Source organism: Myotis myotis, unplaced genomic scaffold, assembly GCF_014108235.1.
Source record: "Myotis myotis isolate mMyoMyo1 unplaced genomic scaffold, mMyoMyo1.p scaffold_m19_p_11, whole genome shotgun sequence".
NCBI lineage: Eukaryota > Metazoa > Chordata > Mammalia > Chiroptera > Vespertilionidae > Myotis > Myotis myotis.
Window position 1 is genome coordinate 15,998,895 of NW_023416315.1, and position 288,358 is coordinate 16,287,252.

At 40.2% G+C, this 288,358-nt stretch overlaps 4 protein-coding genes and 1 non-coding gene across 25 annotated transcripts in view; 3 read left to right on the forward strand and 2 right to left on the reverse strand.

The window, feature by feature from the left end:
• The first annotated feature begins 11,586 nt into the window (after positions 1 to 11,586).
• Positions 11,587 to 71,940, forward strand: RSBN1L (round spermatid basic protein 1 like). 6 transcript variants are annotated; one of them, XM_036327653.1, is made up of 10 exons: positions 11,587 to 13,625; positions 28,023 to 28,139; positions 36,820 to 36,993; positions 37,393 to 37,457; positions 39,017 to 39,124; positions 54,457 to 54,594; positions 56,933 to 57,075; positions 59,821 to 59,988; positions 68,883 to 68,991; positions 69,073 to 69,792. In XM_036327653.1, exons 1-10 carry the CDS (start codon positions 13,037 to 13,039, stop codon positions 69,712 to 69,714), a joined length of 2,253 nt encoding a protein of 750 aa, XP_036183546.1. In that variant the 5' UTR covers positions 11,587 to 13,036; the 3' UTR covers positions 69,715 to 69,792. The 6 variants fall into 6 exon arrangements, with proteins under 6 accessions (XP_036183546.1, XP_036183547.1, XP_036183543.1 ...); XM_036327652.1 differs by adding an exon at positions 70,917 to 71,940 and having other exon boundaries at positions 11,594 to 13,625; positions 36,820 to 37,457; positions 69,073 to 69,357; XM_036327654.1 differs by lacking the exon at positions 39,017 to 39,124 and having other exon boundaries at positions 11,588 to 13,625.
• Positions 17,748 to 17,854, forward strand: LOC118666738. The gene has a single exon (XR_004971065.1). It is a non-coding gene; the product is annotated as a U6 spliceosomal RNA (small nuclear RNA).
• Positions 71,941 to 81,667: 9,727 nt separating the features above from the next.
• On the reverse strand, positions 81,668 to 85,726 carry TMEM60 (transmembrane protein 60). 9 transcript variants are annotated; one of them, XM_036327673.1, is made up of 3 exons: positions 85,520 to 85,726; positions 84,396 to 84,464; positions 81,668 to 82,325 (listed from the first exon to the last, which is right to left on the reverse strand). In XM_036327673.1, the coding sequence occupies exon 3, from the start codon at positions 82,305 to 82,307 to the stop codon at positions 81,906 to 81,908; it is 402 nt and encodes a 133-aa protein (XP_036183566.1). In that variant the 5' UTR covers positions 82,308 to 82,325; positions 84,396 to 84,464; positions 85,520 to 85,726; the 3' UTR covers positions 81,668 to 81,905. The 9 variants fall into 9 exon arrangements, with proteins under 9 accessions (XP_036183566.1, XP_036183564.1, XP_036183563.1 ...); XM_036327671.1 differs by lacking the exon at positions 84,396 to 84,464 and adding an exon at positions 84,146 to 84,256 and having other exon boundaries at positions 81,668 to 82,357; positions 85,520 to 85,724; XM_036327670.1 differs by lacking the exon at positions 84,396 to 84,464 and adding an exon at positions 84,146 to 84,261 and having other exon boundaries at positions 81,668 to 82,357; positions 85,520 to 85,724.
• A 358-nt stretch (positions 85,727 to 86,084) lies between these two features.
• On the forward strand, positions 86,085 to 183,970 carry PHTF2 (putative homeodomain transcription factor 2). Of its 8 annotated transcripts, XM_036327657.1 has the most exons (18): positions 86,086 to 86,241; positions 106,940 to 107,019; positions 129,572 to 129,628; positions 137,634 to 137,703; positions 138,527 to 138,685; positions 144,608 to 144,773; positions 146,136 to 146,300; positions 153,955 to 154,141; positions 155,808 to 155,963; positions 160,181 to 160,399; positions 166,948 to 167,076; positions 168,859 to 169,131; positions 169,360 to 169,491; positions 171,707 to 171,793; positions 176,864 to 177,019; positions 177,345 to 177,440; positions 180,243 to 180,368; positions 181,432 to 183,970. In XM_036327657.1, exons 2-18 carry the CDS (start codon positions 106,975 to 106,977, stop codon positions 181,450 to 181,452), a joined length of 2,244 nt encoding a protein of 747 aa, XP_036183550.1. In that variant the 5' UTR covers positions 86,086 to 86,241; positions 106,940 to 106,974; the 3' UTR covers positions 181,453 to 183,970. The 8 variants fall into 8 exon arrangements, with proteins under 8 accessions (XP_036183551.1, XP_036183550.1, XP_036183552.1 ...); XM_036327658.1 differs by lacking the exon at positions 146,136 to 146,300 and having other exon boundaries at positions 86,085 to 86,241; XM_036327659.1 differs by lacking the exon at positions 160,181 to 160,399.
• A 39,565-nt stretch (positions 183,971 to 223,535) lies between these two features.
• The window catches only part of MAGI2 (membrane associated guanylate kinase, WW and PDZ domain containing 2), a 1,152,561-nt gene continuing 1,087,738 nt past the window's right edge, over positions 223,536 to 288,358 (reverse strand). Inside the window, exons 21-22 of the mRNA XM_036327675.1 lie at positions 278,417 to 278,555; positions 223,536 to 225,473 (exon numbers count right to left, since the gene is read on the reverse strand). Of these exons, the coding sequence (XP_036183568.1) occupies positions 224,815 to 225,473; positions 278,417 to 278,555 (798 nt within the window). The 3' untranslated portion in view covers positions 223,536 to 224,814. The remainder of the gene's footprint in view (positions 225,474 to 278,416; positions 278,556 to 288,358) is intronic.

Genomic DNA, 288,358 nt, shown 5'->3' on the forward strand with positions numbered 1-288,358 from the left:
AGCCTTAGAGAAACATCAATGATGAGAGAGAACCATCCATCGGCTGCTTCCTATATGCCCCACAGTGGGGATCGAGCCCGCAACCCTGCCATGTGCCCCAACCAGGAATCGAACCATGACCTTCTGGTTCATACGTCGACACTCAACCACTGAGCCACACCAGCTGGGCGAGACACAAATTTTTTGAGGATCACTGTTCTAACCTATGAATACTGTAATTCTAACCATTTCTGCCTCTGCTGGGGACTTTGACCCCTTAAAGCAGGTGTGGGAAAGACCAGCCAAGGGGCCATATGAGGTTCTCAGAATCATTTGGTCTGGCCTTGCCAAGACATTAGGGGTAAGTTAAGTAAATGGTTGACCAAATATACCAGGCTAATTATTTTTTAAGCAGGCGAATTTTTAAGTTGATAGTTTTGTATGGCCCACGGATGATGTTATAAATATCCAAACGGCCCTTGGCAGAAAAGACGTCCCCCACCCCTGCTTCAAATGGAAGAGATCATTGATGGGGAAGGTGAGACTGGGGAGGCTGGGCAGAATCAGACCAGAGATGAGTATCTCTGCTTGTGATGTAGCCACATGATTATCCTCTCCTGGTGGCTAGGCCTGGTGCTGCTCTGTCCTTTATTACAACACACCTCAAGGTCAACAGAGGATGAGGGAATTTATGAAGCTCCATGGCCTTCAATTTCCAACTGAATCACACCCACATGACTAGAGCAGCTCAGTTCTGCATCATGACTGAGAAAGACAAAACCTCCTGGGGACATCTTTACTTTCTTCCTTTTCCCTTCTCCACTGCCTTTAAGCTTATTAAAGTATACATGGGCAGTGCTACGTTCTGCTGATTTCACTCACATTTAAATTGAGTGTTGAGTACTAAGTAAAGAAATTGTTAAATTGTTCCTCTACAGCTGGGGAATCTGGTGGAAGGATATCTTCCCACCCTTGGAAGCTGCACATACATTTTCTCTTGAGATGGATGTGGGGGAACCTGGGATTAGCTTTGCAGCAAAGATTCTGAGCTTCTGTTATTTCACGCTCTCATTTTGAGAGACAATCTCAAACACTAATGCAACACAATTTCTGGCAGAGAGCCTATTTTTATTTTTGGAGGGGTTTCTTACACCTTGTTGATTTTAATCACCACCATTAAACCACCATTCCACATTAGTGTCTGAGTAAGTCCCTATATAGTTGGCCATTTCTCAGCAGCCAGGACTTAGATGCAGCAGATTGTCTGAGGTCTCTGAAGCTTGCTTTGCAGATACTGTTTGCAGGGATCTTATCTTCAAGTGGTGTCTTTTTATAGGGTACGCTGGGCTTGGCCTGGCTGCTTATGGCTCAGTCTACCGTAATGGCTGAAATTTGTTGGCCCTTCTCCCTCTCTTCCGCCTTCTTGAAGTAGTTTTAACTTTAGGAGGGTATTTTTTTCTTGAGGTCATGTGAAATGGTCTTTTTATCTTCTTGTATATCTTCAGAACCTGGTAAGGCAACAAGGTCAGCCTAGAGGGGTTTGGTTTGGGAAAAGAAAAGGGGGAAGGCAGGGAGGGGGGAACTAAGGAGGAGGTTTGTGCCAGGCAGAGGCAGGATTATCTGGGAAGGGTGGCAGGTAGAGGATATAAATGGGGGAAAAAGAGAGGAAATTGGGTAGGGTCATCTGACCTTGTTATTACGTCTTGATTTAGGTTGAGAGCGGGTCTTCTTCTTCTTCCACCGCTTGGTGCTTGTGGATTTTTGCTCCCATGATTTCTTGGTCACTTTTGCCATCTTTAAGCTCTCAATTGTTTACCCCAAGGGTCCAGTCGTCTGTATATATACCCCTCCCCAGAGCAATGAGGAGTCACACCCCTTCAGCTTTGTTTTGTCATCAGGGCACTTCCCATAGCCAATGGTGGCTATGGGGAGCTCAGACATCACAAAGGATCACTCCTGAGGGGGTAGGGGATGCTAGGGAGGCCCAGATGCTCTGATTGGAAAAAAGTACCCACTAAAGAGCCTTCCCATACTGACCTTCCACCCTTCTTCCTCTCCCCATGATCAATTCTAATTATGCACATGGCAGAGAGGGGTGTTTGCTCCAAGCCATTCCCCATAGTTCAATCTTATCTCCTACCATTCACTGTTACCTAATATTATGGCTATCTTATCTAACATCAGCAAGATACAGGTATGGCAGCCTGATCTGAAAATCCTAGGAATTAGAGAATTAGGGGAAAGTGTTTGAGGCATGGTGCCCTTATTGCAAGTTCAGACAAGAAGGCTTTGAAATATAACTCAGGACAAGGTGGGCATGTACTAGTATGTGTGTATGTGTACTAGGGTTACTCATTCACAAGAAATAGGATTAAAGATATGAAATAAGATAAAATTTAGGTATATATATATATGTTTATAGATATATCTCAATATCTTTTGGGGATCACATGGGAATTTTTGGAAGAAAATTTCAAAGTGACAAATTTTAACTTCAAATTTTGGAGACAGAAGACAAGCAGAGATCAGAAGTAGAAGCTCATTTCCAGATGAGAGCTCACTTTTCTCCCCAGCTGTACCTATCCCTCTACAAACAGTGATAAAGAGAAACCTATGGAAACAGAAAGTAGATTAATGATAGACCTGGGCTGGCAGAAGACAAGGGGAAATAGAGACTGCTAATGGATATGTGGTTTCTTTCTGGGGTGATGAAAATGTTCTTAAAATTAGATTGTGGTGATGTTGCACAACTTCGTAAATATACTAAAAACCACTGCATTATTAAAAAAAAAAAAAAAATTACTGGAGCCTGGCTGGTGTGGCTCAGTTGATTGAGCATTGTCCCATGAATCAGGAGGTCATGGTTTGATTCCTCATCAGAGCACATGCCAGATTGTGGCTCGATCCCCAGTAGGAGGTATGCAGGAGGCCGCAGATTGATGTTTCTCTTTCATCGATGCTTCTATCTCTCCTCTCTTTCCTTTCCTCTCTCTGAAACCAATAAAAACATATTTTTTAAAAAAATAACTGAAAACATTACTGGAGTATGATTCAGTTATATTTAAAATATGATTGTAGCTACAAAGAGAGCAGAAACCAGGCAAGGCTAAAATTGTAGACCTCGAATGGAAGCCTGAGGCTATAAAATTTGTAAGACACAAGAAGGGATCAAATGAACTAGCCCAGTGTGGCGAACCTGTGACACGCGAACTCATTTTTTTGGTTGATTTTTCTTTGTTAAATGGCATTTAAATATATAAAATAAATATCAAAAATATGTCTTTGTTTTACTATGGTTGCAAATATCAAAAAATTTCTATATGTGACACGGCACCAGAGTTAAGTTAGGGTTTTTCAAAATGCTGACACGCCGAGCTCAAAAGGTTCGCCATCACTGAAGCCTTTACTTTTTCTGAGGGGACAGTTGGCTTTGCCTCCTTTTGTCACTCCCATTGTACTACAAGTTAAAAAATAAAATAAAGGAGATAAGACTGAATAGACAGTGTAATTGCAATGTATTTAAAAAAACTATAACATTAGGATTCAATGAAAATATACCAAAATATTATTATTTCTACCTTGCTACAATTTCCTTACTACACTTTATTTATTGAATGAATATTAAATAAATGTGCAAATAAATAAATGGATTTGTGTTATTGTGGTACAATTATAGATTTTTACTTTTCTGTTTTCCAAATTTCTTTAATATGTTTGTACAACTGACTCTAGGTGTTATATCACTGTTTCCAGTCCAAGTTGGCTGACCAACAGTGCATATTTATCTCTTCTTCTCCAAGGAGCTCATTATGATGATAAAGGAATTTATTTTCAAAAAGGTATAAAACTCAAACATGAAGAGAATGGCAGAGAGCAGTCCATGGCTGAGAGATTATACTTCTGGATTACAGAACTGGTGCTGGAATAGGTACTGAACAAAGAGGACAGGGGACAGTGCAGTACAGAATATGCAGAGAAGGAGCATAAGGCCAAAGGAACAGCCACCCCTTTCTGTAGAACCTGGGAGTTTCTCAGGAATGGGAAACACCAGGTCATACCAAGAGCAAGGTATTGAGAGGATGGGTATCCTAGAATTCAAGGGAAAAATCTTGACAATATTTTACCAGTTATGTAAATGGTTTAGGAAGGAGGGTGGAGGAGGGAATAGGAGTGTCATCTGACTTTTAATTATTTGGTTATTATTATTATTAGTCCAGCACAGGCCTGCCCATATGGAAGCTGGGATTCCTTTAAAATCTAGGAGAATAATTGTGGCAGTTATGCGGGCGCAGACTGAGTTGCCTCATTAAAAAGGATGCAGTTACTGGCAAATCTTAAAACAAAACCTTGCCTTCACTTGGGGCACATTGCTGCTTCACTTTCTCTTGAAACAGATAAAAAGTAGCCCAGGCAGTCTGGCTGTCATGGCTCAGTGGTTGAGCATCGACCTAAGAACCAAGAGGTCACGGTTCAATTCCTGGTCAAAGCACATGCCAGGGTTCTGGGCTCCAATCCCAGTTGGGGGCATGCAGGAGGCAACTGATCAATGATTCTCTCTCATTATTGATGTTTCTATCTCTCTTTCCTCTTCCTTTCCAATCTGATATCAATTAAAAAATATATAAATATTTTTAAAAAGTAGCCAGGCTAGCCATTCCAAATTAAATTAAATCTTAAAATTCCAACAAAAAGATTGGTCTTATTTGCTGAGGTTCTAGTAAAATGGTTTACAATGATCGGGAATCAGAAGGGGAAAACGTTAGGTTAAGTGAAAGAAATAACTTCCGCCAAAACCGGTTTGGCTCAGTGGATAGAGCGTCAGCCTGCGGACTGAAAGGTCCCAGGTTCGATTCTGGTCAGGGGCATGTGCTTTGGTTGCGGGCATATCCCCAGTAGGAGATGTGCAGGAGGCAGCTGATCAATGTTTCTCTCTCATGGATGTTTCTAACTATCTCTCTCCCTTCCTCTCTGTAAAAAATCAATAAAATATATTTTTAAAAAAAAAAAAGAAAGAACTTCCTAACAACTAGGGCAGGGTTGGGCAACCCCTGGCACACGTGCCAAACATGGCATGCCAGTAACTTTTGCTGGCACACGAAACCCTCTCTTATAATCTTCCACTTACAATTTTTTTCTTAATATCGACTTTTTTATTTTTCAGATAAATTCAGTGTAGGTGCATCTTAGATAAATAAATAATTGTACATAACAAGTTATCTTAAAGACCATAGACATGGCCGACTTTGAAATGCAGTTGATTGAATTTCAGAGTAGCTCAATTTGGAAGCAGAAATTTATTGACCTTAGAGTTAACTTGGAAAACACTGAAAAAAGCAATTAGAGACAGGAGTACCAGAGAGAAGTGTCGAAAACGAACTATTGAGGACTTGGAATGCCATTCCAGAAATTTTTTTCTGTTTAAAAAACTTTGCAACAGCGTTACTCTCCATGTTTTCATCCACATACGCTTGTGAATCTTTGTTCTCAGTGATGACTTTTGTTAAGTCTCGTAATAGGAGTAGCCTGACGGATGAAAATAGTAGCTCGCGCATATCTCTGAAGGTCACGAAATATAAACCTGATGTAAAATCTCTGTCATCAGTGATGCAGCAGCAAAAGTCCCACTGATAATATCAAACGGAGTCATAAAGTTTTCTGTTGGACTATCAGTGTACATGCATACATTAAAAAATAAATGTATTTTTCATCATCATATACTGTGTTTTTGTCGCTCGAATGAATTTTATTATTTCTTCAAGGTTCTTCACATACGTACACCTTATGAGATATCAAGTAGGTGTAACATCTCAAAAAATTAGGGTTGGCACGCAGAATTTTGAGCCAGAGATTTTGCTGGTTTTTGCACGCACTCACAAAAAGGTTGCCCACCCCTGAACTAGGGCAATACAAAAGTGGAACAGGCTACTCTGTGAGGTAGCAAATCACCATTCATTGAGAACTGATATGCTAATCAATGTTATAAATCTGTCAGCCTTGCAGAGGCACACAAGTCTAGTTTTAGTCTATGTTGGAAAAAGTGTTGTCTTAATGTTCCATGAATTATCTACCGAGCAATCACTCTTCAGCTTCCCAAACACTTCTCTGCCAGTCCCTGATTTCATCAATTCTGCTGGTCACTGCCCATAACTACAGGCAGTCTCCATGAAAAGAAGCTATCCCCTCAGGATAGTGCCAGAGGTTTGAGAGGGGCAAGCCTTCTATAAGAATAAACATTAGTTTAATTTTTGTTTTGTTTTGTTAATCCTCACTCGAGGATACTTTTCCATTGATTTTTTTTCTTAGAGAGTGGAAGGGAGGAGAGACAGATTGGTTTATCAGACTACAGGTTTGTTTGACTTGCACAGTTTCTTAAGAAACTTCACATTAAAAAAATCTAGATATTTAGCAAGTAGAAGATGGAAGACTGGAGGCAGACAGACCCAGTTAGGAAGGAAATCATTGACATAATCCAAGTTGACCTGAGGCCTGAAGGCAAGCTGCAGTGGTAATGGAGAAGAGAAACTGACTAGAAATAGTGAGTGACTAAATGTGGAGGTGAAGGAAAAAGAGAAGTCACGAGAGTCCCAGATTTGTTGCTTGAATTGATAATGTGGATACGCAATGCAGGAAAGTGATACATGGGAGGATGGGAATGGGTGCTATAAAGTCTGAGGTGTCTGTAGCTATACAGGTGATGACGTCCACTTGGCAACTGGACGAGAGTCAGGAATCGGGCAGAAGGTCAAGGCAGGAGAGAAAGACGGGAACTGCCAGCATTTATATATCAGAAGACGCTGTGATGTATAATGTCACACAGAAGTATGCAGAGTACAAAAAAGAGCAGTGACATAGCCCTAAGAATCCCCAATAGTTAAATGGAGAGATGCTTATCAGCCTGGAGCAGGCAGAGGTAATGACCTGAGGGTGGGGTTTAGCAGCACAGAGATGAAGAGAATTAGAATGTGAGGAATTGAGGTGTGGCAAATGTTTAGTATAAATTATGTACCACAGGTTCCAGGTTGGATAGGGAAGAAAGTATAGAAGGATGAATCAGTGTAGGGTTGCCAGAATTATCAGGAAAAAAAGGAACATTCAGTTAAATTGGAATTTCAGATAAAGAATACCTTCCTTTTCAGTATAAATATGGCCCAAATGTTATATGGCTCATGTTCACACAAAATATTTTTTCATTGTTAATCTGAAATTCACACTTAACTGGGTGTCCTGTATCTTATCTGGCAACCATAATTAGGTGGGGGGAAAAAGACCTGGAGTCTGGGAGCTATCTTGAGGTCAAAGGGCAAGGACATGGTGTCCAGGAGTGAGAAAGCTGAAGATTCAAACACTGTATTTTAGGATTTCAGAGATGGAAGGGTAATGAAAAAGATCAAGAAGGATCCATTGGAGTTTGTGGATGAAACTGAATGGAAATGCAGGTCCAAGAACACTGAGGCCAAAATATTGGATGGCCATTACATTTAACTGATGTCAGTTAAAATGATGGCTGGAGGGTAGATGAGATAAACATAAGCCAACTATCAAAGAAAGGAATCTAGTCTTTTAATATTTTAAAAAATTTTTAATTGATTTTAGAGAGAGAGAAAGGGGGGGGGAGAAATATCAATGAGAGAAACATTGATCAGCTCCCTCCTGCATGCCCCCCACTAGGGATCAAGCCTGCAACCTGAGTATGTGCCCTGACTGGGAATCAAGCTAGCGACTTCTTAGTTCATGGGTTGATGTTCAATCAACTGAGTCATACCAGCCGGCCTGGAGGAATCTAGTCTTGATAGGGAAGAGACGGTAGGCTTCTCTAAGGAAGTGAGCCTTGGCTTGCATCGATATCCAAAGGATGTGAGGTCTCACAAGCACCTCATGTTCATCAGGACATGTCAAAGAGTATCCCAAACTTGTCATTCTTCCTGTGTTTCCTTGCTCAGTAAATGGTATAACTGTCCATCAAGTCATGCAAGTTAGAAATATAGGAGTTATTCATGATATCTGCTTCTGTTATGACCATTACATAATTGCTTGTTATCTAAACCATTATAAAAGCAGTAGGTAAAGAAAAAAGCATTCCAGGCAGAGGGAAAAATATATACAATAGTTCTATGTTAAAAGATAGCGTGGCCCTGACCCGTTTGGCTCAGTGGATAAAGCGTCGGCCTACAGACTGAGGAGTCCCGGGTTCGATTCTGGTCAAGGGCATGTACCTTGGTTGTGGGCACATCCCCAGTAGGGGGTGTGCAGGATGCAGCTGATCAATCTTTCTCTCTCATTGATGTTTCTAACTCTCTATCCCTCTCCCTTCCTCTCTGTAAAAAAAATCAATAAAAATGTATTTTAAAAAAAAGAAAAAAAAAAGATAGCATGGTGCAATCTGCTAATTAAAGACCTTTTCCCTCTTTCTTTCCTCTAATTTTTCTTTCTCTTTTTTCATTCTCTTATTATCATTTTGCTTTTTTATTTTTATTTTTTCATTTTAAAGACCCTTTCTTTTTTTTTCTTTTTTAAAAATATATATCTTTATTGATTTCAGAGAGGAAGGGAGAGGGAGAGAGAGATAGAAACATCAGTGATGAGAATCATTGATTGGCTGCCTCCTGCACGCCCCAAACTGGGGATCGAGCCAGCAACCCAGGCATGTGCCCTTGGCCAGAATCGAACCCGGGACCCTTCAGTCCGCAGGCCGACGCTCTTCTCACTGAGCCAAACCGGCTAGGGCTAAAGACCCTTTCTTTTGACATGGAAGAGGAAGGGGCTAGATCATGATGGGTCTTATAGTCATATTAAGAATTTTGTCCTTTAACCTAAGAGTAATGAAAACCATTGACAGGATTGAAGCAGGGAAAAGTGATATGAACAGATTTAGGTTTTGAAAAGGGCATTCTGGCCCTAGCTGGTTTGACTCAATGGATAGAGCTTCGGCTTATGGACTAAAGGGTCCCAGGTTCAATTCCAGTCAAGGGCACATGCCCGGGTTGCGGACTTGATCCCCAATAGGATCAGAAGGCAGCCGATCACTGATTCTCTCTCATCATGGATGTTTCTCTCTCTCTCTCTTTCTCTCTCTCTCTTTCTCTCTCGCTCTTCCTCTCTGAAATCAATAAAAATGTTAAAAAAAAAAAGAGCATTCTGGGTAGAATAGAGAACAGATTTGAGAAAATTAGAATACCTATAATGAGACCAGAAAAGGCTAGTATAGTCTTTCAGGTGAGAGGAGGTAGTACTTGGAATAGGGTGGCAACAGTAGACATGAAGAGAAGTGGGTGGTTTTAATGCTAGCAGAGATGAAGCCAGTAGGAATTGGTGATGGTGGGAATTATCTCCTAGTTCAGTGTTGTTAGTAATGATCTAGTTCAGTGATGGCGAACCTTTTGAGCTCGGCATGTCAGCATTTTGAAAAACCCTAACTTAACTCTGGTGCCGTGTCACATATAGAAATTTTTTGATATTTGCAACCATAGTAAAACAAAGACTTATATTTTTGATATTTATTTTATATATTTAAATGCCATTTAACAAAGAAAAATCAACCAAAAAAATGAGTGTCACGTAAGACACTGGTGACACGCGTGTCGTAGGTTCGCCATCACTGATCTAGTTGAAAGGGAATGGCTGAATACATGGGAGAGAAGAGATAACTGGGTATGTTTTATAATAGTGCTGCTGTTAGACCTGGGTAAGGACCCTCTTTCTACTGCAAAGGGCAAGGTGTCTATGAAATCAAGAAGTCATGCTTGCCAGAAGCCTGCACTCCTCTTTTTTATAATATATTTTCATTGATTTCAGAGAAGGAAGAGCGAGGGAGAGATAGAAACATAAATGATGAGAATCACTGATCAGCTGGTTGCCTCCTGCACACCCCCTACTGGGGATCAAGCCCACATCCCGGGCTTGTGGCATGTGCCCTTGACCGGAATTGAATCCAGGACCCTTCAGTCCACAGGCCGACACTGAACCAAACCAGCTGGGGCGCCTGCACTCCTCTTTAGACTGACTAGATCTGAGGGCAGACCTAGTTCTTGATTACACATCACTATTTGCAGGGGTTGAGGAGTGTGGACATAAGCTTGGACACGTTGATTGCATTAATTTATGGCCCCTTTTGGTGTGGCAGGTGAAGAAGCTAGGAATGGGAAGAGAATAGGTTCAGTCCATCTCTCCAAGTCTGAAAATTTGACCTTCAGGATTATTATTTAAGCAGATTTGTCAAGGTAGCAAAGTAGAATCCTATCTAATAATAGACAAACATTGCCAAAACCGGTTTGGCTCAGTGGATAGAGCGTCGGCCTGCGGACTGAAAGGTCCCGGGTTCGATTCCGGTCAAGGGCATGTACCTTGGTTGCGGGCACATCCCCAGTGGGGAGTGTGCAGGAGGCAGCTGATCGATGTTTCTCTCTCATCGATGTTTCTAGCTCTCTATCTCTCTCCCTTCCTCTCTGTAAAAAATCAATAAAATATATTTAAAAAATAAATAAAGTTATAATAATAGACAAACATGGTAATTGACCATACCTTCGCTATGCCTCCCATATGCAATATGCAAATTAACTGCCAACAAAGATGGCAGCTAATTTGCATACTGTAGGCAGGGTGGGGCAGTGCCATCACCCCCATCTGGGCCTGCTATCTGCGACCCAGGGCGGCGGGTGTCCGTGTGCGCCCCGACCTGGGGCAGCCGGGCAGTGCAGCAGCGATCGGCCAGCCCGCCCAGCCTCCATCGGGCATCCTGTGTGTGACCCGACCTGGGGCAGTGCTCCAACCCCCCGGATCGGCCCTGCCGTGTGTGCCACCCAGGGTGGCGGGGCAGGCACCGAGGGATTGGGCGTGCCATCTGCTACCCGGGGAGCCCTAAGCCAGCAGGTGGTTATCTCCCGAGGGGTCCCAGACTGTGAGAGGGCACAAGTGGGGCTGAGGGACACCCCCCTTCACCCGCCAGTGCACAAATTTTTGTGCACCGGGCCTCTAGTATATTTTATAAAAATAGCTTCTCAGCTTGATTTATAACTTAAATATTTGGACATATGGTATGTGAGCCGCCATAGCCATTCCTGCCCAGGCTCTGCAAATTTAAAACAGTATAGAGGCCGAAACCGGTTTGGCTCAGTGGATAGAGCGTTGGCTTGCGGACTGAAAGGTCCCAGGTTCGATTCCGGTCAAGGGCATGTACCTTGGTTGCGGGCACATCCCCAGTGGGGGGTGTGCAGGAGGCAGCTGGTCGATGTTTCTCTCTCATCGATGTTTCTAACTCTCTATCTCTCTCCCTTCCTCTCTGTAAAAAATCAATAAAATATATTTAAAAAAAAACAAAAAAAACAGTATAGAGCAAGGAGTAACACATTCACACAGATGAAGAGGTCACTTTAACTGAAACCTTATATAGTCAGATTTCCAGAGGTCTGTGAGGGAGATGAGGGAATAAATGGTACAAGTCTACAAGCACTATATTAATGGATATAAGGGACACTCTTCTACATCTGGAGGGTCAACATTAGGAAGCTATTTTAATTGCAATGGTTTCAAGTGTGATTTTAAAAAGTTTCTTGAATACGGAAGGCAGAAGCATCAAGTTCAAAGGGACCTTAGTGATCATGCAATCACATTTATTCACTTTTTATAAAACAGGGGTTCTGGCCGATGAAGCAGCCTGACTGCAGGCACAAAGCTAGTGAGTGGTAGGTGGTTTCCAGCTCTGCCCTCTGCCCACGCTTCCACCGGTGCTACTTTCCATGAAGACATCTGCTGCCAGGCAATCCCAGCTACAGCTTTCACTGTTATGTATTAATGCAAGTAAATCCTTTCATTTCAAAATTTGGAGGCACCTAAAAAAACAAATTCTATAAACCAGTATTAAATTTTGGCTCCAAAATATTCTAAAAAAAAAAGAAAAAAGAAAAAAAAAAAAAAAGGCGGGGGGCTCAAAAATCCAACTTCATTAAGTCACAAGGAAGTACTGGCAATCCTGGACAGTGACTTTTAACTGTTTTCCAGAAATCTGTAGGCAATGTAGGTCTCCCTTCTTAGGACTAAAAATAGCCTTCGCCTGGTCATTTTCTGATTTGACTATTTTGTTTTTTACAGTCTATTCCTTTGACTTCTGGTCTCATGTGTCGAGACCGTGGCGCTCAACGAAAATCGTGCTCCTGGTTTTGGTTGCAACCGTACTGCTGCAAACCCATCCCCCCAAACTCCTTACCTTCTAAGCCAGAAGCCAAAGCACACACTTGGGGACACCCAGGGTGCCGACTAAACGCTAAAATACAACGGAAAAAAACCTTGCTTCCCAAACATCTCTAAATACTGCCAACGGGTTTTTCTTGGCGAGTCTGTGTTAAAATAATGATGCTAAAATTAAAATCTTCAAGGGTGCAATCACAAGTGACAGGAACGTTTTTCCACGGAGCCTCTTACCTTCCAGCTCAGAAGCAATCCGCAAGTTCCAGGCTCGCAGGAAGCGACTTCCCTCAAACTCTGAAGAGCGGACGATTTTAACAACAGTAACACCTTTTCAAGACACCCAGTGGCTTTTAGCCCCTCCCATCAATCGACTACGGCCAACACGGAGGAGCGACTTCATCCCCGGAAAAAAATGCTCTCCTTTGAGCGGGGCATCTGCGAAATCCAGCTTTCTGGGCGCGAAGAGGCGGGGAGGGACCCCGAGGACCCGAGGGAAATAGGAAGAGAAAGTGCTGTGACCGAGTCGTCGAGGTGGAGACCGGCGCGACCAGGGCCGGGCTCTCTGTGGGCTCCGGAGCGGCGGCTCTTCCCGGACACTCGCGCCGGCCACAGGGCAGGAAGCCCCCGCGCAGCTCCCGGGCCTGGAGACGCGTCCCGCGGAGCGGTGACCTCCAGAGCGGGTCCCCTTGGCGATCCCGCCTCCTCGGGTCGAGATTCGCGCCTTTCACAGGCTGTCAGAGGGATCCCTCAGGGAGGCTCGCCCAATGGCGGGCCAGGCCGGTGGCCGGAGGCTCCGCCCCCCCGCCCCTCGCGGAGGGCCGCCCCGCCTCTGCCCCGCGCCCGGAGCCGAGGAGAGTAAATACAACAGGAGCGCAAAATGGCGGAACCGCCGAGCTCAGCGCACGGCGCTGCCGCCGCCGCCGCCGCCGCCCCCGTCTCGGGGAAAGAACCGTTTGGCAAGCTGCAGACCGCCTCCCGGGACCCACCGGGTCCTCTGTCCGCCAAGAAGGTCCGCACCGAGGAGAAGAAGGCGCCGCGGAGACTGAACGGAGAAGGGGGCAGCGGCGGGAACAGCAGGCAGCTGCCGCCGCCGGTGGCTCCTTCGCCTCCGAGCTACGGCAGCCCCGCGTCTTGGAGCTTCGCCGCGCTGTCTGCCGCCCCCTCCCCGTCCTCTGCTCGGAACAGTTTCTCTTTCTCCGCCGGCACGGCCGTCCCGTCCGCAGCCTGGGCTTCCTCGTCTCCGCCGCTGTCGCGCAAACTGCTGGTCCCTCCTACGTTGCTGCACGCTCAGCCCCAGCACCAGCCGCAGCCTCTCCCGCCGGCCGCCGCCCCCGCGGCCAACGCCAAGCCGCGCCGGACCAAGGAGAAGCGGGAGAAGGAGAGGAGGAGGCACGGCCTCGGCGGGGCGGGCGAGGCCCGCGGGTCCGCCCGGGAGGAGAACGGGGAGGTGAAGGTGCAGCCGCGAGGTGGGTGCCGGCGCCGGCCGCGGACCTGGGAGGGCTGCTCCCCGGCCCCCGCCACCCGTGGCGCTCGCCGCGTCCGGGCTGCAGGCGCGCGGGGGGCCGCGTGCGCCAGCCGGGAGGGGGCGGGAGGCGCGCGGCGGACGAGGTTGCAGCCCTCGTGGGGACAGGAAATGGAGCCTGTAATTTCGGTCCCAGCGAGGGGCCTGGCCGAAACTCGTGTTTTCTCTGTCGCGGGCTGCCTCTCCGCGAATGCGCTGAGGGTTTGTTTGCACCATCGGGTCTGGGAGACCCGCCTCGGAGCGTGGGGCTCCGGACGGAGAGGAGACGGAGCGGGATCCTCCAGGGTCTGTTCCTGCAAAAAAAAAGCGCTCGGTTGGTTCTTAGACCGTCTAGGCTGGATCCTGGAATTCATGTTTGTGACCAGAAAATCCTGTCCAAAAAAAGGGGGTGTGGAGAGCCGCGGCGTCAGCTGGGAGCCACCAGAGGCCTGAGCTTTTCCTCCCTATTAGGGGAATGAGGTAGCGTGCGGGCCCGGAGCGTGCTGCTGTTTCGTAAGGGACCCTCCTCCCTCCCCGCTTCTTTCCGCCCCACAGGCCTGAGCGCTGTGAGTGTTGCTGTTTGAAACACCATCCTGCAGAAAGCGTTTACAGCCATTTTTCTTCTCCTTTCTGCAGCAGAGGATACGCTCAGGCGTGTTAAGGTGTTGGGGGCCAGAGCAAGTGGCTGCAAAGTGTTTTCGCATCAGAAAAAGGCCGATTCTTGTAGACGTCCTTCTCGGACAGTCTTAAAATGTAGCTGGCCATGTACTTTTCAGAAAGCATTTCTTCAAAATAGATGGTTCTACCGACTCAGCTAGTGGTACACAAGGATCTGGCAGGGCTACAGCATAGAGACCGGTTGAAAACGAGATCTTGATGCGATCAGAAGCTTCAAGCACATCATGGCCTTTAATATAAATATACATCAATACAGAATACTGTCAAAGTATGTTTGTTTGTTTTGAAGGGAAAAAAATGAAATGTCAAAAAGAGTCTTAGCGCTGCTGATCTAATGGTAGCTTCACATCATGAAAAATTCTCCGTATGTTTGAATGGAATGGCTACTTTCACGGATTGTAAAAATGCTGTGAATGAGTATGTAGCAACAGTTACTTCTTTCTTGGTGTTTTTGCCTGTAATAAAGCTCTGACATCTAAGCATAGCCATCTGGTACTCCTGCACAAGGGAAAGATCTCTCAGCTTCGGAGAATGTTGCTTCTCAGAAAGTGTTTTTTATACTAGTTTTCGTCTGGAATTTTAGTTGGTTAGTATTTTAAAGTTATTTTGTTTTTTTTTATTGGTTACATTTAAAAGTTTTAAGTGCCTGGAAGTCTGTGCATTGCGATGTATAAACTGTTTGCTTTTCTAAAGTTCTTTGAATGAGGAAGTGAATCTGAGTATACCGTTGTCAGTGTATTGGAATGGCTGAAAATAAGCATTCTTCAACAATTCTGACTTTAAAATGGCCCTTAAAGTGAAATGACTGTTAAAAGAAAAAATTGTCTAGCCTTTTAAATTATACTTAAAATCCTCCATTTGAAGGCTACAGCTTATCTAATTAAGTCTGAATATAAGCAATGATAACTTTACATTAAGATGTGGGGAAGATGTTTTTCCATGACCTATTTAGGTTTTTTTGATTAGTGACTACATACATATTAACACTTGTAAGATTTTCTTTCTTTTTTTTAAAAAATATGTTTTATTGATTTTTTTCAGAGACGAAAGGAGAGAGATAGAGAGTTAGAAACATCGATGAGAGAGAGAAACATCAATCAGCTGCCTCCTGCACATCTCCTATTGGGGATATGCCCACAACCAAGGTACATGCCCTTGACCGGAATCGAACCTGGGACCTTTCAGTCCGCAGGCTGACGCTCTATCCACTGAGCCAAACTGGTTTCGGCAGGATTTTCATTTTTTAAGAAATATATTTTTATTGATTGTAGAGAGGAAGGGAGAAGGAGAGAGAGAGAGAAACATCAATGATCAGCTGCTTCTTGCACGCCCCACGCTGGGGATTGAACCCACAACCCAGGCATGTGTCTTGACCCGGAATTGAACTGTGATGCTCAACCAGGCAAATTTTCTGTCTTTCTGTCTTTTTCTTCCTTCCTTCCTTCCTTCCTTCCTTCCTTCCTTCCTTCCTTCCTTCCTTCCTTCCTTCCTTCCTTCCTTCCTTCCTTCCTTCCTTCCTTCCTTCTTGATGGTAAATTTAATGGTGAAAATATTTCCCTCTTAATTTGGGAAGTGCTTATATCCTTCTAAAACTCTGATACACTGAATTAAGGTTTTGTTTTAATCAATTAAGAAGATTCTTGCCGAAACCGGTTTGGCTCAGTGGATAGAGCGTCGGCCTGCGGACTGCGGGGTCCCAGGTTCGATTCCGGTCAAGGGCATGTACCTGGGTTGCGGGCACATCCCCAGTGGGAGATGTGCAGGAGGCAGCTGATCGATGTTTCTCTCCCATCGATGTTTCTAACTCTCTGTCTCTCTCCCTTCCTCTCTGTAAAAAATCAATAAAATATATTAAAAAAAAAAGAAAGAAAAAAAAGAGAAGATTCTTAAGCAACAGTATTATTGAAATGGCAAGATTATATACATGCATTCAATCCTATATAATAAAACCCTAATATTCAAACTGACCGAACAGTGAAACGACAGGTTGCTACGATGCACACTACCAGGGGGCAGACGCTCAACACAGGAGCTGCCCCCTGGTGGTCAGTGAGCTCCCACAGGGGAAGCGCCACTTAGCCAGAAGCTGGGTTCATGGCTGGTGAGCGCAGTGGCTGTGGTAGCAGCACTAACTACCCCTTGGGGGGTGTCTGCTTGCCTGCTTAGGCCTGCTCCTAGACTGCGAGAGGGTGCAGGCGGGGCTGAGCCCCCCCACCCTCCAGTTCACGAATGTCGTGCACTGGACCTCTAGTATAGTTATAATTGCAAATATAAAAGTTCTAATATGTAATACAGTTCTTTTTTCTCTGGGCTTTTTGTAAAAATCTTAGTGAATAGGTAACCAGGTGTTTTGTTTTAGGTATATATTTTTAGTGTTATTCCTATTTTTAGTGTTATTCTAACTTGGATAGTTCACCTGGATAGCACATAGGATAGTTTAGTGAGCCCTCTCAGTTATCCCATAGCTCATTGATTGAACAATCTGAATCGGAACCGTAAGTTAGGTATTAAGACACTGAAACAAGGACTAGATCTTTCAAAAACAAAAATCCAAAAGATTTAGCCTCTCAATTTCGTTAAGCAATTAAGCTCCTTTATTTGTATTAGAGTTGTTGTTTTTTGCAAGTCTTTAGTAGGAACTGCTAGTTTTTTTACATTGCCTATCATTCTAACAAGTTATTTGAGTCAGAAGCATGATAATTTGTTTTTGTTAACCTCATAACAAATTAAAAGGTGGGTGAATTCAGATACAGAAAGGATCATTGACAGTAGATTTGAGAGTTAAGGCTGATAAACAAGAGAATTATAAAAGCATACCAGTCTAGGCCCACTTAGCATATGGATTTATGCTTTACACACCCAAAGCCTCTGTCATAGTACTGCAGCTATCTTGCATGATAGCCTGAGTTATCAAGTAAAAGTTAAGTTTGTTATAAAAAATGTGCAGCCCTAGCCAGTTTGGCTCAGTGGATAGAGCATCGGCCTGGGGACTCAAGGGTCCTGGGTTCGATTCCGGTCAAGGGCATGTACCTTGGTTGCAGGCACATACCCAGTAGGGAGTGTGCAGGAGGCAGCTGATCGATGTTTCTCTCTCATTGATGTTTCTAACTCTCTGTCCCTCTCCCTTCCTCTCTGTAAAAAATCAATAAAATATATTTTAAAAAATGCAGAACATTTTAGATTTTTAAAACAAAATAACCAGGCTTTGGTGCTTACAGAGGTTACCTGCTGAAGAATTCACAGCCCATGTAAGACTAACTTAGTGCATCAGTAAATATGGAAGTAAAAGTGGGACATGTACTAAAGGTATCCAACATTCAGAGTTATAGTATAACAAACAACAGAACAAACATATTAGATAACAAATGCCTTATCTGATTCCAGTAACCAATAAAACTTGTATAGATCAGTGCTCGCTTCGGCAGCACATATACTAAAATTGAAACAACACAGAGAAGATTAGCATGGCCCCTGTACAAGGATGATAAGCAAATTCGTGAAACATTCTAATTGTTTTTTTGTGGGGGGGACTTACATAGATCATCTAATTTTTGTTAGCTTTTGCTTTGCATTTATTAGCTTTTTTTTTTTCTTAGAATGACCATGTGATATATCCCAAGACAGAACCAGAACATCTTAACTGAATTTTTTACTTGAAAGTGAAGTTATAGAATTTGACTGTAATGAAAATAGAGGCTTTTCTTAGAATGGAATGATTGGAGGTATGTAAATGCCAGTGATTTTAAAGTTTAGCATAGATGTTCAAAGGTTTTTAAAAACTAGATTATTCCCCATCTTTCTAATATTGTTATTCCACAATTTTAGGGTAAATTCATATTCAGAGTTTTTATCATTATGACCAAATAAATACCTGTTACTCCTGAGATAGTTTATTATAATTTTATTTTTTTGTGTAACCTTTTGTTTTTAATGCCTAATTTTTTTATTTGCTTAGTTTTGTCTAGAAAAGTCTTTCTGTACCCTCCAGCAGCTTCATAAAATGTTTCTCAGTGCAATTTTCCACATGGTCAGGTCTGTCAGATATACGTACCAGTTACATTTGTTCCTGTAGTTATCCATCCTTTTTGTAGCTGTCCTTCCAGCTTTGGTCTGGATTGTTTCTTTTTAGGCCTGCTGCAGAGTTGTCATCTTGGGACTTCTCTTAGCTGACATTCTGGGAATTTCTTTCACTTTAGTTGAGTCCTTTTTTTCTTGATCCCAGGCCTGCCTTTTGGTTTATTCCTTCATTTTATTTTATTTTTCAAATACATTTCTTTATTGATTTCAGAGATGGGGAGAGAGAAACATCAATGATGAGAGAGAATCATCGATCAGCTGCCTCCTGCACGCCCCCCATTGGGGATCGAGTCCACAACCCAGACATGTGCCCTTGGTTGGAATTGAACTCGTGACCTCCTGGTTCACGGGTTGATGCTCAGCCACTGAACCACATGGGCCAGGCTCTGCAGCTTCTTTTTCTAAATTTAATTTTTAAATTACATTTAGTGTACACTATTATATTGGTTTCAGGCGTACACCCCCTTGATTAGACATTTATATAACTTAAAGGGTAATTCTGATAAATGCAGTGCCCATCTGATACCATATATAGTTATTACAATATTATTGACTATATTCCCCATGCTGGACTTTATATCCCTGTGACTGTTCGATAACTACCAATTTGTATTTCTAGTTCCTTTACCTTTTTCACCCATCTCCCCAACCCCTCTCCCATCTGGCCACCATCAAAATGTTCTCTGTATGTGTGAGTTTGTTTCTGTTCTGCTTGTTTGTTTATTTTGTTTTTTAGATTCCACATATAAGTGAAATCATCTGGCATTTATCTTTCTCTGATTTATTTCACTTAGCATGATTCTCTCTAGGTCAGTGATTTTCAATCTTTTTCATCTTATGGCACACACAAATTAATTACTAAAATTCTGCGACACATCAAAAAATATATTTTTTGCCGATCTGACAAAAAATAGGTATAATATTGATTCATTCACACAGGACTGGTATTGTTGTATTGGCTGTTGTCATTTTTTAATTTGGCAGTCTAAGGGAAAAGAGACCTGTGCCCTGACTAAATAGTCAGGTTTTGCATGTTTTAAAAATTCTTTCTTTCCCTGCACACCAATGTCCCACTGCACACTGGTTGTAGATAACTCTAGGTCCATTCATTTGTTGCAGATTTTTTTCTTTTTTATGGCTGAATCATATTCTATTGTATATGTGCACCACGTCTTCTTTATCCATTTATCTGTTGATGGACACTTAGGGTTCCTTCCATACCTTGGCTATTGTAAACAACCTATACTAATAAAAGGGTAATATCCTAATTAGACTGGATGTCTTCCAGACGTCATTCTGGATGTCCTTCCTGACAAAGCCAGGGCCTGGGTGGCATCGCTCGGGTGCCTATGGCCGGCCCGGGCAGTGCCACCCACGGTCCCGGGAGCCTGCCCGGGCAGTGCCACCCACGGTCCCGGGAGCCTGCCCGGGCAAGGCCTTCTGGGGTCCCGGGTGCCTGCGGCTGGCCTGGGTGAAGCCAGCCCAGGTCCTGGGTGCTTGCGTCCAGCCAGAGGGAGGAAAGCCCGGGTCCTGGTTGCCTGTGGCCAGCTGGAGGAGGGAAGCCTGGGTCCTGGGTGCGGGAGCTGAGGCAGAAGCAGTTAGGGGTGATCAGCCAGACAGGCAGAGGCGATTAGGGGCGATCAGGCAGGCAGGCAAGTGATTAGGGGCGATCAAGCAGGCAGGCAGGCGAGCAGTTAGGAGCCAGCGGTCCCGGATTGTGAGAGGTGCAGGCCAGGCTGATGGACCCCCCCTCCCATGCACGAATTTCGTGCACAGGGCTTCTAGTGTTCCAGTAAACATCTTTCCGATTTAGTGTTTTGGGTTTCTTCGGATAAATACCCACAAGTGGAGTTGCTGGGTCCTTCTTTGCCTCTTCTTATACTCTTTGTTTTAAAGTCTATTTTTATCTAATATAAGTATTGCTACCCCAGCTTTATTTTGTTTTGTTCCCATTTACATGAAATATGTTTTCTATCCCTTTAGTTTCAGTTTATTTGTATCTTTTGCTCTGAGGTGAGTCTCTTGTAAATTGCATATATAAGGGTCTTATCAATTCAATTACCCGATGTCTTTTGTTCCTATTGTTGACACTATTACAGATATCTCCCGTTTTCCCTCACCTGATGTCTTATTTTTTAAAGAATAATTTATTGATTTTTAGATAGATATAGGAAGGGGGGGGAGAGAAACATTAATGTGAGAGTGAAACATTAATCTGCTGCCTCCTGTTTGCCCACCAAGTGGGGATTGAGCCCGCAATCTGGGCATGTGCCCTGACCGGGAATCTAACCGGCAGCCCTTTGGTGCATAGGAAGGCGCCCAACCAACTGAACCACCCTAGCCAGGGCACCCCCACCTTATGTCTTTTGATTGAAGCATTTAATCCATCTGCATTTAAAGTAATTGTTGACAGATATGTATTTAATGCCATTTTATTATTCATATTTTTTATCTTTTTCTTTTCTTTTTCTTAAAGAAGACCCTTTAATATTTTAATACTGGTTTGGTGATCATGAACTAACTCCTTTAGCAATTTTTTTTTTTTTTTTTTTTGGTCTGGGAAGCTCTTTGTCTTTTGATTCTAAATGATAGCTTTGCTGCATAAAGTAATTTTGGTTGTAGGTCCTTGCTTTCATCACTTTGAATATGTTGTGCCAATCCCATATAGGCGTTCTTTTTTAGGTAACTAACTGCTTTTCTCTTGCTGCTTTTAAGATTCTCTCTGTCTTTAACCTTTAGCATTTTAATTTTGATGTGACTCGGTGTGGGCCTCTTTGGGTTCATCTTGTTTGGGACTCTGCACGTCCTGGACTTGTATGTTTATTTCCTTCACCAGGGAACTTTTCTGTGATTGTTTTTTTCAAATAGTCTTTCAGTTTCTTGCTGTCTTCTCCTTCCAGCACCCCCATGAAGCAAACGTTGGTATGGTTGAAGTTTTCCTAAAGGCTCCTTACATTATCCTCTTTTTTTTTTCTTTTTTTTTACTGTTATGATTTTTTTTTTTCCTGCTTCCTTAGCTTTCAAATTGCTGACTTGATTCTCTGCTTTCTCTATTGTTAATTTTCTGTAATTTATTCATTTCAGTTAGTATATCCTTCATTTCTGACTGGATGTTTGTTATGATTTCCATGTCTTTTTCTGTGCTGTTGAAGTTCTCACTCACTTCCTTAAGCATCCTTATAATCATTGCTTTGAACTCTGTATCTGGTAGTTTGCTTGACTTGATTTCATGTAGTACTTTTTCTGGAGATTTCTTTTGTTCTTTCATTGGGAACCTGCTTCTTTGTCTCTTCATTTTGGCTGCTTCCCTGTGTTGGTTTCTATGTATTAGGTATAGCTGATGTCTCCTGTACTTGGTAGAGTGGCCTTGTTTATTAGTTGTACTGTAGGGCCCAATGGTGCAGCCTCCCTGGTTACCCGAGCTGGGTGCTCCAGCTGCATTCCGTGTGGGTGGTGTGTACTATAATATTGTAGTTGAGCCTTAATTGTTGGCATGTCACTGGGAGGAATTGGCAACCCATCAGCCACGAGGACCAGCTGTGATTACAGTGCAAGAGCTGCTAGGGTCTGAATCCATGGAGCAGGACTTGCTTCATTGAGGCTCTGGTACCCACTGAGTCCACCTCTTGAATGTCTCACTTGTAGATGTGGCTCGGTTGTAATCCAGTGTGGTCTGAAGCTGTCCACTGGGTGCACTGGCTCTGGAACCTCCTGGGAGGTGCAAGGTCAGTCACCCCCTCTGCTCTGCCTGGGGCCACCTGACATGAGCTGATCTCCAGATGACTGCTACTTGCACTGGACTTAGAGGTTCCCTGGAAGAGGCCAACCTGCAAACTGAGGTTGGCCTCCTCTAGTGCCTAGGCCTGGTGCCACTTAGTAAGAGATATGAGGGATACAAGGGCAGGATGCTGCTTATTTGAGAGATTTTAGCAAAGAAGTATGAGCCAAGAGAGGCTGTTTTTATGGAAAAGCCACTGGAAATGGCTTGTGAGGGCCAGCAAGCTGGGATGGGGCCTGGTCTCTGAGAATCACCAGTGTTAGCAAGGTTAATGAAGACTCAGATATGGCATCTCCTTGCTGGCTCTGTGAGGGGAGGGCTCAGAAAAGGAACAGTGGCTTCTGTCCTTGCCCTGAAGCCATACAATTTAGTTCCTTCGCATATGTCCCTGGCACATTTCCAGCTGCTGTCCCAGTGCTAGAGCTCAGAGCAAGTGAGTTCAAATAAGTCCATGCTCAGGCCCTTTAAGAGTAATGTCTGGGTCTCAAGGAGCTTTGGTCTCACACAGCCATAATCCCCACTGGTTTTCACAGTCAGAAGTTATGGCTACTTTTCTTCCAGCAGTATTCCTCCTGATGTTTAACTGCCACATGTGGGTATGGGACTAACCTGTTCCCAGTCTCATTGTGTCTTCTTTTATAACCTTAGTTATAGGACTTGTGTTCAGTTAGATTTCAGGCATTCTGAATGATGGTTGTTCTGTGATTTTGTAATTTTGATGTGGTTGTGGGAGGTTCTGAGTACCGCATTTACCTGGACTGCCATATTGACCAGAACCTCTATTGATGTTTTTTATATAATGACTACACACCATCAACTTATTTTTCATTGAACTGTTTAACTTTATTTGAGCTTGAAGGCATATTCCAAGACTCTTTTTCCTGTGTTATGAAACTAATATGATCCTATTGCAGCAACTTAGAAACTTTTGTCACGTAAAATAATGGCTTTTAATAATTTGAACTATTGTCTTTCACTCTGTTTTCTGAATGTGTATATTAGTTATAAATATTTTTTAAATGTGGGAGGTATAAAGGCAGGAGGTATATGTGGGAAATCTCTGTATCTTCTGTTCAATTTTTATATGAACCTAAAACTGCTCTGAGAAAAGTCTACAAGTAAGTATACTTATAAATAAGTTCTATAAAAACTGTAGGTTATGCCATATTATAGTTTTGTTTCCTGAGAAGATATCATTTTGTAAAATATTTGTGTTTTGCGATTGTAGTAGATTTATAGTATGTCATATTCTTTATACATGCCATTAAAATTTTATAGTTGTTTTAAATGTGTGTGGTTAGAAGTCAGGATTGTGGTTAACCTTCAGGGAGTTGCATTAAGACTAGAAGAGAGTCCTGGCAGGTATGGCTGAGGTGGTTGAGCACTGTCTCGTACACCAGGGAGTCACAAGTTCAATTTCTGGTTGGGCACATACCTGGGTTGCAGGTTCACTCCGTGCTTGGTGTGCATGTCGGAGGCAACCTATCAATATTTCTCACATGGATCATCCGATGTTTCTTGCTCTCCCTCTCCTTTCCTTTTTCTCTAGAATTAATGAAAAACATATCATTGGGTAAGGATTTAAAAATAGTAAAAGACTAGAAGGGAGTGCAGTGTGGTCCTGAGGTGCTTGTTCATTTTTTGTGAAAATGTAGCTGTATACTTAGGCTCTTTCTGTATGTATATTATACATTAGTAAACTTTAAAGTTTAATAGTTACTGATATAGAACTTTAGGGTAATAAGATTAATAGAGGTAACTGGAAAATGAAATGATGAAATTTCAGATGACTTACTCATTTGTGATTTTAAATATGTAAATAGTTTGTTTTAAAAAATGTATATTTAGAAAATAATAACTTATATATGTGTCTAAGCTCCAGCTCTTTGTAATAACATTATGTGGATGTATAACAGGATTTTAAGGACTTTAAATATCAAAAAGTAAGAGTAGCAAAGTAATGTGAAATGTGAAAACAGTGTATTCTATAATTTAAGTTATATGTGAACAGATGTTCACCTCTGTAACCTAATTCTTTTCTTATACTCAGCAGTGCATATTTGTTAAGTCAATGAATCCTTGTCCCCTCATCTGCTTTCAGTATTATCACTTTAAGAAAAGCACTTGTTGCCGAAACCGGTTTGGCTCAGTGGATAGAGCGTCGGCCTGCGGACTGAAAGGTCCCAGGTTCGATTCCGGTCAAGGGCATGTTACCTGGGTTGCGGGCACATCCCCAGTGGCAGACGTGCAGGAGGCAGCTAATCGATATTTCTCTCTCATCGATATTTCTAACTCTCTATCTCTCTCCCTTCCTTTCTGTAAAAAATCAATAAAAAATATTTAAAAGAAAAAGAAAAGCACGTTGTTAGTTTTATAAAATGAAAATATCTTAATTTGAATTTTTTGTTATTATTAATGACTGTATCTTTTAAGAAGCCTATTAAATACTTGGATTTAATTTTTTGAGAATTACCTATTTAAGTCTACACTTGAGTTATTGATTTTGGTAGCCACTTGTATGTGGCTATTGAACACTTAACATGGTGCTAGTTTGATTTAAAATGTGCTATAAGTATAAAATATAAACTGAATTTTGAAATCTTATGAAAAAAGAATGAAAACTAGCACAATATTAATTTTTTAGTATTGGTCTTATTTTGGAAAGTTTTAGATATGTTGGTTAAATAAAACATATTATTAAAATTAATTTCACCCTTGTAAATTTACATGTGTTGTAAACATTATATTTCTATTGGACAATATTGATTCAGTAATTTGATCATTAGGTGATTTGGGCCTGAATGAGTGTAGAAAGGAAAGTAAGGAGGGATTTAAGTAAGAAAGTATGCAGTATGCATAGCTATATCTATATCTATAATCTATATATACAAAAAGCTAATATGCTAAGTGTCAACCGTCTGGCTGGTCGTTATGACGCGCACTGACCACCAGGGGGTAGATGCTCAACACAGGAGCTGCCATGACGCACACAGAGAAATGGCATCGCGAACCTGGCGCCAACAAAGCAACACTTGGCTTCCCCCAAGTGGGACACAGGCCCACCACCACCCTGGAGCGACACGCCACCACATTGCAGCTGCGCTGCAGAGACCCCATGGTGCAAAATGTGGCCCATAGCCCAGAAACGGTGGCTGTGGGTGCTGGATAATGATGTCATGTAGCAACGCCCAGCTACTTCTCCCTAGGGACGACTAGCCTCCTTGCAGTTTCTTCAGCCCAGGAACATGACTTGCTTTATAGCCAGGTGCAAACATTTCATACTTTAACCAAATGCCTGTGAAGTGTTTTCTTGTGCCTCATCTCATTTGATCCTTGCATAAGTCCTGGAGTAGGTAGATAGGAGACTTGGTGGAATCCTATTTTCTTTTCATTAGCCGGAAAACAGAGATTTAGAAAGCTTAAAACTTGACCTGACTGAAAAGAAGTGGTGGACCTTGAAAATGACTTCAGGTTTTCTCACTGCACAGAATATAGTCAAACACTGCTGCAGTTAAATATTTTACCTTTTGTTCTCCCTGTGTGATCTACAATAATAATGTGCTTCATGTTGATATAATTACTGCTATGTTGCTGACAATTACCTGAAAGAGAAATTGGGGTGCTTCACTGGGCTGGAAAAAGTTTAGCTACATCAGAAAGCAGGTCTAATTAAGCAAGTTTATTCTATATCTATAAAAGGGTAAGTTGACTCGCGCATGCGCAATACATATAAAGCTCTCACTGGCGCCAGTCGCACACGTATGTTTCAGTCTGTCATTGTTAATCGTGAATTTGGTTGACATTTCTATTACAGAGAAAGTACAAATAGCGATATTAAAATATTTCTTCTAATTACTTTCCTTTGATGTGCACAAATTTGTGCACTGGGCCTCTAGTAACTATGTAATTTCTGCTACATTGAAGGATATCTTGTGGTTTTTTTGTGCTTACATTGTGGCTTTGTAATCAGTTGTATGCTTTTTGAGGACAAGGACTATGTCACTATTTCTACATTCTCCTCTACTCTTTTGCTGGGTACATAGGTGCTTGAATAAATATGAATTAATAGGACATCAAGTCTCTCTATATAAAAGCCTAAGTGACTGTTATGACCAGACGACCGGACAACCTGCTGGTAGCTATGACGCGCACTGACCACTGGGGGCAGGCGCTCAATGCAAGAGCTGTCCCCTGGTGGTCAGTGCCCTACCACAGTCAACCTCCCATGGTCGGCCAACCTCCCGTGGTCCGTCCCCCTGGCTGGCTGGCCCTAGTTGGCTCTGATGGGCCCCAGTCAGGACTGGGAGAGACAGCCCTGATTGGCCCCAATCTCCAGCCAGGCCTGGGGACCCCACCTGCGCACAAATTCATGCACCGGGCCTCTAGCAATTTTATAGACTCAAAGTATGAATTACTAGATTATAGACAATAATTCGTAGAGTTTTTATACCTGTTACTAGGGGCCCAGTGCACGAATTTGTGCACCTTGAAAGAACTGTGGGCCATGAGGCTGCACTGGGCACAGAGGCGGGTCTCAGCCCATCCTCCACGCCCATGCCTGGCACCTCCCCCTGGAGCCCCCAGTCCCCTGTCTGCCGGCAGCCCTGCTCCTGCTGCTGCTGACAGCACTGGCACCGCTTGCACCCGCTGATGCCGCAGAGCAATTGGGGCTGCCGCCAGCAGTGGGTGCTGGTGGGGCCGGTGCCGATAGCAGGTGTGAGTGGCGGCTGCTGGCCCCGATCACCCCTCAGGAGCTGGGGGAAGTAGAGAAGCCCTTAAGGGTGATCGGGACCAGTAGCCGCCACTCACACCCACTGACGGTGCTGAGCAATTGGGGTGGGGAGTGGCACCGGGTGCCAGCAGCAGGTGCAAGTAGGCCAGCACTGGCAGTGGGTGCGAGCAGCAGTTCCAGCGCCGGCAACGGGTGCAAGCGGGCCATCACCAGCAGCGGGCGCAAGAGGCGGCTACCAGCCCCAATCACCTTAGGAGCAGGGTGAGGTGGAGAAGCCCTGGGGGGCAGTTGGGGCCGGCTGCCGCCACTCACACCCGCTGACAGTGCAGAGCAATCGGGCGGAGGGCCGGCGCCAGGTGCCGGCAGCAGGTGCAAGCAGGTGTGAGCACCGGGTAGGAACCATGGCACGCAGGAGCAAAGAATTTTCAGTAAACACCAGAGGCTCGCCCCAATGACAGCGACCAACCGGCATCCCACCTTGGTCTGATGCCCCCCGCTCACCTGCTCCAACGCCCCCCGGTGGTTAGCGCACATCATAGTGACCAGTTGTTTGGTTGTTTTGCTGTTCGATCTATTTGCATATTAGGGTTTTATATATATAGATAGATTTTACTATAATATCACCAGCCAGCCAGATCAGTCATACCCTTTTTAAAAGGTGCAAGGTTAAGGGAACTAACATCTGGTAGTATATAATAGGCTCTAGGTAGCCATTTTATATCTTTTTTCAGTTAGTCGTTATAGTAACCTATGAGAAAGGTGTCAACTAACATTTTACAGATTAGGAAACAGGTTGAGTAATTTTTCCATTGTTATGTTACTAACCTATGTATGCCCAACTTCAAAGCTTGTTCTTTTTCCATTGTAGTTTACTGTATTGATTAAAGTTAGTTATTTTAAGTGATTTAAAGTTAGTCTAATATTGTGGTTGACATGAAGTAAGTGAAAAATAATCTTAAGAATAAAATGTATACTAAATTTTGTTAGTTTCTTATGTAGTCCATGTTAAGTATAGGAAAGGGAATTTTAGAAATTGCACCATAATTCATTGGAAAAATTCCAAAGTAGTTGAAAACATTTCCTTTTTTGTGTTTCAGATAAAATCAAAGAAAAAATTAAAGAGAGAGATAAGGAAAAAGAGAGAGAGAAAAAGAAGCATAAAATAATGAATGAGATCAAGAAAGAAAATGGAGAAGTAAAGATGTTGCTGAAAAGTAAGTTTATATTCAGTGATTTTAGTTGTACTGTATTGTATTGTTCAGTATACTTACTGGCTTAGTGAATTAAAATAAGAAATGTTATTTGTTGCTGAATTTTTCTAATAAACTGGTCAGGCCCTGGCTGGTTTGGCTCACTGGACAGAGCATCGGCCTGGGGACTGAAGAGTCCTGGGTTCGATTCCAGTCAAGGGCATGTACGTTGGTTGCGGGCACATCCCCAATAGGGGGTGTGCAGGAGGCAGCTGATTGATGGTTCTCTCTCATTGATGTTTCTGACTCTCTATTCCTCTCCCTTCCTCTCTGTAAAAAATCAATAAAATATACTTTAAAAAAAAAAAGAATAAACTGGTCAGAAAATGAAACTTTAATGTAATAGTAGGGAGTTTGAATCTGTATAGTAAATATGTATTTAGTATATTTATTTAGTGAATCATTAAAAAGTATTAAAGGGTTGAGGTTCATTAAACTGTTAGGTTCCTTAAATTATTTAAAAATAAAGCCGTAACCGGTTTGGCTCAGTGGGTAGAGCATCGGCCTGGGGACTGAAAGGTCCCGGGTTCGATCCCAGACAAGGGCATGTACCTTGGTTGCGAGCACATCCCCAGTAGGAGGTGTGCAGGAGGCAGCTAATCGATGTTTCTCATCAATGTTTCTAACTCTCTATCCCTCTCACTTCCTCTCTGTAAAAAATCAATAAAATATATTTAAAAAAAAATTATTTAAAAATAGGGCCGAAACCAGTTTGGCTCAGTGGATGGAGTGTCGGCCTGCAGACTGAAGGGTCCCAGGTTTGATTCCGGTCAAGGGCACATCCCCGGTGGGAGGTGTGCAGGAGACAGCTGATCGATGTTTCTAACTCTGTATCTCTCTCCCTTCCTCTCTGTAAAAAATCAATAAAATATATATATATATTTTAAAAATAGGTTATCTAATTTTGTGTTTGCATTACTAGTCTCATTCATATTTAGATTATGTAAAATAAAAGGCTAAAGCTATTTTTAGCTTGATAGGGATGGTGAAATAAGTGATCTTACAAATATTTGATGTAATCAGATCATAGGGATTTGGAGGGCACAATTTACTCTGAGCTAATTTAGAATAAATCTGAACTATTTCAAGAGAATTTGTGGTAGCATACAAGTAAGGACAGTGTTAAATCCACTCAGCAAGGTAAGATGAAGAATCATTGGCATTTGGTTGCTAGACAGCTAACAAATTCTTTAGCTTCCCTATCAAGTTGACAATATGCAGAGCAAAACATTTTCACTTTGATTAATTTTTTATGTTGAATTTATGTGTTGATAAGCCTTTATGTCTACATAAAGGAGAAAAGACCATAGCTCTGCATGTGCAATGAAATAAACTGGTTAATTTATATTATTTCGGATAAACAGCATTAGATTCTCTATTTTCATTTCATTCTTTGTCATGTTTCCAGATGTTCTTTGATGGCACTTTATTTGATCTCTGTTTTCTACTTGTAAGAACTTTATTTTCTGTAAAATTATGTTGCCCTTGAAGAAACATGTCAGAAGTTAACTTGATGGCTACTTCGTTAATGCTTATTGTCCTTTTATTCTATCTCTTTTGCCATGTATTTTATCTATGTTGTCTAATTAGATTGTAAGCCTTTGAGGCAGGAATCAAATCTACCACACCAATGCTGTCTGTACAGCAGCTAATGATTAATGGCTGGAAATGTTAACTTTACCCTATTGATTTATTTAAATAGCAGTTATTTTTTCTTTTCTTTTTTTTTAATATATTTTATTGATTTTTTTACAGAGAAGAAGGGAGAGAGATAGAGAGCTAGAAACATCGATGAGAGAGAAACATCGATCAGCTGCCTCCTGCACATCTCCTACTGGGGATGTGCCTGCAACCAAGGTACACGCCCTTGACCGGAATCGAACCTGGGACCCTTCAGTCCGCAGGCCGACGCTCTATCCACTGAGCCAAACCGGTTTCGGCTATTTTTTCTTATCAATTTAAATGTACAGTGATGTAAATTCCTGCCATACAGTAAAATGTTAGATCCCTGCCCTGACCAGTTTGGCTCAGTGGCTAGAGTGTCAGCCTGTGGACTAAAGAGTTCCGGGTTTGATTCCGGTCAAGGGCATGTGCCTTGGTTGCGGGCACATCCCCAGTGGGGGGTGTGCAGGAGGCAGCTGATCCGGCGTTTCTCTCATCGATGTTTCTAACTCTCTATCCCTCTCCCTTCCTCTCTGTAAAAAATCAATAAAATATATTAAAAAAAATAATAAAATGTTAGATCCCTGACATACAATTAATGTTAAATATGTGAATCTAGAGATTACATAAGGAAACAAAATTTAAAATAACCTTAAAAATGAAAGTTTTTTTCCCCCCCCAGTAATATGAGATAGTAACCTTTAGTTTAAAGTAGATGAAGAATTTAGGAGATATTTTTAACTGAGTTAAACTGAAACTTAGTGATGATAAGGGAAAAAAATGATGTATATTTGGAAATGAATTGGTGACCTTTGGGTTGAAGGGGAAAATGCATTTACTGTAAAGGGGAAGTAAGTAATACTGTAATTACTGCCTTACATGGTTATAAGTGCCAACGACAGTGTCTGGCCCACAGATATTTAATATTAATAAATGGATGAGAATTTTGTAAACATGTATGAAAGATTAACTCTTGTGATTAAAAAACAACAAAACTCTCTTCTCTTCATTTGCTAGTATGTAGACAGTTAAATGAATAAAAACTTGATTCATTTTGGGAAACAGTACCTGTCCCATGGTAAGCACCAAGTGTTAGCTATTGTTATTATATAGCAAAAACAGTTTGCCCTGTGTGTGTGGCCATTTCCCAAGAGAGCCTTCATCAGGGAAAGGTATCCTTTGTTACTGGTGTTCTGGAGCAGCATCGATTTGGTAGGGACAGTATATTCTTATGTATAACTGTGTGCCCTTTTTTTTTTTTTTTTTTTTTTTTGGCGGGGAGAGGTGGGACTTTAAATTTTATCTTCTCTTTATAATTTTCTCCTAATAATGTTAGTATTGTAAGCTGTGGCACACACAGGCATTGATTGTTTGTTGATGGCACTGGAACATCTAAAATAGAGGCTAACTCTGAGAATAATCTCATTTCCTCCAGATTTTCATTAAAAGCTGCAATAAGTTGAATATGACTAGAGATATATACATAGTTTTATATTTATGTAAATATATATATATATGCTAAAAAATTTTATTAATCCGGAAATCTTGTAAATGTTGAAAACATTATTAAAATAGTTCAAAGGAACAAATAGATTCGAATCATAAGCTTTAAATTTGCTCAGTCTTTTATATTAATGTCTACCAACTATTTTTTCTGAGCATACTTATGTGTTCCAGCCTTTTCTTTTGTTATTGATATTCTTTTGTTATTTTATATTGGTAAGAACATAGATGTTGTAATTATAATATATTTTATTATAGCATATCAAAGAAGCTTGCTGAAGAGTAGGTGGAATAGGGGTTAAAGAAGCCAATGTCCAAGGTTATTGGTAGTGTACTAAAGGTCACAGGTAGGTAAATTATGTCAGGAAGAGTGAAAATATTAACAGGTGAAAAAAGCAGTCATTTTCCAAGGACCAAAGTTTGAAAATAGGTAAGCTAATTACTACTACTTTCTTAAGTATGATCATAGTTATGTATAGATTCCTATATTAGATATGAAATCAGATTTAATCTTTTTTTTAATTAACACTAAAGTATACTAAGGTTAATGGCAGTAATTAATGCCAGTTAATTTGTGTTCTTAAAGGTTGTTTTTTTAAAATATATATATTAATAATTTATAAATATATATTATTGTAATGCATACAGTTTGTATCTCTGTGTATGGGTTTTTTTCTGTCTCTTTGTGCCTCTTTCTGGCTGTGTATGTGTCTGCATTTTTCTCTGTGTCTGGTTCTCTCTCTAGCTCTCTGTGTCTGTGCTGCTTTTTGTATGTGTCTCTGGGATCCATGTATGCATGTGTTTATGGACCTGTGGGAGGAGGGTCCCCCATCAACCTTTTACTGTTACACTTTGTTGTTGTTGTTTTTTCATTGATTTTTAGAGAGAGTGGGAGGAAGGGGGGGAGGAAGCACAGAGAGAAACATCAATGTGAGAGAGACACATCGATTGGTTGCCTTCCACACATGCCCCAACCAGGGCCAGGGATTAGCCTGGAACCCTTTAGTCCATGGGCTGATGCTCTATCCACTGAGCCAAACCCGTTAGGGCTACTGTTATACATTTTGAGGGTCCCAATTACATAGGCAGTAATTCTATCTATATAAAAGCCGAAGCGACCATCGCAACCGAACAGCATGACCAAACGTGCTGCGTGGGGTGACCAGGCTGGCAGGGGGGTTAGTGAGGGACGACCAAATGACCGAGCAGTAGGTTGCGTGGGGCGACCAGGCTGGCGGGGGGGCAGTTGGGGGCAACCAGGTCGGCAGGGGCGGGGGGCAGTTGGGGGTAGTCAGGCTGGCAGGCAGAGGCAGTTAGGGGTGATCAGGCTGGCAGGGGGGCAGTGAGGGGCAGTCAGGCTGGCAGAGGCAGTTTGGGGTGATCAGGCTGGCGGGGGGGAGGGGGCGGGGTCAGTTAGGGGCAAGCAGGCAGGTGAGCAGTTAGGAGCCACTGGTCCAGGATTGTGAGTGGGATGTCCGACTGCCAGTTTAGGCCCCATCCCTGGGACATCCCCTGAGGGATCCTGGATTGAAGAGGGTGCAGGCTGGGCTGAGGGGACCCCCCCCCCACACACGAATTTCATGCACCGGGCCTCTAGTTTTAAAATAAGAGAAGAACATTGATATTCAAAATGGTCTTGTTTTAAAGTGTTTAAATATTTCCTTCATGTACATCTATTGCATTTTGTATGTCATTCCAGGACAGTAAATAAACGAGAGACTATATAAAACTTTAAAAATTTAGGACACACAGGACTAGCATATAGTTGATTCATGGCTATGATTTAGTTTAGTGGAGGCTGCAAAGTAAAATCAGTAAAGAGAAAAGGCACATGAGGTGATGTCTGGAGGAAACCAGGTGCAAGTTTCCAAGAGTCCTCTGCTAGTGGAGTCACCCAGTATGCACTTTATTATTCTAGCAGTGAATTGTGACAACACATGTGAAGTTCATTAGATACTAAATGTCCAGGGTTTTTGTTGGGGGCTGGTCACATAGTTACCCTCTCTATAGCTTGTACTATCAGAATTCCAGACTCCCAGAGGGAAAGAGGTATTCAAAATAAACTGCATTGTTGCACAAACAGTTTAGGCACAGGGAGCCACTCTTATTAGGGAATGATGGGAAGACCCTTCCCAAAACAAGTTCTCAGATTCCAGCTAATGGCCAACCTTGCAAGCATGCCATATTAACTCTTTTCTGCACACTGTGCTCACTTTAGTATCTATTTGCAGAATAATTTGTCATGGGAATTTAATTCCTGGATGTTCAATATAAGAATCTCTTGACTGATTTCTTTTTGGTTTGCATTTTTAAAAAAATGTTTTATTGATTTTTTACAGAGAGGAAGGGAGAGGGATAGAGAGTTAGAAACATAGATGAGAGAGAAACATCAATCAACTGTTTCCTGCACACCTCCTACTGGGGTTGTGCCTGCAATCATGGTACATGCCCTTAACCGGAATCGAACCTGGGACCTTTCAGTCTGCAGGCCAATGCTCTATCCACTGAGCCAAACCAGTTAGGGCAGTTTGCATTTTTTAGTTTCTGACTTTGATACTATTTTTTCATCCATTCTCATGACTAGGAAATAGACTCTTGTGTCTATTTTATTTCAGAGTAACATGTATACTATTGATTGGATATTTTCTATTTTAACATATGTAATTATATGAAACATTTAAATTTCATTTAAATGAAATTCTGCTTATTTTGACAAGCCATTTAATTTGTTCAATTTTACATGTTTTTTCAGTTTAGTTATTAATTATACCTAAGGCCTTTAAACATTTTTTAAGTTCTGTTTTTTAATTGACCACTCTTTTTTCCTTGACTCACTTAGATTTGGCTTACATATATGAACCTCTTTCGTTTTGATTACATATATGAACCTATCTTTCATTTTGATTAACTCCCTGTTTTCCTTTTTCATTATTAATTTTTTTCTGAAGATATTAATCTGAATCTGATGTTTAGTTTATACCAAGAAAGCAAGTATGAATTTGTTAATATATTTCTTAAGTAGTAGCATATAGATTTATTAGAGAATTAAGACTTTGCATTTTATGACTTTACAAACCTATGTAATCAGTAATGTTGACACCTTTTTATTTTTGCTTTTCATGATGATACCAATTTGGTCTTCATTGCATACTTATGAAATTTTAGAAGTGATAGTTTATTATTAACATTAAACTTTCCCTTTTTAGAATTGCTATTAAATTGAGAGAGTTTTTGTTTTCAGGGTTAGGATTAAGTGGTATTCATATGGTGGAAAACTTTGAAAAGGATGCAAGGGAAAAAACTATAAACCTCAGGTAGTCTGTTGGTAAGAGAAATCTTTTCATTCATAGATTCATTAAATGTTTATTTGTAACAGTGTTCTAGATGCCATGAGGGACACATAATGGGGACAAAAGTATCATTTCACTCTGAATTTGTATAAAAGTTATTTGTTTCACTCATAGAATGTCCTTAAGGACATATTATATACAGGTATCCTGTAAATAGAAAAAATAATAGTTGTATATGACTGTATCACATATATTCATATGTGTGGGATATAGAATAACTTAATATAAATTTGGAGTGAAGTAATTTCAGTTCCAATTGGAGAGATGAAGGAAAGCAAAATGAAGGAAATGACAGAGTTTTTAAGGGTGAATAAGGAGTTCAGTAGTAAGTATTAGGCAGGACAAGCGTATTTTAGGGAGAGGAAATACCTTTGTCATTAGTAGAAAGAAAAGGTAGAACTAAGTATGTCTTATAAAAAATTGTAAGTAGTACAGATTGACCAGAGTAAGAGGTACTTGAGGGCATTGTCTTCTAGACTTGACAGGTTATGTTTTATTTGGTAGGCATTGAGAAGCCTTGAAAACAGGTAAGCCAAGGGATGAATATGATTAGGATGAGAAACAGTCATGAGGCAATTAGAACAAAAATTAAGGCAAAGTATCAAGGAAGTAAAAAATAATCAAGGATGAACTTGGTAATTCTTTCAAACCATGGAGAGATCAGAAAGAATACTTTGAGAGAATATCATTGATATTTGAATATTCTGGGAAAGAAAATTTGAATAGACTGGAAGCAAACCCATAATTTAAGGGATAAGAATGGTAGGTAAAAAAGAGAATGCGCTGGGCATAGACTGTTTTTTTTCTTCTTCTTTTTTAAATTTATTGATTTCAGAGAAGAAGGGAGAGGGAAAGAGAAATAGAAACATCAATGATGAGAGAGAATCATTGATTGGCTGCCTTCTGCGCACCCTCTGCTGGGGATCGAGCCCACACCCCAGGTATGTGCCCTTGACCAGAATTGACCTGGAAGGGAGAGGTATAGAGAGATAGAAACATCAATGAGAGAGAAACATCATCCATCGATTGCCTCTGTCATGCCCCCCCCCCCCCCACTGGCTCTTTATTTGATACATGGGTATCATTTGTGTTAAGACATGAGAAATTATTCTTGTTTTGTCATCTCCTCTATTGTATCTTCTGGGGTCTTCACTGGGAACTTTGTAAACTCTAGTGGACCTTAAACAGCCCGTTTTAGATGCAAGAGTAGTTTTGTTTTTTTTAAATATATATATTTTATTGATTTTTTACAGAGAGGAAGGGAGAGAGATACAGAGTTAGAAACATCGATGAGAGAGAATCATCGATCAGCTGCCTCCTGCACATCTCCTACTGGGGATATGCCCGCAACCCAGGTACATGCCCTTGACCGGAATCAAACCTGGGACCTCTCAGTCCACAGGCCGACGCTCTATCCACTGAGCCAAACCGGTTTCGGCAAGAGTAGTTTTTTAAGGAGGAAATATGCTAAAAAGCTAAGAAATTATGTTGCTTTTATACTAAGCAAGTATTTTTCTCCTTTTATGATTCATAAATCTTGATACCTATATGCAGTTTTAAGAACTTAGATAAAGTAAATATGATGACCTATATATCTGTATAATTCATCATACACACTTTGAATAATTATAAAGGCAGTGTTTATTAAAATATATTTCATTTTCAAAAATGAGCTATCAGCTGTTAAAGTGTGTATATATTTTTTGGAGCACCCTGTATATATCATCATATATTTTTATATATATCATTGGGAAATGTTTGGAGGGCATTGTTCATATTGACCTTCATTCAACTTTTCATTTCTGATTTTCTACATTTAAAATTTGAAGATTATGCTTTCTAAAACATTCATTTATTTCATTACTTAAATAAAAACACTGATTGAGTATCTGTTTCATGTCAGAAGGTGTAACTTTGTCTTAAGCCTTAGTGCATGCGTGTGTGTGTAGAGAGAGAGAGAGAGAGAGAGAAGCAAAGAGACTGATAAATTATGAGTATGAATACTGTGTAAAATGAGTCCCAAAGATAATTTTGAGTAAACTTTGCTTATTATTTTTAAAACAGTTCCGAAAGCATGGTTTTTTAAGAAACTAAAATACGGAGTTTCAAAAAAAAATTTTTCCCAACAGGTGGGAAGGAGAAACCAAAAACAAATGTAGAAGACTTACAAATTAAAAAGGTAAAGAAGAAAAAGAAAAAGAAACACAAAGAGAATGAAAAACGGAAGCATCCAAAAATGTATAGCAAATCTATTCAAACCATCTGCTCAGGATTGCTATCTGATGAAGATCAAGAAGCCAAAGGTATCCTAAATGATAACATAAAGGATTATGGTGGAAAGAATTTGGATACCAAGAATTATGGTTCCAAACTTCCAGAGAACAGTGAGTTTCCATTTGTCTCATTAAAGGAGCCACGGGTTCAGAATAATCTCAGAAGGTTGGACACTTTGGAGTTCAAACAGCTCATTCATATTGAGCACCAGCCCAATGGAGGTGCATCAGTTATCCATGCCTACAGTAATGAACTCACTCACCTGTCTCCTGTGGAGATGGCGAGGTTTGCAGAAGAGTTTGTGGATCTAGTATTCAGTGAAAATGAAAACTCTGCAGCTTTCTATGTAATGGGTATTGTTCATGGGGCAGCTGCTTATTTACCTGACTTTTTAGACTACTTTTCATTTAATTTTCCCAATTCGCCAGTGAAAATGGAGATTTTGGGAAAGAAGGATATAGAGACAACAACTATGTCCAATTTTCATGCTCAGGTAAGAGGTTTTTAGTTGTTTTTTTTTAAAAAAGAAACTTTTAATTATGTTTTAGGCAAGTTTCTGTTCTTTGTTTCTCATTTCGCTATAGGTTTGAAATAAAAAGGTAAGACTATATCTGAAATGGAACCTCTTGGGAATGTTAAGAATAAAATGTGTTCTCAAATGTGAACATCAGAATTTAAATGGGTTTCTACTTATTTGTTTTTTTCTTAAGGTAATTTACGAAATAATTAAGATTCTGTTGTTTTCTTTTGCAAGGATTTACCTTGGAAATGAAATGAATTCAGCCATGTATTTTCCATTCCTTACAACAAACAGTTTTCTTATCTGAAAATCACCTAAAATTATCTTCTTGATTTATGTGACAATGCCTTAAAAGTACTTAGTATTGGATCCATCACATAGTAGATACTGAATAAATTTTGACTATTAAATATATTGTGGAACAAGAGGATCATTAGTTAATTGTGTGATTATGTGAGAATATTTGTATATATTGAGCTAATTTTCATTTCCTACCCTTCTCTAAGGTGATTTTATACAGGCTGTTCCCCCCAAAATGTATACAGACTTTAGCTGGTAGCTGTTGAAATGAAATGAAATTTTCATAGACACTGAAAATGAAATGTATTTTAATAAACACTACCTTTATAATATTCGAAGTCTGTGTATACTTTTTGGGGGATACCCTATATATTATTTTATTTATTTTTTAAAAATATATGTATTTTATTGATTTTAGAGAGGAAGGGAGGGGGAGAGAGAGATAGAAACATCAATGATGAGAGAGAATCATTGATTGGATGCCTCCTGCATGCCCCCTCGCGATCAAACCCGCAACCCAGGCATGTGCCCTTGGCCGGAATCGAACCTGGGACTTCTCAATCCACAGGCTGACATTCTATCCATTGAGCCAACCAGCAAGGGCCTATATATTATTTTAGAAAGCAGAGGCAGAATGAAGTTTGCTGGCTTTTGAAAGAGAATGTGGGCCCATTTAAAAGGCCAGTGCTGCCCTGGCCATTGTGGCTCAGTTGGTTGAGCATTGTAACGTGAGCCGAGAGGTAGCCAGTTCGATCCCCAGTCAGAGCACGTGCACGTGTTCCAGGCTCCATCTCCCAATTTTGCTCGCTCTCATCAATGTTTCTCTCTCTCTCTTTCTTCCTCTCCCTTCCTCTCTCTCTTAAATCAATAAAATAATTTTAAAAAGAAGGCCGGTGCTGTAGTCTCTCACTCAGATCAGGAACTGCTTAGGTCAAGGAAATCAGCCAATTTTCACATTTATTGGTGCTAAAATGTCTGATTTTCTAAGTAATAATTGACATCATTCTAGTTTGGAAGGAGGAAAAATAAAAAAAAATTTCAAAAGGATCTCAGTGATCATCTATCCCAACCTTTCTCAACTTACATTAAGAAATAAACATAGATAGGCGTAACTTACTCTTTTAAGGTTGGCAGCAGTGCCGGGAATAGATCAAAATCTCCTTAGTCTTCATCCAAGACTCTTTTCCTTATTCTGAGTATAAATATATATTTGATATGTGTTCATGTTATAGTCTCCACCTGTGATAGCCTGGATAGTCTGTGATAGTCCAGATGTCCACTTCACACCTACCAAACCTCCTGCTCCCACAGTATATTTGGTGTATATTCTGGAAAATATGGTAATATTTAAAGTTTTAATGTATATGTATGGGAATTACTAATATAATATGTTTGAGAATGAGAGTTTATATATATTTTTAGAGCCCTATAATTTTATAGAATTCCAGAATAACTAGTAACTTGTCTGAGATTATATTAAAATTTATTGGTAAAACCAGACTGGCATCTAGTAATAGCATCTACTATTTCTGGAGTATTGACTGTGTCAAGAACTGCTGTAGTACTTCATGTATAATAATTTACTCAATCTTGATTACAATCTAATTTTAGCATTAGGAGACAGATACACTGAGAGAACAAATAACTTGTCCAAAGTCCTTCAATACTCTCTCATTTATTATATGTCTGCTAGGGTTTTGTCAGCTTTTATACGAGGCCTTTTGACTTCCAGTCCCATTTGTTTCCACCATATTACAAACTTTCTGTCATACTATGCAAGTTTATTTTAGTCATCTTTTAAATGTCATAATTATTATTTGTAAAAATATATTTTATTGATTTCAAAGAGGAAGGGAGAGAGAGAGAAACATCAGTGGTGAGAGAGAATCATTGATTGGCACACGCCACACTGAGAATTGAGCCCGCAACCCGGACATGTGCCCTGACCAGGAATTGAACCATAACCTCCTGGTTCATAGGTAAACACCCAACCACTGAGGCACACCGGCCAGGCTAAATGTCATAATTCTTAGATTTGCTTCCCAAATTCTCTTTCAAGGTTAGGAATTATTATATTTTCATTAAATGATAAGAATATTTATCTTAACTATGTAGTAAGTACAGTATGAAAACTGTGATTTTTCCCTTTTTTGTTTTGTTTTGTTAATTCTTACCTGAGATTATTTTTTCCATTGATTTTTAGAGAGAGTGGAAGGGAACGAGGGCGGGAGAGGGAGGAGGGAGAAAAAGAGAGAAAGAGATAGAGATAGAGATAGAGATAGACAGACATTGATGTCAGAGAGACACATTGGTTGGTTGCCTCTTGCACGTGCCTGAGGCCGTGGATTGAACCTGCAACCCAGGTATGTGCTCTTGACTGGGAATTGGATCCGAGACCCATTGGTGAGTGGGCTGACGTTCTAACCATTGAAAACACAGGCCAGGGCAAAAACTGTGCCTTTGCTGTTAAATGAAAGGACATAGTAAGACTCGTTAATCGTGCCAATACATGGCTAGGTTGTAGGTCTCGAGTCCTTTAAAGAGCTGCCTAACCTGGTGCCATCACCTCTTCAGGGTGTGTGGCTGATACATATTACACAGAGGAAACTCTAGGCAGATACATCTTCATTGCCAGCGGTGGCTCTGGCCCATATCTATGTGATCTGTCAGCTGCAGGGACTGCTTTTACCTCTTTAGCTTTAGACAGTGTTAGGAAGATACCTGTACAAGGTCCATGTGCCTTCATTATAAGACCCTCCAGATCCAGTCATTTCTATGGTATAAGGGAGAATATCTAGTGAAAAGCTACCCTGAACTGCTCATTTGATATTTCCTCCATACTGGATTCTTAGTTTGCTTGTTTGTTTGTTTGTTTGTTTGTTTGTTGTTTTTAAAATTAGGAGACCATGGAAGTGTTTTCTGTAGACTGGGAGGTAGCTTTGGGTTTGTTCATATGCACTGGCTTTATGAAACTGAATGGGATCCAGAAGAGAGCAGTAGAACAAAATGAGCCATACTTATTGTGGTACAGTTTTATTTATTTTATTTTTTTGCTATCTTTTAAATTCTTTATTTATTTTTGGTGTAGTTTTATTTAAAATTTCTTCGACTCTTTCACTAAAAGCTCTATCTCTTAACCTATTTTTGTGTTATCCCTCCAGGAAATGATTTTTGAAAACCATTTATACAATTTTCTATTTGGGAAATTGCTTTATGAATTACAGGACTAACGTACAGCCATATATTTAGAGCTAAACCAGTTTATAACTTGAGGACTTTCTTGTCCTGAATTTGAGAACCTGGCTTCCAAATGTAATTTATAGAATTATTTTATAGTCAGTGTAGTGAGTTGTGTCTGGATTAGTGTGGGTAGCTGAATGAACTCTGTTATGATGTGGATAGAAATGGAAGAAGTATAGTCCTGGTTACGCCGTTTATCACCCATGACTTTGAATAGCTACTTAAAGTCCTTACGTCTTAGTTTCCTCACCTACAAAATAATGCTAATGATGATATTACTCAATTGAAAGAGTTGTGGTTAGAAATGTTCTATAGAATAAAGCACGTTTTACAAAGAGTTGTTATATTGACTTAGTGCAACATTACAATAGCTTTCCATTTTGTTGAATAGGTGATGACTAGTTTCTGACCGAAGACTCTTTAAGAGTATGTTAATTGATGGTAGGGAATTCAACAGGTACTCATGATAAAAAATTACCATAAAATTCTTCATATGCAGATACAAAGTTGATTAAATTGTGGTATGTACACACAATGAAATATCTATCCATAAAAAGGATTATAATACTGCTACTGCTGCTGTGTGGATGAACCTTGAAACATGAAAGAAACCAGTCACAGAAAGTCACATGTTGTATGATTCTATTTATATGAAACATCCACAGTAGGTAAATTAGAACCAGAAAGTAAATTGGTGATTGGGAAGGGGGAAAAGGGGAGTAACTGCTTAATGGGTGTGAGTTTTGTGGGTTTTATTTTTAATTGAGATGGTTGATATAACATTATTTTAATTTTAAGTTGCAACATAATGATTTGATATATGTATATGTTGTAAAATGATTACCACAAAGTTTAGTTAATACATACCACCACACATAGTTACAAACTTTTTTTCTTGTGATGAGAAATTTTAATCTCTGATCTCTTAGCAACTTTCATAGATACAATACAGTGTTGTTAGTAGTCACCATGTTGAACAAGACATCCCTGTGACTTATTTATCTAATAAGAAGTTTGTACCCTTGACTGCCTTTACCCTTTTCACTCCCCCTTCTGACAAACATCAGTTCTCTGTATCTGTGAGTTCAGTTTTTTTTTTAAGATTCTACATATAAGTGAGGTCATGTAGTATTTCTCTTTCTCTGACTTTTTTTTTTTTTTCTTCTCTTGACTTTTTAAAGAAAATATATTTATTATTGTTTTCAGAGAGGAAGGGAGAGGGAGAGAGAGATAGAAACATGAGTGATGATAGAGAATCATTGATTGGCTGCCTCCTGCACACCCCCTATTGGGGATCAAGCCCACAACCCAGGCATGTGCCCTTGACTGGAATCGAACCTGGGACCTTTCAGTCCAAAGGCCTATGCTTTATCCATTGAGCCAAACTGGCTAGGGCTCTCTGACTTTTTTGACTTAGTGTAATGCCCTTGAGGTCCATCCATGTTCTTGCAAAAAGAACTTATTATTTATGGCTAAATAATATTCTCCCCCCCCCCTTTGTGTGTGTGTGTGTGTGTGTGTGTGTGTGTGTGTGTGTGTGTGTGTTTTCTCCATTCATTCATCAGCTGATGATTGGGTTGTTTCTGTTTCTATGTCTTGGCTATTGTAAATAATGCTTCAGTCAACATGGCAGTTGCATATATCTTTTCAAGGCAGTGACTTTGTTTTCTTTGGATAAATACCCAGAAGTGGATTTGCAGGATCATATGGTAGTTCTATTTTTCATTTAAAATAAAATAACATTTTAAAGATTTTAAAAACCGATTTTTAAAAATAACCTTTTTATTGAAGTATAATATGTACACAATGCACACAAATGTATAACTTGATGAATCTTTACAAAGTGAACACATTCATGATTTTTAAAAGTAGAGTATCATTAGTATCCAGAGCCCTCCCCAACCCCTCTTTATCACCATTCTGCCCCACCCCTGCCCCCTACCACCACATACATAAACACCCGGGTTATCACTCTTCTAACTTTGAACACCAAAAATAAATTGTGCCTTTTCTGAACTTTGATATAATAGAATCAAATAGTATGTACATTGTCATGTGTGGCTTCTTACCTTCAGCATTATATTTGTGAGATTCATTCATCTTGTGTGTAGCAACAGTTTGTTTTCCCATTGCTGTAAGGTATTCCATTGTATGAAGATGCCATGTTTTATTTATCCTTGTTTATTATGGATGGATATTTGAGTTCTTCCCAGTTGGGGCTGTTATAATTGTAGCAACTATGAATATTTTTGTACATGTGTTTTGGTGAACATATGTATTTGTTTCTGTTGGATATAAATGTAATATTGGAATTTCAGGGTCAAAAGGTATGCAGATGTTGAGCTTTACCAGATATTGCAGGTTTTCTAGTGTTACTGTAGTAATTAACATTCCTATCAGCAGTGTTCCACATTCTTGGTTACACTTAGTAGTACCTATCTTTTTCATGTTAGCTTTCTGGTGGCTGTGTAATAGTATCTTATTGTGGATTTAGTTTACATTTCCCTGAGGACTAAGGCAGTCAAGCACCTTTTTATAAAATGACTAGGGTCCTGGTGCACGAATTCATGCATCTTAAAAGGAACTGTGGGCCGTGAGGCTGCTGTGGGCACAGGGGCGGATCTCAGCCTATCCTCCCCGCTCCCGCCCAGCCCCTCCCGACCCCTCCCGCTACAGCCCCCAGTCCCTTGTCTGCTGGCAGCCCCACTCCTGCTGTTCCCACATGCTGACAGCGCCGGCTCCACTCACATCCACTTATGGCGCGGAGCGATTGGGGTCCGCCAGCACCAGCAGTGGGTGCGAGTGGGGCCAGTGCTGTCAGTGGGTAGGAGCAGCAGCTGCTGCCCCATCGCCCCTCGGGCACGGGGAGGTGGAGAAGCCCTCAAGAGCGATCTGGGCCGGCAGCCATTGCTTGCACCCATTGACGGCGTGGAGTGATTGGGACTGGTGCTGTTATACAGCACCTGTTATACGGCTCTGGCAGCAGGTGCGAGTGGGGCCGTCCTCAGCAGCGAGTACGAGTTGCGGCTGCCAGCCCCATTTGCCCCTCAGGAGCAGGGGGAGGTGGAGAATCCCTGAGGGGTGATTAGGGCCAGCAGCCAGCACTCACACCAGCTGACGGGGCCGGTGCCAGCAGCAGGTGCAAGCCCTGGGTGGGATTGCAGTGCACGGGAGCAAAGAATTTTCACCAGAGGCGCACCCTGATGACAGCGACCAGCGCCCCCCTGCCTTGGCCTGGTGCCCCCGCTCAGCTGCTCCACCATCCCGCCGTGGCTGATGCCCACCATGTTCCGCGCTCTGTCACCTGCTGCCAATGCCTGCCATGTTCCGCTCACACCCCCCCTGTGGTCAGTACACATCATAACAGCCAGTTGTTTGGTTGTCCCACCGTTCGGTCTGTTTGCATGTTAGGGTTTTATATATATAGATAGTTCAGTTGGCTATCTTCTTTTTATAAAAGTACTTGGTCTACTCTTTGGCCCATTTTCCGATTGGCTTTTTTTTTTCTTCTAATTGATTTGTTGGAGTTTTTATATATTGTTGTGGATTAGAATTGTGTCAGCTACATGTATTGCAAATACTTCCTTTCTCTTGGTAGCTTATTTTTTCACTCTTAAGAATGTCTTTCAATTATTAGAAGTTTTTTTAATGTAAACTAATTTATAAAGTTTTTCACCCCGCTTATGGTTAGTGCTTTTTGTATCCTATTAAAAAATCTTTGCTTAATATATTCTCCTTAGTTTTTTTCTGGAAGCTATTATTGTTTTACCTTTCATGTTTAAATCTATATAGTTCTTTTGGGATTAATTTTTGTATATGATATGAGATAAAGATCAAGATTCATCATATATTTCCATAAGGTATTCGGTGGCCTCAACCATTTTCCAAAAAGTCATTACTCTCCATTAAAGTGCATTGTTACCTTAGTTAAAAATTAATTGATCACATAGGTGTGGGTTTCTGGGCTCACTTTAATTTCATTATTTTGTTTGTCTGAATTGGTGTGACTTTATGTTACTTTCTTGATATCTAGTAGAATAAGTATCAATTTTGCTGTTCTTCGAGATTTTCTTAATTCTTTATATTTCCATAAACTTTAAAGTTAGCATATCAGATTCCACAGAGAAATCTGCTGGATATTGATTGTGATTACAGTGAAACGATAGATAAGTTTGGGTAGAATTGATGTCTTTATAATATTGGATCTTCCAGTCTGTGATGATGGTATTTCCCTTCATTTTTTTCCTCAATATATTTTGGTTTTCAGCCTACAAATCTTGCACATCTTTTGTTAGACCTACTCCTAGGTATTTATGGACTTCATTTTATTAATCACTCTTTCTGGAAGTTCTGAGCACCTTTTAGAGTGTGATGTTAACACTCATCTTCAGAAATTAAAAATGTATCGTGTATTTCATTTCTCTCCCAGTATCCCCTTCCTTATCTATGGCATTATCATGCCTGCTTTTTAGTAGAATCACATAGTGAAGCTATATATTTTGATGATGTCATGTGAATTAGCCTACATACTGACATGAAAACTTGTCTTCAAAAGAATTGGTTGAAATGATAATATTAATTGAGTTAATGTGTATTAGTATTTTAGGGGAAGGAAGTTATCAATATTAGCTATTGAGTTTCACATAATATCAATCATAACAAAGATAAGTTGTGGGTAATAAAGCCAAATCATGTTCCAGTGGTTGCTCAGAAATAAAGCTTGATGGTTTGGTCATTGATGACTTTTCATTAACTAAGTTCAATAGTTTAGGTTCAGTAGAACCTTTTCTCATTAATGTATGCGAAGAGAGAAAAGAGTGAGTTGACAGAGAAGATTGGGAATCTGACCTTTATTCTTTTCATTTAATCTTACTTTGGAAAATACATTTAGCAGTGTCAAAGAAAGAAATTTCATTATAATGGTAATGAGTATATATAATTAACATTATTTTTAATAGATCAAATAGATTGCATATAATGTTAAAGTATGTATTTTCTATTTTTTTGTATTTTAATATTGTAACCTGTGCAAATGGTGGAGCTTGGACTGTAAATAAAAACGCATTAATGCCCGGCTGGGGTGTCTCGGTGGTTGAGCATCGACCTATAAACTAGGAGGTCATGGTTCGATTCCTGGTCAGGGCATGTGCCTGGGTTGCGGCTCAGTCCTCAGTAGGGAGCATGGAGGTAGCCAATCAATGATTCTCTCTCATCATTGATGTGTCTATCTTTCCCTCTCCCTTCCTCTCTGAAGTCAATAAAAATATATTAAAAAAAAAATAAAAACCCATTAGTTTGAATTTTCAGACAGGTTTCCATCATTTCAGTTCTGGGTTTAGTAGATCAGACCAAAGGAATAAATACTACCAGCATGGCCACTGTACTGTATGATGGCATAAGTTGTCACTGCAGCCATTCACAGTAATGTGAATATCATTCCCCAGATGGTGTAATCTGATGGTCCTGACTACCAGTAGCTTGTTGAACCTAAACCAAAAATATTCATGCTGGGTTTGTATCCTGAAGAGACTAGTCCCCCTCTCTCCCTTTATTTTAAATAGTAAAATCAGAGCAATCAAAATAATTTGCCATAAATTCTGTGGAAACAAAAAGATGACAGTTTATGAGTAATTTCTATGATCTTTATAGTGATGGTATTTATCTCTGTACTATACTCTGTATGTAGTTTTCAGAAACATTCATTTGTATCTGTTCAGCCTTTATCCTTGAGACACCTAAAATTAATTTGAGGTTTTTGTGTATATTTATATATGTGTACACACACACACACACACACACACACGCACATGACACTGACTAAGGATCAAGTCATCCTGTTCTTTGGTTTTCCATCTTCACCTATATTCTTACAAGTTGCTTGAAAAGTTTGAAGAACATGTGGAATTATACATCCTATATAATAAAGAGCTAATATGCAAATGGTCATCAGGCCCTCATGCCAGGGCCGGGGAACCTGAGGCCGGGCTGCAGGACCTGAGGCCGTGCCCCCTGCCCTGCGGAGCTTGACAGGGGTGAGGCCAGCAGGGTCTGGGTCTCGCGCAATTTCGAGGCACATGCAGGTGGGCGGGGACTTGACTCTGGGTCCCGCGGCACACCCCAGACGCTGACAGGAGGGAGATTTTCATATACATTTTACTAATTTTTTTTCATCTCTGACACTTCTATTATAGAGAAAGGGCAAATAGCAATATTAAAATATTTTCTCTAATTAATTCCCTTTTAATGTGCACGAATTTCATGCACCAGGCCACTAGTTGTGTTAATAATTCATGTTATTTCTCTAATGTGGCTCTGAGGTGAGTGGTGTAATATCAATCAACTATAATAAAAATCTATTTGAGAATAGAAACACATACAGATTTTTTGCTGAAAGTTTGTAACCTATCTATATCACTTCTTTTGCTGCAGAAAACAAAAGCCCTCAAAGCTTAATGATTTAAAATTATTTTTCAAGTTCTTTGTCAGCTCTGCTGGGTCTTGATGGCTTAATTCAGATGTCTCGTGGTTGGCAGATCAATTTGTCTTAGGAGACCTCACTTTAAATATATATATACATATATATATACGTACATATATATATATATATATATATATATATATATATGTATATATATATATTTCAGAGAGGAAGGGAGAGAGAAATAGAAACATCAATGATGAGAGAGAATCATTGATTGGCTGCCTTCTGCATACCCCCCACTGGGGATCAAGACTGCAACCCTGGCATGTTCCCTGACTGGGAATTGAACCGGAAGTGAACCTTGACCTCCTGGTTCATAGGTCGATGCTCAACCACTGACCCATGTGGGCTGGGCAGAAGATCTCATTTTTACATGCCTGGTGGTTGGTGCAGTGTCAGCTGGGGTGATGATCAGGTTTTTCTCATCATCTAGCAGACTAGCCTGGGCTCATACGCATGGTAGTAGTTGCAGGGTTCCATAAAGCAGAAAAGAGGGTAATCCCTGGTGCTCAAGCTTTTGCTTGTGTTGTGTTTGCTAATGTCTCATTGGCCAGAGTCACATGGCCAAAACTAGAGTCATTTCTTAATGATCGAAGTGGCATAGTCATATTACTCAGAAGTGAGCATATATATATACTTGGAAAAAATTTTTGGCCAATAATTTTGCCACATCCATCCTAATATTTCAAACATCTTTATTTTGTTCAAATATTCATTTGGACACTTATTGTTCTGTTTCTTTGATGGTAGGAAAGCAAAAAGGCAAGTAAATCAGGAATTTTATCTGTTAAGGAATATATGACATTTCTATCTAAATATTGAAATTTCAGTATTTAATCAGCACACAGTCTGAACCCTGTGAAAACTGAAGCAATTTAATTCTAATTTCCCATTCCCCCTGCTGCAAACTCTTTAAAATCTTGTTTTATATTTTATCCTGGTTCTAAGTTGTTTGTACCAAATAACTTAAGTCGGGGTGTTAATTCATGATTAAATGGTCAATTTTCTAATAGTGAAGCAATTATTAGGCCTAATCTGATCTGTGAGAGAGAGGGAGTATTCGTTGAATTCATGCTGTGCTAGGCCAATAAAGATGATTTGCTATGCTGTCTTTGAACCATTGCCTGCTTTTGTACTAAATTTTATTTTGACCAATTGTGCCTGTCACATCTTTGAATATTATGGCAGGTACTGGATAATCTAATTGAGAAAGAGTGCCTTTTTCTTTTTCCTTTATTGTATGAATTTTAAAATGGGTAATAACATTTTCATTGTTATTTTAGTTGAAGTTATGTGGATATTTTAAAAATAAAGTGTTGATTCAATGTTATTACCTATTTTTTTTGAAAAGATATGCCAGGTGTTAAGGGGAATGTCTCCCCCTTGTGGCACATTCATTTATGTTAGATGTTTGGATTGCCTCCAAAGAGTGTTATGAGCTGACCTTGTTTTTTAGACTCCCCTCTCTCATCTTCCTCTCCCCACCTCACCCTCACCACCACTATGAAACCAACCAGAAGAAATTGAACCAACAGCCTCTTCTTCCCTCACACCCTTAAATTTTTGGCTCTAATAACTATCCTACTTTTGTATTTTTTTCACATTGGTGCTTATACTAGCTAGAAACATCTATAACTTCTAGGGGAAGAAAGGGAGTTATCAATATTGAATGACTTGTGGGTCACTATTAAATTATTCTTTGTAACTTTTAATATCTTGGGTACAGCTAAGTGTACTAAAGCAACTTTAAGAAAAACAGAGTTTAAAGTCAAAATAAATTGTGTAATGCTGGGCCAAATAAGTTATGTTTATTTACTGTGACTTCTCAGAAACTTTAATAGCCAATGTGGGTGGTGAGTTTTCCAAACTTATTTGACTATAGAATCCTCTTCAGAGACTGACACATTAGGGAACACATTTAGGGAAACAACACATTGTTTCAATGAGTCATTCTTCATGGCTTTTTAATTATGTATTACCATATTTGTTTATTCCCGTTTTGCAGCAATTTTTATAAGTTAAATAAGAGAAAGCAATATTAAAGATTAGAGATTTATATTTGGCAATATAGTTCCTTTTGGTAAGGCTCCTTTTTTCTTCTTGTAACAAGCCAACCTCAGAATCATAAATTGTTTTTTTAAGATTACTTTATATGAGAAATAATAAGATTTTAGTTTAAACATAATTTATTTTTATTTTTTTTTAAATATATTTTATTGATTTTTTACAGAAAGGAAGGGAGAGAGATAGAGAGCCAGAAACATCGATGAGAGAGAAACATCGATCAGCTGCCTCCTGCACATTTCCCACTGGGGAAGTGCCCGCAACCCAGGTACATGCCCTTGACCGGAATCGAACCCGGGACCTTTCAGTCCGCAGGCCGACGCTCTATCCACTGAGCCAAACCGGTTTCGGCTAAACATAATTTAATTAAATAGTTCATTTCCCGTTAACTAAAACTTCTGAGATTTTTTTCATGGACACACTGGCACTGGGCATAAGTCTCCCATTTTCTGCTTTTTTCTTTTCCCTTTATAACATTTGTAGAATAAATATGAAGGGGAATGCTAAAAAGCAGTTTTATAATGGTGGTAGGTTTTTTGGGGGGTACAGGGACTGTAGAGAGATTTAGATAAAACATCTGTTCAAAAACACTAATTAAATATAAACTTACTATTTAAGTGCTTACAAATACTATATAAATATCATTACTACCTTTTATTGTTATCTTTTGAGAATGCTATACCTAAATTGGGAGTATGTATGTATACTCTATAACTACATTTCTCTTTTAAGAAGCATATAGAATACGTTTTAAAGCAATGACATGCTTTCAAATTTTCAGGTTAATTTTTGAACTATCAGAAAGCTCATGGGTAGATTAATTTTTACCTAAGTGAATAGAAATATAGTGAGCTCATGTCCAGTGTCATCAGGGTGTGAGGTTTTCAGATGATTTTTTTAGACAATACAGCATATAATTTTAAGTACTAAGATTTCAATGAAGATAGCCTGTTTATTGAGCATATGCAGCTAAATTTAATTCTTTATTTTCTGTCTTGGTTTGTCATGATGTCTTACGGGAGCTGTAGCTGTGCTTGCCTCTTGCCCCCCCTCCCCTTTTTAAATTTGTGTTTTTTAATTTTTATTATTTTAAAGATTAGTTAGAAAAATGCTAAATGTAGAAACATATATATGTAATAAGAATACCCTTTTAAGAGTCATGGTCTTTGTTGGTATATATTTTGGCTCTTTAGAAAGTCTTTCAGACCTTACCTGTTTCCTCCTCCACCCCACTTCCCTTTAGTTTTAATTGTTGGATGGATGAGTTTTGGAGAATTGAGCTTTTTAAAAAATTTCTTATGATATTGTAGATTTACTTTTATTCCATGTAATAGGGGAAACTGTTATTTGCTATATATATATATATATATATATATAATAGTTTTGCCACTTAAATCAAGAAGTATTTACTTTTTGTGTGAAAACTGTATGGATTATATTTTTATATTTTGTTTTAGCAGCTTAAGTGCCATTTATATATTTTAAGAGGTATATACTTTTTGAATTTGAATACATTGTTATATGTAATTTTCCATGCTTAAAATATTAAATAATTGGTTCCAATTGATTTAGTATATGTTTGAAGTATTGGGTTATTAAGCTAGAAAGTTTTGAATGGTATATAATTAAAAGTTATATTACAATGTATTTTAATATTTAAATTAGTTTCACAAACTAACATTTTGATGACTTTAATTTAATTTGCAAAATTTAGTTTTAAATTTAAATATATAAATTCTATTAGGTTATCAAGTACTAACCAGGCCAGACCCTGCTTAGCTTACAAAATCAGATGAGATTGAGCCCATTCTGGGTGGTATGACTGTAGACATCCTATTAGGTTATTAGAGTAGTACATTGAATGTTTAGAGAATAAATGTTTTAGAAGATAATTGCTATTTTGTTTTAAACATGATAGCTAAGTATTAATAGTTTTTGAAAAGATCATACTTTCTAATGCAGTGGTCAGCAAACTCATTAGTCAACCGAGCCAACTATCAACAGTACAATTGAAATTTCTTTTGAGAGCCAAATTTTTTAAACTTAAACTATATAAGTAGGTACATTGTTATTAACTTAATTAGGGTACTCCTAAGGCTTAGGAAGAGCCACACTCAAGGGGCCAAAGAGCCGCATGTGGCTCGCGAGCTGCAGTTTGCCGACCAAGGTTCTACTGGAATTTACCTGTGGTTTCACTCGTAGACAAACAGAATGTACTTTATAATTTTAGCACAGTTTGGTGAAGAAAGGAGAGGGATCTGTACTTTCATTGAGCAAATTATGTATGTAAATGAATTTTAAATATAATATATATGTATTTTGCCATGAGGTGACAAGAATTAACTATAACCATTCAAATACAATATACAAGATTATAATCAAAGTAGAGTCTATGTTATTTTACTTTTTAAAATATCATTTGAAATATTTATGAATTTTAATAGGATCATACTTTTAAAAAATCTTCAAAAGGCATAGCCTCTTCTTGGGTAACCCCAAAATAGACATGGGTGGAGGGGAGATCAAGTTTGTCCTACTTTATTTTATGATAAAGTTTTTTATATACAGGTCTGTACTAGACATGTGTTTCATTTTATTTTTAAACAAAGAACATTTGTAAACTTGGAAATTAATGTAAAGGTGTAAATTGAATGACGTGACCTGGCTTCAGTCAACAAAATGATTACAAGATAACAACATCTGGTTAAATCAAAGATAGTGAAGTACTTAAGGTATAAGATAAAACGTGCAATTTGTCTTTAATATTGCTACTCAAGAAGCTTAACCCACTTGTAGGTTACTAAATGATACAGGTTTTTACTTAAGGTTTTAACACAGAACATTTACTCTAACAGAGCTGAATGTTAAATTTGGTAGTAATCAGTTCTTGTTTTTTGATTATTTATTGTATTTATCCCTTCTCTATCCTTTATAATAAAAGTCTAATATGCAAATTGGCCGAATGGCAGAACAACCAGTCGCTATGACACGCACTGACCACCAGGGGGCAGATGTTCAATGCAGGAGCTGCCCGCAGGCCCCAGGCCGACCAAGGCAGGTGCCAGTGAGGGCCCCCCGATTGCCCCACAGATCGGCCCTGATCTCCAGCCAGACCTAGGGACCCTACCCATGCACGAATTTTGTGCACTGGGCTTCTAGTAGTTTAATAATATTATAGTAAGGTTTTTGTTTTATTTTTTAAACTGGGATAGACCCAGGCAAAAGAAGACAATTTTATCTCCCTAAATATGTGGCCACAAAGGCTAATCCAGAGTAAAAGATACTTGGGCTTTAGCTTAACACATAGTTTGCGGGTAGTTTTTATCGCACGCTAACAGGTGGCGCGGGCCATTTTTGCTAATTTTTTGCGCAAATGGCAATGTTCAGTAAAATTACGATAACTTTAGTTTACGTATTTATACGTTACCCGCATTCTACCGCTAGTCTATAAAAAACGTATTAATACGTGTCCCGTGCTCTACTACACTGGTAGAACGTATCAATACGTAAAACGTATAAATACGTTTCCCACATACAATGTGTTAATGTTTGTTTATGTACGGATTTTGTTTTACTTAAAAAAGACTTGTGCCCAGCCGGGTGTAGCTCAGCGGTTGAGCGTCGACCCAGGAACCAAGAGGTCACTGGTTCGATTCCTGGTCAGGGCATATGCCCAGGTTGCGGGCTTGATTCCCAGTGGGGGGCATGCAGAGGCAGCTGATCAGTGATTCTCTCTCATCATTGATGTTTCTCCCTCTCCCTCTCCCTTGCTCTCTGAAATCAATAAAAATATATTTAAAAAAAAAAGACTTGTTACTAGTGTTAGCATATGAAAAGGCATAGGTCTCTTTTCAGGACTTAAATGTACTTGTGAAAATTTATTTACCAATGATTCTTGAGCTGTAGGCGGTTTTAGTTTGGTTGATATTTGAGTAATACCCATTTGCTAACACTCTGCAGGTACCTTTATATAATTATTAAGTCTTCTTAATAATTATATAAAGTAAACGGTTCCATTTAGTGAAACTAAAACTCAGGGAATTTAAGTGATTTCTGAAGGTCATATTGCTGGTAGATAGCAAAGGTAGATTTGGGACCTAGAACTCCAGGTTCTTAATCTCTAGTAGTTTTTCATCAGAGTTAGAATTATAAATTGGATCCTAATTAATATGATAAGATCTAGGAGGAAAGATCATTCCCTGTGGCCTTTTAGACAAATCAACCACTGGTGATGGTTAAATGTAGTGTTTTCACAGTATGTACTTTTGAAAATTCTGATAAAAACAATATGAGCCATTTAGAAAAATTTAGATATATAAATTTTTGAGTATAATTACAGTGGCATCATTGAGCAAATAATGAACTCATGTATTATAAGAAGTTATGCTCAGTTGTCTAAAAGTATGCTGTTTAGCCCTGACAGGTTTGGTTCAGTGGATAGAGCGTAGGCCTGCGGACTCAAGGGTCCCATGTTCAGTTCTGGTCAAGGGCATGTACCTTGGTTGCAGGCACATCCCTGGTGGGGAGTGTGCAGGAGGCAGCTGATCAATGTTTCTCTCTCATTGATGTTTCTATCCCTCCCCCTTCCTCTCTGTAAAAAATCAATAAAATATATTTTTTAAAAAATAAAATATGCTGTTTATCTCAGCTGTTTTTGTAAGCTATGCATAGGCATTAGTAAGGAAAGGTAAAATATAAAATAGCTTGATTTAGTGCAGATGTTTATTTTTTTAGTTATTTATTTTTTTACTGTTTGTAAAGGTTTTTTGTTTTGTTTTGCTTGCCTCACATTATGTTCAGATATTTTTGGACAATATAATTTAGTGTTACACAGTGAGAGCAAATATTATCTTATGTATAACTTTTAATTAATTCCATATCCTTCAGGTAAAAAGAACGTATTCTCACGGTACTTACAGAGCTGGCCCAATGCGACAAATCAGTTTGGTAGGAGCAGTTGATGAAGAAGTGGGAGATTATTTCCCTGAGTTCCTTGATATGTTGGAAGATTCACCGTTTTTAAAGGTAAGAGAAAAAAATATATCAAGCAATCTAAATTGTGGGTGTTACTTTTATGCTACAGGTGATGCAGATGGTTGTTTCAGAATTCTAACATTTTTTATTTTATTTGAATTGGAGGGAAGGAAAGGAAGAGATGAGAAATTAAATTCTAGTGTAGTGTATGTTTATGACTTCTCTGGTACTAATTATAATGGCAGAGCTAAGTGGGGGACCAGAAAATAACACTTACCTTTTACTGCCACTTAAGGAAATTAAGTTTCATCTGTTTATTAGCTATAGACAGAATATTAGGGGATTTAAGAAGTACAGGAAGGATGTATAAGTGCTTAGGAAAAGGGAATGGCCATTTGGCATTGTGGAAAACTGGCCTGGGAAATTGTACATCTGCATTTCATTTTTTTTAAAAAATAGGCTTTTATTGATTTGAGAGGGAGAGGAAAGGGGAGAGAGAGAGAGAAACATCAGTGATGAGAGAGAATCACTGATTGGCTGCCTCCTGCACGCCCCCTACTGGGGACCAAGACCACAACTGGGGCATGTGCCCTGACCAGGAATCGAACTGGTGACCTCTGGTTCATGGGTCAATGCTCAACCATTGAGCCACACCGGCCAGGCTGCATTTCATTTTTGGCTATACCTAGCTGGGTTGGGCAAGCCATTTTTGGACTTCATTTTCCTCATCCATAAAATAGGCATTTAAAATATGTAGCTTAGCCCTAAACAGTTTGGCTCAGTGGATAAAGCGTCAAGCCTGTGGACTGAAGGGTCCCAGGTTCGATTTCTGTCAAGGGCACATGTCACATGTCTGCATTGCAGGCTTGATCCCCAGTGGGGGACATGCAGGAGGCAGTTGATCAATGATTCTCTCTCATCATTGATGTTTCTATCTCTCTTTCCTCCTCCTTTCCTCTCTGAAATCAATAAAGATATAATAAATAAATAAATAAATAAATAAATAAATAAATAAATAAAAATATGTAGCTTAAGGTCCCTTTAAAGTCTTTAAATGATTTCTAGCTAGAGAATCTCTGAGCTAGATTATTTAATTAGTAACTCAAAGGTTAAAATGTGACAAGATTAGTTTATCACAGACAATAGGGTGGTGAAGGCCTGGGGCAGGGGTGCAGAGATGGGAGCAGGAATGGGCTAGAAGGGATCAAAGGGGGGAAAAGGGGACATATGTAATACTTTAAGCAATAAAGATTTTTTTTATATATATATTTCTTTATTGATTTAAGAGAGGAAGGAAGAGGGAGAGAGAGAGAGAAACATCAATGATGAGAGAGAATCATTGATTGGCTGCCTCCTGCATATCCCTGACTGGGGATCGAGCCTGCAACGTAGGCATGTGCCCTTGGCCGGAATTGAACCTGGGACCCTTCAGTCCGCAGGCCGACGCTCTATCCACTGAGCCAAACCGGCTAGGGCAGCAATAAAGATTTTTTTTAAAAAGTATCAGTTTATCACTACTGCTGCCTCTTAATCTGTTGAACATCGCTTCCTTTTTTACTTATGCTTGCTCAATTTTCTAGTCTATATGTATGTGTGTGTGTGTATATATATTTTTTCACCACATTTTATTTCCCTTTCAGTTCCTTTTTTATTCTTTTGAACTTTATATTTCTTTTCTATTTCTCCCAACTAGTGATATCATGGAATTGGGTTGCATTTGTATTGAATGGTATTTTAAAAATACTATTATTTAAATATTTTTTTTGAGATTTTAAAATTAAAAACAAATGCATTCTTTCTGGAGAAATTTAATTTGACAATTCTCCCCTTTTTGAAAAGGGGTATGGGATGATTTTTTTTTTTTTTTAATATCATTGTCACCATTCCATGGACTCAGTCATTTCTTTTTTTTTCTCAAAGATTTTAATCTCTGCTTTTTAATCCAATAATTTTTTCAAGCAACTACTAAACAGAAATAAATTTTGATTGTGTTTTGGTTTTCCTCTTTGTACTAGGCTTTGATTATAACTAATCCAAGAGGTATCTGTTTATTTTTATAGATTCTCATGGACAATACTTGCATATTTTGGCAATTTATTAACATATTTGGTAGAAGGAAGAATAACAAATGATGAGTATAGTGAATCATGTTCATGACAGGGTTGGGGGAGGAAATCACACCAAAATAATTATTCTCTTTGTGTGTTTGGAATAGAATTTTTGATGGAAAATTATGCATATGTAGGAATATATTTAATATAGGTATGTCTTTCAAAGGGCATAAGTATAAAAGTATATATGCAAGTTTTAAAGGGGGCAGTAGTCTTTAATGCATAGTTAAAGATATATTTTGAAAATAATTCATTTTTATGTAATTATTTGCCTCTAGTGTACACTGCCATGGGGGACACTATCTAGTCTAAAATTAGAGAGTCGAAAAGATAGTGATGATGGTCCTATCATGTGGGTACGCCCAGGAGAACAAATGATCCCTGTGGCTGATATGCCAAAGTCACCTTTCAAAAGGAAAAGGTATGTTGGATATACAAATTTGTATTGCTGAGGATGGGTGTTGACATGTTTGGGTGTGTGTATGTGTTGAAAATTGGAGGGAGAAGGAGGGGAAGGTTTAGGGCATAACTGGAATGTAAATTTAAGAATGGCTATATATGCTGATATAATTTTTAAAAATGTACCAAATATAAATAAAACATGAGAAATGAAGGCAGATGACAATAATTTGTAATTAGAAATGGGAAAAATATCATTCACAGTAGAGACATAAACTATTTGGAATAAATTTAAATATTTAGAACCCATATTAAAAAAAACTAAAACATCTTATAGAGGATATAAAATAAGATCTAAACAAATGGAAAACAGTACTGTATTTTGGATTGGATAAAAATAATATTTCTTTGAAACTTAGTATTTCAATTGGACTGATATTTCTAGCATTGGATAAATGATTTAAAACTTTATAAAGAAGAATAAATAAAGCCAGCAAATAGCCAAGACAATTGAGAAAGAGAAGATAAGTGAAGGGTCCTTGTGTTATTAGATAATAAAAATTACTATAAAGTTCAAAAAGATCATTAGAATAGGATAGAGCACACAAATAGATAAAAGTACAGTGGGGCCTTGATTTACGAGTTTAATTCGTTCCGAGACCAAGCTCGTTAAGGAGCTCGTTAACTCAAATTACTCTGTCAACTCATTGCAAAAAATCGGCGGAGAGACAGCTGGTATCTCAAAAAACTCGTTAGTTGAGACACTTGTAAGTCAAGGCCCCACTGTATATTGGGAAAAGAAATATTTATTCATGTGTAATGATGACATAATTGGCAGTCCACCTGAAAGGAAAAGCCATAGCTCCTACCTCATTAAGAAGTTTGATATTTAAACATAAGGTAAAAAATAAAAATAATAGAATAAAAGTTTGAAGCCTAGAAGAAACCTTTTTCAGCAAGATAAAAACTTATAATGGCAATGGTAGTGAGAAATTTTGGAGCAGATGACTTAAAATTTCCTTTCTCTGAATTATGTGATTACTCAATGCTTGTTGGCAGGTAAGCCTTAGTACATCAATACAAATGTTTGAGGGCAATTAATCCTTAACACATAAGCCTACCCCCAAACTTGTGTGCTTGAAAGCCTGTTAACTTCCCACAGTAAGCAATATTATTATGTAATTAGCTTTCTGATACCTATATAACATTAACCTCAAAGAGCAAAAAAGTATGTAATAGCATCATCGGTATTTGTGTGTAAGTTTGTAAAAAGACTGTAATGCAGGATTACACAAAGAGTAGTTAAGGAGTAGAGATTGATGGTAAATTAGAGAACTAATAAGGAAGAGACCCTAAGGCAGTGATGGCGAACCTATGACACGTGTGTCAGAGGTGACACGCGAACTCATTTTTTTGGTTGATTTTTCTTTGTTAAATGGCATTTAAATATATAAAATAAATATCAAAAATATAAGTCTTTGTTTTACTATGGTTGCAAATATCAAAAAATTGTCCTAGGGGCAATGATGGCAAACCTTTGAGCTCAGCGTGTCAGCATTTTCAAAAACCCTAACTTAACTCTGGTGCCGTGTCACATATAGAAATTTTTTGGGCTAGGATGAGAGGAGAAAATTATGGGACAATCTGGATTTGTTTTTGGAAGTAACAGAAAAACCATACAGAAAGATAAATAAGACAATGATTCCCAATCAAAGAATTTCTTTTCAGCCTTTTCCTCTTCTACAGCAAAATTGGAGAGGGTTTCTGCAGTGAGTGAGGCCAAGTAGTCAGCAGCTTCTTTGTGCATGTGGATTCTAGGTGTGAGCAGTAGAGAAGAGGGCCAATGTAAGGGGGAGCTAAGGTATTCCTTTCTATCCCCAATAAACCATGCGTATTTTGTGGAAGTACTTATATGCTTGTTGTTTTCTTGGTATTTATTTTTTTTTTTGGTCTTCCTTTCACCAGAATATAAACTTCCACCAGAGTAGGGAATTTATTTTATTCACTATTGTCTTGTTCACTAGCTTCAGTGCCTAAATAATACCTGACATATCGTAGATGTTCTATAAATATTAATGCATTTTTAAAGTTACTTGTTTGTTCCAGATATATACATTATGTTTGCCATGTGCCCTGATTGGGAACATGCTTCCTCAGGTTAGACCCAAACTTCAGGTAAAGATTCTGCATAGGGAAACCTGGGTAAACCACACCACCTGTAATTTGGTTTCTTATCTTAGTGTGTGTTGCCTTAAAACTTCCATAAAACTTCCACTTATGGCCCTGGCCGAAGGGTTCAGTTGGTTGGAGCATTGCCTGGTACACCAAAAGGTTGTGAGTTCGATTGCCAGTCAGGGCACATACCTAGGTTGCTGGTTTGATATCCAGTAGGAGCGTGTACAGGAGGCAACTGATTGATGTTTCTCACATCACTCTTTCCCTTCCTCTCCCTACCTCTCTCTCTCAAAATCAATAAAAACATATCCTTAGGTGAGGAATAAAAACAAAAAGAACTTCCAGTTATGAAGGATGTGTTAAGAAAAGGAGTGGATTATATATGTGTTCTTGTTTATATGTGTTCATTTGAAAAATAAAACTTAATTTTGGAGCAGATGAAATTTCCTTTCTCTGAATTATGTGATTACTCAATGCTTGTTGGCAGTTAAGCCTTTAGTTCATCAATACAAATATTTGAGGGCAATTAATCCTTAACACATAAGCCTACCCCCATCTATATAAAATATAAGTGTAATTTTTTTTTAAACAGAACTACCAATGAAATAAAAAACCTGCAGTACCTACCTCGAACTAGTGAGCCCCGTGAGATGCTCTTTGAAGACAGGACAAGAGCTCATGCAGATCATATAGGACAAGGTTTTGAACGACAGACTACAGCTGCAGTTGGAGTGTTGAAGGCTGTGCACTGTGGAGAGTGGTATATATTAACTACTGCTATTTTAATGAAATGTTTTCTTGGCTTCTAAATTTTTGGGGGGGAAGTTTCTCGATCATTCTCCTTTCTGTGGGGGGGGGGGGGGGATTTTATTTTCCCTAAAGTTGGATATTTTAACTGCACTGAAAAAGATTTTCAATGACTGGAACCTAGTTTTATTTAGTCTTTTGGGTTTGACTGAAGTAATTTTATTTTCCAAGTAACTATAGGTGAAAACAATGATCCTATCTAAGGTAAAAGGAAAAATTAAGATTCACTTAGTGCTTACTATATGCCTATTTACAAATGTTGATTTGATTTTTATTACCTACTTCTAGGCCCATATTTATCACACAAGGAAACTGAGGCTCAAGGCTGTGAAATAACATTATCATAGTTATAGAGTTAATAAATGGTAGAGCTGAGACTGATTTCAGATCTGACTCCAGCCAAACTCTTATGTTTTCTCTTTATACTATTCTACCTTGCTGCTCCCTGCTAAGATTTAGCATAATAATTTTTACAAATTTCACTTTGAATCTTTTTATAGATTAAGAAAATGGATAAGTCTCTTTAATATACTTAAGGTATCATCCCATAATTAAGAAAATTTCCATTTATTGATAAAAAACATATAGCAAAGCTCTTGATATTGTAAGATATGTTTGCTCTCTTAAGTTTTTGTTTTCAAACTGAGTACTGTTTAGGTATGAAACCTAAGTTGGAATAAGTTATTTTCTCAACAAAGTAGCTAGTACTGAATTAACCCTAAGAGATCCTTAAGAAAACAGTATTAATAGTTAATAATTCAATAATAATTAAATTGTGTTTAACTTAAATGTTAATTTTCAAATATTTGTAGTTATTTCCATATAGCTTCTATGCTCTTCCTGTAATCTGGAAATCCTTGCAAACTCCTATTTCAAATTAATGAAATTTCTCTTGAATGTTTGGTAAGAAGGATTTAAGAATGGCATCAAGAATTATTTAGAGTGAAATCTAGTGTTCAGTAAAGTTAGCTACATATTTACACTTTCTTTCAAAGATAAATATTCCTGTTTCATGGCCTTAGCACTTTGGTAAAACCTCTTTTAAGCTTCTTTAAGTTATTGTTGGTATATATGCTCTCCTTCACTATGTATTTGATTTGAGGTTAGAGATTGTGTTCTATCCTTCATGGGCCCATCATAGTTCCCAATAAATATCTATTGAATAAAAAACCACTTTTGTGGCTAGCAATTTCATAGTATAGAGACTATTGCCAAACTTGACTAATAAGTTAGGTGGCGAGATTTAAGAATATGCTTGAGACAGATTTTGGAATGAGATATTACTAGCTATGAGTTTTCCCACTATTGTAAAATACAATTTGCTTACTATATTAAAGATGGCAAGAAAATAATTTTGTTGGTGCTATAAGAGGGCTTCTTGGCTCTGATGCAAGCATGGCTTGCCCTAACCGGTTTGGCATAGTGGATAGAGCATCGGCCTGCGGACTGAAGGGTCCCAGGTTCGATTCCGGTTAGGGACATGTACCTTGGTTGCGGGCATATCCCCAGTAGGGTGTGTGCAGGAGGCAGCTGATTGATGTTTCTCAAGAAGACATGAGGTATTAGAGTCTTAGATTCTTGACTTTATCTTAGAGCCAGGCTTAATACCAATTTGAAATAAAAGACCAGTATTGATTTAGACTTTATAGAAATCATCAGCTAGATAGGCTTATGAAGTATTGATCAAATTATACCACTCTAGGTATTATGAAGGATTCATATACAGGGTGAAGCAAAAGTAGGTTTACAGTTTGTATGGAAAGTAATTCCATAATTAATAAAAAATGGTAATACAAGAATAAACTCTGTTTTGTGTACTTATAACTGTAAAATTACATTTGCTCTACCTTGTAGATTTATTTTTAAAAAATATATTTTTATTGATTTCAGAGAGGAAAGAGAGGGAGAGAGAAATAGAAACATCAATGATGAGAGAGAATCACTGATTGCCTGCCTCCTGCACACCCCACACTCAGGATTGAGCCCTCAACCTGGGTTTATGCCCTGACCTGGAATCCAACTGTGATGACCTGGTTCATAGGTCGATGCTCTGAGCCACACCACCTGGCCACCTGGTAGATTTATATATTTGAGGTTGCTTCTTTGAAATCCAATGTTTAAAAAAATCCAAACATCTGTCTATAATAATAAAAGGGTAATATGCTAATTAGACCGGACATCCTTCTGGACAAAGCCGGGGCTGGAGGGAAGCCCCCTGGGTCCCGGCTGCCTTGCCGACGGCTGGAGGGAAGCCAGTGCCAGCAGCTGGGGGAAGGAAGGTCTACTCTTGCACAAATTTTCGTGCATCGGGCCTCTACTTGAAGTATAATTTACATTGAATAACATTTACACACATTTATTATAAATACAGAGTTTGATGTACATTTGAGAAATGTATATAGGCATGTTACCACTACCACGACTAAGATAATAGAACATTTTGTTTCCTTCATATCCCTTGGCAGTTAATCTCCCCCGTCCTTACATCAGCTCCATACATTTTTTTTTTTTTTTTTTTTAAATATATTTTATTGATTTTATACAGAGAGAAAGGGAGAAGGATAGAGAGTCAGAAAAATTGATGAGGGAGAAACATCAGTTCAGCTACCTCCCACACACTCCCCAGTAAGGATGTGCCTGCAACCAAGGTACATGCCCTTGACCAGAATCGAACCCGGGACCCTTCAGTCCGCAGGCCGACGCTCTATCCACCGAGCCAAACCAGTTAGGGCCAGACATTCTTTAAACTCTTTGTTTGTTTGTTTGTTTTTGTCTTCAAAGGTTAGTATTGCCTCCATAAATACAATCATACATGATGCCTGATTTCTTTCACTTAGCATAATGTTTTTGAGGTTCAGCTAAGTTGTTACATGTATTAGTAGTTCATTCCTCAAGTCTACAAAAGAAGTCTAGAATTAATAAGCAAATGTATCAGTCTTGGGATAAGACAATATTGAAAGTCAATTGCATTTCTATATATCAGCAATAAACATTTGGAAAATGTAATAGAAAAATAATACCACACAATAATAGTATAAAAACCTGAAATAGAGATAAATTTTAAAAATATAAGACAGATGCTAAAAACTATAAGACACTAATGAGAAAAATTAAAAGACTTACATATATGTAGTGATATACCTTCTTTATAGATTGGAAGACTCTATATTGTGTCAGTTCCTTCCCAAATGATCTATAGATCAACTTAATCCTAATAAAATCTAACACTTTTTTTTAAAAGATATTTTTTTAGCCCTAGCTGGTTTGGCTCACTGGATAGAGCATCGGCCTGGGGACTGAAGGGTCCCAGGTTCGATTCCGGTCAAGGACATGTACCTTGGTTGCAGGCACATCCCCAATAGGGGGTGTGTAGGAGGCAGCTGATCGATGCTTCTCTCTCATCGATGTTTCTAACTCTCTATCCCTCTCCCTTCCTCTCTGTAAAAAATCAATAAAATTATTTAAAAATATATATATTTTTTACTGATTTCAGAGAGGAAGGGAGAGGGAGAGAGATAGAAACATCAGTGATTAGACAAAATCATTGATTGGCTGCCTCCTGCAGGCCCCCTACTGGGGATCAAGCTCGAAACCTGGTCATGTGCCCTTGACAGGAATCAAACCTGGGACTTTTCAGTCGGTAGGCCAAAGCTCTATCCACTGAGCCAAACCAGCTAGGGCTAATACGGTTTTCTTATTTAAATACAAAGAACCTTGGCAAAACAGTCTTGGAGAGATGGAGGGAGAATAATGTTGGAGGATTTACACTATACTGCCTGTCATTTTACCAGTAAAGCTTACTTTGAAGCAACAGTAAATAAGAGAGGGTGGTATTGGTATAAAGATAAACTTTAAGATTAATGGAACAGAATAGTGTCCAGTGTTCATTGATTTTTAGTGAAGAGGCCAAAATAATTCACTGGGGAAAAAGAGTCTTTTCAAGAAATGATGCTGGAACAACAGGGTATCCATACACAAAAACAAAAATTAAAAAATAATGAGCCTTGACTTTTATCTCACACAATACAAAAATATTAAAATGGATCATAGAAATAAATGTAACCATTAAAACTATAAAACTTGTAGAATAAAACATTGGGGAAAATTTTGCACTAGGCAAAAATTTCATGAAACATAAGAGAAAACAATATCATTAAGATAATGAAAAGTGGGCTACAGACTAGGGGAAAATATTTGAAGTGTGTGTGTGTGTGTGTGTATGCATATGTGTGAATGACATGTATCCAAATATATAAAGAATTCTTACAATTCAAAAATAAGAACACAATCCAATTAAAATTGGACAAATATTTGAACTGGCATTTTACAAAAGATACACAAATGCTCTTTATTTATTTATTCTTTTTTAAGGAAAGAACTTGTTCTTCTTTTTTAATATAAGTATTTAAAACTAAATTTCTAAACACTATGTTAGCTATATTCCACATATACTGATGTTGTGTTTTAATTATTATACTAGAGGCCCAGTGCATGAATTCATGCATGGGTGGGGTCCGGCTGGCCTGGCCCGTCAGTGGTTCAGGGCCGGGCCAGTCGGAAGGAGGAGACGGTGGGGGGCCGGCTGGGGGGAGGGGCCACGGGTGATTGGCCGGTGGGCCCCACTCCTGATTGGGGTGGGGGGGTGATTGGGTGCAGGGCCAGCCATAGGGAGGGGCAGTGGGCCAACCAGCCCTGCCCCTGAATGGTGCCAGGGGAGGTTGACCAGCCAGCCCCACCCCTGATTGGTCTGGGGAGCAGGCTGGGGGGAGGGTCCACAGGCTGATTGGGGTCGTGGGGGCTGATCGGGGAGTGGGGCTGGCTGTGGGGAGGGGCTGCAGGCTGATCAGGGTGGTGCGGGCCCATGGGGCAGGGCAGCTGGGGGGAAGGGCTGTGGGGGGGTTGGCTGGCCGCCCCACCCTCCATCAGGGTGGGAGAGGCAGATCAGGGGTGGGGCCGACTGAGGGGAGGGGCTGAGGGAGGTTGCAGCCGGCCCCACCCCCAGATAGGGCCTGTTCGATGGCTGCAGTGGGCATCATGGCATCCGGCGTTTCAGTCGCTGGCTTTTTATATATATAGACAGTTCAGAGTTTTTTAAGTTTTCTGTTTGATGTCTTTTTTTAAAAAAAATCATGAATTATTTAGAAGACTGTTGCTTCCTTTTCAATATTTGAGAATATTTTTCTAGATTTTTTGGGGGGTGTTTGAATTCTAACTTAAGTCCCTTGTGGTCAGAGAACATACTCTGTATAATTTGTCCCTAATTTACTGGTGTTTGTTTTATGGACTACCTTGATGAATGTTCTATGTGCACCTACAAGAATGTATATTCTGCTGTTATTGGGGGTATAATGCTTTATTAAGCACAACTAAGTTAACTTTGTTGATAGTGTGGTACAAGTTTTCTGTATTCCTACTCACTTTTGTGTTATTAATCTCCAACTGTAACATTTAACTTGATTATTTCTCCTTTTAGCTTTGATAGGGTTTTTTCCCTTGTAGGTATTTTTCTTTGACATCAGCTTTATTGACATACAGTTCACCCATTTAAAGTATATATAATTCAGTGGTTTTTAGTGTACCCATAGTTGTGCAGCTATTACTACAATTACAGAATATTTTTATTAACTCAAAAAGAGATATCACTTGTTTATGGATTGGACTTTTTAGCTATTACATCCTCTTCAGCTCTAGGCAACCATTAGTCTGCTTTCTTCTCTCTGTAGTTGTCTATTCTAGATATCCTCCTATATAATAAAAGGGTAATATGCAAATCAACCAAATGGAGGAAGGACTGGTCGCTATGATGCGCACTGACCACCAGGGGGCAGATGCTAAATGCAGGAGCTGCCCCTGGTGGTCAGTGCGCTCCTGCAGGGGGAGCGCTACTCAGCCAGAAGCCAGGCTCACGGATGGCGAGTGCAGTGACCCGCCTCCACGGCAGCACTAAGGATGTTCATCAGTTGGACATCCCCTGAGGGCTCCTGGACTGCAAAAGGGTGCAGGCCGGGCTGAGCGACCCCCCTTCCTAGTGCACAAATGTTGTGTACCGGGCCTCTAGTTTCATATAAATGCAGTGACATAATATGTGGTCTTTTGTGATTAGCTTCTTTAATTAAGCATGTTTTCAAGGTTTATAGTTTTTGAAGCTCTGGTAATAGGTGACTACACATTTAGAATTATTATTTCTTTTCAAATTGACCTCATTATCATTATAAACTGTCCTTTTTATCCTTGGTAATATTCCTTGTCTTGAAATCTCCTTTGATGTTAATACATCCAGTCCAGCTTTCTCATGATTAGTCTTTGTCCATTCTTTATTTTTTCATTTGTGTGCCTATATTGTTTCATGTAGATACCGTATATTTTGCTTCTTTTTTTTTTTTAATATATTTTATTGATTTTTTACAGAGAGGAAGGGAGAGAGATAGAGAGCCAGAAACATCGATGAGAGAGAAACATCGATCAGCCGCCTCCTGCACATCCCCCACTGGGGATGTGCCCGTAACCCAGGTACATGCCCTTGACCGGAATCGAACCTGGGACCTTTCAGTCCTCAGGCCGACGCTCTATCCACTGAGCCAAACTGGTCTCGGCTATTTTGATTTTTTAAAAATTCAGTGATAAACTGTCTTTTAGTTGGAGTATTTAGACCAGTGGTTCTCAACCTTCCTAATGCTGCGACCCTTTAATACAGTTCCTCATGTTGTGGTGACCCCCAATTTCATTGTTACAAATTGAACATAATTAAAGCATAGTGATTAATCACAAAAACAATATGTAATTATATATGTGTTTTCCGATGGTCTTAGGCAACCCCTGTGAAAGGGTTGATCGACCCCCAAAGAGGTCGCGACCCACAAGTTGAGAACCTCTGATTTAGACCATTTACATATAATGTATCATTAAATGTAGATTTAAATTTATCATCTTTTTCCCATTTGATTCTTGTTTATTCCCTTTCCCCCTTTTCGTGTATTTTTTAGCATTCCTTATACCTTCACTATTTGCTTATTAGTGGTTGCTCTAAATCAGTGATGGCGAACCTATGACACGCATGTCAGAGGTGACACGCGAACTCTTTTTTGGTTGATTTTTCTGTTAAATGGCATTTAAATATATAAAATAAATATCAAAAGTATAAGTCTTTGTTTTACTATGGTTGCAAATATCAAAAAATTTCTATTATGTGACACGGCACCAGAGTTAAGTTAGGGTTTTTGAAAATGCTGACGGGGGGGAGGGGGAGGTTAGGGGTTAATGGGGGGGATGAGGACACATTTGTAATAGCTTAACTAATAATAATAAAAAAAAGAAAATGCTGACACGCCGAGCTCAAAAGGTTCGCCATCACTGCTCTAAATTATGAGAATCTAGCTTCATATACCATACTGCCATTTATTAACTCCCCTCCCCCAATTTCTGGACTTTTTGCTAATTATTGTCACACATTTGTATTTTACATATGCTGTAAATGCCCAATATGCTACTTTAGCTATAAGGAAGTGTTCCCAAAGAGATTTTAAAAATGAGATTAAAATACCTTTTATATTTACTATTACTTGTGCTCTACATTCCTTTGAATAGATTTATATTTTCATCTAAGTATCATTTTCCTTCAGTCTGAAGAAATTCCTTTAACATTTTCTGTTGTGCTGGTCTTCTGGTGACAGATTCTTTCAGCTTTTGTTTGTCTGAAAATGTTTTTATTTCACATTTTGAAAGATATTTTTTTGTAGCTATAGAATTCTAGATTGACTTCTTCTTTCAATATTTAAAAGATAATCTGTTGTCTTCTGGTGTGCATTGTCTTTCATGAGAAGCCTGCAATCATCCTCATCCTTCTTTCCCAATATATTAATGTGATGTATGAGTTTTAGATTTTCTCCTTATCACTATTTTGAAAAAATTGTTTATAATTTGCTTGGTATAATTTTTTGTTTTTGTATTTAGTTGCTTGTAATTTCATTAAAAAAAAAATTTCCCCTCTGCATTTTTTGTGAAGATGTATTTGTATAATCCTAATTAATTAAAGAATTTGGGAATTTTTCTAGGGTTATATTTAAAGACAAGCAGATAGCCCTAACTGGTTTGGCTCAGTGGATAGAGTGTCACCCTCGGACTGAAGGGTCCCAGGTTCAGTTCTGATCAGGAGCACATACCTCAGTTGCAGGCTCAATCCCCAGTCCTGGTTGGGGTGTATGCAGAAGCAACCAAACGATATGCCTCTCTCACATTGATGTTTCTCTCTCTTTGTCTCTCCCTTCCACTCTCTCTAAAAATCAATGGAAAAATATCCTTAGGTGAGATGAACGATAGATAGATAGGTAAGTAGGTAGGTAGGTAGATAGATAGATATTAAAAGAAAATAGAGTGGTAACAGTTTATTAGTCCTTTCATTAAGAGTTATTTAGGGGTTTTAAGTATCATTATAGTTATATATGTCTTTATTGAAAGAAAATATTCCCTTCCCCCATATTTAACTCTAATTTTTATATATTATTTTCAACTCTCTCAATTTGTTGAAATATTGACCTTAACTTAATACAAAATACTTAGTTTTTTATTTACATAATTAACCAGTTCAGATAGTTTTAATTTTTCAAACTGTGGTTACACATAGCTATAATAAATTGAAGTTAGTTGTTTTTTTTAATCTATTTAGGTTGAAATCCATTTTATTACCCCTTTGTTTAAATATGTAAAGTGGTCTGTTAATTATAATTTAACTTTATTTCTAAAACAGTACTTTGGTTTTGACTGTAAACGATTTTTAATTTGAATTTAATAAGGTCTTAACAGAATGAAACATTAATGGCACATTCTTCCTTATCTCATATTCTTTCTTAGGCTTGATCAACCCCGAATAACCAAAGATGTCATTTGTTTTCATGCTGAAGATTTCTTAGAAGTAGTTCAACGAATGCAGTTAGATTTACATGAACCTCCACTGTCCCAGGTATATTTAAAACCATTATTGTCTTCAGTTGAATTTTTATTGTGAAAAAGACTTACTGCTATTCCTTGTTTCTTTTTTTAGTGTGTCCAATGGGTTGATGATGCAAAACTTAATCAACTGAGGAGAGAAGGCATTCGATATGCCAGGATTCAACTGTATGATAATGACATTTATTTTATTCCAAGGAATGTTGTTCATCAGTTCAAGACAGTTTCAGCTGTGTGTAGTTTAGCATGGCACGTTCGGCTCAAGTTATATCACTCAGAGGAGGACACTGCTCAGAATACAGATACTCATGAAATGGGGACATCACCAGATTCTATATCATCAGTTCTTGGACCTCACAGTGACGATAGGATTTGTGCTGTAAGCAAAACCTCTTTGGAGTCTATTTTTTCAGATACACTTCATTCTAAATATGAAGTACAGCAGATTAAACAGGAACCTGTTGCATCTGTAAGAATCAATGAAGAATCTGTGAATGTTTATGTTTCTGAAGAGACTAGAACACCGAATAATATGGATGGCAAGAATGTTAAAGCAAAATTGGATCATGTTCAATTTACAGAATTTAAGATTGAAGTGGACTCCACATTTGAAAATAGCAACAAAGACTTAAAGGAGGAATTGTGCCCTGAAAGTCTCTTAAGTCTAGTTCATACAAGGCAACATAGTTCAGTACATTCACATCAAAATAGAAAAGATGATGACATTTTGTGCTAAATATGTACATACCATTTAAAATCTTTTTAAAAACAACAACTTAATAATGTAATAAAGATTCATGAATTATGAAAGCAAGCCAAGGACTTGCTCTCAAGTCTGTTACGAAATATAGTTTATGTAGCTTTGTAACATTCCTCAGTGCCTGTCCATAACTGTGAAGTATCAAAGCACTTAGGGCCAGATGCACTGTAAACATTGCAGGTTTAAACAAATGGAGTCTTTAAAAAGTCATTTGTGTTGGAGTTGTAGATTTTAGAATAGAGCTGACATTATATATATATATATATATATATATATATATATATATATATATATATATATATATATATATAGAGTAATATGAGCCAGAATTCTTTTTCAACAATTTAAGGCTTTTCCATAGAGCTTATTTATACCATTTTTTTTTTTTTCATTTTAAATGTGTCAGCACTGTAGTGTAAATAGCTTTAAAATTTTTTTTAGTGTGATTTATATTGAAATGTGAGCCACTTAATAAAGGTTCATAATAAATATGTTTTCTGTCGGGTGTGCAAAAGACAAACTGATAATTCAGTTAAATCATTTATTTAATCTATCATGTGTCTGTTGGTGTATCCATTTAGAATGGTAAAGGAGAGCAAATGTACATATTCAAATCTAGTGAATATTTAAATTCCCCACATTGTGTAAGCATTTTTAAAACCAAGATTCAGTTATGAAAGCATATTTATGTGTGTGTATGTATGGGAATATATATATCATTTTACATAACTTCTTAAGTTGCTGAATAAGATGAATGTGTGAAACTTTGTAGCCCTACTCCCAGGAATTCATTTTAAAATATTTATATTCAACATTAAGAAAGCAGTTTAGGTAACAGAAATAATTTTGTAAAGTTGGGCAAAACAAGTCTGTTAGTGATATCTAACCCTTCTAATTAATGAAGTTTTGTGGCCAGATTACATAGCCCTAACATAAATTTTATTTGTAGTGTATGGAATGATAAGTTGAGATGACTTTCTTATTAATAGGCACTTTTGCTATACCTCACAGTAGTTGAGTAAAACATATTTACAGAAAGTTTAATTATGGCAGTTAAAATCCTTTTACATTTTTCTTGCAAAGCAGGTAGAAAATATGGCAAATATAAAATCTTAAAATAAGGACACGATTCATACAGAGATGTAGCTAACAAAAAGTATTCTCTCTTTTTTTCTAAGGATCCCTCTGCCTACCCTAGCAAGGTAAATAACAGAGTATAGCTGACTCTTGAATAACATAGGTTTGAATTGCACAGGTCAATTGAAAAAATTCTGTGTTTAAGTGGATCCACGCAGTTCAAACTCTTGTTCAAGGGTCAACTGAATTTGTTTTTCAAAAGAAGCTCTAGAAAGTAAAATTGGGGTAGGAAACAGGATTGCCAGTGCCTAGCTAAAGATTATTAAAATAATTGTCTTCAGTGATGGATTTCAGCAACTCTGCTTATTACAAATCTATTTTGTCTTTGTTATTTTTCTGGGCTTATACTTTGGTTGTTGACTTTCAACTGGGGTTCTTTGTGCTGCCATTTGGGCTAGAGTTGCTATTCTCATTTCAGTGTTTTCCGCCCCAGCCTCATTTGTGATACCCATAAAACTGCTTATTTTTCTGGTTAGGAAGAAGCCATTTAGAAAGAGGCATTTCATCAGAAAAATATAAACTATAGCAATTATATCATTTCTGGCCCCTAGTTGAAAAGAGTAGGCAAATATTGTTGAAAATCTCAATGGTTTGTGGGAAATCAATATATTTACAACATAGGAATCTTCATGGAATAAAGAAGATATAAATCATGATAATGTAAATAAGGACTTTCTTTTATATCTTACTGTCTTATCCTATCCCTCACTTAATCTCCTCTTAAAGCTAAATTTATGTATTTGCACCTACCATTTCAGGAGAGAAAAGTTCGTAACAAACCAGTATTAAGAAATAGGGGATATTTTTCTGGTTTTCTGGTTTTAATTGAAGGGTAATATATTTAACAGGATTTTAGTTCCAATTTTCCAGTAGCATACACATAGATAAGATCATACTGTAATAAAATATCTTGGGTATCCCTCCAAAATATACGAGCCTTAATTAAACATTTATTTTTTTAAAATATACTTTTATTGCTTTCAGATATGAAGGGTTAGGCAGATAGAAATATCAATGATGAGAGAGAATTACTGATTGGCTGACTCCTACATGCCTCCTATTGGGGATCTAGCCAACAACCTGGGCATGTACCCTGCCTGGGAATCGAACCAAGACCTCCTGGTTCATAGGTCAACACTCAACCACTGACCCACACTGGCCGGAATGAAATGAAACTTTTAATTTAAATTTAAAGATATATCTAACAAAACAGTGGTTTCCTTTTGTTTCCTATATAGCCTAAAGTCAAACTTCTCCATCTTGTGAAAATTTGTTTTGTAAAATACATACATCTCTGTGGACATGAAATATAAATCAATTTCAAATTCAGATTTCAAGATATAGCCTTGTTACATTGAATAATGCTTAAAGTTCCTTGTATGGATTATGATTTTAAAATCCTCTTCAGATGCAATCTGAGAATTTTTTGACTACTTTTGTGACACACAATTTCTATTTCAATATTGCAGCGTATCGATGGTTTCCTAGTCAGTACATTCCAGTTCTTTATCAGAACACAGGTTTTTTGCTGTTATTTCAAATGTCTTGGACCAGCACAATAACACATTTAAGATACAGCTTCTATATGATCTTATACTATATAGAATAGTTATGTAAATTATTAAATTGATACATAGATGGTTAGAAAAAAACTAAAGTACCTCAGTGGTATCTATGACAGTACTTTTTTTAAAAATTACTTTTGTTTATACCCTTTTAACTAAGTAATACATATTCAATACTCAGGTTAGCTGGTTAGCTAGCAAAAGAATTAAGCATTTATGATAATTAGTTGAAAACTTTACAAAAGCCATATTCATTATCTTTCTTGTCAGTAAGGCTGTTGACCTTCAATAAAGATTAGGTTAATGTAGCACATCTATGTGTGTGTGTGCATGTGTGTACGATTATTGGAAATACTTATGTTTGCTTCCACATATATTCATTTTCAGTACACTCTATAACTTTGGGTGGTGGGTCTTGGGAAGGTAGGAAAGATTTATTGGGTTAAGTCTTCAAAGTATTTCATTAGTGTTCCCGAGTGTAACAGTTTTTTTTCTCAAACACACATGGCAGGTGAGATCACTTTGTAAATAACAGGTTAGCACTATTTTGCTAAATTGCATTCAGTTTGGGGGTTTTTTTGGTTTTTTTTGACAAGTTCATTGTCATGTAAAGCAAGTATCTCAACATTCATTTTACACTTAGCAAAGGTGCAAGATTTGTTTTTGGAGTTTGAGAGGATTTTCCTTGTCTTCCACCTTTCAATAAATATTAAAATTGATAACCATAATCTTTTTACCTTTGTTTTTGTAATTATTTTTTTTACATTTGATTTTTATTTTCATCTCGTCGTCTAAAAGTTCTTGTTTCTCTGTCTTCAACAGAAGCCATAAGGTCTAGAAAGTGATTCCAATATGAAAGTTTTTTTCCCCCTCTTAACTGGTTACCATAAATTAATTTATGCCAAAAGAAAATATTGAAGATTAACTTAAACAAATTCTCTAAACTACTTAGGTATGGGTGCTGGGATGGCATGGTAAATTGCCTCCTTTCCCTTTAGACATGACCATTTCAGTCTCAGGAGGGGAGGACAAAAGTCGAATTGTTTTCTAAATACTTTTAAGCTGATAAGTGACATGAAGAATTTTATGTCTTCAAAGTGGTAGAACAGTTCTTAATCTTTCTTCCACCTGATATAACTGCTTTTATATATAAACAAAATTTTACTGGTTTTAGAATGTGTTGTCTGTTTCATGGAAGAGTTATATTTGATGTATTTTGCAGAGACAGTATAACTCTGATATCGATAGTTAAGAGGACAACTCAGGAGAGGTATACATTCCTTTATCTCTGTTCTGTTCAGTTCTTCCTCTAACCTACTGCATACTACAGATGGAAATGATCACTTTTTAGAACAGGGGTGGGGAACATCCAGCCCTTGGGCTGTATAAGGCCCTTGAAATCATTTGGTCTGGCCCTCGTAAGGCATTAGGAGTTAATTAAATGTTTGACCAAATATAGCAGCTAATTTTTTAAGTTGATTATTTTGTATGGCCCGAGAATGATATAAATACCCAAATGGCCCTTGGCAGAAAAAAGGTTCTCCACCCGTTTTAGAATGTCAAGCACAAGGAGCTGAAAAGCAGAGATATCTTTCCTTTCAAGTTTATAGACATTATATATCATATACAGTATGTTAGGAGGGCAGGGTAAGGAGAGGGAAACATTTTGCATTTCAGTTAATCTTCCTTTCCAGGACTTCAGAGCCAATCAGGGAATGTGAATGAGCTGAGAACAAAATGTGGGGAAACAGAATTTATGTTAACTAGAAATTAAAAATAAAATGTACTAGCCCCTGGCCAGTTGCTCAGTGGTTAGAGTGTTGGCCCACTGACTCAAGGGTTGAAGGTTTGATTATTGGGCAAGGACATATGCTTAGCTGTGGGTTCATTCCCTGGCCCTGGTTGGGGCTAGTGTGGGAGGCAACTAATTGATGTATCTCTCACATCTCAATATTTCTCTCTCTCTCTTTACTCCCACCCTTTCACTCTCTAAAAAATCAATGGAAAAAATATCCTCGGATGAGGATTAAAATAAATACATAAAATGTATTAGTTGTATATTTTATTGCTATTATCTGCTTTCCAAGAACTGCATTAAAATGAGACATTCAATACTTTTTTGAATTTAGAATTTATGCATCCATGTTTTTAAAATGTCTTTACACTTTTCTATCAAGTTCACTGTTGTTGTACTAATGAAGTCTACTAAGTATGCAGACTCCCAGTCAAATCAGTATAGTTGCAAATATTTTGAGTAATACAATATTTATTTTATTTGGGTAGTTTTATCTGCCCCTCAAGCTTGCTTTTATTTATTTATTTATTTATTTATTTATTGTATTTATTTTATTTTTTAATCCTCACCCAAGTATATTTTTCAGAAAGAGTGGGAGAGGGAAAGACAGAAATATCGATGTGAGAGAAACACATTGATTGGTTGCCTCCTGCATGCGCCCTGACCAGGGCCAAGGCCAGGGAAGAACCTGTAACTGAGGGAGGTATGGGCCCTTGACAGGAATTGAACCCAGGACCCTTCGGTCCATAGGTCAGTGCTCTATCCATTGAGCCAAATGGGCTAGGGCTGCCCCTCAAGTTTTTATTTGAAATTTTTATATGAAGAGTCTCAGGTCTGTCATCTTTGAAAAAACAACTTCTCACCCTGACAGGTGTGGCACAGTTGGTTGAGTGTAATCCCATGCACCAAGAGGTTGCTGGTTCAATTCTGGATCAGAGCACATGCCCTGATTGCAGGCTTGACCTCCAGTTGGGGGTGTCATGCTGATGGATGTTTCTTACATTGATGTTTCTCTCTCCCTCTCTAAAATCAATAAAAAACACCTCTTGTGTTTGGCTTCTATTTATGCTCCTGTTCCATCTCTATTCCTGATTGATAGTTTTTAAAAATATGTCTGCCTTTACTTCTTCCTCATATCACTACTATTGCATTCCTCAAATTTAATCACTCAGCTGAAATGGTTCTCTCAAAGGACATCATTTGCCAAATGCAGTAGCTGTATTTTTCTTTTTTAATCCTCACCTGAGGAGAGTGAAGATATTTTTTCCATTGATTTAGAGAGTGGAAGGGAGGGGGGGCAGTGAATGGGGATAAAAAGAGAGAAACATGGATGTGAGAAACATTGATTGGTTGCCTCCCACACGCAGCCTGATCCAGAGTGGGTATCAAACTTGCAACCCAGGTAGGTGCCCTTGACTGGGAATCGAACCTGAGACCATCCAGTGTGCAGGCCGATGCTCTAACCACCGAGCTTGTCAGCTAGGGTAGTGGCTGAATTTCTAAATTCTGTTTAACCCTGTGGCACTTATCAATCATTTACTCCTTAAAGCTCTGTACGACCCATCTGTTTTGTTCTGTTTCTTTGGATGGCTGCTTTAGCCTCTCCAGTATTTAACCTAGTCTCCATGATTATTTCTCAGGTCTCTACCCTGGGTCCTTGAACTGTCTTCATGACTTTACTTAGCATTGGTTCTCACTTAAGTTCTAATACACCTTGTAATCAAATCCAAACTCCTCTCTTGCCCCCAAGCATTAGCTATTCTTTTTTTCTCCTAATATGGAGAACACAGTCATCTCATAGTAATCTGATTTCTCTAGCATTTCTTCTGTACAATGCATTATGAGATTTTCTTGAGTTGACTCCAGGAATGTTTATAATTGGTCTATTCTTATTATAGATATTCAGAATGATTGTAGATGTTCATCTCATCTGGACTTTTAAGGTCGCCTAAAATGCTGCTTGCAGTCTTCAGCCCCTATTCCCATTCCAATCCATCCAACAAAATTATAGTTGATATATATTAATTTCGGGTGTAAAACATTGATTTAACATTTCTATACTTTACAAACTGGTCTAGTAACCATCTGTAACCTCAATCCATTCTTTTTTTAAAAATTTTTTTAATTGATTTTTTTACAGAGAGGAAGGGAGAAGGATAGAGAGTTAGAAACATCAATGCGAGAGAAACATCGATCAGCTGCCTCCTGCACACCCCTGACTGGAGATGTGCCCACAACCAAGGTACATGCCCTTGACCGGAATTGAGCCTGGACCCTTCAGTCTGCAGGCCAACGTGCTATCCACTGAACCAAACCGGTTACGGCCTCAATCCATTCTTTATGTTACCACTAGATTAAACTTCCTAAGATACGATTATTACACTTCTGCTTAGAAATATTCGGTAGGTCCTTTCCTGAAGAATAAAGGCCAGATGCTCAACATAGCACTGAAGAGCCTTCATGATATGGCCCTTCCTTTCCAGCCTCATCTACTACAATCTCTGACATTTAATGTGCCTAATTTTCAGCTTTAACAGATGGCAGTACTTCCCTTTGTGTACTTTTGAAATTATTTGTCTTTGCTGGGGGAAATCTCTGCCTGAAATACAACATAGGGAAATCTCTTTTTTAAAAAATTCCAGTTAGATATCTGTATGTTCTTTACTGACCTCATCTTCAACTGACCCTACCCCACAACTGGTATTGAACTAATTCTTTCCTCTGCTTCTTGTGCCTCTTTATTCACATCATTTAATATATGTATTAGTTATGTACATGTTGGGCTCTAGCTAAACCATGAGCTAGATTTACGAATTTTCTTTACATTCCTTTGTATTTCCAACACCTAATATATAGTACACTTGATGTTTAATAAATATTTCAAGGAACAGAAGTTAAACCCTAATTTTATTGGGGGTGGGAAAAACAAATTATGTAGGTTTCTATAATTTAAAAAGTCTACCTCTGACATTAATGCATAATGTAATTCTAGAATTGCAACAGAAGGAAAAGTGGAGAAAATTAGATCAGCAGATACTATAAAGAAACTAAATTTCTATTTTGTACTTACTGCATACTTATAGGAAAAGTTTAAGAAGATAGCTACTTGCTATCTAGTCCTGTTGGGCAGTGTGGAGATAGTAAATAATTGTATTGATAAACTAATAAAATTTACCCAACTCTTATTTCCTTCGACCAGAGATAACACTGAAAATTTTTACAAATTAAGGTTTAAATTTAATTATATCTAAAGTGTTTAAATGGAAAATATGTAAGAAGCACCTTAATATTTCATAACCTGAAGCAGAATTTAACTATTCCTGAGTTTTACTTGGCAAAAGAAAATCTGGTTATCTGGTTAACAGGTATTCTGAATAAGCTTTTGTGGTTCATCATACTGATATAAGTGAACAGAAGTTGAAAATATTGAAGCAAGATAACATGCAGTAGTTGTTTTAGTTTACAGTATCCTGTTGCAGGAGTGGGACAAGGACATAAAGGTGGCACATTTTCACAAGCAACCTTCTGTAAAACCGTTTTACTGGGATATTATGCTGAGGACATGTGTAGCAGTACAGCTGTGGGTCATTTAAGGGTAATGATAACTTGTATACTGTTGAGAAATTACTTCACTTAATCTGCATGTAAAGTGGGGGTAATACTTATTCTGTTAATAGGTGGTGAAAATTAAATGACAGAACATGCCTAATGCTTACTTAGCCCATTGCTTGGCATAACATAAACACTACAAATAATCCTGGAAATAACAAATTTGTTCTCTCAAATTTTGGGCATCTGGGAAGAGAAAGTTTCATCAAGGGTATGGTGGAGGTAGGTATACATCAAAAACAAACTTCTTCCTACTTCATTATTTGCCCTGAGCTGGAAATACAAAATCATGTCTTGTCACAGACTGCCTTTTCCTGGTATAAGTGAATTACAAATTTGTTTGTAGTGGATGATAGTGATAATTTGCTTTGTGGTATAAGATGACCAGTATGATTTAGCTGATTTGAATACAGAACAAGCAAAATGAGAGTAAAACAGGATTACTAGTAGGTAGGTACCTTTCATAAAAGCTTTTAATCAAGTGTTATCTTTAGCATTTGAAACCTATTTGTGGAAACAGCATTTGGAGTTAAATGTCTCCCTTTATCAAGGACCATGGGCTGATTTCATTTATCTTTAGTTTTTTCATAATTATAATGAGTTTTTTTTTTTCTTCTTGGTTCTAATATTCTGTAATTGCTGTGTACCTTTACACTCTATGTCATGAATTATAGAAATAACAATAATACTTTGAAGAAGAGTGTTTTCTTTTTTTGTTTTTGTTCTTTAGAGAGAGAAAGGGAGGGAGAGAGAAACATTGATCTGTTGCCTTCTGCACGCGCTCCGACTGCAACCTGGGTATGTTCCATGACCAGGAACTGAACCTGCTATCTTTTGGTGTATGGGACGACCAACCAACTAATGAGCCACACCAGACAAGGCAGGAAACTCCTTTGGTAATTTGTGTCTTGTTTTGTAATATGATGCTGACATGACTTTGATTTGTAAGATTAATAACTTAAAACGATAGGAAGCTTTAGATCTCTATTTACTAAATACCTGTTTATCTCTCCATTCGCTGTTTTCTAGTGTTCATACTTTCAAGACTTATAACAAGTTATTTGTTTACAAGTTGCTTTTACTTAGAATTTTGGACAAATTTTTTGCCCAAACAGATTAAATTATTTCTGGTCCATGCTGACCTGCTAAATAATGGCTTCACTAAGAACCTTTCAATTTTCAAGTTTCTTAAGGCAGAATGTTATTTTTTTAAAAATATATTTTATTGATTTTTTACAGAGAGGAAGGGAGAGGGAGAGGGATAGAGAGTTAGAAACATCGATGAGAGAGAAACATCGATCCAGCTGCCTCTTGCACGCCCCCTACTGGGGATGTGCCCACAACCCAGGTACATGCCCTTGACCGAAATCAAACCTGGGACCCTTCAGTCCGCAGGCCGACACTCAATCTGCTGAGCCAAACCAGCTAGGGCAGAATGTTATTTTTATAAACACTGTTAATAAACATCTGTTATATAGGAGGTATGCTATAACTAAAAACAAATGTATGAAGGAATTTTTCTGCAATAATTGTTTTTATGTATTATTTCATTGGTTTTGCTTTTTCCATCTGTGAGCATAATTAAAAAAAATATATATATATATATATTGTTATTGATTTCAGAGACGAAAGGAGAGGGAGAATGAGAAACGTCAGTGATGAGAGAATCCATTGATCGGCTGCCTCCTGCTCACCCCCCACTGGGACTGAGCCAGAAAACTGGACATGTGCCCTGACCAGGAATCCAACTGTGACCTCCTGGGTTGATACTCAACCACTGAGCAACACTGGTCGGGCAATTTCTGTCTTTTTTGTTTTTCAGTACTTAATTACTAAGGCTGTGAACTTGTGATCTCTAATAAGAAATATAGCTGGTCCAGCCAGTGTGGCTCAGTCAGTGGCTGAGTGTCGTCCATCCAGGAATCAAGACATCAAGGTTCGATTCCTGGTCAGGGCTGAATCCCCAGTAGGGGGCGTGCAAGATGCAGTCAATTGATGATGTTTCTCATCAATGCTTCTATCCCTCTCCTTTCCCCTCTCTCTAAAAAATCAATAAAAAACATTTAAAAAATATATCTGGTCTTCATTTCCATTCCTGGCACAGGAATTTAATGCACTTGTAATTTCCTGAGTGATAAGTGTGATAAAAATGTCTTTGGAGTAAATGAGGTGACTTGGATAACTCCTAGGTAACCTAAGGATGGGGGCTGGTTGCCAGGGGAACCAACCCTGTTATTAAAGGGTTGTAACTTTTCAGTACTCCCTTCACCTCCAGGGTAGAGGGGTTGGAGATTGGGTTCAGTAACCAATGGCCAATGATTTAACTAATGACTATGTTATCAAGCCTCCATAAAATCCCAAAAGGACCAGATTTAGAGAGCTTTCAAGTTGGTGAACAGATGAAGAGTGGTCACCTAGATAGCAGGCAAGCTCTGTGCCCCTTCCCTATACTTTGCCCCATGCATCTCTTCCATGTGGCTGTTCCTGAGCTATAACCTTTTATAATAAACTGGTAATCTAGTTCATAAAATGTTTCTCTTAGTTTTGTGAACTGCATAAGCAAATTAATTTAACTTGAGGAAGGGGTCATGGGCACCTCCAATTACTAGTATAGCCTGTCAGAAGCACAACCAGGATGTTGGATTGGCTTCTGGTTATTTTTGGTTTTGTTCTATTGATTCTAGTGTGTGTGTGTGGGGGGGGGGGGGGGGGCGGGGGGGAGAGCAGAGGGAGAGAAACATCAAGAGATAGAAACATTGTCTCCTGCATGCATCCTGACTAGGGATTGAACCCACAACCTGGGTATGTGCGCTGACTGGGAATCCACCCTTTTGGTGTATGACAGAATGCTCCAACCAACTGAGCCACATGGGCCAGGGCTGGCCTCTTAAGTTTGAGGAATTAGTCTACTGGGACTGAACCCTTAATCTGTAAATGTGATGCCATCTCCAGGTAGTGTCAGAATTAGTTCCTTGGTGGTGTGCGTGTGTGGGGGAAACACAGATTTGAATTGGTGTCAGAACTGGAAAGGCACACATTGCTTCAAGTTGTGTATTTAATGTGGCAGTGTACCAAATTAAAGAAAACACTTATGATGTTGCTTTTACACCAACTTCCTCAGAGATCTGTTACACCTTTCCTTTCAGCTATCTTATATAGATCTTCTACTCTTGTTTTATGACCTAGTTCAGAGGTCAGCAAATAATGCCCACGGGCCATCTTTTTCTTTTATATGGACTGTGAGTTTTAAATGGTTGAGACAAAAATCAAAAAAGAATAATTTGTCAAATGTGGAAATTAGATGAAATTTTTAGCCATGGTCTATGGTTGCTTTCTTGACATAAAACCTAAGTTGAGTAGTTGCAACGGAAAGCTTACAAGTATTTAATATATAACCCTTTACAGAAAAATTGGACTGTTTGCATGTGGGCTGTCCCTTCTTTTCCTTTGCCCTGTGAGAGATTACATTTAGATAATACATGCATGCATAGTTTTTACTGAACTACAAAATCCTCCTGTCTGGCAAGTTTCTGCTTCTGTCCTAAACAGAAGGTAGAAGTAACAAAGTACTTTGCCTAGACAAAAATCTGTCAAACTCTCAGATTCTTTCTAATGTAAACATGAAGTAGCACCCTCTAATTATATCAGTAACTAATTTTTTTCCCTTCATTATTTTTTAGAGGCACAAATGACCATTACATTTGTTGTAATGGGGCCATGATATATTAAACTTCTCTCCAAATATGTAGGTTAGAAGGCATGTATTTACTTACTTTGAATATTGATCCATCCCTACAACAGATTTAAACGTCAAGTAGAAATATAAGGTCCAAAACAAACTTTATTTAAATAGGGATAATAAAGATATTAATAACTCAAATATTGAATAATTAAGCTTTGGATTGACTGGAAGTTCATGATTCACCAAGACTATTTTATGGAAGCAGTATAAAACTACATTTGGTATTTTCTTCAGTTTTCTGGTATTCTTCAAGCTTGCAAAGATTCAGAACACTTTAATGACAGCTTGTTGAACAGCAGTAAGACAATGTCCTCAGAAGTCAGTCTCTCACAAAAAAGACGTTATAGCCAAGCTCTATTAAAGCCCCAGCCAGTAAGGTCCACAAAGGAATGAAGACATAGGACAGATTCATGGTAGTAAACTGTTCCAGTTTAGCACAGAGTGCAAGGCAGAAGGCTAATTTAAGTAACATTGCAATGAGGTACCAGGTTTTTTTTTTAATATTGTGTGATCCGTGTCGAGGGTCAAAGCCCGACTTACATCGTCCAGCCATTTTCACAATAAGCATAACCAGAAGAATAGTATCAAATATCCAGACTGGAATAAATATGAGGAACCAGTTCCAAGGTGCCTTCTCATCCAGTTTCAACACCAACATGATCAAGAAGAGTAATGTGAAAAGCCAGGTGAGCAGTACTCTCTGAGCCAAGGACATTCTCATTTAAACACTTTAAAGAGGCTGTTGCAGCGTCGAAAAATGGGAAATATACCCTAAGAGAAGGGAAGAAAGTCAAGATGGTTTTGATACCAGGAAAAAAAAAATCACTTCTAATTCTGGTGAACAAAGCTGGATCTTTCCCACTCACAGATTTCCTAATTTTGAAAACATTCTATCATTCTTCCTTTCAAAATCTATAAAATTTGTAGCTATCTTTGACAGCATTACATCCATTATTCCTTTTACCCCATGAGAAAATACAATAAAATATTTAGTATACCCCCTGGATATAAGCTATTCAATGTCTCAAGAACAGTCTGTTGCTTTTCATTGCTATCACTCAGGTCCAGGCACTCATGACACGATTCCTATACCTTAGGGATGTTCTTAACTTGTTCTTAACGTTTGCACACCTACAGATTTTCATTCAGTTTCAAGGAGTACTAAGAAAAAGCATCCAAAATCAAAGCAGTGAAAAAAAAGGAGATGATATTAAGCTAAGAGAGGAGTACGGAGGGAATGGTTAATAAAAATTACGACATTAAGTATAAGATTATAAATAGGTCATTGGGCTAAATAATATATATAAACTATTTTCACACAGTCTAATCTATAGGTCTTATATTTTTAAGTTAAACGTTCTCAAATTCTTATAAATACCTATTTTAGTCTACTTTCTTATAATTCTTTTTTTTTTTTTTGCTTTGGGATATAGATACTTTTTTCATTACTTTTCAATCATCACTTAAAATCTGACATTTTGTAATTATTAGATGCTAAATTATTCAACAGATGGGGCTGTTTCTTACATCCCTATTCTGTCTTAATGTTCTATATTTGTTTTGCACTAGTACTATGACTGTTAGTGGATATGTTCTAGGATACATTCTAATATCTGGAAGGCCTAGTACCTACTCACTGTTTTCTTTTCTGGAATATTTTCTACCATTTTTAGTCCTTTCATTTTTTCACTAATTCTTAAAAGCTTGGAATTTTGATTGGGAGGCCATTAATCTATAATACTTAGATCTAAGTATTTATTTAATATTCCCATGCAGTGGTTCTCAACCTTCCTAATGCCGCGACCCTTTAATACAGTTCCTCATGTTGTGGTGACCCCCAATTTCATTGTTACAAATTGAACATAATTAAAGCAGTGATTAATCACAAAAACAATATGTAATTACATATGTGTTTTCCGATGGTCTTAGGCGACCCCTGCGAAAGGGTCGTGACCCACAGGTTGAGAACCATTGGTTTACAGTATGCGCTATACTATTTGAGTTTTTTATATCAGTCTTGTGACCATTGGGAAAAAAGGTAAGTAGAATGAGAAGTCAGAAGACAGATTACATGCAGCGGATGAGGAGTCAACAGAAGATAATACTAGCTGACAACATTTTACTTCCCCTTGAAACATTTGGAGAAGATGAAAGGTAAGACATATAATGAGACTGAGATTCAAGAAGAAATTTTCAGTAAAGGAGAAACCTAAGTATGAGTATCAGCTCAGGGATATAACCCACAGGGGAGTGATAGATTGAAGATGAGAGAGGATAGATACCTGATGGAAAGAGGAAAAGATCAGATGGTGGTTGTGATGGTAACAATAGCATGGGTGGTAAGAGTAAAAATGCAGAAAAACAAACAAGGAAAAGGTGAAACTGGCTAGAAGATGAATCAAATGGCCTAGACTAGTGTGTTTAGTAAATTATATTTTAGAACTTGGATGTTTTCTGTTATATCTCTACTACTTTCAACAGTGCCTGTTTTACCTCAATAGTACCATATGAGTCACCTAATTCCCCTTCCCCCGCTATACCCATCTGCTTGCACTCAACTTGTGTATGTAGCTGGCAGGTGCTTCATTCTGCAGTATGAAAAGCAGATGCTTTTTCTCTTCTGTGCTGGTCTCCTTTCCTGGCCAAAGGATGTCACAGTGGGACGTGGGGCTGAACTTGGATGAAAAGGTGGAGGGCTATGTATTGATTGATAACTATGGATGGGGTCTAATAAGTTTGCTCAATCCCGATCTGGAGTCTATCTGGCCATTTTGTGAACCTTTCAAAAGTCCATAATACAGTTGCTTACGTGTAACTCTTCTTTCCGCCATTGGATGAGTCAAGCTTCATTTTTTCCCCATATAGGACTGAGAGGCAACTAGTCATAAGAAGGGAACCGGCACTCAATACAGGTACTTTAAGACGGAAGGTGGAAAGGATGCAAAGTCTTGTGGCTGCAAGTTTTACAATGTGGGGGGCAACAAAGTTCTGTATGTACTTGTACTAAAATGCCCTCGGCCGGGAAGCACTCTGCTGATACTTAAATGACCCCTGAAGGACTGTGTTTGCTGAGCTACAATGATTACATACGACCCCAATCTTATCATTAATTTATTAAAAAATCATTAATTTAGGCAGTCGTATTTGTTTCCTATTACTCTTCTTTCTCCTCAAAGGGGGGGGGGGGGTTTGCATATTCCAAAACAAAAATTTGCTCAACTTAAATATTTACTATTTGAGGCAGTTATTTCTGGTACGTTGAAGAGAGGTAAGTATTCGTTCATACGCTTCCTTATCTATGGTTAAAACTTTATGTTGCTCCCCCCGCCCCCCCATGGAAAAATAAAGGGCCCTGCCCACAGCTCCCGTGTCTCGGGGTCAGTTGTGTGCGGTCTCATGTGTTGTCCATGGCGCTTCCCACACCACCCCCATTTCCCTGCTCTCGCCACTGCCATGGCTCTTCCAAGTGACTGCGTCCTGCCAAAGGCAGTTGTGCTCAACGAGCCCACAACACAGAACTCTTCAAAGAACGAGTCGCTTTCGGAAGGCCTTGCTGCTGCAGCCTTGGCCAACTTAACCATCCCTCAAAGGAGCAGCGCTCTGCTGGCCAACTTATCTGCTTTTCGCGCCTCCTGTCCCTAGAACTGCAGGACGCTCCTAAATTACCCTGTCCTCCGTCTTCCAAGGGAGGGTCACAGCCCGTGGGGCCCCATCCAGACTCTCCCCCTCCCCCCACCATTTTGCGCGGTGGCCCAAGTACATTACCGAGTTGAATGCGGTTCTTGCAAGACAGGAGCCTGGTGCCAAGCAAGTTTCTGTGTTTGGGGTTGGGAGTGTGAGGGGGTGACGGTGGGGGCAGGGGACGGAGGCACAGCCCACCCAGGCATCTGGAGGCCCGTGCAGGACGCCAGCGCGTCGGAGCCCCAGACTCACCTGGCTGCGCCGCTAGCCGGAGACCGAAGAGGGACGGGAAGATCAGGGAATTCGCCAGTTTGGATCCTTGGCCTAGTCCACCCTTTTCCCCCCATTAAATCCAGAACCCGTCACATGATAATCAAGAAAAAGATCCCAGTTCCGCTCTCCAAACGGCCGCGGTAGAGGATTCCTCACTATTAACTCGGGGCCGCGCCCACATCCGGGGCCGGTTCTCACCGCCCCTGGGGCTCCCTATAGGTAGAGAGGACGCCAATCTGCGTGCAGAGGCCCCTTTGCCGGCGGTAATTGGACCATTTGGCCGCCAGTGCAAACCACCGACCTTTCCTTGTGTTCCGGTTTGCCAGAAGGGCGGCAATTAAAAAGCACACCCACTTGCCCCGCCTCTTTATTACTACTGGCTGGAAGATAAGTCAGTCAAAGTGCAGCTTGGAGTGTTCGTAGTCCCATTGGACAGGTAGATGCCAATCAAACTAACAAGCGCTCGGATACGCCCCCGCGGGGCGCTCCGCCCCTCCCGGCGCCTTCCCTGCCTGCGCGCGGAGACTGCAGGCTCCGGCGCAAAATCCTGCGGGAAAGGGGGTGGGGCGACGGCTGTGGAGGCAGCGCGCCCGCCGGCAGCCTCGCTGTGAGTCCCAGGTCTCTCGCGGCGGTGGCGGTGCTCGCCTCGGAGTCTCCCAGCACCCCAGCTGCCTCCTAGCGGCGTGGCGCCCGCTCCTAAGGTGAGATCCGGCATCACCTTCGCGTTTGGGCTGGCACCGTGTGTAGGTCGTTGGGTGCTGACAGAATCCCGAGGATGGAGCAGAAGCGGCGAGGCGAGCCGCGGGCGGGATGGAGGTGGGGGCTCCCGGGCCAACGCGTCGCCCTCTCCCGCCGGTGACTTCCCCAGCGGCCGCCGGCACCTGCGCGCCGGGGTCCGCTGCGGCCTCGTGCCATCTTTTGGCGAGTGGTGGAGGCGCAGCCGCCCTCCTCCCGAGCCATCGCCGTCTTTGATCCTCGATGGGGCCGAAGCCCCGCGCCGCCTTCCCTCCCTCCCTCCCTCCCTCCCGCGGCCTCTCTCCTGTGATTCCTTCTACTTGCGCGGCGCTGGGGCTGCGTCGGGTCCTGGAGGGCGTGCAGGGGCACCGGGTGGCGGAGCCGGGCGGGCCGGGAGCGGCGGGAGAGCGGGCTCGGGAGGAGGGGGCTCTGCGCGCGCGGGCAGCGGGCTTCGGGGAGGGTCGCTGCCCGGCACCCGCTGAGCAGGCAGCAGTTTGCTTTTCTGGCTCCAGCGCTCACGACCGAGCGGGTGCTGAAGTCCTTCGCCCTGAAGGCATGTTTCCTGCCTGGAAACGGTTCCGCGGTCCGTTCGTCTCCTCTTCTCATCTGCCTGATGCTGGCAGGCAGTGTTGTGCTATTGTCTGGTCAAGTCGTGGCTTTTCCCACCCAGAACCGCCTGTGTAATTTCGGGGTTCATTCTGCCACTGACCTATCACCCATTTTATTTTTAGCCTGGCAAGAAAAAAAAAAAAAGGAACTGCTTTATATCAACATATACTGAGTAGGGAAGTACAGAATGTGGAACAATTTATTAATCTAAGTGTCTACGTAGCAAGAAGTAATTTTTAAATTCATTGTGAATGTATTAAATAGTTTGTAATTTACACTTGATCCTTTTGTTAATGGTGGTATATCCTGCTTACTTTGGGGGGGGGGGTACTTGTGCTACTTTGATTTTATAGTTTTTGCTTAGCTTTAGCCCACTAGACATCTTAAGATTCCCCCCCCCCCCATACTTTAACTATAGCCTTAGTATTTGCTCTTGCTGTTAGGGATTATGTATTTTTAAAAAATTTGTTTTCTCTCAAACTGGACTTTCTCATAACATTTTTTAAGTTGGAAGGGGGAATTCTGAGAATTTGGAAACTATGTACTTTAGCCTAGAGAGCCTTAAAATAGCATAACCGTTTGAAACGCTAACTTTTTGGAGTAAGGGTTGCTAAGAGAAGGAAATGGGTATCCACTGTTAGTTGTAGTGGCTCAGTGTCTACTCTAGACTCTAGATTCTGAAGGAATGTGAGTTTTGGGGAGAATGAGCCATGCCTGAGGCCAGACACAAGCTGCTTACAGGGAAATTTCTTGCCGGGGAAATAGCCTGCCTCCCAAACAGGTTAGTTGTCAGCATGCCTCAGAGAGTATTAAGATAGGTGTTCGTAAGGTAGGAGGTCTCTGTGTTCTCATTTTCACCACTTTCTGCGAGGGCTTAAAAATGTGGTAAGCAAATGAACTATCGTGTACCATGGCAGCACTCCTGCCCAGTCAAGCCTCCAAGAGCAAGCTTGAGTCCAAACTGACACTGGACAGAGTCCTAAAAATCAAGTAGATGGCCTAAGCAGTTTTAAAACCATCAACCTTTTTGGCTAATCCATTTCATGCAAAAGTGCAAAGAAGTTGTGATAAAAACTTTACTAGACTGAGGCTAATAAAATTCAGGGTGGCATGCCAAAAAAATGAGGATCAAAAAATAGTTGGATTGCTTATATGTTATGTCATTTAATCCTTATAATCCTATGTTGTAAGTTCTGTATCACTCCCTTTTTACAAATGAATTGATCAAAACTTAGATTAACTTACTTGTTCAAGATTTCTCAGCTAACAAGTTGGTGGCGGTGAGTCACATCCCAGCAGTCTGCTTACCAAGCCTCCGTGGTGGTGATGCTTTCTCACCGCAGTAAAGTGGCTTCTTAGAGACTTGGTGGAAGGAGACCAGTGGTGGATAATGCTGCAGACCATACACTGAATAAGGATATTGTAGATACTCATTAATACTTTAAGATCGTTGTAGGATAGGCACTGTTGGGTGTTGCTGGGGCTATAATGATGGAGTCACCTTCCCTGTCTTCGAGGAACTTTGTGTAGTGGGAGAGATAGATATTTGAACAAATAATGACGATATACACTGTAAGAGAGTGCTGTCAAGCCTGGTTTCGTGGAAAGAGAATGCAGTTAAAGTTGAGACAGTTCAGCAGTTGAATTCCTATTTGGCTTTGTGACGCTAAACATGATACCAGACCTTTTTTAGCTTCAGTTTCCTTATCTGTTAAGTGAAGATGATAATATTTCAGAGGGGAGTATTAAGCATTAAACAAAATATGTAAGGTACTGGCACATTAGTAAGCCCTGAATAAAGAACAATGAACAAATAATTTTAAGAGACCGAGTAGAAGAGGTGTTGAGGTTTAGCAGGGGGCTGTCACTGGAGCCTTAAAGGGCGTGTGGTAGTTTCCACTGGTGGGGAAGGAGGGCATTTGACACAGATAGAACTGAACAGGAATATGGATTGTTGACGGAATGGCAAGTAATTGTGGCTTTGTATAAAAACTATCTGTGGCCCTGGCTGGGTGGCTCAGTTGGTTCAGTGCACCAAGAAGTTGTGGGTTTGATCCTAGGGGTCGGGGCATATATGGGAGGCAACCGATAGATGTTTCTCATGTCCATGTTATTGTTTTTTTCTCTCAAATTTTTATTTTTTAAACATTTTAAAGTGGATTTTTAGGGAGAGAGAACATCAATAGGAAAGTGAAACATCCATTGGCTGCCTCCTGCCACACCCCTTACCAGGGATCCAATCTGAAACCCGGGCATGTGCCCTGACTGAAAATCAAACCAGCAATCTTTCTGTGCAGGAATATCGCCCAACCGAGCCACGCTGGCCAGGGCTAATTTTTATTTTTTTCATTTGCACCCGAGGATATGCTTTTTCATTGAATTTCTTTAGAGAGAGGGGAAAGGAGAGAGAGGAACATCGATCAGTTGCCTCCCATACATGCCCTGACTGGAGATCAAACCTATAACCTAGGATGTGCCCTGAGCAGGAACTGAACCCACAACCTTTTGGTGCATTCCAACCAACTGAGCCACCTGGTCAGTTGGATATTCAGTTTTCCCAGCACCACTAGTTAATAAGACTGTCCCTTCCCAATTGAGTGGTTTTGGCATTCTCCCCTCTTTCTTAAATCAATAAAACCATATCTTCAGGTGAGGAATTAAACACAAAACTATTTGTGAAGGCCTAATTTAAATTGTAATTGTATATAAATGTGGCTGGGAAAAGTGATTACTACCCAATTTTGCTAATTGGAATTGCATACATAGGTACTAAAATTATAGGAAAACCTCAACAGATTGTGCAGTGTTATATTTTTATTTAATATTTACCTTTAATATTTCTTTTCCCCAGTGTCAATTAAATCATCCATTTCCTTTTTTTCTTAATTTATTGATTTGAGAGAAAGAGGGAGATCAATTTGTTCCACTTATTTATGCATTCATTGGTTGATTCTTGTATGTGTCCTAACTCGGGATCAAACCCACAGCCTTGGTGTATCAGGATGATGCTCTAACCACCTGAGCTATCCGGGCAAGGAAAACTTCATTTTCAAACCTGTCCATCTAAGCAACTATTTCATTATCTTATTGTGATATTTCATTCTAAGCTGTTAAAGAAGACTAATACCACTGGAGGCATTTGCACTTAATTTGTGGAATGTATTTTGGGATTATTTTAAATAGAAGAAGAATCTTAAAATGACTGTTGCCTTCCTTTAACAAACCCTTTACCTAGGCTGTAGCCACATAGAATCAGTGTTGCAAAGTACCCTTTGCATATATGTTGACTGTCTTTTCCAAATCCAAACTTGAGATGTGACAGTAGGACAGTGTTTTAAATTGGGACTGTCCTTGAAAATGCAAGAAAAGGTCTCATGCTTCAGGATAGCGCAGAACCATAAATACATTCACATTTATAAAGGTGATTCATTTGTTGACCAGAATCATGACTTAAATTGAAAATGTTAAATAACATTTAGGAAAGCTGCATTTTTAGTCCAACTTGTTAGTCTCATACAAATTGCTAAAATGACACAAAAGATATAGGTGAGTTTTCAGATGAGAAAAACCAACTGCTTCCTAGAACAGGTAGTTTTAAGAGCAGTAGGAAGGAAAATATACTGGACCTTATTTTGAATAGTGAACAGGAACTGGGACAGGAAATGGCTGTGGCTGAACCACTAACTGATAATAATCACAACATGATTAATTTTGACATTTAATGAGAGGAAGTAAAAGAGGGAAAAGTGCACTATATGCAGCTTTCCAGTTTCAGAAACAGTAGGGGAAAGGAGCTGTTAAAAGTATATCTACAGCCCTAGCTGGTTTGGCTCAGTGGATAGAGCGTTGTCCTGTGAGCTCAAGGGTCCCGGGTTCGATTCTGGTCAAGGGCACATTCCCAGGTTGCAGATTCGATCCCCAGTGGAGGGCATGCAGGAGGCAGCCGATCAATGATTCTCATCATTGATGTTTTTATCTCTCTCTCCCTCTCTCTCCCTTCCTCTCTGAAATCAATAATAAGTAAACAAACAAACAAATAAACAAATAAATAAATATGTGAAAAGTATATCTACAGAAATTTTGAAGATCCTGGTTCATGGGCCAATGCTCAACTTCTGAGCTACACTGGCTGGACACGTCTTTAATCCATTTTGAGTTATTTGTATATGGTATAAAAGAAAAGGATGCACCATTATTCTTTTGCATGTGGATATCCAATTTTCCCAGCACCACTAGTTGATGAGACTGTCCTTTCCCAATTGAGTGGTTTTGGCATTCTTGTCAAAGATCATTTGACCATATATATAAGGGTTTATTTCTGGTCTCTATTTTATTTTATCAATGTATTTGCCTTTATGCTAGTAGTACACTATTTTGATTACTATAGCTTTATAATATGTTTTGAAATCAGAAAATGTGAGTCCTCCAACTTTGTTCTTTTTCAAAATTATTTTGGCTGTTTGGGGTCCCTTAAGATTCCATATAAGTTTTAGAATAGGTTTTTTTATTTCTGCAAAAAAAAATGCCATTGGAACTTTAATGGGGATTGCATTGAATCTCTTTAGGTACTATGCACACTAAATAATATTAATGTAGTAATAATATAATATAAAAAATCGTGAACATAAGCTTTCTTTTCATTTATTTTGTCTCCTTAATTTCTTTCAGTAATGTTTTGTATGTAACAGATGTTTTTATGTCCTTGCTTACTAATCCTAACACCTTTGTCATTTCTGAATTCAGTTCACATAACTGATTTTTCTCCGTATGAATCATATTTTCCTGTTTGTTTGTGGTGGTGTTTTTTTGCATGCCTACTGATTTTTGTTTGGATATCAGACATTGTGAATTTTGTTGTTTGGAGCTGGCTTTTCTTTGTATTCTTTTAAATGTTTGAGCTTTGTTCTGGGACATAGTTGAGTTACTTAGAAACAATTTAACCCTCCCCAGTTTGCTTTTGAAGTTTTGTTAGGTGAGACCTAACAAATCAGTATAAGGCTAATTTGGTTTTACTACTGGGGCAGTACCACTCAGAGTATTTTAGCTACTGCCCATTATTATAGGATTTCTCAACTCTGGCTGTGAACTCTTACCATTTCTCTGTGAACTTTGGTTAATTGTCCTACCTGCTTTTTTCTGGTGGTTCTATTCCTGGCTGAGGGGGTTTTCCTACATACACATGCTGATCAATACTCAGAAGAAGACTTAGGGGTTCCTCTGCAGAGCTCCAGACTCTCTTTATGCTACTTTCTCTTCTCTGGTACTTTGCCCTAGGAACTTTGGCTGCCTTAGTTTCCCTGAACAATCAAATTTGTCTTCTCAGCTTGGGCTTCTCAAGCAGACTCTGATTTTCCCGTCCTAGCACTGCATCATGGAAACAGTACATGCAGTACTCTTGGGAAGTCACAGGGCACACTTTTTTTGTTTCCTCTTTCAGAGATTACTGCTTTGCATTGCCTGTTGCCAGATGTCTTAAAACATTTCACAGATTTTGTCCATTGTTTTTGTTTCTAAGGTGGGAGGATTAAAGGGGTCCCTGATACTTTATCATGGCTAGAAGTGGAAGATCTTGTATATTAAGTTTTAAAATGATAAATAGAAAACACATAAAGTAGTATTTTAATGTATTTTTAAATACCAAGCTTTAAAAAAAATCATCAATGATGAGAGAGAATCATTGATCAGCTGCCTCCTGGGGATTGAGTCTTCAATCTGGACATGTGCCCTGACTGGGAATTAAACCGTGACCTCCTGGTTCATAGGTAGATGTTCAACCACTGAGCCATGTCATCTGGGCACATATCAAGCTTTTAGAATGTATACCTTTGGCCCTAGCTGGCTCAGTGGATAGAGCATCGGCCTGTAAACTAAAGGGTCCTAGGTTTGATTCCAATCAAGGGCACATTCCCCGGTTGCAGGCTTGATCCCCAGTAGGGAGTATGCAGGAGGCAGCCAATCTATGATTCTCATTGATGTTTCTATCTCTCTCTCCCTCTCCCTTCCTCTCTGAAATCAATAAAAATATATTTTTTAAAAAGAATGTATACCATTGCATAGCCATAACCGAAATATTCTGTATAGTTTGATTGGATGAATGTGATTGTTTGTCTTCCTGGACATTCCTGTTTCCCTTGATACAAATGTAGGAATGTATGAGGTGTTAAAAGGTAAGCAACTAATTGCATTTTCTTCTTCTTTTTTTTTTTTTTTATTGATTTCAGAGAGAAAGGGAGAGGGAGAGAGAGATAGAAACATCAATGATGAGAGAGAATCATTGATTGGCTGCCTCCTGGATGCCCCCACTGGGGATTGAACCTTCAGCCCAGCCATGAGCCCTTGACCAGAATCAAACCTGGGACTAAAGTCCACAGGCCAATGCTCTATCCATTAAGCCAAACCGGCTAGGGCACATTTTCTTCTTTTATAAACAAACTAGAAGCCTGGTGCACAAAACTCATGCACTCGGGGGGGGAGGGAGTCCTCAGGGGATGTCCAACTGATGGCTTAGACCCACTTCCTGCAGGGAGCGGGCCTAAGCCGCAGTCTGCCCTCCCTCTGCGGGAGGTGACCCTGGCAGGCTGATCTGGGGATTTTGAGCGGCTAGCCCTGCCCCGAATAGCCCCGCCGTGGTCGCCGGTGGCCTCCCTCTCCAGGAGGCAACTGGGCAGGTGATCAGGGGATGGCACCAGCTCTCATCGCCCCGCCACTGGTTGCCACCACCCCCCTCCCCCCCCCCCCAATCCACCTTATCACCATCCCTTCCCTCTGCCTGCTGACATGCGCCTTGGCTGGCCTGGTGCCGCCACCTGCTTGCCAACCCCGCCCTCCCGCCTAATGGTCATTCTGCCGTTTGGTGGATTTGCATATTATGCTTTTATTATATAGGACTTTTCATCAACAGAAAGAGTGAGTTTGGAAAATATGACTAGATTATTACTTGAGGAAATTAATGAAAAGTGTTTATTTCTCGAGAGTGTTATAATTCGTTTTTTATTATCATGGGAAAATATTGCAACAGTGACTAAAAATACTGCTGTGATCTATTTAGGAACACTAAACAGCACTTCAGCACTATTCTTGGGCAATATTTTAAACAGAAAGTGAACAAAAACAAAAATAGCATCACTAAGCAGACCACAAAAAGAACACTTGTTTACAGTTTGAGAATTGTTTTAAAAAGACAGTGCATCACCTTGTTGATCCTTAGCTGGAAACATGCACATTAGGCAACTCAAATTTTTTGGTACTCTGTGCATGTCTGCAAATAATCAGGAAAGTACTGTGAGTATTTATTTCAAGCTTACAAGTAAAGATTTGCTAGTAGCAAATTTACAAATAACAGAGTCTGCAACTAATGAAAGTGGACTATTTTAGGTAAGAGGTCCAATATGTTAAATGAATATTTTGGAATATATTCAGATAATTGAATCATATTTATAAATATTAGGATTCCATTTTACTGAAGCTATAACTATTTGGAAATTGAAGGCTAAAACTTGTTTCACATTGTTATCTTTAGCAAAGTTCTACAGATACATGGTTATTTGGTTTTTTTTAAATATATTTTTATTGATTTCAGAGGAAGGGAGAGGGAGAGACAGAAACATCAATGATGAGAGAGAATCATTGATTGGCTGCCACCTGCACGCCCCCCACTGGGGATCGAGCTCGCAACCCTGCATGTGCCCTTGACTGGAATCGAACCCGAGACCCTTCAGCCCCCAGGCCAATTCTCCATCCACTGAGCCAAACCAGCTAGGGCTACAGATACATGTTTTAAGAGTACAATTCTGGTACCAATTCCAACCATTGGTACCAAAACCAAGAAAGTCTCCAACACTAGCTGGGTGTCCTATACAATTCAACTCTCTTCTGTCACATCACATCCCACAGGTTAAGGGCTTAGTCCCATAAGATTGCTCCTTACCCCCTTCAAATGCCAATTCTGTAGATTAGAGGTTCCCACAACCCCCCTCCTTGGGTTCCATTAAAATCTAGAGCAGCTCACAGAACTCAGAGAAACATTTTACTTAGTAGATTACCAGTTTATTACAAAAGGTTACAACTCAGGAACCGTCAGATGGGAAGAGATACATAGGGCAAGGTATGTGGGAAGGGTGAAGCTTCCGTGCTACTATCCTGGAATCATGCCCCAACGCAGAAATTCTCCAGACCTTGTCCTTTGGGGTTTTTATATATGCCTTTGCTGTAGTTTCAATTGCACTTTGTAAAGGAGTGAAGTTAGATGTCTGTGTCTTAGTCTAACTTTTTTTTTTTCCTGGTAGTTTGAAATATTTAAATCATAAATTAGTCTTTAAGTAATTAAATAATTTGAACACCATTGCTTGGATGTTCTCACAATTTAATTTCCTGTAATAATATGGGCTTAGACAAATCCAAAGTAACTTGTCAAATAGGTTAGGACAGGGAGAAAGTTATTTCCAGTAGATGAAATATCACCAGGACTAGAGAGCAAGCATGAGAGTATATGGTATATTTAGGATTATTGGATATGTAAGTGAATGGCAGATTGGAGAGGGTAGGTATGAGGTCATGTGTGGAAGGCAGAGATGATGGGCACTACTGATTGTAAAAGTAATCTATGATCAGTTTGTAAAAGAAGGGTTTTTGTATACTGTGTTGATTAAACCCTTTTCTTAGGCAGTGGGAAATAATTAAGAGATTTTTGAGGAGAGAAACACGACGAAGTCAGTATTTTAGGAAGGTAAATGGTGAAAGTAAAGAAATGATTAGAGACTAAGAGTACTCCTGGTAATGGATGATATGGTCTTGTACCAAATCTGTGGTAGTTGTTTTTGGTAGTATGACAAATAGACTATATTAATTTATTCCTTTGTATTTGCGAATGGTTCCTCTTTGCCAGGTGTAGAATTGGTGGTGGCGGGAAAGGGAAAGAGATAAGATGGATTCTAAGATTCATAACTTGAGTAGCAAATTGAGTAATTAGTAAAAGAGTAGTTTTGAGGAGGGAAAATGAATCTAATTTTATTTTTTCTTGAAGATAGTTATAACAGTTTCACAGAAAAGCTTTATCTGTGGCACTGTATATTCTGTTTAGTATCTTGAATTTTTGAAAAGAATTGAAACTGGTTGTCTCCCATCTGTTAGAAATAATAAGTAAAAGTGCAACTCTTGGTACTTAAAAGAATGCATTTGCTACTTATAAAATAAATGGCAAAAAACATAAATGTAGGGATTTATAAATGAAAATAAAGTAGGATCACAGAATTTTCCTTCACTAAAACCATCTGAAAGAAGGAAAAGTAGGTGGCAGAAGAGAAAGCAAAAATGGAATAGAAGTGGACAAAAAAGGTATATGTACAAACTGTATGCCAAATACTTCAAAAAGTGGAGGCCAAGGAAAGAATGAGTAGATACAGGGTATACATGACAAGGCTTGTCATTCTAACCCCACATCTCAGAAGCCAGATTAAGGAAAGATTAGACCTAAAAACATTAAGCTCTCCCTTCTCTCATTTCCTTCATTTCCAGGTTATAGAAAAAGATTAAAATCAGTATTCAGTTCTCATACTGATGCGTGTGTGTGTATGTGCGTGTGTGTGCACATTTATGTACAGAAATAAAAATGGTCCCAGCTAATGTGAGAAGGGTGTTGAGGGTGTCAGGAAGAACATTTGGATATCAGAGTAAGTAGGAGCTCAGTTTAGCACTTCTCATGCTAAACTTGATCAAACCTTAAAAAAAAAAAAAAAAAAAAAAGTCATGGCAACTTTTACAAATATGCTACAGGAAAAAAAATGACAAAGTGACCATGAAAAGACTATCCCCTGGAATAGAGACTCCAACAAATGGAACAGAAATAGTATTCAGAAATATAGTACAGACATAAGTTTCTGAAATAAAAAGGTACATTTGCTGGTTGAAAGTCACTAAATACCAGGGAGGGAAAACTGTGAAATGATTAAAATGGACTATATTCTAGTAGTTACTAATTTAAAAACTAAGGAGAGAATTATTTTGGCACCCTGGCCAAAAAAAGAACCTGACCTTTGGCGGGATAAAGAGAGGGGTGGTAATCTTGCCAGCTGCAAACTTCTTATTGTGGCCCATTCCAGAAGATAGTAGAACAATGCTTACAAAGTTTTGATGGGAAAAAAGTATTATGTGTGGAGGATGTTAGTGTAAGAATGTCCAGACCTATAAAAAATTTATAAACATTATTTGAGCTAAACTGAGGACATGCCAGGAAGCAAGATCTCAAAGGACTGGAAAATGCTCCAAAGAATGCAGTTTGTAGTTCTATTTATGCATTTGGAATCAGGAGAGATGAAGGAAGGTAACATGAAATCCCTTGGTGGTAGATTAAAGAGGCAGGAGAAGGCAAGGTAGGGAAGTCTCTATGACTGGATAAAAACTAAAATGAAGAGATACATCTTTTACATTGGGGGTTACAAGATATTTAACATTTACAGTAAATAGGGATGGTGGCAACAAGATCATGTGTTCCCACGAGAGTGGTTATGACTCACCTCTAAAGGGGTAGGGAAAAGAACTTACTCTTACATTTCAAAGGTGTGTTATATAACATCCATAAGAACAATGGACTTGCTTAAGGCAAAGATTGAGCTTTCACTAAGAAAATTATAGGCCTACTGCATGACTGCCCACCATGACCTGCCCAGTTAGGAATTTATGATCAGATCATTCTTGGAGCTTACTTTTGGGTTACTGAGCTTGTCAGGCCTGACATGTAGCCCCTGAACTTGTCAGATTTACTACATAGCTCTTTTCACAGGGAGGAAGGAACTTTCCTCTACCTTCAAGATTCTTTCAGGAGCTAATAAATAAACCTGAGACAGATTAACAAGAGAAAATGACCAAATTTAATTACATGCATGTGTATGGGGACCCGGAATACATGAGGGAGTCAGAGACCCCACATACATGAGAGATTCAAAGACAGAAAGGGAAAAATGTGGTATATATGACATTCTGAGCTAAGGATCACCTTGGGACTTCAGAGGAGAAGAAGGTCATTACAGGAAGGAGAGAACAGTTGCTCAGTAATTAAGGGTTTGCCCTGCCATATAAATAGGTCATATTCTTCTAGGTAGTTAAGAGGCAAAAGTGTTTCTCTTGAGCCCACAGGGTCATTGTTGCCTTTAGCTCAAAACAGTCTGCATACCATAGAGGCACATTTTGGAGGGATCACTCGTTCTGAACTCCTACATATACCCATGAGTCTCCGTTAGATTTGGTTTGGCTGTTAATAACAGTGACTAAAAGTAGAAAGATTTATAGTCGTTGATATGAGAAGTAATGAGGTAGGCAGACCAGAACTGGCATGGTGAATTCACCTGGCTTCTGGTCTCAATGTCACTGTCCATGGTGGCTACTGAGCTTCAACCATTAAAATAGCATTCCAGGGAGCAGAAAATGGGAAGGTTGGGAAGAACAAAAGGGATTTCTCCAACTGAATCAGATTTCCTAAAAGGGCCTAACTAGAAGTTCCATCTAATGCGTGTTTGTGTCTGGACCAGAATATAGTCACAGCCACTCTTAGATGCAAGAAAGGATAGGGAAAATCTTTCTTTTGGGCAAACATTTTTGCAAAAGGAAGAGGACGATAGAATAAGGGTAGTCAAATAACAATCTATGGTAATTTTTTTACACATGTCATCTTTATCAACCACTTCTCATTCCACTCTGACTTCCTTCTCTATTCCATTGAAATTATTCCTGCCAGAGTAATTTCTAAACCTTTATTTTGTTAAATCCAATAATCTTTTAGCAGCTTACTTAATCTTTTGTGAAAGATTCTTCTCTCTTGGATTCTGTGACATTACATCACCATTCTTTCTACTTATTTTCTGTTCTTGGCCTTTCTTACTCCACTTCCTCTGAATAGTAGTAGACTTGGGGCTGGACCCTTTTTTCTTTAATTATACTCTTCTTAAGTCAGCCACATTTTATTGAAATGATCTGTGAAAGTCACACATCTTAAATAAATATTCAGTTGTGACAAATGCATATACGTACATAACCATCTTTATCTTTATTTTCAGCTTCAGACTCATGTATATAAATACCTGTTGACTTCTTTATTTTTATGTTTAGTAGGTATGCTCAACGGGCATAAGACTTTCTTAACTAGCCTTACCACTTCCATTCTGAACTCTTTGGTCTAGTCTGTTCCCTGCACAGCTGTCAGAGTGGTTTTTGCAAATTAGATCATCACTGTTTTACTGGAATCACTTTAGTGAGTTCCTATCTTTAAGATAAGATTGTTTGCTATGTCTCATAAGGGACTTCTTTGACCATCCTTTCCAAAAGTCCCTATTCCACCCAATCACATCTCTCTGTTTATTTCCTTCATGGTACTGAAAATTATCTTACTTGATATTCATTTTCTATATTCTTTCTTACAATGTAAGTTTCATCAGGGCAGGGACTTTGTTTCTTGTTTATTGTTGTATCTTTGGTGCCTAGAATAATATAATATTAGTAAGTGTTCATAAATAAATTTTTTTTCATAAATATTTTTATTAAGTGATCAGCTACTGGGTGAATAAAGGCCACATATGACAAACCCACTACCAACGTCATACTCGATGGGCAAAAACTAAAAGCGTTATAGCACTTCCTGCTATCCTTAGAATCATATTTATATTCTACCCTTGAGACCTGTTTTTAGACCCTGTAAAGACTTCTCATCCTGTTCTGTGTTCCCATTACACTTAGATCGGGAACAAAATAGGGATGTCCACTTTCACCAATCTTATTCAACATAGTACTGGAAGTTTTAGTCACAGCACTCAGACAAGAAGAAGAAATAAAAGGCATCCAGTTTGGAAAGGAAGAAGTAGAACTGTCATTATTTGCAGATGACATGATGCTTTATATAGAGAACCCTAAAGATTCCAGCATAAAAGTACTAGAAGTGATAAATGAATTGACTAAAGTAGCAGGATATAAAATAAGTATCCAGAATTCAGTTGCAGTTTTATACATCAATAATGAACTATCAGAAAGGAAAACTAAGAAAACAATCCCATTCACAATTGCTTAAAAACACACACACAAACCGCCCCCCAAAACTTAGGCATAAATTTAACCAAAGATGTAAAGATCTGTACATAGAAAATTATAAGATACTGAGAAAGATAGTGAAGAAGATACAAATAGCTGGAAGCATATACTGTATACATAGATAGGAAGACTTAACATAATTAAAATGTCCATACTACCCAAAGCTATCTATAATTAATGCAATTGCTATCAAGATACCAATAGCGTATTTCAAAAAACTAGAACACATATTCCAAAAATTTATATGGAACCACAGAACAGCCCAAATAGCCACAGCAATATTGAGAAAAAACCAAATTGGAGGAATCACACTACCTGATATCAAACTATACTACAAGGCCATAGTAATCAAAACAGCGTAGTACTGGATTAAAAACAGACATAGATCAATGGAACAAAATAGAGAGCCTAGAAATAAACCCATGTCTTTATGGTCAATTAATATTTGATCAAGGGGATAAAAATATACAATAGGGTAAATGGTGTTGGGAAAATTGGACAGGTATGTGCAAAAAAAATGAAGCTAGACCACCTTATACATAAACAAGAATAAACTCAAAATGGATTAAAGACTTAAATGTTAAATTCAAAACCATAGACATCCTAGAAGAAAACATAGGCAGTAAAATTTAGGATATTTCTCGTAGCAATATACTTTCTGATGTATCTCCTCAGACCCTAGCCAAGATTTGGAAGCAGCCCAAAATTAAAAATAAATGGGACTACATCAAACTAAAAAGTTTCTGAACAGCAAAGGAAACTATCAACAAAATAAAAACCCATTGAATGGGAGAACATTTGCCAGTGATACATCTGATAAGGGGTTAATATCCAGAATTTATAAAAAATTTATAAAATTCAACACCAAAAGTCAAACACTCCAATTAAAAAATGGGCAATGGACCTGAATAGACACTTCTCCAAAGAGGACATACAGATGGCCAATAGACATATGAAAAGATGCTCAACGTCACTAATCATCAAAGAAATGCAAATTAAAACTACAATGAGATATCACCGCACACCTGTCAGAATGGCCATCATCTTTAAATCAACAAACAAGAAGTGTTGACAAGAATGTGGGAAAAAAAGGGTATTCTAGTGCCCGCTAGAATACCCTTTTGGTGTGAATGCAGATTGGTGCAGCCACTGTAGAAAGCAGTATGGCGTTACCTCAAATTAAAAATGGGACTGTCTTATGACCCAGTGATTCCACTTCTGGTAATATATCTTAAGAAACCCAAAACACTAATTCAAAAGAATGTATGCACCCTAGCCAAGATTTGGAAGCAGCCCAAGTGTTCATCAGTAAATGAGTGGATAAAAAAGTTGTGATACATTTATTTACATAACTAGAGGCCCTGTGCATGAATTCGTGCACCAGTGGGTTTCCTCGGCCTGGCCTGTGGGATTGGACCAAAACCAGCTCTCCAACATCCCCCGAGGGCTACTGGATTGCGAGAGGGCATAGGCCAGGCTGAGGGACCCCATTGGTACATGATTGGGGTTGGGGAGAGACGCGGGAGGTTGGCCAGCTGGGGAGGGACCGTGGGAGGGTTCTAGGGCGTGTCCGGCCTGTCTCATTCAGTCCCGATCGGGTCCTGATCGGCTGGACCCCAGCAGCAAGCTAACCTACTGGTTGGAGCGTCTGCCCCCTGGTGGTCAGTGCTCATCATCGCGAGCAGTTGAACGGCCGACCAGTCAACCAGACACTTAGCATATTAGGCTTTTATTATATAGGATGGGATACTACTCAGCTGTAAAAACTAAGGAAATCTTACCCTTTGTGACAGCATGGATGGATCTGGAGAGCACTATTCTAAGTGAAATAAGCCAATCAGAGAAAGACAAGTACCATATGATTTGACTCATTATGTGGAATCTAATGAACAAAATCAACTAACAAAATAGAAACAGACTCATAGAGAACAGACTGACAGCTGCCAGAGGGAGAGGGGTTGCATGGTTGCGGAAAAGGTAAAGGAATTAAGCAAAAAAATAAAATAAAAACCAAAAAAATTCAGACATAGACAACAGTGTGGTGATTATCAGAGGGAAAGGGAGGTATGGGAGGTAGAAGAGAGTATAATGGGATAAATGATGATGGAAGGAGACTTGACTTGGGGTGGTGAACACCCAATACAATATACAGATGATATATATTATAGAATTGTACAGCTGAAACCTATATAATTTTATTAACCAATGTCACCTGAATAAATTTAATAAAATAAAAGGAAAAAAACCCCAAATAATCATAATCACTTTCAAACAAAATCAGAGAGAGAAATAACTTAGAGTAACTGTCTAAAGTAAGATTGAAATGTTATATCTGCAGTTAACCCTGTGGTTTTATAATTGAGTTATTTTTATATCTTAATATCCAGCCGTCTCTCAGATTAGTTGATTGAAAAAGATTAAGATTCTCTTTTCAAGATACTCTAAACTTTCTATGCTGCTTTTTTTTTCTGTAAATTAACTTTAATGGCATAATTTAGCATTAAAAGTTATATAACATGAACTAACATAATAGAGACTATAAACTGGTATTCCTGGATTGTCAGGATCAAAGAAGTTGGAGAAACTTTAGAAATAATCTTTATTCATAAAATTATTTAATTTATTACTTTTTGTTTTTTATACTCATTGAAATTTGTGTCTTTGAGTATACTTTGCCTGATTCAGAAATCTATCCCAGTATGCTGTAAAACCTGTTTTAAAAATAGGTATGAGCCACTTGGTGTCACAGAAGTCTTGTTGACACAATGCAAAAATTATCAAATGAGTTTGCAGAGCAAACTTTACCATTACTAAAGAAAGGTGTTTTTCTTTTTAAAAAACAAAATTGACTGAATTTTTATTTCTGTAAATCCAAATAAACATAATTGAAACATTTCAAAATTTTATATATCCAGTATACTATTATAGTTGAATTAAAAAAATTATTCTAAGTGTAGCTTACTGTAAACTAAAGTATATAAATTATCTTTCGGGTCATTTATTAAATGAAGCAGGCAACGTTTTCCACACTCTCATTGAAGCTTTTAAGAAATTGTTAGTATTTATATGTGACCATTTAAGTATTCCCCGAATATATTAAAATATTTTGTACATTTAATAGATTGGGTTAATAAAATGTCCTTTCACATTTTGCATATGAGATGCATGTTATTTACACTTCTGAGGTATTAGGAGAGAGGATCTTTATTTTGGTATGTAATCTGGAATAATCCTAAAAATTGGGTAAAGTGAAAGGGGTGTAGAGTGATAAGTTGATATTCCCATGCTTTTTGTACGGCTTTTTGTAGTTTGCTTTTGGCGACCTGGTGGCCAGGAGTGGTAAGAGAGGGAGAGTTATAACCAGTTTGGGAAACATACATGATAGCCTTAACAAAGACAGGGGTGGGCAGAACTAGGTTTACAGTTGGGAGTACACGAAATACAGACTTTATTCTTGTATTATTGCTTATTAATTTGAATTTTCTATATGAACAACTGTAAACCTACTTTTGCCCACCTATATAATGGAGGTGTAATATGTGCTGAAGTAGTGGAGAGAACCTATAGGATGAAATATGGCTAAAGCTAAATGAAACACCCCCAGAAGCCTCCAGGACAGAAAAACGAGAATGGGAGATTAAAGTCAGTAAGAAAAAGCTTCCCCAAAAAGCCTTGGTGAGAGAAATGGAAGTAGCCATACCTGACTGAGAAACTTCAGTGGAGGTGACCTTTGAAATCTAAATAATCCATGTGTATGTAGTTGAGAATTGACATTATGATTTTATGATAATCAGGTAGCTATTTTTATTTTAAAGGTCAACAAAAAATGATTGCATGTATTCCTTCCCTAAACTGTTTGCCATGTTTAAAAAAGGAAATATAAATACTTGCCAGTTCCTGGATTGCATGATTTTAAAAATAAATCATTAATAATAAAAAAATTATAATCTACTCTATGTATTAGACTGTGGTAGGCATTTATTGTATGTTATCTTCTCAGTCACAAAACCCCTATAAGGATGTTTAACAAAGAGTTTTAACTTCCACGGCTGAAATTCTTTTTAAAAGAAAGTGTTTATTAGGCCATTGGTCGCAAAAAAAAAAAAAAAAAAAAAAAAGGAAGAACACCGGTTTGGGCACAGAGTCTAAACCACCATCAGAATGGCTAGGTAGGAAAGATAAGTCATGTTCAGCATCCTGGAGCTTTGCAAGAGTTTTTAGGCATCAAGTAGGGGGAAGAAAGATGTTAGCTGTTTGAAAGGATTTAGCTACAGACAAAAAGGATGAGAGAAGTGGGGCTAGTTCTTGGAGAGTTGCAGTAGAGTCTGCAAGCAAGTGTCCTGCCCGCTCCTGTGGATTAGCTGTGAACAGCAGATTGGAAAGTTTGTGCGTGTGTAAATAAAAACCAGAGGCTCCTGGGGTTCTGTGGTGTCTGGCTCTTCTCCCTTTTGAATAATGGAGGAAATAGCCACATGGAAATTAATCCTAAACCCCAACTGATAAACAGGAATGAGCAGTCTTTTGTAGAGCTGGTCCACAGCTATTAACAGGCTAACTTTTCTGTCACTCTCTCTCATTGTTCTGTGTTGGGGAGCACACGAGACTTGGTTGGAAAGTTTGTAAGGAGGACGTTCTGATAAAAGGAAAGTGTGTGGAAGGCCGCCTGCCCCGTTTATTGGAATTCCGACCTTAGGGGAGTGTTGAAGGCGGCACCCCGAATTATTCCTTGACCTTTCCAAACAAGTCTGTGCATATGCAGACCCTGGGGTGTTTACTGGAATCCTTATGCTTAATCCCTGGATGCCCTTGCCTAGAGGACAATGTAAACATGTGTCCTCCCAAGATTACTCACCCTACTGATTATATCTAAAGATAAAAACTGCAATAAAAGGCTAATGAGTCAGGCAATCTAGGTGTCCTGGCTCCTTTGGCCGGACTGTCCTTTAGCACTCTCCCCCACAGTGAAACTGTGTCGGAGTAAGCTGTTCATCTGTCCTTCAGGAGCTGCTGGTCAACCCTGGCAGTTCTGCAGTTATAAGTTTCTTTTAGAACATCTCAGATTTTTTTTTCTTGTCAAGGGATGTATAGGTTACAGTTATTCCTACTGTACTAGTGAAAGAAACTGACCTCCAAGAGATTGACTCCTTCAATCCTGTATAATAAAAGTCTACTATGCAAATTGACCAAACAGCAGAACGACTGGTTGCAATGATGCCCACTGACCACCAGAGGGCAGACGCTCAACGCAGGAGCTGCCCCCTGGTGGTCAGTGCACTCCCATGGGAGCGCCGCTCAGCTAGAAGCTGGGCTCATGGCTGGTGAGCGCAGTGGCAGTGGTAGGAGCCTCTCCCACCTCCGTGGCAGCGCTAGGGATGTCCGACTGCTGGCTTAGGCCTGTTCCCCATGGGCCTGTTGGTCAGACATCCCCCAAGGGCTCCCGGACTGTGAGAGGGCACAGGCTGGGCTGAGAGGACCTCCCCCCCCGCCCCCCAGTGCATGAATTTCATGCATCGGGCCTCTAGTATTACATATTAGGTAGAGAAAGACAATATCTGAATCCAGGTCTTTTGACTCTGCTCCTTCTATAACAAATGCCAGAGCATCTGTCAGGAATTTCAAAGCATAGTTTGCTTAAATTGGATCAATTAAAGTTGGAATCAGGTCTGGCTGGTGTGACTCAGTTTGCTGAGCGTCATCCCATGCACCAGGAAAGAGTTGCTAGTTCTATTCCAGCTGAAGGCACATGCCTGGGTTGCAGGCTTAATTCCCAGCAGGGGGTGTGCAGGAAGCAGCCAATGGATGAGATGTTTCTATCTCTTCCTCTTCCTTTCTCTGAAATCAGTAAAAACATTTTTTAAAAAAAGATGGAATCAGTATCTTAGGAAAGGTAATAAAATAATCTGCTCTATAGTACTGTAAAAAAATGTAGGCATTAAGTAAATTCTGCCTTAAATTTTAGAGGTTGATCATCTGAACATTTGAACTTTATGATAATAATTATTACATTTGAATCTTTTAATACACCTAGCAATGATAAATAAACTTCTGGTATTTTGTTGACTGGGCAAATTGTGTAGTGCTAGCAACTGGCTTCAGTTGCAGATCTGCATGTGCTAGGATCAGCTCAGCTGGGTGCTTTACGTCAGGATTTCCTTGCGATCTGGTGGCCTTGAATGATCCTGGTTTGTAATGAGTTCAGGGGCAAGTATCTGTGTTTGAACCTTTTAGGCTTATTCTTATCACCATACCAGAGGTGCCCTCCGTCCAGCCGGGTCTTAAAACTAGAGGAGTATTACTAGAATCAGCCTGGAATTAATTCTCTCTAGGAATTAGTACTCTGAAAATTGTTTAGACAAAAAAGATGCTTATGAAATGGTCTGTGGTAAATTTCTAAATATTAGCAAACTGTGATATCTTGGAAGGCCTTCATATTAATTATTCCTATGTAACTTATTCTAATACTGGCTTAGTATTTAATATAAATGTTAGGTTTATTTTAGTTCAATTTTATGTTTACTGGGTATTAGAGAAAATTAAATATGATTATAAATTTTGGTGTCTCTATCAAGCCATGCTTTAGCAACAGTAATTTACATTAGTTTCTAGATAGAAGCTATACCCAAAATCATCTGTTACTGAGTGAATTCCTATGATATGTGAATTTATAAATGAAAAATCTCCAGTATAACCTTAGAAATTCTGAAATTTATTTAAAAAATGATTTAAAAAACCCCACAATATAACTATTTTGTAAGAAAATTCAAATGTTATAATCACATAGAAAGATCCTTCTTTTATTATGGCAACTGATTTTGTTTACTTAAGAGAACCTGTTGCTAAAATAGTAATGAGGAAGAGTGTAATATAAGTGTAGTCATACACCCTTTGCTGTACAAGTAACCAGAGTACTAGATGTGCATGTTGCTCAGTTTCCTTTTGGAAGGTGGAAGTAAAGTCGTTTGTATGTTTTTCTCTCTTGAACAGCTTAAAATGACGAACGTGTGATTTCAGTGGAATAAATGGCGTCCAAAGTCACTGATGCTATAGTCTGGTATCAAAAAAAAGTAAGTTGGTAATGAAAGCTTTTAATCTTTTAAATGCTTTTATTTTAAAAATGCTTGTGTGTGTGTGTGTGTGTGTGTGTGTGTGTGTGTGTGTGACAGAGAGAGAGAGAGAGAGAGAGAGAGAGAGAGAGAGAGAGAGAGAGAGAACGCTATGGATTTATGTCAAATATTACCTAAAGTAATGACAAATAGATTTCAGGACCTTTTGAATGGAAAGGGGAATAATATTTTACTTCTGTGCCAGTTTTACTTCTAAATAAATGAGAAGGATGATGCCTAAAAATATTTTTTTCTCCATTTTTAATCCACAATTTCAAAATAGCTAGTTTAATTATTTTCAGTTATAATGTCCAGGATTATGAATATAATTAGCATTTTATAAAAGCATTAAACTTTTTCTTGTATTTCTTTTAAAAGAAAGCTAGGTTAGCAGAGCTGTTGTAAAATTTTATAACTTTTATATCAAGAGGAACTGCAGTTTTGATCCTTTTCTTATACGTTCACAATTCAATAGCTGAACCTTTTCAGTAAAATAAACCTTCAGTATTTTCTAAACTGAAACATTAAAATGTTTATTTTGGTATTTTAGGATTATTCTTGTAACTACTTAACTAGCTGTGTTATCCTACTACACATTTCAAAATACACTTTACTGATGTAATGTATTCTTTTATAAAGTTCAAGAGAATAAATGCCTTTTTTTGAAAATAGTATTGTTTATGCCAAAAGAGTGTTGTTTACACTTCCTAAAGTGCATATTGTTACATGCAGTATCTTATATTTTTAGTGTATGTAGTGAATTGTGTTTATTTTCACATTTTAAAACATTTTTGATTCTTATTCTTCAGGTCCCTATTAACAAAATATATATTTAAAGCTTTCCTATGTGTGGGAAGATCAGACAGTTTTAAAATTTAGTTGAATTAGAAATAAGTGGTAATTAGAACACTTTAGAGATTAGTCAACCCTAAGGATACTGTCTACTTTTTGGATGTGTTATTTCTTTTCTGGGTGGAACATACCACAGATATACACTATCACATTTTTTTATATAAGGTACTAAATTGAAAGTACTAAATGGAAGTGCTGATCATACTGTTAATTCAATATTTTATGGTTTTATTTTAGTGTCATTTTATTTTTAAACTTCCAATCAATTTAAGAGAAAACTGAATTCAAGAAAATTAAAATATTTTTAAATAATTTTTTAATTTTTGTTTTTTATTTTTTTTAAAAAATTAAATCTTTATTGTTCAGATTATTACAGTTACTCTTTTTCCCCCCATAGCTCCCCTCCACCCGGTTTTCACCCCACCCTCCGCCCTCACCCCCCCGCCACTGTCCTCATCCATAGGTGCACGGTTTTTGTTCAGTCTCTTCCCGCATCTCCCACATCCCTTTCTCCCCCAAGAATAGTCAGTCCATTCTCTTTCTATGCCCCTGATTCTGTCATAATCACCAGTTTATTCTGTTCATCAGATTATTTATTCACTTGATTTTTAGATTCACTTGTTGATAGATGGGTATTTGTTGTTCATAATTTGTATGTTTACCTTTTTCTTCTTCTTCCTCTTCTTAAAGGATACCTTTCAGCATTTCATATAATACTGGTTTGGTGGTGATGAACTCCTTTAGCTTTTTCTTATCTGTGAAGCTCTTTATCTGACTTTCAATTCCGAATGATAGCTTTGCTGGATAAAGTAATCTTGGTTGTAGGTTCTTGGTATTCATCACTTTGAATATTTCTTGCCACTCCCTTCTGGCCTGCAAAGTTTCTGTTGAGAAATCAGCTGACAGTCGTATGGGTATTCCCTTGTAGGTAACTGGCTGTCTTTCTCTTGCCACTTTTAAGATTCTCTCTTTGTCTTTTGCTCTTGGCATTTTAATTATGATGTGTCTTGGTGTGGTCCTCTTTGGATTCCTTTTGTTTGGGGTTCTCTGCGCTTCCTGGACCTGTAAGTCTATTTCTTTCACCAGGTGGGGGAAGTTTTCTGTCGTTATTTCTTCAAATAGGTTTTCAATATCTTGCCCTCTCTCTTCTTCAGGTACCCCTATAATTCTGATGTTGGTACGCTTGAAGTTGTCCCAGAGGCTCCTTACACTATCTTTGTATTTTTGGATTCTTTTTTTATTTTGCTTTTCTGGTTGGGTGTTTTTTGCTTCTTCGTATTTCAAATCTTTGACTTGATTCTTGCGCTCCTCTGGTCTGCTGTTGGGAGTCTGTATAATATTCTTTATTTCAGTTAGTCTATGTTAATTTCTAGTTGGTCCTTTATCACAACCTCGAGGGTCTCACTAGATTTCTTGAGGGTCTCATTAAGTTTATCAGCGGTTTCTAGAAAATTCTTGAAAAACCTTAAAAGTGTGGTTTTGAACTCTATATCCAGCATTTTGCTTTCCTCCATTTCTGTCCTTTGTGTCCTGTTTCTTTGTCTCCGCATTTTTTTAATGCTTCCCTGTGTCGATAGATTGGCTTTCTGTGCTAGGTGTCCTATAGGGCCCAGTGGCTCAGCCTCCCCAATTACCTGAGGTAGACACTCTTGGTGCACCCCCTTGTGGGCTTTGTGCACAGTCTTGTTGTAGTTAAGCCTTGATTGTTGTAGGTAACACTGGGAGGGATTGACCTCCAGGCCAATTGGCTGTGAGAATCAGTTGTGTCTCTCACACAGCAGTGGGAGAACTTCTGTGCTGGAGACACCCCTCCGGGGCAAGACTTGCTTCAATAGGGCTTTGGTGCTCACTGAGTCTGCCCCCTGAGTGTGTCCTTTATGGATCCGAGGAGCTGCAATCTGGATGGTACCACTCTGACCACTGGGCACACTGGCTCCTGGATCTCTAAGGATGTGCTTATCTAGCCTTTGCCTGAGGCTATCCAGCAGGAGCCAGCTGTGACGCAATGCAAGTTGCCCTGGGGCCTTGGGTCAGCTGCAGTTTGTTAGGTAATTATCAGATTGCAAATGGCCAGGCCTTTCATATGCAAAAGCCTCCTTGCACGGCTTGGGTGGGGGTGGGGCCCCAGGGGATCAACAGGGTGGAGCGAGCAGTTATGGCTGCTCTCAGTCCTGCCCTCAGAGGCCCTGCTTCTCAGTGTCCTGGCAATCGCTGCAAGCACCCCCGAGAGAAAGCTGCCCTCAAGTTCCAACCGATGCCAGACAGTCCAGTTTCTCCCGTATGAATCTGGGTCCCCAGAGACTCACCTGGAACTGGAGCTCAGAGCTTGAGACTCCCTCCCGATTGAAAAAGACAACCGTGTCCTCAGCCGCCAGCCCTCTCCCCTAGCGCCTCTGTATCTCTGTATTTTACTTCCACACTGCACCTCCTCTGAGTCTCTGTATGCTTTTCTCTTTCCTTCTAGTGCAGGGGTGGGCAAACTTTTTGACTCGAGGGCCACAATGGGTTCTTAAACTGGACCGGAGGGCCGGAACAAAAGCATGGATGGAGTGTTAGTGTGAACTAATATAAATTCAAAGTAAACATCATTACATAAAAGGGTACGGTCTTTTTTTTTTTTTTTTTTTTTTTTAGTTTTATTCATTTCAAACGGGCCGAATCCGGTCCGCGGGCCGTAGTTTGCCCACGGCTGTTCTAGTTGCAGAATTTCCACTCAGCCAGCCTTCCTGTGGTTCTGGATGATGTCCATTCAGTCTTTTAGTTGTATTTTTGAAGTGGTTGTGCGAGCCAGCAATCTCCGGTGTTTACCTATGCCGCCATCTTGGTTTCTCTCAAATTAAAATTTTTTTTATTTGCTATATTGATCTTTGAAAGCTTTTCTCCTCATTTCTATTTATGAGAGTTGGGAATGTTTATTAAACATTTTATCTATTTGGCGTTAAACATTTCAAACTTTAACGAAGATCATTTGTAGAATGTACTATCATGACTGACTTTTCTTGGGACCTGAGGGGTTTGAAATATTATATTCACATTCAGTTAGCACAGCGACACTCTTCTTATCTAAGGGTCATTTACTTATCAGCTTTGGATGTGTGCAATCAAAATATTCTATAGAGTAAATGTAACTGATGTCACAATTTATATCTAGCAAATATAATCACACATTTTATGTTAGAGAATCATCAGGATCATTAACGAGATTTAATGCCTCTATATTTTTCTTTTTGCTTTAAAATTTATTTTTCTTAAAATCATTTTAAATTTTTTATAGCTCAGTGGTTCTCAAACCAAAGTTCTACTTCCTATTACTAGTAGGGAGTTGGGGAGGATGGGTTGAAAATATGGGATGTGAAGCTTTGATTTTCATAATTACTTTTGGTGGAATACTAATATGCACATCAGTAAACAAGAATTGACAAACTTTTTCTGTAGAGGGCTAGATTGTAAATATTTTAGGCTTTGAGCGCCATAAGGTCTCTGTGGCAACTGCTCACTAATGTCATAATGCAAAAACAGTCATAGACAATACATAAATGAATGAAATGAATAGGCATGGTGGCATTCCAATAAAACAATTTACAACAACAGGCAGTGGGCTAGATTTGGCCCACGGGCCTCGGTTTGCTGACCTGTGCTCTAAGTCAGCCCCGTATAAGAAATAATTACCCTGTTCAAAATGCATTAGTGACCTGTTAAATAACACTGTTTGGGTATTTTAATGGTATTTTTATGTTTTAAACATGTTTACCTTGCCTTTAATTGATTACCTTATTGTAGATGTTTGTTGATTTCTGACTGTATCATAAAGATTTAGCTTTTTTATGAGATCCCCTCATTTCCTGCTCTTCCATCCTCCCAGTGGCTATAAATTTTGGTTAAGTCAGTATTCAGGGCTTCTCCTAACTAGTAAAAGGCTAATATGCAAATTATCCCCATGGGTGGAAGTTCGCCCCACTGGGAGTTAAACGTGCGCTGACCACCAGGAGGCAGCGCGGAGCTTGGCAGGTGTCGGTGATGTGGTGCTGGCAGCAGGCGGCAATTGAGGCGCTGCTGGCCCCGATGAGCCCGATGAGAACAGGACCATAGTGGGATGGTGCAGTAGGTGAGCAGGTGGCACCAGGCCAAGGTGGGTGCAATTGGGGTCCCTGATCGCCCCACCAGTTGCCCCACAGGATTTTATAGTGTGAATAACACACAGTGTTACTGATTGCCTAACAGGAATACTTCATTTCTCAATTTATTTGTCTTAAATTTTTTTTAAAAATATTTTATTGTTTTTTTTTACAGAGAGGAAGGGAGAGGGATAGAGAGTTAGAAACATCGATAAGAGAGAAACATTCATCAGCTGCCTCCTGCACACTCACCACTGGGGATGTGCCCACAACCAAGGTACATGTCCTTGACCGGAATCAAACCTGGGACCCTTCAGTCCGCAGGCCGATACTCTATCCACTGAGCCAAACCGGTTAGGGCCTTAATTTTTTTTTCCTTGAGTATCCATGGAACATACTTAGGAAAATGCTGGCCAAGTTATATAAACAAATGTGTTGCGAGGGAAAAGGGGATGGAGTTGGAAGACATAACTTGGGTTTCTGCCCCCAAATACTAGATGTAGAACCTCCTGACACCTCTTAAAGCCTCAGTTGTCTCATTAGTACAAGAAGTTAATACTGCTCTGTACAGCATAAGATTGCAGATTCTTTACGAAGCACTTGACAAAGATTAGTATTTTAGCACAGACTTATTATCCAGATAAATAGTTCATTCTACATTTAACAAATTCTTCCTCTGCATAGCTTTTCCTGATCCTATACTAAAGATTAAAGCTATAAGTTCAGTAGGCATTCTTAGTAGCAATTTTGTTGCCATTTGGATTCTTGCAATTATAGCAAACCTTTTCTTGACCAGTGATGACAATGGTCCAGGTCCCTTAGATTCTAATTCTGGGGAATCTGGACAAAACACCCAGGAGAAATTTATCTTAATTATTTTTCCATTTTAATTTTACTCTGTATAGATAAGTGGAAATCAAGCAACACATTTGATTTTGAATAATTGTGGTCTGTTTTATAGTCTTAGTTTTTATTTTAAATGATTGAATGAACAGCAGTAATCTGTTAGGTATTTCCTAAAATACAAAGACATTTAAATAACCAAGATATTTTAATACTTTTGGCATTTAAATTACTTTAAAAATATAATACAACTTTTTATGCTATTTATAGTAAATGGTTAGAAATATGTAAACAAGGAAGGTGCTGTATAGTCTTGAGTCATATTACGTACACATGGTTTAATCAGGACTGTGTTTTAGAATAACAAACCAGAGTATATCCTGTGATAAATACTAAAAGAATGCAAATAAAGCATATATATTCCTTCCTTATGCTGCAATACAAAGGAAAAGGAAGCATGAGGTAATTAATTGAAATGACCTTTATTGAGCTCTTATGTGTCTGTCACATCTTGTTAGCTCACTAGCACATTTAATCCTTGTAGTTACCCTATGATTACTGATATTATTAACTGGTTTACATATTTTTAGGGCTACGTTGAACTTCATGATGAGTTTTTGTATGTTCTTACTTGCTTTCTTAACAGGGCCTGATAGCTTCCCTCCCGGCAAGGTAGCCATAGAGAGTTAGTAGAGTAGAAGTATCTGGTAATGATTAGCAGTTAAGTGTTACCCTTTCTCTTAGAGACCATAGCCAAGGTTTTTGTGTAAGGGTGGTTTTTGTGTAAGGATGTGAGTGAAATTACTGTTTGGTAAAGGCTCAACTGTGGAGCCAGTGTATCTGGATTTAAATTCCTGTACTCTACTACTTACTCTTTAACTTTATACAACTTAAGTTTTTAGGGATAGTAGTAATATCTACATCATAGAGTTGTGAAGATTAAATGAGTTAATACTTGAAAAGTGTGTCTGACACTTGATCAATAGTAAATGCTATTTGCTGTTATTATTACATATATTTTTATTGATTTCAGAGAGTAAGGGAGAGGGAGAGAGATAGAAACATCAATGATGAGAGAGGATCATTGATCGTCTGCCTCCTCCATGCCCCCTGTTGGGGACCGAGCCTGCAACCTGGGCATGTGCCGTTGACTGGAATTGAACCAGAGGCTCTTCAGTCCGCAGGCTGACGCTCTATCCACTGAGCCAAACTGGCTATGGCTGCTGTTATTACTATTAGCAGCATTAACTGCCTCAATTGACAAGGGAGTAGAAACCAGAGACCAGGTGAGGCCTTCCATCTGTTAGGGTTGCCGAAGGAGGTATGAACGAAGCCGAAAGGGGTAAAGAATTATGAATTTATTAGAATCCTGGTGCACGAAAATCGTGCGAGGGCGGGGGGGGGGGGCGGTCCCTCAGCCTGGCTGCACTCTCTTTCAATCTGGGACCCCTTGGGGGATGTCTGACTGCCGGTTTAGGCCCAATGGGGCTCAACCGGCAGTCGGACATCCCTCTCACAATCCGGGACCGCTGGCTCCTAACCGCTTACCTGCCTACCTGCCTACCTGATCGTCCCTAACCACTCGCCTGCCTGCCTGATCGCCCCTAACCACTCGCCTGCCTGCCTAATCTACCCTAGCCACTTGCCTGCCTTATTGTCCCTAACCACTCACCTGCCTGCCTGATTGCCCCTAACCACTTGCCTGCCTACCTGATTGCCCCTAACTTCCCCTGCCTCGCCCCCCCGTCGCTATGGCTTCGTCCGGAATGATGTCTGGAAGGTCGTTTGGCTGTCTGTTCTAATTAGCATATTACCCTTTTATTATTATAGATTATTATAGACTAGAGGCCCGGTGCATGAAAATCCCTCAGCCCGGCCTGCCCCCTCTCACAGTCCGGGAGCCCTTGGGTGGAAGGTGACCTGGCGATCAGGGGAAGGCGATGCCCCCATCACACCTCTGGTGCTGCCACTACTGGGCAGCCGCCATCCACGGCTTGCCTGCGCCTCGGGCCAGCCCTGAGTGGCTGGGGGGCTAAGGGGACTTGGGGACTCTGGAGGCAGGGCCCGGCCTTGCTGTGCGCCTGCTACCCTGGTGGGGCTGAAGGGACTGGGCGCCTCCATCTTGTAGCTGTGGGCACTGCCATCTTTGAGGACATGACAGTCAATTAGCATAGTCCCTCCTTATTGGCTGTGGGTGCTGCCATCTTAGGGGGCGGGGCAGTCAATTAGCATATTTCCTCCTTATTGGCTGTTGGCGTCACCACCTTTGAGGGTATGTCAGTCAATTAGCATATTCCCTCCTTATTGGTTGTGGGCGCCTCCATCTTTGAGGGCAAGGCAGTCAATTAGCATATTCCCTCCTTATTGGCTGTGTTTTAAAGGATTTAAAATCCTTTTAGGCGGGGAATTCTCTGGGTGGGTCAGATCCTGGGCAAGCCTGGAAGGGCAAGTTCGGAATGTGGTCTAAGTGAAAGGGAAAGTCAGTTGGGAAATGATTTATAGGTCAGTTTCCCAGGGGAGAGGATATCAATTCGATTATTTCATCAGACCTAACACCATTCACGTTGGGATCCCAGTCAATCCATGTTACAGTGTTTAGGTGGTTATTTGAGACATATGTTTAGAGAAATACTCTGATATGCTTTGACTTGTTTTTGTTTTCGTTTTAAAATATATCTTTATTGATTTCAGAGAGGAAGGAAGAGGGAAAGAGAGATAGAAACTTCAGTGATGAGAGAGAATCATTGATTGGTTGCCTCCTGCACATCCCTTACTGGGGATCAAGCCTGCAGCCCAGGCATGTGCCCTTGACCGGAATCAAACCTGGGACCCTTCAGTCCACAGGCTAGGGCTGCTTTGACTTGTTGAACATATCAAAAATTGAAGGCTAAAAGAGCTAGGTTTTCCAGTAAATACTTCAATTTAAGAATTGCTTGTTGTAGGGGAGGGGTCTTGGAGGGCTGGGTGAAAGGGTGAAGGGATTAAGAAGTACAAATTAATAGTCACAGAGATGTGGAGTACAGCATGGGTAATAGTCAGTGATACTGTGGTGACTGTGTGTGGTGCCAGGTATGGGGAGTGGGAGCATCACTTTGTAGGTATGTGATGGTCTGGCCAGTGTGCTATAAAGCTGAAACTAATAAAAATAGTGTTGAATGTAAACTCTAAGTGGAAAAAAAAAAAATGAATTGCTTATTGTCTAAGTAATGTACTATGAGCTTAAATTTCTTCAAAGCTTAAACTGTTTTGAATATTTGTCATCTCTATTTACAAGTTCATGCCATAGTTCATTTTATCTAAAAATCAGAAGTTTACTTAGCTTTCCATCGTATTCAAAATATTGTATCATGGAATCAAGAAATCATACTTTTCTTTTAGTGTTGATTGAAAAATTCAAAAGAGATTATATTGATGAAGTGAAGTCATACAGATTTTCTCTAATTGTATATGATGACATTTTTGTGTAATGCTAGACATAAAAACTAAATGTAAATGGCTACTATATACTAAGCGCTATGCTAAATGGTTTACAACCACTGTCCAATTTTTAAAATGGCACTGAGGAAACAGTCTTAGAGGTTATTTCATTTGTCTTGTTTTGTTTAAAGTGTTCCAGTCACTAAGTGGCAGAACCTTGATCTGCCCAGATCTTCTGTCTATAAAGCCCTGCCTTTTATTAAAAAATCTCATCACCATTTACTGTCATAGCAATTATCTGGTTATGCAAAGCAAAAATTATCTATTTAATAATTTCAAAAGTTTATTTTCAAATAAATCCTAAAATTGCAGATAATGCAAATTTAGCAACTATTTATACTGCATGTATAATTTCTTTATATTAACATTCCTTTTCTCGGTTACAGTGAGTTGTAATTTGCACTAGTAATGTTTAACTATCTCAAAATTCTTTGGAAAGTAGAGTCTATAAATATGCAAGTTAATGTTAGGCCAATATTTACATTAATTAATGATTATCTAGCAAATACAACAAAAAATAAAAATAGAAGCAGGCTTCTGGATTCAGAACTTGGTGGAAATTTTTTTTTTTTTTTCATTCCAAAACTCCTAGGATCTAAGGAGTTTATTTAAATATATATATATATATTTAAATGTATATATATATATTTATTTAAATGTATATATATATATATTTCCTATAAATGCTTGTAATGATATTTTGTTTAAAGAAATCATATAAAAATATAGCTATTTTTTACAAAAGTTTTATTGATGTATAACTTACATGCCATAAAATTCACTTAAGTATACAATTTAATAATTCTTACTAAATCTCATTCAGAATATTTCCATCATCCCCAAAAGAAATTTCTTGCTCATTTGTAGTCACTCCTTATTCCCATCCCCACCACTAGGCAGCCACTAATCTACCTTTTGTTTCTGTAAGTTTTGCCTTTTCTATACACTTCATATAAATGGAATCATACAATATGTGTCCTTTTGTGTCTGGCTTCTTTGCTTTAACATGTTTCTGAGTTTCACTCATGTTATAGTATGTGTGAATGCTTCATTCCTTTTTATTGCTGAGTAGAATCTTATTTTATAGAGTTATCATATTTTATCTATTCACAATTAATGGACATTTGGATTGTTTCTACTTTTTGGCTATTATGAATAATGCAGGTATAAACATTCATGTACACACCTTTGTATGGACATATGTTTTCATTTCTTTTGGGTAGATAACTAGGAGTGGAATTACCAGGTCATAACTGCCAAACTGTTTTCCAAAGTGGCTGCTTCACTTTACATTCCCACGAGCAGTGTATGAGGATTTTAGTTTCTCCATGTCCTTGCCAACACTTGTTATTGTCTGTCTTTTTTTATTATAGCCATTCTAGGGTGTGTGAAGTGGTATCCTTTTGTGGTTTAATTGCATAACTGTTTCTTTTAGTTGTTTTTTACTTTGAGTATTACAATTTTAGTTTGAATTTACTGTAGTTTTGAAATCCTGTAAGGCTTAATCTGGCATGAATTTCTTTGCCATGCTAAGTATTGATTTCCCAGGAGATTCTAACTCTGTCCTCTGGGGTCTGAGAAAGTCTTTGAATTGTTGTGATTTAACATTTAGGTCTTTTCAGGTAAAATCAAAAGGGAAAGAAATTATTTACTTGTCACAAAAACAATAATCAATCCTAGTCATTTGACATGTTACTGATCATTTCCTGCTTTAGCTTACATTGTCGGGTTTGTTTGTTTTCTAATATATTTTATTGGTTTCAGAGAGAGGAAGGGAGAGGGAGAGAGAGAAACATCAATGATGAGAGAGAATCATCCAGTGGCTGCCTCCTGCACGCCCCCTACTGGGGATTGAGCCTGCAATGACTGGGAATCAAACTGTGACCTCCTGGTCCACGAGTCACTCAACCTCTGAGACACAATGGCCAGGCACAGTTGGGTTTTTTTTTTGTCTTGTTCTTAATCTATTATAATTAATTATTATTCCAGTCTCCTGAAAGTGTGATGATAATTGATGAAGTAACTGATCATGTAATTCCCCTTCCCCCTTCTGGTATAGCCAAGAAAATAATCTCCCTCTCTTTCTCTTTCTCTCTCTCTCTCCATATCCTATCTAATAAAAGAGAAACATGGTAATTAGTGTATGACTGCTACCCTTTCCATTGGCTAATCAGGGAGATATGCAAATTAACTGCCAGCCAAGATGGCGGCTGGCAGCCAGGCAGCTGGAAGCGAACATGAGGCTTGCTTGCTTCAGTGATGGAGGACTCCAACGTTCCCTGCCTGACTTGCCGGCCTCTGAGCTTGCAGTTTGAAACATTGTAACAAATATAGAAGCTAAAGAAAACCCCAGAAACCTGCTTTCAGCTGGCCTGGGATCTCAGAGCTGGAGTTATACATTGTTTCGATTATAAAACCCAAACAAACCAGATACCTGCTTTCAGCAGCAGAGGCCTCAGAGCTGGAGCCAGAGCTAAAGCTGGCCCAGAATAAAAAAGAAAAAAAGAAAAAAAGGAGCAGTTGGGAGCTTCAGTCACCTACCAACCTGAAAACAGCCCTCAGCCCCTCACCCAGACTGGCCAGGCACCCCAGTGGGGACCCCCACCCTGAAGGGTGTGTGACCTGCTGCAAACAGCCATCATCCCCTCACCCAGGCTGGCCAGGCACCCCAGTGGGGACCCCCACCCTGAAGGGTGTGTAACCAACTGCAAACAGCCATCATCCCCTCACCCAGGCTGGCCAGGCACCCCAGTGGGGACCCCCACCCTGATCCAGGACACCCTTCAGGGCAAACCAGCCAGCCCCACCCATGCACCAGTCCTCTATCCTATATAGTAAAAGGGTAATATGCCTCCCAGCACCAGGATCAGTGGAGCCGCGAGGTCTCCCAGCACTGGGATCAGCGGAGCCAAGAGGCCTCCCAGCACCGGGATCAGCGTGACAGGGGGCAACGCCCAAACCCCCTGATAGCCCTGCGGCTCTGTGTGTGACAGGGGCTGGGCCACAACCTCCCTATCCGCCCTGCTCTGTTCATGACAAGGGAAGGCGCCCCAACCTCCTGAGGCGACCCTGCTCTGTGGATGATAGAGGGCGGCGCCCCAACCCCCTGATCCGCCCTGCTCTGTGTGTGACAGGGGGCGGTGCCCCAACTCCCCTTTTGGCCCTACTCTGTGAGTGACAGGGGGGAGCTCCCCAACCCCATGATGGGCCCTGCTCTGTGCGTGACAGGGGGGAGCTCCCCAACCCCCTGATCGACCCTGCTCTGTGCGTGACAGGGGGTGGTGCCGCAACCTCCCTATCGACCCTGCCTTGAGTGTGACAGGGGGTGGTGCCCCAACCCCCCAATAGACCCTACCCTGAGCGTGACTGAGGGTGGCATCGCAACCTCCCGATCCGCCCTGCTCTGTGCATGACAGGGGGCGGCGCCCCAACTCCCCAATTAGCCCTGCTCTGAGCCCGACCAGGGGCTGCACCTAGGGATTGGGCCTGCCCTCTGCCACCCGGGAGCAGGCCTAAGCCAGCAGGTCGTTATCTTCTGAGGGGTCCCAGACTGCGAGAGGGCACAGGCCGGGCTGAGGGACCCCCCCTTCCCCCACAAGTGTACAAATTTTTGTGCACTGGGCCTCTAGTTTATATATATAAAAAGAGCCAGGGTCCATAACATCCTAAATGACTGAAGGGACGACTGAACTCCAGGCTGCGTGCGCAGCAGGCTCAGGTGGGCGGGGACTGGCGATCGGGTTGAACTGCTGACCTTTCGGAGAGAAAGAGAAGCGGGGCTGATCAGCCTCTGCCGTGGCTGCTGACGAGGCCCAGAGAGAGAAGCAGGGTCTGATCCGCAGCCTCTGTGGCAGCTGCTGATCAGCCTTTGCCTCTTTCTCTGGGCCTCGCCAGCAGCTGCACCTCATTGTCTCTCTCCAAGAGGTCAGCAGTTCAGCCCCCTTGCCAGCAGCCTGGGGTAGCTGCTGATCAGCCCCGCCTCTCTGATCAGGCCTGGAGACACTGACTGGCATAGAAACTGACCAATCAGAGCCAAATCTGGGTGAACTGTGAGGAGCCAATGGCTGCCTAGGAGGCGGAGCTTTTGATGCTGACTTGCATAGAAACAGACCAGTCAGAACCAAATCTGGGTGAACTGCAAGTAGCCAATGGCTGCCTAGGAAGAGGAGCTTTTGACGCTGACTGGCATAGAAACCAAGCAGTCAGAACCAAATCTGGGTGAACTGCGAAGGCAGAACCTAAGGTGGGGGCTGAGGAGGGGTTTTAAGGGCAACAGCTGTTTGGTGTAAGGTGTAAGAAAGCGGTTTAATTTTTTAATGACTGGTTTGGCAGTATAGTGCATATGGCTGGCTATCAGTCCAGATATAGGGATTCTGTATTTTTGTCTGCCAAGCGCATCCCCTCCTGCTGAAAAAGCCCCCCCCCCCCATTTAAGCAGTCCTATCCTATATAATCTATCTATACTAATAAAAGGGTAATATGCTAATTAGACCAGGTCAACAGGCCATATTCCGGATGTCTGTCTTCTTTCCAGACAAAGCCATGGTGGTGGGGGCTGAGGCAGAGGCAGTTAGGGGTGATCAGGCCAGCAGGGGAGGGCAATTGGGGGCAAGATCAGGCCTGCAGGGGAGGGCTGTTGGAGGCAACCAGGCTGGCAGGGGAGGGCAGTTGGGTGTGAGATTAGGCAGGCAGAAGAGGGCAGTTGGGGGCGGATCAGGCTGGCAGGGGAGGGCAGTTGGGGGCAAGATCAGGACGGCAGAGGAGGGCAGTTAGGGCAATCAGGCAGGCAGAGGCAGTAGGGGTGATCAGTCCATCATTTTCGATTGGGCCATAAAAGGCATAGTAAAGTAAATGTTTATATATTAAATATTTATTGTTGAAAGTATTACAGATGTCCCCTCTTTTTCCCCCCATTGGCCCCAGGCCTTCACCACCCTATTGTCTGTGTCCATAAGTAATGCATATATGCATTTAATCTCTTTCCGCCCTCCCTCCCTCCCTCTTTTGGAGATTTTTTTCTTAAGTTTGATATGTAAAATGTGACCAGCACTATTAGTGGTAAAATGAAGTTAAAGTAAAGTTTATATTTGGTCTTTTACTGTTTTGATTATTTTAAAAAATAATTTATTGATTTTAGAGAGGGGGGAACGGGAAGAGGGGAGAGAGAGGGAAAGAGAGAGAAACATTGATTTGTTGTTCCACTTATTTATGCATTCATCGGTTGCTTCTTGTATGTGCCCTGATCAGAGATCAAACCCACAACTTTGGCATATAGGGACGATGCTTTAAGCTACCTGTCCAGGCTTTGTATTTCGATTATTTAGAAGCTTAAATAATGAACTCTTCATTTTTTAAAAAACTAAATTATTTAAGTAATAAATAACTTTCTGAAAGCTATTTTAAATAGTTTAATACCTATTTTGACTGTTTAAAAAATGATTTCCACTCTAATTGTTGAAATAACAGTTATTGAAAACTCCAAATAATTATTGAGTAATGTTAAATGTTATGGGTTTGGCTGTAAGAGCGTTAACACCTGGGAATTAATGTTATAGGTTTGTTAAATAGAACTTTTGTATACTGTGGATAATTTTTTGACCATCTGATCGATTGAAATAGTAAGGCAAATTTGAATTATTTCACATGATTAATAAAAGAAACTAATGATTTTTTTTTCCTCATTAGCAAGGTCTTCACAATTTATGAAACAAGGTTAGGTTAAGTAGAAAAGATGACTTCTTGGGAAAGGCTCCTAATCGGCAGTACCTTTATTAATAAATGTCCTGAGAACATACAGCCATGTACCAGCAAGTTGGAAAATAAACAAACTTCGTAAATTATGCAGAGTAGTATTGGTTTGCCTTAACAGCAATGTTCTCATTAAAGTTTGGACTTAGGAAAAAACACCAGTGTATTCTGCTTCTCCTTTTCACTACACATAAATGGTGCCAACAGCACACAGCCAAGACCTGGTAAAGAAAGACAAACCGTGGCTGTATTGGGCCTCTCAGCAGCAGAATTTCTAGAAACTTCTCTATAGAGTCTGTTGTTAATTTTAATCCCCACTATTAGCCATCTGTTTCTCTCATTTATCTAACATTTAGAATGGTGAGAGAATCTGATTGACTCTCTTGAGTCAGCTATCTAGCTTTGGATCATTGTGAGAGGGAGGGACATGTTCACGATCAAATATAGTAGAGACATGGTCCTTGGTAGTCCCCTCAGAATAAAGCAGGGCCTTTATGCTTAGTAGTTTATTTTACTTAAGTGTAAATGAGAGATAGGTATTGAATCACCTAGATACTTGCTTTTCAATCTTAAAGATTAAAGATAGGGCTTTGGGCATTTTGGGGGGTTATTGTGGGATCCCTAAAATCACACTTTATCTAATGTTTTACTAGCTCTGAGAATCTTTTTAATCTCTCTTGTTTTAAAAAAAATTTAAATTAATTTTTAAGAGAGAGAGGAAGAGGAGAGAGAGAGAGAGAGAGAGAGAGAGAGAGAGAGAGAGAGAGAGAGAGAAAGAGAAAGAAATATCAGTTGCCTCCTGCACATGCCTAGATTGGGGATCAAACCCTGAACCTGAATATGGGCCCTGACCAGAAATCGAACCTGCCACCCTTCAGCATATGGCACAATGCTCCAACCAACTGAGTCACACTGGCCAGGTCTCTTTTTAACCTCTTCATTAAAGGGGAACAGAAGAGAAGAATCAAGTGAGACAGTGATGGCTGCTGCTTTCTCTTTTATGGTTGCTGGTGATGGCCCTCTCTCATTGGCTTCTTTCAGAACTTGAAGTTCTCTCAGTTCCACCACGAAGCTGTTTGCCAGGCTCTTTTCCTTTCATTCCCTCCCTTTCCTGTGTTAACCAACTGAATTCCTTCCATTGCCATCTGCTGCAAGAGTCCCATACAGAATGCTGTTCTTTTCTTGAGCACTTGGTATTTACCATTTTGGTTCTTTAACTCATTTTCCCCCTTAATATCCTAGGATGTAGGTAGCTATCTGCTCTTTTATAAGACTAGTTTCTCACACTTTTGTTATTTAGATATAACTTCTTAGCTGAAAATTTCTATTTTATAACTCATAGGAAAAACCTTATTTATTTTCATAATGGGACTTAATTAAATTGATTTTGAGCAGTGGCAGTTGGTTTCCTAACAACTTGCCCCCTCTATGAGAAAATGTATTCAAAAGCACTTAGCTCAGTGCCTAACACTTGATGCTACTCAGATAATATTAGCTTCCATTTTATCTTGATATTTGTAAATGATGTTTTTTTTTAATCATAATGTAAAAGTAATACATGTCTATCATAGGAAAAGTAAATGTAGGTAAGCATAGTCAAATCACATTGTTACCCTATTGGTAACATTGTGAATTTTTCCACCCCAAATTAGGATCATATTGTATTTAGTTTTTTTATTGCCCTATTTTTGTGTAACATACCAAAAGTACTTTCTCACATCACTAAACATCCCTTTAAAACATAAATTTTTAATGAGTATAATATTCTATTGTATAAGAATGCCATAATTTATTTATTAAACCCTCTGCTTACATATAGCATTCATGTATTAAGTGGCAGGGTGTGTGTGTATGTGTGTATTTAAGTCTTCCTGTCTTGTCCTGGGCTTTTGAGAGACATGGTGGTAAAAGGAAAAATATAAACATAACTCAGCTGACTGCTTCTAATACCAATTCAGATATGTCTGTTCTTCCTGGTGTCCCTAATCTAACAATCTAGTTAGCTCTGTATTCTGAGTCCCTGAGTCATTGTTCTTACCTTCCCTATTGTCCCCTATCCCCCAAACTCTCTAGCTTCCATATCTCAGCTAATGGCTTTGCCTACTATTTAAATAAGATCAAGAGTATTTGACACAATTGTGTTTAACTACCTGACCACCTCAAAATATTTCAATATTTTTAGCTTTCCTAACTTTACCTTCTTTCTTGAAATGCTTTCCTTGTTTAGCTATTACTATAGTATATTGTTCCAGTTTTTTTCCTACCTCTCTGACTAATTTTTCTAAGTCTTCTTACCCGACTTTAATACTTCTTTCCAGTTAAATATTTATTTCTCTTAATAGTTTGTTCTTGATTTCATTAAGCTATTCTATTTCCCTAGATTATCAGGTTGTCCACATAACATCCAAGTACCTAGTTTATGCCGCCAAGTTCCAAATTTTGTACCTTCTTAACTTTCTAGAATTCTAGCCATAATTTCTAGCTGTTGTGTAGTTCCAACAGCCCTTTCTAAACCTGTTTTTATTCTCTGCTGTAGTTAATGATATTAGTGCAGCCCCAGATACTTAAGCCAAAAATTGTCATTTTTATCTTTTTCCCATGCCCCCATATCTAGTAAGATACTGTTCTTTTTCAGACCACCTCTCACTAATGTATAGTATAACTAGAGGCCTGGTGCATGAATTCATGCACGGAAGGGTCCGGCCAGCCTACCCCGATGGGGGCCGATCAGGGCTGGGCTGGCCCCGCCCCAATCAGGGTGGGGGAGCTGATCGGGACCCCAGTTGGGCCGGTTGGCCACCACAGTGCATGTCATAGCGACCGGTCGTTCTGGCATATTGGTCGCTTGGCTCTTATATATATAGATAATGCTTATTTTATTCTGCTTTGAATTATAACTAACTCTCTTTGGATTTGAAACTTCTTAAAGGCAGATTCTATCATAACCATCTCTCCGTTGAATTAAAGAATATTCTTCAAGGCTTTTTTCTAAACTTGAGTCAGTGTTTTACTATATCATTAACTAGCTTTCCTTAAGCAATAGGAACTTGGTCATGATTCATGATTTGATTATATGTATGTGGCCTTGTAATACACTATTCTTAGGGTTAATGCAGGAAAGGGCGTGATTTTAGTTGATGCATAACCTGACAGAATATATGGGAAGATTTTAAATGGATTTAGCTATTATTATTTAGTATTTGCAGATGAGACCTATTTTTTTCTTTCAATTTCATTTTGTATTGGTTTCAAATATTCAGCATAGTGGTTATATAATCATATACTCTTACATAGTATTCCCTTTGATATTTCCAGTACCCCAACTGATACCATACATACTTATCACAATAGTATTGACTATATACCCTGTGCTTTATTTACGTCCCTGTGACTGTTTTATAACTACCAATTTGTGCTTTTTTAAAAAATATATATTTTTTTTTATTGATTTCAGAGAGGAAGGGAGAAGGAGAGAGACATAGAAACATCAATGATGAGAGAGAATCATTGATTGGCTGCCTCCTGCACGCCCCCTACTGGGGATCAAGCCCACAACCCGGGCATGTGCCCTTGATCAGAATCGAACCTGGGACCCTTCAGTCACCAGGCGGACACTTATCCACTGAGCCAGACTGGCTATGGCTGTGCTTTTAGAAAATATATGTATTTTTATTGATTTCAAAGAGGAAGGCAGAAGGAAAGGAATAAAAATATCAGTGATGAGAGAGACTCATCGATGGGCTGCCTCCTGCATGCCTATTCCTGGGGGATCAAGCCCCAAACCTGGGCATGTGCCCTGATAGGAATCAAACCTTAACTTCCTGATTCATAGGTTGACCCGCAACCACTGAGCCACACCGGCTGGGCTGTGACATTAATTAATAAAATTTAGACTTCAGATATGCAATTCTGTAATACATCATCTATATATTGTATTGTGTGTTCAGTTTCAATTTGAAGCACCAATTTGTGCTTCTTAATCCCTTTACCTCTTTTATTTAGTCACACAACTCCTCTCCCCTCTTGTTCTTTGTGTCTATGAGTCTATTTCAATTTTTTTTTTGCTCTTTAGATTCCACATGTAAGTGAAATCATATGACATTTGCCTTTTTCTGACTGACTTACTAGTATTTTACTATCCATCCTGTCTCAAATGGTATGATTTCATTCCTTTTTTATGGGTGAGTAATGAATGTTCCATTGTATGTATGTACCACAGCTTTTTTTTATCCACTTGTCTATTGATGGGCACTTGGATTGCTTCCAGATCTTAGCTGTCCTATATAATAAAGAGCTAATATGCAAATAGTTGTCATGCCCTCGCACCCTCACACTGGGGCTGGGGGACCTGAAGCCGTGCTCTATGCCCTGACGCTGGGCTGGGGGACCTGAGGCTGCACCCCTCCTCTCCTCGCCTGGCAGGGCTTGCACGAGGACCTGAGGCTGCGCCCCTGCCTGGTGCCAGGCCGGGGGACCTGAGGCTGTGCCCCCACCCGGCGCTGAGCCAGGGGACATGAGGCTGCGCTCCAGGGGGCTTCACGGGGTGGGGCCGGCTGGATCTGGGTCTTACGCGATTTCAAGGTGCACATGGGTTGGTGGGGACTTGACTCTGGGTCCCGCGGTGCACCCCAGACTCTGACAGGAGGGAGATTTTCATATACATTTTACTAATTTTCTTTTATCTCTGACACTTCTGTTATAGAGAAAGGGCAAATAGCAATATTAAAATATTTCCTCTAATTCCCTTTTAATGTGCACAAATTTCGTGCACCAGGCCATTAGTTGTAAATAATGCTGCAAGGAACATAGGGGTGCATATATTCTTTTGAATTAGTATTTTGGGTTTCTTTGGATAATCCCCAGAAGTGGGTTCACTGGGTCTTAAGGCAATTTCATTAAAAATTTTTTTTTAGGAAACTCCACTCTGTTTTTCAGTATGTACTTCCATAAACAGTATGCTAGGGTTCCCTTTTCTCCATATCCTCGCCAATACTTGTTATTTGTTGATTTATTGATGATAGCCTATTCTGACAGGTGTGAGATGGTATTTCATTGTGGTTTTGCATCTCTGATAATTAGTGATATCAAGCAACTTTTCATATGTCTATTGACCATTTGTATGTCTTCCTTGAAGAAGTGTCTATTCAGGTCTTCTGCCCACTTTTTTAATTGGATTATTTCTGGGGCTTTTTTTTAATGAGTTCTTAATGTATTTTTAATATTAGCCCTTACTGGATTATTATTTTCAAATATCTTCTTCCATTTAATGGGTTGCTTTTTCATTTTGATTATGGTTCTCCTTGCTGTGCAAAAGCTTTGCAATTTGCTATAACCCCATTTGTTTATTTTTGCTTTTGTTGCCTTTGCTTAAGATATTTCCAAAATATATATTGTTCTACGATTGATGTCAAAGAGTTTAGTGCCTATGTTTTCTTCTAGAAGTTTTATGGTTTCATAGCTTATATTTAAGTCTTTAATTCATTTTGAGTTTATTCTTGTCTGTAGTGTAAGAAGGTGGTCTAGTTTTTTTGTTTTGTTTTTTTCATGTATCTGTCTAGTTTTCACAACACCATTTATTGAGTAGACTGTCTTGACCCTATTGTATGTTCTTGTTCTTTGTAATAGTTTAATTGACCTTATAGGCCTAGGTTTATTTTGGGCTCTGTTTTGTCCCATTGACCTATATGTCTTTTCTTTATGTCAGTACCACGTTCTTTTGATTACTATGACCTTAAGTATAGTTTAATATTAGGTAGTGTGATACATTCCATTTTGTTCTTCTTTTTCAAGCTATCTGATGCTATTTGGGGTCTTTTGTGCTTCCATACACATTTTTGAATTATTTGTTTCAGATCTGTGAAATACGCCATTGATATTTTGATAGGAATTGTGTTGAATCTAGATTTATTTGGGTAGTATGCACATTTTAATGATGTTAATTCTATGAGCACAGTATATGTTCTGTTGACTATTATCTTATTTAATTCGTTCTCAAGTCTCATAATTTCCTGAGTATAGATATTTTACACCCTTGGTTAAGTTTATTCCTAGGTATTTTTTAAAAATGTAATTGTAAATGAGATTGTTTTCTTAGTTTCCCTTTCTAGTTCACTATTGGTGAATAAAAGTGCAATCAATTTTTGAATGTTAATTTTGTATCCTGCTACTGTACTGAATTCATTTGTCAGTTCTAGTAGTTATTTGCTGGAATCTTTAGTGTTCTCTATATATAGTATCATGTCATCTGCAAATAATGACAGTTTTACTTCTTCCTTTCCAATTCGGATGCCTTTTATTTCATATTGTCTGAGTGCTGTGACTAGGACTTCCAGTTGAATAAGAGTGGTGAAAGTGGGCATCCCTATCTTGTTCCTGATCTTAAGTGATATGCTTGTAGTTTTTGCCCATCAAGTATGATATTGGCAATGGGTTTGTCATGTATGGCCTTTATTATGTGGAGGTATGTTCCCACTTTGCTGACAGTTTTCATCATAGATGGGTGCTGGATTTTGTCAAACGCTTTTTCTGTATCTGTTGATAGGATCATATGATTGTTATCCTTTATTGTGTTAATGTGGTGTAACAAGTTAATTGATTTGCACAACTGGCATCCCAGGAATCGTGATGTATCATCTTTTTAATGTAATGCTGGATTTCGTTTGCTAGTATTTTGTTGAGGATTTTTGTGTCTCTGCCTATAATTTTCTTATTTTATAGTGAGTTTATCTGGTTTTTAAATTAGAATGATGCTGGCCTTGTACAATGAGCTTGGTAGTCTTCCCTCCTCTTGGATTGTTTAGCTAGTTTGAGAAGGATATGTTAGTTCATCTTTGAATATTTGATAAAATTCACCTGTGAAGCTATCCGACCCAGGACTTTTGTTTATTGTGAGTGTTTTTTGTTTGTTTGTTTTTTGTTTTTTGTTTTTTTTTAAAATATATTTTATTGATTTTTTACAGAGAGGAAGGGAGGGAGATAGAGAGTTAGAAACATCGATGAGAGAGAAACATCGATCAGCTGCCTCCTGCACATTTCCCACTGGGGAAGTGCCCGCAACCCAGGTACATGCCCTTGACCGGAATCGAACCTGGGACCCTTCAGTCCGCAGGCCGACGCTCTATCCACTGAGCCAAACCGGTTTCGGCGTGAGTGTTTTTATTACTGCTTTAATTTCATTAATTGTATTAATGTTTAGATTTTCTGATTCTTTTTGATTCAGTTTTGGAAGATTGTATGTTTCTAGGAAGAGAGTATGCATTTCTAACAAGTTCCCAGGTGATGCTGAAACTGCTGGTCCAGAAACCATACTTTGAGAACCACTGTAGTACAGTATTGATCACAGAAGTCTGAGACAGAACTGAAGCTAACCTGTGCCGAATGACTGCTGAGTTGCTTGTAATGCAAGCAGAGTTATATCCATAGGATGGGTACCCACAATGGTCATTTAATGTAGTGTTGTTTTTTATTTATTTTCATAGATTGGAGCATATGATCAACAAATATGGGAAAAATCTGTTGAACAAAGAGAAATCAAGGTAATGTGTTTATTTCATTTTGTATATTCTGAAACAAAGTTCTTTAGATTGATTATTAACCATATTTTATATAATATCTTTCCATATACTTTTAAGGTATAAATTAATATTATTCTATCCAAACTTTTAAATGAAGACCGTAAACTCTTTTATGATAGCTTAGTTCTGTCTTACCTCTGATTTTCTTTTCTTTTTAGCATATTTCTATTCTTTTAAATTTTAATTTTAATAATTATTTTTTTGTCAGCTCTTTTCCCCTTTCACTTGTCACCTTATACTTCTAGTTTGCTTTTCTTCCCTTTTGATGCTGTCATTGCTCTATACAGTTTATTAAACTGGTAAGTGTTTCAGGACTTTTCCCACCTGAGTGATCCTGCGCAAATGCTGCTCTTTTTAATAGAGAACTGCTTTTTTTGTGCTACTAACAGAATGACTTGGACGCAAACAGAGCTGCTGAAAATTTGGTCATTTTAAAAAAGAATTTAGGAAAATAAAGCATTAATTAAAATGTTTTTGTAGTAGGTAGTTCCTTCTTGAACATGTAATCACTTAGGCTGATGAGATTCTCAGGCTACCTTGCTAGCATGAAAACTTTTTTAACTAAATTTATTGTTTCTCAGCAGTCACTCCTTTTTTGTGATAAGATTTATATTTTTCATTTGCATAGGTAATACTAATCAGTGTGGTCCTGCACGAGCTAAATTTAATCTGGGCCCAGAGAATGTTACTTGAGTTGCTTGACATTTTCTATTTTGTACGTAAAGGCTTACATGAGATTGAAAACCAATGTCTCTCATTAACTTAAAAATCTATCCAAACAGTCTGTGTTTAGACAACTTGCACATCTGTAATAAAGTGCAAGATTCTTTACCTTTAGTTAATTTTAATTTGTAAGCTATTTTCATGAGGAATTAATAGTTAACAAAAATTCAGTAAGTACCTGCTATGTGTTAAACATAGGGTTAAATTATAGGAACAAAATAATGACATAGATTATAATTTTGTAGATGAAATGCATAATTACAGATGATACTAATCCAGTTAAGAGAAAGATGTGTAGGTCTCTTTTGGGGAGCTCAGGGGGAAGCAGCTCTGTGAAGGTTAGGAAAGATTTCACAAAGGTGGTGACTCATGAGCTAAGTTTGAGAGATCTTAGGGAGAATGAGGAAATCATTCCAGACAAGGTGAAGAGCATATGAAAATATACATAAAGGAATGAAGGAGCATGACTCTTGAAGGAGCTTGATTGGTAATAGGTTGGGTGGAAGAGGAAGATTAGGGTAGTTAGAAGTAAAACTAGAAATGAAAATGGAAGTCACATCACACTGCCTTACAAGAGTCTAGAAAAAATCTGGAAAACAATTATGGAAAACATTGAAGGATTTTAAGTAGAAAAGTTTCCTCGATTAAATTTATATTTTAACAACTTTGCTAAGTGTGATGGCAAATACTAGAAGAGAAGCAGATAAAGAATTCTGTTTTAGAAATATCCAGATGATACATTGGTGAAAGATTTGGGAGTCCTCACTATGTAAAGTAAGTGTGCGTGTGTGTGTGTGTGTGTGTGTGTGTGTGTGTGTGTGTGTGTGTAAATGATATATTCTACACATTGTATAAATACAGCTATAGGAGTGACTGGATTTACATTGAATGATGAAAGAAGAAAACTATGAATGGAATATTGGGAAAGAAATATTTAATGGATGGGTAAAGGAAGAAGAAATGTAAAGAAGGAGGAAGAGAAGTAAGATATCCATGATACAGTAGTCTGTAGTCTGGTAAATTGAAGTTGTCAAGAGTTGGAAGAGTCAAACAAATAAAGAGCAGTAGAGAGGTCTAGTAAGATTCCTTAAAATTTTTTATCCTTTTGACAGTCTTTAACTTGTTGGACTGGGAATATTAAGTATTTTGAGAAGTTGTGTTACCAGTTGGTACATTTGGATGATTTATGAAATTTGAAAATCTAAGAAAAAAATGTCTATAAAAATTTTTTTAGTTTTAAGCTGCTCATCACAAATTACGTGTTATGTAATTTCCTCATTTTTATTTATTTATTTATTTTGATAAATAGAACTTCCTATGTTTTATTAGATCAATAGGTACAGACTTATAGATTGCTTCAGTACATAATTTTATTGAGCTTGAGGCTTAATACTTTTTTTTATTTTATTAAATCTTTATTGTTCAGATTATTACAGTTGTTACTCTTTTTTCCCCCATAGCTTCCCTCCACCTGGTTCCCACCTCACCCTCTGCCCTTCCCCCCCCATACCCCCCCCACTGTCCTCATCCGTAGGTGTATGATTTTTGTCTAGTCTCTTCCCGCACCCCCCACACTCCCCCCCCCCCGAGAATAGTCAGTCCACTCCCTTTCTATGCCCCTGATTCTATTATATTCACCGATTTATTCTGTTCATCAGATTATTTATTCACTTGATTTTTAGATTCACTTGTTGATAGATGTGTATTTGTTGTTCATAATTTGTATGCTTACCTTTTTCTTCTTCTTCCTCTTCTTAAAGGATACCTTTCAGCATTTCATATAATACTGGTTTGGTGGGGATGAACTCCTTTAGTTTTTTCTTATCTGTGAAGCTTTTTATCTGACCTTCAATTCTGAATGATAGCTTTGCTGGGTAAAGTAATCTTGGCTATAGGTTCTTGCTATTCATCACTTTGAATATTTCTTGCCACTCCCTTCTGGCCTGCATAGTTTCTGTTGAGAAATCTGCTGACAGTCGTATGGGTACTCCCTTGTAGGTAACTGACTTTTTTTTCTCTTGCCACTTTTAAGATTCTCTCTTTATCTTTTGCTCTTGGCATTTTAATTATGATGTGTCTTGGTGTGGTCCTCTTTGGATTCCTTTTGTTTGGGGTTCTCTGCGCTTCCTGGACTTGTAAGTCTATTTCTTTCACCAGGTAGGGGGAGTTTTCTGTCATTATTTCTTCAAATAGGTTTTCAATATCTTGCTCTCTCTCTTCTTCTGGCACCCCTATAATTCAGATGTTGGTACATCTGACATTGTCCCAGAGGCTCCTTACACTATCTTCATGTTTTTGGATTCTTTTTTCTATTTGTTTTTCTGGTTGGGTGTTTTTTGCTTCTTCGTATTTCAAATCTTTGACTAGATTCTTGCAATCCTCTAGTCTGCTGTTGGATCTCTGTATAATATTCTTTATTTCAGTCAATGTATGGTTAATTTCTAGTTGGTCCTTTTTCATATCCTCAAGGGTCTCACTAGATTTCTTGAAGGTCTCACTTAATTTATCGGCGGTTTCTAGAAAATTATTGAAAAACTTTATAACCGTGGTTTTGAACTCTATATCTAGTAGTTTGCTTTCCTCCATTTCTGTCATTTGTGTCCTGTTTCTTTGTCTCCGCATTTTGGCTGCTTCCCTGTGTTGATAGAGTGACTTTGTGTGCTAGGTGTCCTATAGGGCCCAGTGGCTTAGCCTCCCCATTTACCTGAGGAAGACACTCTTGGTGCACCTCTTTGTGGGCTTTGTGCACAGTCTTGTTGTAGTTAAGCCTTGATTGTTGTAGGTATCACTGGGAGGAGTTGACACCCTTATGAGGCAAGACTTGCTTCAGTGGGGCTTTGGTGCTGACTGAGTCTGCCCCCTGAGTGTGTCCCTTATGGATCTGAGGAGTTGTAATCTGGATGGTCCCACTCTGACCACTGGGTACACTGGCTCTTGGATCTCTAAGGAGGTGCTAATTTAGCCTCTGCCTGAGCCTACTCAGCAGGAGCTACAAGGAGATCTGCAGATTCCTCTTCTTTGTTTGGGGTTTGAAGGTGCCCAGATGAAGCCCAGCTTTGAAGCAATGCAAGCTGCTGTGGGGCCTTGGGCCTTCTTTTGGATGTTTTTGGTCTCTCTGATCAGCTGCAGTTTGTTAGGTAATTTTAGATTGCAAAGGGTCAGGCCATTCATATGCAAAAGCCTCTGCGCACAGCTTGGGTGGGGCAGGGTCTCAGGGAATCAACAGCATGGAGCAAACAGCTATGGCTGATCCTCAGCCCTGCCCATTCCCCAGGACACTGGGGTCTCGTGTCCCGAGCTATTCGCTGCAAACACCTCTGAGAGAAAGCCGCTTTCGAGTTCTGCCTGATGCCAGACAGTCCAGCTTCTCCCAGTATGAGTCTGGGTCCCCAGAGACTCACCTGGAACTGGAGTTCAGAGCAGTTGGGAGCTTGTGCCTCCCTCCCAATTGAAAAAGACAACAGCATCCTCAGTTGCCAGCCCTTTCCGTGTGCGCCTCTGTACCTCTGCACTTCTGCACCTCCTCTGAGTCTCAGTGCGCTTTTCTCTTTCCTTCTAGTTGTAGAATTTCCACTCAGCCAGCCTTCCTGTGGTTCTGGATGATGTCCGTTTTGTCTTTTTTTTTTTTTTTTTTTTTAATATATTTTATTGATTTTTTTTACAGAGAGGAAGGGAGAGGGATAGAGAGTTAGAAACATCGATGAGAAAGAAACATCAATCAGCTGCCTCCTGCACACCCACTACTGGTGATGTGCCCACAACCAAGGTACATGCCCTTGATCGGAATCGAACCCGGGACCTTTCAGTCTGCAGGCTGATGCTCTATCCACTGAGCCAAACCGGTTAGGGCCCGTTTTTTCTTTTAGTTGTATTTTTGAAGTGGTTGTGCGAGGCATCAATTTCAGGTGTTTACCTATGCTGCCATCTTGGTTTCTCTAATTTACTCATTTTTAAGAAACTGTTTTAATGCCTATATATAGAGATTAAAATAAGGAAGGATTATATTAGTTGTTTCTTAGTGTGCTGACAGGATGAATTTAGGGAAGGCTAAGACCTGTGATTTGTTTCTCAAATATGTCTACCTTTAAAGATAATACTTTAAAATGGTAATTGAAGAATTAAAATAGTATTAAAATTTACTCTTGTTATTTTTAATTAAAAGGGTCACTGTGTTGACAAGCCTAAAACCACTTTTTTTTTTTTTAATTCTCACCAAAGGATATGCTTTTACTGATTTTTAGAGAGAGAAGGTGAGAGAGAAAGAAAGATCTATGTTAGAGTGAAACATCAATTAGTTGCCTCCTGCATGCACCCTGTGGATCTAACCCACGGCTTGGGTATGTTTCCTAACAGGGAATCCAACCTGAGACCTTTTGGTGTTCCAGATGATGCTCCAACCAACTGAGCCACACCGTCCAGGGTGTAAAACCATTCTTGCTGAACATTCTAGTGGAGGCATATTGTTTAGAGTGTTAGATATAGTGTTGCATTTATTCTAAGAAAGTTGGACAAGTGTATAACTAGTGTATTACTATTAATATTGATATTTGATTTAAAATAAAAACATTGTACCTGTGATGTAGAGAACACTGTTATTGATTTGCATATATATCAGAGCAGTGAGCAACAACTAAAGAAATCAAAGCCATGAAATTATATTTCTTGGAAATGTTTATTTTTTAAAATTAAAGGCCAAGAGTGGTAAGTCTTTTGTTAGTTGCAAATTATTTTTTCTTAAACATTTAGAACATGTAACTGAAAGCTTTTACTTCCTGATCACCTTGACCCAAATTTAAAATTAAATATGGCATTTCCCCTTGGTTTAGACTTAATAGAGTTTTAAAGCTTCAGCAGAAAGAACTAGGCTATTTTATTTTCACGTCATTATAGAGGAAAAATGGCATGGAAGGAACTAAGCAGGATATCCAGAAAGAGAAACTGATGGTTACATTCTTTAATGGAATGTTAAGTGTTATGATAGTTCCATGCATGGGAGTCTAAATCATTAAACAGGATTATTTTCTAAATTTAAACAGTCCTTTGTAGCTTTTTGGCCCAACATTATCTGTGTTAGTATAGAACAGGCTTTCGGCTTTAATGGCTATTCCCTCACCCGAATTAGTCCATTATATCGAGGTTTTACTGTATTTTTAAAAGAATGTATAAAAACAAGTAAATTTAAATGTTACTGTTTTCAAATTTGTTTGCAGTAATAAAGGTAAAGTCTCATAATAAACATCATACCAAATCTAAATATAAATGAAATTTTGTTAAGTGTATGTATTATTAGAATTCCTTTCCAGTTTGTAAAATATCAGGAATGTTTTATAGTTTCAGTCAGCCACTTTTTCATGACATTAAAATGGGAAATGAAGTACAGAGGAATAGATTCTCATTATTCACAGTAGTTATTTTCTGTAAAGTCACCATGAACACTGAATTAGCGAATACTGATCATTGCTCCTAGGGAAAATATAGAGTTAAGTTCCTACAAGCCTCTAGTCACAACCTTTCATAAATTAATACATAATCTTGTTTTATATATTTTTCTGTTGAAAAAATCCTTTTTTAATATGTATTGTTGATTTCATTAACATTGAACTCATGCCCAACAACACTATAGCTGTGCCTGAACAGAGCTTATCTTACACACATTTTCTCAGAGGCACATCACAGCCTTCTTGCACTTAGAAGCACTAGACAAGTACTTCAGTACTATGCTTGGGGGCCATTTTAAACAAAATTATCAATATAAAGCACGTGTGCGTGCGCACGTACACACACTGCAAATTTTGAAACTGAATATGAAGGTCAACTGTATGTAAAATTATCATGAATATATCTTTAATCCTGACCCTTTCTCTTTTGTTTTTGTATCTTTGTATCTCTGGGTTGTTTGTAATTTCAGATGAACAGACTATTTGCAGGAGTTCAAAGGTTAATTGCATCTTGAATTCAGGGTCCTTTGTTTAAACATCTCAGTTAATTTTGAGCTCAAATGCTGTCTTCTTCTTTGCTTTATCAGTGGTTCTCAACCTTCCTAATGCCGTGAGCCTTTAATACAGTTCCTCATATTGTAGTGACCCCCAATTTCATTGTTACAAATTGAACTTAATTAAAGCATAGTGATTAATCATAAAAACAATTTGTAATTATATATGTGTTTTCTGGTGGTCTTAGGCGACCCCTGTGAAATGGTCGTTCGACCCCCAAAGGGGTCGCGACCCACAGGTTGAGAATCGCTGCTTTAGATGCAAACAGTACTTAATCAAATTCTTACTTTAAGTGGTCATTGTTAATTACTTGGATTAGGAAGGGCCAAACAAAGCACTGAATAGTTATTACTTGGTTAATTGAATGAGTAATCAACAAATCGTCTAAACACTATGTCATCTATTAGCACTTGGCTCCTGAGGAATTTAACCTAAGCTCTTCCAATCTTAATATCCTAGACTTAAGTTATAAATTTATTTTTCCATAGTCCCCCCGCCCAGTAATTTTGATCTCCAACCTTCCATTTCTGTACACTGATGGCAAAAACTTAATCTTAGTGTTTAGTAATTTCAAGTTTTAAAACTAATTCAATTTGTGAGTCCTGCTTTCCCTTCTTCCACCAACTGGGCATGGCCTCTAAGTTTTGATTTGATTAGGTGGCATTGTGGTCTGGTTATGCATGTGAACATAGTGGCATCCCTGAGATATGCATTGTTCTCTCTGGGTCTTAGCTGATACCACTCCTACATGCTGGCATCTGCTGAGAAGTCTGCATCCCTGTCCTCAGCTCTGTGGTTCACTGCTTTCTGCAGTAACACCTGCAGCTTCACACCTTGAAGGTCCTTCAGAGCCACTGCTCCCCCAGCCAGCTTCAATACTCGCCTGTGCAAATCTGGGCCAACGCAGGCTATCTCAGGCTGTACATCCAAATTGATTGGTAGCAATCATCTTTGTTTTAGAATTTTACTTTATCTTTTTCACTTTTTCTAAATTTATCTTCATGGAAAGATGAATTTTTTCTGCTCTTCTGGATTTAAATACACATATAGAATTCTAATACTATTTTTATTAGAACATAATGACATAATGTTATTTTAGTTTTAGGTGTACAACATAGTGATTTGATGAAATGATCACCACAATAAGTCTAGTTAACATTTGTCCCCATACATAGTTACAAAACTTTTTTCTTGTGATGAGGACTTTTAGGATCTACAGTCTCACCAATACTACTTTTAATATATTATAGGGACTAAGGAATAAACCAAAGAAAACAGCGCATGTGAAACCAGACCTCATAGATGTTGATCTTGTAAGAGGTGAGCCTTGGATAAATAAATGCTTAATACAATTAGAAATTGACCTTGTAGAAACAATTCAGATGGGTTAGATATATATTTTTGTAGAAATAAAAGTAATGTGAGCTTAAATGAAGGCAGAAAATCCATAAAAAGCAGAAAATGGAAGCATTTGAATACCATTGACTAGTTTTTCCTCCTGCTAAATATCAATACAAGAAGTACATACAAAAGAAAAACATCTCATGTTTGCTTAGAAGGCTATAAGGCCTGGTTATAAAAATTAAAGTGGTAACATTTTTTAAAATTTTATTTAAACTAGAGGCCTGGTGCATGAATTTGTGCATGGGTGGGGTCTGGCCGGCCCGCCGCGATTGGAGTGGGTGGGGCTGGCCAGGGGAGGGGCCGCAGGCAATTGGCTGGCTGGCCCCGCCCCCTGGTTGAACTCCTGGTCCAGGGGACAATTTGCATGTTAGCCTTTTATTATATAGGATTATAGTTGACATACAAATATTATATTAGTTTAGGGGTTAAAGTGGAATTGACATTTGAATATTGTCTTATATTTATAAAATATGTAGGAGAAATTCTGTTATTTCAGTTAAAACTTGTTTTCAAAGTACCTGAGTTAATATGATAGCATGAAGAATGTTTTTTAAAGTTGTGTTACCCAAAATTGGACATTTCTTACTCATAGCATAGTATAAAATAAAATAAAATAAAATAAAATAAAATAAAATAAAATAATACATTTTATTTTGTTTTTCTTCAAATGTTGAAGTTTTTCTCTAAGGAAATTAAAGACTAATAAGTATACTCTGTTCTCTTATTTTACTTTTCTCAGGGTCTGCATTTGCTAAGGCAAAACCTGAAAGTCCTTGGACTTCTCTGACTAGAAAGGGGATTGTTCGAGTTGTATTTTTTCCCTTTTTCTTCCGTTGGTGGTTACAAGTAACATCAAAAGTCATCTTTTTCTGGCTTCTTGTCCTTTATCTTCTTCAAGGTACAATTAAATGATAGAAATGCATTTTGCTTTTAACTTTCAGGATATTACATTTTTAGGATTACCAAAAGCTTTTAAAAAAACATACAGTACTACTGAGTATAAAGATAAATATTTATTGTAATATTTCACTTAATAAGACACTGGTTTATATTTAAAATGCTTGAGAAAACAAAGCAATTATTTTCCAATATAATTTTGTGAAAATTTGAATCTGTGGTTGGCTAAAGAAAAAAAAAAGTTGAGAAGCTTTTTAAAAATTAGAAAGTCTCTTCAAAAATGCACCTCCCACATATACATACCACACAGTCGTGTTTTGTTTTTTATATATACAAGTTCATTTTTCCTGCCCCAGCCAGTAATCTGAAGCTGTCCTCATTCTGTACTGAAGTTGTGCATACCATGCATTATTGTAATAGCTTTTCACGGATTCTTATTTCTCACAGCCACCCAGTGAAGTATAGGTTCTATTACTATGCCTAAGTTATAGACATGGGAGCCTGAAGAGCCTGAGGACCCAAAGTCGCACAATCATCCAGGTGTGGTAGAGCCCAGGTTTCAAGTTTAAACTATCTGACTTAGAGCCACATGCTTAACAACTGTGTTGCACTGCCTCTCACCACAGCAGCATTCTAATGTGCACTCATAGACTGCATACCATACTGTACAATGCATACTATACAACACTCGAAAGCATTTGGAGTCTTAAAAAAGAAACCGCTCACATTCCAGCACTCTAACAAAGCAATGATTATAATTTGGTTGTACTCTTTCAATCTTTTTAATGTCTTTTTTAAAAACACGATTTTAATCCTAAAATGATTATTTAAACATGTTTTTACTCACAAACTCTAAGTAGAAGATAAATTTTTTTAAGTAAATGAAAATATAATAAAAACTACAGATTTTTACTTAGGTAAAGCTGTTTCCTTAAGCCAGGGTACACATCTTATATACACAGAGGAGAGTGAACTATGAAGATTTTGTGATTGTTAAGAGTGTGTGTGAGTGTGTGTGTTTCTGATTAAAGAAATTATACATATTCATTACAGAAAATTGGAAAATGTAGGAAAAACTGAAGAGAAAAGCCATCTATAATCTTGCCTTTAAGCTTACTTTGCAACGTTTTTTATATAGTTGAGATTATTCTGTGTAAATGGTTGTATTTTTATTTTCTCCTTTTGTCATAACAAGTATCAGAGGCTTTATAAATATAATTTTAAATTATTAGAAAATACCCTAGCAATACCCTACAATATTGGGCATTTAAGCTTTTTGCTGTCTTTTATTATTATAATTTATGCTGAAGTGAACATACAGTTTGTGAAGTTTTTTTTATACTTTGAATGATTTTCTGATGACAAATTCCTAGAATGCCTGCAATTAAGTATAGGCTTTTCATATAGCTTGTCACTGCTTTCAAGAAGTTGACCTTTGTTGTTGCTAAGTATAATACCATTACACTATATGCCAGTTCTTCTAAATGTATTTTTATCTTAATTTTTATAGAGTTACTTTCTTGTGTTTGCTTTGCTCACAAAAGGATTTAAGAGAGCATAATCTTCTAATGCTTTCTAGCTTACCTAAAGGAGAAAGCTTTATTCTAAAGCAGTCAGAAAGAAAGTGCAATTACTTATTAGAGTAATAATTAATCAGTACCATTAATTGTAATTACTGTGCATTATCCTTTTTTAATACCGTTGGTTTCTAGTTTTCAGTGTAACTAGTTTTTCACAAAATATTGTGTCTGAAATTTACTCACTGGCTTTTCTAAGCTAAATAGGAAACACAGGTCAGATTAGGCATGAAAAAGATATTTTTTAGTTCAGAGCTTAAGTTTAACATTATGTGTTCATAAATCATGATTACTGAACATTCTCTTAGTATAGCTTAAAGAAGTGACTTAACCTGAACCAAATCACACAGCCAGTGACAAAGTCTTGCTATGACCCTAATGACCCTCAGCAGTTTTCTGGTACCTTTAAAAAACCCTGTGCCTCCATTTCCATGCATATAAAAGTAGGATGCAGCCTGGGTGGTGTTGCTCAGTGGTTGGAGAGTCAACCTGGGCACTAAAGGGTCACTGGTTCGATTTCTGGTCAAAGGCACATACCTGGGTTGCAGGAGCAACCAATTGATGGGTCTCTCTCACATTGATGGTTCTTTTTCTCTCTTTCCCTCTCTCCCCATCTTCCCTCCTTCCCTTTCACTCTCTCTCCCCAAAAAAATATCATTGGAAACAATATCCTCAGGTAAGGATTAACAAAATAAATAAATAAAATTAGGGTGCAATACTCTGAGTTACATCTTCATTCTCTGTCTAACCCTTATCTTCCCAAAGGTAGAATCATGTGCAATTAGATTTGGTTTTATATAACTACATATAGTATTTTTACTTTAATTACATGCCTTTTCAGTATCTCAACTTTATATTGTCAGCTCCATTCCTAATTTTTGCTTATATAATTTCTTGCCCAGATTACTGCCATGAGCCCTTCTACCTTCTTCTGTCCATTTACCTTTTAAATTACAAATCCAAACTAGCCACTTAAGGTTTAAATTGTTGCCTAGTTATTATCGACTTCAAGATATAAGACAAGTTTTTCAATCAATCTCTTGTAGTATCTCTCCACAACTTTAACCAGACTAAATTAGCTTTTTGTTGTTTCTTAAATATTTTGTGCCCCCCTCCGCCCCCCGCCAATATACCTTGGACATGCAACTCTTCTTTGCTTGTGTAGCTCTTTTCATTTCATTTACCTACTCAACTCCTGTTTGTTTTCTCAAAGTTAGATTAGGACCTTCTTTCAGAATCCTTTCATAACCTCCCAATTTAGTTACATCTCTTTCCTATGCATATTGTAGAATTTATCATAGGTATTCTATTAGTTTGCTCAGGCTCCCATAACAAAAATACCACAGACTGGGTGGCAACAACAGATTTTTATTTCTCACAGTTCGGGAGGCTGGAATTCCAAGGTTAGGCACCATCAGGGTTGGGGTCTAGTGAGGTTTCTCTTCCTGACTTTTACATGGCTGCCTTCTCAGAGGGCCTTTCTTGTGTGTGTGAATGGAGAGAGATCTCTGGTACCTCTTCCTCTTATAAGGATATCAGTCCTACTGGATTAAGGCCCCAACCTTATGACTTCATTCAACCTTTTATTTTATGCTTATAGGTCCTGTCTGCAAATATAGTCACATTGAGAGGTTAGGGTTTCAACATATGAATTATGAGGGTGGGTACAAAATTCTGTTCATTATAGGTGTTTTAAGTCTTTCTACTCTCAATGTCTAACACTAGCCACTAAATCCTGGAGTGACAGACCTAAAAACTGAACCTTAGAATTTTACATTCCTGATGATTGTCCCTGGAGTTCTGCTTTGGCCAGTAGATGACGCCCTGCCTTGGAACTACTTGTGCCCGATAAAGAACATTTTGTCTCAGTCGATCTTTTGAAGAAATCTCTAGAAGTCTTCAACAGTACGGTCTGGTTCATAGTACTTTATTAAATGATCAGAAAGTACAACAGAGAAGTGAATGTTTTCTCCTTATATTTTCAAACCCTTAACTGAAGGAGGAACAAAAGGAAGGAGGTGATACCAGAGCCACTGCCTCAGGAACTGAGACCATGGGAGGGACATGACTACTTTGAGAAAGAGGAAGGGAGAGAGAGAGAGAAACATCAGTGTGAGAGGGAAACATCAATTGGCTGCCTCCTGCACGCCCGCTACCAGGGATCAAGCCTGCAACCCAGGCATGTGCCCTGACTGGTAATTGAATCAGCAACCTTTCAGTATCTGATACGATGCCCAACCGACTGAGCCATACCAGCCAGGGCCCCCTTCTCCTTTTCTAATGTTTTTTTATTGGCAGGATTTAACAGTATATAACAAGATCCTGTTGAGATAGAAAATACAGTTTTTAGGTTCCCAGCCCTGACATTACAGAAAATGGTCATAGGACTGAGACATAAATAACCAAGAAGTTATATCAAATCTGAAGTTCTTTAAGATGTTATTCTTTGTTCCTTAAATTCTGAAATTAAAATACTTTTAAGGAGTATTTACACCCCCCCCTCCATTTTAAAGATAGTTAATAATAGCTAATAAAAGTACTGCTTATCGATGGTAGTTACACTTTTCAAAGTGTTTTACATGTATTACTTCATTTGAAACCTATGTAGCTATATACTGTTTTTGTATAGAGGAATGAACAAGACTCAAAAATGTTAAAACTGGATAAAGGACGCATTAGAGTTCATATTAAAAACAACAAAAACTCTGTATTTTTCCAAATTCCAGACTCTATTATAAAACAACTAGAGAACTTCAGTTAAATTCCAGGGTAATTCATAAAGATGATTGACATTTTTAAAAATTTAAGTTTTTTTCCTTTTCAAAGAATTTTACTACTCAGGAGAATATAAAGCTGAAATTTTGTTGTATGACACTTCTTAAACATCTTAAATGATAAAGTGGTGTTTTAAGCTTAAATCTTGGTATGCTAGGCCAGGATTCTTTCAGTTGCAGATGACAGAAACCAAATGCAAACTAGCTTTTGTAAAAAGTGTTTTTTATCTTTACTGTTTATCATAAAAGTTTTCAGAAAAAAAACCAGGAAACTAGATAGAACTGTGCAAAACCCAGAGTGACCATATGTTCCAATTTGCTTGGGACTATCTAACTATCAAAGCTGACTTGTGTTGTCCTTACACTTTTATTAACAGCTCTCATCTCACTCTCAAAAGAGTCCTGATTTAGATGATAAGATACATAGTCACTTTAAACACCCATATGTCCATCTCTTTGATTAAATAATTAACATTTTGGCATATTTACTTGATCTATTTTATCAAAGTAAATTATGTACATCATGGAATTTTACCCCTGAATGCATTAGTATGAACCTTTTCTAAATATTACACAATTACATTATAATTATTACACCTAACAAAATGAAGAGAAATCTAATACTCAAATTCTCCAATTGTCCCTAAAAAGAGTTAGGTATTCCTAGGCTCTTGACTCAAGTATTACTGGATCTAGAGGCTTAGATGATGTCTTCACTTTTTATGCGGTCCCTGATACTTTTCTTAAACTGGTCTCATTCTTAGGAAGGCTTTTTTTGAGTGATGGCTGAGGTGCCCCTGGCAATTTCTTATTTTCATAGTCCTTAGGGTTTTATCTAGGAGAAAGGCTTTCAAGCACCTCTGTTACTCCCTGTAAAAGATTCTGATTGGCCCTGCTTAAATCACATGCCCATCTTTTTATTAATTACTGTGCCCAAAGTTAAGATTGTGACAAAGCCTAGATTACAGGTGTATCCCTGAGGTAGAAGAAATAAGACCATTCGATTGATAGATAAAGGAAGCAAATTCTCAAAAGGTAAAGAGTTTATGTCTAGAAGGCTTAAGGGATGCTGAACAAACAAAAACAAGATTTCTTCTTCATGTGGAAATGATTAGCAATAATGGGTGTTCAGTGGTTTCCCTGAAAAATATGTCCAAGTAAATATATGTTACTAATTTTGAGTAGATAGATCTCTATTGAAAAGAAGCTCTTTATGCCTTATCATAGACTTCTTTGTTTATTAAACAAAGAAATAAGTGCACTTGAGGTTAGTATGGCTCTATTGCCTCTCTGGGATTTTAACAGGAGTGGCATGAGATTCATATGCATCTAGTTTTCACTGTAGTTTTAAGGTGTGTATTTTAAAGACCATGTTGGGTGTTATCTTGTTCCAAGAGTTTATTACTGAACAGCAAGCTTGGTTAGTCAGTCTGAAAGAGCTTGTCTGGAGAAACATTTCAACTTATTTAAATTTAGAAAAATAATCTGGCAAGAAGCAATGTTAAAACGATTTTTAAAGATTTTAAAGAGTGACTATCAGATCTATAACGTGTTTTCTTTCTCTTTTTGTAGTTGCCGCAATAGTATTGTTCTGTTCCGCTTCCAGTCCACATAACATACCTCTGACAGAAGTGATTGGGCCGATATGGCTGATGCTGCTCCTGGGAACTGTGCACTGCCAGATTGTTTCCACAAGAACACCCAAACCGCCTCTGAGTACAGGGGGGAAAAGAAGAAGGTACTGCTTATTTAAAAATTATCTTTTTTGCCGGAACCGGTTTGGCTCAGTGGATAGAGCGTCGGCCTGCGGACTGAAGGGTCCCAGGTTCGATTCCGGTCAAGGGCATGTACCTGGGTTGCGGGCACATCCCCAGTAGGAGATGTGCAGGAGGCAGCTGATCGATGTTTCTCTCTCATCGATGTTTCTAACTCTCTATCTCTCTCCCTTCCTCTCTGTAAAAAATCAATAAAATATATTTAAAAAAAATAAATAAATAAAAATTATCTTTTTTGTAGATTTCTATAATTTGGATCTATAATTATTCTTGGCTTCAATAAAATGCTGCCTTGTAAAGTTACTCTTTCAAATAAAGCAGTGAGCTTCAGAATCAGCTACCAAATACAGTTTTGTTTTCTGTATTTGCTTCAAGGCCATTTTGAGACCACACACCTGCTTTGTTTTTATTTTCTTTCTTAACGCTAATTTCTAGGCACCTAATAACAATGTAGGGAATATGTTAGTTGGAGTTGCTAATAACTCCCCCTGTTTAAAAAAGTTTGTACTTATAAGAGGCTTTGCCAAAAACAAGAACCAAGAAAAAATTTCAGCTAAATTTTATTTATTAAATGCTATTTGAGCCCTGGCTGGGCAGCTCAGTTGGTTAGAGCTTCATCCTATGTAATAAAGTTTGCAATTCCTGGTCAGGGCATGTGCAGGAGGCAACCAATTGATGTCTCTCTCTTTCTCTAAAAAATAAAATAATAAATCAATAAACATGTCCTCGGTGAGGAGAATGAATGAATGAATAAATGAATGAATGAATACGTGCTATTTGAAACTATTTAATATTGCCCCTAGGTTAAGTAAACATAGTAAGTCTCACTGGCCACTTTGTGCAATGGAGTTCTGTTTGAAGGGTCTTTTGGAACAATTCCTCTTTTGAATATTGTTGCTAAGAGATTATGATATATACAGATTGGAGGTGTTAAAATTTAAGCTCTTTTCATTTTGAAAAGATACATCGATAATAGCACTGCTAGTCAGTTAGATTATAGTTCTTTTATTCAAATTTTCTTCCTCACCTGCAAATAAGTGGCATTCAAATGGGAAGAAATATTTTTGTAAATGCCTATCTAATGTGACCTTACAACCTAATATTCACTGATTGGCAGTATAAGCAAAGAACAGTACCTTACCATTTATAGAAATTGGTCTTAAACATGTACTTTATGTTTGGGTTAACTTTCATCAAGTAAATTTGAATTTTATTGTGCATTAAAATTCTTGTGTTTGTGTTTACAAACATTTTGAACATACTAGCGAGAAAATGGTTGTTAAAATTTTAAAGTTACTTTCCGTTCTTAATCTCTTCTAATGAAGGAAATTAAGAAAAGCAGCCCATTTGGAAGTACACAGAGAAGGAGATGGTTCTAGTACCACAGATAATTCACAGGAGGGAACAGTTCAGAGCCACTGTACAAGCACCTCATACAGCGTTGGCGCTGTCTTCAGAGATCTTTGGCATGCTGCTTTCTTTTTATCAGGGTTTGTATTTATTCAAGATTTTATATGGCATAGAGCACTGTCCCTTTTCTTGCACTTCAGTCTCAGGTAATGAATATTAATGACTTTACATATGACAGACCTATTGCAGATTTTGTTTTGAACAATTATAATGCTATAGATAATGAAAAATGGAGACCATAAAGTTTGTTTTGGGATATATGTAAATATTTCTAAATGATTGTACACCATAAAGTATATTTAGTTGGGTTTCTAAATTTTAATTTCTTTTGTGATTTCTCAGGTCCTACTTCTATTAAATTGGTTCTTTTTATTAGCACTATAGGTCAAATTAGCTTTACTAAGTATGTCATGAGAACTGCATGATATTTTAAATTTAATCCCTGCCTCGGTTATCTAAAATTGTCTGATATAAAACATGTAGGCATTTGTATTTGAAAGAATAAGTTATATACTATAGGATGAAATTCTATTTTTGTATATTGGGTTTTTGTATAGTTTGTACCACAATGAATGTTTACCAAATAAGGAAATGTGATTATAGCAAATTTCAAAAGTAAATTAAAACTAATTCAATGTTGTATAATTATTTTGAATAATTAATTCAAAACACTTAAGGGTTATAGTACTAGTGCACATATATACATAATAAATTTGAAAGCTATGATCAAAATAGTATAATTGATAAAAGTTGCTAAATTAGTAAATCAAGAAAAGAGATACTACAAATAACTAATTTGGTCACTTTTGTTAACTCCTCTACTAATACTGTTTTATCAATATGTGATTGTGCTCTTATGATAAAGTTTATCATGCATTACATAATAAAGGAATTATATCCTGGGCATATTTTCGTTGATTGTAATTTTGGGGGAAATTCTCCAAAATTTTAATAGTTTGCAATAACATTGCGTAAAGTTGCTTCTTCCAGAGAAGATACAGGTTCAGTTTGGTTTTTAACTTACATTGGATTCTATCTGTATCTCTCTTAGTCTGTTTTTATTTATTTATTTTTAAGTAAATAGCTCTCTTTTCTAACAGTAGGATGTAATGGTTTTATCACTGCAAAGCCAGTTTCTTAAACATTTCTCAATAACTTTTAATAAGCAATTATAAAAAAGCATATGGATATGTTTTCCTTTTGGGGAATCATTTAGTTGTTTTGGTTGTCCAGAGCTGATATTTTATAACTTAGTATTCAGAATCCCCCTAATGTAGTAGGTTGGTGCCTTTGGAATTCTGTGTTTCTCAAATTAGATTCAGACTTCAGTTTCCTTCCTTTGGGATTGTAGCATAACCTTGACTGCCTATTAGTACAATAATGACTAAATCCCTTTGGGTTTATTCTCTGTAATCATGGCAACTATAATCTACATGTTTTTAAAGATGCACTGTTTTTTAACTAACTCATTCTGGGACTCGTTTGCCAGCTTATGAATAAGACTGTTTTAAATATTAAGTACAAGAAGATCTTAAGAAAAATGTTAATTTCAGAAGTTCTAATCTTGAGTTTTCAAATCTTGATGTTTTGTTCTTTCAGTCTTTAATAAGAAAGGCTTTAAACTGAAATATCAGCTTGGGACTTAAAATTGTTGGTGATAAAAAATTGAAAAACTGGATACTTCCATTAAGGTGTCTGAATTAACATAATGGATGGGAAAATAAATGCATAACCACACAAGGATTTAAACTTTGTGTATAGTATCTTGTTGGTTTTCTAGATGTTAGGATGAAATCTGCAATTCTTACATCCTGTATTTATAAGATGGAAAGGCCCTACTTATCATCTCTGAGTACATTTCTTCTCAAGATAAAACAATTCTTTTTAAAGCAAAGCATACATAGTATTTCTCATAAAAAAATTAGGAATTATTATAAAAGAACTCTATGACCCTAAGAAAACAATGCTAAAGAAAGTATCAGTTTTAAAAGATGTAGAAATCAACCATATTTTCTAAGGGTTTAGTACTATAATTTCACCGTACTATAGTGTTAAATTAGCATAAGTATAATTTCTACTCAAAATACTGAACAGAAAGAATTACATCTAGGTTATAAATCTCTTCAGTATAATGCCTGTTTCAGAATTCAGATAGATCCTAAGTTTTCTTTCATGTCTAAGATTCACAATATTATTACAAGCAGACGGTGAAAAGAAATTATGCTTTAATGGGGGAAATTTTATTTTTTTCTTTATTGATTAAGGTATTACATATGTGTCCTTATCGCCCCATTGTCCCCTCACCCCCCACTCATGCCCTCACTCCCCTGGTGTCTCTGTCCATTGGCTAGGCTTATATGCATGCATACAAGTCCTTTGGTTGATCTCTCCCCCTTACCCCCACCTTCCCCTACCTCCCCTCTGAGGTTTGATGGTCTGATCAATTCTTCTCTGTCTCTGGATCTGTTTTTGTTCATCAGTTTATGTTGTTCATTGTGTTCTATAAATGAGTGAGATCATGTGATATTTATTTTTCTCTGACTGGCTTATTTCACTTACCATAATGTTCTCCAGTTCCATCCATGCTGTTGCAAATGGTAAGAATTCCTTCTTTTTTACCACAGCATAGTATTCCATTGTGTAGATGTACCACAGGTTTTTAATCCACTCATCTGATGGGCACTTAGGCTGTTTCCAAATCTTAGCTATGGTAAATTGTGCCGCTATGAACATAGGGGTGCATATATCCTTTCTGATTGGTGTTTCTAGTTTCTTGGGATATATTCCTAGCAGTGGGATCACTGGGTCAAATGGGAGTTCCATTTTTAGTTTTTTGAGTAAACTCCATACTGTTCTCCACAGTGACTGCACCAGTCTGCATTCCCACCAGCAGTGCAGGAGGGTTCCTTTTTCTCCGCATCCTCACCAGCACTTTTAATTTGTTGGTTTGTTGATGATAGCCATTTTGACAGGTGTGAGATGGTACCTCATTGTTGTTTTGATTTGCATCTCTTTGATGATTAGTGACATCGAGCATGTTTTCATATGTCTCTCGGCTTTCTGTATGTCCTTTTAAGTCTGTATGTCCTTTTAAGTCTGTATGTCTATTTAAGTCCTTTGCCATTTTTTGATAGGATTGTTTATCTTCCTTTTATTAAGTTGTATGAGTTCCCTGGAGATTAAACCCTTATCTGAAATAGCATTGGCAAATATGTTCTCCCATGCAGTGGGCTTTCTTGTTGTTTTGTTGATGGTTATTTTTGCTGTGTAGAAGCTTTTTATTTTGATGAAGTCCCATTTGTTTATTTTCTCCTTAGTTTCCATTGCCCTAGGAGCTTTATCAGTAAAGATATTGCTATGACATGTGTCTGATATTTTGCTGCCTATGGAGTCTTCTAAGATATTTATGGTTTCTCATCTTATATTTAAGTCCTTTAACCATTTTGAGTTTGTTTTTGTGTATGGTGTAAGTTGGTGATCTAGCTTCATTTTTTTGCATGTATCTGACCACATTTCCCAGCACGATGTATTGTAGAGACTCCAGTGTACGCTCTCTCCTCCTTTGTCAAATATTAATTGAGCATAATGGCTTGGGTCTATTTCTGGGTTCTCTGTTCTGTGCCACTGGTCTCTATGTCTGTTCTTGTGCCAGTACCACAAGAGCCAGTTTTGAGAACCGTGGCTTTGTAATATAGCTTGATATCTGGTATTGTGATCCCTCTAACTTTGTTCTTCTTTCTCAGGATTGCTGTGGCTATTAGGGGTCTTTTTTTTTTTTATTCCAGATGAATTTTTGGAGAGTTTGTTCTAGGTCTGTGAAATATGCTGTTGGTATTTTAATGGGTATTGTATTGAATCTATAAATTGCTTTGGGTAGTATGGACATTTTAATGATGTTGATTCTACCAATCCATGAACATGGTATGTTCTTCCATTTATTTATGTCTCCCTCTATCTATTTTTTTCTATATCCTGTAGGTTTGAGTAAAGGTCTTTTACCTGGTTAGTTAAGTTTATTCCTAGGTATCTTAATTTTTTTGGTGCAATGGTAAATAGGATTGTTTTTTTTAGTTTCTCTTTCTGTGAGTTCATTATTGGTGTATAAAAAAGCCATAGATTTCTGGGTGTTAATTTTGTATCTTGCTACATTGCTGAATTCATTTATTAAGTCTAGTAGTTTGTGATGGAGTCTTTGGGGTTTTCTATGTACAATATCATGTCATCTGTGAATAATGACAGTTTTACTTCTTCTTTTCCAATTTGGATGCTTTTTATTTCTTCTTCTTGTCTGATTACTATGGCTAGCACTTCCAGTACTATATCAAACAGGAGAGGTGACAGTAGGCATCCCTGTCTTGTTCCTGTTCTTAGGGGAAATGGTTTTAGTTTTTGCCCATTGAGTATGATGTTGGCTGCAGGTTTGTCATATAAGGCTTTTATTATGTTGAGGTATGATCCCTCTATTCCCATTTTGCTTAGAGTTTTTTATCAAGAAAGGGTGTTGGATTTTGTCAAATGCTTTTTCTGCATCGATTGATATGATTATGTGATTTTGTCTCAATTTGTTTATGTGATGTATCACATTTATTGATTTGCAGATATTGTACCATCCTTGCATCCCCAGAATAAATCCCACTTGGTCATGGTGTATGATCTTTCTAATACAGTACTGGATCCAATTTGCTAGAATTTTGTTGAGAATTTTAGCATCTATGTTCATCAAGGATATTGGCCAGTAGTTCTCTTTCTTTGTGGTATCTTTATCTGGTATTGGGATTAGGGTAATGCTGGCTTCATAGAAAGAGCTTGGAAGTGTGCCTTCCTCTTGAATTTTTTGGAATAGTCTGAGGAGGATAGGTTTTAGCTCTTCATTGAATGCTTGGTAGAACTCCCCTGTGAAGTCGTCCGGACCAGGGCTTTTGTTTGCTGGAAGATTTTTTATTACTACTTCAATTTCTTTGGTAGTTATTGGCCTATTCAGTTTTTTTAAAATTCTTCCTGATTGAGTTTTGGGAGCTTGTGTTTTTCTAAGAATATGTCCATTTCATCTAGGTTGTCCAGTTTGTTGGAATAGAGTTGTTCATAGGCTTTTTTTCCTAATCCTTTGTAGTATTTACATTTTTTATTTTCTTTGTCATTTCAGCTTGGTTTGGAACTTATCTGCATTTAGTTCATGAGAAACCTCAGGTAGCTACCATAGTTTAGTAACTTAGTGTTCATGTCTCTGATAGTGTTACTCAGACTTTGAGGAGATAGTGGGGTGAGAAACAACCCAGAGAAGATTAGGAGGATGCAGAGATAAGGAAAGGAGGAAGTGGGAGATTGCTGAGAGGTGTCAGTCATATGGCATGGATGCAATTGGTACTCTTTCCCTTGGCATAATACAGTTTTTACCCTGTCCTGGTAAGGCAGGAATAATATAGTCTTTACCCTGTCTGGTAAGGAAGGAATCATCCTTCAAAGTCTTTTCACTGGGCTCTTAACTTTTGCCCTCTCGAGTTCTGGTTCACTCTTCACATTTTCAACCATTTTTTCTACTTTGACTACTGGCCTCCAAACCTATGTTTTAAACTGCCTACTGATCTTAGGAGGGCACTGTAGGTCTACCATTTCCATCTTTCTTCCCAATTAAATTTCTCCTCTTGCATATCCTGTCTGATTAATGGTTCTACCAACTTTCCAGTTTTCCTTTACCACCTTTTCCCTCTCCCTTTCCAGCCCAGTGTCATTTCCATGAACTTTCATAAATACCGTTTCAGAAAACTCCTTCTCTATCTTTGAGTTCTCACATTTTCAAGATATCAAGTAACTTTACCTCCCTTGGTCTTTTTCCACATCTCCATGTTCAAAGGAGAGGTAAAGGGAGCAATTGATAACTGTTTCTATCACTTTCTTCCCCAGGCAGGGAAGGTCACAAGTTTACACTGCACCTTTTATTTTCTCTTTTTGCCCCTTTCCTCTCCACTAGAGTCCATTTTCCTCCCTCCCTCTGCCACTCTTAAATGGTCTTTGTCCTGTGGTTCATTCCCTTGGCCTTTTCATGTCTCTTAGGATCATGTAGAAAGAGAATGGTCAGAAGACTGAACTTATGAGTCTTGGCAACTCTGTAGAGATGTGTTCTGAATGACTAGAAAGCATCAGAGTGCCCTGACTGGTGTGCCTCAGATGGTCGGAACATCATCCAGTACACTGAAAGGTCGTGGATTCAGTTCATGGTCAGGGCACATACTCAGGTTGCAGATTCAGTTCCCGGTCGGGGATCTCACACATTGATGTTTCTGTCTCCCCCGTCCCTCTCCCTCTCCTTTCCTCTAAAAAGCAATTTTTAAAAAAGGAGGTTGGGGAGAAAGCCTTGGAGCTCTGTAGCACGTGAGAAGTATGGTCTGTCTGTCCCTTTTAGTAATCTGGCAGGAGAAGATCAGGAAGGAAAGGGACTTGTTTGTATAAGACAAACTTTCTAGGCTTTGATGAGTGTGTTAACAAGAAATCCTAACAGGAAGTTTCCCAAAGAGTGTAATTGGAGGTAATATGGAGAATTAAATTAGCCTCATAATTAGAAGGTCTATAATCTAGTGCTATGTTTGCCTCTTAAGTAAATCATTTAGACCTTTTTATACTTCTGATTCCTTATTTCCAAATTTACCATTTCAAACAGGGGAGTTCTAATAAAATTGAGTAACTGTAGTGTTAAAAATAACTTTTTTGGTACATTAAAAAAAACTTTTGTTGACCCACGTGAAGGCAATATACTAGTTTCTTTCTTGCAAAATTGATACTCTGGAGAAAATTCAAGGGGGTTTATTTAAATATAATTAAATATAATTACTTTTAATAATGTTCTATGATTAATCTGCACTGAGCACATTCTAATTTTATGTCGGACTTACATTATATTTCTACTACCCATTACCTTTGGACAGCCATTATTTCACCCGCTAGAGACTCTGAAGAGGACTCTTCAAGCATTTGCCTATTAATCAAAAATGTCTTGTTTATTATTTTCTATGTCGTATCTTATGTACTGAGAAAAATTTAATTCCTATAAATGAAGAACCTCAATTGTAGCTACACGATTACTGATATTTTTTCAGAGTATTTCAGTGGGTGAAAGAGGTTACTTCTTTATTTTCTTTGTGTTCTTTATTTCTACTTCTTCCATTATTTAGAACCTTATATAAAGTTTTTCCTTTTTTCATATATATTTATGTAACAAAGGTTCTATGTCTCCATTGTATATTAAAATAAATTTATCTGAGATATTTAAGTATATATACTAATGGTAAAGTATTTTGGTGAATAAGAATGTTAAAACTAATTTAAACCACTAACTGCAACTTAACCTGATAATTACTGATATATTTCTTAAAAATAAAACTTTAAGAACATATTATTAATCATAATAAAATGGGCAAAATTTTTATCCTAGATTTTGCTCAAAGACCAAGTAATTTTGACCAAGAATTGTTTGATAAGCTAAGACATGTCTCTTAGAATTGCTGTATTTGTAAGATCTCAGAACCTATAAAATAAGCTGAACTATGACATTGATTTACATTTTTATTTTATATGATGGATACTATATTTCTAAATTATTTGTTGTAAAAATGAGGTGGCCATTAAAATTCTGAGAAGTAACTACTGGATTTTATTATTAACAGATCATAATCTCTATCAGTAACTCATCCAAAATAAGGTAAGTCCATTTAACATGCTTCTGAATTTTTTTTTTTTTAGATCAAAGAAAACAAAGAATTCAATTGATAAATCAACTGAGACTGACAATGGCTATGTATCCCTTGATGGGAAAAAGACTGTTAAAAGCAGTGAAGGTGGAGTACAAAGCCATGAACCTCAATGTGAAACTATTCAATCAGAAGAGACAACCTGGAACAAAGGAACAATGAGGAACATTCCCAGTAAAGTAAGTGTGGGGTTTTTGGTTTTTTTGGGGGTTTTTTTTGTGTGTGTGTGTTTTTATTAGTTAAGGTATTACAAGTGTGTCCTCATCCCCCCCATGAACCCCTAACCTCCCCCCCTGCCGCACACTCATGCTCCCATCCCCCTGCTGTCCATGTCCATTGGTGTAAGTGTGGTTTTTAAAAAACAGTTTGTTTGTGTGGTTTTACATTAACTAATGGGAAGTAACTTAGACATAGTGGTTTTTCTTGAACTATATTTTTTATCCCGAATTTATTCTCTGAACCTTTACAAATCACACTGATGAAGCTGAAAATCTAATAAAGTAATATGAATAAACTTTACTGTCAATATAATTAGTGCCTTCTTGAATTGATTAATGACTCAAATTTTTTCAAAATGTTAAAGCACTTTAATAATTTCATAGTTGGTGCTTATTAAACCTTACCTTTTCTTGCCCCATTTCCATGTGTATAAGAATTTCTTTTAAATTGGACATTAAATTATTCTAGAAACAAAACTAGAAACCTGATTTTCCATTCATGTTTTCCATAAGAAAATAATTACCTTGTTTTTCCTACCTTTATTACCTTTGGTGTCAGCACATTTGTTTTGTTGTTAGCTATAAAAAAAATTCTTATTGAGCACATATTTGTTAACAGTTGTTTGTTTAGTTTTCCAAAATAATAAAGCTACCCTGGGCTATTGTAGCAAAGCGTAATGTAGATCTTCTGTCTCTTTATTTCACTGAATTTTTCTTAGTTAAATAATTTATTCTTTAAAAGCTGGTATAATAAAATAATATGGTCAAATTAAAAGATGTTAACTGTTAAATTTAGCAATATAAGCCTGAACATTTGTGTTGAGGAAAATAAATAGAAGAAAAGAAGATTCTCTAATTCTGAATGAAGTATGTGTTACTACTTGACAGTATGTGTATTTTTAGGACCAGTAGCTGTACAATAAATAGTTTGGGACTGCAATGAAATATAGTACATTACTTGATTTTAGATTGTTGACACATTTGGCTCTCCGATAATGTGAACCTCACATTACTATCAACACTGAACAAATAAGTTCTTAATCATTCAACTTTCAAACACACTTTCTAGTATGTATTACCTACTAAGGCTATATGAAAGAAACATGAAAGTGTCAATAAAACTCATGTTTTGAGTCTCTCAGTTTCAGAATTTCTGAAATCTGGATGTATCTTACAAATTTATATGTAGATAATGTCTGATATATGCACCCATTCAACTACTAGTCACCTCCTTCTGCCTCATAAGCCATTATTTAATCAGTGGTGGTCTTATAATCGATCACATTTTCAGTTTGTGAAAATAGTATAATTAGTTCATCTCAGGTATCTCAGCTTCTTTTATCCTATTTTATATTTTGTAAGCTATTTCAAATCTTTTTGTGGAACAGAAACATTATAGAACAATTTGACAGATGCCTGTGGAATTACTCTTAACATTAAAATACCAGTTATAGTCACTGATTTAAGGTATTTTTTCAGAAAATTAAGTAGCACTAATCACTTTGAGGGTTTTGAAGGCATTTAAAGCAATATGTGCATATGTGTGTATAATTGAAAGTTTTGCACTTTCAAAACTGCAATTTAAGTTAGAAATTACCATAATCCTCTTTGTGTACTCCCATTTTAGGATACCCAAAGGACGGTAACAAATGTCTCTGATGAAGTCTCCAGCGAGGAAGGTCCTGAAACAGGATACCCAATACGCCGTAATGTGGACAGGACTTCTGAGAGCATTCTTCGGAATAGAAAGTCACACCATTATAAGAAACATTACCCTAATGAGGTATATACTTTGGCTTTACATGTATATATACATATCTTTTTAAAAATATATATATTTTTTTTATTGATTTCAGAAGGGAAGGGAGAGGGAGAGAGAGAAACATCAGTGATGAGAGAGAATCATTGATCGGCTGCCTTCTGCATGCCCCCTACTGGGGATTGAGCCCGCAACCCAAGCATGTGCCCTTGACCAGAATTGAACCTGGGACCCTTCAGTCTGCAGGCTGACGCTCTATCCACTGAGCCAAACCAGCTAGGGCCATATCTTTTTTTATATGTTACTAATTTATAACTTATTTTAACAATTGAATTAACAATAATTATGAAAAGAACATATTTGCCCTCAGTATCAATATCTGATTGTTATATGATCTGGATTTATAGAGTAGCAGTTTTAGATTTATGTGTTGCATATATGATAAATAGTCATACATTTGTACTCATTTTGAGTATTTTCTCTGAAGATTCATACATTCAGTTTGTTGTTTACCTTTAAAGAAGCCCATCCTGGAGATGCAATCTGTGAACTCCTGTGTTAGTCTTTCCCACAATTTGAATGGCTTTATGACTAATTGATTATTGCAAAGTTATTATTCTAAGTGACTTTATGTTCTTGTCACCAGTTATTAAGTTGCCCATACTATTAAATTCAATCTTTTTTCTCCTTTGATTCTATTTTTCTTTATTAACGTTGGTTTTTTTCTAAACCCTTTTCTAACTTATCACATCTCTTGAAGTTATCACATCTCTTGAAGCTCATTAAATAGTAAAAGAGTTTCATTCCACTGTATTTTCAGTGTTTATTCTAAAGAACTAAGAACATTTTATTATCTCCCTTCAAGGCAAATGAATCACTTGCTTCTCACAGGAGGCCTCCACAGTGGAGATATTCCTCTCAATTGAAAAACACACCACAAGTGGATGTCTTCTACGCCTCCGCCCCTCCTACCAGTCAGTCTCAGTGTACTTTCTTTACATCTCTAATTGTAGGACTTCCATTCAGCCAGATTTCAGGTGGCTCTGAATGATGGTTGTTCTATATTTTAGTTGTAATTTTGATGTTATGGAAGGCAACAAGTACCCGTGTTTACCTATGTCACCATCTTGATTCTCCTCACGGGCATTTTGTTTTTCAAGAAAAGTTATCCAGTCTTTGGTCCATTGGAGGGCCGATACTATATTAGGCTGTCATGGTGTTTGGTACCAAAGGGGTTGGGAATGCGGTGGTGATGTGTCATTCAGTGTGTAGACTTTTACTTAAGCCCCCTTTCCATACTCCCTCACTTTTCACCCCCCACCCACTTTCTTACCTTTTTCTGTGATATACTATACCTGGTTGGCTTCTTTCATTCACCTGTTGGGAAGATGATGGATTACTTGATTATCTGGGACATAGAAGGTATCCTGGGGAATTAATTGATAGCTTTGTTTAAGCATTTGCCTTATTTTCTTCTCTGTCCTGCTTTGTTGACTCTACAACTATCTTTCAATTTTTCTTTCCTATTGTAGATAAGATTGTCATCTAATAAAGATAGTATTTGATGGAAAGCACGATGCAGAAACTATGGGCTTCGAATCAACTATTTAAATGACTGGAAAAATTATTTAACTTCTCTGAGTCTCAGTTTCTGCCTGTATAATGGGGGGGGGGGGGGAGGGAAGGAGAACAGCGTCATCAGATTGTTAGGATTAAATAAGATTATGCATAATTGCCTGACACAAAGCACTCATATTATAAATGCTTATTCCTTTTAAATAAGTAATCCTCTCCTTTTCATTTGACTGTATGCTGTTTTAGCTATCTAAAGATTTGAAATAAGCAGAGCAAATCAAATTAAATGAGCTATTAAGTTGAGCTGTTTTTCCTCAGTTCTAAAATTTCCTATTTTTAGTCTGTAATAAGCAATTTGTAATGAAATTCAAAGTGGCCATTAATCACTTAAATATTGCAGATAAAATAGTGTTTGAAATGTAAGCAATTCTAGGCAATAATTTTTACATTATGCATTTGTAAAATGTCCAATTTATTAATCAGTATTTGGCAAAATACTTATATCAGGAATTATAGATATTTCCTTATTCCTGAAATCATGCATTAGTTTCAGTTAAACATTGGCCCTTTAATCTGATACTTATTTCTGTATCTGATCAGCAAGTCTGCATCAGAATTAGTTATAGATAATAAGCTAGCTTTATGAAAAAATTTAAATTAGCAATTACTGATTACTTATTACTTCTGTCCTTATTATCTAATGAAAATTGTTATGATGAAAACTACTTATGTTTCAAGTATTCTGCTTGACAGTGAATCTGAAATATTTTTGGAGTGCTTTTTGTAAAAATAAAAAAAAAGGCAGACTGATTTTTACCCTTTTTCTGTAAATTTTTTTCTCTTTTATTTTTCTACTTATTTTTCTATTCAATTTAAAAAAAATTTTTTTTTTTTACTTTTCTCTCAAACAATCCTGCCACAAATGCTCTATCACACACTAAATATACATGGTGCCCCATTCTAATATACACAAGTTAATTGTCAATAATATAACTCATTCAAGATATTGTGTTACCTGTGGTAAAGATGATTTTTGTCTTTGGTAGACTTACAGTGTATTTGAGAGTTATGATTTATTTGAGTATACGAAATATATGAACATTTAATTAACACATATAATGTAGATGCTAGATAGCAAGACAAAATTTGACAAAATTGTCAAATGAATATAATAATAACTCACTCCAGGGACAAAGTATTCACTGTAAATAGAAGATTTTAAACTAACATTTGTTGGACCTCTGCTTTGTACAGGTTTGTATTAAAAACGATAGTGCTCATTTAATTTTTAATATCTCTTTAAGGTAGGTAGTTTTATTTCCCATTGTCATGGGCTAATTTTTCCCTTAAGTCTTTAAGGTAAGCCAGCTAGAAAGGGGTAGAGATGGTAATTTCCTGACACTTTGTTGAGTAGGCTTTAAAGGAGAGAAGGATTTATAATGAGAGGTAGGAATATAATGAGAGGCTGGAGTGGCAACGAACAAGGTGTGTTTAGGAGTTAAGGAATAGCCCATTGTCACTGGAAGAGAAGGCTGTGGTACTGAGAAGTGGAAAACAAGGTCCAAAAATAGCCATTTGAAGAGAAGCGTGGTAGGTGAAGGAATTTGAACTTTATCCAGGAGAGCAGCAGTGGGAAGCCACAGAAGGATTTTGGTCAGAGGAGTGAAAGAACAGTTGTACTTTGGGAAGATTAATCTGTAAAGAGGGAGGCCTTTTAGGTAGGGGTCAATTAAGAGGCTCTTATAGCAAACAAAGAATGAATGATATCTGGTGATAGCATAGAAAAGAGATAAATATAAAACATTTTAAAGGTAGAATTGACAAATCTTAGTGCCAGGATTGCTAAAATAAAATCTAAAAATTTCAGCATGCTTTGCTATAAGGATGGCTGTTATTCTTTATTCAGTAAAAGTTATTTTGAATTCATTTAAATTAAAATTTTACTCAAAACTGTTTATTTTGTATATTAAAAACTAGGAAAATAGTAAATTTATTAGAAATTATTTAACTTCTTTCTTTTAGCTTTTACTTTCATATCATAGATTATCTCAAACACATAAATTGACACTTTATAGCTATTCATGTGCTTGAGATAATCTATGATTCTTTGTTCAATTTTATTGAACTTGTTTGAGAAACAAAGACAATAGATACATGAAAACTATTGTTGCTAAAATAGACTAAGTAAGAAAAATCCATTAAACCATCAATTAAAGTGGGTGACTATGCAGTCCATGTGAATGTAGACTAGTCTTTGCCTGCCTGAATTCTGAACTTTGTATAAAGTTTAAGAGAAAGAAGTCATTGGCGGGGGGCAGATCGGGGAGAGGAGGGCCAAGCGGGGGGGGGGGGGGGGGGAAGGAAACATATGTAAAACTTTAGACAATGAATGAATAAAAACAAAGAGAAAGAAGTAAAAAAAAGTCATAATCTTTGCATGCAAAGTAACACTTGAGCTGAAATGTGAAATAAATTTTGATTTGAGGAAATTTTGTTACTCCTTAAAAATTAATATGTATTTTTAATGTTTTACTATCTATTTCACTGTTATTTGACAGTGTGTTTATTGTTTTAGCAAAAAGTAGCAATATTTGGTTCTAATAGAATCCTTTGAATTGGAAAGGGTACATAAATTGTATTAATGTCAAAGAATATCTTGATTTCAGGATGCCCCTAAATCGGGTACTAGTTGCAGCTCTCGCTGTTCAAGTTCCAGACAGGATTCTGAGAGCACAAGGCCAGAATCTGAAACAGAAGATGTATTATGGGAAGACTTGTTACATTGTGCAGAATGCCGATCATCTTGTACCAGTGAGACAGATGTGGAAAATCCTCATGTTAATCCATGTGTGAAAAAAGAATATAGAGATGATCCTTTTCACCAGGTCGGTTTACAGTTGTCATGGGCTAATTTGTCCCTTAAGTCTCTAGGATGATTTTAATTTCTAGTAGTAAATTTAAGCCACTGGTGGTTTCTACAGGTTTTTCTCCTTTGAATGTACAAATTTTGCAGAGGTGAAGAAAAAGCTTACACTCAATTAAAATATTCTGGTAAAAAAAATTTTTTAATGTGAGCTGTGGTCTGGCTTCATTGGAACATAGAATCTCATCATTTATGTTATGGTTATGTTTCTGACCTTGCAAACATGTTTCTGAGAAGTTGTTGATAAATGGAGTTTTATAAGTCAACTTGTGTTTTAGATGCAATAGTCTTTTTCTCATTCAACAGACTTCATGGTCAGATTTATTTATTTATACCTGTGGTCTTAACTCTACTGTAAGATTGTAATTCACATATATTTCATGAATATCAGATTTGTATCTCCAAGTGCCTATAGTAGTGCTGTCAAATAGAAATATAATGAGAGTCACATATGTAATTTAAAAATTTCTGGTAGCTGCATTAAAAATGTTTTAAAAGGTGAAATTAATTTTAGTATCTTTTATTTAACCCTATATTCAAAATATCACTTCAACATATAACTAATATGAAAAATAATGAAATATATATATTTTTAATATGAAATGTCTTCAAAATCTATCACAGCACATCTGATTTGGACTAGTCACATTTCAATAGCAGCCACATGTGAGTAGGGTGTACTATATCGGACAACACAGGTCTGTGGGACATCTTCATTTGGATGTTTCACCATTGCCTCAGCTTTAACCAAATACACCACCTTCCCTCATAAATTTATTTGTCTTATGGCATTTAAAATCTTGGTGAATGACATCTTCATTCATCTGCTCACTGTCCAGAAACCTGGTAGTCATTTAAAATCCTCACTGTTCTTACTTTCTTCTCTCTCTTATCCCAAGTCCTCATGAAATCCTAACAATGAAGCCAACAAGTAAACTTAGAAAACTAGAGGTAGAAGGGAACTTCCTTAATCTGATAAAAGTTAGCTATCAAAGAACCTTCTAAAAACCCATATATTTAATGTTGAAATTTTAGGAGCAATTTTATTAAAAGCAGGAAAAAGAGATGCCCATCATCACTGCTTTTTCTATTAAAATTCTACAGTATGTTTGTATGTCTCTGTTTTCAGTTGTACTTAGACAGATTTAAAGTTCACATTAAAGAACAAAATATCAATAGCAGAAGCAATTTTGAAGAACTACAGGGAACTTTCCATATTGGATATAAAAATGTATTTTTTAAAATATAGTAGTTAAGGTAGTATGGTATAGGTATATGCTATAGACTGAATGTGTCCCCATCAAAATACGATTGCATTTGGAGGTGGGCCTCTGGGAGGTAATTAGGCATGAGGGTGGAGCTTTGGTCCCCACCCCTCTCCCAGAGATGTGAAATGTTTAAGCACATATGTGCATAGGAGAAAACCAGTAGGGAAGAATTAAAGAGGTACAGGAGAAAGTTAAATGATGTGTCTTAGGATTCTAGTGGGAAAAGCCTACTTAGGAAGCTTAAATTCCTCCTTGACAGGAAGAGAATGCATCTTTTGTTGAAATAGGAGGAAGAAGAGTGCCTGAAGCAAGTAAGATGATGAGAGAGTTGCTGCCTGATAATCTCTATTCTGTGAGTGCGGGAGGTTAGGGAGTCTGTTAACAATAAGAAGTGAGATGACGGGATAGGGGACTTGTGGATGGTGGTGAAGGCTTGAAGTTATCATTTGCAGGAAATGGGGGTTGTGGAGAGAGAGTATATGTATGCATCTATTCAAACCAATTAAAAAAGTTGAACTGTCACATTGTTGAGGATCCAGCTAGAATCTGAAACCATGAATTTGTAGTTGCTCGTTCCAGACAGTTGTGTGATATTCTCTGGAATATAGTTGTAATAATCATAACAATAGCAAGCATTTAATAAGCATTTACTAAAAGTTAGGCACTGTGCAATGTAATCTAGATGTATTATCTCATGTAATCCTCTCAACCTATAACAGTAGGGTTTATTTTTATTTTATAGCTGAGAAAATTTAGTCCCAGAATTAAATAATGTACCCAAAGTCACACAGCATAGGTGTTCACTAAATAGTTGCTATTCAAGAGACAGGAGAGGGGATGGTATACTGATTGAAAGAGTGGATGTGGTAAGAGTCTAGCCATGTTGGATTGAGAAGGAAATGAAACCAAGAAGAGACTGATAGATTAGAAGATAGGTGTGTTCAAGGAAACAAGTGTTTTAGAATTGAAGGTTTGAGAGACCTGGCAAGATGAGAGGTGTGGTTCAAGACTCATATTAGAAGTAGAGCAATTCTGTGTGGTGACAAGATCTAGGATGTGGCCATGGGAAATAGCTATAGTTCCCCAAGATTAAGTGAAAAAAAGCAATGAACAGTTAATCCTTGAGAATGGGGTTGATCCATGTGTCATTTGCATATTCATCTAAGTCACCGAGATAACAACTAGAATTGACCTGTAAGAAAATGGCTGTGAACTATTTCCCCAGAGATACCAGCTGCATAGAAGCAGGGACCATGTGTTCTTTTGCTCATTGTTGTGTCACACAGTGCCTGGTACATAGTAGGTGTTTAATAAATATAAGTTGAGTGAATGAGTTAAATGAAATAAACATTTTTCAAAGCATGCTGATTAGGCCTTTCTTAAATGATTAAAAAATTATTTTTAATGAATGCTATACAGAATAAATTTGCCCTAAATCTTTCACATCATTCTGCTCTTTTTTTGATAAGATGAAGATTTTTTTAAATTTTCTACTCTGCATGTCTAATAGTATTCTAGGTTTCCATTGGTTTTGCTTTTGGGTGAAAAACTTGATTTTACATACATTTCTTATTCTCAGATTTCTGAAAAAATAAGCTCAAGTTTTCAGTTTTACTAATAGCCATGTAATTGAAATTTGCTCCCTTTAGTGAAAAGCTACCAGGTTTTTTTTTTGTACAGGTAGTCCTTGGGGTATGTCAGACTCCACGTACATCGTTTCGTGGTTATGTCGCCACTCCCATTATTTATTTTAAAAAAAGTTCCATCATTTCGACATATGTACATATGTGCTTTATGTTTTTTATAATTTATTTACCACAAGTAAAGGTCAGAAATTGTTATCTTTCTTTTAAATTTTTTACTGTTTCACTTCATTACTGCTGTGTCTGCTCCATGTGAGTGACGTAGATGCTTATGTAGGTGGATTCTGACTTACTGCGAATGCGTTACGTCGTGCCTTAGGAACGGATCTCCGACGTAACCCGAGGACCTACTGTATTTGGTTTGGAGGACCCTTTTCTGCCTACTTAAGACTCAAAAATCTCTTATGAAGAAACATTGAGCATTTGAATCAGTATGTTCTTGTCAGGATGACCAAATCTGTTTTTGTTTTATTTTCTCTGTAAATAGTAACAAACATTTCTATAGGAGAAAATTTTCTTCCTCTAGTCATGGCTGAATGTATAATAAAATATAAAGCCATATTCAAGTGAAATTCATCTTTCAGTAGGGAAAGCCAGATTTTAATGGATACAGTTCCCACAGGTGGAAACTCCAGTAAAGCAGTTGTCATGGTGAATTTATTTGAAACAAAACCTGCCACCATTAAGTTTTATGATTTTCAGGCATTTTTGAATGAACAAGCAGTTAAGAATTAGAATGAGGATAAAAAACAATCATTAAAAGAGTTCCAAATTTCAATTTGAAAAGCATACAAAGAAGAACCTATGTGACAACATTATAAAATGGAATTATTTACTTCCATGTTTTCCCTGAACCTTTTAATTTATTTTTATTTTTAAAAGAGATATTTTTACAGAGAGGAAGGGAGAGGGATAGAGAGTTAGAAACATCAATGAGAGAGAAACATTGATCAGCTGCCTCCTGCACAATCCCTACTGGGGATGTGCCCGCAACCAAGGTACATGCCCTTGACCGGAATCAAACCTGGGACCCTTCAGTCCGCAGGCCGACGCTCTATCCACTGAGCCAAACCGGTTAGTGCTGAACCTTTTTAAAAAAGTGTTTCATGTAATGCTGCTCTCCATACATTTAGGCAGTACATGTTTCAACAAGAATGTTTTTCAGAATACATACATTTGACAAACACATACACAGGTATAGGGCTTTTTAAGTAACTTTTTCTCTTCTGTTTTGCCTTTCTAGAAATAAGACAGTGATAAATCTACTTAGAGTAACTGGAAAGGTAGCTGGGCCAAATGAGTACTTTGGGAAGGAGAGTGAAGAACTGCTTGATTTCTGTTTCTGTCTGTAGATGGACCTGCAGCATATTGAAATGCCTTGCTTCATGTAATCGGAAAACCTTTAATTCACTGTTACAGACTGAGAGTTAAGAAATAAGTTAAAATGCCTGTGTGTCAGTGGTTGAAATCTGTTGCCTCTCGGGCTTAACACTTTCCATTCAGCTTCTTGCTGTTGTTCCTAGCTTTTTAGTTTCATTGTTTCATAATTATTAAACTTCCAAGAAAAGTTTGATACATATTTCAATGCAAATTATTTCTATCCCAGACTAGAATATTCTGTTTGAAGATAAATTATGGAACATCATCTGATGAAAATGGTTAATTATCAGTATCTCATAACTTAAGAGCTATGATGAAACATAGCTCTTATATGTTTCAGTAGTAAAATATATGCTATGAATTTTAATGTATATTAAAATACTATGTCTTTGGGAAAGATAAATATTTAGAGGCAACTTCTTGATAGTCAAATAACTACATGGAAAGAGCTTTGTCAATAGCATGACTACTGGCATTATGGTTTGCCTATAATTATTCACCAGTTTTTATGCTGTTTATAGTAAACATGGTATATATAGCTTGATATAAAGAAAATTAGTGTATGAGGTAGAATAATTTCCTTATCTCTTTTCTTACATATTGTTGACTTACTATTTTATACCTTTAATTGAAATTAATCAATGCAACTTTACTCCCCCTAGAGCAGTGGTTCTCAACCTTCTGGCCCTTTAAATACAGTTCCTCACGTTGTGACCCAACCATAAAATTATTTTTATTGCTACTTCATAACTGTAATGTTGCTACTGTTATGAATCGTAATGTCAATATCTGATATGCAGGATGGTCTTAGGCGACCCCTGTGAAAGGGTCGTTCAACCCCCAAAGGGGTCGCGACCCACAGGTTGAGAACCGCTGCCCTAGAGGAACATATATTCCTTACATTTACAGAAACATGTCTTTATCCTATTTGAATCATATTTTGTCCTCCAAAGAATAAATATAACTAGAGTAGATTATTCTGTTCATTGTTAGAAGTTATTTTAATGAAATATGTTATAAAGATAAGTTAAAAAGACTATGTCAGTGATGGCGAACCTTTTGAGATTGGCGTGTCAGCATTTTAAAAAACCCTAACGTAACTCTGGTGCCGTGTCACATACAGAAATTTTTTGATATTTGCAACCATAGTAAAACAAAGATTTATATTTTTGATATTTATTTTATATATTTAAATGCCATTTAACAAAGAAAAATCAACCAAAAAAATGAGTTCGCGTGTCACCTCTGACACGCGTGTCATAGGTTTGCCATCACTGGACTATGTCAACAAAGAAATTCATCCCATTCTGGGTCTAATCTTTTAGTGTTATTTCTCCTATCACTATCTGGTACTACAAAAATTATTGTTTCATCAATTTTGTTGCTATCTTTAACTCCCAACTATCCTATTTTGAAATTTTATTTCTTTAATTATAGATCTAAAGCAAACAAACATAAGCCTGTGATTCTTTTTATTAAAGCTTTCAATTTTTCTTTTTACCTTTTTTTATTTCTTGAAACATTGAGAAATACTTGGGAGAGTACTTCTAGTTATTTGTGCTTTGCAGTATTTGCTCTGAGGAACAGAAACTTAAATTGATCCTTTGGAGAAATGCTAGATTAAAGTATCAGAAAAGTAAGTCAAGTATTAACGGTAGGTGTGTGAGGAAGGGTCTCCTTCAGCATGAGATTGTATCACTATTTAATCTTTCAAAGAGGTTCAAATCTCAACTGTCATTGTTTTTTATTGAATGATCATAAGTTGGACAATTAGTAATATGAACAATGTGATATCTGTTTGTCTATGAACATTTGTATATTATTAGCTATATAGACAGGTTGACAACTAAGTGCTTTTGCTGACATATTTTAGAGTATTTTTGAACAGTATAATGCCTAATATCTGCTATAGAAAGTTTTTAATTTATGCATTTTTATAACTAATATCTTATGGCATCTGTTTAATGTATATGCTAATTTTAAAAATTTTAGTGTCGTTGAAATTCTGTGTGTATAAATACCAATATAACTATGCACATAAATGTACATTCTATTTATAAAAGATAAATGCATTCACCTATTTCTATTTTTTACTAGTAATGTAGTTAAAGTTTGTGTGTGTGTGTGTATACATATATATGCATATGTATGTATATATGTTTGTTTTATTTATGAAATGAGATCACTGTATTTACCAATTTCTTTTTATTTTTTTATAGAGTCATTTGCCCTGGCTCCACAGTTCCCACCCAGGATTAGAAAAAATAAGTGCTATAGTATGGGAAGGAAATGACTGTAAGAAAGCAGATATGTCTGTACTTGAAATCAGTGGAATGATTATGAACAGAGTAAGTTTTCAAATTTTATTCTTTTAGTTCAAGGATAAAACAGTGATTATTAATATCCTATATAATAAAAGCCTAATATGCTAAGTGTCCAACCATTCGACTGTTCAACCAGTCGCTGTGATGCATACTGACCACCAGGGGACAGACGCTCCAACTGGTAGGTTAGCTTGCTGCTGGGGTCCGGTTGATTGGGACTGAGCAAGATGGGCCAGACACGCCCTGGAGCCCTCCCTCGGTCCCTCTCTGACCCTGATTGTGCACCAGTGGGATCCCTTGGCCTGGCCTGAAGGGATCAGGCTGAAACCGGCTCTCCGACATACCCCGAGGGGTCCCACATTGCAAGAGGGCGCAGGCCAGGTCGAGGGACCCCACTGGTGCATGAATCTGTGCACCGGGCCTCTAGTATTAAATAATTACTGCAATGTTATGTTTATAACCTACTCACCTCATTTTTCAACCTGAAAAAAAGTTATTTGTATTTTTCTTTGTCATTGATTTAAACAGTGATATCACTCTCACCTTTTATTGTTTTCATTCTTGCAACCAAGAATAGATACAATCTAAAATTTTCTTTTATGTTATTTCTTCTGCTTTGTGTGGATCAAATTGAGGAGCTGCTAGATATATACAGTTTTGATATTTATTTTTCTTTATCACCCATCTTGGCTCATTTATTTATTAGTACCCAGAACATTAAACAATTCAAACAGAAGGTTTGTGTTGATACTTCCTTGCCTAATTAAATGTATAGAAGTAATGCAGCTAGGGGTAAACATCTTGAGTAGTTGGAAGTAGAGTTAGATGAGAATACTGTAGATTTCAATTTTAGTTTTTATTACTTTTTTAAAAAATCAGATCATTGCTACTTTTAAAGTTTTACCTGATTCCTCTGGACATCTAGTCATGATTTAACTTGCAGTTCTAAATTTCTTGTGCATTGTTATGCAAGAACCTTTGTACACACTTCATGTGGGACAGGAATTAAAATAACTGGGTATAGAAATTGATCTACTTCCTCTTTCATGTCTCAGTGTGAGCAATGAAAAGCTATCAACGAGGAGTATCTAGTTGGTGTTCTATATTTTAACTGTCTGTGAGCTAGCAGATTATGAAATGATAAAAAGTTACCTAAGTGATATTTAAGGTTTCTCCCAGTTCTACCATTCTTATATTTTCCCATTACTTAAATTTTAGTTTCCTTTTTTATAATTACCCTACCATCTTCTCCCTTTTCTTATTTAATTGTCCCCTCTCTAACATTTTCTCTTTTCTAAATGGTTTTAGAATTTAAAGAGAGAGATATCCATTTGTATATTGAGCTCTTTGAAGAAAATACAAATCACAAATTTATTGAATAATTAAATATAATTCTAGATTTTTTTCTTTAATGAACTAAATTTAAGTGGATGTGAGATCTCATTCTTTTTAATATTGCAGTATTTGTGAATATTTCTAACTTTTGAAATAATGAGATACATATAATTTTTTTTTAAGATCTGGGTAAGACCAAGATAGTTAATCCTTTTTGCATCTACTTAGTGAATTAGAGATCTGATAATGAACTGTTTTTGAAAACTGAAGAAATAATGATTTACTTTTTACACATTATAGGCTCTTCAACTTTGAGTAAATTTAATTTTTATTATTCATGTATAAAACTAATACATTTTAACAAACTGATTCTATATTGCTATAAATAAAATCATGCTTAATAGAAATTCATTGTACTGTAGGTAAAATTTGTGTAAGTTTTTTTTCTCTTTCTTTTTTCTCTCTATAAAGGTGAATAGCCATATACCAGGAATAGGATACCAGATTTTTGGAAATGCAATCTCTCTTATCCTGGGTTTAACTCCGTTTGTTTTCCGACTCTCCCAAGCTACAGACTTGGAACAGCTCACTACACATTCGGCTTCTGAACTTTACGCGATTGCATTCGGTTCTAATGAAGATGCCATAGTGCTTTCTATGGTTATTATAAGTTTTGTGGTTCGTGTGTCTCTTGTGTGGATTTTCTTTTTTTTGCTCTGTGTAGCAGAAAGAACTTATAAACAGGTGAGTATATATAGACTTCTGAAGAGAGAACATCTTATCCTTTTCCTAATGTTCAAAGTATTCTTGAAGTATTTTAGTATTTCATTAAATCAATCTGAGCTGCTAATTCTTTTCTCGTTTTGTTTTTATAGTACTTAACTAAATAAAATTCTAACAGTCCATATTTTGTTGATTTTTGTTTTTTCATGGTAATATACTTGAAATTAATGCTTGCCTTTTGTCTCTTAGCGCTTACTTTTTGCAAAACTCTTTGGACATTTAACATCGGCAAGGAGAGCTCGAAAATCTGAGGTTCCTCATTTCCGGTTGAAGAAAGTACAAAATATAAAAATGTGGCTATCACTTCGGTCCTATCTTAAGGTAGAGTGGTAGTGACAAAAGTACTCTTAAATGTGCTGGCTTCCTCTCAGAGTTTCCTTTTCTTTGTCAATATGTAGGTATGTCTAGATGTGTATTCACATAAGTACTCACACAGTGCTGTGTGTTCTTTATGCTCCATATGCAGAAATCCAAAATAAATGTTTAACTGGTTCTTTATAGTAAAGCACCTGAAGTCTAAAAGGTTTAAATGTATTTGAGGTAGATAATTCAAGATCAAGTTGTCCTTAATTTATCTTTGTTCATAAATCTCACCAACTTCTACTCATTCAAAAGCTAGATTAAAGATTTTGTTTCTACCTAAAATGGTTGTCAAAAGCCAGTAGAGGGAGCCAACTGCTTAGAAAAGAGTTTTTAAAAACTCTGTAATCAGAATCACCTCAGTGAAGTGGCCTATTGCTATTTAAAAATACTAGCTTATAATTCTAAGCCATTCTTTTCATGCTGTTCTTTTCTTTAATCTTGTTAAATAACCTTTCTAATTATAGAAGTAGATTTAAAAAACACATCTCAGGAGGGAAATGGGAAATATCTTAATAAATTTTAGGAAAACACTAAGGATTATTTATTTGTTGCATTAAGTAGCAATGAATTTCATTATATAGGAGTTACCTAAAGACCAAATATCGTCTAACATACCTAGATCTTTAATGCTTATTTTGTTCTTTTTAAAAAATCTTTATTGTTAAAAGTATTATATGTCCCCTTATTTCCCCCATAACACTTTTTATTTTGAAGCAACAATGAAAGAAGTGAAAAATTTTTTGCACTGTTTATCTAGCTTTCTATTTAAAATATTCATTATTCTGCTTATTTAACTTATTAAATTCAACTAACTTAATCTCCATTGGAAAATGTTACAAATTGGCGTAGATTATTTTTTGTCACTGTGACATTTCTGTTGTAAAGAGGGATGAATATGTCTTTGTTGCATGGCTTAGTGAGAAGCCACACCAAATTTCCCTTCTTTATCAACACTACGTAGATATTACATTCTTTTCTACGTTGATTACTTTATTCAGTAAACATTTATTTAATGTTAACCATGTGCCATCCACTACCCATGAGATGAAATTCTCTATCCTCATGAGCTTGCACTTCAGTGACATTTAACCCCAGACCTATGAATTATCTTTGAAATTTACTTTCTTCTCTTGCATTTCCAACATCCAATTTATCACCAATTTCCACCCATTCTGCTTCCAAAATATAACATGAGTTTATTTACTTACATTTGTTTCCTTTTCCATCACCTTAATTGAAAACAATTTGGGCTACTGGAGTTGCCTCTTAACTGGCCTTCCAGCATTCAGAATTCCTCCTTCCAATACTTTCTTCACTGTGTCAACAGAGATCTTTTTTTAAAATGTAGATTCGACCACATACTTCTTAAAATTTTTTGGAGATTCTCCATTGCCCTTAGGATAAAGAATAAAATCTGACAGGGCTTATAATACCCTTAATGACCCAGCTCTTGCCATTAATCTGTCTTTCTTTCTTCCTACATTCCAGCCACACTAAACTGCTTCAGTTCTTTGAATGCACTATGATCATTCCTGTTCTGTGCTCTTCCTTCCACCAAACCATTGTCATGTGCCATCTTAGTTTGGTATAAATATCACTTTCTTAGGGAAATCTTCCCAGGCTCACACAATCTTATATTTGTGGGTTAGAAGGGTGGGCCTGGAAAGATCTCTCTAAGGAAGTGATATTTACATAAAACTCCCAATTTTCTCAATGCATCCTATACTTTTCCTTCATAGCACTTATCACAACTTACACAAATATCTGTGATTTTGAAATTGATGCCTGACTCCCTAATAATGAAGGTAGGGACTGTGTCTGTTTTGTTCTCTGCTGTGTTTCTACCCCCTAGCACAGTACTTCATTCTGAGTAGGTGCTTAAGAAACATTTGTTGAATGAATAGTGTTTGTAAAGTGAAATATTTGGAAGTTATGCTAAGAATTGTAGGCTATATATATTCACCATTTCCACTGTGCTGCAAATCCTTAGGAAATAGTAACACTTTAATAAAAACTCATCTAACAAATTAGGTGTATTTTCAACATTATAAGTTAGCCTTTTATTATATAGGATGATCAACCTATAGTGACGGATAAGCACCTTAATTGAAAGCATGAAATTGACTGCTAATTATTAAATGTATTTAAAAGTGTTTTCCCTTTTTTCCTCCAGCGTCGAGGTCCTCAGCGATCAGTTGATGTAATAGTTTCCTCTGCTTTCTTGTTGACTATCTCAGTTGTATTTATCTGTTGTGCCCAGGTGAGTTACCTTGTTCTGTGTAGAAATTAGATAATCAGACCTACAAATATTCAGCTTCAAACATTTTCTAATACAAAATAATGAAAACAATAATATAAGTAAACCTAGTCACACAATTTTGAAATTGGCTTTTTGCAGTTTATTATTTTTTCAATAGAATAAATAAATGAAATATTTGGAAGTTATTCATTTATGTGTCACACTAGTGGCTAGCATATTCTCAGATGTGTATTGATTGGACATATGATAATTAGTTTTTGCCATTAATTCACCTGGTTATATTTATTTCCCAAAACAAACTTATGAGTGACTATAGTTATCAATTGTTTCATACTGTTTTTTTTGTTGTTGTTGTTGTTTTTTAAACATATAGTTTATTGATTTTTTTACAGAGAGGAAGGGAGAGGGATAGAGAGTTAGAAACATCAATGAGAGAGAAACATTGATCAGCTGCCTCCTGCACACCCCCTACTGAGGATGTGCCCGCACCAAGGTACATGCCCTTGGCCAGAATCGAACCTGGGACCCTTCAGTCCGCAGGCCAACGCTCTATCCACTGAGCCAAACCAATTAGGGCATGTTCCATACTGTTTTACATGAATCCCTGCTTTACTCACATTTAGCATTTATTATTTTATACCTTATTTGTTACTGTGGCTTGACTGCCTCATGCTCTGTAAAAGAATTCTTGTTGACCAAGATTAGTCAGGAAACAGAAGTATCTCAGGATATATTTTGTGCTATAAAGTTTAAACTTCTATTTCAAGTAATATTACCTACTGAAAATTCTTCTGCTTTAAAGCATCATACAATGCTGGCAAAATAAAATCCAGCATTTTATATATCTGAGTTTATAAAACAGTAAGGGACCAAAGTGAAGATAGCATTGAACAACAGAGCAGTTCAGTATACATGTTAATGCACATTGGCACTCTTAGTATCCTAGAAACTTGAGATTTTATGCCCACATGAGGACAGAAGATGAGGCCTCGACCTGCATGCACACATTCTTACACTTGCTTACACAAAAGCCAGAACCCTCAAAGGGCTGCAGTCTCCATGAAAAGATGGAATAAGAAAAGCAGTCTGCCCTGCAGCACAGGAAGACAATAAGGAATCTTGTCTCTAACTCTGCCTAGACTCTGGCAAGGAGTTGGGGAAAAGTCTCTCCTAAGAACTGTAGGTCTGCACTTAATCACAGGTTCGGGGTTCAAATGTACATTACAGGTCTTGTCCTGTAACCCCTGTGTCAAAAAGTTATATAAAAAGTGGTCGTAAGCTCTTAGATACCTAGTGGAAGCAAAACTGAGACTGTTCTGGGGTATGTGACTTCAACTTAGGACTCACAAGATTTTCACAGATAAAGCCTCTTCAGATTTCAAGACACGTGAAGAAACAATAGAATATGAGTGCATCAACAGATCGATAAACAGCAGGAATAGATCTCTAGCTACTTCAGATAATAGACTGATCAGATAGAAACTATAAGATTACGTTGCTTAAAATGATTAAAGACATAGGTTAACACTACAAAAAAAAGAGATAACAGTACTTCAGCGAAATAAAAAATATGGCATTGATATTAAAAACAGAAAAAAATAGCAGATTGAAAACAGGTAAAGATAGTGAATTGGTAGAAGGGAAAAAAATTACCCAGAATATAAGAGAGTGTCTAACAGATTGATATAAAAAAAGCAATTGAGACAGATAGGATATTCAACATACATCTATCTAACGAATTGCAGATGGAAGGAAGAGGGAGAGCAATATTTGAAGAGAAAATGCTAGGGGTTTTTCTGAATTGATGAAAGACGTTAATTTTTACCACACTTAGACACATTTTGGAGAAACTGCAGAACACCAAAAACAAAGAGAAAAATCCTAAGAGCAACTAAAAGAAAATGACTTGATTTCTAATTTCTACTCAAAATTTCTAATTACACCTCAGTCTTTTCTTCAGGGTTTAATTTCCATGTTCCTGAAGTACATCTTATAATTCTTTCTTTCAAAAACACATAAATCCTATTTATTGCTAGCAACAAAAGACACATGAGACATAATGTCATTGAAGGTTTTTGAATGTAGAAGAATAGAAAAAGATACTGTAGGCAAATAATAGCCAAGAGAAAGCTGGCAATTTTCATTAATATCAAAAGAAATAGACTATGACCCAAGAAGTCTGAGAAAAATTTAAAAATTAATTCATTAAGAAGACCAATTTGTATGCATGTGATCGTATAACTTTAAATATATCTATATATAACCAAAGTCAGTAGTAAAATACCACATTGGGAGGTTTCAACATATTTCTTTTAGTAATTGCTAGGTTAAGCAGACAAAAAAATGTAGTGAAAATATGTATCTAAACAAGATAGTCAGAATTTTATTCTAAAATTGGAGAATACATATTCTTTTCAGGCATAAGGACAGTTATAAAACTCCCATTTTCTAGGCCACAAAATAATTTTCAACTGATACTATCCAGGCCACTTGATCTAGCTGTAATGCAGTTAGAAAATAGTGATAGCAACAAAAGACTTCATACATTTGGAAAATTTAAAACATAAATAACAAATGTTTAAAAATAAAAGGCAAAGTATTAAACTGAAATACTGGCAGAGTTGAGGATTTTTTTAAAAAGAATACTAGTATAAGTTACTTTCTGCCAGTAAAGTTGAAAGCTTTACTGACAGAAAGTAAACTTAACTGACTCAAAACTAATTGAAAAACTGAGGAGGTCTATAACCATAAAGCAATATTGATTTAATAATTTAAAAATCTGCCACCAACAAAAACCTCCAGATGCATCTGTTTTTAGTGGTGAATTTTGCCAAATATTCAAATAGACAGGTAGTCCTAATCTTATACAAATACTAGAGGCCTGGTGCACTAATTAGTGCACAGGTGGGGGGGGAGGGGGGTCTGGCCCGCCTGCCCCGATCAGGGCCAATTGGGCCAGGCCGGCCAGGTGAGGGGACATGGGAGGTTGGCCGGCCTGCCTTGCCCCCGAAGCGGGGTGGGGGTGGGGGGTGATCAGGCCAGGCTGGTCAAGGAGGTTGGTGGGCTGGTCCCGCCCCCTAGTCGAACTTTGGTCGAACTCCTGGTCAATAGGACAATTTGCATATTACCCTTTTATTATATAGGATAGAAAAACAGCATATTCCCCAATTCATTTTTTGCAGCTAATATGACCTTGATACCAACACCAGAAAGACAGTATGAAAGTGGGAAACCATGAGTTTATTTCCCTTATTAATAACTGAGATGCAAAATACTAGGAAGATGAAACCAGAGTTTAATAAATATAAATATGCCATGACCAAGATAGCTGGAATGCAAGGATTTTCAACTTTAGAAAATCCACTAATCTAGTTTGAGCTCCTTTAGTTGATTAAATGAGCAAGAAACATCCGATCATCTCAATAGATGCAGAAAACAAATTGGTAAATTTTATTGGAGATTTATAATTCAATGACTGGAAAGTACTGTCCTTAATCTTAATCTGATAAAGTATATCTTTCAAAAGTTGGAACAAACATTGTACATAAATATTTATTACCTCATGTGCATTTTAAAAACAGAAATAAGACGCTTACCCTCTCTACTACTTCTAGTGAGCATTTTGATAGAGGGTATTAACCAGTGAAGACAGGAAAAAGAAATAAATGGTATAAAGATTGAAAAGGAAAAACCAAAATCACATGCTATATGACTATCTACATAGAACATCCAAGTGACCCCATAGACAATTTATTAAAAATATGATACATTTTTAGATTATCAAGAACATCAAAAATGGTTACATTAACATAAAAAAATTAATTTTTGTCCTAGAAGCCAGGGAGCAGCAAATTTCCTCTGCAAAGGGCCAGATAGTAAATATTTTAGAATTTTGCCTGACTCATGCAGTCTCATATATTCCCCGTCACCCCTCCCTTAAAGTTTTCAGTACTACTAAAGACACCATACTGAAAAAATGGAGCCTGAGGAAATATATTGGCAAAATATGTGACTTAAATGGCTTTGTTATTCAGAATATATAAATAACTTAAAATCAGTAAGAAAAATAGAAGTAGATATGGAATAGAAAAAGTTAACTTACAGAAGAGGAAATCCAATGATTAATAAGCATATGAGACATATTTATCTGCCCTAAGAATCAGGAAAAGTAAAACCAAAACAATAAGAAAACAATTTACACTCATCAGATTGGCAGGTGTTAAGAAGTTGGATAATACCAAGTGTGGGCAAAAATCGGCAAAGGAAACTGATAACACTGCTGAGAGTATAAATTGTTACAACTGTTCAGAAACAAATTCGTAATACCTAGTAAAGTTGATATGTGAATAATATCCAAGGACCCGGCAATTTTACTCCCGTATATTAACTCCTAAATAATGCTCCACATATGTGCACAAAGAGATGCATAAAAGAATGTAAGCATTGTGTGTAATAAGGAGAATTGACAACAAAATAAATGTTAACGGAGAGAAGAGACCGGTACACTGTGCTTGATTCTTTCACTGTAACACTTTATTGAAGTTGGAATGAATGAATTTGAGCTTCATGTATCAGCATGGATAAATCTTGAAAACAAAGCTCAGTGGAATAAAAAACAAACTAAAGAATGGTGTGGACAATGTGATAACGTTATAAATTCTAAAAAATATATAAAATAATATAGTTTAGAAATATTTATGTAGCTGAACTATGAACTGCATGGAAAAGATAAACACAAAACTTATTACCCTTACAGAAAGGATAGGGAAGAAGAAATAATGATTAAGGAAAAGTTTAAAGGGGCTTCAATTGAATCTTTTACCTTACTTTTCAATAATCTGAAAGAAATATTGCAAAATACTAAAATTTGACAAAAATGAGTAGTGGCCCCATTGGTTTTGATTACATTATATTTTTAGGTGCTTGAAATGTTAATAAATGTGAAATGTTTTTTAAATGTAATACTATATTCATGGTCAATCTGTATGAAGTAAAGTACGTTTTTTTTTTTCTTAAGAAATTGTGTGAATGACATCGCTTCTTCATGTTGTCTTTTTCAAACACTTTCAGTTGCTTCATGTGCATGAGATCTTCCTTGATTGTCACTACAATTGGGAACTGGTGATCTGGTGTATCTCATTAACACTTTTTCTGCTAAGATTTGTTACCCTTGGATCAGAAACAAGTAAAAAATATAGCAATACCTCAATATTACTTACTGAACAGGTGAGGATCCAATTGATTTACTTTAGTTGTTATATTCTTAGGTTGATTTGACTCTGGGATTAAAGTGTTTCATCTTTTAAATAAAGACATTTAGATTTCCTTACTTGTTGCAGCTTTTAATTATATTTAAAAATTATTTTCTTATAAGTTTATTGTAGGAAATTTGGAATATACAGTAAAGTATGAAGAATATTAATATCACCTGTAATCTCAATAACCAGAGAACTACCATTAATATTTTAGTGATGTCTGTCAATATCTTTTTAAAATGAGTATTTGTTATAATTTTAAGTATTTTTAATTGTTTACATTTTTTTTATAAAAGATAAACCTGTACTTGAAAATGGAGAAGAAACCTAACAAAAAAGAGGAACTGACAATAGTGAATAATGTTTTAAAACTGGCTACTAAACTGCTAAAGGTAAAAATAAAATTAAAAATGGGTATAATGTAGACTATGCTGCTTGACATATTTGAGTCCTTTGTAGATCCTACCTTGTATTTGGTTTTCATGACTATCCACCTTGTTTCCAAGTTATATTTAAGCATATTCACACTATTTATATTTTCTCATTGCAAAACCAAAGTAATCCAAATCATTTCATTTTGAAATTTTGATAACTTGAAATTTTAAGACTTTTAATAATGGTTAGAATATTTTAGGCATTGGCATCTTTGGAAATTTTTGCCTCCTATAACTTAAAATAGATTTCACAAAAGGAGCTTTGATGTCAATTTGGAAAATATTTTTTATTTTGTATTTCTCAGAGCAGTCTTCTGCTTGGCCTGCATGCGTTAGCTTAAAAAGTGGTAATACATAATCATTATAATACTAGAGGCCCAGTGCATGACATTCATGCACTGGGGAGGGGGGGTCCCTCAGCCTGGCCTGCACCCTCTCACTGTTTGGGACCCCTCGAGGGATGTCCACCTGCCACGGATGCGGGAGAGGCTCCCGCCACCACTGCTGCACTCGCCAGTCGTGAGCCCAGCTTCTGGCTGAGTGGCGCTCCCCCTGTGGAAGCGCACTGACCACCAGGAGGCAGCTCCTGCATTGAGCGTCTACCCCCTGGTGGTCAGTGCATGTCATAGCAACCAGTCGTTCCACCGTTCGGTTGATTTGCATATTAGGGTTTTATTATATAGGATATATTACCAATAAACGTATTTTTAAATCATTTTTGGTGATAAAAAAGAATATAATTTCAGTCTATCTGATCTCATAATACCTCTTTGGAAGTAATTTAATAAAATATTTTTATCACTGCATTGCAGTGTTAGTGATGCTTTTCTTAAAAGGAAAATATTTTTTAAATTCTCGATTTCTATAACAAATGAAATATTCTTAGAGTTGTTTATAAATGTTTAGAATACAGTATGAAATTAGTTGGGCCTCAGTGTTATGGTTAATTCTTCACTCAACTAAAAAGCAAAGCATTAATTTGCTATAGACTGTGCCTGACCGTATACTAGGCAATGAAAGGGTTCAGAGGAGGAGTGTGGGTTTGATACATACATATTAAATATCTTCAGAGTGTAGGCACTGTGCTGGACAGGAGGAAGCTATAAAGATGAGATTTAAGAGCAGCTGCCATCTCTCAGAGTAGAGAGAAATATAAAAATAACTAAAATACAATGCACAACAGCATGATTTTTTTTATCATACAGTCTTCTAGTCGGAAACCTGGGACTTAATATAAATTGCTCCTTCTCTCTCATTGCACAGCCAAGAAATTCTCTGGCACACTGATTCAACCTCTTATATATCTTCCAATTCATCCCCTCTTCCCTATCAATACTGCCCTAAGTGAGACCCTCATCATCTTTCACTTAAGCTTTAGATACACTGAACTCTTAAGGTATTCCTGCTTCTGGTCTCACTACTCTCTCATCCATCTTCCACCTTGCTGACTGGTGAGCTTTCCCACATGCACAGCTGATATGCTTCTCCCCTAATTAAATTTCTTTGGTGCCAGTCTGTCAGTACAATCAGCCTAAAGAAGGACCCTCACATACATAGCCAGCTTTATAAATTTGAAGTAATTCTTTCCTTGTTCTTGGGCTCTGACGATGCTGAGCAACATCCAGCAGTTCACAGGCGCCATGTTGTCAGTTGTCTTGATGGCATTCCTACTTTCCCTGCCCTCTAAGTTTCAGCCCCACTGTCTTTTATACATACTTCTTTTGTGGAACTGTAATAATTAAATTATTTATTTGTAGGGTCTATTAGACTGTAAGGTCCTTCAGCACAAGAACTGAATCTTAATTTCCCAGAGCCTAGCACAGGTCCTGGGACTTTAAATGTTTGAATCAGCCATCATTCATTCATTCATCCAAAAATTAATTTTCTCAAAGGAATTTTTATATATGTATTAGTATTGGCAAAATATTGGCTAAATTTCTAATTCTTCTGCAAAAAGATATTGTTTAAGTTTATATTCTTACACTAAGAAATGTTCTCAAACTTGGTAGCTATTAGGCCAACACTTTTCTAGTCATTCATTTGGGAGAGAACTTGGAGTTTCAAATTTAGATTATATAGTATTTTTTTCCCCAGTTACATTTGACATTAGTTTATATTAGTTTATATTAGTTTTAGGTGTGTGATTAGACATTTATATAACTTATGAGGTGATGCCTTGATAAATCTAGTACCTACTTGAGACCATACACAGTTATTACAATATTATTGACTATATACCCTATACCAGGGGTCCTCAAACTATGGCCCAGGGGCCACATGCAAATACAAATATTGTATTTGTTCCCGTTTTGTTTTTTTACTTCAAAATAAGATATGTGCAGTGTGCATAGGAATTTATTCATAGTTTTTTTTAAAACTATAGTCCGGCCCTCCAACAGTCTGAGAGACGGTGAAATGGCCCCCTGTTTAAAAAGTTTTGAGGACCCCTGCCCTATACTATACCTTACAACCTATGACTATTTGTAACTGCCAATTTCTACTTCTTAATCCCTTCATTTTTCACTCATCTCCCACTTCCTTCCCATCAATTAGTTATAGAGTTATTTGAAAGGAAGTCACCTTCTTTAAAGAACAAAACAATAAAAAAAACCCTTAATGTATAGTTACTTATTTCAAGTGTTTATTCTTTCTAAAACTATTCATAACTTGTAACTATTTTTTTTAATCCTCACTATATATTGCCCTGAATTAGTTTAACTGATAAGTCTTAATCTGGCTCATGATTTTGTTTTCTTCTAGGAATTGGACAGTCCCTTTAGGTTATATGGGCTTACAATGAATCCGTTGCTTTATAACATCACCCAGGTTGTCATCCTGTCAGCTGTTTCTGGTGTTATCAGTGACTTGCTTGGATTTAATTTAAAGGTAAGAATTTACAGGTATTTTTTTATTACTTAGTGCACTGTTACATTTTTGTGGCATTTATTTTACCCTAGCTCTCTTTTGAAATCTCACCTGCACAGTAATGGAATCATTTTGATAATATTGTATACAATTAATAAAAATAATTTCACAGAATGATAAACATTCTTGGTTTATAATATTGTTGGAACTCCTAGTTTGGAACAGTATTAGTTACAAATAGAACTTTTGTGTAGAATAAGTGGAGGTTTTTATTTTTACTCATATAATCTGAATCTAATTTAAGTGATAAAAAAGAAAAAGAAGAGCCCGATTTCTTTTTGGGGGCCAAAAGTTATATTACTTATCTATAACTAGAGGTCGGGTGCACGAATTCGTGCACCAGTGGGGTCCCCTCGGTCTGGCCTGCAGGTTCAGGCCAAAACCAGCTCTCCGACCCCCTGAGGGGTCCCGGGTTACAAGAGGGTGCAGGCCAAGCCAAGGGACCCCACCGGCGCACCATCAGGTCCGGGGAGGGATGCAGGAGGTTAGTCAGCTGGGGAGGGACCGCAGGAGGGCTCCAGGGCATGTCTTGCCTGTTGCTCAGTCCCGATTGGCTGGACCCCAGCAGCAAGCTAACCTACCAGTCGGAGCATCTGCCCCCTGGTGGTCAGTGCACGTCATAGCGAGTGGTTGAACAGCCTTAGCATATCATTAACATTTTATGCTTTGATTGGTTGAACGGATGACCGGACACTTAGCGTATTAGGCTTTTATTTTATAGGATAGCAATGCACACACCCTTCAACATATGTTCAGCTGTTAGTGAATAAGGTGTAAACTATTCGTATTAAACTAGTTGTATATGTGTATTGTGTACACTTCCCTGTAAAAGAAAGCAAGAGAAACCTGATTTTCACTTTACTTGTTTAGGGTGAATTCTTCTTGAAAATAAAGGCGCTTTAAAAAGTAAAATGAATACTTACGAATGAAATTTAGATAAAAATAGTGTTGTGTGATGTAACTTAATAAATTAGGATATTAAAACTGGCTCTAATGGTCACTGCTTCTATTATTTTTTCACCAGTTGTGGAAGATCAAATCATGACAATGCAGAGGAAAGAAGATGTAGCCTCTTTTCCAGAATAAGAGAACCAACTGAGCGGCCTGGAAGCAGCCCTGACTCTGCTGCAGGCGTCTCAGCTGGGAAACGGAAGTGTTTACATCCCACTGTCTTGTGCAATTCTTATATTTATTTTACGTGTTCACTGTTTTTTTACATTTACTTCAGTCTTTATATTTTATTTTTAGCATCGAGTGTACTTAATTGTTGATGAAAAGGGTGATAAAACTGATATCCAGATACTTGAGATCCTGGTAATTGCTCATAAATAATTGACAAAACAACAAATCGTGAGAATAGAAGCCATTGCTAAGCACTGTTTCTCCATCAATGCCATGAACTTGCCTTACTTGAGGAAAACTTCTTTAACTTTGAAATATTGCGGTGGACTCAGCTAAACCCATAAAGCATTTTCTTCAGTAAATCAAAATCCAGTCAGGGTTTCTCTTGAATTATTTTGGATCAATGCCAGGATCTAAACTGATTAAGCTGCAGTTAAGCACCCTTCAGTATTAATATATATAGTATTACGTAACAGGTCAACAAAGTGCTCTTTTTGATGATAAAACTCTTAATAGAGCAATAATTGTAAATGGTTACCATACTGTAAGATATTTTGATAAAAATTTAGTAGTAATAGTATTTATTTGAAACACTGGGCTGTTTGCACAGCTCTGTGCATGCTCAAAATGTGCACTTTTTAAAATTGTTACTTTTAATGCATATCTTTATATGGGATATGTTATAGTGTACTAGGGCATGATATGGTATCCTTTTGAGTGAGGTATATACTCATCTCACAGGTGAAGTGCCTATTGATATTACTAAAGTACATTATGTTTACTCAAGTAAAATAATTTTCTCCCCATGGTACACTGTAGTGTATGCTGTTCATACCACACTCAAATGAACAACTTAAGAACCAATAAAATACTCCTCTGATTGATAGTTATAAAAGTACTGTATACCCAAATTTTCAGAAAAGACAGCTTCAGCTTGCAAATTCTATCCTCTAAACTTAATCTGGTACATCTCCCCTTCCTCATCACCACCCAATTAATTATATAAGGGCTATTTTAGATGTTTTTAACCTGGAAAGTTAACCCACCACCCCACTGCCCACCCCACCCCCCAAATAATTTGCCAAGTGTCCAAATGAGAACTTATTGTATTGGCACCTTAGGTAAATAGGGCAAATATGATAGTATCTTGTTGGGCCTTGATTTTAAGTTGTTATATTTGTACAATCAAGAATATTTTAGGAAATAATTATAACATGAAATGTATTTGCAATTTTTTAAAACTGGGCATCTAGTTTTTAAAACAATTTATTTGAAACAATCTGTTTTCTTGGTGCAAGGTGTGTCATGTTGAATATCTTCACATTTTTAAACATTTTAGGGAATTTAAAATACTTGTAAGTGGTTTATTTGATTGGTGCAGTTTTAACCCCTGAATCATCACCTTAAGATCAGGAATGTGTAGAGAACAGAGCCATGTCGTGATGTCACTGTGCTCTTACCATTCCTTCTGATCAGCCTCAATTCAGCCTCTGTAGTGTATTTTCTTTCTGTAGAAAACAACAAAAGCAATTGTGTTTTATTTGCCTATGTTCTAATATGTTTAATAATGACCAAAGTGCATTCTGAGTTTTTTCAAGGAATGTATTACTGGAGCTTTAAGAACATACTTATTTTCTCATGTGGAAAATTAGGCTTTGTCTGATATGTTTCTTCTTCCTCTATTGTCTAATGTTGAAGTTGTTTTTAGGAATTATATTTTATAAACTTTTTCAAAATAAGGTACAAAGCTATTCAGAACTTAACATTTTGCACAGAATATGTCAAATATATTTTGAGAAAAAAAGTACAGCATGAGTTCTGTTCAGAATAAAAGAGGAAACTATTGTATCTCACAAGAAAACTTATTTCAGAATGGAAATATTTTTGAGAAAAGTAGCTGACTATACTGATTTAGGGAAGTACTTGTTTTGGATTGAAGTTCATTTTAACTTGGAGTTGGGAGTTGACTTAACTGTGTACCATATACCTCTCAACAACTTATTAATAATATGTTGAGTTATTTCATTAATGTGGGCTACAGTAAAATACTAAAGGGAAAAAGTTGTCATTTTAAGCAATTTCAGAACATTAATGAACTGTTTTCAAAAAAGAAAAATTGACTTCGCTGCCTTTTAGAATACCATGAATGTAAGAAAGTAAAATAAATTATAATATCACATAATACAAAAAAGGCAGTTCAAAGATAGAATTGTGGCAGATATTCTGTGTTAACTATTTCTTTGCCACGTGAGTTGTTTTTGAAAGTTTGAACAGCAGGTTTAATAAACCATTGTATGACTGACAGTTAAACTAGAGGTGTTGTTTTTTTATTTTATTTTCAAGTCATATACATTTCTATGGCAATTTTGTTTGACTATAGCATAATCTTTAGTTGTAGCTTTTTGTTTTGAAGGGAGTGGAAATAAATTTTTTAAAACTTACTAACATTTCAGATTTTGTTATTCTCAGAACATGAGAGCATAATACATACACAGGACTTTTATTAATGATGTTATGACATTATCATTTTTTCTGCCAAGCCTATATGAAGGATACCACCAATGTTTATCAACAGCACTGACTCCCCACAGTGCTTACTTCCTGGGGAGTAGACTGCAGGTCGAGGAGGTAGTACAGTTATACTTTCAAAAGAGTATTCCCACATGATTGAGGATTACTTTCTTAAGATCATGAATTTTATAGAATGTAAATTTTATTAGATTTTAATTGTATTCACTGCTGTATTCCCAGACAGTAATATCGTGCCTGCTACATAGAAAAATCCCACTGAATGAAAGAGTGGATGGATGGACGGATGGACGAACAGACGGATGGATGGATGGATGAAGTCACCTAGGACCTTAAACACCACCTAGTCCAAAGGCCTCATTTCTCTAGATAAAAAATCTGAGGCCACAAAAAAGTTAAAAAGCTTGCCTTAGGTTGCACAACTAGTTAGTTAATGATAGAGCCTACACTCTCCTTTATTCCCTTTGAAGGTATATTCTGTAATAGTACATGTGTAGTACCTCCTGACTGATCAAAATACTTAATCAGAGGCAAATTCTGGGGAGAACAAAAATATTGATAAATTATCTGCCCGTATTTGTAGTGGTTATATATAAACTAAGAAGCCTTGGCAATAGGAAAAGTCAGAATTCATGTGCTATCTCCCTATTAACTCTGCAGTGTGGCCCGAGGAAAGAACATATGCTTTGGAGTCAGGCTTGTTTTTTGTTTTTTTATTGATTTTTTACAGAGAGGAAGGGAGAGGGATAGAGAGTTAGAAGCATCGATGAGAGAGAAACATCAATCAGCTGCCTCCTGCACACCCCCTACTGGGGATGTGCCCGCAACCCAGGTACATTCCCTTGACCGGAATCGAACCCGGGACCTTTCAGTCCGCAGGCTGACGCTCTATCCACTGAGCCAAACCGGTTAGGGCCAGACTTGTTTTACAATCTTGGGTAAGTTGCTTAATCTCTGTGAGCTTTGGTTTTCTCTACTATAAATTACTGAGAGTAATACCTATCTTACAGGACTATTATGAGGATTAATGAGATAACATGTAAAGCACCTATCACAGTAACTGACATGTATTGATGTACAGGAATATTGGTTCTCTTGCCCCTTCAAATAAGTAATCACCCAAAAGTCACAAAAATTTCCAAGCAAAACCATTCATATTACATAAGATATCATCTGCATCCCTGCCAAATATGAGACATAATTAAGAATCATCCCTCATACAAACTATACATATATATAATAAATATTTTTATTGATTTCAGAGAGGAAGGGAGAGAGAGAAACATCAATGATGAGAGAGAATCATTGATCGGCTGCCTCCTACACGCCCCTCACTGGGGATTGAGCCTGCGACCTGTGCGTGTGCCCTTGACCAGAATTGAACCTGGGACCTTTCAGTCTGCAGGCTGACGCTCTATGTATTGAGCCAAACCAGCTAGGGCTAAAAATGTTTTTATTACTGATTTTAGAAAAAGGAGAGAGAAATATTGATGTGAGAGAGTAACATTGATTGACTGCTTACTGCACATCCCTTACTGGGGATCAAGCCTATAACCAGGATATGTGCCCTGACCTGGAATGGAGCCAATGACCTGAGTGCATGGACAACACTCAAATCAACTGGCCAGGGTAGGAGTGGACACTTAATTTTCTTTATAAACAAGCACACTAAAATGTAGAAGGGAAGTTTTCTTTTTTGTAAGCCTACATATAATATCCAATTATGAGTAATTTCCCTAAACTCTCAGGTGCACATTTCATTTATGTCTTTATTATTAGATCTCTGTCTCCATTTATATGTGGATTTCCTCACTAATAAATACCCCAGAGTCTTTTTATCTTCTGCCTGGTCAACCATCAGACTTAAGTTGTCTGCTGTGAGTTGGTGGAGAACATCTGAGTTGACTTTCTACAAATCATGCTTATCAAGATATCCCTGGACCCTAACTGGTTTAGCTCAGTGGATAGAGCGTCGGCCTGAGGACTCAAGGGTCCCAGGTTCGATTCTGGTCAAGGGCATGTACCTTAGTTGCGGGCACATGCCCAGTAGGGAGTGCAGGAGGCAGCTGATGGATGTTTCTCTCTCATCGATGTTTCTAACTCTCCCTCTCCCTTCCTCTCTGTAAAAAATCAATAAAACATTAAAAAAATATATCCCTGGAACTTCTGGTCCTATATTTGATGTTTTGTTTTTTTAATATATTTTATTGTTTTTAGAGAGGAAGGGAGAGAGAGATAGAAACATCAATGATGAGAGAGAATCATTGATCGGCTGCCTCCTGCACGCCCCCTACTGGGGATTGAGCCTGCAACCCAGGCATGTGCCCTTGGCCGGAATCGAACTGGGACCCTTCAGTCCACAGGCTGACGCTCTATCCATTGAGCCAAACCATCTAGGGCTATTTGATGTTTTTAAAACCAATCTCTTGTCCATTTATATGCTCCCTATAACAGTTCTAACCTTCTTTATCATCCTCAAGCTCCTAATTCCTCTTATTCTATAGCTGTCAGCATTTTTCTTCTCTCACTTGACTGAAAAGATAAAAATCATCACACATGAATTCTGTCTGCTCTCTTCTTCAGCTGAGGGAAGAGATAGATGATGCTCTCTGAGGCCAGCTCCCCATCAGTGCCTAGGATTCGGTCCCTGTCCTGCTATCTGACACCTCTTCAGTTTTCCCCCTGCCACCATTAATCCTTTCCTTTACTGGTTTTATGTTACCAGCCCTTAGATTTCAATGAGCGGTGCTTGGACTGAGAGTAGGAGAGCATTATTTAAGGTTTATAGGTTGGGTGGAAGCATTGTATACAGGATGGCACTGCAAAGGCTTCTGTACTCTGGCCTTGTCTGAGCATGTTCAAGTTTTGTGTCTGTGTTTTGTTGTTTTTTTAAAATTTATTTTAAAAAAATGTTTGTATTGGTTTCAGAGAGGAAGGGAGAGGGAGAGATAGGAACATCAATGATGAGAGAAATTTATTGGATGGCTGCCTTTTGAACGCCCCCCACTGGGGATTGAGCCCACAACCCAGGCATGTGCCCTGACCAGGAATCAAACTGTGACCTCCTGGTTCAAGGGTTGATGCTCAACCACTGAGCCACACCGGCTGGGCCCGTGTTCAAATTTTATTGGATTGTATCACCACCTGTCAGCCACAGCTGAATGGGTCAGTGGTTGGTGCCTGGCCCTACAGCAGTCAGCCATTGTATGGGCCTGTGATTAGTCTGTGAACCTGCTGGCAATAGCTTTGCCCAATAGAGGTATTCACTCTCCTTGACAGTGACTGGCGGACACAATCTGTTATTGCAAGTTTGAGTCAGGACACAGTGTTAAGCAGGGAAAGTTGCTAGAAAAAGCAGAGGCCCCCAAAGAAACCTTCACATTAAGCAAAGCAAGAAAGTCCTAGAGAAGAGGTAGTAATAGTGGAGAAGGGAGGTGAAACAAATAGAAATTGCCCAAAGCTGGCAGAGGCAGAGTGTTGATAGCTTGGCGGTGTGCTGTTGGTTCATTAGAGCTGGTCTCAGACTGTGGTAGCTTCATCTTGTGTCCTGAATTGAGAGGCCAGATGTCCTTGTGATAAACTGAAGTAACCAAAATGAAAGGAGTTTTAGGGATAAATAGACAGGTTTAAGGAGATTTAGGAACAAAGAGGGTCCACAGGGGAGGAAGGCATAGGTGAGGGCTTGGAGCTGCCAAAAGGCATACATTCACAGAGGGGGGGGGGGGGGGGGGAGGTGCCACAGGATAAAGGGAGAGGAAGAATTCATTCACAGAAAATAGGGAAAAGCCACAGGGTATGGGGAGAAAAAGGAAACAAACTTTCACAGAGGATAGAGAAATGCGGACAAATGGGAGAAAAAGGAAAACAGATTTCCGCAGGAGACAGAATTCTACCACTAAAGGGGGAGAGAAAGAGGGACCACATGGGGTGTAGACTTTGAAGCTGATGTTCTGCAAAAGAGTGACCCATGAGAAGGGACTATCAAGAAACACAGAACCTGTGGATTCCTCTAGTATTTTTATGGTTTCCCATCTTACGTTTAAGCCCTTTATCATTTTGAGTTTATTTTTGTGTATGGTGTAAGTTGGTGGTCTAGTTTCATTTTTTTGCATGTATCTGTCCAAATTTCCCAACACCATTTATTGAAGAAGCTGTCTTGACTCCACTGTACGTTCATGCCTCCTTTGTCAAATATTAATTGAGCATAGTGGTTTGGGTCAATTTCTGGGGTCTCTATTCTATTCCATTGATCTATATGTCTGTTCTTGTACCAGTACGAGGCTGTTTTGAGAACAGTGGCTTTGTAATACAGCTTGATATCTGGTATTGAGATCCCACCTACTTTGTTCTTCTTTCTCAGGATTGCTGCAGATATTCGGGATCTTTTTTTATTCCAGATGAATTTTTGGAAAGTTCGTTCTAGGTCTGTGAAATATGCCGCTGGTATTTTAATGGGGAGTGCATTGAATCTATAGATTGCTTTGGGTAGTATGGACATCTTGACGATGTTGATTCTACCAATCCATGAACACGGTATGTCCTTCCATCTGTTTATGTCTTCCTCTATCTCCTTTTTCAGTGTCCTGTAGTTTTCCACGTACAGGTCTTTTACCTCCTTAGTCAAGTTTATTCCTAGGTATCTTAATTTTTTTGGTGCGATGGTAAATGGGATTGCTTTTTTAGTCTCTCTTCCTGTAAGTTCATTATTGGTGTATAGAAACACCATAGATTTCTTGGTGTTAATTTTGTATCCTGCTACATTGCCGAAGCAATTTCTTCACTGATACTGCTCCTAGGGCAATGGAAACTAAAGAGAAAATAAATAAATGGGACTACATCAAAATAAAAAGCTTTTGCATAGCAAAGGAAACCATCAACAAAACAATAAGAAAGCCCACTGCATGGGAGAACATATTTGCAAATGTTATCACCAATAAGGGTTTAATCTCCAACATTTACAGGGAACTCATACAACTTAACAAAAGGAAGATAAACAACCCAATCAAAAAATGGGCAATAGACCTAAATAGATACTTTTTGAAAGAAGGCAGAAGAAAGGCCAAGAGACATATGAAAACATGCTCCAAGTCACTAATCATCCAAGAGATGCAAATCAAAATGACAATGCAGTATCATCTCACACCTGTCAGAATGGCTATCATCAACAAATCAACAAATGACAAGTGCTGGAGAGGATGTGGAGAAAAAAGAACCCTCGTGCATTGCTGGTGGGAATGCAGACTGGTACAGCCACTGTGAAAACCAGTATGGAGTTTCCTCAAAAAACTAAAAATGGAACTCCCATTTGACCCAGTGATCCCACTTCTAGGAATATATCCCAAGAAACCAGAAACACCAATTAGAAAGGATATATGCACCCCTATGTTCATAGCAGCACAATTCACCATAGCTAAGATTTGGAAACAGCCTAAGTGCCCATCAGTAGATGAGTGGATTAAAAACCTGTGGTACATCTACACAATGGAATACTATGCTGCGGTAAAAAAGGAGTTCTTACCATTTGCAACAGTATGGATGGAACTGGAGAGCATTATGCTAAGTGAAATAAGCCAGTCAGAGAAAAATAAATATAACATGATCTCACTCACTTGTGGAATATAATGAACAACATAAACTGATGAACAAAAACAAATCCAGAGACAGAGAAGCATCAATCAGACCATCAAACCTCAGAGGGAAGGTAGGGGAGGGAGGGATTAAGGGGGAGAGATCAACCAAAGGACTTAGGCAAGCATATAGGCCTAACCAATGGACACAGACAACAGGGGGGTGAGGGCATGAGTGGGGGAGGGGATGGGGGGGGTAATGTGGGGATAAGGACACATATGTAATAACTTAATCAATAAAGAAATTTTAAAAAAGAGAGAAACAAAGAACCACAGCCTTTATAAACCTTAGAAAAAAGGAGATTGGTGGGTTACCCCCTTGAAACCCTCTCCCTACATGGGAGTCTGTACTTGCTTCCAATAAATTTCCACACTTTCATTTACCACCTTTTGTCCGCATCTTCATTCTTCGAATCCATCTGGACAAGGACCCAGGAAAGACATCACCCTTGCATCCTGCTCAGGAAAACAACCTGCTCAAAAGGATGACTTTCAGCCTCAACAAGCCTCACACATGTGTCTGGCTGTTTCATTTATGCCTATTTTTTCTTCTCTAACTGGCTCTCCCTCTATATCTTTCTACTAGTATCTATTAAGTGTAGTACTTAGCTATCCATGCCATGTACCCTTTCAACATATTTAGGCTCCTATGTCTACAAAATAGTTATCAATCTCAGTGCTAAGAGTTTTGCTTGTCCTTTTTTATCATGTTATTCAATTCTTTGTACTCAATGATCTGAAATTTAAATTAGTAGCTTTTTTTTTGTCTTTCAAAGCTAAATTGAACTCCTACTGCTAAATTTAATCATTGCCTTTTCTGTAGTCATTTAATAATTTTAAGAGGTTTTTAGGCATTTGGGATTGTCTCAGTCAAATCTCTTACAGGTTTTCATCAATTATTCATATATGGGAATTTCTGGTTTTCCTAACCTTAGTATAAGAGATGTGCATTAAGGCAAAATAGTCTTGTTGCCCAAGGCTATAGCCAATTTGCATTCCTTTGCTTATATACCCAGTGTTTGCAAATGCATTTACTTGTTTTTGACTGGAAATGCAGACTGAGTGGGAAGTTGTTCCTGCTCTCTGTTTGTACCCTTTTTACTCTCTGTCCAAATTGTCAGATTAGCTGAAAGATTCTCATAACGTGGTTTTGGCTGTGCAGGGGAAGACAGTAGGTGAGAGGTTAGCCTAGAAAGTATGAGAAACACACCAAGTACTTTTAAGATTTCAATTTTACTCAGTGTTTCTATCATCCATTCCATGAATAGTTTTTTTAATATTATGTGCTAGGCACTGAGCTAGGTACTAGGGATATAGAAATTAAAATATAGCCCTCCTTTCATTCAACTTGAGGCTGGTGGGGGGGATGCAGCAATGCAAACAAATCACAGCTTGTGGAGGGTACGAGCTGTAATGGAGTTGCCAGTGTCAGTGTCAATGCCAGCAGTTAGGCTGGGCAAAGGGACGTGTACAGGCAAGGGATAGGAGATAATGCCGGGGAATGACTTGGTGAAGCCGAGGAGTTTCAGTTTTATCCTCACAGATTAGGACAGCCTAGTAACGGCATGTCAGAGCTGCTCGGTGAATATTAAACTGAGTGTCACGTTCTTCACTAGGGCACTGACGAACAGCTCTAGTCTGATCATTAATTTTTTTAACTTAAAATTTTAGTGCGTGTTAAGGACTCTAAGCTAGAATTTTTGTGTAATTAATAAAAAGCTGACGTAGCACAAATGTGTACCCAATATACATAAAATTGAGCTCAGTTTCTTTCTCCACATTCGGGTGGTGGACTTAAATTATAATTATTTGCAAAGTTAAGTCATTTTCTTAGAAAAAAAAAAATGACCGAATAACCCAAGTCATCTGCACTGTGCTAAGAATCAGGGGTTCTGGAATCAGGCAGTGCTGGGGTTCTTTGCTGCGTGAGTACGGCCGTGGGAAGTTACTTAGCCGCCTAATCCTCACCTGTAAGATGAAGCCAAGCACTGCGAATGCTGGAGCCTGTGCGCTTCTTGTATGAAATTAGAGAAGGTCTGTAACGGGCATGGACTCGTTAAAGGGGTGAAAAGCGAGGCTTTGGGAGAAAACACTGGATTACTCTATGGAAATGAAAAGGAAAACAGAAGGCTTGCGTTTTTGTCTTCGAGGGCGTGACAGCTTTCAGCCAGGGCCCGGATCGCGGTTCTCTATCAGCTCCAGGAAGTGAAGCAACAGACGAATAGCTCTGTGAACTTCTGGTTAGTCACACGCACAAAGTACCAAGCACTTTCTCCGCACAGAACGTTACAGAAGTTGTGTCTGTTCCCACACTAGAGATGCTTTAGGCAACTGTGGAGTTCACATTCTTGGAGACAAGGACTGGCTTATTTGATGCATTGGGTCCTCCTCAGCATTATGATTCTACAAGTGCTTTTGTCACTTAGTGGGTGATCTGATGTATTGTCTCATCTACAGTGGCACGGCTTCCATCTCGATGGAATGCACAGTGAGCTGTGGCCAGAAGGAAGGTCCTGCTCTGAGGATCAGGAACATAGGTCTGATCTTTGCTTTTAGACGAATTTCCTAGGTGACCTGTAGCTGCCCTTTACCCTCTGTCTGAACACAGATGGGATGGAATTAGACTTTACTTGATCTAGTCCCATTCAGCTTTACCATTCGGAGACTTTTTTCTTCACATCTCCTTTCTCTGCTGTTAATGAGCAGGAGAATTAAGATTTCTTTTATGCTCAGAGAGTAGACTGCAGTTGTAATTTTCTAATATAAATACTCAATTTACAAGCATCTGGTTTCTAAAAGGAAATTAAAAGGTTTTCTGTGGGGAACTTTAGCTATTCTATTATTCTAACAGAAGTCTGTTTTAATCAGTTGTTTTAACTTTAATCAATTGTTCTAATTTGAGGAAATCTATTTTTCCTGGGACAGAAAAGACACTTTTGTCTCTTACCATGGCCCTTCTCTTTAGTGAATTAGACTTTTTCACTACTCCCAAGTGAGCTTTCATTTGTTTTGGGTTGCTGGGATTAAACAATTACACTTTTCATTTTTTAAAATATGCTTTAATTGATTTTAGAGAGAGGAAGGGAGAGGGAGAGATAGAAACATTAATAGTGAAAGGAAACCATTGATCGGCTGCCTCCCACCCTGGGGATTGCCCCACACTGGGGACCAAGCCCGCAACCCGGACATGTGCCCTGACCAGGAATCAAACTGTGACCTCCTGGTTCAGGGGTTGATGCTCAACCACTGAGACACACCAGCCAGGCAGCAATCACACTATAAAACAGAGTCTTGGTGTTCAGGCAAGACACTCTTCAGTTTCATGTGTTCCTAATTCCTTGAAATCATGTCTTAATTCAGGCATTTTACCATCCGACCATGGAGTTAATCAGACCACATCTTATTAGTGTGCCCTTATTAAAAACTATGGGGACAGAAGTTTTTTCTCCCATTGATCTGCCACCGATATCTAAAACTTTGGTAGCAGCTTTTTTCTTTTTTTCTCCAGGCTTGCCTCATTCTAAACAGGTGAATCCCAGGATTGGGAGATGGAAGCGTTGACTGATTCCATTTCATTCCTCCCTCCGTGCTCCACTCCTCACCGGGTACCAGAGTCTGAATGCCACCTTGCCAGGTAGTGACAACCTCTGCACTGGCTCTCAGTGCATTGTTTAGTTAGACCTTCTGTTGACAGCTTGCTTTTTCTATCCTCTTCAAGCATCTTAGTTAGAAGGTTAAGTAGACACATAATGTAAACCAGGCGTTCAAACAATGTCTCATGGCTTCACTCCATTTTCTCTTCCCTCCTTTGATTTCTTCCCGTTTTCTCCCCCTTCCCCTTCCTGCCTACTTCCGTTTGCTTTGTTCTCCTCTCAGCCACAGAATAGGCCCCGAAGCTCTGAGCGCACAGGGATCTCTGAGCTCATGACCCAGAGGTAGAAACAAACATGTGCTCTTGCCGCACCCACAGGCCCAGCCCCTTGAGGACGTTTTCATCCGCTTCACTTGGGTCACACGCCCTTCCCCTAACCACTGACTTTACACGGGGCCCTGGGGAACCGACTGGCCGGCTGGGCGAGGTGCCCGCTCCTTCGGCAGGAAGTGGAAGACAAATTGGATTGGCAGACCCATCAGAACCACGCAGCAGGAGGCGGGCAGAGAGGTGTTGGGCAGGCTGCCCCCTGGAAGGGCCATGACGTGAAGCCAGCCATGCCTGGTGTGTGTTTGTGGTTTAAAAAGAAAGACAGCCCTGTGCCTGCTGCAGCATTGTCGGGAGTCTGGCCTGTCCTTCTTAGTCCCCGGTTCTCTTCTGAGGAACAGTTTCATCTTTCCCGAGCGCCGTTCAGGTATTTCATCTGCATGGTTTGATTTCATCTTTGTTCTGAGGCCTTTTACCAGCTTCTGTTATGTCAAGGAGAGAGTCCGCTGCCCTGAGCTCTCCCAGTCAGCGATAACAATTCCGCGGCACACGCGTGTTTCCTTTCAAGTCCGGTTCCTTTCTACGAAATCTTTTCTTTCACCTGATACTATCAGAGGTAGAGTCGGGGTTGATATCAAAAGACTACAGATCATTAAAAAAGCAAGAAGGATGATCTCTCGATGTGGCGTCCTCGTCGGATTTCATAATTAATAATTCAGGTGCGCGATCACCTGCGGCCTCTCTGGAGGTGCGAAGTGGAGTGAGCACGTGGGCGAAGGACTCGCTGCTCCGCAGATGCTTGGTGTGCAAGACAAGCGCGCTTTCCCTCCCAGCCTCCGGTAGAAATCTCGCTCCACCAGTTCGCTTTGGAGTCTCACTCCTGTGTTTTTCCCTTTTACCCAGTAGGACTGAGCGAAAACAGAGTCTGAATTTGTTTACTTGGAAAACTAGGATCTGTAGTGTCATTTTGGATATAGTTTCAGAATGTAGCTTACCATGTTACATTTAGATTGGTGCTATCAAAATGAAAAGCAACATGCCAGGTGGTTACATTCTAGCTACGAATTTGCATTTGATGCTAAATATAAGGACATTGAGCGTTTATAGATCCTGCTAAAGCTCCCGGTTCTGTAAGAGACAAGAATCTGATGTTCAGCTGTTGTGTGCCTGTAAATGGATGGGCTGCTGGAGAGAAATACTCCAAAAATTAGCAGAAGTTGTCCCTGGAGATGAAAATATGTGTGATGTTAGTTTTCTTTCTCTACTCGTCTCTGCTGTCCAAATTTTCTGCAATGAGCACATGCCACTTTTATAATAAAAATAGATTTTAAGCCTGGCCAATGTGACTCAGTGGTTGAGCATTGACTTATGAACCAGGAGGTCATGATTCGATTCCCGGTCAGGGCACAGGCACAGTTGTGGGCTCAATCCCCAGTGTGGGGCATGCAGGAGGCAGCCGATCAATGATTCTCTCTTATCATCAATGTTTCTATCTCCCTCTCCCTTCCTCTCTGAAATCAACAAAAATATATTTTTTAAAAAATAGCTTTTAAAAAAATCAAGCTGGGTTCTGTGAGAGTTACCTGTGGTGTAGCTAGAGGCCATCTATGCTGAATTGTAAAAGTTCTTGGTGTACACCAAATTACGTTTGAGTAAAATACACCTACTGAATGAAACTGACTGACATCCAAAAAGCTCCTTGGCTTGAATCCCATTCTGGGCATCTGATTTTGTCTTGACTCTGTAGGCAGGGCCCCAAGGGGGTCTGGCACATGTACCCACCTCGGGACCCTTGGCTGTGCCATTGGGCTATAGGAGACCTGTCTCCACAACACTGTCAGGCCTCTTAGGACAAATCAAGAGAGCACTCTGGAGCTTGAGTTCAGGTCTCCAGTTCCCAACGTTTCAGACTGTGTCAAAAAGAAGAAAATTTCCTTCAAACTCGAGTGAGAGGTGGGGTGGGGGATGGGAGCATGTCTCTGTGTAAGTGGAGAGGGAGAGCCACAGGCACCTGCCCGGAAAGCAGACCCTTCACTCCCACGCTCTCTCCTCAAGCATTTAGGTCAGCGGTTCTCAACCTGTGGGTCGCGACCCCTTTGGGGGTCGAACGACCCTTTCATAGGGTCACCTAAGGCCATCAGAAAACATATATATTGCATATTGTTTTTGTGATTAATCGCTATGCTTTAATTATGTTCAATTTGTAACAATGAAATTGGGGGTCACCACAACATGAGGAACTGTATTAAACGGTCACGGCATTAGGAAGGTTGAGAACCATTGATTTAGGCGGTCACCACTCACCACGTGCCAGCAGGACCACACCCCCTGCAGGACGCCCCCCTCCTCAACCTCTTCCCAGGGCGGTAGCTCAGGTATCAGGATGGGATAGGGTCTGCCCGGAACCCAGAGCCCTGTCAATGGAGAGGGCTCCTGAGGACGGTGCGGTGTGCCAGCCCTGAAATCTCCCCTGGCCCAGCCTGTGGACCTGCTCTTGGTACCTGCAGTCCACTTGTTCAAGAACAAAGTCACAAGTAGCAGCCTCCACCCACTGTAGCATGACGTTAAAAGGGCCAGTGGCCTTGGAGGTAGGCCTGGTGCGAGGCCGGCTTTCACTCTGCGGTGGTGAGATCTGGGGGAAGCACCCCCCTCTCTGAGACTTCATTTCCTCTTGTGTATAAGTGAATAGTTTATTTAGAAAGGTTACCAGAAATAAAATGGGGATGAAATGTTGGCACTCAGAACCTTATTCTAGCACAAAATCCTGTTCTTTAAATTTCCCATCGAACCTGTTAGTACGACTGTTTGTTGCTCATGTCTGAACCAGCTGTCACTTGTCTGTTTGATGCTTCAGCTACAACATATAAGCAGAAAAAGTTGATTTGGCACCCACCCATCTTTTGGACACTAGAGATGACTTTTATCACCGTGGGAGGTTAAGCATGTTTACACGTAGCAAGTGCCATTAACAGGGCAGATCATCATCACTATTATTGAAATTAAAATGTATCAAGGGGGTGTGTGCGGGAGGAAACCAAACAACCCATCAATTTGTCTCTCTCACATCAATGTGTGTCCCCCTCCCCCCCACACAACCCCCATCCCTGCCTTCCACTCTCTAAAAATCAATGGAAAAAATATCCTCAGGTGAGGATTAAAAATAAAAGTACCAGAGTGGTGGTGTGTTTTGTTTGTTTTTTTAAGAAAAGAAAAGAAAAAAAACCTTCTGAGTCTACTAGTACTAATATTGTAGTGGAAGTTAGGGCCTCCGTTTTTTGTGTATTCCACTATAACTAGGTTAACTTTTATCCTTCACTTTTCTCTGTGTGTTTTTTTAAACCATCTTTGACACTCGTGGTCACTGAATTTGTTTCTCTGATAGAATAAAAGATGTTAGAGAAGATGGAAGCCCTCGGGCATCTGGCCTTACCTGACACTGAATGTAAAGTGGGCCACCGTGGAACAGAGCAAAGGAAAGCAGCCTTAGAGTGTTCATCACATCATAGACATGTTATGGACAATTTTATTTTCCACATGCAAATGTTAGTTGAAGGAAGTGGCTACATTCTATTTCCCCCAACATTATACATACATATGAACAAGTAGCTTGTCAGAAAATGTTTTAGGGAATCTAAGGTGCCATCTACTATAAAATATATAATTATTCTGTATGTTCCTGAGAGAGAAAAAGCACTGTCATCGACTGGAAGATGTTCAATGGGAAAAAGCGAGTCTTGAAGTCAGTCTAAGGTGGTGCATCCTGCTGTGTTTGATGAGCTCATTTTCACATCCTTTGTGTCTCCTCCCTCCCATTAATATTTAAAGACATCAGCTGACTAGTTTGAGAGCATTAATCACAATTAAAATAGATGTTTCACTTTATACAACACAAACACAACCATTCACCGCTCAATGCCCGAGTCTTAAGAGCATTTTAAGCACGAATGAAATGAAGCTAGTTCATGTTTTTTGAATTGATTACATAAAACAAGGGCTCCGCATTAAGCAGATCATGGCAGACAACACCAAAGAGGACCGGCTGAGCCTTACGGCGTTCAAAGGATTTGTAAATGGAAATGTCATTTTGTATTATTCTTACCTTCTTGAGCATTTGCTCCAAACCACGCTTTGGGATAATACTAGATCCCCCCACCGCCGCCCCAAACCAGCGCAGAAGAGCTCTGGAGTTAGGCCAATATTAATGAATTCACACCCTGTAGCACATCCTTCAGGACTGTAACAGCCGGAATTGTTTCAGCAAGAGATGTGGCAGAAGGCTAAGGGAAAACCCAGCAAGGAGAAGGGTAGATAGAAAATGTCAGGAGAGAAATCGGGTTTCTATGTTGAGGGCAGTAAAACCATTCTAGTTGAATGCAATCGAGTTCATAGCCAATGACCTTGCACGTTAAAGCCTTAGGGTGCACCCTCCCACTGAGAGGCAAGGAGTTTGGGCTCTGCCTTCAGGAGTCAGAGAGTGGGAGGCAGGGGCTTGGTCTCTGGAAGCCTCTGGCTGTTAGACTGAGGGTCCCCCAGCCCCCTTCAGTCGGTAGTGCTGTGGTCTAGCGAGAGGCCATTGCTGAATGACCCAGGGCAGAGCCAGCCTTGGGTCAGCTCCCCTGGAAGGAGGTTAGGACTGAGCAACTGCCAGGGCGCCAAGGACTCCTGGCGTCCGCTTGGCACGGGGACCTCATCCGTTAGGTTCCGGGCCTTGCAAAGTGGTTCCCGTGACTGCTGTTTTGGCTGCAGGTCTCTAAACACCGTTCCTATGGACAAGTCCAAATTAGGTGGAGCACAGGCTAGCCAGAGAGTGGGCACATGCCAGGGCTCAGCCAAGCAGAGGCACAGACATGGAGACACGGGCGAGGCAGGGCTTTCTCAGGCGGCCTCAGCAGCCGAGGGAGCCTGGAGCGACATCTCATCGGCACCGCACGCAGCGTTCTGGCCAGACGGCCTGGAGGCGCTCACTGCATGGCCTGCCTTTGCTCCTGCCCCTCGGGGAGCCTCCTTCTCACCGTCCACAGGCTCCCATTAGCTGTCCTTGGGCCCTGGCCGGTTTGGGTCAGTGGACAGAGCGTCGGCCTGCGGACTGAAGGGTCCCGGGTTTGATTCCGGCCGGGGGTGTGGCCGGGGGCGTGTACCTTGGTTGCAGGCACATCCCCAGTAGGGGGTGTGCAGGAGGCAGCTGATTGATGTTTCTAACTCTCTATCCCTCTCCCTTCCTCTCTGTAAAAAATCAATAAAATATATTTAAAGAAAAAAAAGCTGTCCTTGGTCTCCATGACTTCCCAATCTCTGCCACTAAGTCTGACTCCCTGATCTCTGTCAAGGGCAGATCTGTACTGAACTCTGGAAAGCTGAGATAAGGCCCAAGCATAGAGGGGTCTGGGGGGCACTGCTGGGTGAAGCAGCTGGGAGGACACCTGGAGCGGCCTTGTCAGGTCTTCTGCCGGCTTAGAAGGCTCCTCTCGAAGAGTCTGCTAGATAGTCCACACCCCTAGTCTGACCATCTGCCTCTTTTCGCTGATCCCTTCTCCCTCTGTCCATAAACCCTTTCTGATGCCCTGGGCATGCAATTAAATACTATATTTAAAGTCAAGTTTTATGTAAGCTTCTTATGGGTTATCTCTGCTCCCACAGAGGTGCAGGAAGCTGACAGCACAATAATTTCACCCAACTTGGCAGGAGGCAGCCTGGGAAGCCGGATGCATGGGGCAGCTCTCTTCTTGGCCTGTCTCTCTTGGGGGTTTCATGCTTTTCTCTTAAGCCCCTGAAATTCTTATTGTAGTTTCCCCACAGTATAGAGAGTTCCCTATATCACAGTGCCTGGGTAAGATGGATTTCATTCTTCCTTCCTCCAAATATCATGTTTATCCAGGCACTGGGGTACCTAGTTCCTGGCATTTCAGAGAAATGCCTATTAAACTCAGAATAAGGCCATTTCCTCTGCAATTAGAGACTTTTGGCTCAAACCATATCTTTTCCGAGAAACCATAAGCCTATATTCTGATATTTCAACATTTCATCCCTCTTCTTTCCCTCACTCCTCATTAGGGTTTATATTGTCCTAGAAACTGAAGATCACCATGAAGCAATCACCCAAACTGATTCTTCCACTTCCCAGGCTTGAGAGAATGTAGTTAAAAACACACAGAGACACCCGGAAATCTATGCGAAGGGCATTTCCAGAAGGAATAACAACTAAAAGGCACCAATAAAGCACTGAAATAAAATCTCCCTTTGAATTATGTATAAGCAAAGTAAATTAGTAAAATCCAAGTGCACTTTAAGAATAGAGATTTTCCATTTTGGAACGGGGATTTATTTCATCATTAAAAAGGAAGGGAAATAGAAATAATAAAGTTACTTATACTTAGTGTCAGTGACAAAGTGCTTCACATGTTTGATGACCTTTTCCCTGGTCCATCAGCATGTTGTTTGAGCTGCAGATGGCTTAAAATTATCATGAAGAGGAGAGTTATTTCATTTTAAGGGGTTGACAATTTCTTGAGCTCCGAAGATGGGACATAAAGTTCAGAGATTCCTTTCTTTTATTTGTTCATTCATTTGTTCATTCATTCACTCATTTATTCATTTATGAAGCCCCTTTTCCTGTGCTTGTTACTGAGGGGGATAGTAACACAATAGCAGGGCTCCTACTCTTCAGAGCTTCACAGTCTCTGTCAATGTTTAAGAGAGGAGTACCTTGTCATATGTGGTCTCCATCAGATGATGATAGAAGATGTTTACCAGTGACTCCCTTTGAATTTCAAAGGAGAACTCCTGCTTCCTGTTGGGGTGATCAAGGATGAATTCATGGAGAGCAGTGATTTGAACTGGGTTTCCAAGGGTAAGGAGGGTTTTGATAGGTGGAAATGGGCAGGGCGGTGGCACTTGGGGAGAAGGGGGATGATAGATATCTGGGAGATTCCAGCAATATTCCTTTCGGATGAGGACCCCTTGGAGTAAGAGGAGAAGAGTGGTCTGGAGCCAACCAGCGAAGACCTTTGAATGGAGAACAGAGTTTGTTATGGGGAAAGCGTTTGGCAGGGAAGCCCTAGCATCTGATGCCAGGAGGGTTCCTAAGATTCTTCGCTTAGAAAGTACGACCCAAATCAGCAGTGGTCCCTAAAAGAGAACGGCAGCAGAAAGGATCTGGAGCCAGTTCTGAGACTTGGCCCTCCTTTGGTTTTAGTTTTGGAAGACTACGCGTTTGCTATCGAGCAAGGCAGTTTGGGGTGGGCTTTCTGATATTTGAAGCCTAAAACAACCTCACTGACATACCTCCTGCTACCTCTGTTTCCAGTTCTCCCTTCAGTCCCTAAAGTTCCCTCTCAGAAGAGACAAGATCAATATCTAGACTCAAAATACATTGTTTTGGCGCTCCTCTCACCCCTTCCGGTTAGCTCTATAGCCGAACCATTATCTTCACGTCCAGCAAATAATGTTCAGGTTCTCAAGTTGGAATGAGTGAGAATCACAGGGACAAGGTTTGGAGGGTGGCTCTTAAATAGGGAATGTGATCATGTGTGTCTTGGAGGGGGGCATAGGAGTCTGCATGTTGAATAGCTTCCCAGTAATTGTGGTGCAGGTTAGCTGAAGACCACATTTTGAAAGCATCCCTCCCTAATCTGACCATCTCTTCCCTGCCTGCTGTCTCCTGATCTTATTATATCAACTTCCTGCCCACTCTGGCCCTCATTCAGGGCTTCATTACTGCTGATTCTCTTTCTAATCTTTTTTCCCCCCAGGATGAAGACTTTTTTCCGACGGGGTTCTCTAAGTACTTAGAGGTGATAATATAAGTATCATTCATATCTTCAATAACACTGATTAACGGCTCTGCATCTGGCATTGTGGTGGATTCTGTCATTCATTCGTTCATTCATTCACCCACAAATATTTATTAAGTTCCCACCACAAAGCCACTGTAGTTCTAGAGACCAGGGGACCCTAAAGAGGACAAACAGTTTCCAGATACCAAGTTGAACAGACAAGGGGCTCCTCTCAAGGAGCCTATGTATGAGGTTGTCTAACAACTACAGTGAGAAGGACAGGTCATTAATCCTGACATAGGCAATGTAATCAAGAATGGGCTTTCTTTTCTCCTTAATGACCACAAAATACTTTATGCTCTGTTATTATCAGGAGGTTAATAGCAGAAAGCCCACAGTGCCCTTTAGTCTTGTCTCCAATTTCCCTTCATCCTGCTACTAGTCCTATTTTTTGCCATCTTCTGTGCTAGCCCTCTAATGCCAGGTTGTAATTCAGTTCTGACGCCCAAAACATAGCTGTGACTAGGTATACTGTCCAGGTTTCTAGTTGCAGGTAACAGAATCCATCAGCACTACTTTATGCACAAAGACATTTATTAAGGGATTTTATAGAATTAGGAGGCTTTGAAGAAATAGACTCTAGGTCAGGCTTCCAGGAACAACCCTCCTGACCACATTACAGAACAGGGCTGCCAAAGAGTTGCTCTCTTGACCACGACCAGGAAGCTGCTGCACCCCTCTGGCTCCAGGACCCCACCTCTGCCACGGTACGCACCAGCAGAATGGATGCCTCGAGCCCTACCCTCTTCCCAAGTAACTCAGAGCCTCAGTCTCTTCATTTATAAATTGAGTGGCAGCTACCTCTAGGCCATATTTAATACATTTCACAACTGCTGTGGTATAGGCCTAGATCAAGGAGAACTGATATAGATAGTAACTTGCTCTTTAAAACTTACTGGTGCTAACCAGCTGAATATAGACCCTCTTGGAAGCATTACAAGAATGAAATGGGCTTGGCATAGTGATGTGAAGTGGCCAGAAGTACCATGATGGTCCTGACCACTGAGTGGTTTCACTGAGATTACACAAGGTGCCAGTGGTCAGACTGAGGTGAGAATTTTGTGAACACCACTAAGACCTTAAAGGAGGGAGAATATTCTTGCAGATTTGGGGAATAAATCCAATACGGTGGGGGCAAGAAGTTGGCATCCTGGTCTTGGACTCTGACGTTGTGGCATCTGGACCATCCACCTGAACACAACGTTGGAGACAAGGAAGGGGCTGGTGGTGATGGGTGGAGGTGTGGATGGTCATTCAGGAGGAGGCTCCATTTCTCAACTGTTGTTCTCGTGAAGCAGGTGGATACATTTGGGCCTGAGAAGTATTAAGGAAAGAGAATAACTAGGAGTATCAGGCTTTGGGGTGCCCTCCGCACGAGAATGATGGGCCCTAAACCTGTCTGAGGGAAAGGTATGGACAGGAATGAACACATCAGAGACCAGAGTGCAGAACCTTGAAAGTTTAATTAGGACAGTTAGTGAAGCAATTTTCTGTGATAGATCGCATCCAGGAGAATCAAGGAGAATCCTGGTGGACAGCGACCATTTAATTTAGCTACTTAAAGGTCATTTTTGGAACTCTTAATAGTGCATTGTCAGTAGGACTTGGCTTCTAAATCCAGGCAGATAAAGGTCCATTAAGTCCCTGGAGAGGAGGACTTAAGGTTTGAGCCAACCAGCCCTGGTCAGTGTGGCTCAGTTGGTTGAGCATCGTCCTATGCTTTGAGAGGTCACCAGTTCAATTCTCAGGGCACATGCCTGGGTTGTGGCTCAATCCCCAGTAGGGGGCTTGCAGGAGGCAGCCAATTGATGTTTCTCTCTCATAGACATTCCTCTCTCCCTATCCCCTCCTCTCTCTGTCTCTCAAATTAATAAAAACATATTTTTTAAAAGAGATTTGAGCCAACTCAACAGTTCGGATGCACCTGAACACACGAGGAAAGGCACAAGGAGGCAGATCAAAGTAAAGCAGATTCGCTGAGGGTTTTTCACTTCTTTTGTTTTTATTTTTTTATTTTTTAAAGATCTCACTTGAGGTCCTGGAAGAGAGATATGAAGACAGGCAATAACTGAATTCAAGGCTATTAGAGAGAATACTGCTATCGTGTTTTGTATGAACATGTTCTACAAGCAGGTTATAAGGGCTACGCACAAAGCACAGAGTTTACTATTACCAGCAAATAAAGCTTACAATGGAATGTATCTGATGCACATTTAACGAAGAGCATAATCAAGGGTTATTAGAGACATAGAGGACCGGGCCAATTGTCTGGTTCAACCTCCTCGTTCGCACAGATGAGGAAAATCAATGCAGAGGTGATAGCTGTGTCCTGAGTTTGCATAAAGGCGTGGGCAGGGATTGGCCTTCGGGCCACGCAACTCTGTCTAGCCCATCCACTTCATCGTTCTTGCTCCCCAGGAGCCTGGGCTGTGGACAGACACTTCAGTCACTGTGCTGTGACTCCACAAAGACTTCGGGGAGGCAGCTGGGAGAGGGCGCATCGGACTGAGCCACAGCTGCTCAGGAGATCCTGGACGTCTATGGATTTGGAACTCACAGGGCAGAGCCTCCCTCTTCTCAGAGGAAGAGTGTCTAGAGAGCTTAGGCCTTCTGTCTGCCCCCCTTCGCTCCCACCTGCCCGCCCACCTGCCAGGTGGCTACGGAGCTTGGAGACAGCCTGCCTTAAGGGGGTAGAGGGATGGGTGTCCATGAGTCAAGGGAACAAATACTCCTCTTTCAGATACCCCAAGTCAGTCCCTGCCTCCTGGTGACTGTCCTCAGTTTCACCATTTAGCACACAGCTACTTTTCCTCATCTCCCTTCCTGTCTCTTGAGTGGATTTCCTTTCTTTGCTGGCTTGCTTACTTTATTTGTTTCATTTCTCCCTCTTTCCTGGTTGGGAGGTTATACCCTCTATTTCTATTTTTTTAGTGTTGGTCTTGATACTTTAACACGTATACATAACTTATCAAAGTATAGATTTAATCATATCTTTTTTTTAATTAAATCTTTATTGTTCAGATTATTACATTTGTTCCTCTTTTTCCCCCCAATAACTCCCCTCCTCCCAGTTCCCACCCCACCCTCCGCCCTCACTCCCCACCCACTGTCCTCATCCATAGGTGCACGATTTTTGTCCAGTCTCTTCCCGTATCTCCCACACCCCTTTCCCCGCCAAGAATAGTCAGTCCATTCCCTTTCTATGTCCCTGATTCTATTATAATCACCAGTTCATTCTGTTCATTAGATTATTTATTCACTTGATTCTTAGATTCACTTGTTGATAGATGCGTATTTGTTGTTCATAATTTGTATGTTTACCTTTTTCTTCTTCTTCCTCTTCTTAAAGGATACCTTTCAGCATTTCATATAATACTGGTTTGGTGGTGATGAACTCCTTTAGCTTTTCCTTATCTGTGAAGCTCTTTATCTGACCTTCGATTCTGAATGATAGCTTTGCTGGATAAAGTAATCTTGGTTGTAGGTTCTTGGCATTCATCACTTTGAATATTTCTTGCCACTCCCTTCTGGCCTGCAAAGTTTCTGTTGAGAAATCGGCTGACAGTTGTATGGGTATTCCCTTGTAGGTAACTGAGTTTCTTTCTCTTGCTGCTTTTAAGGTTCTCTCTTTGTCTTTTGCTCTTGGCATTTTGATTATGATGTGTCTTGGTGTGGTCCTCTTTGGATTCCTTTTGTTTGGGGTTCTCTGCGCTTCCTGGACCTGTAAGTCTATTTCTTTCACCAGGTGGGGGAAGTTTTCTGTCATTATTTCTTCAAATAGGTTTTCAATATCTTGCTCTCTCTCTTCTTCTGGCACCTCTATAATTTGGATGTTGGTACGCTTGAAGCTGTCCTAGAGGCTCCTTACACTATCTTCGTATTTTCGGATTCCTTTTTCATTTTGCTTTTCTGGTTGGGTGTTTTTTGCTTCTTTGTATTTCATATCGTTGACTTGATTCTTGCAACCCTCTGGTCTGCTGTTGGGAGTCTGTATAATATTCTTTATTTCAGTCAGTGTATGCTTAATTTCTAGTTGGTCCTTTATCACAACATCGAGGGTCTCATTAGATTTCTTTAAGATCTCACTATATTTATCGGCGGTCTCACCAGTCTTTTCGAGGGCCTTACTAAATTTATCAGTGGCTTCTAGACAGTTCTTGAGAGACCTTAAAAGTGTGGTTTTGAACTCTATATCCTCCATTTCTGTCATTTGTGTCCTGTTTCTTTGTCTCCGCATTTTTTATGCTTTCTTGGTGCACCCCCTAGTGGCCTTTGTGCGCAGTCTTGTTGTAGTTAAGCCTTGATTGTTGTAGGTAACACTGGGGGGGATTTGACCTCCAGTCCAATTGGCTTTGAGAATCAGCTGTGTCTGCAGTGGGAGAACTTCTGTCCTGATCTCTAGGGAGGTGCTAATCTAGCCTTCGCCTGAGGCTATCCAGCAAATGCCTCTGTGCAAGGCTTGGGCAAGGCGGGTCCCAGGGGATCTACAGGGTGGGCGGAGCGAGCAGTTATGGCTGCTCCCGTCTCCAGAGGCTCTGCCTCTCAGTGTCCCAGTAACCGCTGCAAGTACCTCAGAGAGAAAGCTGCCCTCGAGTTCCGACCGCTGCCAGACAGTCCCGCTTCTCCCGTTTGAGTCTGGGTCCCCAGAGTCTCACCCAGAACTGGAGCTCAGAGCCTGAGACTCCCTCCCGATTGAAATAGACAACCGTGCCCTCAGCCACCAGCCCGCTCCGCACTCACCTCCACACCTTTGTATTTTACTTCCGCACCGCGCCTCCTCTGAGTCTCAGTATGCTTTTCTCTTTCCTTATAGTTGTAGATTTCCCCTCAGACAGCCTTCCTGTGGTTCTGGGTGATGTCCATTCCATCTTTTAGTTGTATTTTTGAAGTGGTTGTGCGAGGCAGCAATCTCCGGTGTTTACCTATGCCGCCATCTTGGTTTCTCCCTAATCATATCTTAATTCCTTTTTTTATAAGACATTAAGGACATTTGATTCTTTTTTAAAAAATATATATTTTATTGATTTTTTACAGAGATGAAGGGAGAGGGATAGAGAGTTAGAAACATCGATGAGAGAGAAACATCGATCAGTTGCCTCCTGCACATCTCCCACTGGGGATGTGCCCGCAACCAAGGTACATGCCCTTGACTGGAATCAAACCTGGGACCCTTGAGTCTGCAGGCCGACGCTCTATCCACTGAGCCAAACTGGTTAGGGCAGGACATTTGATTTTTTAACTCAGAGCCTCTCCTTCTTTCCAAGCCATTGTGAAGTGTTTCAAAGCCTTTTTTAATCTTAAAAATTAGAAACTGTTGTTATTTTGTACAGTTAGTGTTTATATTTACTTCCATGTTTACCAGTGTCTGCTCACAGTCCTTCCTCGCTCTGTCTTGTCTTCTGAAGCGTAGCCTCCTTTGTGCAGGTCCTGTGGGTGCAAAGCTCCCTCGTCTTGGCTGTTTCCTCTGTCTTCTTGGAGGACAGTCCCCTTTCCCCTGCCCCTGGCAACCACAGTCTCATCTCTGTTTCCATGAGTTTGGTCATTGTTAGATTCCACATATAAATGGGATCATGCAGTATTTGTCTTTACCTGTCTGACTTAGTTCCCTTAGCATAATGCCTTCAAGTTCCACCGGGATTTCCTTCTTTTATGGAGCGGAGTAATATTCCCATGTGTGTGTGTGTGTGTGTGTGAGTGTGTGTGTGAGTGTGTGTGAGTGTGTGTGTGTGAGTGTGTGTGAGTGTGTGTGTGTGAGTGAGTGTGTGTGAGTGTGTGTGTGAGTGTGTGTGTGTGAGTGTGTGTGTGTGTGAGTGTGTGTGTGAGTGTGTGTGTGAGTGTGTGTGTGAGTGTGTGTGAGTGTGTGTGTGTGAGTGTGTGTGTGTGTGAGTGTGTGTGTGTGAGTGTGTGTGTGTGTGAGTGTGTGTGTGTGAGAGTGTGTGTGAGTGTGTGTGTGAGTGTGTGTGTGTATGAGTGTGTGTGTGAGTGTGTGTGTGTGAGTGTGTGTTTGTGTGTGAGTGTGTGTGTGTGAGTGTGTGTTTGTGTGTGAGTGTGTGTGTGAGTGTGTGTTTGTGTGTGAGTGTGTGTGTGTGTGTGAGTGTGTGTGTGAGTGAGTGTGTGTGAGTGTGTGTGTGTGTGTGTGAGTGTGTGTGTGTGAGTGTGTGTGTGAGTGTGTGTGTGTTTGTGTGTGTGTGACACTTTCTTTACCCATTCATCCATTGATGGACACTTGGGTTATTTACATGTCTTGGCTACTGTAAATGATTCAGCTGTACTTTAAAAAGTACATGTGTCATAAGTAATCCAGGATCTAGTATTCTCAGGGAGGGATTTTCATAACAGCAATCCATAATCCTAGCAGAAGAGGAATCCCCACAAGTGTGTTGATCTATTCAGTTTTCATACCCCAATGGATTCTGAAATTATTTTAGGGGGCTCCAGGGGTTTGCTGGAGTTATTTTGTACAGCTTTATAAGACATTTATTGTTTAACTTCCAGGAATCTTGCAAGTCATTGGTTAAATACAGCCATTATTAAAAATTAAATTATATTAACTTACAATTAAATAAAGTATATTAAAAACAAAGGTAATAAATACTCATATTCATCACTTCCTAATTATGTTTTACTATTATTATTATTTTTTGTTAATCCTCACTGGAGGATTTCCCCCCCTCTATTGATTTTACAGAGATTGGAACGGAGGGGGAAGGAGGAGAGAGGAAAGAGAGAGAAAAACATCAATGCGAGAGAAACACATCAATTGGTTGCCTCCCTCACGTGCCCCAACTGGAGCAGGGAACCTGCAACTCAGGTACCTGCGCCTGACCAAATCGAACTCGAGACCTTCTCAGGTTCTCAGGCTGACGCTCTAACCACTGAGCTTGCCAGACAGGGCTTCGCTATTATTTTTTCTGCTGAGGTCATTTATACCTGTTATATCTGTGTGGTGAAAATGCTACAGAATGGTTCTTACTGCACATTTTCTTAAACCCACTTTGAGCAGCCTCATGTTGGTATCTTGAAATTGGCCCTAGTGGGAATATTTACATCATGCATATATGCAAACACTACAAATCAAGGCTATATTTATTGCTTTATCGATTGTCTCTAGACTTTATGAAATGATGAATAGAATGTTAACAGTGCAGAATAAACTTAAAAATATGTCATGTATACAGCAGTTATGTTTTGAATAGCACAAAGAATGAGGAAATATACTTCCAGGACTTGAAAACAATTAACCAATTTGGCAAAGAACGTGCTCACATCACTGAGGAATGAGTGAAGCTCTAACATATGACATAGGTCTTTGTTGTTTCACTTTCACCTTCCTTGTTAAAGTAAAAATATCAGCCAACATTCATGTCTGAGCTATTCTTTTTTAAATTTTTATTGATTTAAGAGAGGAAAGGAGAGTTAGAAACATCAGTGATGAGAGAGAATCATTGATGACTGCCTCCTGCATGCCCCACGCTGGGGATCGAGCTCACAACCCAGGTATGTGCCCTGACTGGGAATTGAACCATGACCTCCTGGTTCATAGGTTGAAGTTCAACCACTGAGCCACACTGGCTGGGCTGAACTATTCTTGATTGTTGATTTCAACCATAGGTTAGCTATGGATAAAGAGTTGGGCAAAAATCAACAAAAACATTCTATGAGAATTAATTGGCTGCATAAAATTTATAATAGTGAGCATTGTGTATTTTATTGATATTTGCTTATTGTACATTAAACATTCACAATAGCAAAATTTGTGATAATTATATGTATGTATCTGTCTATCTATCTATATGCATTTTTTCAGAGAACCAGTTATGAATCATTCACCAGCACATCTCTGCTGACAGGGATACACAAATACAATAAGGTAACACGGATTTGAAGTAGATGAGAAAGAGAAAGGAACAAGGAGAGGGACAGATTAGGGTTGGAAATGACGTTAATACAAACCTTCATATTGTAGTGTGCAGACATGTGCCATGATTAGCCATGGGGTTTGTCTCTGAGCTCCTAGCACATCTTGTATGAAAAAAAAATAATTATGCACTGAATTTTCAGGATTTTGTTGAGATTGTGTTTTTCCTAAGCCAAGCCCAGAAGGAATTTATCCTGTGGGTTTGTATAGAGGAGCGACATGCTTTTTATAAATGTCAATAATGTCCTTAGAGCAAACCCTCCTTCAGTCACAGAGATACCCCAGTGGAGAGCCTCGCTGAAGGATGAAGTCTTCTTGCCAAAGTATGTTTCTGTAAGAGATACATACCGAAGTATTTATAGATGAAATAATGTGAACGCTGGGATTTGTTTCAAAATTCTTCACAAAACAAACAAACATACATCAGTGGAGTGGATAATTGAAGCCAAAGAACAAAATATTGATAAATGTTGAAGCTGGGTGATGGGTAACTGGAGATCCATTTTACTTTGAAAGTATCTGATGAACGTGTCCTTTGTCTCTTATTTTATAAGTTCCTCCTAATCCACTAAACTTACCTATTATCCTACCGGAGGGAGACCCAAGGCAGGAATGTTTTAATGGACACAAAAGGGAAGAGAGAGGAGGTCACCTGACCTTAGGAAAAATCACATAAAGAGGGCACAGCCCACAGGGAAGGTGAGGAGAATGGGGGCCAAAAAGGAGAGGAGAGAGAGAAAAAGAAAGCTCTTGAACCCTTCGTCACTCCTGGTCTCTCTCTGAGTTCTTTGTCTCCCAGCACCTTCCTTTCCTGACACCTTAAACCCCAGGCAGAGTGGTGGGGTGGAGGCAGCAAGGTTGCTGGGCATTTCCCCCCTTCAGGTTGCATTTCTGAGAGAAAACTTAAGAAGGGTTTATTGAGCCCTAGCTGATTTGGATCAGTGGATAGAGCATTGGCCTGTGGACTGAAGGGTCCCAGGTTCGATTCTGGTCAAGGGCACATGCCTGGGTTGTGGGATCGATCCCCAGGAGGCAGCCGATCAATGATTCTCTCTCATCGTTGATGTTTCTCTTTCTCTCTCTCCCTTCCTTTCTGAAATCAATAAAAATACATTTAAAAAATGTTGTTGTTTTTTTAAAAAGAAGGGTTTACTGGTGAAAAAAAAAAAGATTTCTCTTGAACCACATGATTTAAAAAAGGGCAAATACATTTAAAATAAAATCAATTTTGAAGGGGCAGCATCTTTATCCTCTACCACCCTTTGGATTCATTTCACGTTCAAATAAATAGAAAACTACTTGCAAAGTGGCAAATGAGACCCAGATTTTCCCGCAGGTGGCATTTCATGCCGAAACCTAATGGCACTTCATCAACATCGGCTTTTCTGGGCTTCACTGATTAGTTTGCACTCTATGAACAGTGCTTTGCCATCATTTTTCATTAGCTTCACGAATTATGCCATTTGGAACCATGTAAGGTGGCTAATGTTTTAGTGATTTTTTGGGAAACACTTTACAGTCAGAGATTCAAGCCCCAAATGCCAGCGTCTCAGAGACCATTTAGACATCTGAGCGATGACCGTAGTGAAAGATTAGCGGCAGCAGCTGTTGGGCTATTGTAGAGCAGTGATTCCCAAAGTGGGCGCTACCGCCCCCTGGTGGGCGCTGCAGCGATCCAGGGGGGCGGTGATGGCCACAGGTGCATTTGTTCTAACTTTTTTTGTATTACCTTTCTATTCTGAGTTCAATAAATAGTTTCATAATTTCAAACTTCAATGTTCCTAATTTACACCTTTCTTTACTATATCTTACGAAAAAGGTAGAAAATTAATACATATATCTTTCTGTTTAATTGCTATTAAAATTTTAAAAAAATTAATTTCCAGGGGGCGCTGAGTAATATTTTTTCTGGAAAGGGGGCGGTAGGCCAAATAAGTTTGGGAACCACTGTTGTAGAGTCTTTGAGACGTACGAACCCTCCTGCGGAAAACGGGGACATCAGCCCCACTGTGTGGCTGTGGCTCAGCTGCGAGCCGGGCGCTGGCTCTCGGTCAGGCACCCTCACCGCCAGCCACTCCGCTTTCACAAGAACACGCCAGCCGGGCCGCAGCTCTCCTAGCTGCTAAGGCGGACGGGTCTGTTTCCAGGCAGCACGGAAGATGCCCTCAGCAGCCTCACCTGGAAGAACAACGTCAAACGCACAGCAACCCAAGCCTGGAAGGTGCCCGGCCCTGGAGAGGACTGGTCTTCGAGGAGAACTGCCCGGGGTGGGGGGTAGGGGCAGGGGATCGCTATACTCATCCGTGGGTCTTATCCCCATCTTAGAAAATGGAATACTGCAGAACGGAAAACCATCAGAGCATGTTAAAGGATACGTGCTATTTTGTGAAACCTTTGTTTAAATTATGTATGTGGGTGCATGTGTGTGTGTACTGAGACATAATGCGGAATGCATTGAAGATATTTTTATTGGTTTCAGAGAGGTAGGGAGAGGAAGAGAGAGAGAAACATAACGAGGAGAGAAATCCATTGATCAGCTGATGAGAGAAAACCTTGGTTCACAGGTCGACGCTCAACCACCGAGCCATGCTGCCGGGCGGGGATGCATTTTTTAATGCGAGGCAAGGCCTTGAAAACTATGGCGGTGGGAAATCCTATGCTGTCAGGGAAGCAGAAGCGAAGTCATCTGCTGAGAGCGAAGATGAGTGGGGGCTAGTGAGGAGGTGTTAGTGATTGGAGGGGTAATGAGAAGGTATGAAATAATCACCCATGAGAGTGGGATGGGAATGGATTGATCCCCAGGAACCGACCAGAAAATGCCTGTCTGTTTGCTGGGCACACACAAGGCCCACCTGAGGTTAGGGGTCATGAATTTATTCTTTTCTGAGCAGAGTCAACATGTGTGGAGACAGGGAGGCATAGGCAGAGAGCTGGATGGAACCAGGGTTGTGGTTTAGGGAAGCGAATGCATAGAGCAGAGAGGGGCAAGGTGCAAAGGAGGGAATGTGGTCATGGATTTAAGCCAGGCCAGGTCCAGAAGGCAGGAAATCAGAAAGGACCGAGTTGAACTGAGTTGAACGGAGCAGCACGATCAGTCAGTGGAATCTGACAACGGGATCAGGCACACCCCCTCTTACTGTGCTTTCCTTTGTTGTGTTTTGCAGATATTGTGTTTTTCACAAATTGAAGATAAGACCCTCTATCAGCAAAAGATTATGACTTGCTGAAGGCTCAGATGATCGATAATATTTTTTTTAGCAATAAAGTATTTTTAATTAGACGGAATGCTATTATACACAACACATTATAGTATAAACATAACTTTTATATGCACTGGGAAACCAAGTAATTCATGTGACTTGCCTTATTGCAATATTCATTTTATGGCAGTGGCCTGGTACCAAACCTGCAACATCTCTGAGGCATGCATGCACAATATGCATGAAGGTACTTTATTTTATTTTTTTTGCATGTGATTATCCAATTGTTAAAAAGACTATTCTGTCTCCTTGGAATTGCCATTGAGCCTTTGTTGAAAATGAATTGACTGTATATGTGTGGATGTGTTGCTGTCTATTCTGTTCCATTGATCTATGTCTCTGTCATTTGCCAATACCTCACAGTCTTGATTATTGTAGCTCAGTGGTTTTCGGCTGGAGACAATGTTGTCTCCTCCTACCCTGCAGGGTATCTGCCAATGTCTGGAGATGGTTTTGATTATCATAATTGGTAGGTGGCATCCTACAATGCACAGGGGGACGGTCTCCCACAGCAAAGAATTATCCAGTCAAAAATGTTAATTGTGCCAAGGATGAGACATTCTGTGTAGCTTTACAATAAGTCTTGGAATGAGAGAGCACGACCTTAACCAAAGCAGTGTTTTGGAGGATAAAACTGGACAGCCTATGTGAAAGTGTTGGACACACAGCTCATGCTAATCAAATGCTAATTTCCTCACTACTTGTTACTGTTCCTGACCTGGACCAAACGCTCTCCTCTTACAATCCCTTCAGTGCGACTTCTGCACTTGTTCAGAGCCTGCATATTTGACTTTGGGAGTCTTACCATCAAAAGTTTTCTGTTAGCCCAGCCGGCGTGGCTCAGTGGTTGAGCGTCCACCTGTGAACCAGGAGGTCACTGTTCGATTCCCGGTCAGGGCACATGCCCGGGTTGCGGGCTCGATCCCCGGTGTGGCGCGTGCAGGAGGCAGCAGATCAATGATTCTCTCTCATCACTGATGTTTCTTTCTCTCTCCCTCTCCCTTCCTCTCTGAAATCAATAAAAATGTATTTTGTAAAAAGTTTTCTGTTAATAGAGTCCTGCTTATTTCTCCTCTGCCCACACACGTGGTGCAGGGCCTGGTGCTGGGCTTGGGATAGGGCCTGGTGTTTGCTGTCAAAACAGTGTCTCCCTTTGGCTGCTTGCTCTCTGAGGAGGTGTGTGTGGTGAGGACACCGATCTTCTCCGAGCAAACTTCAGGGATCCGATACCGTATTGTTAACTACAGTGACCCTGCGGCCTCCTTGGTGAAGGTGGAGAAGGAGGGCCAGCTTCACAAAGGGAGCTGCTGGTGGCTGTGGCTCATAATACCCTGCGTATCCTTGAAATCTGCTGGAAGCAGTCCTCACCACGCACACGAACAGTTAAGTACGGGAGGCGATGGATGTGTTCATTAGCCTGAATCCTTTCACAAAGGATATGTACATCAAATCATCACATTGTACACTGTAAATATACATAATTTTATTTGTCAATTATTCCCCAGTAACGCTGGGGGCGGGAACCCACAGAAAAACCCCAAAGGAAACTGGAAAGATTGCCCTGTCATCTTACCCCCAGGCAGTTTCTAGGGGAGAGGGGGAAATCTTTCTTCCCATGGAAAAAGTACAAAAAATATTGTGAGTCGGAAATGTCTGCTTGTCCACCGAAGTCTGTCCTCTCAGTTCCATACCGTGAAGTGGTAGCTGCCAGGCAGCTGCCCAGTCAGGAACAACGTGTCTGGCGTCCGCTGTGTCCAGTTGTGGCCACACGACTAGTTCTCACGAATGGAGAGGGCTTGGGAGTGACCTGTCATTTGTAGGTGGGACTTAATGAAGCAGAGAGGGGGCCATGCTCGCTCCACCCCTCTTGCCTGTCCTGCTGTCTGGATGCAGAGGGTTCTGAAGGGTCTAGGGCAGAGCTTCTCAGCTTCTATGCACTTGGGTCACCACATCCTGGAGATCTTACAATGCAGGGCTGGTCAGGAGGTCCAGGGTGGGGTCGGAGATCTTGCGTTTCTAACGTGCTCCCTAAGGTGCCAGTGCTGGTGGCACCCAGACCACTCTTTCAGAAACAAGGCTAGAGGGAGCCACAGAAGGAAAAGAACATGGGCCTCTGAACCACTAAAGAGAAAAGCTCTTCTTCAACCAGCAACAGCTGAACTCTGCTGAGTGATAAGTAAGCCTTCTGCGGGCTGAGGGAGGGTTTACTTGTTACAGCAGCCAGTCTTTTGGGAGTGGTTCTGACAATTCACTGCTTCTGTTGGAAAGTGTGCTGGCAGCCCTAGCCGGTTTGGCTCAGTGGGTAGAGCACCGGCCTGTGGACTGAAGGGTCCCGGGTTCGATTCTGGTCAAGGGCACATGCCCGGGTTGGGGCTTGATCCCCAGTAGGGGGCGTGCAGGAGGCAGCCGATCAATGATTCTCTCTCATCATTGCTGTTTCTATCTCTCCCTCTCCCTTCCTCTCTGAATAAAAGAGAGTAACATGTGCTGGCAGAGTAATCAGGACAAAATCACCTCTGGCTGCCCACCCTTAATGTGTTCCAGATGCCTCCTCGTGCTTGAAGAGATCTATCCTCAACTATACCTTAAAACCCCACCAAGCCCTCGTACCATTAACTCCTTGACAATGGCAAAAAAGAAAAAAAAGAGAAAAAAAATGCGTGGCTTGCATTTGTTGACTCAGGTTAAAAACAGCGAAAACATGTTTTGGGGTTGGTTGTGCATGACCTGCCTCATCTGGAGGGAAGGTTGGTGGAGAGCAGACCATGAGGGTCTTTGGTCACGGAGGCCACTGCAGGGAGCTCAGAGTCTCTTCATCCAAGTGGCCAGGGGCTGGGTGTCAGGGCCCTGGCTGCGGGGCTGAGGTTGACTGGAGCAGCACAGCCAAGAGTACGGCACGTAATGGCTGCTTGACAGGAGCCTGGGAGGAAGTCAAATGGGATGCGTGGTGTGTGTGTGTGTGTGTGTGTGTGTGTGTGTGTGCGCGCGCGCGCGCGATTAGAGCAGAGAGGCAGAAGGAGTCTGGACTAGTCCAAGTTCAAAACCCACAGAGGCCTTTGGATGCTTCCAGCAAACATTTACGGTGAGGATGCCAAGTTAATCTAAGAAACTCCGACCAGCTGGCCCCAGAGAGCTAGAATTCAGCCATGATACTAGTGGAGAGTCTCTCCTGGGTTTGAGCAAGGAAGGCTGGGACCAGAAGGCCTGCTCTGTCCCCATTGCTCTGACCCTGCCCTTCCCTTCCCTAAATATGAGCCAGAGCCAAGCCCCGCTCAGGCCTCCACTCAGCCCCCCTGCCTTCTCTACCCCCCCCCCCCCCCCCCCCCCCCCCCCCCGGCTCTGGGAAGAGGCTGGGCTTGAGCATGAGCAGGAGAAAGACAGGGGAAATAGTTATTTGCCTTATTTTGGATGCAGCGCCTGGGTGAGTGGCGGAGCTAGCTTTCATCCCAAGTGGTGCTCAAATAACAACACCAGCGTCTCTGTCAGAATTTTGCGGAAATAACAGCAAACCTGAGAAAAATTGCAAACTGTGCACTCTGACCAGCCAGGGCCACTTACCGTGATGAAAGCCATTCTTCTTCAAGGGAGACTATACTGGGTTTAGAGGTGAGGCCAATCAAGGAGCAAGTATCCAACCCTCGGCAAGCATTCACTGAGCTCCCTTCACATGCAGTGTGAGGGCTAACTGTAGAGGCAGGCCATGAATTTGCAGTCTCCACCAGCATGGTGGGGGAAGGCAGAGAACCCATAGAATAAGAGTTGTGCCTGTGTACTGATCAGACACCTGCCCAGGAACGTTTCTGCATCGTTGCCAACTCACCTGCAAGGCGTCCTGAGTCCTCCCAGAGAGGCTGGCATCTGCCCGAGACAGAACTTGGGGGAACCTGAGCCTGGGAGGGCTGCCACCTCCTGCAGAGGATGGAGAGGAAGGGAGAGAGGGACTAAAGGTCCAGGGAGAGGGGCAGGGGGTAGGGAGCATAAAGGTCTCCCCTGCAGGCGGGGGTGTGTGTGCAGGAATCCCACACCACCTCAGGTCGTTCTGCCCAGTGAAAACCGGCCAGTGGCCCCCTGCTGCCTCTCAAATGGAGGCCCTATTAGGCCCTGGGAGGTCTGGACCCCGCATCGCCAGGTTCCTGCTGGCAAGTTCTCATCAGCCTCTGCCCTCCAGGCGACCAGCATCTACCCGGCCCTCAGATTTGCCAGCCTGGTCCACAGCCCTTCCCTCTAGGGTGGCCAAACCAGCCCGATTTGCTCAGGACTGAGGGGTTGCTGGGACACCAACTCCAAGTTTTCAAACAAGGCCAGTCCGTGGCAAACTGGGGTGGGTTGGTCACCTGAGGCCCAGACTCCCCCACCTGACACCTGCCCATGTTCAGCTCTCAGCCCAGCAGCCAGTTGCTTAGGTGAAGCTTTTCCAGCTGTGCCTCCCGCCCCATCCGGCCCCAGCTGGACCCACCTCTGGCTTCTTCACTTCTCCTGTGTAGCTCTTATTACCACTGCAATTGTGTGGCTAGTTGTGGAGTTAGCTTCCTGGTGGCTAGAAGACTGTAAGCTCTCTGTGGGGTATTCACCGTTATGGTCTCAGCACTTTGCACCATGCCTGGCAAATGGCTAACGCCTAATAAATATTTGTTGAATGAGAATTCCAGAGCACCACTGAAAATGTTTATATATCCCTCAATTAATAGTAATAACAACAATAATTAAAATGCATATATAGCAGACATTTAATCTGTGCCAGACTTAGAAGAGTTCCTCACTGTTTTCAGCCTAGATGATAATTGTATATGTGTCTGCTTTGAAATTGAGTAAGCTATCCATATGTCTGTATGTACTTTTTAAGTATATAAGTTATTTTTTCACAACAAAAAATATAAAATTGAAGTTCTGGGTATGTCTGTGTATGTATGTGTTCCTGTGCAAGTCTGTGTGTGAGTGTGTGTGTGTGTGTTTATACAGTGTTTATCCTATAGCTACTCGTTTGCTCCCATTAGCCCATTAGCTTGCTTTGAGGTACAAAGCAAGTTGTGCTTTTCGGAGTTGGAAATCCAGATCAAGAAGCAAGAATCGAGGTGTTCCCAGTATGATCAGATAATACAGAAATAATTGGAAGGTGTGTCAGTAAATCTTATGACCTCTGCTAATCTTTAAAATTTGAAGAGGATGGTGTACATGATTGTCTGTTTTGAAGTAGTCTGTGAATTTCTCTATTCCATTGTGTTTGAACCACGGCAGCTCACCTTTATTTCTTGTTAAGGACTGGGAAAATAAATTGGCTCATGTCTTTCCTGGTGGCACCTGGACTTTAGAGAGAAGTTAAATTTTTCCAGAATCCCTGCTTTCTGAAACAAAGCACCCTTTGTATGCTAATGCTGTTCTTCTGTGCTGTTCTTCCTCCTCCCAAAAGGCCCCACCTCAACCAATGATATCAGAATCTCCGGAGTGAGGCCCAGAAGGGCTCAAGGGATAGACTCAGTTTCTCACCTGAGCTTCATTCTGTTGGGAGCATTTCCGTCTTTAGTCTATGATTATTGGCTGGATGAATATTTCCATCTGGGAGACCTGAGAGCCCCTCACACTTTCCATGTCAGAAAACGTAGTGACCTGGTCCTTGCGGACCTGGTCCTCCTCCCATTTCTCCCTTTCCACTCAGGCTTGAAGCCGTGGCTGGCCCTGGCCCTGCCTCCCATCAGCCTGAGGTCTGCTAGTTTGACCTCCTCGAGAACCCTCGTTCTCTCCCCTCCATCCCAGGTGCTCAGGTCTCCTTACCTCTCACCGGACTGATGTTAGCACCGGCCACGTCACCTCCGCTTCACCCTGGACGGGACCGCCAGGACTTCCTCCCACAGCCAAGTGCTGGTTTTATCTTTTCTCTGCTCAGAATCCTTTAATGACTCTCCACTGCTCACTAACGGCATTTGTAATGTGCTTGAACCTACGCGTTGTTTAATCCACCGCCTCCCAATACAGTCTTGGTCAAAAGAAACAATTTGCTGTGTCTCTGACATCTCTCCAAGCTCCCTAACCCCGGCCTTACCCCTGCTGTTCTCTCCTTATCCCTCCGCTGCCTCCGAAATCCTACCCAACCTGCAAACCCCAGCTAAGATGCCGCTTCTACAGGCTGACTTCTAACTGCCTCCAGCTATTTCCACTCCTACAGCATCCCGATTCCTCTGTCACACTTTCCGCATTCTGCATTCTTTCTTGCGTGAATTGTCTCAGGCTCCTAACTAGCTTATAGGCCACTTGAGAATAGGGGCTGTGTTCTGTTCACCTGTAATGCTGTATATAGCAGACACTTACCACTCTCGTTAAACTTTTATTAAGTGGAGTTAAGTAGGCTTATCCTAGTGAGTGCTCCTTTTAGCTCATGTAGCCCCTACAATAATTTTATAAAACTCTGGATTTCATTGCTAACTTGACATCTACTACTTTTTAGCACAGATTTAAGTATTTCAAAGGATGTCTTTTCTCTTGTATGCATGATTTATATATATTATTTAAACTTTGTAGTTGCACATTTAACTCATTTAATTTGTTAGATACCTGCCATATAATCTAACTGGCAAAGACACTATCTAAGTTGGTATAGCTAGACAAATGGCCAAGTTACACACGGAATCAGAAAAAATCTTACTTTATTTTAAAATTCAAATAAATGTGGGCGCTAGTTCTTAGCTACGAACCCTACTGGCGCTCCTGGACGGAAGCAGGCTCTGCCCTTCAGATGCTTCTCACTGGTGCGCTCTGCTTTGCTCTCTCGATTCTCCCTCAGGAGGGCTACCTTCTCTAATCGCCTCTTTGCTTAATGCCCTAAAGATTTCTCCACCTTGAGGTGATGTACCAGAGTAAAAAGCAGGACAGGTGATAGGTCCGTCTTTCTTCTCTATTGTCCAGGGTACTGTACTTGTATAGGGCAGGTGGGAATGGAACACTGGCAGTCCCCAGGTTTGAAATGCATAAAAACGGAAGTTATAGTTCTAGAAATGGATTCCGGTTGGGCTGTCCCTGTCTGCGTGGTCCCTACAAAGTCTCTGGGTACCATAGGAATGGCTGTCTCTCAGTGAGAAGGCAGCGGACCTGGGACAAATTCACAGAGGGGGAGAGGGGTTCATTTCCTTTTGCACAAACTTGTTAGGGTTTTAGAGAATTTGCCTGCCACCTCAGAAAGAAAGTCAAGGTTACTCTGTTGCTCAAAAGATTCCCAGCTTCTTCCAGGGAAAATCACTCTGTAAGAGACAATTTCATCAGAAAAGATCTTATCAAACTCTTCAAAACAGATACGGCTCTCTTTTGTGGTGGCCAGCTCCCCTCATGGCGGTGGGACGGCCGCCGGCTTTCATGGGGTCCCGGGTCACCGAGCTGCCTGGGTGATATGCCGCAAATGCCCAAGCAGGGGCCAGTTTAATTGTAGGATGTGGCTCCCTTGTTTATACCCAAATGTTTACAATGACAGCTATTATGACTACAGCTAGTTATAATCATAATCTCTACACATTTATCTGGTGCCTTAAATGAACTAGACATGATGCAGAACGTACCATTAGACGTGGGACCCTGACTATTTTAAGGCTTGGAAAGCACGCTGGTGATTTCACAGGCATCCTGTCTGGCCCTATGGTTGTCTGACAAAGAAATCTCTGTTAATTCCAAACTCCTCAGCAGTTAGGTCATCTGATTTTGCTGTGAGTTTGGCCTAAAAAAAACCAGCAGTATCAACAGGGCATGGGCAGATTCACCTTTGGGGAGCCCCAAGCTTACAGCTTGGGGGAGACTTGTTAAGAAAGAGAATATAAAATATAAAACAAGCTTCAGGGCTCCTGCAAGCTGCAGTTTCTTCAGCTTCACAGCGAATTCACCGCTACTGCAGGAGCAGCGGTTGGCTTCTGGCGGAGCGCCTCACACTTAGTACACACGCTGTAAGCTACTCCAGGCACGCGTGACCCTCAAGGGCCATCGCTTTATGGCCTCTAGGGTCTGGAAGATTGACTGCTTAGAGCAGTGGTTCTCAACCTTCCTAATGCCGCGACCCTTTAATACAGTTCCTCATGTTGTGGTGACCCCCAACCACAAAATTATTTTCGTTGCTACTTCACAACTGTAATTTTGCTACTGTTATGAATCGTAATGTAAATATCTGATTTGCAGGATGTATTTTCATTGTTACAAATTGAACATTACTAAAGCGTAGTGATTAATCACAACAATAATATGTAATTATATATGTGTTTTTCCAATGGTCTTAGGCGACCCCTGTGAAAGGGTCGTTCGACCCCCAAAGGGGTCGCGACCCACAGGTTGAGAACCACCGGCTTAGAAGGTGAATCAGAGCCTGATGTAAGCGAGGCTTTCTCTGCGGAAAGCCTGGCTTTTGTTCCAAAACAGAAGCTGCCAATTGGTGGGCTGTGGGCCAGACTTGGGCCACAGATGGTTCGTTGTAGTGTTTTGTCTTTTTGTTCAGTGTTTCTTAAAAATGTGAATTAAACTTGTCATACTTTAAAAACCATAACATTTCAAATAAAGAATGGCTTTTTTTTTTTCTTTCTTTTTTTTTTTTTTTTTTCTCTTGAGAAACTGAGAGATGGTTCCACAGTGGACTTGGACCTGACAAAATGACAGCTTGGCCCTGTCCCCACCTGGCTCTCCTCACTGTTTCGTATTTGGCTGCCTGACCCTGGAGACATTGATTCATGATAAGGCCCTCGCCCTGGCCAGGTGCCTCACCTGCCTTCGCCCTAGTCCTGCTCTGTCCCTGTCCTCATTGCTTTGGCCTCTGGTTTGTAATCTTTTTTGATGTCTTAATGATTTTTCTTTTAGAATAGTAATTAGCTGTGCATTAATAGTTATACCCCGTTTTGTTAACTGCATTGTTTTGTAAATCTTTATTTTTTTTTTTCAGCTTGCACTTGGTCATTCTCTGATTAGTTCATAAAGAATATTTTTATTACAAATGCCGTAACTTTTGTGCTTAATTTTACACTTCATGTCAGCTTCTTCCTTTTTCTAATTTGATTCGTTTTATTTTTTAAAAATTACATTGGAATGAAAAATAATAATTTTTTGGACTCTTAGGCCTCCTGTTGCCATCAGTCTTGACATGACTAGGATTGAGGCTGTCTCTTTGGACTGAAATCTCCTTGACGACAGGGTAGCCATCATCTTATTACCACGGAGTACGCTCCCTTCTCCCAGAGGCGTGTATTGTAGTATATGGCAAGAGGTACATTCGGCCATTCATTTTGGACCTCTACACTGCTGTTCACTACCTTCAGTTTAGGCTTCTGCATAAACTCCTTGGGATTTTTGTCTAAAAAAATTTCAGGAAAAAATGTGATGAAATTTATTGTTGATTGATAGCTTAAATCACTTTTTGAAAAAAGGCTATCAATCAATTTAGCAAGCAACAGAAACATACTGTCAATCCATAAATGATGCAGTTGGCCGACAGGAAAATACCCACCAGATTATCTATAAGAAAACTCTCCATTTACTTGGGCGAAAAAAGTCAACAGTTTTCACCCCTTATAATTCTGCTCCATTTAGATTCAAGCTTCAAAGAAGTCCTGTTTGGGGCATTAAACGTATACTTTTCAAAAAAAAATCTGTGAAAACTGCAGTTTAAAAAAATTAAATTCTAGTAAGTATTTACTCAAATTAACACGCAGCCTACATAGTTGGAAAAAGAAAAGATTTTTGGATATATATTTTATTTGACAGTGTTTTAGAATATCATACAGTAAACAAGATTTCTGTAAAAGTTAATTTATCCATAGTGGTGCGTTTCATAAAAATAGTTGCTCACTTACAGTCTTTCTGTGACTATTAATACATGGAATTATATTTATAGAGATACAGCTGTACAGGGTAAATTCACAGCTATCACTACACAGAGAGATTATTTGGAATGGGATCTAGATGATGTGCTGTCTGCACAGGTTATGGATTACAGCTGCATAAAGCAATTACTGCACAAGTAGTAGCCGTGAACTGTGCAAATTAGAGCGTATGCAAGCGTAATCTCAAAAAAATTTTTTTTATCCTTTTGTAACACGTGGAAAATGTCAGAGGACAGTACCGGGACGTGCAGCTACACTACAGAAGCATTGTCCGAAACCAGATTCAATAAATTAATGGCAAACTAGACTGGATTTCTAGTCCAGGGGAGAAAGACTAATTGAGATTAAACCAAACGTACTGTAAACTGCTACATGTGTTTGTGCTTTTGTTTATGATGGATGGGTTCCATTTTTGGAAATTGCTTTTACAAGCTGCAAGACTCTTTATTCGAGGCTTTCAACCATGTTTTCCTCTTGTCAAACAACTGAACTACTCCCAAGCCTGATGGAAATTAAATGGCTAGTGCTCGGGACACAGCAATTACAGACAGGGAGAGTCAACACAGGGAAGCGATTACTCGTGACCTTGTGTGCCCGACTGATCTCCCCGCTTCCCTTATTTGACTACGAGGGCAGGGAGGTGAGGCTTATTTGCATTGGAACTCCTGTAAGGGGCGGTAAACCGGCAGAGTGAAGCCTCATTCATTCAGGGCACACTAAAGACAAACTAACCTCAGAGACATTTAGCTCTTAAATATGTGTAGCTACAAGTAAGTACCAAGGTGTGGATGGAAAGGGGCTATGTAATGAACCTGACAAGCTCAGGGGGCGACATGGCAGACCTGACATGCGCTGTGACGAAAAGTAACCACACAGGATGGTTGGACCATAAATTCCTGTTTCTCCTTTAATTCTAAAGGAAGAACGAGAACTGGAAAACTGCCACTCTCCACGGGATTCTGGTAATCCATTGAGACTTTGCTTCTGAGTATTTTCTCAAAAATTGGGCTCAAATAAATTCTTACAACATTTTTCTATAGGTTTGAAGGTTCTTTTGTCGACAGTGGATACCTTCCCCCCCCCCCCCCCCCCGAAGAAATTTTATAACAGCAGGGAAGAAAGCCAAGCCTTAAAATTTTACTGGGGGATCAACCATAGATCAATGAAGGTAAACAGAAACATCTAGAGCTTGCTAAAGAAATAAAATTTGGCAACCACCACCAGAACGAAAAGCAAAGCAAATGGAGATACACGGAGAAAGAATAAGGAAAGAAAGATAAGCAGAAAGGAATGCTAAAAAGATTTATGTTCTTTAATGAAAATAAATTGGTCATAATAGTGATTTTTTTAAATATCAGGGATTCATCATAATCTGAGAAATATTGGAGAAGTACTTCGTCTCTGCTCTATGAAAGTGAAAATGAAGTCATGGAAAGGGGTTTTTTAAAAAAGACAATAATATAAGTGAAATACAACATCGCTGTCAAAGAAGCTACTACCTCTGCTAGCCTGAGACAATAGGAAAGCCTTTTCACACAGGAACTGCAGCGTTGCCAATCATGGCTAAACAAATCGTGGTCCTTCAATGATCAAAATGCGTATTTTAGATGAAACCAATTGAGATCTATGAGCTAAACTGCAGAATTCTGACTTACGGCGAACGGTTCCCTAGGATACAATTTTTAAAACCTTTTTTCTCTACTGCTGAAAATGTACAGAAAGATGATTTGATCGCAGAAATGGCGGTACAAATGGCATCATACCAATGGATTCACTAGATCTCTAACTCACCCTGCGCTACGCAGGGAACGTCGCTGCTCACACCAGGGATGGGTGCCTCGGGTGAGCCATGGAACGGCATGAGCGGACAGTTCCGAATGTTTCAAAGAAACCTTTTAACCCCTGTCTAGATAGGTCAAGAACGATTTATTTACAACTCTTTAGATCAATTAAAAGATATAATCTTGTCTCAGCTTCAGCTTGCTCCGTGCAGTTTGAATTTTAAGGCGATATTCCAGTTTGTGATTGCTCTTAATCGGTCCAGTCTCTTGAATAGAAAGTTTGGATGACGTCCAGATCCTTCATGCAGTGGGGGAATATTTTTTCTTTCTTTCTTTCTTTTTAAACTAAAGCTACACTGCATTGTCTCTCCGTGATGCTCTTCACGTTGTTTTGGTTCTTCCGTAGCTGCCCAAGCCCCCCCAGCGGAACCGGGGGCTTTAGGATCAGTTAGGTCTGCGCGTGGACGCCCCCAGGCCTCGGCGCGCGCGGATCGATGCGCGTGACAGTGACAATAAATTAAAACGCCCGCAGACGGACCGGAGCGGGGCCGGCGGGCGTCCGGGCGGGGCGGCGGGCTGGGGCTCATCTGCCCGCGGCCGAGGCGCCGGGCTGGAGGACCCCGGACAGCTTGTCGGAGCCCGGCACCTTCCAGGGCCCCGGCGCCACCGCCGCCTTGCGCGCAGGGGCGCCCCCCGGAGGCCGCGCGCCCGGCCGGGGTCCCGCGCGCGCGCCCGCCCGGCCCTCGGCCTCCCGCGCGCCGCCGCCGCCTCCCGGGCCCGCGAACCCAGGCGCCGCGCCCGGGCCTTCGCGGCGGCCGAGCTCGGGGCCCGCGGCGGCTCGGGGCCCCTCCGGCCCGCCGGCCCGCGCCGTGTCCGCCGCGTCCGCCGCCGCGCGCCCGGGCGCCCGGGCCTCCGAGGGGGGCCTGCCGGCCTCGGGCCGCCCCTGGCCGCCGGGCGCCTCCTCGAGCCTCGGCCGCGCGGCCCTCCGCGGGCTGGCCGAGCGCTCCCTCTGCGCCCCCGGGCGCTGCTTCTTCTGGCCGCCGGCCGCCAGCTCCTTTGGTTTCCTAACGTCGTGCTCCCTTTGGATCTCCCCAGTCGGGTCTGGGCTTCTCTGGTGGGAAGGGTCGGAGGGTGGGGCTGGATGCGATGGAGAGAATGGCGAGAGGACGTCCTCGAGGGGGGCGCCTACTTCCTGCAGACCTGCGGCGGCGGCAGCGGGACCGCTCCAGGCGCCGGGTTCGTCTGCGGGACACGAAGCACAGGCGTTAGGGCCGCGCCGCGCCCCCGCGACCCCTCTCCGCGCGGGGCGGCCGCAGCTCGCCAGGGGCGTCTGCCTGCGAGGGCCCCCGCCCGCGCCCCCGCCCCCCCCACCCTCGCTGCCAAGAGGGCAGCCGGCCGCACCCCCGAACTCGGTGTCCCGCCGCCCTCGGTCACCCGGCCCCTGCCCTCGGGGGTGGAGGAGGGGCCGCTGCAGAGCCCCGGCCTCCTCCGTCCCTGCGCCTCGGCCCCTGCGAACTTGGCCCTGGGTGTCTGCGGGTCTGCCGGCCCTGCCTGTGTTTCTGACTTGGCAGTTTTTGAACCCGGGGAAGGTGTGAACAAGACAGAGTCCTCGAGGGCAGACCCAGAGCTTCCGGGAGGATGGGGCCCAGGCATTTCTCTGCCTTTTTAAGAGCATCCAGATGATTCTGAAGGTGGTCCAAGAGCCAAGCTTTGAATAACGCTGGTCGGAGTTCTCCGGGAAAAGTTAGGAGAGTGACTTTCTCGACCATTAGGTGTCACTCAAAGCATAATTCTTAGCGACCATCAGATAGCCTCCGAATTTGGATATATTCATCTAAAAACACTCATTGTTGCCTTTTGGAAATCATCGTCCTTAATTCTTTTCAGTAGTTGTAACATTATACAAGTCCTGGCACTAAGATAATGGATTCTTTCTAGGAAGCCTAGTTTCAACATTTATTTGGGATTTAAGATCTACTTTAAGAAAGGATTTGAGATAATTTGCAACAATGAAACACATACAAAATAGAATGATAAAAAATCAGAAATGGCTTGTTTTTTAAAAAAATGCAACCATTGTTCAGAAGCCAAGCAGAAGGAGAACAGATGTATTAGGAACCTGAGAGGAGTTAGTCACTGCTATGAGCAGTAACATTACCCTTGAGTTGCTGGCCACTAACGCAAAATTAAAGCAGAGAAATCCAATCCAGTGAACCCTCAATATTTGTAAGGCATATGTCCTAAGACCATTGGAAATCCTCAAATTTGGGGATGTCATTCTAGAGTGTAATTTTTCTCCATAGAATTGGTATATGGTCCTAAGTGGGGGACAAAGAAGCCACATTGATGTCTGAATGCTGAGTGGCGGCCGGGCACCTTCACTAGCGGTGAGATTCAGTCCCACACACCAGCCGCAGTGCATGTGATTCAAATTCCTGCTGCTGTAACACTTTGTGTCGGAGGCTGTCAGGGGCCCTTATGCATACTCAGTCTGTGAATGTCAAGGGGCTCCTTTGTTTAAGTTGAGGATTCTTATCTGGTACCTTTGATGCTGATTTATAAAGAGAGAAGGAGAGGAAGAGGGCAGAATAGTTCCACTAATCCTGGTCACCTGTAGAATATCAAATCAGTTGTAACCCAGTTTCTCCTTTGATGTGAAATTTGATTGGAGTATTTAGGGCACAGGGTTCTTTTCCTTCTTTCCATAGACTGATATCAATTATTATGTTCACATAGTGAGTTTAAAATCCTAGGGAAGCATCAGTAGAGCTGGAATCTAATCCTGCCTCTGGCATTCATCACAGATGTGGTTTTAGACCAACCACTCCATCTCTCAGAACCCCCCCTTTCTCCCTTTGGAAGGCGGGGATAAAATGTCTGCCTCACAGAGGTGAGACGTGCACCTTGCAATGGGAGGATTATAACAAGTGTTTAGATAGTTGAGTCAGATTCTTATTCTGTGCCCCAGAGGCTATCTATATACAGACTGGACCACATTAACTAGCATATGTCTTGGGAGGTTTTGAATAAGTGCAGCAAGTCAGCCACTCCCATATGCTGTGATTCCTTGGGCTCTACATCAGGTATCCTTGGTTACCTCAAGGAATATTCTGAATTCCTCAAATGGGAATTGGAGTATGTTCTGCATCTGGTTGAGTTAGAATTTTAAAATCAAACTAACAAATGATACCTGGGGGCAATTCCACCAAGATAGGAAGATATAGCCTGAAAGAGTTAAAACTGGTGTTCCAAAGGCCTAACTAGAGGATAGTTGTACAATGTTAATCTCTAACTTGGACCATGGGAACGATATTTCAAATTTTTATAGCTCTTTCCCCATCACTACATCACACACAGTGGAGTCAATTAGCTGGCCTCAAATTACTTCTGAGATACGGGGCGGTTGCGATTATTCACCCCATTTCCTGAAGGAGGAACTGAAGCAGAAAGAAGTTAAACTTGACCAAGATTACAAAATGGGTAAGCCAAGAGTAAAATGTCTGGTTTCTTTATCCTTGTAACTTACTGAGAAAATTTTCCTAAGGTGTAGCCTTGCAAATAGGATCAAAGCATGTGAAATGCACATGCCCAGCCAGTGGCCACTGCTGACCAACAAGATCTAGATCCAATAATGAACAGAATACTTAGCATTTACTTCTGAACAACTTGCGGTGGTAAACTAGAAGGTGAAAATTTTCAAAATACAAAAATATAAAAGTCCCTCTTATAAAAAATTTCTGAAGTGTTTGTTTACAGATTATTAAATGCTTAGTGAGAGAAACTTAAAGCTAAAATGTGCTAAGCTGCTACTGATTAAGAATATTAGTCAGAAATTAAAATGAACTAGTAAAAGATTTAAAAGATGGATATTTATATATGTGGCTTAATAGTTGTGGGAAGCTACCACTTGCCATTACTGTCACGAGAGCGCACCAAGGAACGCAGAAGGCCGATGGACCTTGGGCTTTAGCAGGTCCTACGCTATGCACCGATTGTTGAGATAGTGGTGGCTCAAGGCAATTCCCTAACCTGATAATCCTTTTACTATTACTTTTGATATGCCTGTATGCATTGCTAAAGGGCAAATGTGTATTCAAGTAAATAAAAGGTGGACCAGGCCAGAGGTGGGTGTGTCTCTTCAAGAAAGAGGCTCCCCTTGGCCCCCAGAGCCTCCTAAATTAATATTTCTTGTATAGTATTTTCACTTGTGCGTCGGCCCCTCCTTCAGATCCTGAACCCCGCCGTGAAGGTCATGGCAAATAGTTTTCATTTTGGGGGACAAGATTTCCCCAGTTCAGAACTATACATGCAGCACCTGCACCAGACTGAGCCCGCAAAGCTCCATCAAGCACCAGGGACAGGCGGCAGGCAGCCCCTTCCTCACCTGCCGTGCCACCTGCCTCCTCAAGGTGACAAACGGTGGTGGTCAGGAAGAGGCCTTGGCTAACGTGTCAAACTCCAGTTTTCATGAAATCTTGACACACAATAACCAGAGGAATTAATCACAGTTACTTCTCATTTCTTTAAACCTTCTCTCTCTCTTTCTCTTTTTTTCTTTCTTTCTCCCTCCTTCTCTCCTTTCGTCTTCCTCCCTTTCTATTTTTTCTTGAACCTGACCACTGGCTAACGCATATGATCATGTTCATATATGAAGTCACTGTACAGGACAAGTTCCACACATCCTCCCTGTCCGAGATATTCTAACTAGAATTAAAACAGACACATCCCAGAAAGACGAAATCAGCCACTTGGGCCTGTTGGGAATTCTGCAGCTCCTTTGTCCAAAGTCCCCAGGCCCAATAGTTGAAATCAGAAAGGAAAAAGTCTTTTATTCCAAACTGTCTTCCTTCTCCCACACCCACCCCTGGGTGAATCTGCTCTAGTCAAGGTCACCAACGAGCTTTCTGTTGTCAAATCCAGAGGACATGGCTCTGTATTCATCTCAGTGTTTTATCTGACCTCATGTCACACAGCTGACCACTCCCAGAAGCAAGCTGGACTCTGGCTGCCATGACACTCCACTCTCCTGCTCTTTGTCCTGCTGCTCTGGCAGTTCCTTCTCAAGTTACTTTGTAAGTTCCTCTTCTTTTACCTGACCTCTGGTGCTGCATTCCCCAGGGCTTGGTCTTACATCATTTTCTTTCCTAGTGGTCTCTCCTAGGTGTTCCCATCTATTCATGTAGCTTTTATACAACAACAATAGTCCTAAATGTTCCTGCTAAGCTCTTTGCGACCAGCTCTGGGCTGCTATGTCCATCTGTCTACTTGATTCCTCCACTCAAATACATGATCATCTTCGCTTTAACAAGTCCAAAATAGAAACATTTGCTTCTTAAACTTATTTTTCACTCTTTCCTTATTTCCCCATCCTGATGAATTGCACAACCATCATTTGGAGTCATCCTTGATTCTTTTTCCTCCATCACCTCACAAATACAATCCACCTGCAGGTCATATTAGTCATATCTTCAAATATACATGGACTCTGTCAACTTCTGTGCACCTTCACCTTTACCACCCTAGTTCAAGATACAGGGCAGTTCCTGGAAGACTGGGACCAGTATGGGCTGCCCAAGATCCCTTAAAAGAAGGAAACAGTGTGGATGGACATCTTTCATTAACCCTTGGAGATATTCTCTTTTCCCCAGGATTTTTTTCAAATTATATTTTACTTTTATTTATTTGTTTTGAGAGAGAGAGAGAGAGAGAGAGAGGAAAGGAAGGGAGAGCGAAAGAGAGAAACATTATTTTATTGTTCCACTTAGTTATGCATTCATTGGTTGATACTTGTATGTGCCCTGCCCAGGAATTTAACCTGCAACCTTGATGCATCAGGATAACACTCTAAGCAATGGAGTTAGAGTGCTTCAGCCAGGGCCCCCTTGGAGGTAGTCTTAACAACAGAAATTGCAGTGTTGTCAGAGCCCAGGACAACTAACCTAGTTACCATACCCAACAGGTGGGCCTGTCAAGCTATTGTTTCTCAGATGGGCAGCTATAATAACCCACTTTCCTCTTTACTTCTACTCTTGCCTACCTTCCCAATTCTCCATACAGTGTCCACAACACCTCTTTGAGACATTAATTAGATCATACCATTCCCTTGCTTGAAACTTTTGGTGGATTCTCACTGCTTAGATTAAAATCCAAAATTATGAACATGACCCACAAAAGCCTGTGTGATCTGACCCTGGGTGGGTAGCTCAGTTGGTTAGAATGTTTGTCCCCATATGTCAAAATTGGGGTTCAGTCCCCATTCAGGGCACATACAAGATTCAACCAATAAATGCATTAATAAGTGGAACAACAAAATGATGTTTCTTTCTCGTCAATAATTAATTTTTAAAAAATATATTTTTAATTGATTTTTTACAGAGAGGAAGGGAGAGGGATAGTTAGAAATATCGATGAGAGAGAAACATTGATCAGCTGCCTCCTGCACCCCCCTTCGCCCCCCACTGTGGATATGCCCGCAACCAAGGTACATGCCCTTGACCAGAATCAAACCTGGAACCCTTCAGTCCGCAGGCCAACACTCTATCCACTGAGCCAAACCGGTTAGGGCAATTTTTTTTTTTTAAAGTCTGTCTGCTCTGGCTCCTGCCAGCCTTGCCAACTTCATCTCCCTGCATTCCTTAGGCTCCACACACGCTGGTCTTGGTTCACAACCTCAAATGTACCAATCTCATTCTCTATTCGTGGACTTCATTGCTGACTCCTCTGTCCAGACCGGACCATTCTCCCCCAAATATTCACATGGCACATTCCTTTTCATTCTTTAGGACTCTTAAATAGCACCCCAGGGAACCCCACCACAGCAGGCATTCTGCTCTCTTCTCTCCTCAAGAGCATCTTGACTGTTTCCTCATTTGTAATTATGTATTTGCCTGCTTATTAGGTTAATATCAGCCTCAGTTACTAGATTGTAAGCTTCATGCCAGCAGTGGCCACACTGGTCTTGTTTATCACAGTGGACTTAATACCTAGCAGACTGTTTGACACAAGAATAAGTGCTCAATGAATACTTGATGAACAAGTAAATCCTTCCACAAATAGAAATGGAAGACTTGAATCCAAATGCCTGCTTGAGGGAATACTTCAGAGAAAAGATCTTTATTTAAAGAATAATCTGCCCCAAACAGTTTGGATGTCTCTGAGAACATTGACTGAATAATATATAATTATATATTAGTATATATGTACACAAATTACACACACACACACACACACACACACACACACACACACATCGTTATCTTTGAGTTAAAAGACTATTTCTTAAATTATGGGAACCCAGAGTATTGAAAAATAAAACTCTTTCACTTCATATATGCCTTAGATAAAAAACAAAAATAGCTCATCTATTAGGTTTTAACATCTTGTTTATTTTGTGGAATATAACCCAAGTGACAGTGACCAGAGAGGTGACCCGCTAGGACTAAACTGCTTATTGCAGACCTGCATTATTGGTTTCCCCAGGTGGCTCTTATATCCAGCAAACATGGTACAGAAAAGGAAAACATAAATCGAGGAAGAATTAGTTAATTTTATCCGGTGCTGAAGGGTAAGGAAGACCCCTCGGAAGGGAGCCAGGGATTGTCTCAGGGGACAGGGGTCCTGTCACCTGGTGGCCGTAGGGCTTCCAGTTTGGGCCTAAGGATCCCCCAGTCCCTGAATAAGGGCTACCACACTGCTCTCTTTCTCTCCATTCAGTGCTATGGATTAGAGCAGGGGTGGGCAAACTTTTTGACTCGAGGGCCACAATGGGTTCTTAAACTGGACCGGAGGGCCGGAACAAAAGCATGGATGGAGTGTTTGTGTGAACTAATATAAATTCAAAGTAAACAGCATTACATAAAAGGGTACGGTCTTTTTTTTCAATAGTTTTATTCATTTCAAACGCCGTAGTTTGCCCACGGCTGGATTAGAGTGTTGGGGAAGGTAATACTAATACTGCCACCACTGGTTGTACTAATAATGGCAACAGCTAAACTTGATTGAGGTGATTATTAGGAACCACGCACTCTTCTAAGCTTTTGAAATGTATTTACTCACAAGAAAATGTGCACATTTTACAGATGAGGTTAAGTCACTTGTTTAAGGCGGCATAGCTGGTCGGTAATGGAGCAGGATTGCTGAATGGCTTTCTGAAGCACTGCCACTGGACTCCCTTGCTATCCGTTGTTCTGATTGAGAAATGGGACTCATCTCTTCTTCTGGGCTATGACAAAAACCTCTGTCTTGCCCTGGGCGGTTTGGCTCAGTGGATAGCAGACCAAAGGGTCCCGGGTTTGATTCCGGTCAAGGGCATGTACCTTGGTTGCAGGCTCCTCCCAGGCCCAGGCCCTGGTTGGGGCTTGTGCAGGAAGCAACTAATTAATGTATTTCTCTCAAGTGGATATTTCTCTCTGTTTTCCCCTCTCCCACTCTCTCTAAATATCAATGGAAAAATATCCTCAGGTGAGGATTAACCAAAACAAACAAAAAAACCTCTAACCTCCATCTAAAGTGATGGTCATTACAGATGTGTCCTTATCCCCTCATTGCCCCCCCCCCCCCCCCACTCATGCCCTCACCCCCCTGTTGTCTGTGTCCATTGGTTAGGCTTATATGCATGCATACAAGTCCTTTACCTTAATCAATAAAGAAATTAAAAAAAATAAAGTGATGGTCAGAGGCTGATCCATTGTTACTCCAAATGGAAACTGAAATGCTGTTTGTGTTTGAATATTAGACACAGAAATATAGTTGTCATAGTGAAGGTGCTGATTTGTGAAAATGCTGGAAGTATGCGCTGGACTCAGAGAAGAAAAAATTAGATTTGTCAAGGGTAGGGATAATACTATGAACTTTAAATATATCCCTCTGAGTGTCATACCTTGAGTCTGGATTGAATTGAAAATACTCATACTAGATATTGGAAACAATGAATCAGTTTGAGACATAAATACTTTTACTGCTCAAAATTATTCTGCAAAGAGATTCATTTTGGTATTCTTTTTTTTGTTTTAAAATATATTTTTATTGATTTCAGAGAGAAGTGGGGGGAGGGAGATAGAAACATCTATGATGAGAGAGAATCATTGACCGGCTGCCTCCTGCATGCCCCCTACTGGGGGTCGAGCTCGCAACCTGGGCATGTGCCCTTGACCGGACCCTTCAGTCTTCAGACTGACGCTCTATCCACAGAGCCAAACCAGCTAGGGCAAACGTTACTTCTTCTTCTTCTTCTTCTTCTTTTTTTTAAACTTTCCTGTTGCAACCTACAGTTGGCTGGGTTAGAGAATATTGATGTGGTAGCATTGAAATATATTTTCTTCTAATTTAGAATATTACGTGAAAATATAAAAATAATTATAGTAGATCAAAGGACAGTAATATTGAAGTCATTTGGTGCTCCAAAAATATCTTTTAAGGATGTGTTCAAACCATAATGGCTCATTTGGATCTATTCAACCATCACTAAGGTGAGTGCTTTTTGTAACAAAATACAAATAAGAAAAATGTGCATTTAAAAATTTCAGAACAAATTTTTTACTTTGCTTCTGCTCTTTCTGAAGCTTTGTTTTCAGCCTGGAGGCATTATTAATGGCCTTTAAGCATGCATTTGCTTCACTTTTATTACTGGAGAGATGCAAAGTAGGTGTTATAAACATAAATAACTTCAAAAATTGTGACCATATTTGCTTAGTGATGCTCACAGTCATGCTCATCGTGAAAATATAAGCAGGATGCCGCCGTGACCCTGGGCAGACATTCACTATCTCCATGGCTGAAAGGCGAATCTCAGGGCTAGAGGGCTGTTAATGGAGCTACCAATGCATCACATATATGAGGAACTGTGCCATGTGTGTCATATACATTATCTTTTCATCCTCAGGACAGTTCTAAGAAGTAGGGTGCTGTTATCCCCATTTCACAGATGAGGAAACCGAGGCTTAGATAAAATTAAACCATTTGCCAGGACCGCTCGGCCCAAGCCCAAACCACTATTCTATTCTGTGCTTTCTAACCTTTTCCACATCAGAACACGCATAGAAAGAGATAATATTTAGGCAGTACACTGGAGTAAACACGAAAATGGTCAAGCCCTTCATGTTTGTGTGTGTGTAGCGGGGGGATGGGGTGGGGGTAGGGGTGTGGGGGTTGGTGGGGGATCCAAATTCTCACTCCCAGTGGCTCTTTAGGCCATTTCTCAGGAGCCCTGATGCTCTAACAGAACAGTTTCAAAGGCACTGCATGAAGAAGTGGTGTCTCTAAAAGCCTTCATTCAAATGCAAACATACCCCCTAGGAGTTGGGAAGAGGGGAAAGTCCGGGGAGATTTAATAGATTTTTCTCTCTCAGTATCACCAGTCCAGAATTGGACTCCAGAGAAGGGGGATGGAGCACAGGGAAGTCTCACTGCAGGAAGGGGCTGGAAATGTGTGTTGGACAGACAGAAGGACAGACTTCACCTTTCCATCATTTTGCCTGAGCTGGCTTAGTCACCTGGAGGTTTGGTAGACAGTTTACCGTCCTGCTGAGTAGAGAGTGGCCCTGTTTGTCTTCGGGAAGAATAAGTCAGTGCCTGGTGGAGGCAAGAGCGTCAACAGCAAGCCTTGGCCTCTCCCTGGTACTGCCACTTGTGGTGAGCGTGGGCAAGCCATTTAACCATTTTTCAGGGATACTGAACATTGAGAATTGGGAATAATATCTGCCCTGCGTCCCTCCCGGAGTTGTGATGATCAAATAAAATAATACATATGAATACCTATATACACATCAGCCATTAAGTTAATAGTTTGAACTTAATTTTTAAAATGGGCCGAAGATTTGGATTATCATTTCACCAAAGATGAGATATGAAATAGAAAGATGCTCAACATCATTAATAGCAAAATGCAAATCAAGACTGAGGTACCACTACTATACATCTACGAATATGGCTAAAGTAAAACAACAACAACAACAACACACACACACACACACACACACACACACACACACACACACACACACAACAAGACTTGAAAAAAATGGCAAGGATGTGGAGCTACTGGAACTCTCGCATGTTTTCATTGGGAATGAAAAGTGGAACAGCCACTTTAGAAAAAGAGTTTGGCAGTTTCTTAAAAGGTTAAACATAGAGTTATCATACAACTCAGCAATCCCATTCTGAGGCATCTACACAGGTGAAATTAAAAATCATGTTCACACAAAAACTTGAATGTGAATTTCTATAGTGGCTTTATTCTTATTCACCCAAAACTGAAAACAACTCAAATGTCCAACTGAACTGGTGAATGGACAAGCACACGGTGGTACAATGGAATGGCCCTCTGCTAGGAAATGGGACAAACTACGTATACAGCCAGCAACATGAGGGAATCGCGGATGCACTGTGCTAAGTGAAGGCTACATGCTGTTTGCTTCTCTTTCTATGACTTCCTCAGATCGCCAAAGCTAATGGGGCAGAAGACTGATCAGTGGTCTCCCGGGGTTGGAGTGGGAGGAGGCTTGACCACCATGGAGAGTGAGAGAATTTGGGGGATGATGGGATTGTTCTGTATCTTCATTACGGTAGTGATTATATAACTGTATGGGTTTTTCAAAACTGGTTGAATTGTACACTAAAAAGGGTGAATGTTACTATATATAAATTATACCTCAATTTTTCAAAATTAATAGTGCTGAAACTGTTTTTAAGCCTGGTGCAAGGAAGTCTTTTTAAATTGGTTACACCTTTTGCAAATAAGATTCCACCACTAGTTTGCTTAGTAACCTCTCTGTCTCCTCACCACTGGACTAAAAAGATTCTCAGCCCAATGAAACTGATCATGAATTCGGAGTTCGCAGAGTTAGCAGACTCTGCATTAAAGAAGTTTTACTTTAATCGTTAGAAGGCATCTTTAATCTCGAAGCTTTTCTAGAATGGCGTTCTTCATCTCCGAAATACAGCCCTGTCTTCAATGGCAGAGAGCAGAAATAATCAATCATAAGGTTCCTATTTCATGGGAGAAGGGATGAAACTGCTAATAGCCCCCTCTTGCCAAAGATGGAAGAAGTGGGAATGCGCTGCTCAGGAGGCTCTTGGACTCCTGCTAAATCTGTTCCTCTGTGGTACCCAAACAAGATCTTCATGATCCTTCATCAGCCTCTGGAAGGCATCCCTGGGCAAGATGCCGGCCTAAGATTAATTCGCTTCTAGACTGAGGCCCACAGTGATGCGCAACTATATTCCCATCAATATGCTCCCAGGGAACCAAGTCCCCTTTCGACAACCTGGCTGTTTAAAAGCAAATTAGTGGAAGCAGAGCTCTTGTGCCAGGAGCCATCCAATTTTGTTGTTATCATCTTTCATCAAGGTTATCCTTAGACAATATTTTTTTCTGTATCCAATTTTACTTTTCCAAACACTGTCCTCTTATTAATTTCTCCCTCTATACTGGAACCCAGTAGACAGATGCTCTATCCACTCTACCCCCTCCTTGAAATATAATTTACTTCTGATAACAAAATACAGGGAGCAAGTAGCAAAGGCAATGCCTGTGACCCCTGGTTGCAGGTTTTCCCAGACTGTGTGCATCTACAAATACTGTGTCCCCCACCAGACTCAGACTGCCCACAGCATTCCCCACATCCCAACAGCTGCACAGTACAGTATGAGCAGGTGGGAAGCAGAGTCCTCGCCAATTACAATTTCCTAGCTCACTTTTGCAAATACTGAAGCTGAAGTAACTGGTTGGTCCTATTATTGATTTTCTGAAACTCTCCACGCACAAGTATGACATAGATAAAGTATGGCTGCATAGCTCTTAGAGAGATGTAAAGTAGCCTTTTAAAGAAAGACTTTTCTCCACACCTTCTGTGGCTGCTAGCGACATGAAAGCAAGGAGATGTGTGCATTGCTAGTCATATCTTCTTTCACCAAAACTGGACCACATCGTACCACACATGCCAGGGATCTAGTGGTTGTGTGACATCTTACAGAAGTCTCAAAACTCATGTGGTTTAACAGTGACAATGAAATAGGAATTATCCTTGCCTTTATAAGTGAGTTAACATATTGGTTCACACATGAGTGTGTGAGAATAATTTTATTTTAAATGCAATTTATTCTTTTAGATGTGCAAGTCAATGCCTATAAAAGTGAGGTTGAGCAATCAAAAATAAAGAAAGAAAGGCCTTTCTTAAACTGGAGCAAAGACTAAGGCCCAATCTGTGTCCCGTCTTCTCAGCCCCAGGCTGCCTGCAGCACGTGATGGCTGTCCCTGGGTCCCCACATCCCTGGTGGTGATGGAGGGAGGGCAGGCCAAGCCAAGCATGAGGAATACCCAGTGTTTACTGTGTTCAATCCTGGCCCTTGAGGATCTCTGTGTATTGGTCTTTGCTCCATGTTCTTTTGGCCTGTTTCTATAGCCTCAAGAGCTGTTCTTCCTTCCTGGAGTCAATCTTGGCCTTCTCTTTCCTCTTCCCCTCCAGGGCGGCTGTCGCCTCCTGGATATGTTTATTGATTTTTAGAGAGAGAGGAAGGAAGAGACAGAGAGAAACATCAATCAGTTGCCTCCTACAGGCACCCTGACTGGGGAACGAACCTGCAACCGCAGTATGTACCCTGAATGGGAATAGAACCTTCAACCTTTTTGGTGTATGAGATGATGCTCCAACCAATTGAGCTACCTGGCTGGGCTGGATGCTATTTTAAAGGGCCAGCATGCTGCCTTGCATAGGATGGACTGCAGTTGGAATCAAGAAAACCAGCCAGGAGGCTATTGAGATCTCCCAGGCAAAACCTCATGGTGGCTTGGACTGAGGACGTCATGGTGGAGGTGGTGAGAGGGGCTGGATTTAGGATACATTTCTGACAGACTAGATTGGACCTGTTGATGGATGCATATAGGGTGTGAGGGAAAGAGAATAGTCAAGGAAGATCCAAGGCTTTCTTTTATATTTACTGATAAGAAAATGGACTGACCTTTGCTAGGCACTAGAAATGTAAAGATGAAGAAACAACAGTACCTACAAGGAACCTATTAGTGTGCTAGAGGCCTGGTGCACTAAATTTGTGCACTTGGGGGGTTGCCTCAGCCTGGCCTGTGCCCTCTCACAGTCTGGGAACCCTCGGGAGATGTCCGACACCAGAGTGTCATGTTTCTTGATTCGTTATCAAGAAATGAAATTTCTTTTTATCTTATTGGTATCAGCAAGCAGAAACGTGGTCACTCTTAGGACAGAGAAATGGTATTAATCTTGTGGTTAATTAATATTTATTAAGCATTTGTGCTGTGCCAGGCACTGTGTTAACTGCTGGGAATCCAGCATAAGCAAGACGATTTGTGGGGCTTGTTAGAGGTGGTAAATATAGGACGAGTGATTTCAAATGTGATGTATCATCAGAACAGTGAGAGAAAGTAAAGGGTGCTACAGAAGCATTTAATGAAGTGTTAACCTCTTTTAGGGATTCAGAGAGGCCTCCTTAAGATAATGGTCTTTAAGCTAAAATGAGACTAATTATAATTTTATTACCAGCAGCATTATTATCTGTTTCTTCAGTAATTAGCCTTTCTTTCAAGTGGTTGCTTCTCTGTCTCTCTTCTGCCTTGAATCATGTCCAGCTCTTGCCTACCTTGAAAAGACAAAAACCCCAAATCTTTCACTTTTATACACCCCAAAATTAAGCTTTTCATTATTTTCCAGAATTAGAAATTCTAACTTCCTTGCAGTCATATATTCACATACTCATTGACTTGTTCAAGTTCTGTACTCTGTGCAGGGTATTTGAGGGGACTCCAAATATGTTGCCGCGGCTGAAGCAGAATGTGAGGAGTAGAGTGACAGGACATGAAGGGATGATGAGTTTCTTCATTTGCAGGACATGCCCAGGACTGTGGAGCCCGTTCTGTGGGTGTGGGAGAGCCGCTGGAGGGTTTGAGCCTAAACTGTAATACCAGCATTCATGAACACTAGAGATGGGAATGACAACTGAAATCTAGAGTTCAGGCAGTGCAGGTTTAAATCCTACTTTACTACTGAACTGCTGTGTGGCTTTGGGCAAATTATTCGATTTCTCTGAGCCTACGTGATATAATATCTACCTCAGACATCTGTTATGAAAATTAAAATTACCCAAAGTCTTGTAAAAGTTAAAAAAACCCTAATACAGTTTTTCACATATAGTAGGTATTTGTAAATCATAATTATTATAAGTAAAAACAGCTAACATTTGCTAGACACTTACTACTTATACTAAATGTTGTGCACACATTCTGTCACTCAAATTTCACAACAAATGTAGGAGATAGATAGAAGGATGAATAGTAATGGATCCTGGTGAGCCCCCTACCTGGACAGTCCACCTGAGAAGGGACCAGAGTCCACAAGGTATCGAGATCAAAGAGCTGTCCCACAGGCAAGCAGGGCTGTAGCTAACACAAGCCTGGAGCATACGGCAGCCTGTGGCCCAGCTGGGATCCCAGGCCTCTCTCTGAACTTAGGACCCTGAGGCTACCTGGCTCTTAGCTCCAACTGCACAGTCCTGGTTACTGCATGCATTTTCCCCACCAGGCAGCTGAGGATGCTGAGAAACTTTACTTCTTATCCACGGGGCTGTGACAGCCTCCTGCATCCCCCCGCTTTGATAATAAAGAACAAATAATGATCCTCTTTGAAACCATCTGAGCCCTCATCCGAGTTCATGCTGTTCCCAAGGTGTGTGTGTTGGGGGAGGAGTGGAGTGGGAAGGCGGGGGAATGACAGGAGCCAGCTGAAGGCAGAGGTGGTCTGGGGTGGGCAATGGGGGGAGGCGGAGGTTGTGAGTTTGTCTTACTTCATTTTTTACATGTTTTTACTGATTTTTAGAGAGAGAAGGGAGAGGGATAGAGAGATAGAAACATGGATGAGAGAGAAACATCATTGATTGGCTGCCTCCCGCATGTCCTACCACTGGGGATTGAGCCTGTAATCCAGGCATGTGCCCTGACCAGGAGTTGAACCGGTGACCTCTAGGTTCCTGGGTTGTGGCTCACCCGCTGAGTCACACCTGCTGGGTGCCTTTAGAGAGGAGACTTTTGGCTGGGTTTGCACAAAGGCTGCCTATGAATTTTTATTTCTGCAAACAAAGTCTCAGCCCTTCCTAGGAACAAACTGACTGGTATCCATTTCTGTAGCATTCGAATTACACATAACGGCTGATTTCATGCAGGTTTAATTTCATGTTAGCAAAAGGTAGGACATTTTACTGGAGTCACTTCTTCAGAAATAGAACTGAACCGAGAAGAAAGACCTGAAACTGTTTGGCTATCACTGTGGAGGGTGGTCTACCGGGGCCTTGGTTTCTACAGGTCTGTGCACTTGTAGGAAAACCCCAATGGGTCAGCAGGCCCTGCCAAGTGCCGGTGCTGCGGTCGAGGTGAGGGACCGGGGACCGGCAGGGAGCCAAAGGCCGGCATGGGGAGCGGATATTGGCAGCTGAGAGCAGAGGGGGCCTGTGAATTGTTGGCAGTGATGCAAGACTCCGATCTGAGGGCCAGACGTATGCAGCAGGCTCCCTTCTGCTCAACACACATTTGCCGAAGAAGCAGGAACTGGTTCCTGGGCCTGCGCACATTTGTAGCCTAAACACTTTGGCCCCTTGTCGCTTCACATAAGTAGACCCTGCAGCTCCAGGGTCGTCTCTTCAGAGAGGCCTCTCTCACCAGCTTGTCCGAAGTGATTATTTTCTATTTCAGCTCCTTTGCTTCTTTGAGAGCATTTACTACCACTTATTTGTGTCTCTCTTCCTAGAATATAAATTCTTTGAGACAGGGGCTGTGATCTGTCTCATTCACTGTTGCAACTTCAGTCTCTAATACAGTGCCAGGCACGTACTAAGTGTACTAAATATCGTAGAAAGTAGAAAGAAGAATGAATAGATCAGTCAGAGATCTCACAGTCTCCTTTCTTGAAAGTGGAACTGCAGCCCTAACCGGTTTGGCTCAGTGGATAGAGCGTCGGCCTGCGGACTGAAGGGTCTCAGGTTCGATTCCGGGCATGTACCTTGGTTGTGGGCACATCCTCAGTAGGGGGTGTGCAGGAGGCAGCTGATTGATGCTTCTCTCTCATTGATGTTTCTAACTCCCTTCCTCTCTGTAAAAAATCAATAAAATATATTAAGAAAGAAAGAAAGAAAGTGGAACTGCGGCCAACCTTAATAATTTAGAGAAGTGTGGAGAGACCTGGTCTATTTGAAATATATGCATCCCTGTATGTATCTGTCTGTATCAATATGTGACATCACTGGATGTTATAAAACTCTTAGATTTTATGAAAAACATTAAGGTTATTATACACAATCAAAATTTGTAGAGAAAAAATTTGTATGAATTCGTAAAACCTTGCCATTTATATTGTTGTCCATGGACCACCCCAGGCCCACTGAGTCAGAGTTAGCATTTTAACAAGTTCCCCAATTTGCGAAATGGCTCTAAAGGACTCACAATGGAGCCCTAGCTGGTTTGGCTCAGTGGATAAACCATCGGCCTGCGGACTGAGGGGTCCCAGGTTCGATTCCGGCCAAGGGCACATGCCCAGGTTGTGGGCTCGATCCCCAGTAGGGGCAGTGCAGGAGGCAGCCAATCAATGATTCTCTCTCATTGATGTTTCTATCTCTTCCTCGCCCTTCCTCTCTGAAATCAATAAAGATAAATATTGGAAAAAAAAAAAAAAAGACTCACAACGTAGCCTGTGAGATCATTTTGTGAACTCTAGGGGGCAGTTTACTCAGGTTGAGGAAAGAACAGCTTTGCAGTACACTGACCTGACTAGTTCCAGAAAGAATAAGAAAATCGAGGAGCAACTAAGATGGCGGCATAGGTAAACACCGGGAAATTATCGCCTCACACAACAATTGAAAATTACCGCAAAGGACTGAGCAAACATCATCCAGAACAACAGGAAGGCTGGTTGAGTGTAAATTCCACAACTAGAAGGAAAGAAAAGCACGCTGAGAGCCAGAGGCGCTGCGGAGGTGAAGTGCAGAGGTACGGCGGCGCGCGCGCGCGAGGAAAGGGGGTGGCGCCTGAGGACGCGGCTGTCTTTTTGAATCACAAGCTCCGGACTGCTCTGAACTCCGGTTCCGGGAAGTCTCTGGGGACCCAGGACTCATACGGGGAGAGGCTGGTCTGTCCGGCAGCGGGCGAACTTGAGGGCGGCTTTCCCTCAGAGGTGCTTGCAGCCGTTACCGGAACACTGAGACGCGCGACTCCGGGCGGAGAATCGGCCATGGCCGCTTTCTCCGCCCTCTGACTCCCTGAGACCCCGCCCCACCCAGGCTGCGGCAGAGGCTTTTGCATGTGAATGTACCTAACTGCAGCCGAACCAGGCAGACCTGGAACTTCCAAGAGAAGGCCCAAGGCCCCGCAGCGGCTTGCATTGCTTCACAGCTGAGCCTCTTCGTGGCTCCTGCTGTGTGGCCTCAGGCAGAGGCTGAATTAGCACCTCCTTAGATCCAGGAGCCACTGTACCCAGTGGTCAGAGGGGGTCCATCCAGACTGCAACTCCTCAGATCCATAAGGGACGCACTCAGGGAGCAGACTCAGTGAGCACCAAAGCCCCACTGAAGCAAGTCTTGCCCCAGAAGGGTGTCTTCAGCACAGAAGTTCTCCCACTTTAGACACAGCTGATTCTCACAGCCAATTGGCCTGGAGGTCAATTCCTCCCAGTGATTCTACAACAACCAAGGCACCAAGAGTGCACCAAGAGTGTCCACCCCAGGTAACTGGGGAGGCTGAGCTACTGGGCCCTACAGGACACCTGGCGCACAGGGCCACTCTATCAACACAGGGAAGCTGCCAAAATGCGGAGACAAAGAAACAGGTCACAAATGGCAGAAATGGAGGAAAGCAAATGATTGGATATAGAGTTTAAGGCCACGGTTATAAGGTTTTTCAAGAATTTTATGGAAACCGCCGATAAATTTAATGAATCCCTCAATAAGTATAGGGAGACCATGGAGGACATGAAAAAGGACCAACTAGAAATTAAGCATACACTGACTGAAATAAAGAATAATTTACAGAGATCCAGCAGCAGAAAAGAGGATCCCAAGAATCAAGTCAAAGATTTGAAATACAAAGAAACAAAAAATACCCAACCGAAAAAGAAAAAAGAAAAGAGATTCCAAAAATATGAAGATAGTGTAAGGAACCTCTGGGACAACTTCAAGCGTACCAACATCAGAATTATAGGGGTACCAGAGGGAGAGAGAGGGCAAGATATTGAAAACCTTTTTGAAGAAATAATGACAGAAAACTTCCCCTACCTGGTGAAAGAAATGGACTTACAAGTCCAGGAAGCGCAGAGAACCCCAAACAAAAGGAATCCAAGGAGGACCACACCAAGACACATCATAATTAAAATGCCAAGAGCAAAAGATAAAGAGAGAATCTTAAAAGCAGCAAGAGAAAGACAGTCAGTTACCTACAAGGGAGTGCCCATACGACTGTCAGCTGATTTCTCAACAGAAACCATGCAGGCCAGAAGAGACTGGCAAGAAATATTCAAAGTGATGAATAGCAAGAACCTGCAACCAAGATTACTTTATCCAGCAAAGCTATCATTCAGAATAGAAGGTCAGATAAAGAGCTTCACGGATAAGAAAAAGCTAAAGGAGTTCATCACCACCAAACCAGCATTATATGAAATGCTGAAAGGTATTCTTTAAGAAGAGGAAGAAGAAAAAGGAACTCTTACCATTTGCCACAGCATGGATGGAACTTGAGAGCGGATAAATACCACAGGATCTCACTCATTTGTGGAATATAATGAACAACATAAGCTGATGAACAAGGACTGATCCAGAGACGGAGAGGCATTGATTGGACTGTCGGGACTTGGAGGGAAGGTAGGGGAGGGTGGGGGTAAGAGGGAAAGATCAACCAAAGGACTTACATGCAGGCATATAGGCCTAACCAATGGACATGGACAACGGGGGGGTGAGGGCATGAGCGGGGGTGGGGGGGGGTGGGGGGTAGAGGGTAACGTGGGGACAAGGACACATATGTAATATCTTAATCAATAAAAAATATATTAAAAAAAAAAAAAAAGAAAATCTGTGCTTCACAGGTTGATTTTTGTTTGTAAAACCTAAAGAAAGACGGCTGGTTAGTTACGCTGGTGGGCGTTTTAACCAAGCATTGCTCATTGCTGGAAAGTTAACACCATGGGCCCTTTCAGAATTTCATTCAGGGCAGGAGAGTCACTACCTACCCCTCGTCTGCCTCAGGTGTGACTGGAGAGAAGGTATCTCAATGATGTTAGTAGATAGTGCTTTTTAGCTTTTCAAATAATTCTAATAGTTATTACTCACATACTATAGAACTTAAAGAAAAGGTAGTTAGTTAGCTATTGTTATAAAGAGCAACAAGGGACCTGTTTATCCTGTTAACCCCTCGCTCCTTTTCCTGGCAACAAAACACCCCGAGGGAAGAAGGAAAATGATGAGGGGCTCTTTCCTACAGAGCAGAGTTTTGGGAAACCGCCATTCCCTACGTTGTAGATGTGATTAGTGATGGGTAAAATAAGTGGTCTGCCCTCTCACATTTGAATCAATCGATTACATAAGCATTTATCCAGCGCCTAAAGGTGCCAGCGTGGGCCATTGCTGGGGATCAAAGACTATTCCCAGACTCCTGCCTTCAATAGGATTACATGACTTTGGTTTATCCATGACAAATCTCTTCCTGACCTGGTGAAAAACCGGGCAGTCCCTCTCTCTTTAATCAATGTAATCAGTGCTATAGGTCAATAGGAGGACCAACGGCAATGAGAAAGTCTTGTTCTTTGTCAACTGGAAAGTTGAACCTCCTTCCCCAAATCAGGCCTCAGTGACTGATCCTCGCCAGTGAGGATAATCTCTCCTGTACTCTAAGCAGGTTGTTTTTTTTCTGTCGGCCTCCAGAGCAGAAAGAAAAATCATCTTTGAAGCTTTCTCTTCTGTTGAATGTCTGGCACATTGGTACTAAACAGGCAATAAATCATAATAAATGGAAATAGTTGCCCATGGCACAATTTGATTGAGCCGTTTAAACAATCACTTTGTGTTGACAAAGGGTAGGGTGATTATGCCAGAGGAATTCAAAGGTGCTTAAAACAAATGAACTGGAGAAATTGCTTGAAAAATGTGGAGGGTTCTTCCAGGGCAATAGGCTTCCTTCATTCCGGCTCAGCCTCAAAGTCCACAGACCTGAAAAATTAAGTCTCTGCTAATTCTTCAGTCTTACGCTGGGCGGAGGGGGCCTGACCGCGCAGCTGCCACCTGAGGTTTGCCTTCTAAATCTGAGGTTTTGAGAAGTGAACCTCACAGGGACCTGCTAATACTGTTCTGCACTTTGGGAGATTAACCCTCACATTAATGTGTGGGTAGAGTCATTCAGGGGGCAGCTCCCAGCACATGTACAACCATTCTAACACAGCCGTTAGACTTCTGCAGGGAAGTCATTATTCCTAATAATCCTATCTAATAAAGAGGGAATATGCTAATTGACCTTCACACCATCGCAAAGATGGCGGCACCCACAGCCAATAAGGAGAGAATATGCTAATTGACTGTCATACCCTCAAAAGATGGTGGCACCCAGTCCCCTCAGCCTGCAGGGGTGGCAGGCGTGAGGCAAGGCCAGGCCCACGCCCCCAGGCAGGCCCAGCCGCTCCACATGCCTGCCTCTGGAGACCCCCAGTCCCCTCAGCCCCCCAGCCGCTCAGGGCCGCCTGAGGCTCAGGTAACCAGGGCTGGCCGAGGCTTGCGCTGCTGTTAGTGGCAGCAGCAGAGGTGTGAGGGGGTGTCTCCTTCCCCTGATCCCTGAGTCGCCTCCCGCCCCTGAGGGCTCCGGGACTGTGAGAGGGGGCAGGCCCGGCTGAGGGACCCCCCCTCCAGGGCATGAATTTTCATGCACTGGGCCTCTAGTAATAATAATAATAATCATCCGTGCAAATGGGCTGCTTGCCACCTATTCCTGAAACATCCAGTTGGTGCGCATGGGGCACCCCTCAGGAGCTTGTGGGTGGGAGCTGTATTTTCCAAATGAAAGTGCCAGAGGGTAAGCGACTTCTTCTGGGTCACCTTGCAAGCAGGGAGGGGTTAGAACGTAATTCTAGGATGTTTTCACCCTCTCCCCACCAGAGCGCAGGAGGGGAAACTGGCAGGGGCTGGAGGGAGGAAGAGCGCCCCCTGGCCTCCTCCTCCCCACCGGTCCATCCTAGCCCCATTCCACGCCTTCCTCAACCTCCCTGGGCCGGTTCAGTTGGCGGTCCTTAGACTGGGCATGAGGGCCTCCTCGGCCTGCACCCCAAGCAGACGCAGAGCCGTGGGTCTCAGCGGTGGATGCACGGGCGAAACCCCGGGGAGACGCACCCCGGGGTGCCAGTCCCCTCTAACTCCGGCCCTGGGTCCTGATGTTGCCTCTTCATGAATGTGACCGGCGATCCCCAGCGCAGGGAGGAGACTCGCTGCCTCGGAGACCGCTGTGAGTTAGCTCCCCGGGAGCAGTCCCGGCTCCTAGGTTTGCCTGTGGTTACATCTCCTCTGCTCCTTACGGCTGGGCTGGGCTCGGGAATGACTGCTGGTGTGAACAGAGATAGAAGCTTTAGCTGCTAAGAGGCTGATGGGGGCAGCTCGGATGCCGTGAGAGGCGTTCAGTGCAAAGGGGCGAGGTGATTCCTGGAGAGCCTCGCACACGCCTGCCGCCGCCTGGTGGCCGGGGGAGGGCGGCCGGCGGGGATGCTCCTTGCGCTGCCGAGCGGCGTTGGACCCCTCCATCCGCCCTTCGCTCAGTGCTCACGGTGTGGCGGTTGGGGGAAGACGGGAACATAGCTCAGGCTTCTTGTGTTGTAGCCCCAGAGGCCATGGCTGCGTCTCGTCCGAAGCCTGGGGCGTTAATGGGAGCTCCCGGTGGAAAGAAAAACCCACGGCCACCGCTCACTGAGAGCCCGTGCGCACCTGCGGCTGCAGCCCGAGCTGGCAGGGGCCTCGGCCTTGGCGCGGACCAGGCCTCCTCTGGGGGCCTCCTGGCCTCGGAGCATTTCCATCAGCAGACACAAAGCCCAGGAGGGCGCTTTCCAACGGAGACAGAGTTGGCCGGATGGGAATCGTCCCAGGAGGTTTGGAGGCCGGGAGCTCTGCTACCTCCAGCCACTGCGCTGCGAAGGGCTCCTGCCGACCTGGAACTCAGCATTTTGAATGCCAGTGCGGAGGCTGAGGTTAGAAGCTCCCGGACTCCACGCCCTGCTGTCCCTCTGAGTAGGTCATTGAATGGGCCTTCTTAATAGTTCATAAATAAGCCTTCCTGCCAAAAGCAAAACAAAAACTCCGCACAGCACCCCCCCCCCCCCCCCCCCAGCGGCCAGGCTGCTATCTAGGTGAAGAGGCGTGGCCGGAGGGGTGAATGGCACTGGGAGGCCTTCCCACAGACTCAGGGCCCGGCAGCACCGGCGGAGCTGCTCCTTCTACCAGGGGCCGTTTTAAAGGCGGAAGGATGATCCATTAAAATGCACACTCCGAGCATCTGTAAGTATAGGAGACATGGGTCTGAAATAGCTACTTCTGATCTCAGATCAGTAGCTTTATTTACCCTTTCTTGATCCTTTCTTCCTCTCTTAAAGTCTTTGAAGAGTCTTGCTCTTGACCCCACATAGTCAGGGTCACGGGCCTTTGTTCAGGTTCCCAGTGGCTGAGGAGTGCGTTCTTTGGCTGCATTTACATGCTTGGATAAATCACCCAAAGACAAATGCCACGGTAGATTTATAGGGTTAACATGGCAGCTCTTTCCTGTTCTGGCAGTCGTCCCAGGCCCTGAGCCAGCAGGGGCGGCTCCCGCCTTGTAAGACACTGTTCTCCATAATGGCTGCGAGTCTGCTGAACTCTGCGACTCTTCTGGAGGGCTTCAGGCGGATGGAGAGGGCGTGAACTGCCCCGGGCTGCATAGCACCGGCTTTAAATATCTGGGCGGTGGAGTCAGGTTGCCCTGGTTCCCGTCTCTGATCACCCTCCCCGATACAGGCCCCCAGCACTGGTAAGCCTTGGGTTTCTTACCAGCAAAAGGAGAGTAATTGTAGTACCTACTTCATGGACTTGCTATGAGGTTTGAGTGAGCTCATGAATGAGATGGGTTCAAATTGCTTACTTAGCTGTGTGATCCTGGACAAACCATTTTAACTTCTGGGCCTCCGTTTTCGTAACGACTTCCCTTGCCATCTTCACAAAGTTGCCTTGTATGGAACAATTAAAGACACTTGACAAGAACTCTTTAAAGCTATAGGAGATTTTTTTTTTTTTTTGATGGGGGCTACATTTTAGGGACTGAAATTGGTGTAAAAGTCTTTGGCTATCCCACACATGAGCTGGATGGGCCCTACTGTTTCTGTGTGTGGCAGGTGGACTGTCTGTGTGTGGAGTTTGTAATCTGGAGCTTCCTATCGGCCTTGAAGGTCAAGAGAAAGTTGCATTGGAAACTTAAGTTTTCAATTCACTTTTAGAAGTACTGCTGCTCTTTTGACCTCAGGGTGAAAAGGATTGGTCAAAATCTCTGTTTGCACCTCCTCAAAATAACCGACTAAGCTGGATTAGTGGTCTGGGTTCAGAGAGTTCTAGAGGAGGTCTCTGCACCTTCTTTCTCAGCGTTTACACTTGAATGAGTGAAGCCAGTCAAAGGCATTTTAATGGATGTGTAGCCAATGTCTTCAGGGTCAATTTTTCACCTTGTTGTTTGTTTAGGAAAGAGTGAAGTCTTGTGCTTTATTTTTGACAATGCTTTTCTGTAGGATACAGAAATCTACAACATACTGAGGGGAAATAAACCTTAAGTTTCAGTCTCAAAAACTTTAAAACTGATATGTCTTACTTATAACTATTACTTGTACTAAGTTTGATTTTTGCCAAACTCTAGCCTAAAGCAAATGCAAAAGGAATAATGACAATAAATGGCTCAGGTCAATTACTCAGGTGTACATCTTATCTCTTTCAAGTTTAAGCTCATTCTCTTTGCTCTTTCATCTTCCCAGGGTAGCTTGATTAAAGGGAAATGGGAAAAAAGGGGGGTAATTTGTGTCATAACTTGTACTTCTATTATAAGGAGGACATCTTTATTCCATTATTTTATGAGAAACATTCATTAAAATAATGTAATTTCTCCCACCAAAATTTATGGCACTATTAATGTACCCCTTTCAGGTTCCAGAGTTCCCAAGGTGTTCTTTTCTTTGTAAGATTGTCATGAATTATTTCTAAGTGGACATATTACTGTTTTAAATAGGAGGGGTGTGTGTGTGTGTGTGTGTGTGTGTGTGTGTGTGTGTGTATAGAGCTGGAGAAGAGACGTTTTCTTCCAACATAGACATGAGGAAGACAGGTCGGTTCTTATCACAGCCCTTCCAGGAACAGAATGACAGGGGTGTAAGAGCCACACACAATGGCGTCCTCAGACTCCAGAGTCACGTTTTGCTGATCACTAGTGAACCCCTCAATGTCAGTGCAGAGTTTAGTCTAGCTTTTTATTCCTATCTTATTTTTTATATCAGTATAGGACTGGTTGGTATGGCAGTAGACTGAGAAATCTCTAACTCCTTTTCTCATTTGACAAATGCCTTTGGAGTGACTAGTAGATGGTGGGCACTCAGGACACAGTGATCAACAAGACAGCATTAGTGCCCTTGTGAAGATAACATAACCTTTTTTTTTCAGTGAAGGGGGGAAGTGATTGGCGAACAGAGGCTTCCACTCAGAGATGGAGTCAGAGAGTCAATGGCAAAGTCAATTTGACCCCGAGTCATCATTTGCTAGAAGTGGGACTAAAGGGCAAATGTGAATGAAAAATAGGACTCAAGAGATTTCATTTGGGAAGTCTCCCTTAGAAACTGGAGGGCATATTGAAGTGGCGGAGACCTGGGCATAGAGGACAGAACAGCTATGTAACGGTCTTTGGTTGGGGGGTTTCACTTTCTTTACTTTCTTCATCCATCCATTCATTAAATCAAACACTGAGTGGCCTGTTCCTATTCCCAAAGCAGAGCAGTGTGCTAGCCGCTGGGAAAAGGAAATGAACTAAAACACTGCTCTTCCTGACCTTATGCTCCGCACATTCTAATGAAGCGAGCAGGCCACCTTAAAAATGAATATGGCACAATTTGTTAAGCCCTTTAATAGAGTCTTATGCTGAGTGATATGAAAATACAGAAAAATCACTTAGAAGTACATTTTTGAGAGAAAGTACCTGAATAACGATGACATTTTCATGAGTCTGTTCGGTTCCAGTCAACAAGTTTATGGTTATGCATACACCTGGGTAAGCTCTCCCTGCTTTCATCTGAGATAGGAGCTTCACTTAATCAGAGCCGATTTTATTTACAGCTATGTGCATTTCTCTCAGTAAAGAGCATGGATGTGACTGAATGCACTTTCGTTTTAAAATTAATGAGCATAGATGAGTTAGTTAGAAATGATCTAACTTTCCAAGATCACCGACTTTCCTGCTTTGTCATTTCTTTCGTCACCGTCCCTGAAGACACAAACTAGTCTGAGTTTCTTCTTTAAGAGAAAAAAGCTGCAGTACTATCACAGGCCCATTTCGCAATCTGTTTCCCGTTGTCTGCTAACCTGAACATAGGAAATAGTGTGAGGGGAACTCAATTGCTCTCTTGGCAGCTATGTAGCTAGTTCATCCTTGGCTACTACATTCTTATAAAATTTCTTAAGTGGTTTTTTTATTTTGCCCCAAAAGCTTTCCTGGCTGGAACCAGGGCTAGATCAAAGTACTGATGCTATTTGACTTACCATGGAGTTACTTCTAGACCAGCGATGACGAACCTTTTGAGCTCGGCGTGTCAGCATTTTGAGAAACCCTAACTTAACTCTGGTGCCGTGTCACATACAGAAATTTTTTGACCTTTGCACCATAGTAAAACAAAGACTTACATTTTTGATATTTATTTTATATATTTAAATGCCATTTAACAAAGAAAAATCAACCAAAAAAATGAGTTCGCGTGTCACCTCTGACACGCGTGTCATAGGTTCGCCATCACTGGTCTAGATAAACCTTGCCTCGTAAGTTGAAAATATCAGAAGTAAAAAATGCAATTCAATACATTTTCCACCTCAAGAGTAACTGCCTTCCTCTCTTCTCACCAGACGCCGGAAACACAGATGGGTGTTTGCTAGCCATACTGGGAAGCGACAAACAAAACATCATATCTAAAAAAACGCTGACACCACAGTACGTGGCGGAATCCCTGTTGCTGACTCTCATGCTCACGTGGCTGGGAGCCGAGGCCGGCAGCTGCTGGCCAGTGTCACCAGAGAGTGCTGGATTTCGTTAGCCCGGGAAAAGATCAAAATTCAAAATTCGAAGTACAGCCTCTCCTGAATATGTCTCTCTTTTGCACCATTGAAAAATCGAAGTCAAACCATCACAAGGCTGGGACCATCTGTCCAGTTTTTCTGTAATTGATGTATTCTGGCTTAACTCTGAAACAAGCTGGCTTCTTCTGTAATTGAAAACGTTTGGTGACTATGGCAACACCCTTATGTGCCCCCAAGGTCTGTGAGTTCTGCTTGATGGGAAAGGGACAGGAGTTCTGCCTTTCCCGTCGTGTTTAGTTTTCAGACAAGCAGCACATGTCTTTAGGCACATTCAGGGTGCTCCGCAGCCTTATCTCACGGAATTTAAAATCCAACTGGGAAATGTGGCGCTTCTTCAGCCCCCTTCCTTAGCTCGTCCCTGCCAGCAGCCGTCCTGTACTATGTTCTAATATAAAAGCGTTCGGATATGTCTCCGTTGGACATTCAGCAGCTTTGCATCCTCTCTGTGAGCTGGTGCCCCGGATCTGGCAGCCTTGCGTCTACAGAGCCTGAATGATGAGCACCGTTGAGAAATTGAGGAGCTAGGAACTTAACACTAAGGGAGGCACCTCACAGGCTCTGGGACCTCAAAGGGCCAGAAATAGGAATGTCGCCAAGTATCAGACCCAATGGGGATGGATGTCAGGCTGTTAACAACTTGGTTTGAATTGCCTTGGACATGGCTCTGTGGGCTAATGGTTGTGACCATGGACTAGTATAAGCCAACAGCTTCATCTGAGGCCAAACATCTGGCACGCTGAGCTACAGCCAAGTCACAGGGCCACAGGGACCCCTGGGGACGTTGCTTTTAATCACCTTCCCCTACCGAATACGCATGATCGCTCTAAAAAGAACAAAGTTAGCTCCAGACCAATGGCACGACCGCTACAGCCATCCTTATCTGCCAAGCAGGAAAGAACTAAATGAAAAGCTGTAATGAAGAAAGATAATAATTTTAAAATCAGTATGTATTAATATAATTAATAATTAGGCCATAGTAAGTCTTGAAATGGTATCATGAATATGCTGGTAACATGTTCTTCCCAATTGAATACATAGATGGGCTGAATAATTTGAAAGTCATATATTGCATGTTGGTTTACAACAGATATTAAATATATGTAGCGGAAATATAAAGCAGCTTGAAGATATTTTTGCATCGCTGAATAAATAACTAGGTAACTGCTGATCAATCTTTATGTAATATACAGACCAAACCCCATTGGCAGGAAGTAAACATTGCTATAGCGACTAGTCAGAGAATGAGCGTTTCTTACAAAGACCACAGAATGGGGGCCTGGTAGGTGCTCTGTGTGTATCAAATTAATAGGAAAGGAAGACAGCTTGCAGCAGGACGATTTAGATTATCCACAAATAACACATTCTCCCGTGAAGGCTGGTAACATGGGGTAGAATTAAAATGGCAGCAGAGTCTTCTTTCCTAGATATCTGTCTAGCTCAGCTGTCTGCAGAAGCTGTGGTGTGGAACGGCCTGAGGAGAAGAAAATGAACGGGATTATCTCCCGGTGAGCCTGTAATTGTGCCAGCCTAGATTCCGCGCGGCAGCATGTGTCCTCTTAGAAGGCCACTGAGCCTTCTTGGATTCCCTCACGATAAACTTGTCATTTGCCCTAAACCTGCTGCTGCCATCTTGACCCCCCCCCCCCCATCTCCTTCCTCTGCCAGACAGCCACCCAGGAGCCAGGCCTCCCCTGCTCCCAATAATAAGGTAACTGGCAGCTCCCGCAGCTGCGCCTTCCTCTCCACTGTCACCCGGTCGAGGCCCTGTTTCTGCTGATCTGCCACATTGCATGGCTGTCCTGCTGTCAGATCTCCTCCCCCTGCAGCCCCTCTCGCCCTCCCACCGCTCTGATTGTCTCTATTGTCTCGCCTCTATGGGCCTCAATTGTAGGCCTTCCCTCCCGCCCACTGTTTCCCTGGCACACACCTTACATTCCAGTCAAATTGCTGTACTTGTCTTAACTCTCAAGCCCCCACCGTCACCGATACTGCAGAGGACTGACAGCCTTGCCCCAGGGCCTCTGCCCCTAAAAGCCAGCCTGTTGCTCAAGGCTCAGCTCGGAGGCCACCACATTCTTGAATACGTTTTCCAGGAGCTCACAATGAAAGATGCACCTGGCCCATTCCTCCCGGGAACACGTTGGCTGATATTTGCTTATTGAGAGGCGTGTATCGGCCTTGCCTCGTAGATAACAACTGTGGTTTATTCCCATTTCTGTTCCTCGAAGTGCCAAGGTACGTGCCTTGCACCAAAACCTTTGTTGGCTCGAGGAATGAATCAGTTGAGAGAGAGCCTTGCCCAGGCGACATTGTGGAATGAAGGCTCTGAAATTAAATGGGTAACCAAGTGGCCATTATTATGACTTCGCTGGCATGTCTCCTAAAGGCAGGCTATGCCAATTGGGGTAATTGCTTTGCTTTTTATACTTTAAAGAATTGCACTTCAGGAAGAAAGCCTGGGTGGAGAGAACTGTGGCTATCCGAGATGTTGCCCGAAAGTCCTTGTGTATATAATTCATAGTCTCACGTATACATATATCTGTGTATGATTATCAAGATGAAATGTGCCAGCTGGAGTCACTCTTTCATCTTCCTCTTGGTTCTACATGTTCATTCAAACCATTGTTTCCTGATTACTAAAATAATATATTAGAGACGATTTGGATAATTTATAAAAGTGTATTATCTGGGGGTTAATTCTCATTACTCAGGAAAAAAAGAAACACCTCTATTAAAGTTTGAATTTCCTTCCAGTTTTTTTCTTTGTATAATATTTCTCCCCCATTACTCTCAAATTTATGTAATCTGAATTTTCTTGCCACAGTGATTTTGGGTCAAAGGAGTGGTTTGTCCTGGGGCTCCACCCACGGATGGTTCTCAAACATAAACAGTTCCGTTGAATTCTGTTCTTCGTTTTAAGGCATTCTGAGAAATTTCCAGCGAATATAGAGAAAGCAGGGAAATTTAAAAAATGGCTTCAAAATTAATTTTTAACTTATTCTTTCCTCTCACTCCCAAACGTATGGTGTCCTGCCTTTATTGAAAGGAGAAGACATGATGAGAAAGAGATGCTGTGAAATAAAAGATGAGATGGAATCTCATAATTCCCACCACATTTCCAGTCCGATCAGTAAAGTGCATCTCCCTGGAAATGATCACCGCAAACTGCAAACAAGTGCACGGATGAGGAATGAGAGGAACTTAAATTCATCTCTGGCTCAGGGCATGGAGGGCTAAGGCCTATGGCTGAAGTCCTTTCCTTCTAAAAATTTTACTCAGTGCTCACACCTTGGCTAATGTCGGTTGAATTGCTCGGCCATTCCAGCTTGACTGAATTTTTCTCTGGCTGTTCCTCTGCCATAAATCATGGCTGAGGGCCCTGTACTTACTCCTGTAATCCGCTTTGGCCCATAACAAATGGTTGCAGACAGAACTGCAATTCCATGATGTTTTAGCGGCTTGTAGTAAAGTACCTAACAGCCTTTAATGCCTCCTTCCCACCCCAAATGGTGGATGTGGGTGGGGGGATCTATTTGAACTTGATAAACAAAATCCATCAGTTCCAAGGATACAGTGTGCCAGACGGTGCCAGATGACATCCTCTAACGACATACCTGGCAGAGCAAAACCATCAATGCAATGCTTCTTTTAAAACATCGCAGGAATGTCTCAATGTTGTTTTTATTTAGTTCAGAAGGAGAAAATGAGAACTCCAAGTACTCAGGGTCTCATTGAACATCGATGCACTTCAGAATTTATATCTATAATTTTCCACACATTTGTGCTCTTGGTAATGAGACACTCACTCTAACATCTTACGGTCTTTTGGCCTATGAAATATACCCCTATTTCTTTTTTCAAACACCATTTTATACACTGGGACTGATAATGAAGGCTGTATGATACCTGTGTAAGGGGTCACTAAATCTTTCACAGTAGAGAAAATACTTTATATCACCAGGTAGAAGTCCAAAATTTCCATCCCCCCCCCCCCCCCCATTTTAAGAAGTTTCCTCAACTCCTTTTCTTTAGCTATTACACATTTATTAAGTGCTACAGCTGTGTTTGTAGAACACATTTTGACACTCAATTTTGTCCTTGAATAGTTTTTACCCTTAGCTATAAACCTGTCCTGAACCTTCGGGATCTCATTTAAATTGCCTGATGGCTTTAGACCAATGTTATTGACAAGTATTCTGATTCTTTAGTCTTTGTTATCCACATCATAGGTTCTTTAAATTGAGTCAATCTTGCTAAAAATAATAGGATGGCGTATAAGTGAAGATTGAATGAATATTTTCATTCAAGGGTCAGGGTGCTCACACAAGGCAAGACAGCTCTTCGGAACATGCCAAAGGAAGTCTGCTTTGTATAGCAACGAAATGACTAGGAGGATTTTCCATAGCTACTGCCGTTCAGCTGGGAATATTATTGAATGTGTGGAAAGAAGGCCAGGAAATGGAAATGCTTGCTTCGACACCAGGTTTGTAGGTTAGTGGGGTCAGACATTCCTTTTGTGTCTTAGATTTCTGAGCTACAACGTGGAGATGGGCCTCCTGTGGATCTGATCCACCTTCATCTAATTTAAGGGATTCTCAGAGGCTTGCCTGCAGACAACACTATCTCATAAGCACTTAATAAAATAGCACATAGTTACAGGTTAAGGCCTTGTTTCCAGGGAGAGTGATAACTAGTTAACATGGTCTCCACTAGTTACTACAACCATTACCGACTCAGGAGGCTCCCCAAATTGAAGCATTTTCACACTCAAGTCAAGAGGAATGGGCCTCAACATCCTGCTTCGTCAGGTGATACCTCTGAAGTGAGAAGCCAGTCGCCACCTTGAACATCAGCCTGCTTTGGTTTTGTGGGTAAGCCACTCTTTGGAGTGTTCTGGGTCAGTGCTGCCCTTGGCAACATTCATCCTCAGTGCCCGAAAAGCTTTTATTGCCCAGAACACTTCAGAAGAAGGAACAGGAATGCCAGTGGTGTCATGGGCTCGGGCCTCCTCTTGACTGATTGATCTCCCCCAAAGAAACACAGTGCACAGATGCAGACAACTTCTGAGTTATCTGAAAAGGCCCGCAATTGTCCAAGCTATCAAGGGAGTGTTTAAGCTACCCAAGAGATTGCACACAGCCCTCTGCTTCTTTGAGAAATACTGTTAGTGCTGTTTAAAAACAAACTAAATAAAATGGGACAAGAAATAAAAGCAAAACAAACTGTACATACACATAAATAGGAAGCAATTGTTAGTCTCTACTCTCTTTTCCAGCCTTGAAGGGAGTAGCCTTGTGCTGCGCCCGAGGGGTGGTCGGAGAACCTGTAGTTCAGCCATTTCACTATGTTATAAATGAGGCGCGGGGGCCCCAGAGAGGAGAGCCCAGGGCCTCACGTGTCTTGCTGGGTGTGTGGGCAGCCTGGCCTTCCAGCCCAGCGTTTACTCTCAGCTCCAGGCACTTTTTATTAGATCACTGGCCTCCGCCAGAGCTCATAAGTGCTTAGCTATTGGAAAAGATACTTTAATAAAGATTTTATTTCATCACCCCCGGGTAGCTCCCAAAGCTGGCTACATAAGACTTCCCTGGTTTCACCCATCCTCCCGTGAGAATGCAAATAATCTGGCCCAGTGGTTTTACTTTCCAAAGTTATCCTAAGGCAATAATCAAAGATACATGGGGAGAGATAGCTATAAGGAAGGTTTTGGAGTATTTTTCATAATAGTGGAAAAATTAGAAAAACAAGAGAAGTACCAAAAGGAGATTGGTTAAGTGATAAATCTGTACAACAAAGGGCTAAGCAGTCATAAAAGGTAATGTACAGAAAGATATTGAAGGAGGATGTTAGAGTAAACATATTGTTAAATGAAAAAAGCAGGTTTCAGAACAAAATGGTTACATTTTCAGGAATGGACTAGTTCTTTTCTCTTTTATTTCAGTTTTGAGATAGTCTATAACTGGTATGTCTGTTGAAATCAGTAAGAGTTATCCAACAGAACAACACCCATCAGGGCCTCATGAGAACTCATGCAGCCACAGAATGACAGCAGGAACATTTTCAAAGCTGAGATTTAGACACTTCTTTCTTAGCTTCTGTCCTAAGAGTTCCTCTCAGAACCTTAGCCTTTTAAAAAATAATATATTTTGGAGAAACTAAGATGGCGGCATAGGGAAACACCGAAATTGCTGCTTCCTACAACAACTTCAAAACACAATAAAAAGACAAAACGGACATCATCCAGAACTTACAGGAGGGCTGGCGGAGTGGACATTCTACAACAAGAAGGAAAGAGAAAAGCACATTGAGGGTCAGGAGCTGCGGAAGTAAAGTGCAAAGGTACGGAGGCTCGAGAGTGCGCGGAGGGGGGCTGGTACCTGAGGACGCGGCTGTCTTTTTGAATCAGGAGGGAGTCACAAGCTCCCGACTGCTCTGAACTCCGGTTCCGGGAAGTCTCTGGGGACCCAGGACTCATACGGGGAGAAACTGGACTGTCTGGCAGTGTGTAGAACTCGGAACTCGAGGGCGGCTTTCCCTCAGAGGTGCTTGCAGCAATTAAATTATCAGGACACTGAAACGAGCGCGGCCCCTTAGGGCAGGGCTGAGAATCTGCCATAGTTCCTTGCTCCGCCCTTTGATTCCCTGAGACCCCGCCCCACCCAGGCTGTGGCAGAGGCTTTTGCATATAAATGCCTTGGCCCTTTGCAACCTGAAAATTACCTAACAAACTGCAGCTGGGCCACAGACCCAGCACTTCCAAGAGAAGGCCCAAGGCCCCACAGCAGCTTGCATTGCTTCACAGCTGGGCCTCATCAGGGCACCTCCAAACTCCAAAAAAGGAAGGGGAATCTGCAGTTCTCTTCATAGCTCCTGCTGGGTAACCTCCAAGAGCCAGTGTACCCAGTGGCCAGAGGGGGACCATCCAGATTACAACTCCTCAGATCCATAAGGGACACACCCAGGGGGCAGACTCAGTGAGCACCAAAGCCCCACTGAAGCAAGTCTTGCCCCAGAAGGGTGTCTTCAGCACAGAAGTTCTCCCACTGCAGACACAGCCGATTCTCACTGCCAATTGGCCTGGAGGTCAACTCCTCCCAGTGATCCTACAACAATCAAGGCATAACTACAACAAGACTGTGCACAAAGCCCACAAGGGGGTACACCAAGAGTGTCCACCTCACGTAACGGGGGAGGCTGAGCCACTGGGCCCTACAGGACACCTAGCACACAAAACCACTCCACCAACACAGGGAAGCATAAAAAATGCGGAGACAAAGAAACAGGTCACAAATGACAGAAATGGAGGAAAGCAAACGACTGGATATAGAGTTCAAAACCACGTTTATAAGGTTTTTCAAGAATTTTATGGAAACTGCCGATAAATTTAGTGAGACCCTCAAGAAATCTAGTGAGACCCTGGAGGACATGAAAAAGGACCAACTAGAAATTAAGCATACACTGACTGAAATAAAGAATAATATACAAAGATCCAACAGCAGACAAGAGGATCCCAAGAATCAAGTCAAAGATTTGAAATACAAAGAAACAAAAAATACCCAACCGAAAAAGAAAAAAGAAAAAAGATTCCAAAAATATGAAGATAGTGTAAGGAGCCTCTGGGACAACTTCAAGCGTACCAACATCAGAATTATAGGGGTACCAGAAAGAGAGAGAGGGCAAGATATTGAAAACCTATTTGAAGAAATAATGACAGAAAACTTCCTCTACCTGGTCAAAGAAATAGACTTACAAGTCCAGGAAGCACAGAGAACCCCAAACAAAAGGAATCCAAAGAGGACCACACCAAGACACATCATAATTAAAATGCCAAGAGCAAAAGACAAAGAGAGAGTCTTAAAAGCAGCAAGAGAAAGAAAGTCAGTTACCTACAAGGGCGTACCCATACGACTGTCAGCTGATTTCTCAACAGAAACCATGCAGGCCAGAAGGGAGTGGCAAGAAATATTCAAAGTGATGAATAGCAAGAACCTACAACCAAGATTACTTTATCCAGCAAAGCTATCATTCAGAATAGAAGGTCAAATAAAGAGCTTCACAGATAAGAAAAAGCTAAAGGAGTTCATTACCACCAAACCAGCATTATATGAAATGCTGAAAGGTATTCTTTAAGAAGAGGAAGAAGAAAAAGGAACTCTTACCATTTGCCACAGCATGGATGGAACTGGAGAGCGGATAAATACCACATGATCTCATTCATTTGTGGAATATAATGAACAACATAAACTGATGAACAAGGACTGATCCAGAGACGGAGAGGCATTGATTGGACTGTCGGGCCTTGGAGGGAAGGTAGGGGAGGGTGGGGGTAAGGGGGAAAGATCAACCAAAGGACTTATATGCAAGCATATAGACCTAACCAATGGACACGGACAACGGTGGGGGGTGGGGGGGAGGGAGGTGAGGGAATGAGCAGGGGGGGTAGGGGGTAACGTGGGGATAAGGACACATATGTAATATCTTAATCAATAAAAAATATATTTAAAAAAAGAAAAAATATAATAAAAATGAAAGAGCCAAGTAATCCTAGGCTTCTTCACATGTGAAAAAAAAAATATATATACATTTTTATTGATTTCAGAGAGGAAGGGAGAGGGAGGAAGAGATAGAAACATCAATGATGAGGGAATCATTGATCGGCTGCCTCCTGCATGTCTCATACTGGGAATCGAGCCCACAACCCAGGCATGTGACCTCCTGGTTCAAAGGTCAATGCTCAACCACTGAGCCACCCAGGCCGGGCAACCTCAGCCTTTTAAATAGCTCCCTTGGAGCAGTTGGTGAAGACAGCCTCCAATAGGAGGTATCCAGGATTGTGGCATCTCCTGACCGAGCAGGCTATTAGGTGGAGTACAGGGTGTGGGGTCCCTTCTCTGTCCCTCCTTCCCCTTTCCTTGTCAGATTGGCCCCTGGGGGGTGAGGAGCCGGGAGGACTGGCAGGCCATGTTCCTGCCATAGGAATATGGATCTAATTAGAGAGGCTAACCAGTGAGGCTAAGGCCTCTAAGTGCTCCCTCTCAGGAGGAATTTATTAACCAGGAATTCTGGAAAATATGTAAAATCAACACTTCCCTGTGTTTTCTCCCCTCGGGTCTCTGGCATGAGCAGAAGTTTGTGGGTGCCTTCCCCAACCCTCATGGACTCCCTCCCCGCCACCCCCATTGTGTCCTTTTCCCTGTTTCAAAGCAGAAGCACCCATTTAATGGGGGTGGGTGGTTGAGGAAGGACCAGATAGAGGAGAAGGATGATGAGAAGGCCAACACAAAAGTTTCAGCAGAAAATTTTTTACTTGTGGTGAGGAAATAGAAGTGAAAATAATTGACCGGATTTTGTTGTATTCTAGCCTTCAATCCGAACTGAACTCCCAGCTTGCTCTGAGGTATTAAAGTAAGTTCTAGCTTTCTGGTTTTTCAAGTTCACTTCTACTCCCATGAGATCTACCTCAGACTCTGCTGGATCCAATACCACTTTCTTTTATGAATTGAGTTTATCTTCTCTTAAGTGAAGGAAGCCAGATCTACCAGTTAACTATGGTGGTTCTTTCTTAGAATGCAGTCACTTTACACAGTTATTTATATATGAATATATGTGTACTTACATAGAGCAGGTTAGTATACATGTAGGTAAAAACGCTGCAGTTAGTTGAAAGAACTTAATTTTCATACTGGAATGCTGGAGATTGGAAGGGTAGGAATTCTTTCTTTAAAAGGTCTCCCTCCCCAATGAACTTACTCTACTGGCATTCCTCTTCATGTACTATGTTCTTATGTCACAATTATTTTTAATTTCTTTTAGTCATAGGAGTGCTTGTTTTCTTTTTCTTAATAGACCATAACCTTCAGGAGGGTAGGGTCTAACTTTGATATTTACTCTCTAGTCTCCCTCCCTCCCTCCCTCCCTCCCTCCCTCCCTCCCTCCCTCCCTCCCTCCCTCCCTCCCTCCCTCCCTCCCTTCCTTCCTTCCTTCCTTCCTTCCTTCCTTCCTTCCTTCCTTCCTTCCTTCCTTCCTTCCTTCCTTCCTTCCTTCCTTCTTCCCAGTGTAACGCACCACTGGCTGCAAAGGATAGCACAGCTGAGCTAGTGGACATGGCTCTGTCCTCAAAAGGTGAGCAGGTCTCTCAGGTGGCTAGCATGGGGCTCTGGGCTTGCTAATCGATCCAGTAGCTAAAGAACTGTGAAACACATAACATAATAACGCAACAAAATTTTTCATAAGAAACAAGATCACAGAAAGGCACAAAGAAGGCCAGATCTTTGTATCATATTTTGCAATACTAGATAGCCTGGCGATGTGTTCTCTTTGCTAAGTAAACTGGCAATGCATTTCCTTCTACACTGCCTGTCACCATGGCGAGTGCTGCCACCCGCCTCCGGGGAAGATGAAGTGAACACTGTCCCCTTGTCACCTTGTCAGTGTGCTCCTTGGTGGGGCATCAGGATTGCATTCGATTAGCATTTATCTGTTTTGCAAGCTCCCACTTAGCTTTGCTGGCAGGACAATTGACACTTCTTCTCCCATAGAACCTGAGCTACCTCTTCAAAGAAGGCTTTTGGAAAAGATATGAGATACAAAGGAACATCAGTAAATAAACCAGTGAAACAACACCAGACTCAGGACTTTCCTTTTCTACATAAGCCATCCTATTTCCTGCTGCCCCTGGTGGAACTCAACTGCCAAGTCCTCATTCCACCATCAACCAAACAAAAACAAGACTCTGAAGCGAAGGAAACAGAACCCCGGTAACAAGAGAGAACTGATGCTAATGCCAGTCTTATGATGACGAGTGCTTTTCTCCTACCCAATGGTCCTCATAGAAACTCCTCACCTCTTGTCTGCTGGCCCTGAGGGCAGCTAAACATCAGAGCAACTTACAAAATAAAGCTCTGGGGGAGCAGTTCTCTTTGCTTTTAATTCTGAAGCTTTAGAGCTGCTGGTTCTCAAAGAGCACCCGTGTGACATTGTCTTCTTTTTTTTTTTTGGTATAAAACATAAAATTTACTGTCTTAACTATTTAAAGTATACAGTACAGTACAGAATTATAGTTGTGCAACAGATCTCTAGAACATTTTCCTCTTGCAAAACCGAAACCCTGGGCCTATGGAACAACTCTTCTTTGCCATTGTTCCCAACCCCTGGCAACCAGCGTTCTACTTTCTTTTTCCAAGGTTGATTACTTTAGATAGGTGGAATCATGCAGTATTTGTCTTTTTCTGTCTGGCTTATTTAATTTAGCACAGTGTCTTCAAGGTTCATTTGTAATATAGCATGTGACAGGAGTTCTTTCTTTTAAAAGTTTGACTAATACTCCATTGTATGTATATACCATATTTTCTTTATCTATTTATCCTGTAATGGACATTTAGTTTGCTTTCACCTTTTGGCTATCTATAAATGCTGCAATAGACAAGGATGTGCAAATATCTCTTCGAAATTATGTTTTCAATTCTTTTTTTTAATGTATAACCAGTGAGATTGCTGAATCATATAGTAGTTCCATTTTTACTTTTTTTGAGTTATCTCTATACTGTTTTCAACACTGACTACACCATTTCACATTCCTACCAACAGGGTATGGGGTTCTAATTTCACCACCATCCTTGCCAACACTTGTTATCTTCGGTTTTTTTGTTTGTTTTTAACAGTGGCCATCTAACAGGTGTGCAGTGATATCTCATTATGGTTTTGATTTGCATTTGCCTCATAATTAGTGATGTTGAGCACCTTACCATGTGCTTTTTGGCCATTTGTCTATCTTTGTGGCTCAGCAATATATAATCAGCGGTTTCTAGAGAGCATTTAGGTGCCCCGGGGCTTTTGGTGCAGAAAGATTGGGACACAGTCACACTGCATTGGACAATCAAAAGGCAACTCACATTTCACTTACATGCTGAGTAAGCAGCCTGGGCATCGCCTGATATTTCACTTTGAAAACAAGCCATTGAATGCTGTATGCCCATGGGTAATAAATTATTGATGGATATAAGGGAAAAAGGCTAACTGAATAGATGTATTTCACTTGAAAAAGATAATTTCTCTCCCTCTGGCATTTTATGTGGAAAAAAAGAGAGAGATTTTAAATTTAAAAAGAGACATTAAGAATTTCTGCTACTTGCTTTCTCTGTTAGTGAATTTTCATAATGAATTATAAAATGACCCAACTCATTTTTTGAAGGCACTATGTTAACAACAATCTTTCTCAGTGTATGAGAGCAACTGCAAGCAGTGATGGAAAGAAGGATTGTCCATACATTCAAGTTGGCACAATGAAGGGCGGCGGCCATTGTGTCACTGCTCACAGGGCAAAAAGGAGGTGACGTGGAGCCTGGAGCAGGCAATGAGTGAAATTCTTACCTTCTTTTCTGGTCTTCTCACCCCCAATATTTTGTATTCTTTTGGCTTTACCTGCTGAAGACGCATGCCTCTGATACAGTTGCTTGTTGTGAATCACTATTTGAAAGTCCACACGCATCTTGAAATTCCTAACGGCTTTTTACCCCCCACATTAGTTCGCGCATATCACTTTCACTGCTAGTACTTGAAAGGAATTAAGACATCATATAACCGAACGCTATCATTTTACAGATGAGAAAAGCAAGACCCTGAGAAACTCAGTAATTCTTAAAAGGTCACCTGAATTGTTAACAGCCTCATTTCTGATTTTTCCTATTTCTTTTTCCTGACAATGGCTCTGCCATCTCCCAAATACTCAGGATCTTACCTGGGGATAATTTCTGAGTCCTCCCTACTTCTTATTCCTTGTACAACACCAGTCACCAAGTCTTATTGATTCTTTCTTTCAAGACTCTGGTATTGTCAACTCTCCAGTATTTCACTTTTATTGCTTCAACACCTCATTACCCCATCCCTGAATATCCCAAGTGATTATAGTAGTCTCTTTATCTAATATGCCTACCGCCTTATCTGATCTACCAGGTATTCTCCACCCCGGCTGCTCATTACATTGACCTGGGGCACATCCTTCATCCCCACCCCCACCCCACCATTCTGATTACATTTACTTGATCTGGAGAGGCACCTCTATGGGTATTTTTTAAACACAAATTCCCCAGGTGATTTAAAGGGTAGTCAGGATTGAATACCCTTCCCAGAGATGTTTTCTACCCCGCCTAAGACTTTGATCCTCAAGAATCTTCTATGCCTCCTTCTTGCTGTTGGCTTTCAGATATCTGCCTCTTCCAAGCATTCAAAATTCTTACACTTCTCCTTCCTCTGCTTCTTGGTCGGAACCCTATGCTCTAGTCATATCATTCAATTCCTAGCATCAGACTTATTTCCCACAATATCCTATTTCCATTTTTTAAAAAAAATATTTTTATTGATTTCAGAGAGGAAGAGAGAAGAAGAGAGAGAGAGAAACATCGATGATGAGAGAGAATCATTGGTGTGCTCCTACACATTCCACACTGGGGACCAAGCCCGAAACCGAGGCATGTGCCCTTGACCAGAATCTAACCCGGGACCCTTCAGTCTGCAAGCCGACGCTCTATCCACTGAGCCAAACTGGTTAGGGCCCCAATTTCTCTTACTTGTTACTCATGTGTCAGCATGTCCCATGGACGTACCTCTCTCTGTACATAGTGGGTCTCTATAGGAGACCTCGTCCCACTCATGGCTCTAGCTGTTCTCTCAGGACCCCTGGTGCTCTGGCTCCAGCCCTTGGGCACCTTATCCAAGTGCCTCTGTGTGGCTGCTTCACTTAACGGTTCTCAAGTCCCAAACTGACCCCATTTTTCTCTCCTAAACTTGCCCTTTCACTTGTATGGTATCATCTTCCACTTGGTCCTGCGTCACAGGTCTCCTCTGATTCTTTTCTGCATATTCATTATTCATCAAGTTTTGTTACTTCCATCAGTGAAATCTCTGAAACATCACCCAAACCATTTCCACATGCTATTTCCACCACCACTTCTCTAATTTTATTCCTCACATCAGCTTCCCCAACTTTTACAATAACATAACTGCCTTCAGTTTCTTATAAAATCCATCTTAAATACTATGGAGATATATTTCCAAATATTTTATCCTCCCCCTTAAACTATTTTTGCTGGCATCTGATTATATAAAATTCGAATTCCTTTGCTTGGCACAGAAGGCCCTTTTTCATAGAGCCCCACTTTAATGTTCTCTCATTTCGTGCCTCCCCATCTCCCATTTAGCCTGTGTGACAGCTGCCTTACCTCCTGCCCACACTGGTGTAATGCTACCTGTCAGGCAAGGCCCAGCTACCATGTCACCTCTTGGGTGGGGTAGAATCTTCTACAACTCTGCTAAGTAGATTTAGTGCCCTGGGTCCTTTGGCTTCTTATCCTCTTTTGCCAATACCATTCACACTTGTTTCATTGCCTGATTTTCTCTGTAACCTTTACTTGTTTGTGAATACCTATGGGCAGAGACTCTCTTATGTGTCTTTATACTCCTAGCACCAAGCAAGGTGCCTGATAGGTTTGTGGAACTGAACCAAGACCACAAAGAACCCTTCTCTCCCTCCTCCTCCTCCTCCTCCTTTTTTGTTTAAGCTAGTGACTCTAATGAATTGGTTGATTCAGGTCCCCTCACCTCCATGAATTACAGACAGTTACGGTAAATTATATGGCAAGCATATGCCTGAACCAAGATCACTGGACTAGATTTCCCAATAATTACACCATGGCTTTATTCCTTCTCTAAGTACTTTGCAGCTTTCTCCTTTATTTCCTAATTTAGGTTTCCTCTTATTAATAACTTCTTTTTGAGAGACAGACACCTTAGAGAAATGACACATTTAAAGTTCCTATTTTTGTAGACATCTTTGAACAATGGTTGCAATGGTACATGTGTGTATATGTAGATATTTATATCGATATGAAACTATTTGATGAGGAAGTGTTTAGCAGTTAGACCACTTAAATCACTTAGTGAATAATATTGCCTTTTATATTAATTTTAAACCAGACCTGGATAGCAATACGCAGGGTCATTAACAATTGAAAAATATATTTCAGAAACATTCAGAGCTAACTGAAAGCCTTTGGTGGAGAGGTGCCCAACCTCGGCTGTGCTTGTGTGGATGCGGTAGAATTAAACTAGAAGTGAAGAATGTGTCAGTCTGAGTCAAGCTTCTATGGCAAACCACGGGGATTGAGCATGAGTATCAGTTTCTGTTAAAAAGTCAAGCTGACATTTAAAAATCCCAGTCCTATTAAATTGTGCCAGAATCACATGCCCACTCGCAGGATCTGACAGTGGAAATGTGGTCTGCTCTAAGGATGTGTTTGTGGGATGAAAAGTTGCTCAGACCATATTTGCAAGGTTATCTATTATATTCCACTTCATTTATATACTAGAGGCCTGGTGTACGTATTCATGCATGGGTGGGTTCCAGCTAGCCCGCCCTGATTGGGGCCGATCTGGCCAGGCTGACTGGGGGGAGCGGCCGTGGGTGTTTGGCAGTCTGTCCGCACCCCTTGGTTTAACTTCCAGTCAAGGGGATAATTTGCATATTAGCCTTTTATTATATAGGATAGGGTACATTTTTTTCTTAAGAATTTTTACTAAATTTTAGGCTAAAACATAGCCAACACTTGAGAATGTTCGTTTTGAAATAGTGATGAATACTGTTCAGGTACAAAATTATGACTACTTTCAAAGAGTTCCCCCCCTGCCCCCTTGTCTTAAACTTGGTGTAGCACTGAGTATGGAGGAGGGATGGTGTAAGATGCAGTCCTGAGTGGATAAGTGCCACAAAGCAGGCTGGGGAATACTGGGATAGCCAGTGGAGTTTTGAGTTCTAGGGCTGGAATGTCTGGCGACTGTGGCTCTCTTTCTGTCTGGTGCAAAAAGGGTGGCCTGACTTATTGCTGTCTAAAGTAGGGCTGAGAGGAAATGTTTAGTCATTTGCACTGAAGCTGATGGAGGATTTTTCACTCCAGGCCCAGCTACCATGTCACCTCTTGGTTGGGGTAGAGTCTTCTACAACCGCGCTAAGTAGATTTAGTGTACTGGGTCCTTTGGCCTCTTATCACTCCTTTGCCAAAGTGTGTGGGGCAGAACTTGGCTAGTGCTGGTCTGCTCTACTCTCCCGGCCCTTCCCCCCTGCCGGGCCATTCATGAACCCACCAACCCTATCACTTATGTGGTCTTAGCTATAAATATTTTCAGAGCTCTAGCAGTGATTAGACAAGCTACTATGAAAGAGAGCATTATACATCCGTTAAAAACATATACAAAACCAAAGCTCATTAGAGAAAGATAATATTCATGCAGATTTTACAAACCGTGTCTTTAGGGTGGCCCAATAAGTAGAAATATGGGGACCCATGCTTGTCACTTTTCATGCACATGGAGAGACTGGAAGGTACCATTCCTAAAGGAAGGGGAGGAACAGCCTAGGACCAATCATTAGAATTAACAGAACCAGTGACAAAGATATATTATTACTGTTAGAATCAAGATTGCTTAGTATGTTTAGAGCAGCTGAATAAAAATTATCTAGGCAGTAAGAATAAAGACTTTAAGTAAAGCTAATCATATCAAGCATGCAGCAAGTGAAATTAGTGAAAGACTGAGCTACATGTGTATTCCAAAAGTAGATTTTTCTCAAAATATTGAGGGCATTCTGAGGTGCTTTTAAGGAGGTATACATTTTTTTGTTCATGATGCAATGGTACTATCAGAATTTTTTCATAATGCTGAGTGTTTCAGTGATCTCAGCTGTCATTTGAGAATCAGTCACAGTAATCATTTCCAAAATTTTGAAAAATTCTCAAATTAAAGATAGGGCGTGCCCATGTTTACACTTACGTTTTCTCTAATAATCTCATAAATTCCTATAGTTCCCCTCACCTCTGACAATTTGCTTATTTATAGTCAGAGTTCACAGTTAACTTGCTGGCTGTAATTTGCTTTCTGGGAAAAAAAATAAAGCTGAGAGAAATGCAGCAATGTCTTGCCTGCTGTACTCTGCTGTACACACCTGTCTAGCGCTGTGCTTGAAACCAGCTTCTTGGTGGTTGTTTGGTGAGTGTCTATCTCAGCTCATGGGCTATAGTTTCTTTTTTAAATCCTCACTGGAGGATATGTTTTTATTGATTTTTTTAGAGCGAAAGGAAGGGGGTAGGAGAGAGAGAGAGAGAGAGAGAGAGAGAGAGAGAGAGAGAGAGAGAGAGAGAGATATTGACAGGATGACCCCCTATAGGCACCCTGACTGGGATCGAACCCACAACCTTTTGATGTACAGATGACACTCCAATCAACTGAGCCACCTGGCCAGGGCTCGGCTGTAGTTCTTTATGTACATAACAATAGGTCCTAGAAATTCAAGGACATCTAAGTCAATAATCTCCAAGAGACAGGCCCCTGGGAGTTGCAACTACTGTCTTTAGGAGAGGAACACCTACTACTGTGTTCTCTCAGCTCCGCAAGGTGAGAGGAAAGGGGATGTGAGGTTAATGTGATCAGAAGTGTCTAACCCACGCAGCTGAGCCATTTGGAGGCCTGGTCCCCTTTCTGACAGTCTGTACTGATGACAGTCCCTTTAAATGCCTAACGTGCGCACACCTGGTGCTGTGGAGACCTGGCCTGCCTGTGCAGGATGCAATGTGCTCCCGCAGATTTCCGATGACGCCGCATGGGGTGTTTTCCGGAGCACGGTGTGTGTCTGAGGGAAGGGAGCCTCCGGGTGGGAACTAATACCTCGCGCTTACATGGAAAGTGGAACCTCTCTGTGGTAAGGAAACGAATGCTTAACAATGAATGTCAGAAGTAGAAATTACATTTCAGGATTTATTAATTGAATTTACCAGTTAGCCCTGCCAAGATGCAAGTAATTTTGTACAGAAATGATCAAGCTGTTTTAATGTCGCACGGGGAAGGCTCTCATTTGGTTTTAAATGTGGCCTTTAGTGGGCTTGAAAGATACATGTGCTAAGAAACTTCAAGGCCAGAAGGTCAGATAAAAGGGCCCAAAACTCGGTGGAGATAAATTGCCGTGAAGGCCGGGGTCAAAACTGCCAAGAAATGTGAAGAATGGAGAGTTGCGTGCTGCGCTAGACACAAGCCATGCACACTCTATGAGCGTGTATGTCGCGCCCTAAAGCCAGGGTCCTGGCGAGGCCAGGTCCCTGTCTGTTGGCGAGTGCGGCTGAAAGACCAGACACCTTCCTACAGAAGGGTAAAGGTTACTTTGTAAGCAAATGTCTGAGCCACTTTATAGTCAACAGCTTTTCGGTCCAGGCTATGTGTGTGTTTCTTGTTCTATTAAAAAAATTTGAACCCAAACAACACACTGAAGAATGTGAGATTCTCAAAGTTTGGAGATTTTGCTATAATTAGAGCATAGAATTCAAGCCTGGAGTAAGGCATGATATGATTTTATCTTCGGTCCTGACTGAGGGTGTTCAGTTAAGAAGTATTGGGAGGTCTTTATCAGAACAGGTCATCAGGGTAATCTTGTCTTTGAGCAAGACTGCAGGCAGTGCCTGGCCTGTGTGGCTCAGTGTCAACCCATGAACCAGGAGGTCATGGTGCAATTCCCAATCAGGGCACATGCCCAGGTTTCGAGCTGGATCCCCAGTAGGGGCCGTGCAGGAGGCAGCCAATCCATGATTCTCTCTCAGCATTGATGCTTCTATCTCTCTCCCTCCCCCTTGCTCTCTCTGAAATCAATAAAGAGACTGCAGGCAGAGTTCTAGAATAACATAAAGGTGGCCCTATGGATTCACTATTTCTACCACCAGAAATGAGTGGCGTAGAGCATTTTAGTTTAGAAATTGAAGCTGGTGGGCTGTTTGGCTAAGGAACACAGGACGGGACAGTAGGCAAAGGCCTCTGAAGGGAGGCTTGGAGACTTGATGTTTGCTGGTTCTGGCAGTTGGCTGGACCTACCCAAGATCTGACTTAAGGACTTCACTTTGAGCACCTGGATAACAGGGTTTTGTTGGCAAACCTCTTCACAGGGACCAAACCCTTTTCTGCATCATCGCTGCTTTGAGACGAGAGCAAATCAGACAGTGGGAAATAGTTCTGACATTCAGCACAGCTTCATACGGGTCTCGCTGAGGGGTTAGAAGCTCGTCTTGAAAAGATATTCTCATGCTCTGAACCACAAGGTCAGACTCTCCTTAGTGGGGAGGGTGGGAGCGGAGCTCAGATGGTCAGAACGCCTGAGATGGAAAATGGGAGGACAGTGGGAGGAAAATCTGGTCTGCTTTAAAAAACGCTGCAATGGCTGCATGTGTGAGGGCATTCAGACTGAAGGGGCAAAAGAGGAGCCGGGTTGAGGGGTGAGGTGCTCTCAAATAGCAGGAGGCCCGACAAGACATAAAGAGGGCAGCAAGTGGTAAAAGCTCCTGTGGGCCCAGCCTTTACAACAGAACCAGAAGAGATAAATACTACAATCTCCAGGGCGTGATTTCTCTGGAATGGCACTTTAAAAATATAGAGTCGGGGCCAAATCCGCTCAACTGTGTGTGTGTGTGTGTGTGTGTGTGTGTGTGTGTTTAAAACCACAATGCATGCTTTCTTTTCTCTTAACCTCAGTTCTTCATCTCCACTCCCCACTCCTGGTACTATGTAAAAATATTCTCTTAATTCGTGACTTCTTTGTTCCAACGTTGTTACAGTATTCTGCAGCGTTGCCTCTAAGAAATCTGCCTCTTCCCTGGACTTCCGTGGCAGCAGCCCTCTCTCGGGAGAGCTTATTGGCTTCATGTTGGGGAAGAAAGGGAGTGTTCTTATCAGAGCCTAAAACCTGGCTCTCAGGAGGTACCAAAGGAACTGGGATATTTAGGTTTCCAAGATGCATGTGGGAGTGCTTCTCAGTGGGGTTTGGGAAAGATATCTCTTCATTCAGGCATCTCCTGCAACAGCTTAAGTGCTTGAGAATGGAAGGAGGTTGGAACTCAAGAACCAAATGAGTTCTTGGTAGATTTCTTGCTTACGATATGGTCTAATATATTTTATCAGAGTCTAAATACCTCATGAGTGAGGACTTGGGGAAAGGGGTCACTTAATATATATTTAAAGAGAAAAATGCATGTTGTATATCATGTAAGAATATCCCACAAGATGGAATATGTTTATAGCCCACAGTTTCCAAATAAATCATGTGAAGAAATGGGATTTTGTCCTCATCCTAGAAACACTGAAAAGAGTAAATGAGGTGTTGGCTGAGCATGGGGAGAGCAATTTCAGAGTTTTGTGTACTTTAAGGAAGCCCCTGCCTGATCCACGAAACAGAAACCTGCCGGATGTTTCGTGGCTGGAGACTCTCCTGGGGTTGCCCAAGCGCCACCGAGAGCAGCCTGAGCCCTCCAGCCAGGACGAAGCGGAGCTCTGCCTGGCAGCCCGTGTCTTCCCGGCTCTGACTCAGGAGAGGTGACTGGAGTGATTTGTGGAGCCTCTCATGGAAAAGGAAGATACACTCAACCATGAATGTCAGAAGCTGAAATTAAATTTCAGAATTTATTCTTGAAGCAAGCTGCCTTTTGCTCTATTAAAATGCAGGTGAATTAGTGCAAAGGCTATGGAACCACTTAAAGCTCCCATAAACTTGGTCTCTGAGGAAGAGGCGAAGGCATGGAGACCCTCCCCTCGCCTTTTATTGTGGGGCCTAGGAGCCCCCACGAAAGCCTTGGGATATGAGGTGACAGTGCTCCAGGCTCCCCAAGGCCAGAGGGGAAGAGTCATGATGAGCAAATTTGCTCGATAAAGTGTTGGCTCACTAACTTGGAATTTAGTATAATTCAGATAAGGTCAAAGGCGACATTTACCTGTACTCAGCAAGTTCTTTCTTCAGAAAAAGTAGAAAGTACTAGTATAAATATTACAAAAGAAAATGCTTAATGAACCAAAGAAGCCAAGCACTTTTCAAGGATCCTTAACACTCTAGAAGTACTAATTACATTCTGTAATTAATTAATAAAATATTAATGAAATATATTGGAGCAGATCCTTTGGGACCTTTTAACCCATCACCAATCTGTTAGAATCAGTTGTTACACTAAACTTCATTCTTAGATTGTCAGCTCACTGAGGGCCAGAACTATCTTACCTGTGGTGTCTCCAAAGTGGTTGCTTTGCATATAGTAGGTGCTCAGAAAATCCTGGTTTAGTTGAGGAAATAGTAATGATATCAATGAATGATATTAATTACAGGCTTTGTCTCACATGGCCTATTTGGTAGGGGTATACTGTCTGAGGTTTATCTTTGTATGATCAGAGGGAAGAAAGAACTTAAATAATTGCAAACAATGATAATGCTTACAATTTTACTTGTCAATGTATATTCTTAAGGAATAAACAAATAAACATTGCCTATTGCCAGATGAGTAGAGACTGGTACTGCTTAATCTGGTGCTCTCAAAGATCATTGTAAAACACTTTTTATTTGTTGATTAAAGGAAGACCTTTAACTAAACTATTTGGCCCATTTATTTCTTTAGCTGTAGTCACTGGCTCAGTCAGATCTTTACTTACTTAATGCAGTTTTATTATACTTATAAAAAGTAAATAATTTCATTTACCAAAGGCCTGTAATCAAGTCAAAGCCTATTAAAGACACAATTAACTTTGAAAATGGAAGTGTAGGCAGAAGCCTAATTCACGGATTGGTTATTTCTTTCCTTTTGCGTGGGCATTTGGTGTTAGCTGTCGCTGGGCCATTGATTTTGTGAGAATTCTGCTTGTCCTTATAACCCTGGCTGGTCGCCTAAGGCCACTGGAGACTCCCTTTTACTCACAGACTCCCTTCAGCATTCTAGTCACAAAGACCTGCCCCTTTGCTTTTTAAGAGAATAAACAGGCCAGACCACCCATTGAGTCTGGAGAACACATTTCTGTTTTGCTTTATTTTGATCAGATTTGAACAGCAAGTACTAGGAGGGAAGGCGTGCGTGGGTCTGAACAGCTTGTGTAGAGAATTCTTTCCATCCAGTGGCTGCTCTTTCCTCCCCTCCCCCTGACCCTGGCTCTGTGGCTCAGTGTACAAATCAAGGGAATGTTCACGTTGACATCCCCAGATGCCGATGAAGGACACCTCTCGGTCAAGGCAGGGAGCTAATTTGTACAACTCACTCCTTTGCAGCTTGAGGACCAGGGTGCATACATGCTTTTCTCTTAACCATTTTAGATGTAATTCAAAGAGCAACATGCATTACGGAGGACACTCCTTGTGCTGGAGCATCTCTTGATTTTTTTTCTCCGTACGGTGGAGTGAAGGTTCCTTATTCCTGCCAGTTGTCGAGATGTGTGTCAGGGAAGGGGGAACTTACACTCTCTGTTGGGTTTATAATCAACAAATTCTTATCCCAAGCACTAGAGTAGAGCTGAAGTGTCTACCTCCTGAGCTTCCCTTTCAAGGACTCAGCTATAAACGCAACTTCTTCAAAGCCCTTATCGTGTTCCGACTCCCCTCGCAGCTGCTCGCAGCCTCAGGGTGCAGCCACCACTCTCTCGGCTGGTGGGTTGATTTATGCCTCTGAACTGGCGGAGGTGTCACTCGACGATTAGTCTTACGGTAATTATGGAGGGCTTATTTGCAGCATACTTATTCCTCTCCTCATCTCACTGGGATCCATGCTGGTTTTGTTTAGTCAACAAGCTGACAGGTTACCCCTGGTATTTTTTTCTTTCAATTGTCCCTGCCCTTATCTCTCTGTCACAGATCACCACAAGGACACGGAGTGGGAGTTCTGTATTTCTCTTGACTGAGATCGGCTTTTCCTTGGCACGGACCAAAGTCCAGATAAGGGTCCTGCCTCAAAGCTGGTCTGAGTTCTGTAGGTGTCAGCGGGAGGGCTGGCGATATCACTTAAAGCCCTTCCACGGGCGTGTTCTTCAGTCCCTCGTCTTCAAAGTTCGCTCTCCCAGGCTGGGTTAAGTCTGAACAGCTTGCTAATAGGTTATGTCTCCTAAGGATTCTGATAACCTCCTTTAACAATCTTTCAAGGATGGGTTTTATGCCAACCTTAGGATCTTAAAGAGGCAAACAAATGAAACAAACATAGGACCAAACTCATAGCTGACAGAAAAACCAGTTTTCCTGTGATTAGGGTGCATCTAGACAAAGTGGATTGTATTCTTGGTTATATTTACTGGTACACTCGAGCACTTTTTGTTGTTCTTGTTGCTATTATTTTATTTTGTCCTCCCTTCCTCTTTGCCAATTTAATTAAAATGCACTCTAGTTTATCTTGGACAAAAACTTCTGTTTCATGGTATAGTTTGCTTAACTGATGCTGGAGGAATGATGATGTTCTTTGGCTGTGGGCACTACTCTTACGTTGGGGTCATTTGTATAGCCATGGATGAGGTCAATTCTTTGGTTTGCTCCTGGTGCAGGAAAGAATTTAAATAGCAGGCTGTGACTGCTATCCTCACAAATGTCTGCTTGCAAAGCTGGACCTTGCTGGCATCCGGGACTGGGACTGGTCAATTGTCCTCTAATAGAAACCTTTCCCTAAAGGGTAAGGGTGTGTCACTATACCCCAGGTATTTGCACAAACAATGTGGTTTATGCTGAACACCTGCTTTCCTTAGGGGAGACTGGAATTGTTTTATTATTATTGATTTTGAGAGAGAGAGAGAGAGAGAGAGAGAGAGAGAGAGAGAGAGAGAAAGAAAGGGAGGGTGGGTAGTGGGGGGAGTGTGGGAGGGAGGGAGAGGGAGAGAGAGAGAGAGAGAGAGAGAGAGAGAGAGAGAGAGATTGGTTGTTCCACTTATTTATGCATTTATTGGTTGATTCTTGTATGTGCCCTGACCAGGGATTGAACTCACACGCTGACCAACTGAGCTACCTGGGCAGGCTGACACTGGAATTTTGGTATGTGATAGGCAGAGTGTCTGTATGATCAGCCCCCACTACAAACCTTGGGTGCCAAGTCTCAAATGGGCTTCCCTAGGTAGCAACATCACACATATTTTGCTGCATTTTTGTTGCTGGGAGAAGAGTGCTCTCTGGTGATCCCTCATGGGGCGGAAGGGGGGAGGGGAGGAGGAGGAAATAGATAGATAGATAGATAGATAGATAGATAGAGAATAAGGAAGCCTGCATGTGGATTCTTGCAGTGTCTGCCTGTATTTCCTCCCCATCTGATCCTACTGTGTATCCTTACTAAAGCACTGTAATAAATCTTGTTATGAGGATAACTATATTCTGTGCCCCAGGAGCCCAGTAATCCTTTTAGCAAATCTCTGAATGTGGAGTGGTCTTGGGGACCTCTGAAACCGCTCCCCGCTCCCCGCCCCCCCCCCCCCCCACTGTCACTATGACCTTCCAGAGATACCATTTGATGACATTATCCTCAAAGATGCTCATCGGATCCTTAACCCTCTTGATTTCTCATACATAACCATGCATCTTTTAGCTTAGAGTTTCCTGAAGAACGAATGTTTACTTGGTTTATGATTATTCTTTTACTTCCCTAAAGGAAATTGCTCTACTCTATTAAATTTCGTCTTTTGTGGCATAATTGCTAAGTTATTTTTCAGTCAAAATCCATGTCACTCTATCATCAAAAGTAGCTGATGAGCTCTCATTACCAGCAAGTACAATTTAATGTTATATTTTCAAATATATTCAGACACAATTCTGCAATATCGCAAGAGTTTTCATCCTTCAAAAGTGTGCTCAGATATTTAGCAAACTCTCTGTGTTAGTTAATTTTAGATTTTAACCTTAATTAGATATTTTTTGGTAATATTTAAGAATTAATGGGATAATGTTGACATGATCTGGAATTTTTATCTTGTTCAAAAACATGTTTTTATTTTTCCTTAAAGAGGCTTTGAGGCAGCTTCATGCTTATGCATTACAGGTTATGCCACAGGCGGCTCAGCAGTACTGTCCTAACTGACCACTACAGGCAAGCAGCTGGCGTGGCAGACCCTGCAAGTGTGGGCCAAACAGTGATTGTACAAGAGAGAAGAAAGCCCAGGAGAGCCATGTTGCTCAGATTAACATTTTAAAGACTAACCTGTTAGAACAACAAGAACAATATTAGCTCTGTGAAGATTCCTTGGCATAGTCAGTGGTCGGCAAACTGCGGCTCGCGAGCCACATGCGGCTCTTTGGCCCCTTGAGTGCGGCTCTTCCTAAGCCTTAGGAGTACCCTAATTAAGTTAATAACAATGTACCTACCTATATAGTTTAAGTTAAAAAAATCTGGCTCTCAAAAGAAATTTCAATCATTGTACTGTTGATATTTGGCTCTGTTGACTAATGAGTTTGCCAACCACTGGTAGGTAATAGTCAGGTCTTGCCATGGAGTGAAACACACCTTTAAAATGAGGTATTTTTAGAAGTGATAGAATCTCACAGGCCAGTTTGCTATTACTGAATCACGTAATGCTCCAGGGGGCCAAAAGTTATTGTATCCCAAGTGTTCAGATTCTTTCTATGAAGGGATTAATGCCAGATTCATTTAACAGGGTCAGGCCTGTGCTTATTGCTAATATCAATATTTAAAAATATTTTATTTCATCCAAATATTAAGAGTTGCAATTTGGGATGAAGTATATCCTTGGGCATGGAGCCAGCCCTCCAGAAAGTTCTGAATCCTTTCCCACTCTTGATGTGAGGGCTTGCTGCCCCTCTTTGTAGGAGTATCGAGAACCTGGAAACAAAGTATTTAAGGGCTTCTGAATTCAGATATTTCAACTGAACTCAGGACTATACTGACCTGCTAAACAATAAATAAAGTAACTTAGGTAAAAAAAAAAAAATTGAGAGGGAAAAGTACTATTTAGAATTTTTGGAATGGAAGAAGGTGGGGAATGGAGGAGTAAAAATGAGAGTCAGTTTATCTAGATCAGCAGTTCTCAACCTGTGGGTCGCCTAAGACCATCGGAAAACACATATATAATTACATATTGTTTTTGTGATTAATCACTATGCTTTAATTATGTTCAATTTGTAACAATGAAATTGGGGGTCACCACAACATGAGGAACTGTATTAAAGGGTCATGGCATTAGGAAGGTTGAGAACCACTGATCTAGATCATCAGTTTGAACCACTTGTTCAGGTCAGCAGTTAGATCCCTTTTCCCTAATCTGGAAGGGCATTATCTACACTGCTCTTCACTGATACCTGTCTGTCTCTCTGTCTGTCTGTTATTCTTGACATTAACTAAAGAACAGCTCAGGTTATGTAATGACCCCCCAGAAGTTCCTCCGTAATGCTGTCAATGGTGCCTTAAGTGGGCCCCTTGAAAATAACACCATTAAAGATTTTGGAAGAAAATCTATGCATTAAAATGCACTTGAAAGCCTTCCTCAAACACATGCAGCTACACAATATGAGTGTGAATTTTCTGAATATCCCTAAAATGCCAAGGAAATGTGATCACTGCATGAACTGAAGTTTACATTTTCATTTTCACACCCGGAAGATCTGTTCTTGCTTTTCTCCTGGCCCAGTTACACATCCTATGGGACCGTGTGATGCACGAGCAGTTTTAGGAAATAATTGATACATTACTGTGGACTCAAATGCACAGAAGACTGTCAGCCAAATTATGAAAGTTCTAGTATCATAGTGATGGCTGGATCTCCCAGCACGCTCAGAGATGCCCCCGAAAGGTTCTATATTTGCTATTTTAAACAGTACTTAACCATGGGAGCAAAAGAAAGAACACACACATATATATCTTGTGCTCAAATGTATACATGCGTATAGATACCTATGGATAGCTGAAGGCGTATTTAGGTAGAATGAAGTAACTGGCAGAGGCTTACAAATAAGCATAGGCACTTGCAGTACGTGAGAGAAACAGAGGAAAGGTGAATCAAAACGTGAAACGCACCATACTCCGGGACCTGCCCCGTCCCGCGCTTCAGCAGCAGCCTCGCTCTTCTTCCTCCCGACTTGATGAGTTCTATTGCTCTGGCATGTGTCATGTCCCTGGTGCTCTCCCCATTGATTTCAATGATTTGATCTCCTACCTGGTAATTAAAGAAACATTAAGTCACCCACAGACGGTTCTACTCAAGTTGCATTTCCAACAGATTAGATAAGCATCGTAGATTACCAGTTTCCGGGGAGCAGCCAAACGATTTGGTTACAGCCTGCTGCCCCTTAGAAGAAGCTAGTCCCTGGCTGCATCCTGAATCTGACCACCTAACTTAATTTACTTTTATAGAAATGAAGATATCAGACCACGGAGGTTGTGGTGCTGTGGCACTTATATTTAATCAGTTATGGCAGAGACTATAAACTATTGAGTGGTTTTTTAAAAAATATATTTTATTGATTTTTTTACAGGGAGGAAGGGAGAGAGATAGAGAGCTAGAAAGATCGATGAGAGAGAAACATCGATCAGCTGCCTCCTGCACACCCCCTACTGGGGATGTGCCCGCAACCAAGGTACATGCCCTTGACCAGAATCGAACCTGGGACCCTTCAGTCCACAGGCTGACGCTCTATCCACCGAGCCAAACTGGCTAGGGCTAGTGTTTTTTTTAAATTTTTACATTAGGGAATAGATTTGATACCACTATTCCAAATAACGCAGTACCTTTGCTTTGAAACAAGAAATAAATATTTTAAGGCCTTTTCATCGAGGACAATGCCAGCTTTGGGCTTAGTGCAGCATCTAATTCAGCGTGTTGGATGGAATGAATGGTTTTTGGGCTTTTCTGCGAATTTTCATTATGCATCATTTAAATTTCCCTGGGTGCCATTGTGATATTGCCTTCTTTGTAAACACTGGTTGGTTGATATTCAAGTTCGATGATGAGTTTTCTGTCACAGTCCTTTGAATTAGAAATGGGATCCTCCATTCTCTACACATGACTAGTGCCCTTGCTAAATCTTTGCTCTGTTCACACCTGGTTGCCAGAGCTGTTTGGTTAAATACCAATTCCTCCTGATTTGTCAGAAATGCCTGCATCCCATAAGCAATTCCCATTTAGCCTTTGTGAATAGGCATTTGGAATAAAAGAGGTTCAACCATGAGCTCATCATGTAACTCCCAAGTGCCATCATTGTCAGGAAACTTTGAATTAAAATATGTTTCATTTCAGTGGGAATCACTGAAGACAAATTAGCCAGAAAAGCACAATGAGTTGCTTTGTAAAAATGCTATTTCAGTTGGGACCCTTAAGCAAAGCAGATCTCAGTCTAAACTCCACAATGCAGACAGAATTGCAAATGAACTCTCTGTAGGAGAGCGCTACCAAGGTGGGTGCTGCCGGCTGGGCCGAACAGGCACAACGGCCATCCCAGTGGCAAGGGGCACTATAACAAGACCACCTCCTGAAAAGTGGAGGACAGAACAAACACGTTTGTTGTAGCAAGGAAATAACATCTTTACCTAAAGACAGTTCTTCAGGGGTCAGGACTCCAATGCAACGAAGGGCAAGACTTCTCTCTTTATGCAATACTTGGTGGCCCTTAGAAGTATACGATTTTGGGAGGTAGAAGAGGTTGGCCTCACTGGCATGAGTTTCACATCCCACAGAAGAATCATGAAAGACAGGACTAAATTCATTTTTTTTAGGGCCAATGTTTGCAACATTATTTTTTTCAGGTCTCCTTAACTGTCTTCTTTCCCATAAGGCAACAGGCACAGGCTAAAGTCCAGTAGCTTGCTAGAGGCGACACATCCAAGCCAGAGGCAAATGGGACCAATTATGCCTCTCCTAACAGTCCTCACTCATGACTGAAACCTCATAGCATGGAATTAAATTATAGACGTAAACCAAAAGTTCTAATGAGGTTATAACAGTGAGTCTTCATTCCTAGCCAGACACACATATCCAACTGATTACTAATATCTTCACCTAGATGTCCGACGGACAACTCCAACTCAACCCCAGCAGACGGGGCTTACCATTTCTCTACCAAAGCAGTGTTTCCTCTTAATTCTTGAGGCTGGTTATGCCACCACTGTGCACCCAAGGCAGAAACCGGGGGGTCATGCTGGGCTCCTTATTTCCTCAACTTCTCTGCATCTGTCTCTCTTCTCAAATTAGATTCCATTGCTAACTAGCTCAGTTCAGGCCTTTAACTGGATTATTCCACTAATCTCCTATTAACTTATTATGAATATCGTCTCCATTCTTCTAAGGGAAATCTTCCCCAATGCATCATGCAAACTGAGGTGTTTAGGCATTTCCATGTGCCACCACTCTCTTTGTCTCTCCTCCCCACGGACCTGGTGACCTCCCAACCTTCCTCAAGGCCATTCTAAGCATCTTCTCTGTGGGACACCTTCCTAGACCCTGTCTTCTTCTAAAGCAGAAGTGTCCAGGCATCATCACTACACCCCACTCTGTGGTTTCTCACACCTCACACAGAGCCGTGATTCTCTGTCTTCCCTTCTGCACTTTGAGATCCTTCACTCATCAAACAATTTCTGAGTACCTATTAGGTGCTACACAGTCTATTAGGGAGATAAAATAAAGAGAGTGATAAATGGTATAGTTTCTCTCTACAAAAAGTTCCAGTGTAGTTGGAGAGAAAGTGAGTAAATAAGATTATTATTATTATTATTCAATATACCTTTGCTATGACAGAGGTTATTAGCAAAGTGCGAATGAAACAGAAAGCGGGGTTATCAAACTCAGAATGGGCAGGGCTGGTAGTCAGGGAGCGTTTCCTAGAAATGGTGACATCTCAAATAAGTTTTGAAGTGTCAGTAGGAGTGCCCCAGGTGAAGGAGGAGGAACAGCATTCTAGGTAGAGAGAGCAGTCTTTGCAAAGGCCCAGAGATTTGAGAGCATAGTACACTCAGCAAACTGTTATTGTATTCTGCTACTCAAGAGTTTGGACTTAATTTTAGAGGCAACAGCAAGGCACTGAAAATTCTATTTTATTTTAATTTTTTATTGTTTAAAGTATTATAAACAGTAGTACATATGTCTCTTTTTCCCCCCTATTGACCTCCCCCCAGCTTCCTCCACTCCCCCCCCCACCGCCCCCGGCACATGCCCTCAGCCCCACTCCAGTGTCTTGCGTCCACTGGTTATGCTTATATGCATGCATACAAGTCCTTTGGTTGGTCTCTTACCCCCCGCCACCCCCCACAACCCTCCCCTGCCTTCCGCTGTAGTTTGACAGTCTGTTCAATGCTTCTTTGCCTCTGTATCTATTTTTGTTCATCAGTTTATAATGTTCTTTATATTCCACAAATGAGTGAGATCATGTGGTATTTTTCTTTCTCTGACTGGCTTATTTCACTTAGCATAATGCTCTCCAGTTCCATCCATGCTGTTGCAAATGGTAAGAATCCCTTTTTTTTTTTTTTTTTTTTTTTTAGCAGCATAGTATTCCATTGGGTAAATGTACCACAGTTTTCTAATCCACTCCCCTGCTGATGGGCATTTAGGCTGTTTCCAAATCTTAGCTATTGTAAATTGTGCTGCTATGAACATAGGGGTGCATATATCCTTTCTGATTGGTGTTTATGGTTTCTTAGGATATATTCCTAAAAGTGGGATCACTGGGTCAAATGGGAATTCCATTTTTAACTTTTTGAGGGAACTCCATACTGTTCTGCACAGTGGCTGCACCAGTCTGCAGTCCCACCAGCAGTGCAGGAGGGTTCCTTTTTCTCCGCATCCTCTCCAGCACTTGTCATTTGTTGATTTGTTGATGATAGCCATTCTGACAGGTGTGAGATGGTACCTCATTGTTGTTTTGATTTGCATCTCTCAGATGGTTAGTGACTTTGAGCATGTTTTCATATGTCTCTTGGCTTTCTGTATGTCCTCTTTTGAAAGTGTCTATTTAGGTCCTTTGGCCATTTTTTGATTGGATTGTTTATCTTCCTTTTGTTGTTGTATGAGCTTGTTGTAAATTTTGGAGATTAAACCTTTATCGGAGATAACGTTGGCAAATACGTACTCCCATGCAGTGGGCTTTCTTGTTGTTTTGTTGATGATTTCTTTCGCTGTGCAGAAGCTTTTTATTTTGATGAAGTCCCATTTGTTTATTTTCTCCTTAGTTTCCATTGCCCTAGGAGCTGTATTGGTAAAGATATTGCTACAACAAATGTCTGCTATTTTGGTGCCTATGGCTTCTTCTAAGATTTTTATGTTTTCCCATCTTATGCTTAAGTCCTTTATCCATTTTGAGTTTATTTTTGTGTATGGTATAAGTTGATGTTCTAGTTTCATTTTTTTGCAAGTATCTGCCCAATTTTCCCAACAATATTTATTGAATGGACTGTCTTGACTCCATTATACAATGGAGTATGATCTTGCCTCCTTTGTCAAATATTAATTGAGCATAATGGCTTGTGTCAATCTCTGGGTTCTCTGTTCTGTTTCACTGGTCTAGTATATGTCTGTTCTTGGAGGCACTGAAAATTTTAAAGAGGAAGTAACTTGACCAGGAAAACAGAGTGCTGTTTAGAAATCAACCTGAGACATCGGTATGAAGAGTGAATTGGAGAGGAAGTGGGAGACTGAAGGCGGGAACTGAAGTCATGAGGTTATCACATTGCCTACCCAAGTGGGGAATTGGGAGGCTGTGGGGAATGAGATAATGGGGCAAAAGAGGGCAGGGAGTGGGTCCCATATAACTATGTACCTTGCTCGGGGTGCACCACATATATTTGTCAATGAACGAAACATTTCCACAGGCTCATCTTGAGAATCATGGGAGAAGGGGTTATAAGCAATTTCAACCAAAAAATCAGACCTTGGTAATCACCACACTTGAGGACACTTCTGTCTCGAGACTGACTTTTCAACAAGAACCGTGTGGAGAATCTCGTGGGGAGAAATAGTCACATCATTTGCACTCTGGTCACATATTTTCTATGGCAATGACTTAGCAAATTTGATGTTTTCTTTCTCATGTATGTTTATTTTCCCTTTCCCTACTAAGAGCTCATGAGAATTAAGGGAGAAAAAATTATCATGGCGGCGTGAGTGGTGGGTTGGAAGACTGTGTGGGATGTTGAGAAGCAATGGGGTTCAGGGCTGCACAGGGGCTGGGCTGATGTTGCCCATGTGGGAGTTTCAGGGGTGGGGCTCTGGGACGAGTTGGTGATATTATTTTTATAGTTCCAAAGAGTCTGGGCTGACCTCTTGGCTTGGCAGATTGCCATCATTTCAGCTTTCTGTGAAGGGGCCCCTTGGAGGGAGAAGAGAACATTCTGATGCTGGTTAAATTGAGGGTTCTCAGTTGCTTGCCTAAGACTTCTAGTTTCTCCCAAGCCCCTACCCCTTCCAGGATCCCAGTGCAGCTTGCTGGTTTCCTGACTCATTGGGAGCAATGGGAGTTTGGGAATAGTCCAACATGTTATTATATTCAGAAAAATAATTTTTTGGGGGTAGGGAGTGATGGTCAGGTAATGAGATGGAAATGCTGCCACTATTAAAGACTCTGAATCTCACAAGGTATTCTGGGCATACTGCAAAAATGTGCCAACTCATTTGGACCTAGAGTCAGTAGTAGCAATTAGCGCAGGTCCAGCCTTAAGACTCCTGCCTCTCCTTGTAAAATGATGTACATTGTAAAAAGGTTTCGTCTTCATTTTCATTCCAATATCAGTATTATGTACATTTGTTGTGAATGAAGCTCCCTAAATTGATTTGGGAAGCACATAGGTAAAGAGACGGATCTATCGGGGGATGAGGGGCGAAGAAGAGGTTTTCTCATTACCTTCCAACCTCACCTGACTTCACTGCAGCTGCCAGGGTGCAGCCAGTCGAAGGGCATCACTTTCCTACCTCACACGTGAATTCATTGGGGGAAATTAATTTGATAAAATCAATGGAAAATTCCTTTGGGATTATGAAAAAGATCAATTATGACTCAGATGTAGTCCCCCTCTCCCCCCATCTTCTCTCCACCGTGGAGCTATCTTCAATCGAGCTACATTACCAAAATGAAACTTTAAAGTCTCATTTAAAGTTTGTTCTTAGAGAATTTTAAAACATCAAGTTCCAGTAGATTTGAGAAATGGGGGAGGTAGGAAGAAGGAGGAGGAGGAGGAGGAGAAGGAAGAGAGAGAGAGACTCAAATCACACATAGGTAGTTCAGGAACATAGGTGCTGTTTTGTGTGGGCCAAGAAGATGTCAAATTTAGAAAACTAACCAAAGGAGTTAAGATAAATCCCAGGCTTTTTTTTTTTTTTTTTTTTTTTTTTTTTTTTTTTTTTAAGTGGGAGAAATACTGCTACCTGTGGTCCCTTGGGGCAACTAATAACCTTACAGCAATATCCTAGGGACAAGGTGGGTGAGATAAGTCTGCCTGGCACAGCCTAACAAGTTCTGTATTCTGCGCATACATCACGGCAGAGTTTTCTTTAACAAAACTATCACCAAATCCTTGCACTTGCTTGGGGCTCTGCAGATAAAACTTTTTCTCTTTTCTTCCTTTTTTTTTCTCTCTAAAGTTTAATTTGGAACAAGAGTGAATACTTTTGCACATCTATAAGGTAGACTTGTTTTGATAATCAATGCCACCCACGTTCAGCTCTACCGATATTATCCCAAATGGGACATGTTTTTTCTAACAAAGCTATAGGTATGAGTAAAGGACTATGACTACATACAGACAAAGGAAAGGCGAGGCCCCCAATCCCAACCCTTAGACTGACTCACATCACGGGATTTAAAATCACATCATCCAGTCTGCTAATGCAGTGGTTCTTAACTTGGCTTTCCATCAGAATCCCAGGGACTCTTTGGAATCTAGTTCTAGTTCCCTAGAACTAGACTGTACCCTGGCTGAGTCTCTGGGGGTGGGTCCTAGGCATCAGTATTTTTTTAAACTTCCCAGGTGACTCCCAGGTGCAGCCGAGGTAGATTACAACTGCTCCAGAGGCCGGTAACAATGATCCGCAAGTTCCTCAGCCGATAAGTCCAGCTCAGAATGGGGGATCTGATGGGCGCTGCTGGCTCTCGTTGATCCTATCTTTCACTCTGCTCAAGCACTCCATATGTTATCAACTCTGAGTGCAATTTTGAGCCTTCCCATATGCCTTAGTGATTTTTAGAGCACTATTTAATCAGGCAAATACCAGCAAAGAGAGAAAAGATGGAAAAAGAAATTTCCAGAAGGCATGATACGAATAAATAAAATAAGTGGGGGAAAAAAATCTCAGGTTTAAAAGTAACGTATGAGAAGTCAAAGCCTGTGAAATTTTATTTACACAAAAGAAGAACTATATTTGAAAGGGACTGATTTAAACACGTTTTTCAGCTTTTCCTATTCCTTGAACATGAAATTGCTTCCAACTCCTAAAGATTTAAGGTGGGTAATTATTAAATAAACACTCTTTACCTTTCCCCTGCAAAAAAACCCAAAAGAGCCAAGTTCCCCATTTTATTTATGGTAAACCAGATTACTATCAGTTTAAGCTCCGCAAAACAGATTATAGATATGCCAGCAGGAAGGTAGGAGCTGTACGAAGTCATTACAAAAAGCCCTCAAAGAAAGTAAGACAATAAAAACAGCAATAGAAAAATGATAAAATACAAACAAAATAAGAAAATGCCAGGTATTTCCAGCCTCCCTCTGAAATGCGACCTGTGCTCTACTGTCGGCATAAAATAGAAGCAGAGACCATGTGTCGATGGGTATCACAGGCGAAGCTGGTGCGGCCAGTTTGGGGGCAGATCTTGGTTCCAAGAAGGGAGAGATTCAGTTAGCAACTTGCTGGGATTACAACCATGTCTTGGTCTTCCTGCAGGTCGGTTGTTAAAAATGGCACAAAGGAAATGGTCCAATGTGGTCTTACAGAAATGACTTGTTTGTCACCACATTTCGAAACAAACTACTCAGAGTCCCAGGCCGCGGGTCCGGGAAATCAGAGGTTGGTGGCCAGCACCCAGGCAAGGGACCTGTATCTTTGTGAGGTGAGAGGGGGGACGCAGGCTCTCTAGCCTGGAAGCTTCTGCACTATTGAGTCTTCTCATAGTCAGCTCGAGGGTTTTTGTTTAACTTCAGATCAATCCTGAGCTGGTTTTTATTCTTTGTTTTTCTTATGGCTGCTGTGAGGCCTCCCTGCAGAAGCAGAAGCAGAAGCAGAAGCAGAAGCAGAAGCAGAAGCAGAAGCAGCCCTCTCAGGTTTCACTCTCTGCACAGACCCATCCGGATCCTCAGGCTCCTCCTGGTTTGGGCTCATTTTCCTGACTGTGGGTGTCTGTAGAAGTATCATTTTCCACCCCACTTCTTGGTCCCCTCTCTTCAATGAGCTGGCCCTGAACTCCTGCCAACGAGTACGTTCATGCAACTGTTCATGGATTAGAAGAATTGACATCATTAACATGTCCATACTGTACTACCCAAACTTCCGGTTCTGTCCATCATGTTTTGCTACTGGAGTTTCCTTGGTTGGTCAGCTGCCTATCCCAGCCATGAATAATATTGCCATACACCTGCGTGTCTTCCAGGTAGCTTCCTTCAAAAGCATAGCTCTATCTCTCCAAGTTTGCCAGCCCAACACAGGGTGTCCCGATCTGCCTCGGCGCTGCCCTGCTGTGTATCAGCACGTTAGGCTGAGCAAAATGTTTTCTCTTTTTATTGGAAGGCCAAGGTAAAGGTAAAAATTTTAATATTCCTTAAGTGGTTAATAATTCAAGTTGCAAGGAAACACATATAAATGCTGCAGTGTATGCATTTTTTTAAAGCCAAGTCATACAGAAAGTATTTGGTTTGGCTCAATGAAATCTTTATAAGAACTAGGTTAATCCTGATTTATTTCGTCCCGAGTCATGGTGGTCTCCACTCAAGGCTGACTCAGACATCTCTGCAAATATAATCAGTTACTTGCCCTCAGCCTACAGCTGCACCATAGGAACCTATTTCACATTATTATATGACTGAAATGATACTAGATTATAACTGAGTGTGAGGAATTGAAGTCCTTAGGATTTTATGCAATAAACAATAGATATCTCTATTCCTTATTTTATGAAAGACCTAGCTGTGGGCCATTTTTGGGGCTAATGATCTAAGGTCATAGGTTAGCTCCATCAGAATTTTTCACCTACAGTCTGGTTTTTCCTGCTGACTCTAGATCTCTGAAGATAACATATCTATTGTCTTTGTGTCACCTATACCTGTCACAATTCCTGACAAGTAGGCTCTTGTTGAGTAAATGAGTGTTAGGTTGGCTTTTCAGTAACAGTAGCAGTCTTTGTTCTCACTACAGAGTAAGTTCAGCTTAAGTGCACCTCAGCATACCTTAACCTTTCTTGAAATATTGCCTTAAACACTTCCAGCCAAACCAAACCAATTTCAATAGTACTTACAGGAGACCAAATGAGGTTTCAGTAATGGTGACCTACAAAAATTGTTAGAGACAGGTCAAGTTATGGGAAACGAATGCTGAAGGCTTAAGAGAAACAGGAATGGAGGCGGAGTCTGAATGAAATCATAAAAAAGTCAGCTACAAACAACTATATGGCAACAAATTGGACAATGTGGGTGAAATGTACAAACATATAATCTTCCAAAACTCAATCAGGAAGAATCAGAAAAACCCGAATAGACCAATAACAACTATTGAAATTGAAGCAGTAATAAAAAATACTCTAAGCAAACAAAAGTCCTGGACTAGATGGCTTCACAGGGGAATTTTACCGAACATTCAAAGAAGAACTAACACCTCTCCTCCTCAAACTATTCCAAAAAATTCAAGAAGGAAGACTTCCAAGCTCTTTTATAAGGCCAGCATTATTCTAATTCCAAAACCAGATAAAGCTACGATAAAGGATGAAAATTATAGGCCAATATCCCTGATGAAAATAGATGCTAAAATCCTCAACAAAATATTAGTAAATC

Coding starts and splice junctions, on each gene's coding strand:
- TMEM60 (XM_036327674.1), bottom strand. CDS start 82,307: ATGAGAATGTCCTTGGCTCAGAGAGTACTGCTCACCTGGCTTTTCACA.
- PHTF2 (XM_036327657.1), top strand. CDS start 106,975: ATGGCGTCCAAAGTCACTGATGCTATAGTCTGGTATCAAAAAAAA. Junction 169,132..169,359: donor CAGAAAGAACTTATAAACAG/GTGAGTATATAT, acceptor TTTGTCTCTTAG/CGCTTACTTTTTGCAAAACT. Junction 169,492..171,706: donor CACTTCGGTCCTATCTTAAG/GTAGAGTGGTAG, acceptor TTTTTCCTCCAG/CGTCGAGGTCCTCAGCGATC.
- RSBN1L (XM_036327650.1), top strand. CDS start 13,037: ATGGCGGAACCGCCGAGCTCAGCGCACGGCGCTGCCGCCGCCGCCGCC. Junction 54,595..56,932: donor AAGATTCACCGTTTTTAAAG/GTAAGAGAAAAA, acceptor ATTTGCCTCTAG/TGTACACTGCCATGGGGGAC. Junction 57,076..59,820: donor TCACCTTTCAAAAGGAAAAG/GTATGTTGGATA, acceptor TTTTTTAAACAG/AACTACCAATGAAATAAAAA.